This window comes from Leucopleurus acutus (genome assembly GCF_964270905.1).
Source record: "Leucopleurus acutus genome assembly, chromosome: 11".
In the NCBI taxonomy this organism is placed as follows: Eukaryota; Metazoa; Chordata; class Mammalia; order Artiodactyla; family Delphinidae; genus Leucopleurus; species Leucopleurus acutus.
In genome coordinates, this window is record NC_139152.1 from 18,143,147 (window position 1) to 18,399,649 (window position 256,503).

The following is a 256,503-nucleotide window of genomic DNA, read 5'->3' on the forward strand; positions in this document are numbered from 1 at the left end:
CTAGAACAAAATATTTCACAATTTGTATGGAAACACAAAAGACCCTGAATAGCCAAAGGAATCTTGAGAAAGAAAAACGGAACTGGAGGAATCAGGCTCCCTGACTTCAGACTATACTACAAAGCGACAGTAATCAAGACAGTATGGTACTGGCACAAAAACAGAAAGATAGATCAGTGGAACAGGATAGAAAGCCCAGAGATAAACCCATGCATCTCTGGTCACCTTATCTTTGATAAAGGAGGCAAGAATATACAGTGGAGAAAAGACAACCTCTTCAGTAAGTGGTGCTGGGAAAACTGGACAGGTACATGTAAAAGTATGAAATTAGAACACTCCCTAACACCATACACAAAAATAAACTCAGAATGGATTAAAGACCTAAATGTAAGGCCAGACACTATCAAACTCTTAGAGGAAAACATAGGCTAAACACTCTATGACATAAATCACAGCAAGATCCTTTTTGACCCAGCTCCTAGAGAAATGGAAATAAAACCAAAAATAAACAAATGGGACCTAATGAAACTTAAAAGCTTTTGCACAGCAAAGGAAACCATAAATAAGACCAAAAGACAACCCTCAGAATGGGAGAAAATACTTGCAAATGAAGCCACTGACAAAGGATTAATCTCCAAAATGTATAAGCAGCTCATGCAGCTCAATAACAAAAAACAAACAACCCAATCCAAAAATGGGCAGAAGACCTAAATAGACATTTCTCGAAAGAAGATATACAGATTGCCAACAAACACATGAAAGCATGCTCAACATCACTAATCATTAGGGAAATGCAAATCAAAACTACATTGAGGTATCACCTCACACCGGTCAGAATGGCCAGCATTAGAAAATCTGCAAACAATAAATGCTGGAGAGGGTGTGGAGAAATGGGAACCCTCTTGCACTGTTGGTGGGAATGTAAATTGATACAGCCACTACGGAGAACAGTATGGAGGTTCCTCAAAAAACTAAAAATAGAACTACCATATGACCCAGCAATCCCACTACTGGGCATATACCCTGAGAAAACCATAATTCAAAAAGAGTCATGTACCACAATGTTCATTGCAGCTCTATTTACAATAGCCAGGACATGGAAGCAACCTAAGTGTCCATTATCAGACGAATGGATAAAGAAGATGTGGCACATATATATAATGGAATATTACTCAGCCATAAAAGGAAATGAAATTGAGATATTTGTAGTGAGATGGATGGACCTAGAGTCTGTCATACAGAGTGAAGTAAGTCAGAAAGAGAAAAACAAATACTGTATGCTAACCCATATATATGGAATCTAAGAGGAAAAAAAAAAGGTCATGAAGAATCTAGGGGTAAGACGGGAATAAAGATACTAGAGAATGGACTTGAGGATATGGGGAGGGGGAAGGGTAAGCTGTGACAATGTGAGAGAGTAGCATGGACATATATACACTACCAAATGTAAAATAGATAGCTAGTGGGAAGCAGCTGCATAGCACAGAGATCAGCTTGGTGGTTTGTGACCACCTAGACAGGTGGGATAGGGAGGGTGGGAGGGAGGGAGTCGCAAGAGGGAAGAGATATGGGAACATATGTATGTGTATAACTGATTCACTTTGTTATAAAGCAGAAACTAACACAACATTGGAAAGCAATTATACTCCAATAAAGATGTTAAAAAACAAAAGAAGATACAAATGATGGGAGCAGAAATAAAATTTTAAATGATTATACACCAAAAAAACCCCTCAAAGAATCTACAAACAATTAAAATGAATATGTAAATTGATCATGGTTGCTGGATTATGAGGGCAGTACATGGAAGTAAATTGTATTTATGTATTCTAGCAACAACCAATTGAAAAATAAAATTTGAAAAATAATACTATTTATAATAATATGAAAAAATTAAATCTCTAGAAATAAATCTAATAAAATATGTGAAAGACACTGAAAACTACAAAGCATTAATGAGATGGGTTAAAGAAGACCTAAGTAAATAAAGAACAATATCATGTTCATGGACTGGATGACTCAATATTATTAAAATGTCAAGGGACTTCCATGACAGCCCAGTGGTTAAAGCTCTGTGCTTCCAATACAGGGGGCGCCGGTTCAATCCCTGGTCAGGGAACTACGATCCCACATGCCGTGGGATGAAGCCAAATAAAAACCCCCAAAAAACCAAAAAATAATCAAACAAAAAAATAAAATGTCAAAATTCTCCTTATTGGTCTATGAAGTCCATTTAGCTAGATCAAAATCCTAACAGGCGTGTGTATGTGTCTTTGTGTCTGTGTGTGTGTGCATGTGTATAAATTGACAAGCATTTGTATGGAAGTGCAAAGGTCCCAGAATGGTCTCTTAAGAACAAAGCTATAAGACTTAGATGGTCAGATTTCAAGATTTACCATAAAACAGCACTAATTAAGATAATGTGGTCTGAGCCCAATGCTGCACATGTAGATCAACGGAACAAAGTAAAGAGTACAGAAAAAGATCCACACATAAATGTTCACTTGATTCATGACAAAGGTGCAATTCAGTAAGGAGAAAAAAACATGGTCTTTTTTAGTGAATGGTGCTTATTCAATGGGATCCATATTGGGGGAAAGAATGAATCTTACTTCTTATCATACACAAGAAAAATTCAAGATGGATCATAGAATTAAACTAAAAAAAAGTTTCTAGAAGAAGATGCAGGAGAATATCTTCATGATTTTGGGAAGGCAAAGATTTCTTAAACATGATTCACAAAAAAACTATCCATTAAAGAAAAAAATTATACCTTGACTTCATTAAATTAAGAACCTTTGTTGATTAAAAGTCGCCATTAAGTGAGTAAAAAAGGTAAGCCACAGACCGGAAGAAAGTGTTGTGATACATATATTCAACACTGTACTCAGTTTTAGACCCTTTAAAGGACTCCTACTAATCAATTTTGTTAATAATCAAACAACTCAACACAAAAAAAAAGAGCAAAAGACCTGAATAAGCCTTTGAAAAATTTTCAACATCATTAGTTGTTGAGGAAATGCTAATTAAAATGAACCTCGTGGGACTTCCCTGGTGGGAAGTTGCCTTCCAATGCAGGGGACACGGGTTCAATCCCTGGTCGGGCAACTAAGATCCCACATGCTGTGGGGCAAACTAAGCCCAGGCTCCGCAACTACTGAGCCTGTGCTCTAGAGCCCACACACCACAGCTAGAGAGAAGCCCACATGCTGCAACGAAAGGTGCCGCATGCTGCAGTGAAGATCCTGTGTGCCCAAACTAAGACTCAATGCAGACAAATAAATAAATAAATGAATAAATAAATAAATATTTTTTAAAAAAATGAACCTCGTAAGGGGATCCACTTCCAGAATGTTGGCATGAGGAGCTCTGTGGATCCACTCCCTGAAAAAACAACCATGAATGGTGACAATTATTTTTAAAATAAAATAAATAGGGACTTCCCTGGCAGTCCAGTGGTTAAGACTCTAAGCTTCCAATACAGGGGGTGTTGGTTCGATCCCTGGTCGGGTAACTAAGACCCCACATGCCATGCAATGTGGCCAAATAAATAAATAAATATTTAAAATCTCTAGAAATTGTCCTAAAAGCACACGGCAAATGAAGAAATAGTTATTCAAGAAAAATGCACTGAATATTTATAAGAACAGCCAGACTCTATCACACTTGAGCAACAATTGGTTCCCTACCTCCATTGCCCCTGCCAGCTAAGCATCAAAGCTCCACTCCAAGAAGTTATGGCCAAGAAGATGGGGCTTCCTCTTCCCCTGGCTTCTAGGCAATAATTTGAAAAAAAAAAAAAAAAACCCTAAAAATACCTCCCCAGTACTTCCCTGGGAGGAGCAAGCCACCAACATTTCTCATCCCTTCCAACTCTATCTAAATTCCAGGTGACTGCAGGCAAGAGGTTGAGGGCTTCCTTCCTCCATTCAGTTCCCACTCATAGGGTGGAGGCCCTCCTGCTGGTGTGTCAGGCTAAAAACACTGGGGCCCTGATTGCCTTTGGCCCAGCTTGCTTATAGGTCAGAGCTTCCATATCAGGAGAGGAAAGCCAAGAAGACCAGAGGCTTTCATCATTTACCAAATCCCTGCACAAAAAAAAAGGTGTGTCACTCCAAGAGAAATGGACCACTGTCCTCACACCCAACTCCACAGTAAATGGTTCAGAGATTTTTTTTCCCCAAAGCATGAAGCTGGGCATTAGAACAAAGAGCTCTGAAGCTCTTCCTAAAGAAACTGACTTAATTTAGAAAAGAATGAGGGGGAATTCAAGGATAAAAATGCTCTAGAAAACAACGGAGATTTTTGTAGTAAGCAATTAGCTCCACGAAAGCAATAAAATAAATTGTACACTAACTTGTTTATCATAGAGAACCAGGGAAAGAGGTTAAAAAAAAAAAAAAGATCTCCTGGGATAGAAAAACTACCTCCACAAGTGGCCCAAATTTAATTGGGTTAGACTGTGGATCAATTTATATACTGAGGCATTGCTGAAAACAATAGAGCAACCAGCCAGCAGTTATTGGAGTCAAATAGCTGGGTGTGATGCCAACAGAGGCAGACAGCTTAGCAGAAAGATCAAGGTAAGAGACAGTCAAAAAGAGCCCTGCTAAAACCATTGTCATTCCAGAGTGACTGTGTACATGCCCAAGGATGCACCCTCTGAGGAGTGACATCATAGAAGGTTTGAACAACACTATATACCAACTAGACTTAATGCACATCCATACAACACTTAACCCAATAGCAGCAGAATACACATTCTTCTCAAGTACACCTGGAACATTCTTCAGTATAGACCATATGCTATGCTATACAACAAGCCTCAATAAATTTTCAAGTATTAAAATCATACAAAGTATGTTCTCTGACCACAGTGATATTAAATTAAAAATCAGTAATAGTAGGAAAGCTGGAAAATTAACACATATTGGAAATTAAACAACACATTCCTTAACTAAGCAATGGGGCAAAGAAAGTTGGGTCAAAAAAGAAATTAAAAGAACATTAGAAAATAATTTTTTTAAATACCAAATTTATGGGACTCAGTTAAGGCAGTGCTTACAGGGAAATTTATTGCTATAAATACATATTGATAAAAGAAAAAAGATCTCAAATCAGTAGTCTAAACTTCTACCTTAAGGTGCTAAATAAAAGAAGGCAAACTAAAAGAAGCAGAAGGAAAAAACTGTAAAGATTAGAGTGAAAATTAATGAAATAGAGAATAACAAAAAAATGCAGAAAATCAATAAAAACAAAACTTGCATCTTTTAGCTGAACTGATGCGGGGAGGGGTGGGCAATGGCAGGAACAAAACGTTACAACTGACTTTAAAGGAATAAAAAGGATTCTAGGGGAATATGAAATTGTTTTCAGTCAAATTAGTTAACTTAGATAAAATGGACCAATTCCTAGAAAGACACAAACTACCAAAACTGACTCAAGAAGAAAAAGAAAATCTGAGTAGACTATAAGTTAATAGATTGAATTTGTAATCAAAAATTTTCCACCAATAAAATTCCAGATGGCTGCAGTAATAAACTCTACCAAACATTTAAAGAAGACTTAACACCAATTCTTCATAAACTCTTCCAAAGAACAGAAGAGGAGGGAATACTTCCCAACTATTCTATGAAATCAGTATCACCCTGATACCAAAATCAGATAAAGATCACAAGAAAACTACATACCAATGTCCCTTAGTAAAAGTTCTCAATGGAATATTATCAAATCAAATCCAGCAAAAGAATTATACACTGTGACAAAATTCTTGGTAGCTATCCCAAGAATGCAAAATTGATTTAACAACTGAAAATCAATTAACCTAATACCCCATTTAAATAGAATAAAAACAAAAACCATACGATCCTCTCAACAGATGGAGAGATACATTTGACAAAGTCCAACATCCCTTTATGATAAAAAAGAAAAACAACCTAGGAATAGAAGGGAACTTAATCTGGCAAAGGTCATCTACAAGAAAATGAGCAGCTAACATCATGTATAATGGTGAAAGACTTAATGCTTTCCCACAGAAACAAGAAAAAGATGTCTGCTCTTGTCACTTCTATTCAGTATTGTACTGAGGTTTTTGCCAGGGCAATTAGGCAAGAAAATTGAAAAAAAACAAAAACTTTCCAGATGGAAAGGAAAGAAATAAAACTATCTCTATTTAGAGATGGCATGATCCTGTATCTAGAAAATCCTAAGGATGTGAGAGCCAATGCAATCTGGAAATACTGATCATGTCCTAAGATTCTCAAGTGTTGCTAGTGAGTCTGTGTCCAAGGACTATAGATTAAGTATAAATACTGAACATATTTATATATTTAATACAGATGAATATTAAAATAGCCCTGCTGGTTTCAGCTTAGAGAGGCAGTTCATCAGCTTAGTGGGAATAGATCTCTTCAGAGTTTTGGTAATTGGGTTCTAAGAATGAAATCCCAGGGAAAACTACAGTGATTAGATTAGAGCTATGCAAAGTTTTCCTTATTGTAATGACAACAAAGCAGAGTTTTCAAGTGGTCTTTTACATTTGGCAATAGACTGGGTAAATGACTATTGAAGAAAATCTTGATGGTAGAACAGTTTGTAATTCTGATTTTTTTTGTTGTTTTCTCTCTGGACTGATGGAATATATCTGAGACGAGAATTTCTTTGTAAATTTGAGTTTAGATTTCAGTTTTATATTTGTTGGGACTATTATGCTTTGAAAATATGAAGAATTTGGGAACCTAGTTATACACAGAGGGCAAATTTTTAATTACTTAGAGAAATATTTTTAAAGAAAACTAACACAGGAAGAATCTATTTTTAATTTTACAATGCATCCTACATGTTTGAAAACACAGAATATGCTTGAAAGAAAAACAACCCTTTTCTTTTCTAAATACAAGTAATATGTGTTTATCAGAGAAATTAAAAAATGCTAAAAAAAAACCCCAGAAAATTATCTCATAATTTTATCATCCAAAGGTAACAGCCAGAAGTTGATATACACCTTTGAGACTTTTTTTTCCTATGGCTATTTGTAATATGTGTGTGTTTACAAAAATGTTACCATTCTGTTTTGCAACCTGTTTGACAAAACTATAAATATCACTATAAATATGGAAATACAAGTAACACACTATAAATATGGTAAGCACAATCTTTAGTGGAGCCTTAGTATTCTGTTGTATTTAATTAATGTATTTAATCAATTCTCACTGTAGAAACTTTGTTTCTAATTTTTTGTCATAATAAATGAAAAAAATCTGAATAGACATTTCACCAAAGATATACAAATGAATAATAACTACGTGAAAATTGGCTCAACATCATTAACCATCAGTGAAATACAAATCAAAACCACAGTAAGATGACTTCACACCACCAGGACGCCTATAATAAACAAGGCAGATAATAACAAATGTTGACAATTTTGGAGAGCATGGAACCCTCAAACACTGCTGGCGGGAATATAAAATGGTACAAAGCTTCGGGAAACAGTCTGGCAGTTTCTTAAAATGGTAAACATAGAGTTATCATATAATGCAACAATTCCACTCCTAACTATAGACCCCCAAATAAAAACATGTCCAAACAAAAATTTGTAAACAAATGTTCACAGCAGCATTATTCACAGTAGCCGTAAAGTGAAAACTACTCAGATGTCCATCAACTAATGAATATATATATATATGAATATAAACGTGTGTGTATAGAGATAGATGTATACATGCACATATATGTATGATGCTGTATATCTGTATGTATTAGTTTCCTGTTGCTGCTGTAACACTGTAAACAGTGTCTTAAAGCAACACAAGTTTATTGTATTTTAATTCTGGAGGTCAGAGTCCTAAAATGATGTTCTCAAGGCTGTGCTCCTTTTTGGGGCTGTGGGGAGGAATTCCATTTCCTTGTCTTTCCAACTTCTAAAGACTTCCCTCGTTCCTTAGCTCATGGCCTTGCATCTCAAACCTTTTCCCCCTCTGCTTCTATAGTCACATCACTTTCTGTCTAATTTTGACCCTGTAGCCTCCCTCTTACAATGTCCCTGTGATTCTAGTGGGTGCACCCAAATACTTCAGGATAATTTCCTCATCTCAAGATCCATAACTTAATTATTTCTTCAAACTCTCTTGTGCCACATAAGGCAACATATGCATAGGTTCTGGGGATTAGGATATGGACATCTTTTGAGCACCATTATTCCATCTATCACACTATAAAATGGAATATTATTCAGCAATGAAAGGGAACTAAATACTGACACATGCTTCACTGTGGGTAAACACTGAAAACATGTTAACTGAAAGAAAGCATTTGCAAAAGACTACATATTTTATGATTCCATTTATATGAAATGCCCAGAACATGCAAATCTACAAAGACAAAAGTAGGTTAGTGGTTGCCTTCAGCTGGAGAAGTTGGAGGGAAATGGGGCGTGACTACTAATACATATGGGATTTCTTTTTTTGAGATGATAAAAATGTTCCAAATCTGACTGTGATATGCTTGCACAACTCTGTGAATATACTATAAACCATTGAATTGTGCACTTTAAATGGGTGGATTCTGGGGTATGTGATTTTATATACATAAATCTGTCATATTAAGAAAAACAACTAGGACTGTACATCCCCTAGAATCTCCTGCCAGCAAAATATAAGAATCCTAGTTGATTCATATCCTTGCCAGCATGTGATACTGTCACACTTGATTGGGAGTATATCAATTGGCTGCAAACATATTGGAAAAGTGTTTGGTTGTATTCTATTTGCCTATTTCTGGTAACAAACCACTATGAATTGTAATGAGTTAAAGGCAACCATTTGTTGTTGGTTGACCATGTTCAGCTGGGTAGTTCTTGCTTAGGCCTCTGGTGTAGTCGCTGTCAGATGGTAGTAAGCGCTGGGTTTTTCTGAAGACTTAACTGGGCTTGACATAGAAGACAGCTTGCTCGCATGGCTGGCGGCTGATCTGGCTGTTTGCTGTAGTTTAGCTGGGGCTCTCTATCACAGTGCTTATATGTGCTTTTCGATGCGGTTCAGGCTTTTTACAGCATGGCAGCTGGATTATAAGAGACAGCATTCCAAGAATGAGTGTTCCAAGAGACCAAAGCAGAAACTACAAGGCTTCTTATGACAGACTCTTGGGAGTCATGTGGCAACACTTCAACTACATTCTATGAGCTACATAGGGCCAGCCCAGATTCAGTGGGGAGAGAACTACACAGAACTTGAATACTGGGAAGTGTAGTTCATGGGGGCCGTCATGGGAAACTGGTTCTTACCGTCTTCCTCTAACCTCCATGATTCATTTCCCATCTAGCAACAAAATGCTCTCACAACCTTCCTAAGACCTCCAAATCCTCACTCTATTAAGTCTTCAGGGTCAGGCTTGAAGCCTGTGATCTCATTACCTAAATCAGGTCTAAATATAAATGGAGCTCCTTGGGGACAGCTCCCTCTACTGAAGGTCCTCCAGTGTAGCTCCTAGAGCATGATTCTGTTAATCTGAAGACCTGTGAATTAAAGAGACAGGTTATCTTCTGATACACACCCAATGTACAATGCTAAGACAGGGAGAAGATAACTGTAGGAGACATTTCTATGTAAAAAGGAGAAGAATAGGAAGCACATAAGTGTTAGTGAGCTAGAGAAATTTTGTTGAGTCCAATCCTCTTCCCTATAGGTGATTCTTTGAAGTTCTAGGCTCTGCTTTCTGGGCTCTCGGTTCTGCACTCTGAGCCACCTTTCCTCCTTAAGAAATAGCACTCTTCACAGCTGAGCATATTTCTCCGACTGACTCGTGCCTGTAGAAGGTCAGGGGTTATAAGGGCTCTTTTTCTTTTGAACTGTCTCTGTCCCTGAAGTCTGAGTAGGTGGTTGTTTTTGTCTGGTTTTGATTTTTTTTTTTGCCAACGTAATGCTCTTAAAAAATGGTGTAAGCTTTCTGTGATTATTATTGTTGCTCTGTCCATGTGACAAAAAGACACACCCATAAATATCTCCGGGATAGGCCCCATTCTTCTTTGGAATGAGGAGCAGCATGCTTTGAGATGATGTCTTTGAGATTCTTAGAAGCCTTTTTGTCTAGCAGATAAGAGAGTCATGCCCTTAAGATTCTTAAAAGCCTATTGTCTACCTCTACCTCTACCTTCCTTCTTTCTCCCTTCCACCTTCTTTCCTTTCTTTCTCTCTCTTTGATACTTTGAGACTTTAGTCTTTGCAGTGAGGAAACTTGGGAGGAGAGAGGCCTCATCCTGGTGTCTTGATCAGATGTTGACAATTTGTCAGCAGGTGTGTTTCTGGCCCACAGGAGCAGAGCATGCTGCATCTCCCACCACTGGTAGGTTTATGCCACATGGGATCCCTAAAGCTTGGTTTGAGCCCTAAGGCTGTAAAACCATGAATAAGTGATGGACAATTACAATCCATCAGCCAGCAGCCAGAAAGAAGAATAACGAACAGAACTCCCAGACTTGGAAGAATTTCATGGATTAGAATTGCTGGTAGAGATAAGTGACAACTTAAATTTAGAAAATAAATAATAAGAGCATTTAGGGAGATTCTATTAAAACCTTTTTAAAAAGACCTTTAAAAATGATTTACAATTACAAAGTCAGCAAGTAAATCAAAGGAGAGATTGGTTCCTGATGAATACCCAACAGGTGACCTGTAAGAGCCACTCGAAGAAAAATCACAAAACGCAGAGCAAAAATTAAAAGAAATAAAGCATTAATAATAAAAATGGAGGGCAGATCCAGGAGGCTTAATAGTGTACTACAAGATGTAAAAGAAAAAGTAGACATATTTGACTAGATAGAAAATGTTTAATGGGAAAAGGCATCATAAATTACAAGATAAATTAAGATAGTGGAAAATATTTCCAAACACTATGGCAGATAGCATTTTTATCTATAATAAAAAGATTTTAAATTGATTTTAAAAAAAGAAAAATTGACAGAAAGCATGAAACAAACTACAGATCCAAATCAAAGTAAATATATAATAGAAGCCTTACTTCCATCAAAAAGGAAGTGGTTGTATAAATTTGGATACAGTCATACTGTGAAATATTATGTGACCTTAAAAAGATACATTAAAGGCATAAGCAGCATAAAAAGAAATGTACACATTATGATCCCATTTTTATAAAGCAAGCAGTTTCCCCAAAGCCTTACATTTCTACACATGTATGTATGGGTACACATATGTATTTGTCTGTATATGACAATATGAGCCAAAGACAGATATGAAAATTTCTGACACATGGACGTATGACTGCATAAGAAGAAAGAGGGAGGGAGAAGTAATTAAAAAAGAACAAGAAGATTGTTTCTGAGAAAAACAGCAAACATGACATGATATAAATTATGTAAAATTATATAGACATATATGTGTGTCTATATGCAGAAAGAGATATATGAAAGGAGAAGCATTAAATTTCAATTGTAGTTATCTCAGTCTGGAGGAATTTCAAGTATCAGTTTCTTACTTACATACATGTTAATGATGGCTTGAATTTTTTTTTTTTTTACAGACAACATCCTCATATCCTCAAAATTGAGGAGATGAAGGCTAAATTTTGAATGAACACATCTTGAGATAGAAAAGGTCTGAAAGGTTGCCTGGTTGACCATCAGCAAGAAATGTGCTTGGATGCAGTACTGAGTAGTCCTGCAAGAGAGCCTTGATAGCTCAAGAACTGAAAGTTGGCCAAAATAGCTCTTAATTGTTTGGGAAGGAAAACCCCTTCCAGCATCATACTGAGGAATGCTTTCATCTTGCCTGAGAGAGGGTTGGGAACCCTTGTGGGTGTGATGGCTGAGCCAATAGCAGTATTGGAATGAGGGGAGGGAGAGTATCAGTGTGTGTGACAGTGATGACTGAGAAATGACAACTGCCAACAGCAACACATGTCAAACCCTGAACTCCTCTCTCACTCCCTCTCCTTCCTCCCATAATCCCTTGGGGCCAGAAAGGGGCAGACCCTCTTCCTTAGTCTTCTTGTCTAGATCCCCTTAAGGAAGACCCTAACCTGTAAGGCTTGGTTAGGAAGATAAAGAAGCTAGCCTTGGGAATTCCCTGGCGGTCCAGTGGTTAGGACTCTGCGCTTTCACTGCTGAGGGCATGGGGTTCGATCCCTGGTTGGGGAACTGAGACACTGCAAGCTGCATGGCGCAGCTGAAAAAAAGTGGGGAAGGAAGAATATTAAGGAAACGTTTAAGCCTTCTTTCAAAATGATAATCTGGTTCACTAGGTTATGTCTTAATGCATAATACTATTTTCAATGTCGAATGTGGAAAATGATATTTTATTTGCTTTCTTTTGTAACATAGCATAATTCTCTTTTCCTACCTCTGAGAGCACTGAGGTAAAGTTCATGTGCATAGAAAGTCAAAAGAGGAAAGTATAGAAATTATTTTTTAAAATGTTACCCCTGTCACAACAAGTACCATTTACAGTGTACTTATTACACGCCAGGCACAGTACTGTGTTCTATGTGCACACCTTTACAACAACACTATAAAAGAAATATTATTAAACTCATTTATTTTAGTGAAAAGAAACAGACTCAATGGGATTAAGTAAGGATACACTTAGTTAGAATAGCACAGTCAGTGGTAAATATGATTAACTTGAAAGCACATGCTCTGAATCATTGTGTGATAGCCCTCCTAGTCGTATCCATGGAAGAGAGAGTGTGTGTGTATATGTGTGTGTGTGTGTGCACGTCTGTGCTCATGTATGAGTAAAATGTCCTCAGTAGTCTGTAAATATCAGAATTCTGGTCTGCTATTTAATGTACTAATAAGTAACTTCCTTCTCTTCATTCCCTCCATTTCTGAAAGCAAGATTTGCATCTTTGGGGCCTTCCAGAAGCCTAGACATGATCTCCAGTGGGGAACTAAAACCAAGAGCAGATCCAGGCTCCATAAGTGAGGGAGAAACACGGTGCTCTATCAGCTGAGTTAAGGGAGAGCACATCTGATGAACAGTCAGTAACGGCTCCTGGAGAGGGTGACCTTTGACCAGGGACTCGAAGATTTTCACAGACAAAGGGTAGGTGGACCAGGATTTCGGAAAGGAGGTGGGGTGGGGGGTACTGGGGATAAGAGGGAGATTTAGGCCTAGAGGACAGTGGCTGAGAAGTGCAGCTACAACAACTTGGGCTGGAGATAGGATAGGAGCAGCAGAAGATGAGGTTAAAAGTCAGACTGTCCAGGTCTCTGCCCTGGACAGTCCTGGATGCCCAAGTAAGGACTCTGTTCTCAATCTGAAATATAACAGGAAAGGGTCTCAAATTCTCACCCTCACAGAGGCCAGGTAAGTAAAGTATGTGGGCAAAGAGGGCCAAGTATAAGACACAGACATATATTTAATTTATATTAAACACTTAGAAATTATCTTCACTTCCCTAAGCAAATATGTTGCCTTTCAATTATAATTTAAATATGTAGCTTCTCAGGTTATCTTTCATCTTCTTATGTTTGAAATCGATATGAGGAAAGAGAAATATTTCTCCACTCTAAGAAAAACAACAGCACAAACACAACCATAAATAACAAACTACACTTGGTCCCAACATCAGGAATAGATAGGGAGAGCGAGGACTCAGACAAACTGGAGTGGATTTGCTTTGTCTCTGGAGGTACTCAACACTCAGCTCCTTACTGCCTCATGAGAGACTGGGCCCAGTACTTGCAGATCTTTTAGGTTTTCGTGAAAATTAGAAATTCTGATTTTGATATAAAATCCTTTGATTATTTACCAATGGCTAAAAAATGTGTTTTAAAAACTGAGTAAGCCAAACAAACAAAACATATATCCCATCTAAATTAGAACAGTGGGCTCCTAATTTGCCACCTTGCTTAGGAAATAATTAATGTTTTTTGAAGAGAAGGATAATACATTTAGAATTTACTTTACGAATATTATCTGGGGGTCATATATGAAATTAACTAAAGAAAAAGGAGAACTCGAAGCAGATAGACCAATTAAGGCATCTTTCAAAAAGCTTGGCTTGAACTGAGCAGGAAGCTGAGGAAATGGAAAGGTGTTTTCAGGTATAGGACTGTGAAAGAGAGAAGGTCTGCAATTTGGTAGCAGGATATGGGGAATAAAAAAAACAAAAACAAAACACTACATGAAGTGCAGTGGTTGTTTACAGTAATAAAAAACTCAAGAAAAAAGATTTCTTTTTCTTTCTCCCACGATGTTGATACCAAGGGAGGGTATGACAGTGACTTCAAGTGCCAGGATAAAACAAACCCCAGAACAGGAAATGTGAAGCAACAGGAAGAGTAACAGACAGAAAGATATCAGATAAGAATAAAATTTCAGGAAAGGTTCACAGGTAATACAAACAATGAAGTCACAGGAATGTGGACGTCAGTGAATATGGAGCTGCCTTGTGATATTAATTTTTTTTATGTTTCCTTTTCTTTTAGAACACTTTCTTTTAAAGCAACAGTTGTTCCAAGGTCAGAGTCAGAAAATACTCCTCTGACATATTTTATCAAGCACTTCTAATGCACCAGACATTATTCTGGCTACAGGAAATAGAATCTGAATATGATTGTAAAGTATATACTTTCATGGAGAGAATTCTAGTTCAGAAGACAGATAATTTTTTTTAAAAATAGACAATGAGGGCTTCCCTGGTGGCGCAGTGGTTGAGAGTCTGCCTGCCGATGCAGGGCACACGGGTTCGTGCCCCGGTCCGGGAAGATCCCACATGCCTCAGAGCGGCTGGGCCCGTGAGCCATGGCCGCTGAGCCTGTGCGTCCGGAGCCTGTGCTCCGCAACGGGAGAGGACACAACAGGGAGAGGCCCGCGTACCGCAAAAAAAAAAAAAAAAAAAAAAAAAATAGACAATGAGAAAATATCAAGTTATGATAAGTAAAATACAAACAACAAAACCACAGTGATGCAATATAGAATAACTAGGGGGTTACTTTAATTTGGGTGGTCAGGAAAGGTTTCTCTGTGAGGGGCCAGTTTCCATTTTCCACATTCAAGAGGAGGTCCTCATCTAGAGTCTAAACCCATACTGTTGTCTAAGTGAAAAGAAAATTATCTTGGGCCAAGGAGTACAGATACTGAGGAATTTGCTGAGAGAGTTCTGAAACTGTTAAACTGTCCTCACTGGTAGGGCAAATTCTCAGCTGATCTCAGATTATTACAGTGCAGTATTAGCACATGAATATTTGTTTTTATTTGTTTACTTCATTGTTTTATTTTTGTCTCATGGAGCATTTTCTTGCCTTTAATATAAGTTGAAGGAGGCTTCTGGCAAAGATGGAGTTAATGGGAGCTGGCTTACTTTCAACTTGCAACAAAAGAACAAAATATGACTTTCCTGGCAGGGGTTAAGAATCTGCCTGCCAATGCAGGGGTCACAGGTTCAATCTCTGGTCCGGGAAGATCCCACATGCTGAAGAGCAACTTAGCCCGTGCACCACAACTACTGAGCCTGCACTCTAGAGCCTGTGAGCCACAACTACTGAAGCCCGTTTGCACTAGAGCTTGCACGCCGTAACTACTGAGTCCATGTGCTGCAACTACTGAGCCCACGCGCTGCAACTACTGAAGCCCGTGTGTCCTAGGGCCAGTGTTCTGCAACAAGAGAAGCCACCACAATGAGAAGGCCGTGCACTGCAATGAAGAGTAGCCCCCGCTTGCCACAACTAGAGAAAGCACGCAAGCAGCAGTGAAGACCCAACACAGCCATAAATAAATAAATAAACAAATATTCTTTTCCATTATGAAAAAAAATAAAGAACAAAATAGTAGAAGATCTAAGAAGCAATGGGGATGTAAAACAGTTTGGTAGTTTCTTAAAAAGTTAAACATATTCCTGCTGCATGACCCAGACATTCCACATGTAGGTATGAGAAATGAAAACAAACATCCACACAGACATACACATAAAGCTCATAGCGCTTTGATTTGTAATAGCCCAAAACTGAAAAACAAAACAACACATGTCCATCAGGGGGCAAATGGATAAACAAACTATGGTATAGCCATATGACAGACTATTATTCACCAATAAAAAGGAACAAAGAACTGATACATGCAACTACATGGATGAATCTCAAAATAGTTTTGCTAGATAAAAAGTCAGAAGACAAAGGGTATATACTGTGTGATTTTATTTCTAGAGAATTCTAAAAAATGTAAATTTGTCTATAATAACAGAATATAGATCAGTGTTTGCCTGGGGCTGGGAAGGAGGTGGGGAGAGGCAGGAAGCAGCCATAGAAAGGGGTACAAGGAAACTTTTGGGTGTGATTAATATGCTTGTTATGGTGATGTTTTTCACAGGTGTGTACATATGCCAACTGTATACTTTAAATATGTGCAATTTACTGTATACCAATTGTACCTCAATGAAGCTGTTAAAATTATCGAGGAAAATAGTTCTATATCCAAAATCTGACAATCAAAGATTACTGCAAACTCTTTCCTATTTAATGTGAGTGTGTTTTCAATATGAAGTGGGTCTTGACCCAATGCTACTGAAATTATTTGATAAATCACTTATCTTTATAAATTGTTTAAAAGTTTTTTTATTTAGAAATTTAATTAGCAGTTTTAAAATTAATAAGGCCATACTATTGGAATATCATGTAATTATGTTGGTGTCTTTCTTGCTAAAGTTATTATTATTTGCACAGTTAAAAGCTTTTTAAATAAATGATGAATATGCAGTACAGTATGGGGGATGAAAGTTCATCTGAAAATAAAATACAACAAATTATTCACAGTGGTTCTCTCTGGGTTAGAATTACAAGCTCCATGGCTGATTTAATACATGGCCCTACTGTTTTTATTTTTAAAAATTAACATGCTTTATAATCTCCAAAAACGGATCTTTCCATTTTAAGAGAAAACAAAGAACTTCAGGTAAAGTTCCTGACACAGTGACGGGCACAAGACACTCACTGAACTGTAGCTATTACCTAAACCTCAGGTAACTGGCAGCCTTCCTGGGAACGCTGGAGCATCTTCAAAGAAACCCTATTCTAGTTCTCTACACAGACCCAGAGGCAAGACAACATGGAGAGTCTATTTATTCAACAGCCGCTTTGAAGACAAATACATCCCCTCAGTAGTCTGAGGGGATATATTTCCCCTATTTCTACTTCAGTCCTTTTCCACAAATTTCTGTCCTTTGCAGGCTAGAGCCTGACGCAAAAAAAGACAGTTGTCCTAGATATACACAATCTTTGAGGGCACAGTTTGGAGATGCACAGGACCCTTGTAAAAGTGGGACAGCAGAGTCTCACCGTAGCCCACAAGGAAGTAGAACCTGTGCACAGGCAGTTACCTCAGGACCAGAGCACAAATCTCCACCTGGTTAGCCTGGCGCTTTAGAATAAGCTGGTCAGGGAGGCAGCCGGGGAAGACCCCCAGCAGAAACTGGCGAAGGAAAACATCTTCCACCGTTCGCTCTGTAGCCTGGCCCTTCCCATGCAGGTTACCTGTGTGCAGTGATAGCCAGTCCTTGCGGTGGGTGACGTGGTGAAGCGCGTGCGCCTCCTCGCAGCTCACTAGCTTCTCCCCCTTGCCCAGTCGGACTCGAGCCGCCCGGTTCTCGGCGCCGACCGCGCTGGTGTTCAAGTCTCGCGAGACGCCCGGCAGCTTCCAGTTCTAGAGTGCATATGGGCGCCGCCATCTTGGGCCCTAAAGTTATCGATTTTTTAATGTTTGTCTTTTCAGGGGCTAAATATGCCCTTATTTTCTCCACCTTCCCGGCCTGCCATGCTCCTCTCCTCCCCGTGTCCTTTCCGTGTGTTATTTTCTATCAACCAGAAAAAAAAGTACCATCTGAAAAGCAAACTGAACCAAAGCATCTCTGACTTTAAATATCAGGGCTTTATTTCCTCATTTAGCCATTGAATCAGAGATAACACTTTATGCAGATGAGGTTCAGTTTTGGAAAGTGTTTTATACCGGAACAGTGACTATTTCTCTCTAGTACTGACGATTAATTGCTGTTCTCTCACATGTATTGATTCTTTTGAATCTCTCACATGTATTGATTCATAGCAACCAAGAAGCTTAGCTTTTTTTTTTTTTTTTTTTGCGGTACGCGGGCCTCTCACTGTCGTGGCCTCTCCCGTTGCGGAGCACAGGCTCCGGACGCGCAGGCTCAGCGGCCGTGGCTCACGGGCCCAGCCGCTCCGCGGCATGTGGGATCTTCCCGGACCGGGGCACAAACCCGTGTCCCCTGCATCGGCAGGCGGACTCTCAACCACTGTGCCACCAGGGAAGCCCGGAAGCTTAGCTTTGAATACAAGTATGGTACGGATTGATTTGTGCCAGGGTTATTAGATGTTTCAATCACGTGGATCTTCCTTTATTTCATCAGCTCAGTTTGTACACCGGGCTCATACACAGAGTCTCAAAGGTTGCTAAAAGTAGCCATAACAGAGTGAAATCAGTGCTAAATTAAGTATCAAAGATGCAGTTACTTTTTTTTCTCCTAAACCTTGGAAGAGACACCTATGACACAGTGAAAAGTTAAGACGGTATGGGATCAACTCTTTAATAAAATCATTGGCGCGATGTGCCCCCTGACAGATCAAGAACCCAGAGAGAAAAGACAATTTAATAAATGACAGCATTTATACCCCTCCGCTATATAACACTTACGACACTTGTTCAGAATACATTTATTTGGAAAGGTAGAGTTAAACTTTGTACTCAGAGTTCTTTTCTTTTTAAGAACTAACCACTGATCCCAATATAGCTTCCCAAGGGAGAAAGAAACTTACTCTAAAATGGAGAGTAATTTCTTTGGAAGGTACAGAATCCTTGTCACAGAAGGTTTACAAAAAGTTATTTGACAGTAAGGATAGAACTTATAAAAATGATGTCTTGCAATTCCTACAGATGCTATAATTCTGCCATTCTTTGGGAATTAGTACATTGGCATAGTAAGAAGACCAATTTTAAAAGTCAAACTAGAAATTGCATTTTATTTAAAATTAGAGGAATTCAGTTTTACTTATAATCTATGTATATTCAGGCCATTTAACCTGAATTGGATCATATTAAAAATGAGGAATCTCTAATCTACCATAGGGATACTACCAGTATTTTCTTCCTTCCAAACACAAATGTGTACATACCATATGATTCCATTTGTGTGAAATTCTAGAGTACAAAAACCTAACCTATAGTTTCAGAAAGCAAACAGTGTTTTTCTGAGGCCAGGATTGGGGGAATTTACTGAGAAGGAGAACAAGAAACTTTTTAGAGTGATGGACATAGTCTATACCTTACATCATGTGTCAAAAACTCATCACACTGTGCACTTAAAATGTATTCATGTTATTACTTTTAAATTCTATTTCAATAAAGATTTTTAAAACTATATTAAGATACCATTTTTTACCTATCACATTGGCAATAAATTCAAAAGCTTGACAACACACTTTTTTGGTGAGGTTGTGGGGTAATGAACACTCTCACATTGCTTAGGGAAGAAAGAAATGTTTCAAGCCCTAAGAAGGGGAATCATATGCCTCTTGATACAATAGTTGCAGAATATGTAGCCTTCCTGCCAAGAAATGCATTAACAGAATCTAATCATGTGAGACTATCAGACAAACCCAAATTCAGAGACATTCAATTGATCTGAACTCTTAAAATTTTTCAATGTTAAAGACAGAGGAATAGTTCCACATTGAAGGAGACTAAAGAGTTATGACAACTAAATGCAATATGTGCTCCTAGACTGGATCTTAGAACAGAAAAAAAAAAAAAAACAGTTATAAAGGACACAAATGGGACAATTGATAAAATATGAAGAGAAACTTATGTAAGATAATGCTGTTATATCAACATTAAATTTCTGAAATTATCTTTACACTATGGTTATGCAGGAAAATGTCTTTGTTGTTAGGAGATATACACTGAAGAATTTGGGATTAAAGGATTATTGTGTCTGCAAGTTACTCTCAACTATTTCATCAATAATAATAGTGGCAATGATTAGAGAGATAAATAAAGCAGATACAGGCAAAACATTAATGACTGTTGTCTCTGAATAAAGGTTATATGGGAGTAGGATTTTTACAACTTTTTAAGTTCGATGGTTCTTTTAAATTTGGATTTTTAAATAAATAATTAAAATGAATCTTCAAATAGCAGTTTCTCAATTGAGAAGGAAAGCCAAAAGAGAAAGGAGAGAATTTTTTTTCCTTGGGCTCTTAGAATTGAGTAGACCTCTTGGATTCTCGGGAAAGACTTCAAAATGTCCCAAAGATTATAGCTTTGGGGTGTGTCTAGGAGCTCAGAAAGTAAGGCCAGAAAATAGCCTGGGTAGAAAGTGGGCAAAAATGCATATGCATGATGGTAATGGAAGGAGACAGTATTTCTGCAGGCTTATTTCTGCTCCTGCTTTGCCAGTTTGCTTCTCTAATTCAGGGGGCTATGAACATTTCATTGCAATTTTGGCAACACTGGAAAATGTACATACAGTAATATTAGTAAGAGGTGTTGATGGCCACAATAATTCCCTGGGAAGAAAAACATGTTCCAGAATTTACCTTGAAACTGGGGTGGACAACTTCTTTAGTCCACAATGCAACCCTTAAGATTAAGACTGTATATTAGAGTTGCTGACAGATCATTATGGTTTGGAATATCCCAAGAAAGAAGACAAAGATAGAAGGGAATTCTGTGAAAAAAAAGGGAAGAAGGGAGAGAAAGACAAGAATAAGCACGTGCTGCCAGCACTACCTCAGCTGCCCCTCGAAGGCACTAGCAAGAGGTGGTTGCTTCTGCTCTTACCCCTCCCACAAACCTCAGAGAGGACGATTGCCTGAAACACAGGGGCTGGCTACTGCATTAGGGAGATGACACTTTTTTCAAGTCAAAGAAATTTAAACTGGGCAAGGGCTCACTACTCCTTTGAATTTTTATAATTCTTTGTTCTAGTTTGTCAACACTTGTCTCATGCCTCCCTTTATTTTAATTTTTTTTTTTTTTTTTTTTTCCGGCACGCGGGCCTCTCACTGTTGTGGCCTCTCCCGTTGTGGAGCACAGGCTCCGGACGCGCAGGCTCAGTGGCCATGGCTCACGGGCCCAGCCGCTTCGCGGCATGTGGCATCTTCCCAGACCGGGGCACGAACCCGCGACCCCTGCATCGGCAGGCGGACTCTCAACCACTTTGCCACCAGGGAAGCCCTATTTTAATTTTTATACATGTTTTATCTCCCTTATCAATAGATCTCCTACAGGCTGAGTACAGAACATAGTAATTTTTATGCTCCTCAAAAAGTTCAGTAAAATGCCTAACAACTCATGCTCAATAAATATTTATTGAGGGAACATGACATTAAAAAAAACAAAAACAAAAAAATCTAGGCCATCAATATTTCACTTGACGTGTTGTGTGTGAGAGCCCCCTAGTGGGCAAAAAGAGCTGTGTGAAGGAGCCCAGATCAACAGGAATTTAAGCAAGTTTTCAAGGGAATGATCTTGGACTCACTTCTTTAATTCAAGATGCTTTTCTTTTCTTATCTCTCTGATTTATTCTTCTGAGGGGAAAGATCAGTTTTCGAATATTAAAACTCATTAATTCTCCAGGACAGCAGCACTGACTATGCTTCAGACTCCTTCCCAAAGGCCTTTTCATTCAACCCATTAATGGAAGATAAAGTGTGGCATTGATTCTAAGATACGTCTTTTCACATTTTAACATTTCTGACAAACAGCGTCTTATCGATGCCTTTCAAGGTCACTCTTTGCTAAGCAGTCATCATGGCATAGTTGCCACTGCCTACATGTGTGCACACTCGGTTATGGCACTCCTCACATCAGTTATGAGCATTGTTTCTATCAAGTTTGTTAAATTTAACTGTCGCTTAAATATATTTTAAAAGATATATACTAAGATACACTAACTGCATATCTATATCTATATTTATACATGCACACACATACACATACACATAGAAAGACAGAGCCATACTTGGCTTTAAAACATAAAGCTATTGTGTATGCAAAAAAGGCAAGAAAATTATGTAGTGGGATGTAAATCAGTTCGTGTAAATTGATTATTTTTTGGAAGAATTCCAGATTGTGCTGCAAAACAACAAGTTTCCTACAAGGCCTAAGAAGGGAAGAGACCCAGAAATCGATAGAGCTGTGTTGCATTCTATTACTGAGAGACATGCAAAAAGATTGCTTATTATGTGCCAAGCAATGCAGCCAGAAGTGGGAAAATTTGCAACTCTCCCTCTGAATAGATAAAAGAAACTCCAAAGTAATGAGTGACTGATGTGACCTATTTGCGCGTTGCGCAGACTATCAGTAAGTTGTTAACTTGTCAGCACCTTCCTGATTTTTTGGAACAGAAGTGGTTTACTTGTAATGATACATGATTCATTTGAGGTAAAAATGGAATCAGTAATAATGGTAAATTGAAAATCCTGGTGAATCTCAAGGTAGAAACACTTCTCAAAATCATATTGACAATGTTAGAAGTATTAAAGAGATCAAGATAGTGAACACAAGTAATAAAAATCAGCATATCTACAGCCACTATGGAAAACAGTGTGGAGGATCCTCAAAGAATTAAAAATAGAACTACCGTATGATCCAGCAATTCTGCTTCTGGGAATATACCCAGAGGTGACAAAAGCACTAACTGGAAAAGATATTTGCACCCCTGTGTTCATAGCAGCATTATTTACAATAGCCAAGACATAGAAACAACCTAAATGTCCATCAATGGATGAATGTATAAAGAAGTTGTGATATATTATATATACACATGTATATATATGTATATATATATACACATACACATGTATATATATGTATGATGGAATGTTATATATATAATGTTATATATATACATATATATATATATATATATATATATATATGATGGAATGTTATTCAGCCATAAAAACAACAACAACAAAAATGAGGAAACTCTACCATTTGCAAGAACATGGATGGACCTTGAAGGCATTATGTTAAGTGAAATAAGTCAGATAGAGAAAAACAAATACTATATGATCTCACTTACATGTGGAATCTAAAAAAACCCCATAAAAACCTAGAAAACTAAACTCTTAGAAACAGAGATCAGATTTGTGGTTACCAAAGGTGGAGGGGAGGGGGAGGGGGAATTGGAGGAAGGTGGTCAAAAGCTACAAACTTCCAGTTATAAGATAAGTAAGTACTAAGTATGTAACATATGACTATAGCTAACACCATTGTATGATATATAGGAAAATTAAGAGAGTAAATCCTAAGAGTTCTCATCACAAGGCGAAAAATTATATTCTTTTCTTCTTTTCTTTTTATTGTGTCTATATAAGGAGATGGATGTTAGCTGAACTTATTTTAATTATTTCACAATATATGCAAATCAAACCATCATGCTGTATGCTATACACTTATACAGTGATGTATATCAATTATTTCTCAATAAACTGAAAAAATTAGCATGTCACTATGATAATATGCATAATTACTGATGACTGAACAATTATCTCCATATATTTAAGCCACAACATGAAATCTAACAATGAGATCTTCTCTAAAAGCGCATTATGTATAAATGGCAAAATAATTGGATGGATAATGGTTGAGTTAATGGTGGGCTAGCTAAAAGTTACTTGGAATTGGTGTCAACAGCTACCCATAACTCACACAGTAGTTTGATTTCTGATGCATTTCATGCCCATGTATCTTAATGGTTAAAGGAGAAGCTCATTGAAATCTAACTTGAGTTGCCTTGGCTATTCTTGATTCTTTCTTTTTCCATATAAATTACAAGTTAAGTTACACAACAGACTCTCTAGGTCTAGATCAATTTTAGGAGCAATGACATCTTTAAGATATTGAATCTTTTTGTTCATGAATATAGTGCATCTCTCAATTAATGCAGATCTTCTTTACTGTCAATACATTTTATAATTACTTTGTAAAAGACCTCTGAAATTTTTGTTGTATTTGTCATGGATTGACATTTCATTATTTTTGTTGCTATGAAATAAAGTAATTTTATTTTTCAAATTGTATTTTCTAGCTGTTAGAAAGTAGTAGTGATAAAAAATAAAATTGACTTTCATATGTTGATCTTATATCTGGTAACCTTGGTAGATTTCTGCATTAATTTTTAAACTTGTCAAATATTGGTAGGTGAGTTTGGTAATTTTGGGTTTCCTGTCATTTTTTTTTTTTATTTTTTTTATTTTTTCCTGTCATTTTTTAAAAGAAGAGTTTTGTTTTTCCTTTCAAATTATTTTATTTTTATTTATTTATTTATTTTAAACTAATTTTTATTGGAGTATAGTTGACTTACATGTTGTGTTAGTTTCTGCTGTACAGCAAAGTGAATCAGTTATACATATATCCACTCTTTTTTAGATTCTTTTTCCATATAGGTCATTACAGAGTATTGAGTAGCATTCCTTATTAGTTATTAAGTTCTTATTAATTATCTATTTTATATATAGCGGTGTGTATATGTCAATTCCAATCTCCCAATTTATCCCTCCCCACCCCTTTCCCCCTTGGTAACCATAAGTTTGTTTTCTACATTTGTGACTCTATTTCTCTTTGGTAAATAAGTTCATTTGTACCATTTTTTTAGATTCCACATATAAGTGATATCATATATTTGTCATTCTCTGTCTGATTTATACATCACTCAGTATGACAGTCTCTAGGTCCATCCATGTCACTGAAAATGGCATTATTTCATTTTGGTTTGTTTTATAGCTGAGTAACTTTCCACTGTATATATGTACCACATCTTCTATATCCATTCATCTGTCAATGGACACATAGGTTGCTTCCATGTCCTGGGTATTGTAAATAGAGCTGCAATGAGCATTGGGGTGCATGTATCTTTTCGAATTATGGTTTTCTCCAGATATATGCCCAGGAGTGGGATTGCTGGATCATATGGTAGCTCTATTTTTCGTTTTTTAAAGAACCTCCGTACTGTTTTCCATAGTTGCTGTACCACTCTGCTTTCAGAAAGCAGAGGTAGAAACACATCCTAACTTATTTTATGAAGTCAGTTTTACCCTAATATCAAAGCCAGACAAAGATATCACAAGGAAGCAAACATCCAAATGAACGCAATCTTCATGAACATGGAAACAAAATTCTTACTAAAATATTAGCAAACCAAATCCTGAAACACATAAAAACTTTAAACGACATGAGAAAGTGGAGTTTATCACAGTTATGCAAGGTTGGTTTAATATCTTAAAACTTGATTCATTTAGTACAGCACATTAATAAAATAAAGAAAATAAAGTTGTTCATCTCAATAGGTACACAGTAATGCATTTGTAAGTAGCAATAGTCATCCATGGTAACAACTCTCAAAAAACTAGGAATAGAATTCAAATTTTTCATTCTGATAAGTAGCATATACAAAAAAAACCTAGAGCTAGTATTGTATTAATGCTGAAAGATGAAATGTTTTTATTTAAGAGCAGGAATAAGGCAAAGATGTATGTTCTCAGCATTTCTATTCAACATTGTGCTTGTGGTTCTAGCCAGTTCAGTAAGGCAAGAATAAAATTAAAGACATACTTATTGAAAAAAAGAAATACATGTGTCTTCACTTGTAGCTGACATCAAAAGCACTATCTTTAAGGAAAAACATAAAATCAACTTCATAAAAATGAAAATTTTTTATTTTCAAGAGACATTAATAAAATGAAGAAATAATTCAAACAAGGAAAAATATTTGCAAATATTATATCTCAAAAAGGATGTGCATACAAAATATATTTTTTAAATCGAAGAACTCAATAATAAGAGGAAACACTCCCCCCTCCAAATGTGCAATGCAAAGGATTTTAATAGACAGTTCACCAAAGAAGATATATAAGTGACTAATAAGCACTGAAAACATACTCAGTCATTAGGGAAAAGAAAATTAAAACTCCATAGAGATACCATTACACACTAAGAAGGATATTTTTATTTATTTTATTTCTTATCATTATAATTTTTTACTATGGTAAGAACCATATAAAATGATATATACCCTCTTCACAGAGGTTTAAGTATGCAGTATAATATTATGAACTATAGGCACAATGTTGTACAGAAGTTCTCTAGAACTTTTTCACTCTATACCCATTGAGAAGAGGGATATTTTTAAAAAGACTAACAATACCAACTGTTATTGAGTATGTGAAGAAACAATCATACATTTATGTTGGGTGTGTAAAATGTGTATAGCTACTTTGAAAAACAGTTTTAGTAGTTTCTTAAAAGGAAAATCTTACCATGTGGATCAGCAATATACACACAAATGTTTCTAGCAGCATTATTCAAAATAGCCAAGGGCCTAAACTGGCCCGAATGTACATCAACTGTTGAATTAATAAGCAAAATGTGTTAAATGAATGCAATGGAATGCTATTCAGCAATAAAAAGGAACAAACTATTGATACATGCAATGACAGGGATGAATCTCAGAAACATTCTAATAAATGAAAGAAGCCAGACATAAATGACTGAATACTGTATTATCCCATTTATATAAAGTTTCCAGAAAAGGCAAAACTGTAGAGGCTGAAAGCAGATCCACAGTTGTCTGGGGTTAGGGCTGAGAGCCAGGGTTGACTACTGGAATTAGGAAACTTTGGGGGATGATAGAAGGGTTATAAAATTGGACTCTGATAATGGTTTCACAACTATAAATTTTGCTAAAAATCATCAAACTGTACATTTACAATGGGTTAATTGTGTGGTACATAAAATACCCCCAAATAAAATTGTTTTTATTAGCAACCTAATTTATTAGCAACCTAATTTTGTTTTAACTAAAGTGTAATGTTCATGTCCCACACAGATCTTGGGTAGCTTGTCTATTAAATAATAATAATGATAACAACAATAATAATAAACTTGTCAGGCTATTAGCAAGCGGAGCAGAGGGGACTGGAAAAATCCTCAGGTGCAACAATAATTTACTTGGCCTGACATCTCCCTGCTTACTAAACCACCATAAGAACCATTTTGATGTGAAAAGGTTAGTTAAGCTGGGCCTGAAAAACACAAGAACTTACATAGTTTTGCACATTCTGGTGATGCCTAGAACTGGAGACTGCTGCTGCTAAATCCAAAGGTAAAACCTCTGTCAAGGTGCTGAAACTCAAAGATAAAAAAATTCTAAAAGAACTAGAGGGTGAAAAAGAAGCTGAAATCACATATATGACAATAATTTTAGCAAAATCCTCATCAAGCACAAGGCAAACCAGAAGACAATGGAATGACATAGTTTAAATGTTAAAGTAAAAACTGTCAAGCTATATTTCTATACCCAGTAAAACATCTTTCAAAAATGAAAATGAACTATAGACATTTTCAGATAAACAAAAGCTGTGAGAGATTTTACTGCCAGCACTACCAGGAAAGCTAAAGGAATTTCATCAAGCTGTTGAGAAATGATACCAGTTCTACAGAAAGGATGATAAAGCATGAAATTAGTACATGGGGGTAAACAAGCAAAGTATAGTTTAATATCCCAATTTCTTTGAAAGACTAAGCAAAACAACAATACTGTATTACAGGGTTTATAAAATACATGGTAATAATACACATATTGTCTTCATGTCAGTTTGAGCCGCTATAACAAAGTACCATAGACTGGGTGGCTTTTTTAAGCCACCACTGGGTGGCTCATAAACAACAAAAAAATTACACAAAGAAAATCTCACATTTCTGTAGGCTGGAAGTCTGAGATCAGTGTGCCACCATGGTCAAGTTCTGGTGAGGCCTCTCTTCCAGGTTTCAGATTTCTGATTTCTTGTTGTGTCTTCATATGATAGCAGAGAGAGGAAGCAAACTCTCTGGTGGCTCTTATAAGTGCACTAATCCCATTCATGAGGGCTCTACCCTCATGATCTCATTGAATCCTAATTACTATCAAAAGCCCCATGTCCTAATACCATCACATCGTAGGTAGAGTTTCAATGTATGAATTTTGGGTGAATGTAAACATTTACTTCACAACACACAACAATAGGAAAAAAAAGACAGGAGAGACAGAGTAAAGTGACTTATACTATTGCAAACTTCTCATATTATATATAAGTTGGTATATTAATTCAAGTTATGCTGTGATTAAAGGTACATATTATAATTCCTAGAGCAACAACTAAAATAAAAGCATAGATTGAAATCCAATAAGGGAGATAAATAAGACACTAAGAAAACACATGATTAATCTAAAAGAAAACAAGAAAGCAACATGGAAGGAAAAAAGGAACAGAGCAAGCCAACAGAAAACAAATAGCAAGATGGCAGACTTAAACCCAGACATATCAACAATTACGTTAAGTATAAAGGGGTTAAACATTCCAATTAAAGGATAGAATTGTCAAAATAGATACAAAGCTAAACAAGACCCAACTATAAGTTGTTTACAAGTGATGCATTTTAAAAATAAATATAACAATAAGGAAAGTAGAAAAATGGAAAAAGATATACCATGAAAATAGTAATCATAAGGAATCTTGTGAGTTTTTATTAATGTCAGACAGAGTAGACTTCAAAACAAGGTTTATGACCAGAAGGAAAGGACAACATTTTATTGATATATTTATCTTGATATTTATTTAGAGCATAATATTTATATTGTTATAAATGTTAATACAGGTATCCACCACTTTTCAAAAATTTGCTTTACACCATTTTGCTTCTATGAAAGACATATATTAGTACCTGTTTTCGCTAATGGAAGGAATTCTGAAGAGAATTTTTGCTTTTACAAAAAAAAAAGGCAAACACTAAAAATAACATTCAGCTTTTGTCTTTTTTTTTTAAACATCTTTATTGGAGTATAATTGCTTTACAGTGTTGTGTTAGTTTCTGCTGTATAACAAAGTGAGTCAGCTACATGCATACGTATATCCGCATATCCCCTGCCTCTTGTGTCTCCCTCTCACCCTCCTTATCCCACCCGTCTAGGTGGTAGCAAAGTACCCAGCTGATCTCCCTGTGCCGTGCAGCTGCTTCCTTTTGTTTTGCAGTGAACTGTTATAGAGGCTGCCCACACCCCGGGCACTGACAGTGGCACCTCCAGGATCCTTCTCCAGGAACTACACTCAACATCTCAGCAACAAGCTGCCATAGCTTTGAACTATGTGAGCATCTGAGCTTTAACTCAATTTATTTTGTGCATCTGTTTTCAAGATGTGTCCTAAGGGAATTGTGTCTTCACTTCATGCCATTTCTGATTACAAAAGGTTTCGTAAGAATGCTCTGCTTTTGGAGAGCAGGGGAAGCCTGTAATAAAGGGTCAATTCATGAAGAAAACATAACAGTCTTAAAAACTATTTCTCAAGCAGTCAGCTGCCGAGGTGATCAATTAGGACAATGAACCAACTTGAAAGTAGCGAGCAAGCCTTTATTCACTTATTGTGTCATCGCAAACAAGAGGCAAAAACAAGTACCAGTTCCTAAGGGTTTCACTTTTCCTCATGGGTCGGCACTGGACGAGAGTCGGATGGATGCAGTGCAGATGGGGAGTCATCTCACTACCAAGGAGCCCTAAGCAAAAGGCTTCTGCCTCTTTATGTCCCTCTGGGCCAGGAGGAGGGAGAGAGAGAAGGGCTAGGAGCAGAAAGGCACTGAGTTAAAGTGGAGAAAAGTGCCTTAACCCAGACCCCTGATTAGGAGGATATGTATCGGGCTAGGAATGCAGACATGCATCTGAGAATGGTTGTCCCAGGAGGTCCTGAGCCCCTGACTGCAATTCACTCCAGAAAATCAATGCATCAGCTCTGTACAAACCTGGTGTGGCCGGGACAGCTTTGTCCCCACGAGGTCTGCCGGGCAAAGCCTTGGAATGACCTGTGGTCAGGGCATGAAGGATCAGACAGTTGTTTGACCTGGAGTCAAACTCCTCAGGGTATGTAGTTTACAAGAGAATTGCAAAGTACGTAAAGCTAAAATGCACAGAACTGAAAAAGGAATGGGCATACACTTGGGAGAATTTAACGTTTCTTTTTCTGTAATTGAAGGAGCAAACCGAAAAAACTGTCAGTAAGGATATACTTGACCTAGTAAACATTTTTAGCACACTCCTGCCAACAACTGTGCTCATGGAAGCTGGGCCATAAGACAAGGCTCAATAAATTTCAAAAAATTTAAATCATACATAGTATATTTTCTGATCATGACAGAACTAAGTCAGAAAGAGATACCAAAAAGATACTAGTAAACACTACACATATTTGGAAATTAAAATATACACTTCTAAGAACCCATGGGTTAAAGAAGAATCACAAGGGAATTAGAAAATATTTTGAATTAAACAGTAATACAAGCACTACATATCACAATTGCGGTGGCCACGTCTACTTCCATGCCTTGGTTCCCCAGATCCAAATATTCTAAATACAATCCAAATATCTAAATATAAAAGAAACTGGTTACTGTCCAAAACATACACCACGTCTTGTAAGATGGTACCACAACTTCCTAAGATACTGTCTCTCAGATGGTCCTTAAAGTGAATCTCTATTAGGCCCTGCCAGCTTTCTGTAAGGCAACTGCTTTTAGGTCAGTGCTTCTCAAACTTTTTTCATTATCCCCCCGACCCTTATTCCAAGGAAATTTAAAAAAATTTTGCCCCTAATCATTATAATATCTAAGTTTTTTTGCCCCTTAAAACAATCTTTTGCCTTTTGTGGAGGCAGTGTCACTCCCATTGAGAATGAGTGTTCCCCATGATATGGTAAAGAGCAATACTTGTTAAGTCCATAGGCAAAAGCTCATTTCTCTACTTCTTTTGCTGTAAAATGTGTCCGTGGTCAAAAGGATGTTGTGTGTTGTATATGCCAATATGGTACATAAGTCCTTCTGTAGATGGTGGTGTACATAAGTCATGGTGGTGATGGCAGAAGCATTGAGGACAGGAAAGACAAATCCAGAATAAGTGTCTATTTCAGTGAGAACAAATTGCTGCATCTCCAGCATCTGATGGAAAGCATTCCATCTGATGGAAAGCACTGATAACCACTCTTGACCTTTCAAGGCATTAACTGTCCTATCTCAGTCTTAACCTTTATAAGAGATCGAGGCAAAACAGTATGTTGAATAGATACCAGTTAATCTCTTTTCTCAGTTACCCCACTACTTTCTCTATAGGCTTCTACACAGAGTTGTTTTGCTAGCAGGTATGGACGTTATGCATGGAATCAATAACCTGGCTTCCACCACTGCTGAGTGCCCAAGCAGTAATAGCATGCACCAATATAAAGATATACAGATTGCCAACAAACACATGAAAGGATGCTCAACATCACTAATCATTAGAGAAATGCAAATCAAAACTACAGTCAGGTATCATCTCACACCAGTCAGAACGGCCATCATCAAAAAAATCTACAAACAATAAATGCTGGAGAGGGTGTGGAGAAAAGGGAACCCTCTTGCACTGTTGGTGGGAATGTAAATTGATACAGCCACTATGGAGAACAGTATGGAGGTTCCTCAAAAAACTAAAAATAGAATTACCGGGCTTCCCTGGTGGCTCAGTGGTTGAGAGTCCGCCTGTCAATGCAGGGGACACAGGTTCGTGCCCCGATCCGGGAAGATCCCACATGCTGCGGAGCGGCTAGGCCCGTGAGCCCTGGCCGTTGAGCCTGCGCGTCCGGAGCTGGTGCTCCGCAATGGGAGAGGCCACAACAGTGAGAGGCCCGCGTACCGCAAAACATATATATACATAAATAGAACTACCATACGACCCAGCAATCCCACTACTGAGCATATACCCTGAGAAAACCATAATTCAAAAAGAGTCATGTACCACAATGTTCATTGCAGCTCTATTTACAATAGCCAGGACATGGAAGCAACCTAAGTGTCCACCGACAGATGAATGGATAAAGAAGATGTGGCACATATATACAATGGATATTAGCCATAAAAAGAAACAAAATTGAGCTATTTGTAGTGAGATGGATGGACCTAGAGTCTGTCATACAGAGTGAAGTAAGTCAGAAAGAGAAAAACAAATCCTGTATGCTAACACATATATATGGAATCTAAAAAAAAAAAAAAAAAGATCCTGAAGAACCTAGGGGCAGGACAGGAATAAAGACGCAGACATAGAGCATGGACTTGAGGACACAGGGAGGGGGAAGGGTTAAGCTGGGATGAAGTGAGAGAGTGGCACTGACATATATACACTACCAAGTGTAAAATAGATAGCTAGTGGGAAGCAGCCGCATAGCACAGGGAGATCAGCTAGGTGCTTTGTGACCACCTAGAGGAATGGGATAGGGAGGGTGGGAGGGAGACTCAAAAGGGAGGGGATATGGGGATGTGTGTATACGTATACTGATTCACTTCGCTATAAAGCAGAAACTAACACACCATTTTAAAGCAACTATACTCCAATAAAAATGTTAAAAAAAAGAAGACTGGGGTGACTCTGAAATATATTTTGTATGAGAGACTGCCAAGTAAACTTACACTGTTATGTTCTTGAGTTTATCACTCACAATAAACTTCACAAGATTCAATTCAATCATCCTACATCTTTAGTCCTTCATACCATCAAGAATCTAACTGTATATTCAAATAATAAGTTTTCAAACAAAAATATAGACTGTGACTTGTAATTACACTTCTTTTAGGTTTAGGAATTCTTGAGTAATTAATGCCTTTGGATTCTTAATATCTGTTTTGAACACTTAAACCAAAATAAAGTAGAACAGCAGGACTCAGTAATATCTGGATTTTTTTACTTCATGATAGTTGGTGAAAACAAGTGAGATCTGTTTTCCTCATGTGATCTGAGAATAGATTAGAGCAACCCACATTTATGCTGGAGCTGTGCCCTTTTCCCCCAAATGATTCAGCTAAACCTCATGAAGATTTACCATTAGGTAATAGAATGTCCTTTCCTAAAATAGCTTTAGTCCAAAAGAGCTGTTATGTGAGAATGAAGTTCAGAGAATTAATAAGGAGATCTGCACAAAGCACCTTGACCAATTTCTGAGGAGAAATGTATGGTAAAGGATGGGCCAAGGTGACTTTTCCTGGTATCTCTCCCTCTTGAGAAAGTGGCAGAATGGGGCCACGAGAGTTCAAAGTAAATGGGAGTTTGAAGCAATTATCTAAATAATGCAGACAAGAAGGCACACTTGGGCTTGTCAAAGTCACTGAACCTAAATATTTTGAATCCTGTTAGAAATTTGTTAAAGTATCTCTAGGGCACACATACCGATATTGACTCATTGCGTGAAGGAAAAATGTTATCCCTGGAAAAAGTAGGCTCGTGTACATATACCGTGTTAACTAAATGCTCAGTTTTCTTTCTGCTTTACTTTGCCTGGTAGATAGTGCCTTTCACCTGCATAAGAAGTACGAATAATGTCCTTATATCCTATTCATAGCATTTATACTTCCGTATTTCTAAAATAATTTTATAAGTAGTATGAGTTTTCACCCAGAAGAAAAAAAATCAGTGTAGCTGATATGAATACAAAATAAAGGAAGAAAAGAAAAGGAAATAGAATTACCCACACGCTTCTGGGAAACAAAAAGACTTCACAAGATATAAAAAAAAATCATTTTATTCACAGGGTACATTTCCAAAATTTCTCCAAGTAAGGGAGGTAGAGAAATTGAGACTTACTGAACCTTCCCAGTACCAGCCATAATTACAATGAACACAGCAAAGAAAAAGACATGTTTTTACAGCAAACCTCCTCCTATGACATTGCATTTAAATTCTGTGGAAAGAACAACTCAGCAGAACCAACAGAGATACTGTTTTTCTCAAGTCATATTATAAAAAGTACCAATTAAAGTTCTTTCTTACCTGCTACGTATTCTATGAAACTAAAAAAAGAAGAAATGAAGAGCACAGATTTTCCCCACACCTACTGCCAGTGGAGTTTGGTTTTATTAGGAAGAAGTAATTCCAGGTACACTTCAAAAGTGATTTCAATTTTATGGTCTAATCTAACATCTTTTCCAGAATTACTGCATCTATGGACTTTTAGACTACTGTATGAGGAAGAATATTTGAATTTTTCTATTTTTTCTTAGCCCCAGTCTCTGCAAATTTGCTCTTGAAAGACAGCCTGTATACATGTGGAATACTATATAATGTGCAGTCATTGAGTTAAGGAGAAACTTTCTTTTTCAAAGCTTGTCAGACTAACTATGCTGTATGGTTAACTGGAGTTCTTCTAATCATGTTCCAGACTTTTAAAAATTTAGGCAAGTTTTCAGTGGAGCTCTCCTTGTCTGTTCTCGCCCCCTTCCTTCTAGTGTCTCTGACTTTGATGTACCCCAGTGGCCATCAACCGTCACAAATTGTGAATCCTATATATTATGAAAGAGTTGTCTCTAGTAACCTATCAACAAGAAAGTCCAAAGGATTGGTGCTAAAGAATGAATGAGAAACAAAAAAATTGTTTCCTTGATTCCACGAATGCTAGAATTTGCTGGAAAAACAAATATTTTTAGTCTATGTGTCCCCCTGTGGCTATCACCTAAGGCGTTCCCTATGAGAAGGTTCTACTACTTCAACAAAGGATATTTACATACTGTTATCAGATGTCTCCAAGGCCTATATACTATTGTGCATTTATATAAAATAGTCACATTCACTACACTTACAAGAGTTCTTGCTGATGATAAAGATACAACTTGGAACAAACATGGTTACACCTCTAGAGTGATGGGGTACATGAAGGAAATACACAAGGAAGTGGGAGCCAAGGCAGAAAAAGTTAAGGCACCCTCTGCCACCCCCCACCAGGTCAGCCATCTTTTTCTTTTCAATGGGCATAACTAATGCAAGGGGTGTGTGTGTGTTTACACTAGAACACAGGGGAGAAAATACATCTATGTCTGCCTAAGTAATCATGAATATAAAAGCCTTTTACTGAGGTATAATTTTGGAAGCAGTGGACTAAAGCTAACTCTGTGCATAGCATAGGGTGATCGTGTTTCAAAGGGTCAAGTTCAAGGTAACACTTCCTACTATCGCTGCTGCATCATGACCAAAGATCTAAATAATCTTATTTTGGGAGAACGCATCAAAGTGGAGATGGCAGAGGGGTGTGAGAATGGGAGTGTTTCCATATTCAGGCTCAAACACCAAGGAAAGTCCAACTTGGAGAAGGCAGAAAGGGGGGTAGCATTTAGACCGTGAGGGTCCAAGTAGGTAAATAAGCGCCACTTCTGCTTTCTTCCCTAAGCGTCTCACAGTCTCACGCTGCTTTCTCTAGTGTCTCTCCATCATTAGCCGTAACGACCGCATGACAATGTATTTCTTTTAAAATGTTTTGAAAAGGTTCTTGAGGCTGACACAAGGACAGCAGCCTCTGTGCTCTCTCTTTGCTGCACACTAAGATCCTTCCCAGTGGCCCCTCTCCATTAAAGCCCTGATTTTTATCTGTATCTTTTTCATTTTGGTTAAACCTCTTTTTTAAGATTATAATTTTCCATTTCTCTTACTATGTAGAGAAAAACAGACATATCTCTCTCCTGACTTTCTCTGCCCTGGATAAAAATCACATCTCTTAGATGTTTATTGGTATCATGTGAAACATAAGCTTTGAAAATGACAAATAACTGGAGAAAATCTAATTACACAGAAGCAGAAAGAGACATGATCAATATATTTAGATACTATTCTATAAAACTCCCAGATAGCTTCGTATCATTGATTCTATCCCACAGCTTCAATAGGAAAGCAAATCAGAAAGAATTTTAGCACAATGTAGAGATCAATACAAACACAGGAGGTAGGTAAATTAGTGACCATAACCAAAATATAATTCCTCTTTTGTGCTTTAAAAAGTTATAGTTATGGGCTTTGGCTATCATACAAATGCTCACAGGTATTGTAAGTCAATTTATAGTAAGTTATTTACTCCTTATTTGTTAGAGATGGAAGAAATCAGAAATGCTGGCACCAGAAAATCAGAAGAAGGAGACAGAAGCATATATTTTTTCTTTATTGCAATGACAAGCAGAATTTTTGTGTTATGTTTGAATGAACTTTCCATTCATGTATTTATTTCAATCTCTCACCCCTAGGATGTAGGTAAAAACTTCAGAGAAGCCTAGGCTGGGGATAAAGCCAGTAGTATCCATTTTCTTATGCTAGGAAGGAAAAAGGTATAGCAATTGCAGATTCACACAAATCTCCTTTCGCTTACAGAATAGGAATTTTATGATGCTCAACCTAAACACTGTGGCTTCACATTTAGGATTTTATAAACAGACAGTCTAGGATTCAGGATGCCTTTGGATGAGTCTCCAGGGTTTTCAAAGAGGCTACAGAACTTTCTCTAGGCTACTAGAGAACTAGTAGGATATGTGCTATCTTCCCAGCTTCAAGAACTCAGAAAATGCATCAGAGTAGAGAAAAAAAGCTCTATTTTTAATAAACACTGGCAAAGCTATAATCAGGTCAGGGATGACCCGAATTCTGTCACAAGACACCCAAATTTAGAGAGCACAAGTTTATGCATCTCAGCAAATTTCCACACCAACTCTCCAGTCTCAAGGCTACTAGCTCGATCCCGGAGCCAGGCCAGCTTCCTTGGTAGTGGACAGAAATAGAGAGTGCTGGAAAGCCAAGGCCAAGGGCAGAGACTTCTCTGACCCTTTGTATCCGGAAAGCGTGGGGACTGTGGCGTTGTTCTTCCTTTCGACTTGCCTCTTCCTTGTCCCAGCACTCAATTCACTGAAGCTGTCAAAATTGCTCCTTGTATTTCGTTGTTGTTACTGCTCACTTTGTAAGAGGCTTGACCTATGTTGCAGGTGCCTCGGAGTTGTCTGCACACTTCCATCCCTGCCGTGTGCCCACTAAAATCAGATCATCTCAGAGGAGACCTCTACACTGGGAAGATGAAGAAATAAAAAGCACAGTATTGGGGCTTCCCTGGTGGCGCAGTGGTTGAGAGTCCGCCTGCTGATGCAGGCGACGCGGTTTCATGCCCCGGCCCGGGAAGATCCCACATGCCGCGAAGTGGCTGCGCCCGTGAGCCATGGCCGCTGAGCCTGCGCGTCCGGAGCCTGTGCTCCGCAACGGGAGAGGCCACAGCAGTGAGAGGCCCGCGTTACCGCAAAAAAAACAAAAACAAAAACACAGTATTGTTCTCAACACTTATTCCTCTACATGCTCATCCTCAAGTTCCCACAAACGTCCTTACAGCTCTTGATCTTTGAAACTCTACAGACAGAGAGCAGTTATTACCTGGTTCTGGTGGGAAAGTTTTTATACAACACAGTAAGAATTTCCTGAAGCTTTCAGTGGACTGTGATATTTTTTTCCTCTTAGGTCCCTCCTAACAAGGATTTATCAGTTAAAAATTTCACAAAGTCGGTATTTTTAAACATAGAAATGAAAACTCTAGGTGGCTGATTTTCAAAACAGAGAAATAGGAGGTGGTATAGAATAAAATTACAACCTACCATCGTTGCCAAGAGGAAATGTTACTGATATCATTTCTATTTGAAATTATCTGTAACATTCCTGTAAATCTTTTGACTAACCTCAGAATACTTTTGGCAAATTCAGAGTCCTAGGATTTTCCCAGTTATTTTCCATATAGATATTTAAGCCATGCTGCCCATTGCTTCAGGTACAAATTATATTTAACCTAAACAAGGTTTTTACCCCAGAAAAGGGCATAAAACATCACAAAGCCAAACACAGAGTACTGTTTGAACATCTGTCACTTTGGATCATTTCGGATCATTTGCCCTTGTTAAAATAGCTAAAAGTGAATTCTATAGAAACAAAATCCAGGAAGCACTCCTTAACTTCCTGTGTTACTTACAGTTTAGATGCACAATGTTGTATAAACTTGGTCAAATACTCGATATAAAGCATATGTGTCCAGGGTTCTCTTCCATATAAAAATCTTTCATACTTTCAAAATTTCATAAAAAATCTTTCATACTTTCAAAATTTCATAAAAAATTACTTTTGTTATGGAATGACTTAATCCTTTAGCCATCTTTATTTGACCAAAGTCTAATTAAAATCAAACAGAGGTCATCCTTACTCATGATCCTTAACATCAGTGCAATTCTCCAGTTGGAGCTAATAAAAACAAAAATTCGTGTCAGGTACTCATTTTCAGTCTCTTCAACCCCTCTTTTATCCCCATGGAGCAACCTAATTTTTGTCACTAAAAAGCAATTTAAAAATTACACTGATGTCAGAGGGTGACACCTTCTCTTGGAAGATGCATCAAAAATGGTGAGATACTTTCGTATTAAATGTGTCTGCCATAACTTGAATCTCTTCTGAGCTGCATCTTAAAGGTCAGTAATATTAAAATGTAATCAACCAAATTTGACAAAGAAAGAGGTCCAATGCTGAAGGTCTCAATTTCAAATAAACAAAATAAAATAATGGGAGTTTAAATTCAACTTCTTGATGTGGCACATATATACAATGGAATATTACTCAGCCATGAAAAGGAACGAAATTGAGTTATTTGTAGTGAGGTGGATGGACCTAGAGTCTGTCATACAGAGTGAAGTAAGTCAGAAAGAGAAAAACAAATACAGTATGCTAATGCATATATATGGAATCTAAAAATATGGTACTGATGAACCTAGTGGCAGGGCAGGAATAAAGACACAGACATAGAGAACAGACCTGAGGACATGGAGGGGGTTGGGAGGGGAAGCTGGGACAAAGTGAGAGAGTAGCGCTGACATATATACACTACCAACTGTAAAATAGATAGCTAGTGGGAAGCAGCTGCATAGCACAGGGAGATCAGCTCGGTGCTTTGTGATGACCTAGAGGAGTGGGATAGAGAGGGTGGGAGGGAGACGCAAGAGCGAGGAGATATGGAGATATATGTATACGTATAGCTGATTCATTCTGTTATACAGCAGAAACTAACACAACATTGTAAAGCAATTATACTCCAATAAAGATGAAAAAAATAAAAAAGAATTCAACTTCTTAAGAGTAATAGAGTATGCCAGAGTACTCTGAAAGATAATTCTAGAAAGATCCTCACTTAGGAAAACACATATTTCAATAAGGATGGGTATATATAACTTTATGCTACACACACGTACGCACACACAGACACTCAAAACTCCTAGGTTTAGATACATCTATCTAACCACAGAAAAGGGAATATGTTTGCCATACCTAAGGATTATCACTATAAAATAATGCCAAACTGTAACCTACTCTAAGAAAACATTCTCATTAAATTGTAGTCCTGCTTTGAGTGATGTGAGCATGTATGTGTATCCTTAACTGAAGACAATATGGAACAATCAAAATATCACTTTGGTCTAATCCAGGGTTTCTCAACCTTGGCACTATTGGCATTTTCAAGTGGGGAATTCTTTGCTGGGGGGGCAGGGTGCGCTGCTCCGTGCACTGTAGGATGTTTAGCAGGATCCCAGGTCTCTAGCCACTCGATGCTGGCAGCACCCTCCAAATCACGACAATCAAAAATGTCTCCAGGGCTTCCCTGGTGGCGCAGTGGTTGAGCATCTGCCTGCCAATGCAGGGGACACGGGTTCGAGCCCTGGTCTGGGAGGATCCCACATGCCGCGGAGCAGCTAGGCCCGTGAGCCACAACTACTGAGCCTGCGCGTCTGGAGCCTGTGCTCCGCAACAAGAGAGGCCACGATAGTGAGAGGCCCGCACACCGCGATGAAGAGTGGCCCCCACTTGCTGCAACTAGAGAAAGCCCTCGCACAGAAACGAAGACCCAATACAGCCATAAATAAATAAAAATTTTAAAAAAAAGTCTCCAGACATTGCCAAGTGTCAGCAGATGGGGGAGGAGAATCACCCCATTAAGAAGCCCTGATCTAATGACACTTTATCGATTTGGGCCATTTCTGTTTTGCCTTTGAGAAACCCCAAATGTATAGACTAACCACTGTACAAACCTATTGCACAAACATAGCCCAGGAATCATAAGATGTAAAATTTCCAGAAGGCGTCTCCCATGGAACTGTGACACGTGCGTTCTATGGGGCTCATTAGTTACACCTGAACAGTTTTAATACTTAAAGCACTAATCTGAGTGATACATATTTTATTAACTTTTATGTACGTTTTTTGTTAGGCCTTTTATATTTTGATGAAACATATACCTAAAAATATATTTCTTTTTAAGGTAGTTATTAAGTAATAACAATAGCTCAAAAGAGGAAATATATTCAGGGTTGTACACACAGTGAATATTTAATGCAACTCCCTCATAGTACATTCTCATTACATTTTTGCTGCCAAATAGGATCAAAAGAGCAAATGAGATCTGCAGAGAACCAATACTCTCAAATTCTTAACTTTCTAAGTATCAACAGACTCTGTGTTATGTCAACCAGCTGTATTTTAACTGCTGATCTCTATAATAATCTCAGTATTCAATCATCTTTAGAAATTGGCTATTCCAATGATGTAGAATTTTTCCAAGGGCTTTGTTATCTTGGTATTTTTTAAATTAACCCACCAAAAACTGCCACCTGTTTAACTGTTTTAGTCTATATTGTATACCAAGTCTCTACCATTAAAAATGAAGCAGACTTTTGGGTACAGTTTACCTACATTTTGGTGACACTTAAAAGTAAAGTTAGTGATGTCTACTGTCTCCTTTTAGATTAAGGCATCCCAAAGCACAAAGACCATGTGAGGTTTCTTTTACCTTTCTCTTATATGTAAACACATCTGACTGCTTGTAATCTGTCAACAGAGTTTGTGTGCAGTTGTGTCGAACTTGAGGTAACAAGCCTTCTAAGCAGTCCTACCTGTTACTAAGGGAATAAACAGCTACTAATTCACATCCCTTTACTGGTGTGAACCATGCCTTGATGACCATGCTTAACACAGCACTTACTCATGAGATGTTGGGAAGAGTCACATTGACTAAACCAATTCTGCTCATTTGGAGTGATTTGGGGGTAAGGCTTGCATCTCATACTGGTTTGAGCATTACAGCAGCATGCAGTAAGCTGGCTTCTCTCCTATCAAGGTGTAGTAGATAGTACTAACGCATTTGTAGCTCTCCAACACCAGTTACAGATTTTTGCCATCCCAGGTCATGTGGGTTCGGCTTTCATAATCACACAGGAATGAGCTTTGTTTAACAGTGTGTGTGTGAGAGACTATGTATGAGGGTACACAAATATATGCATTCTTTTATGTGTGCATGCATATTCTTTATCTTGGAGGGAACATACCATGGCAGATAGAAAAGGATATGCCTTCCAATCTATCTTCCAGAGACTAAGCTTTATGTCATTGTGCTTTACTTCATCTCCAAACATTAAATTATGAAGACAATGCTGCCAATTTGCAAATAAATAATGCACTCACATTTGCAGTTTTGGGCACTAAAATAATAATAATGCAAACCGGTTACATAATGCACACCTAAAATTGAGTTTATGCCCTAAATTCTGAGGAGGGAAAGTGGCTCTTCATCCTGACAATGAATCAACCCAGACTAAATTCAACAATGCTTCACATTGTCTAAGTAGACCTGACAAAAGGGGAGGAGGTCATTCTTACTTAACATTTTTTAAATGGAAGGGAAGGGAACGCTAGTTAACATAGACTTGGTTCAACAAATCACAATAATCAGCTGTAGCATTTTGGGTCCATATTATTCAGTAAGGGATTTTAAAAATCTACCCCATCACCTACTCACTGCCCTTAAATAAGGCAAAAATAAATAATAATTTTTTAAAAACCTATAGCTCTAATGTTAGTCTTAATAAGATAGTTTTTTTTTTAATTAAGCCAGTTCATGTTGATAATCACTAACACTTTTATCCTGGCATTTCATTTACTATACCTTGATTAATTCCTCAGCTTCAACCATTAGAGTTTTGTCTTGTTTGTGAACTGGATCATCTCTATTTGAAGCATGAAAATGTGCTTTACCAACATCATTTCATCAGCATGTTACTAGTTGCATATCCACCATGTGCTATAAAAGATTTCATAGGACATTTCACTTCTTTTTTTTCCTTCCAGCCAACAGTCAAAGTAGAGTTCCCCTTGAGTTTTTGTTGTCATTTTTTCCAAGTGGCCCACGCAAATCCATGAAACGACCTGACCATTCCCTATTGGAGTCACGTAGAAAACCTAACAAAAATACCCTGGCTCAGTCCTTTCTTTTTCCACAGTCCCTAGGAAGTGGGTGGGAGTGAGGTGTCCTCACATGGGTCTAACTGCATTCTCAGTGCACCAATTTTATGAAGATACCAGAGTTGGAGAAATTCCTCCGGCATGGCATGGAAGCCAGAAAAGGGCAGGACATTATCATAGTAGTGATGGCTGATGGGTTGTTCATGCATATTCACAGAGAAGGGCCAGAAGCCATAGATGGCCACCTCTTCACAGAGGCCCAGGGCCGCGCTCACCAGAAAGAGTCCTGTGGACAGGCGCTTGGCATGAATTCCCCTACTTTTCCAGAACTTCCCAGTGCTACGCAGAAAGTTGGGGTTGGCAAAGAGCACTGTTTGATTGGCACCAACATCTGACAGTGTGTAATAAACCCGGAGGGATGGCTCTGTTCCCGTCTTCATAGAAAAGGCAGGCATGTAGATGTAACTGTGGTTATACACTTTCATGTGGTCCACAAACGTCTTTCTGGACCATAGCAGGTTCTGAAACCTATCAAAAAGAAGAAGCTCAATTAAACCTGGAGAAAAGAAACTCATCAATACCCACTCTACCGTTCTTCTGATGGCCCTGATAGCTCATATCATCTCAGCAAAAAACAAGAAAAACACTTCTCTTGTATTTAAAATTCACCTTGAACTTACCAGTTCTCTCTCATCAAGTAGCCTGACTTTTCCCCACCGCAACATCTTAAACTCCAGTTAAGATTCTTTAATGAGATGCCCTCTGAACTAAAATGCATTGTACATTTTGTTCTCTTTTAGAATTTACTTGCCTGGAATGTAAAAATGATTTAATATTCATGAATTCACAAAGATTGTTGGTTGTTGGATAGGCTTTTGATAAAAGCTACTTGTGTGGTAGACGTAAGCACAGGACTGGTTTTCTCATCTGCAAATCAAAGGAATCACTTCTAAGATACTTCTTACCATTGAAATTCTGTAAGTATGCAGCTTAATCAGTGAATGCTATATTATAATACTACATGGAAAAAGAAAGACTTGTCTCCATTATAAAATGCTACTATGAGTTGCCCATATTGCTTGCTCCAATGCTTTCCTATGTTCTTTCAGTTTGGATTACATAGAAAGAGGATCTCTGATTCAAATGTATTCAGTTAAAATTAATGATACACATCCTACGCATCAGGCATTGGGGAAGTAAAATTTTAATGACCCAATTTTTGATCTCAGGAAATTCCAGTCCAATTGTGAAACAAAAATATAAGTGAGTACAATATAATGTTCTAAGTACAACTGTTGATATTTGTATAAATTACTATGGAATACAGATGAAAAAATAATTCTGCCTTGGGAGACAGAGTGGGTTCCAGGAAAGCTACAGAGATGGGATGACATTTAAATACATCTCCTTAGGGGGACAACAGGAAGAACAATCACTAAACTATAAAGGACACTTTGGTCATAGGCAAGGGTGCAGTGTCCTGAAACAATGATGAGTATTCTGTGTCCCTGGAACGAGCGAGACAGGGATTGTGGAGGCAGTGATGGGAGATGAGGTATGTTGCAAAAACCCTTGTGTCTCTAATTTGTTTGGGCTGCACTCTGTGATGACTGAGAACCTTCACAGAAGTGAGTACTTAGAGCATTTACTATCTGGATTACGAATATTTCATCATTTGTTTAGTTGCCAATCTGTGTCAAAAAAAGTGACTCTGGTGATCTGGGGAAGGAAGAGGCTGGTGGCCTGGAGACCAGTTAAGAGGCTGCTGATGTAGCTCAAGTGAAAAAAGACAAAAAGACAGTGAGTGCCTTGTAACTTCTTGTTCTTTCACAAATGGAAGTCACCTGTCTTGGGTTACGTGCAGGTGAAGAAGCAGCATTTGAGAATGGAATTGGGCCACTACCAGCAGAGGGAAGTCTGGCCTGACAGGTTGGCAGGGCTCATCAGAAATATGTGAAACTGAAACTCTGAATACACAAATCCACAGGATTTTATGTCGCATTCAGTGTTATGAACTCTGCCTGCCAAGGAAGATGTTCTTCTTAAGCCCAAAGGAAGGGAAATTCCTCAAGTTTTCTTCATGTCCTCGATTCAGCAGCCTGCCTTAGCAATTTTCCCTGGGCTCTGACAGAGAAGTGACAACAGGGTTTTTAGGTGCAATAACTTTACCCTAAAAGAAGGCATGGAAGACACTGATCCGTACTGTGGAGCTGGGCTAGCCTCTCCAACACAGACTCCTGCTTCCCAACTTCAATAGGCTCTGCTTAATAATTCTTTTATTCTCTCCATTGCCCGCCCACATTTGCTGCTCACTAACACTTTCCCAATCGTGTAGATACACCCTGCAGATAACTTCCTACTTCATGTGAACTATGGTTCTCAAACTTTAGTTAGAATAACCTGTATCACAGATTCCTAGATTCTGATGAGAGTGATACAGGGAGTTGAATTTTTACCCAGCATTCCCTGCTGATTCTGATGCACGTGTCCGGAGGCTATACTTATTTAGAAGATCGACACCATCAATGTAAGCTATCTAACTCTCTGCACCTTTCCCTCAGCATCTCTTTCTTTACATCTTCTAATTTTGTCCTTGCTCCTTCTTCCTCTCTGAGTCTTCTCCTCTGTGAAACAGGCTGTTTCACACTCCCTAGTGGGTCTCCCCTCTTTAAAACAATCAACCTCTCCATCTCTACTGAATTATTCCCTTCTATCTTCTAAACATGGCTCTAACTTAATAAAAGAAAATTCAACATATGCCTAGAGTGTTCCCAGAGCTACCCTCTAGTTCTCTCATTTCACCATCAACATCCTAGAACAGTTACTACACTTCTGCTTGTTCCCTTTCTTGCTTCCATTCCCTCCTTACTGCTGTGCAGAATGGTTTCTATTCCACAGGGCTCTTCTGGCTGAAGGAACTTCTCCTTATTTTTGTAGTGGACTACATACTAATGAGAATTACAGACAGCTCCAATAAAATCAAGGCAATTGATTTTATGTTCCCTGTCTTAAAGCTGACTGATTATTCTTGAAGAAGGTAGTTTTCCTTCCTTGAGTTTTAACTTTGAAAAGGAACACACATCTTGTATTTACTGTACTCCTAATTTTATTGGCATGGTTAAAAAACCAGCTTATATATTATGTTTTATTATTTTTATCTACCTCATTCTTCAGAATAGCTCAGAATTGTTCTATACTGTATGAATGGAAAACTATTAAATAATAATTGAAAAAGAAGAAAAATGAAACTGACCAGTCAATAAAGTATTAAAAATAGAAGTGATTAATATATAAAGAATATGGGCACACAATAGAAAAATATAACACAAAGTACAGAAATATAGCACATTTTACAAATGAATTTAATATGTGATAATAGAAACAATGATAAAATTTTTTAAATTAGTTAATAAACAACGTCAAGATAACTAGTTAACAATTTGAAAATTTGAGGGGGGACAGATTCATACTTGACAAGAAATTTTTTTAAAATTTCAAGATACGTAAGATAAATATTTAAAGTCTACATAAAGAAAACAAGAAAAACTAACGAAAACAATTGTGAACTTATCATTTACAAAATATCTTCTACAAAGGAAAATATTGACAAAATTGATTATGTTAAGATGTGAAATTTCATTACGACAAAAAAGAACATAACTGAAATAAAAAAAGGAAATGACTCCAAAAAATATTTTCAGCCAACATGACAAACAGAATGTTAATACTGACAACATTATAGTCTAAATATATTGGTATACTGACATGAAAATGGACAAAAATACAGACAATAAAAGGGAATTGTGATTAATAAAAGGTTAAAATGTTCAGCTTCAGGCTGCCAGTCAAGGTGCAAACTGAATAGAATCAGGGAAGGTAAGGGCCCAGCTCTCCCCCCAGCAAATCTCTAGAAATAAGAGAAAAGATGTTTTTTAAAAAAATCTACCTTTATCCTAAAAAAAAGAAAAGAAGGCAAACCTTCAGTCAATCCCCACATCTGGAATACTTCTGAAAACAGAAAGCTTATAGAAGGAAGGCAGAACATAAACTAAGTTGCCAAGCATTACTCTAAAAGGTAGTTGTGCCCTATTCCTTAAGGCAGGAGATACTGGAGAAGGTGGGTGTCTTGGAACAATCAACAAGGTTATTGTTCAGATTATAGGGCAGCAGGAACATGCAGGTGGGTCGAACCCTAAAATCCTGCACTGGCCACTTATCATTGTGTGTAGTGGAGAGGTAGTGTCAGCCTCTAGGGAGGAACAGTGGCTGTGTGCCCAGATGATACCTGGCCCAGCCAACAGGAAACTGGGAATTCTTTTCAATTCATATAGTGTTGGCAGCCAGGCCAATGGAGGGCCAAGAGAGAGACCTGTAGATTATGACACTTGGGAGCCACCCAAGAGAAAGCCACCTTGCCACCTTCTGTTCAACTGAGAGTGAAGCCCACCTGTCAACAGGTCCAGTCCCTGCACAGAGCTTCCAGTCTCCAAACAAGAACAGATAGTCAAGATCAGAAGACATTGAAGGAAAGCCTCCAACACGAAAGTCAGAGAACAGAATGGAAGAACGAAAGAACTCAGAAAAAAACAAGATCATTAAAGAGGCAGAAGAAAACTCTTAAAAGTCCATAATTAGTTTGTTTAGAAATATTAATTATTAATTAATATTTGCACCCATGAACTAAGACTTAGATGCTATAAAATGAAAAAAAATTTAGGTAATAAGAAAGAGCTGTTAGTAATTAGAACATATAACAACAGATGGATTCTGGTAAAGGAAATCTCCAGGAAGACAGTTTACACAGCAGGCTGAGAAAGCCATCAATCAGATTCTATGAGAGAAAAAGATAGTTTCTAAAAGGATGTTTATACATAGAGAATCCTAAAGATGCTACCGGAAAACTACTAGAGCTAATCAATGAATTTGGCAAAGTAGCAGGATACAAAATTGCACAGAAATCTCTTGCATTCCTACACACTAATGATGAAAAATCTGAATCAGAAATTAAGGAAACACTCCCATTTACCATTGCAACAAAAAGAATAAAATACCTAGGAATAAACCTACCTAAGGAGACAAAAGATCTGTATGCAGAAAACTATAAGACACTGATGAAAAAAATTAATGATGATACAAATAGATGGAGAGATATACCATGTTCTTGGATTGGAAGAATCAATATTGTGAAAATGACTCTACTACCCAAAGCAATCTACAGATTCAATGCAATCCCTATCAAACTACCAATGATATTTTTCACAGAACTAGAACAAAAAATTTCACAATTTGTATGGAAACACAAAAGACCCCAAATAGCCAGAGCAATTTTGAGAAAGAAAAACAGAGCTGGAGGAATCAGGCTCCTGGACTTCAGACTATACTACAAAGCTACAGTCATCAAGACAGTATGGTACTGGCACAAAAACAGAAATATAGATCAATGGAACAGGATAGAAAGCTCAGAGATAAACCCACACACTTATGGTCGCCTTACTTTGATAAAGGAGGCAAGAACATACAATGGAGAAAAGACAGCCTCTTCAATAAGTGGTGCTGGGAAAACTGGGACAGGCACATATAAAAGAATGAAGTTAGAACACTCCCTAACACCATACACAAAAATAAACTGAAAATGGAGTAAAGACCTAAATGTAAGGCCAGACACTATCAAACTCTTAGAGAAAAACCGAGGAAGAACACCCTTTGACATAAATCACAGCAAGATCCTTTTTGACCCAGCTCCTAGAGAAATGGAAATAAAAACAAAAATAAACAAATGGGACCTAATGAAACTTAAAACCTTTTGCACAGCAAAGGAAACCATAAACAAGACAAAAAGACAACCCTCAGAATGGGAGAAAATATTTGCAAATGAAGCAACTGACAAAGGATTAATCTCCAAGATTTACAAGCAGTTCATGCAGCTCAATAACAAAAAACAAACAACCCAATCCCAAAATGGGCAGAAGACCTAAACAGACATTTCTCCAAAGAAGATATACAGATTGCCAACAAACACATGAAAGGATGCTCAACATCACTAATCATTAGAGAAATGCAAATCAAACTACCATGAGGTATCACCTCACACCAGTCAGAATGGCCATCATCAAAAAATCTACAAACGATAAATTCTGGAGAGGGTGTGGAGAAAAGGGAACCCTCTTGCACTGTTGGTGGGAATGTAAATTGATACAGCCACTATGGAGAACAGTATGGAGGTTCCTTAAAAAACTAAAAATAGAACTACCAAATGACCCAGCAATCCCACTACTGGTCATATACCCTGAGAAAACCATAACTGAAAAAGAGTCATGTACCACAATGTTCACTGCAGCTCTATTTACAATAGCCAGGACATGGAAGCAACCTAAGTGTCCATTGACAGATGAATGGATAAAGAAGATGTGGCACATGTATACAGTGGAATATTACTCAGCCATAAAAAGAAACTGAGTTATTTGTAGTGAGGTGGATGGACCTAGAGTCTGTCATACAGAGTGAAGTAAGTCAGAAAGAGAAAAACGTATACCGTATGTTAACACATATATAAGGAATCTAAAAAAAAAAAAAAAAAAAGGTTCTGAAGAACCTAGGGGCAGGACAGGAATAAAGACGCAGATGTAGGGAATGGACTTGAGGACATGGGGAGTGGGAAGGGTAAGCTGGGATGAAGTGAGAGAGTGGCATGGACATGTATACACTACCAAATGTAAAATAGATAGCTACTGGGAAGCAGCCACATAGCACAGGGAGATTGGTGCTTTGTGACCACCTAGAGGGGTGGGATAGGGAGGGTGGGAGAGAGACGCAAGAGGGAGGGGATATAGGGATGTGTGTATACGTATAGCTGATTCACTTTGCTATAAAGCAGAAACTAACACACCATTGTAAAGCAATTATCCTCCAGTAAAGATGTTAAAAAAAAATCAAAAATAAAGAGGGGAAAAAAAGAAAAAAAGAAACGAAATTGAGTTATTATTTGTAGTGAGGTGGATGGACCTAGAGTCTGTCATACAGAGTGAAGTAAGTCAGAAAGAGAAAAACAAATAACGCATGCTAACAAAAAAATAAATGAATAAATAAATAAAAGGATGTCTCAACAACAAAATAGTGACTCTGACAGACTAGCATGTAGGCAGTAATGAAAGAAGATTTGCAGCTCTAATGGGAGCCTGGAGATGAATTAGTGACTGTTGCATGGAAAGCCTTTATTTACTCTGGGGAAAAATTAAAAGTTGAAGCGGATATTAAATACTTGTAATAGACTTTTTGTCTCAGATGTGAACAGTACTTAGATAGACACTAAGGTAAGCACTGACTATTGATTTGATTGTGATATATCTGTACTGAGAGAACAAGAAAGTGTAAGTGTGTATGGGGGAGTGGTGCTGTGAGGAGCACTTTAGAGAGAAAAATCTTAATTTTTTCATAAAATATCTATAGATAAATGGAAAAAAATTTTAATTGCAATTAAGCATGCTGCTTTAAAACGTAACAAGAGAAATATCAGCTAGAGAAGTTGAAGGCCTTGAAACATTTCTTGCGGGAGTGTATGACAGGAGATTCCTGCTTTCTGTTTGAAAGCAGTCATATTATTTGATCTTGAAAACTATGTATTATACACATAATATTTTGGTAAAACAGATATTAAATTTTTTAAATCATAAAAATAGAAAATAAAGAATATATATATGTGTATAACTGAATCACTTTGCTGTATAGCAAAAATTAACAAAACATTGTCAATCAACTATACTTCAATAAAATAAATTAAAAATATAAACTAATGTATATTGATCCAATGAACAACACCACCCAAAAGTGTAACAGTCCAGAAACTTTATGCACCTAACAAGATAGTTTCAAAATATATTTAGCGGGCTTCCCTAGTGGTGCAGTGGTTGAGAGTCTGCCTGCCGATGCAGGGGACACGGATTCGTGCCCCGGTCCGGGAAGATCCCACATGCCGCGGAGCGGCTGGGCCCGTGAGCCATGGCCGCAGAGCCTGCGCGTCCAGACCCTGTGCTCCGCAACGGGAGAGGCCACAACAGTGAGAGGCCCGCATACCGCAAAAAAAAAAAAAAAAAAAAAAAAAAAAAAAATATATATATATATATATATATATATATATATTTAGCAAAACTGCTTAAAATTCAGATAGATAGGTGTTCACAAACCCACAATCATAATTAAGTCTTTAATTTTAAAATGTCTATTATTTTTAAACATGAATAGAAAGTTTCTAAAATGACCACGTTATGTCACACAAGAAAATATATAGTATGATATATATACATAAATATATTAAAACAATTATTATCATAAAGTCCAGATCATCAACCACATAAAAATATACATACTGCACTGGAAAACATATTTCAAGTATGTTTACAAGGGGAAGTCAATATTTACAGATGATATAATTACCCGTCTAGAATATATAAGAGAACCAACTGAAAAATTATTTATTAAAACCAGTGAAGTCTAGATCAACTTCTAAAAATCCATAGTTAAACTAGGAGAGAACTTCCTCAGCTTGATTAAAAAATATCTATAAAAAACCTACACCTAACATAATACTTTATGGTGAGAAACTTGAAGCCCTCCCACTAACGTTGGGAACAAGCCAAGGATGTCTCCAAGTCAAGGATCTCACCACTACTTTCAACATTATACTGGAAGTCATTGTTAATACAATTAGATATGAAAAGGAAGTGAAAGGTATACAGATTGAGAAGGAATACATAAAACTGTCTTTTCAGATGACATGTAGAAAATCTGAAAGAATTGAAAATGCTCCTGGAACTAATAAGGCTGCAGGATACAGGGTTAATATACAAAAGTCAATTGCTTTCGTATATATCAGTAATAACAAGTGGAATTTGAAATAAAAAACACAATACAATTTATACTAGCAACCCCCAAAATGAAATACTTAGGCATAAATCTAACAAAATATGTACAAGATCTGTGCGAGGAAAACTACAAGACTCTGATGAACTAAATAAAAATCGAGGAACTAAATAAATGGAGAGACATCACATGTTTACAAATAAGAAGGCTCAATATTCTCAAGATGTCAGTTCTTCCCAACTTGATTTATAGATTCCGTGCAACCCCAATCAAAATCCCAGCAAGTTCTTTTGTGGATATCAACAAATTGATTCTAAAATGTATATGGAGAGGCAAAAGACTGAGAGTAGCCAATACAATATGGAAGGAGAAGAATGAAGTTGGGGGACTGACACTACCCAACTTCAACACTTACTATAAAGGCACAGAAATCAAGACAGTATGGAATTGGTAAAAGAATAGATCAATGTAACAGAATGGGGAGCCCAGAAATAGACCCACATAAATACAGTGGGTCTTTGACAAAGGAGCAAAGTGATCTTTGACAAAGGAGCAAAGGCAATACAGTGGAACAAAGACAGTCGTTTTAACAAATGGTGCTGGAGCAAGTGGACATCCACAGGCCAAAAAATGAATCTAGACACCGACTTTACACTCTTCACAAAAATTAACTCAAAATGGAACATAAACTTAAATGTAAAATGCAAAACTATAAAACTCCTAGAAGACAATTCAAGAGAAAATCTAGATGACCTTGAGTATGGCGATAACTTTTTAGATAAAACACCAAAGGCACAATCCATGAAAGAAATAATTGATACGCTGGACTTCATTAAAATTAAGAACTTCTGCTCTGTGAAAGACAACGTCAGGAGAATGAGAAGACAAGCCACAGCCTGGGAGAAAATATCTGCAACATATGCAGCTGATAAAGAGCTGTTATCTAAAATATACAAAGAACTGTTAAAACTCGACAGTAAGAAAACAAACAACTCAATTAAAAAATGGGCCAAAGACTCTGACATCTCACCAGATGGCAAATAAGCATATGAAAAGATGTTCCACATCATACATTATCAGGGATAGTCAAATGAAAGCAACAATGAGATACCACTACCCATCTATGAGGATGGCCAAAATCCAGAACACTGACACCACCAAATACTTGTGAGGACGTGAAGTAACAGGGATTCTCATTCACTGCTGTTGGGAACACAAAATGGTACAGCCACTTTGGAAGACAGTTTGGTGGTTTCTTACAAAATTAAGCGTACTCTTACCACACCATCCAGCAATCATGCTCCTTCAACTCAAAGATGTTGAAAACTTATGTCCACATAAAAACTTGTACACATGTACTTATAGCAGCTTTATTCGTAATTGTCAAAACTTGGGAGCAACCAAGATGTCCTTCACTAGGTGAATGAATAAAGAAACTGTATTATTTCAATCCAACAGAATATGATCAACACTAAAATGAAATGAACTACGAAGCCATTAAAAGACAGGGAGAAACCTTAGAGGCAGATTATTAAGTGAAAGAAGCCTATCTGAAAAGGCTACACACTGTATGATTGCAACTATATGACATTCTGGAAAAGGCAAAGCTACAGATATAGTATAACATAAAGATCAGTGGTTGCCAGGGGTTGGAGGAGGAGAGAGGGATGAATAGGTAGAGCATAGAGGATTTTTAGGGCAGTGAAAATATTCTGTATGATACTGTAATGATGGATACATGTCACTATACATTTGTCCAAACCCATAGAATGTACAATATCAAGACTGAACTGCAATGCAAACTATGGACTTTGGGTGATTATAATGTGTTAATGTAGGTTCGTCAATGGTAACAAAAGTACCTCTAGTGGGAGATGTTGATAATGGGGGAGGCTAGGCATGTGTGGGGTTGGGGACGTATGGGAAATCTTTGTACTTTCCTCTCAATTTTGCCGCAAACGTAAAACCGCTCTGAAAAAATAAAGTCTTTAAAAAATCCATAGTTTCCCTACACAAGAGCAAGCACATATTTAAAAAACCCACAGTATCAAAGGTTTTATTTGTAATAGCAACATGTCCCCAAACACCTTGAAAGAAACCTAAAAATAAATATATAACATTTTTTATGGAGACAATAATGAATACTGAAAGATGTCTCCCCAAATAAATTTATAGGTTCAATGCAATCTCAACCAAAATTCCAATATTATTTTAAAATAAAATTTTATATGATGAATCTAAAATTCACATGAAAGGTAAATCAAGTATACATACTCAAGGCAATTTTAGATAAAAGAAGAATACAGGAAGGACTTAGCTTACCAAATATCAAAACTGATTATAAAACTATAGTAATAAAAACACAACAGAATCCATGAAAGAGCAGACAATCTATAAAGAGTCTAAAAATGGAACTAGGCATATTTAGGGATTTCCTTTATGATGAAAGTGACATTTCAAACCAATTCATAAAAACTGACTTCCATAAATTGTACTGGGACAACTGGCAAGCCAAATAATAGAAACTAAGATAAATTCCTCCCTCATAGTGTTCAGAAAATTAAGTTCCAGATGGAATAAAAATATATTCTAAAATTAGAAGAAAATATAAGAAAATATTTTAAGACCTTGGGATACAAACGGCCTTGTTAAATAAGGCACTAAACGCAAAATCCATAAAGGAAAAGATGGATAAACATGACTGCTTCAAAATTAAATATTTCTATAAGATAAAGGTTATGTAATTAATAAGACAAGCAACAGATTGAGAGAAAATGTTTACAACATGCATAACAAAGGATTAACCGCATGCTAACACATATTTATGGAATCTAAGAAAAAATAAAAAGTTGTTCTGAAGAACGTAGAGGCAGGACAAGAATAAAGACACAGACGTGGAGAATGGACTTGAGAACACGGGGAGGGGGAAGGGTAACCTGGGACGAAGTGAGAGAGTGGCACTGACATATATACACTACCAAGTGTAAAATAGATAGCTAGTGGGAAGCAGCTGCATAGCACAGGGAGATCAGCTGGGTGCTTTGTGACCACCTAGAGGGGTGGGATAGGGAGGGTGGGAGGGAGACGCAAGAGGGAGGAGATATGCGGATATATGTATATGTATAGCTGATTCATTTTGTTATACAGCAGAAACTAACACACCATTGTAAAGCAATTATACTCCAATAAAGATGTTTAAAAAAAGCAAAAAACCCCCCAAAGGATTAATATCCAGAATACAAACAATAAAAATCAATAATATACAAATAACACAACAGACAAATGCACAATGAGCTGTCGAGTCTGAGATGAGGAAATTCAAAGGGCCAACATACATATTAACATATGCACAACCTCACTAGCATTCAAATCATACATTTATATCAATTTTTAAAAACTGTAACAATTAAAACTACAGTGAAATAACAGTTTTCTACATATCCAATCGGTAAAAGTTAAGGAACATGATAATAACAAGTATTAGAAAGAGTATGAAAAAGGGGTACTTTATGCTTCAAATGCAAGTACGAATTGTTACAGTTTGGAAGGTGATTTGGCATCTTCAACATGCACACCTACTGATCCAGCACTTCCGTTTCTCTGAGGGTGCTTCTGGTATTTATAGAACCTCCCTCACTTCTCTTTTAAGTCTTGGCTCAAATGAAAGCACACCAAATCAATCTTTCCTGACCACCCCCATCTCTCTCACATTTGTTGCATTTGTCCATTATACCTATCACTACATGACATTTTACTACATATATATATAGTAAACAAAGATATATATATATATCTTTGTTTATTGTTTGTATCCTCTTGAATGTATATAAAGGGGACTTTATTTTGTCTACCCCTAAATCTAGAGCACAGGGTGTCTGGCACATGGAACCAAGGTAATATTCATGAATGTTTGCTGAAGTATGCAGAAAATCAGAAACAACCTAAGTGTCCATCACTCAGGGAATGGCAAAACAGTGGTATGTCCATTCTATGAATACAAGGCAATTCTTTAATAACATGACTCTATTTGTAAGGAAGCAGAAATATTTCCAGGACAAAATGGTACATGAAAATGATGAAGATGCAGAATTACTACAGCAATTTGTATAGTGGATTATCATACAGGATAAAGATATATATTTTCACATATGTATATAAATGTATGGGAAAGTGTTGGAAGGATACACAATAAACTCAAAACAATGGTTACCTCTGGGGAAAGCAGTGGGTATAGGGCAGTAAAAGAGGGTCCAGCCTTATCTGGAATGCTTCTGTTCTTTAGAAGCTGAATATATTTATGTGTTACTTGTGTTATTACATACTTCCTTTTGAAAGGTCAGGCAGCTTAATATTCATATAAATGTAAAGTAAGACAATTGTGAGTTTTTAGTTTACTTTTTTCAACACACCAGTAAATTAGGCCTAGGGTGTAATTTTATTCTTTTTAAGTTTTTAATATTATTATAATGTTGTCTGTACCATATAAACCACATTTACAAAAGGAGTCACAAGTTTTCAAGTTAATTTATCTTTTAAGTATATTTCATTTTAAAAGTTCACTTCTTTTACACGGAATATTTGTTCTAATTTTCTTCTCTGTAACTTTTATTTGAACAATTTTCTTATTAGTTACTTCCTGTTCAAATGTTTCAGCAATTTTCCAGTATGTTAACTCATTTCCTCCTGTTATTTACTTGCTTTCTTAATATTTTGGACTATCTGCCATGTTCATGGTTGCTGTCATTTTTCTGTCTCTTTGCGCAGCTGTCTGTTTACCCAGCTGTTGCTTCCTTTTCCTCTGTCAACGAACATTGATTTTTGTGTTGATTTACTATACTTTCCTCCTCTGGACCTTCTCATCCTACAGGGGTGCCTCTTCCACAAGAAAATATTTTACCAGATTGCAAACAACACTTCATACCAAGCTATTCCCTTCATACATAGTACATATTAAAACGTGCCCTAAGAATGCAAACTTTAAAAAATATTTGCAAGGTGAAGCTTCCAAACCTAAACTGGGGATGTGGCTAAGAGGAGAGAAATTTAGGACAGGCCTTTCAGAGACGGATATATCTGAACTGAATTTTGAAGACTGAGCAGGAGTTGGCTATGTACATGGAACTGAGGAGAAGGCATTCCTGCCTGAGAGAGCAGCGTGGGCAAAAGGACAGAGGGGAGAGAGGAGGACTTCTGGAAAATGCAAATAATTTAATATGGTAGAGCTTTAGCACCTTGGGAGTAGCTAGCGATGAGGCTAGCTTGGTGCACAGGGCAGTATAAAAGATTGACTTACTGGGCTTCCCTGGTGGCACAGTGGTTGACAGTCCACCTGCCGATGCAGGGGACGCGGGTTCGTGCCCCGGTCCGGGAAGATCCCACATGCCGTGGAACGGTTGGGCCCGTGAGCCATGGCCGCTGAGCCTGCACGTCCGGAGCCCGTGATCCACAATGGGAGAGGGCACAACAGTGAGAGGCCCGTGTACCGCAAAAAAAAAAAAAAAAAAAGATTGACCTACTGCCAATCAAGGTTGAGATTTTACTCATAAGGAAAAATGGAGAGCATTTTTCCTCTGTGAGGGAGATGATAAGGGTGTTCCCCCAGGGGCTATAAGAGAGGAAAGAGAAACTGACTTTGGTGACTGGGAGGACCAGGGCTTAACATCACTAGAAAGCAGTGGTGAGGTCTAGGGGCAGTGTCCATGCTGATTTAGTATGAATGCTGCACCAGTTGTTAGATCTGTGTCCCTCCTAGGTGTGAGGGTGTTTTCAATTCTGGTGGCTCCTCTCATCATGATATAAAACACAAGAGAAGGTGGTTTGAGGGGAGAGATTATTACCCAATTTTGGACCTTCTGAGCTCTGGACATAAGATCACCCAGAAGAGCAATGGGCCAACATATAAAACACTGACAAACTATAGCATTTAAATGGTGGGCAAAGCGGGTAGAATTCTAGCAAAAGGCAGATGGGCAGCGAGGTGAGGGGACACCAGGAGAGTGTTCAATAACAGAAGAGAAAAGAGTTTCAGAAGTTTGTCAACAGTGCTAGATGCTGAGAAGAGATCTAGTGAAACGAAGATAGAAAATGCTACCTGGAGATTCAGTAACACACGTGTTTTCAGTGGCATCAGCTATTTTAGTAGAAATCAATTTACATCGTGGGTTGAAAACTCAAGTGTGTCCAGGGGTTAAGCTGATTAGGAAAATATACGCAGGGGCCAAGGACAGGACAAGAGGGAACGGATCTAGAAATAGAATGTACGTGTCCCATCTAAAGGATTTCAAATTAAAAAGGAAAAGAATGGCTAAGTTAAACAGTCATGCAGACCAGGTCTGGCCCGCTGACAACAAGTCAACCCTCAAAACTTAATCAAAATTCCAAATGACAATGAGACCATGAAACCACAAAATCCCTTTGAAGCAGATGAAAAAACAAGTGTAGTAGATTTGGTCTCTTGTTTATGAAATTAGTGATAGTCTCACATAAGAACTTGGAAGACCTATAATCAAATTACAGAAATAATCAACAAATTCTATTATCATGTTTTTGCTTAACACGTGTTATCTTATTTAAGCCTTGTAGTAACTCTATGAAGAGGGCATTATCTCTTTTCTGCTGAGGAGGAAATTGAGGAACAGAGCAGTTAAGTCTTTTAGAGAAGCTTCATAGCTGGAATGCAGATAGTAGACCCCAGATTCCAACTCAGCTCAATCTGACTGGTGATTCGACGCTCTTTAAATCACACTGTGTAGCTTTTCCTTAAGGGGAAGATGTATGCCTCCCGCCCCGTATGAATTCATTCACCTGTGATCTGGGATACACTCCTTCTCACCTTCTCAGAGATCTGGTCCATGTTACCCTCTTTATCGCCTTTATCTTCATCCATTCCCTTCCACTGGCCCATTTCCCCCATGTGAGCTCTTGGCCAAGTCTCCCTCACTTAAAACAAACTAACAACAAACATTTTCTCAAAAGTACATCTTTCTCTAGCTGCTTCCTGATCTCTTTCTTTCCATGAATAGCTGATTTCTTCTTATCTCAAGTCACCCATACTCTCTGGGAGATTTCATTCACTTTCATTTCCCAAACTAGGACCCAAACTGGTAATGGGTGGAAAACACTATTTTAACAACTGATGCCAGAGTCCTTTTTGGAAACAGAATTCCCTTTGTTTAAGTGTAGAGGGTGCTTTGGGTGTTGAAGGTGAAATTCTAAGAGTATGTCCTGGGAGTAGAAAGGGAAATAAGTGATAACTAACCACTCCTGCATATGTAATTAATGGGAATTTGGGGGCGGGGAGAGCCAAAGGGTGAGATGAAGGGAGAAAGAAAAGAAATGAGGAGGAACAACATCCCAGGATACTAGAGAGTAGCGGTAACACACCAAGTGAGACCTTCCCAGTGACATGGTGGTCAAATACTTTTTTTTTTTTTTTTGCAGTACACGGGCCTCTCACTGTTGTGGCCTCTCCCGTTGTGGAGCACAGGCTCCAGACACGCAGGCTCAGCGGCCATGGCTCACGGGCCCAGCCGCTCCGCAGCATGTGGGATCCTCCCGGACTGGGGCACGAACCCGTGTCCCCTGCATCGGCAGGCGGACTCTCAACCACTGCGCCACCAGGGAAGCCCCTGGTCAAATACATTTAAGCACAGAAATGTCAGATGTTCCATCTTTATATTCTTTGCTTGATAGTTTTTCAGTGTCTCCGCTCTCGTACCTCAAACCTTCTATACATTTTGCTACAGATGCATAATGCCTTTGGGAACAGTATTTTGGAAAAGTTAAGGAAAGAAAGCTTTAATCCATGTCTACACTGATGTGGAGCAGCAAGAGACCAGTCACAGGAGATGAGATGAGGTGACAAGTAAACTGAAGGAAACAGGTAATTGCAATAAACAATGATCATGTAAATTTAAGCTTATGGAAATTCCCAAAATATTGGGGACAGCATTGAACTCTCTGGCTGATACAGGATAGGAGTTGCAGGTCAGTCTGAAAAAAAATCTCAAGGGATAGGTTGACCTCTACTCACATCTAAATTCATGCTGATGATTTCCTGATCTCTGGCTCCAGCCCGGTACTCAAACATTCCAAAATTATGTGGCAGAATAGCATAATGGTTAAGAGCGTAAACTCTGAAGCCCTAACACCTACATTTGAATCTCCTCTCTAACTAACATTGTGAGCATGGTTAAGTTTCTTCAGCTGTATGTACTTCAGTTTCTTCATCTGTAAAACAGAGATATTAGTTGTATCTAGCTTATAGGGATGCTTTATCACATGAATTAATACTTGCAAAGTATTTAGAACCGTATCTGTCCCATTGTCAACACTCAATAAATATTAGCATTTATTATTACAACCAATAGACTGCTGGTCATTTCCACTTTGATTCATTTACACACTCAACAATTATTTATTGAGTACCTGTTATGTGCCAGGCATTGTTCTATGCAATATAGGATAGAGCAGTGAACAACATAAACAAAGTCTTGCTCCCTAGGATCCTTCATTTGAGTGAGAAGAGATACCCAATAAACAAAAATGAACATGATTTGGGGAGTTCCATGAAGAAAATAAAGTAGGATGATAGGAAAGAGAGGGTGAGGTGTTGCTATTTTATTTAGAGTGACATTTTAGCAGAGGTCTAAAGAAAATGAGGCAGCAAGTCCTGTGGCGATCTGCAGGAAGCATCTCAAACTCAGCATCTTCCCTCCGTTATCTTTTGCAACAACCATATTCCTTACCTGAACAAATGGTACAACCATTCACCAGTGACTGAACCCAGCCTTAAAACATGTATTCTTCCCCTTCTCACAGCTTCTGTACCCAACTGGTCACTAAGTTTCCTTTTTATGACATCTTTTGAGTGTACTTTCTTGTCTCTATTACTTACAGGTTGAGCCACATGAAACGGACATTCTACAGATCAAAAACAGTTGAACATGGGCATGTGCTCACCCAAACCGTCTTGTTTTCCTCCAGAGCATGCAAGAGGACTACTTACCAGAATTCCTTGTGGCTGGGCAGAGCCATGTGATGTGTTCTGGACAGAACTGCTGTATGACACTTCAGCCTGGACCCTAAAATCTCTCTCCCCAATATTCAATATCCACCTGCCCTAGTCCTCCCTCTGTCAGTAACACAAAATAAAGCAGACACAGTCAAGGACTCTATGGCCCCAGGGGAATGGTGGAACCACTGGATAGAAGAAGTTTAGGTTCATAAATGACAGCATGGAGCAGAACCCTTCCTCTTCCTCAGGTGCCCTCAAATTACATGTGAGTGAGAAAGGATACTTTAGTGTATCAAGCCATGAAGAGCTGCAGTAGTTTTTTTAGCAATTAGCCCACCCTAACTAATGCAGATCCTCAGTGCCACAGTTTTATTTCAGATCATCATCGGTCTTCCTCTGTATCATAGCAACCACATCCAAATTGATCTCTCAGTCTCCAACACATCCTTCTCAAGGCTCCCCAAGTCATTGTCCCAAGCCCCAACCTGACCATGTCAATCCCCCGTCAAGGAGGAGCTCTTCAATGGCTTGCCCTCAACTTGTCCAGGCAATTCTGGATAACCCCTGCCTACCTCTGCAGCCTCTCTTTTTTGCTATTGCTCATCAGCACCCTCTGCCTTTGCCCGGCCCAGCCCAATTACCTGCTGTTCCTCAAATGGGCCATGCCCACTCACGCCTCCAAGCCATTGTACAGGTTATACCTTCTGTCTGAAGTGAACACCCCCATTGCCCTGTTAATTCCTAGTAATCTTTCAGGAATCAACTCATGGCATCTGCTAGAGAGTTTTCCATGACCCCAAGCTGGGATTAGGTAGCTAACTTTGTGCCTTTTAGCACTTTAGTTTTATCAAGGTACTTACTACCTTGTCATGTAATTTTCTCCTTACGGCTCCTTTACGGATTCCTTCAAAAAAGGCTAATTCCTTTATCTTTGTATTCTCTAAGCCAAATACTGTGCCTGACACAGTGTAGGCATTCATTCTGTATAAATGCATACAGGAATGAGTGAATTTTTAAGCATTTTTGCATCTTTGTCACAGAATGCATTCCAAAATATGCTACAGGACAAAACACAAAATTTTTCCCAGGAAATTTTTTTTCCCCAGGAATACTAAGAAAATACAGGAGATACTTTTGATTGCCTTCACATTTGTCAAGCAACATCTTCTTTCACTGGTTTTTATGCAAACCATCCCCGCCTCACCCCAGTCTTAAACCGGAAAATGGGTAATTAGAAAATGAATAGCACTCTTAAATACAAATCTCTCATTAGAAGCTAGGTCATTTTCTTGTAAACAGAATATGATCATTTTCAACAAACATCAAATCCTCTAAGAATCATATAATCATTTTTCAATCTCACGAAGCATTTAGAAAAATTTCATTGTTTTTCGAGACAAATAAAACTGTGCTTGTTTTTCTGACCATAGGTGTTCTTCTTTTGTGGTTTCTCCCTTTTGTAGTTCTCAGAATAGCAATTATATTTATTTCTTTAAAATTCCATATGAAATTAAAGCCACAGTAAACTTTAAAAACAGATATAGATTTATTTTAAGACATATAAAATTAGGTGAGGTATATTCTAATCTGTGGAATGTCACCTTTTAGGTAAAAAAATAGGGCAATGTTGGCACAAAGCAATAATCTTATATTTTAAAAAACAGATCCCATTTTAGAAGCCAATAGATATTACCATATTCATATCTCACAAAAAATTTTAATATAGATGGTGGTCTCAAATGTGGCTTCCAATGGTAGAGAGGGTACTTGGAGAAGACCGAACATTCAGCCTCTTCCACAGGCAAACTACGCAACCTTAAGCAAGTTACTTCATCTCTTTATGCCTCAATTTTTCTCCTCTGGAAAAAATGGAGATAACAAAAGCACCTAGTTATACGGTTGCTGTGAGATCTAGGTGAGTTCATACGCATGAGGCACCTTGAATAGTGCCCGGCACTTAAGAATTCTTATAATTTTTGCTTTATCATCATCATCACCACCATCATCGCCATGATCGCCATCACCATCATCATCATAATCACCATTATCATCATCATCACTATCAACACCATCATCATCATCACCATCATCAGCATCTTCACCATCACCATCATCATCATTCTTCCTCTCCTCTCTGCAAGAACAAGTAATGAGAAACCGATTCTTAAAGAACTCTAGAGAAGTAAACATTACTGTCAAGGAAACAAGTTATAAATGAACAGAAAAGCCACTTCCTAGGCAGGATATGGCTAGCACGTGTTTATCCAGGCATTGCTAGAATACTGAAATGAGTATAACTGTACATTTGTCATTTTTCTTTATTTTGTGAAAAAAATTAAATATGTGACTGATATTCCAAACTATCAGTGAACGCTTAGAAATAACAGAATAAGGGTCAGTGAAAATGGTCAATTTCATGTAGTTTGCCAGAGATTTATTGAGAGCAGAAAGGGACTATCAAAGAATCGTTTCTATAATAAAAAAGAAAAAAGCTAAATATAATCAAAGTTTTATAAGAGAATGATAACTCTCCAAAATATTGTAAAATTATTTTATCACAAAGAATTTATCTGTGCCCTCCATAATGTAATTTAAAACAATTAATGGAATCATTTGCATTTGCATGAACATTTTTAATGTACTGGACATTTATTCTAGGTATCACATTTATTTAATGATATATTCCATTATTCAATTATTATTCAGTTTAGAATTTTGCCAATAAAATCATTATCATACATCTAAATTATATGTTTTAATGTTATTAGAGTCTCTATTTCTTTGATTACTTCACAATTGAAAGGTTGTGAAGTAATGCAACAAAATATGCAAGAAAATAACTTGCATTTCTCTTCTGTGGCATAAACTCAACTCAAACTGAAAATGTGGGGAGGGTGTGAATGAAGGGATCTTTTTCCACTAGGTTCTGGAAAGGGGGTGGTGAGAGGGATGAGAGCCAGGAAAGAGCTGAGGGCAAAGGGCACTTGCTATCACTGTGCAGCCCACTGACTGATCTGAAGAAATGGAAGAATAAATGTTCCACCTGCCTTTAGCTGGATGACTAGGCAGGTTGAATGCTTGATATTGCCTCAAAAATATGACTAATCTGGGGAGACCTCTTGATGAGAATTTTTAAAAATGAAATCATTATTAACTAATCATTTACAAATCCCAAAAGCCACTAGAGAGTGTATTTGATAATCATGGGAAAGCATATGGAAATATCTCACTAGATGTGCCACCTGTAACTTGCAAAGTCTACTTTTGCAGGCTGCCACAAGACACGTCAGGGTGTCCATGACTCATCTGTGGTCATTACATAGACAGGTCATTATCTCAAGAACGTAATCAACTATCAGATTTGACTTTCACTGAACCTTTCTAATCCATTTTTGGGTACGATCATTTGAGCATGCTACTTGGCAAACTTGCTCTGCTTCTGAAGATCAAGACAGAACGCTAGTTTGTATATAATTGCAACATGGTAGGTCTTAAATTGTAAATAAAAAGGTCTACTTGAGAATTAAGCTCCATATAAACTCAACAAAATGATTCCTGAGACGCTTGGAATTTACAACTAACCAACCTCAAAAGCATATACTTAAGGACAGAAGAATGAACTCCAAGGCCTTACTTACAACTCACATGGTGGGACATGGATCATTCAAATACTACAATGAGTAAACTGGACAGACTTATTTTTAAATAGCATTGAATTATGGTTTCCTCTTTACAAAACCAATACATAGTAATTGTATAATTGTAGAGAAATTAAGAAATGAAGATAAGCACAAAGAAGTGTGTTTGGCATATAGTAAGTGTTCAGTAAATATATGCTGAATGATAGAAAGAAGGAAAAATAAAATAATAATCACACAATTCCACCAGAGTTGACCTCTATTAACATACTGATTTCCATCTTTCAACACACACATACACACACATCCCTAAAAGCAGGACTGAAATTTATACACAACTCAGAACTCTCCCTTCTTTTTTCCCTCTACAGTTGCCTTCATCTTGTTCTGGTGTTCCCATTCTTACTAATGGAGAAAACCTTCCATTTGTCAATTTAAAGTCATTCAGTGTCTTTTGAAGTAAAACAGTCTTTGGACTAAATGTTTCATCCATTTAAAATGCAAAACTCCTTCAGAGTTGGGGCTTCCCTGGTGGCGCAGTGGTTGAGAGTCCGCCTGCCGATGCAGAGGACACGGGTTCGTGCCCTGGTCCGGGAAGATCCCACATGCTGCGGAGCGGCTGGGCCCGTGAGCCATGGCCGCTGAGCCTGCGTGTTTGGAGCCTGTGCTCCGCAACGGGAGAGGCCACAACAGTGAGAGGCCAGCGTACCACAAAAAACAAAAAAACAAAAAAACAAAAAAACAAAAAACAACTCATCCAGAGCTGTTTTTCCTCTTTCAGGAGGTCTCTCCTCCTACTCTTCCCTCTGGATCCTCATAAAATTGGTGGATCCTTTGGCCATCTTTAATGCACTGTAGTTTATCTTGTCTGGTCCTTGGGGTCTAGCTCTGATGTCTCTGAGATATGGTCAGTATCTCTGGTTTTTTTGGACACCAAGCTGGCCACTAGTACTCAAGTCTGTGGTCCCCTCTGCTGTCCCGGTAATCCATGGTTGCCCTTCCCCAACCTTGGGCCTCTTCTTCTCTATCGGTACTCTTTTTTTTTTTTGGCTGGGTCGCACGGCATGCGGGATCTTAGCTCCCCAACCAGGGATCGAACGCATGCCCCCCTGCAGTGGAAGAGTGGAGTCCTAACCACTGGACCACCAGAGAATTCCCCCTCCATCGGTGCTTTTAATGTTTTTGTATCTTCCTACTGGAAATATGGAAATATTGTGATTCTCAAAATATCACATGCAGGCTATGGAGAACTGGAGACATCATCTCAAGCCCACCCCTGGGCACTCTCTTTTAGCCATTTTTTATTTACCTCCCAGCACCGAGATGGACTCCACTCGGGCTCCCAGTCTCCTTGGAGAGACACATAGTCCTTTCAGACACACACCCTGCTCATTCACACTATTAATACCCTAACTCTCTAATTTATACCATCACCTGGAAAAAAGAAGAGGAGGCATAAGGACAGATGGGGAAGAAAGGAAAAAGAGAGAGAAAACAGAAGAATAGGAAACAAAGGGACACCAGGAAGAGGAGGTAAATAAAAAGTACTGTCAAAAACAAATGGAAAGATAAAATCAAAAACTTGTGTGGTACAGAGTTTGAGAAACAAATAGAGAAAAGGAACAAAAATCATTTCACTTCTTTCCCTGTCACCGACTCCATTCTCCATCTGCCACAGTGAACCAAGTTGCAGAGGGAAATAGCAAAGTGAAGAAAGTAACTAAGAAGAGGAGGTGAGGTGTGTCTCAGTTGCTCTGTTCGACTCCAAGGACTAATTATACACCCATTTCCTCTCACATCCAATTCTTTCAAATCATGAACTGCAAACAGCCCCAGACAAACCTCGGTAGGCTGCAAAACAGTCGATTCTGTGGCTAGGTAAAAACAGAGGCTAAGAGTTAATTATATTACAGTTGTTGAAAACAGAACATCTATTTTTATTTCATGTTGTGATTCAAGTGTTAGTGGATTACATCAGCTTTTAAAGTAAACCGTCTTCCCCACTTACACTTCTATTAGATGTGCGGGCAAATAGCGACTCCTTCCATTTCTATCTGTCCTCAGTCACTGCCTGTCTACACTAGAAAGTATTTTGATAACAAATTTTATATGTTATATATACCCAGAAGCCATTCTCCTATCTCTCTAAACATGGTTAATACCAACCTTCTTCTCCCACTGCTCAAAAATGGAAAAGAAAGTTGAAAAAAAAAACAGAACAGCACATATATCGGAATCTTCTTAGTACCATGCTCTATAATCACAGTGTGTTAGGATAACAGACCAAATATATTTATAGGAAGGATGAATTTGGGGAAAAAAGTTCATTGACTTATTATATCTGTTATTGGATTAATTTATTTTTAACGTGAGAGTTTCTATCTTTCAGCATCATCCTGCAGGGGTTTCCTGGAACTAGGTGGGGCAGTTAAGTTCCTCCTTAGAATCTCTGAGAAAAGCCTTCTGCTAGGTCATATGCTAAGTTGGAAAAGCATGGTCCAGACAGATGTTCAGCAGAAGAAGGTGTCTCACAAGAAGGAACTGTAGAAAATGAAAAAAAACAACTTTTTGCTCTTCTTGAGTAATTTTATTTCAGGAATCGATTTACATGAGAAAATCCTTAATTTTCCAGAAAGAATATCTCTAATACTTAAGGAGGAGAGAAATGATACCAAAGAGTTTATGTTTTTGTCACAGTTGGTAAAAATTATTCAAAATACCAAAGGAATTTTAATTAAAAGTAGAGCACTCTGTGTGAAAGAAAAGTAAGTAATATTATTGTTAGTTAACGAGGAAAAGACCATATACATACTGTCTTTCTGGGTTTTATTTTTCTTTGCAAGCAATTATTAGAGCTCATTGATTTATTTATGACTGAGAACTAAAATTAGCTTATTTATATATTAATAGTAAATAAGTCTACATAGTAGTGATGGTTCATTTCATGTGTCAACTTGATTGGGTCACAGGGTGCCCAGGTGTCTGGTTAAATGTTATTTCTGGGTGTGTCCGAGAGGCTGCTTCCAGAGGAGATTAGGATTTGAATCCATCTGAGTAAAGCAGGTGGCTCTCCCCATCATCCAAGCCACTGAGGGCATGAATAGAACAAAAAGTCAGAGGATGGGAGAACTCATTCTCTCTGCCTGATTACTGTAGCTGGACATTGGTCTTCTGCTTTTGGATTGGGACTTAACACCATTGGTTTTGAGGCCTTTGGACAGGGAGTAGAACCTAACTATGTATTCTTGGTTCTCAGTCCTTCAAACTTGGACTGGAACTAAACCACCAGTTTTCCAGTCTCCAAGCTTGCAGACAGCAGAGGACGGGACTTCTCAGCCTCCACAGTTGCATGAATCAATCCTCTATAATAAGCCTCTTCATCTATCTACCTATCTACCTATCTATCTATCTATCTATCTATCTATCTATCCTATTGGTTCTGTTTCTCTGTAGAATCCTAACTAATACAATAGTCATATACTTTAACATAAATAACATAAGACAAAGACATGCGCACGTACCTACATTTGTATCTAAATGGCTAGACGGTGTTACCCACACTATTGTATCTGCAGGCAGAACTCACGGCTGCTCTGAAAAAGCCAAGTTTAGAGGGACATTAACAAGCCCTTTCTTATTTCTTTAAATCCTAGAAGAGCAAAACAAATAGTCTGTTCATTCATGTCACTAATTCCAGCATTTATTTAACAAATGTTTGTTGACTTGTTGTGATGGGGAATGAGGATTATAAAATTAATTTATGGTCACTGTAGAAAAGGTAAAAGGTATACTTAAGAAAAAGAAATCCCTCATAGACTCATGCAAGTGCTGAATGCACTGGCATATTTCTCCAGAGTGTTTTGTCCCCTATATATTTTTCACAAGTTGAGATCTTATATATATCTTCTATTCCATGCTTTTTTAAAAAATGTTAAAGCAAAAGTATTTCCAAAATCATTAAAGCCACTGAATGGGGACTTCCCTGGTGGAGCAGTGGTTAAGAATCCACCTGCCAGTGCAGGGGACACGGGTTCAATCCCTGGTCCAGGAAGATCCCACATGCCACGGAGCAACTAAGCCCGTATGCACAGTTACTGAGCCTGCGCTCTAGAGTCCGCGAGCCACAACTACTGAGCCTGAGTGCCACAACTACTGAAGCCCGTGCGCCTAGAACCCGTGCTCCGCAACAGAAGCCACCGCAATGAGAAGCCCGTGCACCGCAACGAAGAGTAGTCCCCGCTTGCCACAACTAGAGAAAGCCTGCACACAGCAATGAAGACCCAACACAGCCAAAAATAAATAACTTTATTTTTAAAAAGCTACTGAATGCATTTCTTACATTTTGCATGTTTAGGGTGTGGCAATTATATCAACGTCCTCACATAGTATCCATTCCGACATCTTTCTGTGCCTTCTGCTCAGAAGCTGGGATACTAAAAACTGCATTTCCCAGACTTTTTTACAGGTAGGGTTCCAGCTGTGATGTAGGTTCAGCCAATGAAATGCACCTGTGTGTCTTGAATTCTGAACTGAGTTGAATGAATTGTTTTTGAAATTTTTGTTATAAAACATTTAATATTAACCTACAATACAATGTAAACTTTTATGAAAAAAATTTAAAGTACACTAGATTTCTTCAGTAAATGATCACATAACTATCCAGGTGCGGTACAAGTTGGGGCACTGCATCCTTTGTGGATGGATTTCCTGTGGCTGCATCCCTCACAAGTCCTAAAAGAAAAATGGTTGTTAAGTGGAGCTCCTTGTTCGAGCACCAGATAACACTCCTGTGATTTTGCATTCTGGGGGTGATCACGCCTTCCCACACTCATTTTCTGTGACTTTTTCCTTGGCCTTGGCACCATTAGCAATTTTCATAATGACTGTTCAGTTGAAGATTCTAGGTTCTTTTTAGCTTGTTTAGTTTTTGTTTTTGTTTTTAAGAGACAAATATTCTCCACTGGCCATCTCTTATCCAAACATCATAGTGAAGGCAAGCAAGGAGAAAGAAGTATTTGCTGCAGGAAATTCTGCAGAAGTGGAAGAAAAGACTGGAAGGGCCCCCACTGAGGCTGCAGAAACTCAACTGACTCCAATTGGGTGTCTTTGCTTGATCATTTCCTGTGGAAATGCAGCCAAATCTGTAACGTCAGTCTTGAGAGTGCAGAATGAAACTGGAAACAAGTGTTTTTGTTTTCAAGTCAGATTCTGACTCAAGTAGCATGCGTTTGGAGCTAGCAGCTGACGTGTAGTTTCTCATTGTGGCAGGTGGCTCCCTGCTCTGCCCTCTACTGATCACAGTAAATTCTGCAGTGCGGCCTTTGGAGTCGTTCTCTGTTTCTTCAATGTTTCATCAACCTCCCAACGATTTTAAAATCCAGTTAAATCAATCCCTTTATGCTTAAACTACCTAGTATGGATTACATTCTCTACCATAAATCTCCAACAATAGAGTATTTGTAATTGTTCAAGATAATACTTAATTCTTTGATACCCCTCTTTTTTTTTTTTTTTTGCTTTCTACTTTATGCTATACAGATTTCAAGATTACCATTGTAAGACTGACTTTCAGAGTGTTATTCATAATTCAAAAGGTAGGAACATTTTTAAGGTTCTTGATACATGTCAATTCTTCTGTTTTCCTAGAAGAAAAGATTGCACTAATTTAGTCCCCCATTATTCTCCCATAAGAATGTACATTCATTGTTATCTTTTCTCTTTATTTTTGCTACTTCGATGGTTAAAAATAGATAACTTGCTATTTTAATGTAATTGTATTTAATTATTAATATTGTTGAATCCTTACTCATTTCATGAGCCATCTGCATGTACTTCTTTGTGACTTTTCCACCTTTATATCCAATTATCTCCTGGGCTGTAATATTTTTCATATCTATTTACATAGTATCTTTATATATGAAAGACATTTACCATTTTTCTTTTCATAGCTGATGTAATTTTCCCCTAAATTATTGTTGGATTTTCAATTTTATTCATGTTTTGGGCAAGAAGAAATTAAAAATTTTTGGAGTCAAATAATCACCCTCCTGTGGTTTCTGTCAGCACAAAGTATTCCATCCTCGGAACAAATAGGTATTCACATCAATGTTATTTTTTGTGTGGTTTGTTTCTTACGTTTTGTGTTCATTCTTATACCGGGTTGAATAGTGTTCCTCCCCAAATCCTTGTCCACCCAGAAACTCAGAATGCAGCCTTATTTGGAAATAGGGTCTTTGTAATGTAATTAGTTACTCTGAAATTAGGTCATAGCAGATTAGGATGGGCCCTAATCCAATGACTGATATCCTTGTAAGAAGAGAAAACCGACACGGCCACACAGAAACACACAGGGAGAATGCCATGTGATGACGAAGGCAGAGATTGTAATGATGAGTCTACCAGCCAAAGATTGCTGGTGCCTCCAGAGGCTAGGAAGAGGCATGGAAGGATCCTCCCCTACAGACATAGAGAGCACGACCTTGCCAATACCTGGATTTCACATTGCCAGCCTCCAGAGCCGTGAGACGGTAAACCTCTGTTGGTTTAAGCCCCTCAGTTTATGGTCATTTGTTACTGCAGCCCAAAGAAACGAATACGAGGAGTATACAATTGGTTCGGGTATATGGTCTCAGATAAAATGTTCTATTTTTTTTCTCAAATTGCAGATAACTGGTCCAGCTGAAGCCAGCTCCTAAAGGCATGTGAGAGTCAATTGCACTTCTCAATTCCACACTGGCATCACACTGGTAGCTTGAAATCGGACACAGTAGCCGTTCCTACACCATGAACGTTGGCAAACTCTACAAATCATGTTGCTCCCCCACAGCCCTACAGGTGGTTTTAAAACACTGACCAGCATACCACTGGTCAGTCCCTACATTTTTAACAGCTTTTGGATTTTACTATTAGTACCTTATACTGCAAATTTCCTTGAGTATTTAGCACTCAGCTCTGGTATGTGTGTGTGCGTGCGTGCGTGCGTGCGTGTGTATATATATATATATATATATATATATGTATATACACACGCACGCACGCACACACACAAACATATTGTATAATCACGTAATTCAAGAAAGGTATTTGAGAAATATATTTTCTGAGCTCTTGTATTTTATATGAATAGACAACTTGGCTGGAGAAGGAATCCTGCTGTTCAAATCTCTGTACCTACTGTGACACTGCTCCTGAAGTTCAATGATATGGAGAGGTCTGAAGCCACACTTATTCTTACTCCTTTGTAAGTGAACCATGTTTCTCTGACTCGGTGCTTGTAGAATTTTTCTCTTTATCCTTGAAATGTAAAAATGTTGTCAGAATATGTCAATGGGGGTCTTTTCCCATTAAGTTGACCTTGGAATGTGACAAGTGCCTTTAATCTGTGGACCAGGTCCTGTTTCAGGAAAGATTTTTTAACTTTTTTTTTCTGATTGGGTCTAATGATTGCTTATTTTTGTTCTCTCTTGATTCTTCTTCAGAAAACCTGAAACTTACACGGCTCTCCTTTCTTTTTCCTCCATCTTATTTCTTTTTTAAAATTTCTTTTAACTTTTATATTGAAGTATATATTTTTTATTGAAGTATATGTGTATATATATATTATTTTCAGATCCCTTTCCATTAAGTTTGTTACAAGATATTGAATATAGTTCCCTGTACTATATAGCAGGACCTTGTTGATTATCTATTTTATACATAGCAGTTTGTACCTGCTAATCCCAAACTCCTGATTTTTCCCTTCCCCCCTCCATTTCCCCTTTGGTAACCATAAGTTTGTTTTCTATGTCTGTGAGTCTGTTTCTGTTTTATAAATAAGTTCATTTGTATCATTTTTTAGATTCCACATATGTGTTATCATATGATATTTGTCTTTGACTTACTTCACTTAGTATGATAATCTCTAGGTCCAACCATGTTGCTGCAAATGACATTATTTCACTCTTTTTTATGGCTGAGTAGTATTCCACTATATATATGTACCACATCTTCTTTATCCATTCACCTGTCAATGGACATTTAGGTTGCGTCCATGTCTTGGCTATTGTAAATAGTGCTGCTATAAACATTGGGTTGTCCTCAACCTTATTTCTTGTCATGTACATCTCTGTTTTTCCCCTCTACATTCAAGTTTAAATATTACAGACTTTACTGTCTGCACTCTTTGCTGCATCCAATGTGAAACATATTGCCTTCTTTGCAATTCTGCCTGCTCTCAGCCATCTCTGTTTTCATCTGTACTTTAAGCTCATTCTCTGTTCTCCTAAATACCCCTTGTACCCAGTGAGTCAATTCCTGTTAAGTACATCAAGCTAAGGCTTTGAAAGTTTTTTTCTTATTTCCTCTGGAAAAATTTTTTTTCTGTTTTTTTTCTTCTGAGCCTTTAAGTCACTTTTCTCTGTGCTGCAGAATATTTGGGGAGATCTACACCAAATATTTTAAAATTATTTTCCATAAACAGTAAACACACATGCACGTATGCATGCACACAACCACTAACCTGATCCAGAACAATATTTGGCTGCACAATGGGTGCAGGATGTTCTCTTACCCTCTTACTGGTCATTTAGGTGTTTGTACATTGTCTTTTTTGGATCTATTCCTAGAGAGAACGCTGGAGTGCTGAACCCTGGACCTCGTTTCCACTGTCTTGTAAACATTCATCTCTTGTTTCTACTGGACTGAGGGGGGATGTTCCACTCCAACTGGCCAGTTGACTGACTGCTAGGAAGTCATAGGCAAGCTCTAGTTCTTCTTCAGTCAATGACAGAAGTAAAAATTGTACTTCAAGCTGCACTATTCTTAGGGCTCTTCCTCCCTTCTTCATCTTCCCTCTGTAAACATTTTCCTGAAGCTTTTACACATCTCAGCCTGCAAAGTGCTACTGTCTCTACCCTTGTCAGCAAATGTATTGTGAAGTATGGTTTCCAAGTGGACGAAAAAGAGAACTGACAGGGAGAAGGAAGGGCATGACAATATCAGTCTAAAAAGAGTTCACATGGCTTTGGAATTTTTCTGTTTCTTGGCTAGTGGATAGAATGGGGTTGAGTCATAGTCTTTTCCCATCTTCTTCCCAGATTTCTGTGCTCCTCTGGTTCAGTAGGATTAGTTTAGGATTATGACTCTCAACTCAACGTTCTCCTCCCTACAGTTAGTGGAAATTCCATAAAGATGTTAGCATTTGATTTCCTCTTATCCTTATTTTTCAGTTACCATGTAGATTTTTTTGGTTCATTTATTTATTTATGGTGATTTAATTTAAAATTTGGAATAAAGTATTTCACCAGAATGGCACATATTAACCCAATTACTTGCTGAGATTCACTCTCTGTGTGTCAAACACTCTGGTTATAAAAAGATGAAAGAGACCGTGCCCAGCCTTTGGAGAGCTAAGCCTTGTAAGGGAAAATGAGGAGGACCATCCAGGCAGAGGGCACTCCATGAGTGCAGCGGTGCTGGTGAGCGCAGTCTCTGGGGAGTGATGAATGACGCTGGAGTCTGAGGCAAATGGGAGAGGTGGTGAGGGATGGATGATGAGCTGCGACTTCACTGAGAAAGTGATGGGGATCCAGTCAAGAATTTTCATTTTGGATTTCAGAAGATGTATCTGTACTGTAGGGGAAAACAGATTGAAGGAAGATCTTAGGACACTGTCTGAGCTCTGACAAGGGCTGTTATCCTTTGAACAAGGGCAATGGCATGAGAAATAATGAGACAGTACAAAGTTAATGAATAATGTGAAAGTAACATTGTCAGGGCTTTACAGGTAGAGGATGAAGCCAGGAGGTGCAAGGAAGACTTGAAGGTTAGTCACCTCAGTGACTGGCTGGATGGGGCTAATAACTGTAATAGGGATACAGGGACAAGAAAGATGTGATGGGAAAGATCATTAATTCATCCTGGGGATATATTAAATGTGAGATACCTATGGGACTTCTCAGTGGAGGCAGCCAGTAGACACATAGCTGTCTGAAGCCAAGAAGAGAATCGCGGTCTGGGATGGATCTATACTAGTGGCGGTTATGGCTGATGGAGAAGGCTGTGGATGTTTTCCCCAAGAGAAGGCAAATCCAGTGAGAAAAAAAAAAAAAGAGAGAGCTAAGAGGTAACACTGGGAAGCACCAACATCAAGGAGGGAGGGTAGATGAAAGAAAAACCAGCAAAGGGAGCTAACAAGAAACAGGAAAAAGATGTGTTGGGACCCAAGGGAGCAAAGAATTTCAAGGGTGGGGAGAGGGATAAACGAGGAGTTTGGGATTAACATATACACACTACTATATATAAAACAGATAACCAACAAGGACCTACTGTGTAGCACAAGGAACTATATCCAATATTTTGTAATAACCTATAAGGGAAAAGAATCTGAAAAATATATATATACATATATTTATATATTTATGTATAACTGAGTCACTGTGCTGTGCACCTGAAAGTAACACATCGCAGCATTGTAAATCAATTATACTTCAATTTTAAAAAAAAGAAAAAAAATTCAAAGAAGCAGAAAAACAAATAATAACTGAAAGCGCTTGTATAATAACACAAGTGTTTCTAATCAGAAAACTTTTCCATCTAATGAGAATTTGTATTAGGAAGCCTCTGCCTTCTGGGCTTTTTAGCTATATCAGGCACAGGTTATTATCTAGCAAAGATTTGAGAAATGTAGCCTTTTTGTTTCACAGAATTTGTTGCAGTGATGAGCTGAGAGGTAACCCAAGAAGGATACAACTTTCCAAGAGCCTCTGGTCTTAGAAGACAGCAGTAGAGTTTGAATCCTGCCCTCTACGGGGCTTTGTGATACAGAAAAGTGGAGTCTGTTTCCCATTAGCTCTCCGAACGCCATCATTAATCTTGTGGGCAGCAGGGTCAGCTCTAAGAATAACTAGCCATATACATGGTGTGACATAAACAATACTAAAGATTCCTTTCCAATCAATTACTGAAAATACCTCCCCAGCCCCTACCCCTAAGACAGCCAAGGTGTCTGCAATTTCTCTAGTTAGAGAATTATTCTAATTTGCTAAAGCACTTAGATTCCTCCAGGTGGTTCCATAAAAACACTGAGAGGAGTAAAACATTCACTCATTATCAGCCATTAATATGTCAACAGAGAAACCTGTTCATCAAATGACTTGTTACTGTCTTAGGAAAAAAAGAGTTGCTATAGGGCATTGAGAAGACTTGAGTCATAGGCCCCTGCCTCTAGGACAGGGCTCTTGTAAAGAAGGAATACCATGTCACTGGGAATGGGAGATAGGATGCTTAAATAAGGGAAAGGGACAATGTAAAGCAGAGTTTCTCAGACTTTTTTTAACCCAAATTTCTCTTTAATAAATATTAAGATCTCTTATGTTGCTGTCCCTCCAGAACCCAAATTTCTCTTTAATAAATGTTAAGATCTCTTATCTTGTCGCTGTTCCTCCAGATTCTGATGTACTTCCCAAGGTGGCTGTGACCTCCCCTAAGAATCACAAATCTGTAAATCCCAAACAACCAAAAGAAAATGTTGCTGAACATGATTTCCTATAATTTGTGAAAACTATAAGGAAGTTTCTTAAAATTTCCAAATATAAATATTTCAGTATATAATTATATTATAATACTGCAAATGTTTTTCCAAAGACCCATGTCCTGCCGGAGATCCTGACTTAACGTACCGTCTGCGTTACCACCACTACCCCTGTCACTAACACGTGCACTCCAAGACAGGCAAGAGGCAAGCAATTGGTCAAATTAACTAATATTGGCCATTTTTCCTCCCTGAGCTGGAGAGTATCATAGAAAAGAATTGTTATAGGCTGAAGCAAAACTTTAAACCAGAAAAGCCAGCCCATGTGGTAAGAAAATGCCTGAAAAGAGAATAAGGAAACAAGAATTTGGGATGGCCAAATACAGACTAATTCTTCTATTTTATGTTAATATTTACAACAGGCTTTATTGCTTAGATTGGGTTGCTGTGGTTTTACAAATGCCAAATTACTAGAAGAATAAGAATTTCTCATCTGTGTGTTGACTGTTTTAAATGTGTTGGAAAAAACTGCCAGTTGGATTGAGCTACTGCTATGGAAAGGGACTGTTGCTAGGGTGATGCCGTAAGACCCATAAAGAGACAGGAAACCCACAGGATGTAGACAGGAAATCCACAGGATGCCAATAGGAAGCAGAAAGGCCCCCTTCCTCTTCTGCCAGCCTCCGTCTAATGCCCCCTATTGGAAAACCTCACAGGGAACCAGGTGGCAAAAGAAAAATGTGATTTGTCCTGGTTCCAACATCACAAAACATCGTAAAGGAAAGTGGGTTTGTAGCTGAGTGACAACAGCCTACTAAATGGCACAAGCGGTAAGAGCGGAAGCATAAAAATTTGTTGGAAGACTATTGCAGTAATTCAGGAGAGAGATGATGATGGCTTGGACCAGGGTAGTGGCCGTGGAGAAGGTGAGAAATGGCTATAATATTTGAGAGAAGGTTCATCAGAATTGGCACTGGATTTAATCAAATATAAGGTATGAAATAAAAAGATAAGCCTAGGTGGACTCCAAGGTTTTTGAACCGAACAACTGGAAAAATAGAGTTTCCATTTTTTCAGATGGAGAAGATGGCAGAACCCATGAGTTTTAAAGGGGAAAAAAATAGGAGTTCTGTACAGATTATTTTAAGTTTGAAATTCATATTTGATATCCTAATAGATTAGCCAAGCTGAGAGTTGGGTATATGAGCATGGAGATAAAGAATTATGTCCCGGCTGCAGTATAAATTTAGGAGTCATCAGAGTATATATAGTATTTAAAGCCATGAGACTGGAAGAAATCCTGTAGGGAATAAACAAATAGAGAAAAAGAAAAGTTAGAGGGTAGATTCCTGGAGCACTCCAATGCTCACAGGTTTAGGAGTTGAGATGCCAGGAAAAGCTACTAAGAAGCAGTGGCTTCTGAAACAGCAAGAGAATCAAAAGAGTGTGGATTTGGGAGCTAAGTGGAGAAAATGCATTAAGAGGGAGAAGGATCAAATGTGTCACATGGTACTAATAGGTCAAGTAAGATAAGAACTGACAATTAACAATGCGGAGTTAAAGAAATAACCCAAGAAAATTTCCCAAAGTGGGAGGACATGTGCTTGCAGATTAAAAAGGTCCACTGAGTTCTAACATGATAAATGAAAATAGGCCAATAATAAGGAACATCATTGTGAAATTTCAAAATACTGGGGGTGCAGGAAGAGAAGGAGGTAAAGATAAGACCAGTTTGGAATGCAGGGGGAAACAGAAATCCAGGTCACATACAAAGATCAGGAATCAGAATGACATTACTTTTCTCAAAAGCAACTTTGGAATCTAGAAAACACTGGAGAAATGTGTTCAAAATGCTAAAAGAAAAGGATTTCCAAACAAGAAGTAAAATCCTACCAAAAATATCAATCAAGTTTGAGGGCAGAATAAAGATAATTTCAGACACACAAGATCTCAAAACTTTTAATTCCCTTGTACCTTTTCTTGGGAAGCCATTGCAGGATGTGCACCAGTAAAATGGAAAAAAAAATCCAAGAAAGAAGATGATACAGGTTATGTGAATTCAGAGATCAATACAGGTGAAAGGGGAAGGGAATCTCTAGGATGATGGTGAGGGAAGATTCCAGGATACCAGTCTTGCGCCTAGTAGGTATTAGAACACGTGAGAAGATTCTGAGACTCATTCTTTAAAAAGCTGAAACTGACTGTTTATACAGCTGAGTGTCATTTCAACAACTGGTTAAGATTTGGGAAGTTGTACTACAAACAGGTACATTTAGAAAAAAAAAAAAAGAAGGAATAAGACATGAATTAACTCCAGGCAGGAGGGATTGGGATTGTGGAGTGAGAGCAGGGATGTTTCTTTTTTCTCACTTCTATTTTCTCTGGAAAGTGGAAAGCAAGGTTATCACCTCAGAGAAGAGGGATGAGCAGGCGATGTTGGAAGTTTGAGAGAGAAGACAGCATATAATCATCTAGAAGTGGGAGAATGAATGGACTTGAAAAATGCCGTGGAACTGTCTACCAGTTCTTAGTGGCATATGAGAGAGCTGGTTTCTTTGGCCTGATAAACTTAGCTAATGAAAGGTGAGAGCAGCCAGAAAGAACAGAAACTACTCCAATATGAGAAAAAAAGACACCAAGCAGAGAGTGTGGCCCACAAGCCTGAGTGGTCATTAAGAACAGCAGAGGTCAACTCCAACGGAGAATTGGCAGGAGTGGTCTAGAGCAGGCGGTGCCCAGTGTCAGAGTATTCCCAAAACGCACACTGCAGAAGCGGTTTGAAATAGAAGGTGATGATGCCGCCTCATTTGAAGGAAAGCAATTTGAAGAACTGAAAGAAGGTGTCACAGTTAAAATATCACATGGCAATTTGGCTGTGAGAATTGATTGTAAAAAGGTGGAAGATAATAGAAGCAGAGAACCCGGTAAAGGGTAATCACAATTTATCCTGAAAATGAGTAATCAATTACCTTTTACCCAGAAGGGAAATATTATACTAAGGGGTGAGTTTAAAGCTACTACAACAAGCAAGTATTTAGTGATGGGATGCTTCTCTTTTAAACAGCTCCAAAAAAAACAACTGGAAATAGGAGTGATGGTAAATTCAACTTTAATAAAAAGGTTTTCTGTATTAACTTGCAGTGGCCTGGGTCTTTTTCCTGCTGACTCTTCGTGTTTCAGTAGTAATCTGTGGCTTCCTCTGTTTTTCGGTTTAGTTTCGTTTTTGTTTCTCTCTTCCATTTCCTCCTGCTGTCAGAATCTTGGTAATATAGTATTACAAAGTCATAAATCACTTTTTTTGTCTCCTCAGGAGTTTCACCCAATTGTCTCTTCATCAAAAATTCTCCCTTTCCCTTTTAAATGGTAAACTCATTATTGGCCTCTTGGAGTTTTCTCTTCTCTTCTCTCCCAGAGATAACAACTAAATATAAGCTGTGATAGCAACTATAAACCCCTAGGTGACAGTTCTCCAACTACTTCCCAGGAAAAGAAAAGAGACTCTAAAGTCCTAGGTTCAAGCCAATTCTGACACAATATCTGATTGAAGCAAATCACTTAACTTGTCACAAAGACTGTCACAGAAAAATCAGGATGATGCTAATACCTGCATTACTAGCCTCTCCATATGTTGCTCCTGTGTACATAATGGTTACACAACGCTTAGTGTTTCTTTCTTTTATGTGTCACTCTGCCTCCAAACATTCACTCATTTTTTCTACCTAATTATTTTTATTTCTGGGTAATTGGCAGGTATTACTTATTTAAAAGAAATTATATGCCATCAGATCTAAGATGCTTTCATACAATTTATCAGTAATACGGAAAAAAAGAATACTGCCAATGAAACTATGACTCAATGATTTTACAATATTGCTATGGACAGTCCTGCACTAGCCTCTTCTTGCTTTGACATTTCCTTCATCCATTCCAAGGAACTGATCAATTTTTCCTACTTTCACATGCACTGTTTGACTTCTGAAATGGAGACGATCATTCTGCACACATCTTAGAAACTATTTATAACACTGCTTCATCTACTAGTGGGTATTTTCTTCCTTCATATTTATTTTGCTGCCTTACAAGAAAATATAGAGTTGCTTCCATCATTTCTCTGAAATAATTTGTTTATAAGTCAAATTGGCACCCCACTGCTGTTTCCGTGCCTTTCTTTATACACAATAGATATTCCATCATTATGGTTATATTTTAAATGTCAACCAAATTTAACATGTGCAGTACCCACAATGCACAAACCCTGCTCAGGCAGTGTCAACTATGCCTCAGCTTCTAACTGGTCACCAGAGGCTGTAAAAGGCAGCTCAGTCTCATAAATGCTATAATATGAAACTACTCCCCTGATCAAAAGAGTATGTTATTTTTATCTTGTAAGCATCTCTTCCTTCTGCCTTTCCCTTCATTAGTACTTGCAATAGTCTTTATCAAATATGTTATCTGACCCACCGATTTATATTCTTCCCTCAATAATTTACATCCTGACCCTGATCATTAAGATGCCTGTCCTCCTGTGTTGTTGTTGTGTGGGCAGGTGTGTGTCATATAGAAATACAGATATGAGAGCATATCCAGATACGCATTTAAGTTAAAATGCATATCACGATTTATAGATCCAATCAAACAGTAGAGCTCTTATTTTTTTAAAAAGTTCTAGTAAACAAATTAAAGCAATTTAGTAATAGAAACTTAATAGAGACATGTTCTTTTTTTTTTAACATCTTTATTGGAGTATAATTGCTTTACAATGGTGCATTAGTTTCTGCTTTACAACAAAGTGAATCAGTTATACATATACATATGTTCCCATATCTCTTCCCTCTTGCGTCTCTCTCTCTCCCACCCTCCCTATCCCACCCCTCTAGGTGGTCACAAAGCCCCAAGCTGATCTCCCTGTGCTATGAGGCTGCTTCCCACTAGCTATTTTACATTTGGTAGTGTATATATGTCCATGCCACTCTCTCACTTTGTCACAGCTTACCCTTCCCACTCCCCCTATCCTCAAGTCCATTCTCTAGTAGGTCTGCGTCTTTATTCCCATCTTGCCCCTAGGTTCTTCATGACCTTTTTTTTTCCCCCTTAGGTCCACATATATGCGTTAGTATACAGTATTTGTTTTTCTCTTTCTGACTTACCTCACTCTGTATGACAGACTCTAGGTCCATCCACCTCACTACAAATAACTCAATTTCGTTTCTTTTTATGGCTGAGTAATATTCCACTGTATATATGTGCCACATCTTCTTTATCCACTCATCTGTCGATGGACACTTAGGTTGCTTCCATGTCCTGGCTATTGTAAATAGAACTGCAATGAACATTTTGGTACATGACTCTTTTTGAATTATGGTTTTCTCAGGGTATATGCCCAGTACTGGGATTGCTGGGTCGTATGGCAGTTCTATTTTTAGTTTTTTAAGGAACCTCCATACTGTTCTCCATAGCGGCTGTATCAATTTACATTCCCACCAACAGTGCAAGAGGGTTTCCTTTTCTCCACACCCTCTCCAGAATTTATTGTTTGCAGATTTTTTGATGATGGCCGTTCTGACTGGTGTGAGGTGATACCTCGTTGTAGTTTTGACCTGCGTTTCTCTAATGATTAATGACGTTGAGCATTCTTTCATGTGTTTGTTGGCAATCTTTATATCTTCTTTGGAGAAATGTCTATTTAGGTCTTCTGCCCATTTTGGGATTGGGTTGTTTGTTTTTTTGATATTGAGCTGCATGAGCTGTTTGTAAATTTTGGAGATTAATCCTTTGTCAGTTGCTTCATTTGCAAATATTTTCTTCCATTCTGAGGGTGGTCTTTTCGTCTGTTTATGGTTTCCCTTGCTGTGCAAAAGCTTTTAAGTTTCATTAGGTCCCATTTGTTTATTTTTGTTTTTATTTCCACTTCTCTAGGAGGTGGGTCAAAAATGATCTTGCTGTACATCATCGCTTTTTAATGGCTATAAGATTTTCCTTTTTCAGGATAGTTAATAATTTATTTAAGTAATCCACTGTTATTGGATATTCACGTTGCAGTTTCTTACCTTTAGAAATAATGCTTTTATGAACATACTTGTGTATACATCTTAAGCATTTGTCCGTTTATTTTCTTAGTATAAATTTCCAAAAGTAGTTTCTTGCTTGATGTTTTTTTTTTCCCCCACCATCAGTTCTTTATAACTGGTTTCTTTGGTTGTTCATAGAAAATCTTTGACTTTGGCTGAGGGCAGATTTGAGGTTTCATATGGGTGAGGTTCATTTAGATTTGTTTATATGTTTACCAATTTCTTTGCCATCCCAGATTTTCTTTCTAAAGTAACATTCTTTTTTCCTGAAATACATTCTTTAGAATTTCTTTCTGTGAAGGTCTGCTGATAGTAAATAATCTGTTTTTACAGAAAATGTTTTTCTTACTTGAAAGACAATTTGTACACACTCCTGTGTTGATAGTTTCTTCTCTCAGCATTTTGAAGATATTTTCCCACTGATTTCTTTTTATTTTTTTAATTTGTATTGGAGTATAGTTAATTTACAATGTTGTGTTAGTTTCAGGCGTACAACAAAGTGAATCAGTTATACATATACATATATCCACTCTTTTTTTTTTTTTAGATTCTTTTCCCGTACAGGCCATTACAGAGTATTGAGTAGAGTTCCCTGTGCTATACAGCAGGTTCTTACTAGTTATCTGTTTTATATATAGTAGTATGTATATGTCAATCCCAATCTCCCAATTTATCCTCCACCCCCAATCCCCTGCTAACCATAAGTTTTAACATCTGTGACTCTACTTCTGTTTTGTAAATAAATTAATTTGTACCCTTTTTTTTTAGATTACACATATAAGTGATATCATATATTTATCTTTCTATGTCTGACAATCTCTAGGTCCATCCATGTTACTGCAAATGGCATTATTTTGTTCTTTTTTATGGCTGAGTAATATTCCATTGTATATATGTACCACATCTTCTTTATCCATTCCTCTTTTGATGGATGTTTAGGTTGCTTCCATGTCCTGGCTATTGTAAATAGTGCTGCAATGAACACTGGGGTGCATGTACCTTTTTGAATTATGGTTTTCTCCAGGTATATGCCCAGGCGTGGGACTGCTGGGTCATATGGTGGTTCTATTTTTAGTTTTTTAAGGAACCTCCATACTGTTCTCTATGGTGGCTGCACCAATTGACATTCCCACCAAAAGTGTAGGAGGGTACTCTTTTCTCCACACCCTCTCCAGCATTTATTGTTTGTAGATTTTTTGTTGATGGCCATTTTGACTGGTATGAGGCAATACCTAGTTGTAGTTTTGATTTGCATTTCTCTAATAATTAGTGAAGTTGAGCATCTTTTCATGTGCTATTTGGCAATCTGTATATCTTCTTTGGAGAAATGTCTGTTTAGGTTTTCTGCCCATTTTTGGATTGGGTTGTTTGTTTTTTTGATATTGAGCTGCATGAGCTGTTTGTATATTTTGGAGATTAATCCCTTGTCAGTTGCTTCATTTGCAAATATTTTCTCCCATTCTGAGGGCTGTCTTTTCATTTTGCTTATGGTTTCTTTTGCTGTGCAAAAGCTTTTAAGTTTAATTAGATTCCATTTGTTTTTTCCCATTGATTTCTGACTTCCATTTTTACTGTTGGAAGAAGTCTGCTTTTAGTGTAATGATCATTCTTTTGCAGGTAATGTCTTTTTTCTCCAGCTGCTTTTAAAAGCTTCTTATTATCTTTAGTTCAATTTTACTAAAATGGTCTAGGTTTGCATTTTTTTAAAATTTAATTCATGTTTGATACTTTGTTTCTTGTATTCATAGATTACATTACTCTTTAACTCTGAAGAAGTCTCAACTTTTACCTCTATTTTATAATTCCACAATTCCATTTAAAGAAAGACTGGACTGGTAGTCATTCTTATTCCAGTCTCCACAAGTTTCTTTGTCTTGTCTTCATATTTTCTATATCTTTGTATCTAAAAAATTATTTGCTCTATTTTCCAGTTCACTGATTCTCTCTTCAGTTATGTCTAATCTGATGTCTGTCCATTTCAACAATTATATTTTCATTTCTAAATTTCTTATTTGGGGGACTTCCCTGGTGGTCCGGTGGTTAAGAATCTGTTTTCCAATGCAGGGGAGGAGGGTTCAATCCCTGGTCGGGGAACTAAGATCCCACATGCCATGGGGCAACTAAGCCCACACACTCTAGAGCCCGCAGGGCACAACTAGAGAGTCCCATGCCACAATGAAAGATCCCACATGCTGCAACTAAGACACAATGCAGCCAAATAAATATTTTTAAAACAATAAAATAAAATTCCTACTTGGTTCTTTTTTAAAGCTATCTAGTTAATTTTGATATTTTCTTGCTGAATTTTGATTCATATTTATTTTTTCTATAAGAATTTCATACTTAGTAATATATTTCATCTGACAATTTCAGTAAATTCTCAGGCGTGTCTATCCACAATTTTTGTTTACTTTTTATCTCTGAGGACTTTCAATATTGTGAATTTCAGTATTTCCTTATGAGCTTATATCTGTTTGAAGGTGGTATTCTGAGAGCTTTCCTCTAGAAGAAATTTGTATTTGCTTCTCTTAGAAGCCATAGACTGCTAATATGACTTGGGACCACATTGTCCCTTATCAAGGCTTAATATGGGGCACACATTAACATGGTGAATCCCGGGCTTGGTCTCCTGTTCTCAGCTTTAGTATCAGAATTTTATAGTTCACAATGCTTGGTCTGGTTTTAGGTTCATGATTTTCTGTTTTGTGTTTTGGGGTTTTTTGTTTGTTTGGGGGAGAAGTATGCAGATACTCTTGGAGATTCCCTAAATTCGATGAGCCCAATAATGCATTAAAAATATGCTTTAACCAAGAACAAGATGTATTCCAACAGGAGAGTCTTCCTGAGTAGCTATTCTGGGTATTAATCAAAATAGCTTCTACTGGCCACAACTACATTGTTTCATTTACATCTCTCAACAATCCTCAAGGTAAATAATTTTATTCTCAACTCATAAGGGGGAGGTTAAGTAACTAACTTTATATAGCTAGCAAGTATGAAGCACTTACTAGCAGTGGCACTAGAATTTGAACACAAAGTCTGTTTAAAGCCAAAACTTGGATAACTATTTCATCCAGACACAAACTCCATACAGATCTACACCCTTTTAGAGGCATCTCTTCTCTGTCTTCTCCTTGCTCTCTCTAGTTCCAGTTTTAGCATCTGCCTTTTAATTCCCTTCTATCACAGCAGATGTTAGGCAGAATGGCTATCAGTGACTGCCAAACCTTGGTGCAAACACTGATAAACTGCTCTAAGTTTGGAGAGAAAAGAAAAAAGAAGTCAGCGGGCAGAAGAGATGGAGATGTTTAGGAACACAGTCTGAGGTATGAGTCATGTAGAATGTTAAAAAGAAGTTGCTATAAACCCTCTTTGGATCCAAGTCATTCTCCTCAAAGCTCAAATTAGTTTTGGAAAAGTACGTCAATAAAATAAGCAATTGTTCTCCCAGATAATACCTCTACACTCCCAAGTGCCTTCAGTAAAATTAGAGGTAATAACCATTGGACAGTCTCTTTCACTTGTATGAAAAGAGACTACCCAGTTTCTACCTGATATTAGAAACTTCAAAATAAATATTTGCGTCTTATATCAAGTCCTTCCAGTCAACTAAAAGCTACACACTTACAAATTTTAAAAGGTTAACTCCACCATGATTTGTACTCCATTTGTTCTGATAACTTTTTTGTTCCTTAATTTATGTCAACTCTTTTAAAAAAGAGGAACCACGTTTTCCCTGCTAAGCATTTCATTAATACTGCTTTGAAATATCTGTTACTAAAAAATTTATCTCCTTAGTTTAAGACCATAGAAACATTTTAACTGACACCAAAAAGTTCATTAAATTTCCTTTTTAAAGACAATTTAAACCAGAAATTCAGTTTGAAGGATATTTAAAATATATATATTCACTTATTCATTCATTCCCTAAACATTTACTGTGCATGTCCTGTATGCCAAAAAAACATGCTGGGGTCTCAAGAGCACAGATAAAAGATTCTTGACCCCAAGCTGTTCACACTGATACTACTGCCTCTAATACGCCCACATGGAAGCACACACTCAGAACACTGATGCTCTTTTTTGTGGCTGCATAGAATAATCACTGCCCAAGCTGGAGCCTCAAAGCTCAAAAGTAATATAATAACAGGACAGTCAATTAAGTTCCAGTTTTTATTTTTTAACCATCATTTGCCCAAATATGTACTGAACACTGATATGGGCAAAGTGGCTAATTGAGTTTTCAATTCTATTGAAAAATTAAGAAACAAGCTTTGAGAACTGTAATCTCTAATTTTACTTGATAGAATGACTCAGTTTGGGCCAGTGAATTTTAAACCTATTGTGAGTAATGGAAGCCTTGGAAAATCGGATTTAAAAAATATATAATACACATATATAAAATTTTAAAAATAAATTTCAGAAGGGATTCAGGGTCCCCTGGACCCCCTTTATGGATTCCAAGACTACAGAATGTCTGTTGACTGGAAGCAACTTCAGGGTATGAGTTGTATTTTCTGCAACTTTGTACTCTCTGTCTCAGAGTAGATTTCAAAATATATTTGTTGAATGAGCACCTCTGTAACTTTGTTCTCGTGAAGCTCCCATTTTAATCTCCCTCTTCCCCCATGAATTTCCAAATCCTCAAATTCCACATATGCACTTTTCTAAAACATTTACTCAAGACTAATCTGATAGCCTAAAAAACTATTTTCCAAACTCTACTTCCATAATTTTCCCTTTTCCACTTCACAAAAGACATACCTCCCATTATCCCAAATATTATAATGATGCAGTGCCCCAGAGTGTAAAAGCCACCAGGCAACCAAACAAAGAAACATTTGTAAGGTACATCGTTTCTGAAGAAGTGTCCCCTGAGAAACAGCAAAAAGATCTTTATAAGAAATAGATGGAGGCTGTGCCTTATTTTATCCAGGGGACAAACTCTTGGCAACTCCTATACCTTACTTATATGTTGAATAATTAGAACTCAGAAGTGAGATGATTATATGGGGTTACATTTTAGCACTTAATTGAATAAAATGTAGCCTGCCTTTTTCTGACAGAAAGTCAACTCAACTTAATGAACTAATTTGACAAAGCGCACTGGCTTTGCTATGAGGACATGGAACATCCAAAAAGCTAAATCTGCACTTCTGAGACTTTGACAATATGTATTTAAATATGCACAATGTAGAAAGCTCTGAAAGTTCATGCTTGGTAACAATTTAACTTCATGCCAAAAAAAATTAGGTAACTTTTAAAAGATCAAGGAAATAATGACGGATTTTAAAAATTCTTTTAAAGGGTATTTGAACAAAAATGTTTGCGGACCAATGGGTTAGAGCTGGTGCATGTTAATGAAGGGCAACCCTGTGAAGGGATCCTTGTTGCCATCCACCTACAAAACCCAGCAAAGGAAGGAAGAGGACAACAGCAGTGGGTGTGAAGATCCAACAGACTCTGCTGTCACATTAGAATAACTTCTCTAACCCATAAAAATGCAATCAGAAGTTGGATGAGACTGCAAAGCCCTTTCTAATCTGTGTCCTGGGCACCCTAACTAATCCTTTTGTTCTAGGTGCTGTCAAAAATAGTTCACTATATACCCATTGAACAACAATCTGTTAAGAGAAAAGAACTCATCTTAAGTGTTCTTATTACCACACACTCAAAAAAACAGGGGCACAAGGAAACTTTTGGAGGCGATGGTTATGTTTATTACCTTGATGATGGTGATAGTATCATCGGTGTATGTGTATGCCCAGACTCATCAAATTATACACATTAAACATGTGCAGTTATTTTGTATATCAATTATACCTCAATAAAGCTGTTTTTAAAAACTGAAAATGTATTCTAGACAAGATATCCTAACAAAGGCTATAGCAGAGCCCCTTCTTACTGAGAATTTCTACTAACTACATCAACGAATATTACCTTCTCTAACCTTATTTTTCCTATAGGCAGAATAATGTATACATTATATATATATATATATACACACATTAATTATACATATATAATGTGTGAATCATCATTATGGGTGCCTCTCGTATATACTGAACTTCCTCACGCCTGTTTTATCTTGATACCGATATCTTTTCTACGAGAATTTTGTAGTGAAAACTCATAGTGCTTATAACTCTCAGTGGAATATTTTGATAAGAATCAAGGATCTGGAGGACAGCCATGAAAATCAGTGGTACTTAGGCATCTCCACTGCACATCTTTGCCCAACGAATTTGATTTTTAGTAACATGAAAGTTCAAGACACTGCCAGCATCTTGGGTGTGCAAAGCTTTGGGAGGAGACTACAAGATCTGAATAAAAAACTTCCTGAATCCAACACTCTCCTCCCCTGAGAAGGAACCACTTGTTGGTCCTCCGAATTGTTATGGACGTGTCTCTAAACCATCCTGTTAATTAGTTTTATTTTTATCTTTATATGAACATCCTACTGTATTTTTTTTTTTTTTTTTTTTTTTTTTTTGCGGTCCGCGGGCCTCTCACTGTTGTGGCCTCTCCCGTCGCGGAACACAGGCTCCGGACGCGCAGGCTCAGCGGCCATGGCTCACGGGCACAGCCGCTCTGCGGCATGTGGGATCTTCCCGGACCGGGGCACGAACCCATGTCCCCTGCATCAGCTGGCGGACTCTCAACCACTGCGCCACCAGGGAAGCCCTTTTTTTTTTTTTTTTTTTTTTAGCTGTACGTGGGCCTCTCACTGTGGCAGCATCTCCCGTTGCGGAGCACAGGCTCCGGACGCGCAGGCTCAGCTGCCATGGCTCACGGGCCCAGCCGCTCCGTGGCATGTGGGATCTTCCCGGACCGGGGCACGAACCCGTGTCCCCTGCATCGGCAGGCGGACTCTCAACCACTGCGCCACCAGGGAAGCCCCCTACTGTATTTTTTATGACTCCCTTCTTTTTGTCAATATCAGGTTTTTGAAGTTCACCCACTTTATTGTGGGTAGTCATAGTTGGTGGCGGTAAAGCATTCCACTATGTGAACATACCTGAATTCATTGATTCATTCCACCATGAATTCACAATCAACTATTTTAATTTTTAGCTACTATAAACATTATTATACATTTCTCTCTTATAAATACTGTTTTTCTCTAGGGTATAAACCTAGGAGTGGAACTGATAGGGCATGGAGCATGTGTATCTTCAACCCTAATACATAACGGCAAAACACATTCCAGAGTGGTTGGAACCATATTCCCTCCAAATAGCATATATGGTACTTTTGGGTCCACATCCTCACTAACAGTTGGAATAAGTTCTGCCAACCTGATGGATGTGTAATGATATCTCCTAAGGATTTTTATTTGCATTCTTTCTGATTACTAATGCAGTAGAGCATGTATTCATTCATTTATTGGCTATTTGGAGAGTTCTATGAAGTCTGGTTCAACTCTTTGACTCATTTCCCTACTGGTTTTCTGTTTTTCATATTCAATTAATTTATTTCTAAATTACACGTAAAAGAATTATTTGTATATTCTGGATCCAAGTCCTTTGTTAGTTGTCTTCCTCTAAAATGTGGTTGTTGGGCTTCCCTGGTGGCGCAGTGGTTGAGAGTCCGCCTGCTGATGCAGGGGACACGGGTTCGTGCCCCGGTCCGGGAAGATCCCACATGCCGCGGAGCGGCTGGGCCTGTGAGCCATGGCCGCTGAGCCTGCGCGTCCAGAGCCTGTGCTCCGCAGCGGGAGAGGCCACAACAGTGAGAGGCCCCCGTAACGCAAAAAAAAAAAAAAAAAAAAAATGTGGTTGTATTTGCCCTACTTCTACCACGTCTTTTTATGAATAAAAGTTCCCAATTTTAATAAATCAAACTTATCAGTCTTTTCCCTTCTATTTAGTGCTCTGTGATTCTTATATAAGAAATCACAAGACCTATGTTATTTTCTACAAGCTTGCTTGTTTTGCTTTTCAAAGTTAGGTCTTAAGCATCTGGAAATGATATTTGGTATAAGGTATGAGGTAGAGGTATAATTTCATAGACACCTCTGTCTATGGTGTCATAGACACCACTGTTTCCACATCATTTTGGAAAATTCGTCCTTTTCTCTCTGATCTACAATATTACCTCTGTCATATATTAAGGGTCTATATATACGTGAATCTGGTAACTACAGAAGGAGAAAGGAAAGGGTCAAAAATTAAATGTTTAAGAGGCAAAGTAAACCTGTTCGTTAACATTAAGTTCAATATAAAGAATTAGCGCAAAGTCAAGCAAGAATCATTAGAATTAATATTATTTGACATTTAGGTTGTCCAAAATGTCCCTCAATAAAATTCCGTAATTTTTCTATAAAGGGTTTGCTTTTGTGTCTAATTGTTTGTTTGCTTTTTTGGCCGAGCCACGTGGCTTGCGGGATCATCTTAGTTCCCTGACCGGGGATTGAACCCTGGCCGGAACAGTGAAAGCGCCGAGTCCTAACCACTGGACCACCAGGGAATTCCCATTGTCTAACTGTTAAGTATATAAAAGTATCTGATGTTACTGGGATATATTTTTCCATATTTCACAAAATGGAACTGTTATATGCATTTTGATTTTGTATTCAAAAACCTTGCAACATTGAATATACTTTGTTAAGTGAAAAAACCTTCACTCCCTTTTCCAAAATGACTTATCACTTGTGGAAATTCAATTGTCTCCTTGTGCAACATATGGATCACCTGGAAAGATGGGGTGTGCGATGGTCACTGGTTAAGAGTATGGGTTTTGGATTGAGACAAGTCTGGGTGAAGTCCCAGACTGATGACCAGCAGCTGTGAATATAAGCAGATGACAAAACTTATGTCACGTTTGTTTTTCTGTAAAAACACACATTAAAATACTTCCTTATTAGGATTATTTTGAGATTAAATGAGGTAATGCATATAAAGAACATAGAACCTAGCACATAGAAACACTGACTAAATGTTGACCCAGCATTAATCATAATGACTCTTGTTTGCCTTGCATTAATTCTTTATATTGAACTTTTTTCCCTTCAAACAATTATTGATCCTTTCCTTTCTCCTTCTGTAGTTATATTTTTTCTCAAAATCACAATCTCACTTTCTCTTTCATCTTGCTCTGTCTTGTTCTACATAAATACTCGTTTTCCCGAGCTTTTTAAAATCTTACCACCAACTCCACATATTCAGGTAGAAAAATAGACTCTTTTGTCCTTCAGTGTAATGTACTGAATGTCTCATTCCCCTCCAGGAACAGAGAAGTATTATACTATGGTTATGCAAGACATTACCAATGGGGTAAACTGGATGAAGAGTACAAAGGACCTTCCTGTACTTTTTTTTGTTTTGCAACTTCTTGTGAATCTGAAATTATCTAAAAAAATTTAAATAATCAAAGAAAAATATTTCTGTAAGTGTTCTCTTGACCTTTTGCTCATTCTCTTGAATCTGATATGAACCCTTCCCAATTTTAAAAATTGCACATTTTTATGATTTCCAGAACCCCAATCCACTTAATTGAATTAAAGAGACATCATCATCATTGTTGATTTTCTGACATCTTCCTGATCAGACCCCCAAGCCTTCTCACAAAAACCCACAAAAATCCCAAGACTGAGTGAGAGTCAATAACTAAACTGTAAAAGAGAAATGTTTTGTTTTCTTATTCTTCCCAACTCCTTGCTATGCTACATTAGTTTATGTCAGCAAACAAATCACACTAAAAATTAAATATAGAGCACTGATTTTTGGTCATTCATTTAAGTTATTCAATACTAACTCACAAATTTGACTGACATTTTTGGTTTTCAGTGACATTTTTTAAACTAACTGTTTATTATGAAAGTAATATACCTATAAAACTATACTCACTGACAGCAAAAAGGCTTACCATACAAAAATGAACAGAAAACTAAAGTACAAATTTTGGAAAATGTCAAATCATACATGTAGCATTAAGTCCAAAAAATAGGAAGAATAATCTGAATATAGAAAGAACAAAAATACAAAACTTTTAAGTCCATTTATACAGTCTTGATGAAACCTAAGAGGATATTATATCCATAAAAAATATGCTGCTATGAGAAAAATAATTTAGCTCACAAAAAATAAAAATACAATTAAGAAGTGGAAATGGTAGACTACATAGCAGAATGAACACAACTAAAATACGATTTACTGAGCTGAAAGGGGTTATTCCTGGGACACAACACACATATACACACACAAAGCTGCATGGTACAAGGAAAGAGTTAGAAATATCTAGAAGTTCTAATATCCACTTAATAGGAGGACTAGAAAGAGAGAGCAAATATAATGAAGAAGAGGAAATAATCAGGCATATAAGAGAGAGAATGTTCACAAAGATGAAAAGCAATACTAATGATAGCTAACGTTTATATAGTGCTTACAATATACCAGGCCCTGTTCTAAGCATATATATAATTATAATATACATATATACACACACATATTTATACATATATACATCTACATATATATGTAGTTTATTTCATTGTAAGTATGAATTAAACTAAGTATTATTATCCCTGCTTTACAGATGAGGAAACTGAAGGAGGAAGTGTTAAGTAACTCAGTCAAGCTCACACAGCTGTGAGTGGGCGAGCAGGAAGTGAAAACCAAGTCATCTTGCTTTAGAGGACAGACTCATAACCACTACACCTCCACGTCTTCCAACTCAAAAGACCTCTCATTAATGTGCCAAGCAACATTAATGAAAAAAGAGACCCACTCTGAGATATACCTTGGTAAACTTTCTGAATTCAAATGGTAAAAAGAAATGTATAAGTTTTAGTGGAGGAAGGAAAGAAAGATTTCCCTCAAACAAAGAAATGAATAAATTTCCATTAGATTTTTGGTTGGCAACTCTGGGTGCCAGAAGATAATGAAACAATATCTTCAAAGTTCTGAAGAATATATGGAATATCTGAAAAAAGTGTACCTCGTGTTAGTTATAGTTATTCACACATGGTGAGGTTTGGGGTGATTCTTTTTGTTACCATCTTCTTTGTATTTTTCTCTCTTAATTTCTTATAACGAACATATATTTTTGTGGAAAAACATTAAGATCAGTGTTATAAAAATAAAGATAGTCACATGGATTAAATTCCTTAAGTATGAAAGATGAAACTATAAATGCACTAAAAATATACAGGATAATATTTTCTCATTGGAGGAGATGTGGGTAAGGAAGATTGTCTAAAGATAGTTTTTTTTTTTTTAAAAAAGGAAAAGACTAACAAGTTTCATTGTACAAAAATGTTGAGTTCTGATAGGACAGAAGTTAAACAGACTAGAAGAAAATATTTGCTCCATATATAGCAAACAAAGACTTAATATCTATACAGTTCTTATAAATCAACAGGAAAATAGTTTGTAAAAAGAAAAAAAGTATGAAATGAGCAAAGAATGCAAACAGGCAATTCACAGAAGAAAAAATACTAATAGTCAATACCCACTCAGCCCTTCTTATATTAAAAAAAAACATATTAAGTAAAAAATAATGTATCATTTTTAACTCAGCAAACTGACAAAAATTTAAAAGATGAACAGCACATAATGTTTTCAGTATTGGAAAACAGGCAGTCTGATCCATGACCGAAGGGGAAGTAAATGGTACATTTTGGAAGTGTAATTTCACAGTATCTGTCCAATTAAAAATTGGTTGTGTTTCCCAACATCTATTTTATGGGAATACTTACTTATGAACCAAAACAAGTAGTGTAGCATTGTTTATCAAGTGACACACAAGCGCTGTTCACTTGGATAAGACTTCCTTAGGTGGCAAATGCCTGAGCTTAGAATATCTGGGTATTTCACTATTAACTGCTAGTGTACATGGGAGAGCATAAGGGCGATGTTCGACTCTTCTTTTCACAGAGACTGAGTCATTCTCTACGATGAACAGTCCTTGGATAAACAGCTCACAGCTTACCGCTGGGCTTCATCAACTAGAAACCGACGACCCCCAGAAGCTCCCACAGCAACTGCCAAGATTTCTGGAATCGATACTAGAGTAAGAATTTTCCATCTGCTTTCCCAAATCTGACTGAATATCATGTGATGTACTATATTGTAACATCATATAATCACACATTCTTGTACATTCCTACAATATTGCTACTTTCATGCGTGCATATGCAGTAAAGTGGTCACTTCTCTGTTTTTACTCTTTAATAAAGTTGATATGACTTCTGTTCACCAATCAGGGCCAATCAATGAGTTGGGACTGAAGCCAACAAATTGGAAAGTAGTAGTAGTGAGTAAGCACGATATAATATTACTTATTTGAGCAAAATGATGGATTCACATGTTATTTTCACCATCTCTAAAGGCAAGAAACGGAATCCCAGAGGAAGCATGAAATAGTGTTCGGATTCCCATAATCCTGTCTAGTTTATTTACAATTCCCTCCTTCATCCTTCCTGCCTGTCCAGATGGTTTTCTTCTTTGTTTCCCAAACTGAATTATGTTCACTGCCTTTACGATGTTAAATATTTCGAAAGCCTTCCTTTTAATTCCTCACAAAGAGAAGTCATAAACTCTTACCTTTGCCGAATTATGCTGGGGTTAGCCGTCACTAAATGACTTTTGGATCCAACATCCTTAGTGTATTCACTTGACAAAGGAGGAAGATTGCATCTAGAGAAACAAGAACAAGCAGTTCAGAATGATTTACATACTTTTAAATCGGGTCAATTATCATGGCAAATAGGAATTTTACTAAGTCTAGCTCAATTCACAAATAACTGTTTTTATCACCTCTCCCTTTTAATAGACATTAGATGACTAACTCTTAGCATCTTCAAAATGCTGTCATAAAAACTATTTCTGTTTTAGAAGAAAGAAAATGTCAGCTAGAGAGGTAAGGGATTTACTGAAGGAAAGAGATATAACTGAAATGAATTTATTCCATTCAAAATATTTTTGAGGTGATAAGTCAGGGTATATATGAAATTAGTGCTCAGGAGGGTGTAGTCCCCTAGAAGACACAGGACCTACAGTGTTCTCTGTGGATACCAACAAACTTCAAGAGAAAAGGAAGAATTGTATTTGCTTGTGTTTTTCATTCTTTTCCCAAATTCTAAATTATAATAGTACATTCAAGGCAAACTCTGCCACCTAAATCGATGCATGTGCGACTTCTGGGTACATGACCAACGTATGGTTGCCTACTGGTGAAGACAAAATAATCTGTCATTTAAAGAAATGCAATGATTCTCCACCATCCCAGTCTAGGCAAGGGAAGAGTACAGGTGACAGAAATAGCTCCTCCTCCCTCGTACACACACACACTCACACACAACATAGCCCTGGGTGCTCTCTTCTACCGCAACATCTTATGAATGCTTACAACGGAAAATATTGCAACTGCAAATCCAAATCCCATGGCTTTCTGCCAGTGAGACATTAACCAAGTTGTCAACTGCCTCAGTTTCCCCATTACACAAAATGAGGATAATGGCTTTTCCTCTCCAATAAGGTGGTTGCAAGGATTAAAGTAAGAAATGTATAAAAAGTCCCTACCTTGATGCCTCATACATAGTAAATATGTCAAATATGTCACATATCAGAAATATCATATAAATATAACTAAATATATATCTATTACTTCTGACCATCCCAAATGAGTCTATAGCTTCCATTAGATTTTCTTTTATTACTGAGTCCTAAGTGCTCCTGTCCACACACGTCTTGACTCCACAGCAGGGCACCTCTAAGTTTTTCTTACTTCAGCAAACGAAAGCATCGTTTTTTTGCCGGTAGACATCTTACAAATATTAAGGTCTCGGCCATTCCCCAACTATTAAAATTTCCCTACAAATTTCCCCCAGGACATGGACTTGTCTGAGCACCGACTCAGCTGATCAGCACAAGTTCCTTGATGTCGTCTCGTATTTACCCTGTATTTGACTCCTACCACATCAGGGCATCCCAGGCAGAAACCTGTCTCAGTTGATTTGGAATCTTCCTTCCACCTGTTCTTTGGTAACAAGATTCTGGTTCTTCTGGCAGCTCCCCACAGATTAATGTCAGCCAGTTGAGTGCCCATTGGGAACAAACACAACAGGCATGGTGGGGAGCCTGGGGGAAGCCAAGTCACAGAGCCTACTTAAGGCATCTCTAGTCTAGTGGTCGCACCATATCCCAAGAGGTTTCTGAAGACCATGTCGGGGAGCGAGCTTATTAACCGCCAGGCTCATCCGGCCATGGTGCCGACTGTGCTCCTGTGATTTAACTGATCTTCGCAAAGATGGAAAGGACTCCCAGGATAAAACACAGACTAGAATTTGGGCATCTGTCTCTCTTTTTTTTTTGAAGAATGTAATTTTTTTTTTTTTTTTTTAGTTTTTATTGGAGTCTAGTTGATTTACAATGTTGTGTTAGTTTCAGGTGTACAGCAAAGTGAATCAGTTATACACACACACACACACACACACATATAAATATCCATATATATATATATATATATATATATATATATATATATACATCTCCATTCTTTTTCAGATTCTTTTCCCATATAGGTTATTAGAGAACATTGAGTAGAGTTCCCTGTGCTATACAGTAGGTCCTTGTTAGTTACCTATTTTTTTTTTTTTTTTTTTTGGTACGCGGGCCTCTCACTGTTGTGGCCTCTCCCGTTGCGGAGCACAGGCTCCGGACGCGCAGGCTCAGCGGCCATGGCTCACGGGTCTAGCCGCTCCGCGGCATGTGGGATCTTCCCAGACCGGGGCACGAACCCGTGTCTCCTGCATCGGCAGGCGGACTCTCAACCACTGCACCACCAGGGAAGCCCTAGTTATCTATTTTATATATTGCAGTGTGTATATGTTAATCCCAATCTCCTAACTTATCACTTCCCCTTTGATCCTGATGGCCCTTCATAACATTTGAGAATCAACCACATTATATTAAACCTGTAAACTCTGAATATTGCCGGAAAGTGCGGTTAACCTGTTTTGTCATCGTTAAATGAAACTAGTTGGTATTCCTGAAAAAATACTTTTTCTGTGCATTCCTCGTAGATTGATCCATGGCTCATATGTCTGGGTCCACTTCACACCTCCTATCACAAAACAAAAGCTCAGAGAAACACCTCCGGACACTAACTGCCAAATCCTGCAATAGAGGGAAATGCTTAAAACAATAAAGATAATATTTTATACATTCATTTCTGGAAAATAATGACATTGTGTGCTGGTGTAAATGTCTGTTCTTCTGGGTAAACTTTCTCTTCAAGTCCAAATTTCTATGATACTTCCCTGTAGCTCTTCCCTTCGAAAAAAAGCACACTATAATTCTAGCTCCGCAACTCCTAAATTGATAATTACATAGATTTACATAAAAGGCACATTTAATACAGTCAAATTGTTTCCAATTAGGCATATTGTGTAAAAGTGTTTCAAACTCTGCATTAACGCTTGTTGGCTCAATGAACGGATATTAATGGCTGAAGTGTCTTAATAACTATACTCGTGATCCTAGAAGATATGATCACAGAATTGATGAGGAATGAATATTCTTTGAAGTGGGGAGTGGAGGTGGGTGGGTGATGTGGGTCTGGAGAGGAATCTTTAAATAGAATAAATTCTAAACTTCCTTTTTAAGTTGTATGTACACTTAAATATGTAAAACACATATAATTGAGAATAATTCAAAGGCATCAAAATTATGTTGTCCTCACTCATATTCCTGAGCCACCCAGTTCCTCTCCAGAACACAGTTATCTCTGTCTTGCACAACTCCCAGATACATTTTATTCAACAATTTTATTTCTTAAAGTATTGCTTTTGGTTACAGAGCAAATGTTTACTTTGAAAAACGGGGAGTTGACTTCTAGCATTAGAAGACGTATTTGAAAATGTCCAAGCAAAGGAAATTATGGCATTGTTATATCCTAATTCTGGAAAACATCTTGAACTGTAACTGGGTATACCACTGTGTACAGGTAAGGCTGTTTTGGGATCTCATCTTTCAATGTAACTGTCCATGGACCCTATAGTCCAGGAACACACTATGTGCTTTCCAATCACATTTACTCACTAAATGTTTAATTTTGAACATATGATATTACCTCCATTTCCTCAGGGTGCCCCCAAAATGTGTATTAAGCAACCGTGCATAAATAGATACATAAATGGTCAAATAAGAATACTTTATAAACAATTTATCAACATTTAATTACTCCCACATTGTAAACCCTTAATAAGGCTTTTTAAAAATTCAAAGGTGTTATGATAATGGCGCCATTCTTGAAACTGAATCAAAGGCACATGCACATCTAGTTTTGATGCGACCTTCTTTGAATTTTTTTCAGTCCTCACCTCCCTCATCATTCCATGAACATCTGTTTAATCCTGTGCTGTGCACCCTGATCACAAGCACTCATTAATTCTGAACTTGAATATATCAGTATTGATCGTATACAACACAAATGTAGTCTTGCTTATTTGTAATAAATAATATAGGTAACCCCCTAAGATGCTTAGGCCTGATCTCGTGCACATTAAGTTTAAAATATCCATCTTCCTAAATGTAGTGACAAACACGCGCCCACTCAGGAATACTAAAAAAATACATTTATTGTACTAATGCCTCCTTCCACATTGCACTCAGACCTCTTGGAATCACTTAACTTTCCTGAGTCTGTGAGTATAATATTTCCACTCTTTCTTCCTTACATAGTTTCTGGAAAAAGCAAATCAACTTATACTCGAGAGCAATATGAAAATTTAAACTAGACTACATGAATGTGTTACCGTGGTGTGATAGTCACATCATCACAGAATCAGAGTTTCTACAATGGAAAGGCTTGTGGTATTGTCTGCAGCCACCTCCTCACATAGATTAGAAAGCTGAGCTGCAGCAAAGGTACAATGGTGCACTGCGGGTCACACAGTGAGTCTGCAGCAAGGGCTGGTCCTCCAACCTCCCTGTTTTCTTTGCTGGCCCTTCAGCCTCCACCTAACACCAATGTATTAGCGGGGGTACCTCTGCTCTTCAGGTAACTGTCCCCACTTCTACAGCTTAAATCCCATCTCAGCACACTCTCCCCATGGCTCACAACCCTGTGGCAGCACTTGGTGTCCTTCCTACATTAGAGCTTGGACAGGGTGGCCTGTGTCCAGAATGGAATGGAGAGAGGGCTCTGCCCAGATGCCACTTGCCCTCAGAAGGTCCCCACTCACTCATCATCTGCTTCTGAATCACCCCAGTCACAGCACTGGCACATCTCCAGGTTTTAAGTCCATGAGGGGAATTGTTCAACATACCATTCCCAACCCCAGTGAAGACCCGATACAAAGTAGGTGCTCACCAAACTGACGTCGACTCAAATTAAGAGAACTACATTTTTATTGTCTCCATGTTTCTATGGTTTGTATATATCACAAAAAATAAGAATGGCAATGGAGAGGAAAACAGAGTCTTACACTGGAAAAACTAGGGCAGGGCAACTCCATAAAGGAAAGAGAGATAGAAAAGGACCCCACTCCCACTCTGCAGCAGGCTTCACCAGTGAGATAAAGTCTTTCAAGGAGCCCAACCCTTGCTCTCTGAGAGGGAACTTGACCCTCCCCCGAGTACACAGCTTCCTTGAAACACTCTCAGACAGGCTTTACTCTCCCCTACTCCACTTAGCTCAGAGCCCAGAGGTGGTTCAGTGTTCTCTCAGCTAACTTTTGCTACTTCTAGACCATTATCTATTTATCCTTAAAAATGAACACAAAACACAACCGCCACCCCCCTTCAGCTTTCTGCCCCCTTTGTTGCTGGAGACCTCAGCCTTCCTGGCCCCAGAGCATTTTGGCCCCTGGTTCATAGTCATTTCCACTTCACTGAGACTTCGGGGCGCACCTGAAAGACCCTCCCCAGAACAGCCTCCAGGTTCCTACACCTCTTCAGTAACAAATGTCCTTTTTTTCTACCACACGTCTGCTCATCCCCCAGAGAAGGTGAAGTCACATTCTCCAGTGGGACATTCTTTGACATTAGCTCTCTTTTTCCCACCTTCTCTCATCTTTCCCGCCACCGCCCCCTCCAGCTCTGAAGAACCCCATCATTTGGTCCCACTGGCCCCCTTCCTTTCTCCTTCACACCTCTCAGGGCCCACTTCCCATCCAGCCGAGACTTCAAAGTGTGTCACTTCACACTCTCTCTAGCCAGGACCCTCCATGCTGTCCCTTCCCACCCTTCTCTCCTCTCCACCAGACAATCCCAAGCCTGTGACTATCCAATCACTCACTATCTTCCCTGCTGGTCAAAATTACCCAAGGGTGCATGTTGGTGCCATTTCAGTGTCATGGTCTCTACTCTTGGCTGGATGTGTCCTAGCAGCTCCTTTACACACCCCTGCAGGATCACGTCACCACTCTGCTCAGTCTCCTTACCAAGCTTCCTCTTCGCTCGAAATGTAATCCCCCTCCTTCCTCCCAGTTTTCTTAGTGCTGCCCAGATCCAACCCCTCTTCAAATCCTACTCACTACTTCCAAATGCTTTTGTGAAAAACAAAGCAGCAGAGTGTGTAGAATGAAATGAATTAATGAAAATGTTTATTCATAGAGAGTTTGTCTTAAGAACAAGTCTTAAAGTTGGAGTCATCCAACTGTATCGTCTAAAATTGAATGAGTGGGGCTTCCCTGGTGGCGCAGTGGTTGAGAGTCCGCCTGCCGATGCAGGGGACACGGGTTCGTGCCCCGGTCCGGGAGGATCCCACGTGCCGCGGAGCGGCTGGGCCCGTGAGCCATGGCCGCTGAGCCTGCGCGTCCGGAGCCTGTGCTCCGCAACGGGAGAGGGCACAGCAGTGAGAGGCCCGCGTACCGCAAAAAAATAAATAAATATAAAATAAAATAAAATTGAATGAGTGTTTCCACTCTGGGGGTCTCCCCACGACCTCTGAAGCTCTCCCAGCTTTGCACTTTCTTGGGGCCCGTTCCCTGGCTCCCCTGGCCTATCTCCTCAACTCACTTCTATGTGAACTTGAAGGGACGGCTGAAGAGCAGCTACCGCTGATTAATCACCAGTGACTGGTTTCCAAAGGCCCCGGGGCTGGCAGGAGGGGTGGGGGAGAAGAGAGGAGGCAGAAGCCGCGCTGTGGGAGCTCTCTTACCGCATGACAAAATTTGCTTCATCTATTTGACGGCCACAGTCACTCTTCTTCAGAATCCCACCATTTCCCACCACCGCGCATTTCTTCAAGGGCAGCTGGAATGGGGTTGCCTAGCAACAGAAAACAAGGCGGGTTTTCACTGCAGAGAACACACAACCACTCACAAAATCATTGTTTACAGCAGACCCGGCCAGAGAATTTGGCTGAAGACGGGGCAGAGGGAAAAGCGCATGTAGAAAGAAAGATGCCAGAAAGTTTGCAAGGAACAAACGAGCCTATTCCTTTGAAATAAACGGGTTTTTTTAGCTCCCTGAAGTGTATTTCAATATAACATTTTTTGGTATCAAACTGGCCGTGCACACAGTGGGGAGTGACTGCTAAAGAAAATGGAAAAATCCCCACTAAACATTCTTAGGATTCTTTTTAAAGGCATTAAGCTGGGAACAAACTCAAATGAATTCTATTCCCCTATTTGGATGCAATTTCATTCATTCATACAATCAGTCATTCACTCAACGTTGCTGGTGTTTCCTATGCTAATTTGGGGGGATAAACACGAAGACAGAGAAACCACAGGTCTCAGAATTCACAGTTTGGGATGTGAGGAGAGTGTGAACACAGAAACTTATGTAACAGACCCTACTGTAATGCTGAACTTGTTGTAGAAGAGGTATGTTTCACATGCTGTGGAGAATCCAGAGAGGGGCAAGAAGACACGTCTGTCAAGCTGATTCAGGGAACGCTTTCTTACTCGAGATGAATCTTTAAGGATGAGTAAGATTTTGCCAGGCAGAGGGAGCAGCATAAACAGAGGCACAGAAGTACGCTGAGAGCAAACGCTGTGTTTACGAGCACATGAACACTCTGGGCGGGTCTGTCTAGAACTTAGGAGGCACTAAGGGACAAGTGATGTGTGTCCATCCAGACAGCATATGACTTTCTGCAGACATTGAACTGGACTGCAAAGAAAATGTTCCGTGTACCTGAACGTTCCCTGGAGTGCTATTTATAGTACCAGGGAATATCAAAACCCAGCACTAGCCCCTGGAAGTGAAATGCGACATTCGGTCTCTTTTAGCTGGGTCAGCAAGAACCACCAGACACGGCATTTCCTGCTTGCTGAAACCGAGCACAGCGGTTGGTGTTCTCTGGGGGAACACCTTACATCTGCATAACTGGGACATACAATAACCATGCCGATATTAAGTCAGCCATCCTTGATGAATCTGAAGGGCATAATATGGATTACACCAAAAGAATAAATGAATACCCGAATATATGCACATAAATTAATTAAAGCAGAAAAATGAAATTCCAGGGGTGTGAGTGATCACTGGTAGGTGAGGGGCACTCACTGTAGCACAAGAAGGGAGTTGCACTTCCTTGATTTCTATTTTGTAAAAGGACTAGCCAGAGCTATGACAATATAGCTGATGAAGATACAGTACTGAAACTGTAGCGTCTAAGCATTTGCAGATGGGAAAGACTTCCCTTCGTAACACTACAGCAGAGACTGTCCAGTGACCTCTAGATCAGGACACAGAGAGGAGTGTCAAGCAAAGGCCAGCATCCCAACACACCCAGGATAACCCAGGATGACATGTGGCATTTTTCTCAGTCACTCCTGGGAGGCAGGTTTGAAATCAACAAACACATGGGCTAGATCTGTAATTTTTTAGATGTAGATTTAAGTCTTTATGCTCAAATTAACTGTTCTTTTATTCCACGAGTATTTATTAAACACCTACTATGTCCCAGGCACTGTCCTGGGTGACAGGGACATAATAATCCCTGTTCACAAGGAGCTTACATCCTAGCGGGGAAATGGATGATAAATAAGACAAATGAGTAAATAAACAGAGTATCAGATGGTGACATGGGCTGTGGAGAGAAAGAAAATCATTGGCATGAGAAGATGAGGAAATACTTTTGAAGAGGACTTGCCACTGAAATAGGGTGGTCAGGAGACATGGAAGCAAATCCCTGAAGGACAGTGGGTAGTGAACCTTACAGGTACCTGTGGGAACCACCGGGAGGGAACACTCCTGGGGTGTGAAATGAAGAGGAAAGAGCCCAGTGTGTCTGGAGATGAGTAAGCAAGGGCCAGAGGAGGAGGGGAGATTAGGTAGGAGTAGGGTGAGCAAAGGAGTGATGATATAACATGTTTTGGAACAATCACTCTGCTGCTGTGTGAATAGGCTGTAAGATGTCATGCACAGAAAGAAAGAGACCAGTCTCCTGAAACAGCAGACTAGAGATTTTGGTGGCCTGGGCTAGAGTGAGAGCAGTGGGGGTGGTCAGAAGTAATCAGATTCTGGAGATGTTTTGGAGGAAGAGCTGACCGGATTTGCTGATGCAATGGAAATAGGATAAGAGAAAAAGAGAGGAATCAAGAACGATGCCAAAGTCTGGGGCTTGGACAACTGTGAAGACGGACTTGCCATTTACTGAGACATGGAAGATGATAGAGAAGCAGGTTTTGGTGGGGGGGGGGATAATTTGGAGTTCAATTTTAAATATGTCAAGTGTGAGATCCCCATTAGACATTTAAGTGGCAATGTCAAGCAGGCAGCTGAATATATGAGAATACAGTCGAGGAACTGGTCTCTCCTGGAGACAGAAAGATGGAGGTGATCAGCATATAGGAGGTATTTAAAACCAGGGGACTAGCTGGTGAATGAGTGCAGACAGGAAAGAGAGGAGGTCTAAGAACTGAATCCTGGGAGGTTCCAACAAGAAGTCAGGAGACTGATGAGAAATCGGTAAAGGAGACAGAAGGAGTGTCCAATGGAATGGGAGAGAAAAACAGGAAAGTAGAGTATCTTGCAAGCAAAGTTTAAAAAAAAAATATCTCAAGATACTCGAGAAGGATGGTGAAAAATTGCAGCAAATGCTATTGATAGATTGTGTAAGATAAGTGCGGAAAATTGCCACGGGATTTTGCAACATGGAGGTCACTGGTAACCTTCCTCAGGACAGACCTGTTTCAGGAGTGAGGATGGAAGCCTGATCTGAGTTCAGTGAGTTATACGACTATCTGTATACAGTTTATGTCAGAAGTGTGGGCTCACTCATGCTCTACTAATATTTAGTTTGCTTTGTAAAAGCCAACTTAACCCCCACTCATTGTTGTTAAAGGAAAGTCCCTAGACCACATCGACTGACAATACCAGTTTTCCAAGCAAGAATCTGGGCACAGAACAAGCAGAGCTGGGAAGTGGCAGCAGCAGTAGCAGCATAAACCTGGGTACAAATACTACCTCCTAACTTCCAGATTGTGGGACCCGTGGGCGTTCCACTTCCTGTCTCTAAAGAGGGATAATGCTGCACAGGACTATATGAGATTATATGAGATGATGTACATAGAGCATCTCACTGAGCCACTAGCACGGTTGGTCCTCCCATTATCCTTCCCCTCTTCTTTCATCTCTTTCCTCCTTCTAGCAGAGTCCACTGATTTGTTCAAGCCACAAAATCCTTAGATTCCATGGGTTTGGGAGAAACATGGTAAAATAGTGATTTATCACACTCTATCTTAACAACTGGAATAATTTTATTAGCAGAAAATTTACCTACTTTATATGGTATTTACCGTTCTTACATTATATATACATATATGTCATATACAACATATATGTATATATGTTTTATACACACACACACACACACACCCCATTACCCTTTTTTAAGCCTTTGAACAAAAGCCCAGTTGAGGAGGAAGCCATTTCTGACTTTGTGCTGGTAATATTTGCTTATTTCCTCTTCATTTGGTCAATGCTAGCCCTCACACAAGCAACTTCATTTCAATAACTGTTTCTCTGGTATCTGGGTGCATTCTCCTGGGCATTGGTAATATGCCAGTGAACAAAGGAGCTCACCAAAGTTTTACAGAGAAGAAACTTAATTGAGAAAATACTGTGGAATTTTTTTAACTAATTGAGATAATACTATCATTATTCTATTCTAGGCACAAAATATTTTAATTTGGCAATGGTCGATGCTTACCAGAATGATCCGTGAACAAGGCGTCCTCCTTTTGGTGTATATTACATAGAAAGAATTTTGGTCATCCATTTCCACAGAAATATTATGATTCTGTCAAGGAGGATTTTTATTAAGGCACTAACTGCATCCTTTCTTTTCAAAGGTATCTCCTTGCACCCATGTAAGAAAATATCTACTGGGTCTTAGAATATAGTACTATACTATAACACTCTTCCTGCTAACCTTAAAAAATACTAGTCTAAATGAAAGGATGGATTAGGCAGATTGACTACAGCCATGGTCTCAAAATATTGCTTGACCACCAATTCACCTTATAAATCATCGTCCAATTTTTTTCACCTATCATTGTTCCATCTATTAATGGCCAGCTTCTTAATGACTCTATTATATTAACCATCTGGATTCAGATTATGGTTTACCAGGCCCTGCAAACTCTCAGTGCCTCACTGGAAGTCAGGCATGATAATAACTATCCCATCTGTCTCCCAGTATGATTATGAGAATTAAAATCAGCTGAGGTGTTGAACATTATCAGAAAACTCTGAAGTCCCATATAAATATATGAGACTAATACATTATTAAATACTAAAAGAATTAAATTATCGGGGGAAAAATTATCATTACATTGCTAAAGCACTACTGTTACATATAGTTTACCTTTGTGTGAGATACTTGCAATTTCAAAGGTTTACATAGATTTTGAGCAAAATATTTTCTAATCACTGGCCCTTAGAGGGTATATCTACTACTCTGATCAATCAATGCATTTTTAAATGCACATTTTTATATGAATCAATCCAAGTATCATATCTTTTTTGCTCACTGTTCTATACGCAAAATAAGAACAGATCAGATAATCAACAATTTGTTCAATAATTATTTAATTTGCAGATTTCTATTGAGCATCCAATCTATCTTAAGCAGTGTCTGACCTAAAGGCATTTTCTTAATGTCATAATGGATATATTATTCGTTTATTTATTTTTAAAATTTATTGACATAGAGTTGATTTACAATATTGTGTTAATTTCGGTGTACAGCAAAGTGATTCAGTTATACACATATATACATTCTTTTTTTATATTCTTTTCCATTGTGGTTTACCATGGGATACTGAATATAGTTCCCTATGCTGTACAGTAGGGCTTTGTTCTTTATTCATTCTGTATATAATAGTTTGCATCTGCTAATCCCAAACTCCCAATCCACCCCTTCCCCACCCCCTTCCCCCTTGGCAACTGCAAGTCTCTTCTCTATGTCTGTGAGTCTGTTTCTGCTTTTGTTTTGAATTTTATTTTATTTTTTTTTATAAGGAGGCTCTTATTAGTTATCCATTTTATACATATTAGTGTATGTATGTCAATTCCAATCTCCCAATTCATCACACCACCACCCCCCCGCCCGGCTTTCCCCCCTTGGTGTCCATATGTTTGTTCTCTACATCTCTGTCTCTATTTCTTCCCTGCAAACCGGTTCATCTCTACCATTTTTCTAGATTCTACATATACGTGTTAATATACGATATTTGTTTTTCTCTCTCTGACTTACTTCACTCTGTATGACAGAGTCTAGGTCCATCCACGTCTCTACAAATGACCCAGTTTCGTTCCTTCTTATGGCTGAGTAATATTCCATTGTATATATGTACCACAACTTCTTTATCCATTCATCTGTCAATGGGCATTTAGGTTGCTTCCATCACCTGGCTATTGTAAACAGTGCTGCAATGAACATTGGGGTGCATGTGTGTTTTTGAATTATGGTTTTCTCTGGGTATATGCCCAGTAGTGGGACAGCTGGGTCATATGGTAATTCTATTTTTAGTTTTTTAAGGAACCTCCATACTGTTCTCCATAGGGGCTGTATCAATTTATATTCCCACCAGTAGTGCCAGAAGGTTCCCTTTTCTCCACACCCTCTCCAGCACTTGTTTGTAGATTTTCTGATGATGCCCATGAGTCTGTTTCTGTTTTGTAGATAAGTTCATTTGTGTCATATTTTAGATTCCACATAAAGTGATATCATGTATGTGTCTTTGTCTGACTTACTTCTCTCAGTATGATAATTCTCTAGGTCCATCCATGTTGCTGCAAATGGCATTATTTCATTCTTTTTTATGGCTGAGTGGTATTCCATTCTATATATACACCACATCTTCTTTACCTATTCAACTGTTAATGGACATTTAGGTTGTTTCCATATCTTGGCTACTGTGAATAGTGCTGCTGTGAATATAGGGCTGCATGTATCTTTTTTAAGTTTTGTCCAGATATATGCCCAAGAGTGGGATTGCTGGATCATATGGCAACTCTATTTTTAGTTTTTTGAGGAACGTCCATACAGTTTTCCACAGTGGCTGCACCAATTTACATTCCCACCAACAGTGTAGGAGGGTTCCCTTTTCTCCACACCCTCTCCAGCATTTGTTATTTGTAGACTTTTTTATGATGGCCAGTCTGACTGGTGTGAGGTGATACCTCACTGTAGTTTTGATTTGCCTTTCTCTAATACAGTAAGTCCCCTACATACGAACCTTCAAATTGTGAACTTTCAAAGATGCGAACATGCGTTCGCACGTCCAATCACATAAGTTAGTTCACGTGTCTGGTGTACATTGTCACGTACGTGCATCCTTTACGAGTGGTTGTGCTTTTGTGTACTTTACTGTATTGTACTGTATAGAGCACAGTAGTACAGTACCTTTATTTCAAGCCCAGGATGTCTGGCAGCAAGCGTAAAAGCAGTGGTGATGTAGCTGGTGCTGCTAAGAAGCGCCAAGAGATAACGATGGAAACAGAAGTGAAAATAATTGAGAGAGTAGAGTGACAAGAGGAAGAAGAAGTAACTGAAGAACCGAAGAGGTTCACGATGCAGGAAATGGCAAGGGGATTTTCTTTATTTGAGGAGGCACTGTTAGTATTTGAAGCACAGGACTGGAACATAGAATGGTACATGAAGGTTGCAGCAGCCGTTCAGAATGCAATCCAGTGCTGCTGTGTCATCTATGATGAGAAAAAAACAGCTACTACCCAGACATCACTAGATCGTTTTTTCAAGAGGGTAGATAGAATTGAATCCAGCAAGGAACCAGACCCTGTGTCATCAACGTCAGGTGTGAGTGAAATTGCAGCCTGCCCTCCGTCTCCTGTTGCTGACGATCCTTCAGCTCTACCATCTCCCACCTCCTCTCGCTCCTCCAGTCAGTAACGCTTCTTGCCTGTTCACTCGATGCCAGCCCCTGTATGCCAGCTATCGTTCTGTACTACTGTACTTTTCAAGGTACGGTACTGTAAGATTAAAAATGTTTTATTTTTCGTGTTTGTTTTTTATGTATTACTTGTGTGAAAAGTATTATAAACCTATTATAGTAGAGTACTACTTAGCTGATTGTGTTAGTTGGGTACCTAGGCTAACTTTATTGGACTTACGAACAAATTGGACTCACGAACGAGCTCTCAGAATGGAACTCGTTCGTAGGGGACTTACTGTAATTAGCGATGTTGAACATCTTTTCATGTGCCTCTTGGCCATCTGTATGTCTTCTCTGAAGAAATGTCTATTTAGGTCTTCTGCCATAATGGATATATAATCTCCAAACTTCAAGAACAAACATGAGACCCACCACTCTCTAAACATGAGCCGATTAACGAAGCCATTCAGAATCTTGCTTCTGAGACACCCTTACCCTTATTATGGTCCACAGCCTGCACTGCCTGTGCCTCTTCTTAAATAGCCCTGATGCCTGACTTCCCTTTTCATTCAACAATTATTTGTTGAGCCCTGATATGCGCCAGGAGCTGCTGTGGATGCTGGAAATGTACTGGTGAACAAAATAGACAGATACTCTGCTCCTGGAAGCAGGAAAAACAGAGTTTAACAAATAGGAAAGTACAGAATGCTATAAGGTTAGGAAAAATTTCTCTGAGGAACTGACACTGGGACCTGAGATCTGAAGTTTTTAGGCATAAGAAAGGTAGTTGAGATTTCGGCCTAATAGATCATCTTAGGAAGATTGAGGAAAAAAAGACAAAAATTAGAGTCTTTGATGTTTTATGGAACGAATGAAAGTGAAAAGACTTGTTACAGGTTGGAAGACTTTTTCAGAAACAAACTACAAATGCCAACTGTGAAAATATTCCTGGCTGAGAATATGCCTTGAAGAAGGCTATTAAAAACTGAAGAACTTAAACCCTGTTCTTTCTGTCTTATGTAAATAGCTCCAAAGCTTCCCAGAATGGCTCTCATAATTAAATGAATAAAGACCTATTTACCAAGTCATTTCCAAAGCCAAACACCTCACTTCCTTTTCCTTTTCATGGGCAATCCACACAAGACAACAAAGTAGTAAGACCCAGTGACCTTGATCACCTACCCATCTTCCATCACATAGACATAACTAGATGTCCTCAATGATAGTTACACTACCTCTATGAGCGATTGAGTTAACCACCATCAATCTCTAATTCTTAGAGTTTGGACTGGCCTTGCAGGGAGGGAGGAAGGACAGGTGTGGGGAAAAAAGAAACGTGCGAACCATTTAGTAAATAAAGAACTGGATTAAACAAAGTTGTGGTAACTATTTTCACAGGAATACACAACATTTTAGTAACAGCACCTCTGATCACAAATTAGAAGTGCATAAGTCAGCAAGGGAGTGCTACACCTCTGGCTAGGGTCTGCGGCCCCTGTCCAGCAGGAGGACGTTTCAGAAGAAGAGACTTTCGGCCCTTTACCCCTTAAGAATAAGGGTGTAGGGCTTGCCTGGTGGCGCAGTGGTTGAGAGTCCGCCTGCCGATGCAGGGGACACGGGTTCGTGCCCCGGTCCGGGAGGATCCCACATGCCGCGAAGCGGCTGGGCCGGTGAGCCATGGCCGCTAAACCTGCGCGTCCGGAGCCTGTGCTCCACAACGGGAGAGGCCACAGCAGTGGGGGGCCCACGTACAGCAAAAAAAAAAAAAAAAAAAAAAAAAAAAGAATAAGGGTGTAGAGTCTCTCAGGGGGGAATGAAACAGGCTGGGACCTGGGACCCTTTGCTGCAGTGCTGCAGAGCTTGTACCTGGACACACCTCTCCTCCAGCAACAAAATACAAAGAAACTGTATGGGACTAAAAATAACTGTGTACACGCCCAGTTGGGGCAAAATTATGGACAAAAAAGAGACCAAAAAACGCAACTGCCACTCCTGAAGAGCCTGGAGCAAAAGCAGAGTAGTGCGCATGCGCCCTGAACAAAACACCACAAAGGGGTGGGCAGACCACCGAAGCCACCACTCCGGCCCAACCCCTGGACACACCCCTACCCTCACCCCATGTAAGGAACAAGCTCGCCCCGCCTTGGGGAAGCAAGCAAGCAAGGGAACCTGTTGTTTGTTCTCACTCCCCACCCTGCTGCAGCAGGGGCCCCAATAAAGCCTTGCCTGAAAAAACAAAGTTCCAATATTCTTGGAGACAGAGGGTATCTTTTAGGCATGTCTAACAATGTAAAAACTTAGCGTCAGAACCAAAGAATAAAAAATGTTCTGCAGAATCACTGTAGGACAAAACTGGAGATTAGGGAGAAGGCTGTAATGTCCCTACATCCAGGTAATAAAAATAACTCACCTTAAATCTAGGTTTCCTGGGAGCACCAGGAAGCCAAAAAGTTTGAAATCCTGGAAGCGACCCACTTGGATTCTATCCACGGTGAAGCTCCACCAGATACAACCTAAGCCCCAAACAGATGAGAGGAGGCTCTAAGGTGTCCAGAATTAGGAGAACTGAGTAACAGACTGAATCAGATTAAGCAGACGAGTGGCCAATTAAATAACTTTAAGATCAAGAATTTCTGTAAGCAATGAATTTGTATTTTAAAATGCTCTCCTGCTTTTGAAGATGGTAACAAAAGACTCCATTGTTTTAAATTTAATACAGGACATATCAGATTATTACAACTCTCACCATACTTCACTAATTCAATATGTTTCTCAGATGCACTGGGTGATTTTTGGACCTAACTTGTTCTAGATTCTTCTTCCTCTAGCTCCTTTCTATCATTCTGTTTCCACTGTACCCATAAACTACATTCCTCGCCTTCCTAATTTTATACTTGGGAGGAAGGGGAGAAATGCCATAAATATTGCTGAATAAACATGGTTTCATAAACTAAAAAAAAAGTGAGTCTGTCAAGCTAAGTTTTGCTGGTTTTGTTACACATGTAACTTTATGCTGATACTTTAAGCTGGAAGAGTTGGCAATTCTATTTTCACGCTTCACAATTCAAAGGAAAAATCTTTGTCTTGCTCTGCTACTCCCTCCAGACTTCTCTTTTATAGGAAGGAGGAGTAAGTCTTCCTTGTCATGCAGTTTTCAAGCTAGAAAAATTACCAAACCTTTCAGTACTTAGAACACCACCAAGTGCCATGATTAAGAAGAGGAATCAATGTCAATGTTAGATGTGGGTCTCAAGTCCTAACAGAAAAGCAGGGATTTTGATTTGCAACCCTTTAGATAGGCCTGAAAGGCTGTCACTCTATGCCAGCTGCCATTAGTGATGAAGTCAAAACATATGCTCGCCCTTATTGATGAAAATATCAAGTTTTTGTCCATAAGAACATGAGCTCACACATCTAATTGCATCTAACCCATTCATTTCTATGTACCCTCACCCATGTATCCGCATGGACTCCCACACATAATTATGCTTCACCCACACACATAATTTAATTTCTCGCCCATATGTTAATTGTATCCTCAACCTAGGCATCTAAATACACCCCCTCTCCGCCTCACATCTAATTACAGCACCCCTCTTCTGAATGTAATTACACCATTCAGCCACCCATCTAATTATGCCCTCCTAGACTATTTAGTTGCACTGCCCTGCTCAAGGACCTAATTACATTCTAACCAGTGAATCAATGATGCCCCCAGCCCTTCAGCCATATTCTTCAGATGCACATCTCTTTATCTCTGCATCCCACTTTATTATTTCAACTAAAGACTGGCAAGTTCCCACAAGCAAGTTCCTAGTAAGTATGGCGCCCAACAAAACAGGCAAAATAATGACAAGACGCAGCTGAATCAAAAGCAGCTTTGGTCCTTTCCAGTAAATAAGCTTTTTTCAATAGTTGCTTTTTTGGTTATTTAACCAGCCCCATTGGAAGTCCAAATTAAAATTTCAGATGTTTTCTTATTTTGCATGTTTAAGCATTTTTATGATGAAAATATCTAGCAATTAATTTATTTCAGAGACAAATGCTTCTCATTACAGATATTTAATTATTGAACCCTTTAAAAAGATATTACCCAAAACTTTACCTGGGGATATATATTTATAAATACTAATTACAGAATATTTGCACATCCCTACCACTCAAAAAAGGTTAACTGTTCTTCAATTATACAAAATGAATTTCCAGAAAGTTGTTGTTAAATCCGTATTCCCCATTCCACTAATAAAATTATGATTTTAAAAAAGATTAGTTCAGTATTAATAGTCTTTCTACATAGGACGCATCTCTGGAAATTGAATGATGTGAATATTTATATATTGGGTACTGTTTCCCTATTAAACTTTCTGACTCAATCCATTATAAAAAAAATAACACTTAAGCATTCCAAGGAATATTATATATTTTTCACATATCTATTATTCTGGACATAACTTTTGGAAGCCAAAAATAAAACATCAGTTCAGACTGTAAGAACAAATCTGACTCCTTATTAGATCTGTTCCTTTTCCTGTGCTTAGTCATGCTGACTCTGCACCTTTTGTAAAAGAATGTTGCCTATAGCCTGAAATATACAGGATGGCCTATTCTCAGGGCTCTAATCTTTAAGAGTCCATTCATACAGAGATAAAAAGATGCAGAACAGAGAATAATTTTTATCTTGTTGGAAGTTGGCAAGAACATCATGACCTATGTGGACAGCTGCAAGAACAAAGGATTCCGACCCCAAGAAGTCTGCAACAACTAACCAAGCCTCTCACTCACCTCAGCCATAAAAAGAAACGAAACTGAGTTATTTGTAGTGAGGTGGATGGACCTAGAGTCTGTCATACAGAGTGAAGTAAGTCAGAAAGAGAAAAACAAACACCATATGCTAACACATATGTATGGAATCTAAAAAAAAAAAAAAAAAAAAAGGTCATGAAGAACCTAGGATGGGAATAAAGACGCAGACCTACTAGAGAATGGAGTTGAGGACACGGGGACGGGGAAAGGGAAGCTGAGACAAAGTGAGAGAGTGGCATGGACATATATACACTAGCAAATGTAAAATAGCTAGCTAGTGGGAAGTAGCCGCATAGCACAGGGAGATCAGCTCTGTGCTTTGTGACCACCTAGAGGGGTAGGATAGGGAGGGTGGGAGGGAGGGAGATGCAAGAGGGAGGAGATATGGGGATATATGTATATGTATAGCTGATTCACTTTGTTATACAGCAGAAACTAACACACCATTGTAAAGCAATTATACTCCAATAGAGATGTTAAAAAAAAAAGTGCTTTGCTGAAACCCTTTGAGGAGTTCACGTTTTTTGGGCACGAGCCACCCGTCCCCTTGCATGGCCCTGCGATAAACCTTTTTCTGTTCCAAGCACCAACGTTTCAGTTTGTTTGGCCTCACTGTGTGTCAGGCACACAAACTTGCTGTCAGTAACAAGATGACCATTCATCAGATTTACTGAATATTTCATATTCAATTCCTGGTTAACTGAAGTTAGGTACTGATTTTGTTTCTGACCCATGGATGCTAAAGCCATAAGGGGGACTTCCCTGGTGGGCCAGTGGGTAAGACTCCGAGCTCCCAATGCAGGGCGCCTGGGTTTGATCCCTGCTCGGGGAGCTAGATCCCGCATGCTGCAACTAAGACCTGGCGCAGCCTAAATTAATAAATAATAAATAAAATATTTTTTAAAAATAAGTAAAGCCGTAGGAAGGCTGAGCCTGTGCTTTAAGCCAGAGGTTGACCACATTTAAAAAATTCTCAAAACTGGGGGGCTTTTTATGGTGGAAAGGAAAGGAAATATGAAGGGCATGCACATTGCAAAGGTAATGGCCAGTGATTCTTAGTAGTGAAGCAGAAAGTGGCAGCCGCAGCAGCAGAAACTATACCTCATGTCATGGCGAGACTTTGTCTTCTCAGCTCCCAAGGTGGAAAAACCACCGAAGGATTCTTTTTCTGCAAATATGCACAGTTCCTCTTCCTGCTGATGAGCCTTACCCTAGAGCCTGCCTGCCTGCACCTGAGTCCTGGCTTAACGTTTCTTCTATAACCGCCGGCAAGTTACTTAACCTCGGTGCCTTGCTCTTCTCATCCGTCATAATGGTATCCACCTTGTACAGCTGTTGTGAGGATTAAATGAGTTCTGTCTGGCACAAGCTAAGTGATCACTAACTGTTATTTTTATTTTTAATGGACCCAGATTTTCTCAGCAACAAGCCTAGAAACCTTGGAGTCATGTTTGCTCATCTCTCAATATCACCCTAACATCTACCTCTTCAAAAGCTCTTCTATGCTTTTTCTCTTTCCACTTTCATTGTAAATATTTTTACAATGGCTGGTTACTATCAGTCGGCTTCTAGTTCTTATCCCCCATCCCTCCTTCACTCTCATATACTAGGTATTCTTCTAAGACAAAGGTGATGGTATCACAGGTGTTTGCAGTATGTCCGAGTGCGTCAAATAATGCTCATTAAATACATGTATCAATTATCCCTCAATAAATCATTAAATAAACAAACAAAGGCTAATGCAAGTCACTCCCCTACCAGAAAAGTACAAAATGTACTATGTTGTCTGCTGACAAAAACGTTTGAGATCTTCACAGAGGCACTCAGGACCCACCAACACCCCAAACTCTCTGCTCATCCTTTTCTCAAACCACATCATCTATGCTCACACCCAATATTCTCTCCACACCATTTTGTTTACAACGGTTGGCCTCCGATACAACCTAAATTTCTTGTCGTCCTATATTTTTGTTGAGGCTGCTACAGTGCCTCTTCCCCTCCCCCCTTCCCTACTCAATTATCCACCAACCAAACTGTTCTTCACTCTTAAGATTTATGAAGTGTCTGCAGGTATCGTGTCCAATAAGATCCCATACAAATTCAAGGAAATGCTCAAAAACTGAAGCAGATCAGAGGAATGTTAGGATTCATTTATGCTCAATGAGTCATGAGAATTAGGTATTAAAGCTGTGCACGGTGGCTTGTAAGTATATGTGGAATTGAATCAAATCATTTCTTCAATACATCAGAGACTTTTAAACTTATTACTGTTGATGTCGTTATTCCGCGTGCTTGGAAATGGAAGTCTCTTGTTTTTTGAACAAGGCTGTATGCAGAAAAAAACCGTAAAAAGAAACAAAAATAGAAAAACAAAAGAGAAGATGTTGTTTGAGGTCAAAGTGGGTGCCCTCCCCTCCCCGACCTCTTGGTCTCTCTCATTCCTGAAAGTGACACTGAGACACCCCAAGGAATTTGATGGTGTAGAAAACTACTAACCTAATCAAATTCCCTTCTTTTTTCCCAGAAATGAAGAACCACAAACATCGAACACATTTCAGCTAAGGACATTTGGCAAGTATTTACTGAGTGACAACCAATCATACACCAGTCACTATACAACATATTGGGGCAAAAAGCCTGACCCCCTGGCTCTATGTTTATCCCACTAAAATGTGGTGGGAATTAAGACATCTGTTTTGTTTTCAATTATAAATAGTGTGCAATTACTCAGTAATGGAGCAGATTGTTAAACTGTTAATCCAACTTAACTGATTAAGTACCTGAACTAGCAGAACCGGATCAAGTGCCTGCTAATTAACCATTAAATTAATTATTAAGTTTAAAGAAAGCAAACCCAGTACCGTCCCACATATAACTATTCCATGAAAAAGTGAAGAAATCACGGGGGAGGGATACATTGGGAGATTGGGATTGACATATACACACTACTATATATAAAACAGATAACTAGTAAGAACCTACTGTATAGCACAGGGAACTCTACTCAGTACTGTGTAATGACCTATATGGGAATAGAATCTAAAAAAGAGTGGATGTATGTATATATATAACTGATTCACTCTGCTGTACTCAGAAACTAACACAACATTGTAAATCAACTATACTCCAATTTAAAAAATAAATTTTTTTTAATGCAGAAATCAGAGAATATTCTTTTTGAGATTAACTGGTTCCTGAGGCTTCCCACCTCCCCCCAACTTTATAATAAATTATCTGTCATCCTTTCTTGTGAGAAAAAAAAGGAAAAGAAGTTGTTTCCAGAGCACCCCTTTCTTCCCAGCATTGCTCCCTTCATCATCCCCCAGGGCACCGGCATACAAACCTCCAATCAGCTAAATTTTATAGCCTCTGAAGTCCCCACTCACACCCCTACTTCTACTTATTTCACCCTACCATCTTCTCCCCTTTTTTCAGTGTGACCCACGTATATCAGAATCACCCTGATATGCATATTAAAGATGAGTATTCTTGGTCCCACTTCTGCCCTCTTGAATCACAATCTCTGAGTAGAGCACGAAAAGCTAAAGTTCTCCTACACAATTCATGTGCACAATAAAGTCTGTGACCCACCAGATCCTACCAACCCTCAGATACAACCTAAGGTCTTCCTTCCTTAGAACTTTCCCTGACCAATCTCATCTTCTGGGATCGTCATCCACAATCCTGCCCACTGCCACCAAAGAGCTACAGTGCCGACCGTCACTCCCTCTAACCAAACACTCTAGACACTTAGCATTTCGCACCAATTGCTAGCCTCCATTTTGTGTATATACCCATCCTCCACAAACAGAGAATAAGCTGCCCCAGAGTATAAAGCATGTCTTGTAACTCCTAATGTCCTCAGACATTATATACTGACCGCAATAAGTACATAAAAGTTTTCATTCATTCATTGACTGACTTACCCAGAGATGCTAGGAATATAAGCCAATAAAGCAAATCTGTTAACTTTTCCAGACTACTGGTATAGAGGTTAAGGATACACAGATGAGCTAAAGGAGTCTAGCACACAAGAGTTACAAAATCAAATGCCTACAGAATCCAGGCAGGAAGCACAAGCAGAGTGGAGGGAAGACAACAGGGAGTGCTAAGAACTATGGTAAACAGAGGCCACCTGACCAAACCAAAAAGAGCAGGAACTGATCCATACCCTGTTATGAGCACTGGGACCCAGTGCTGCCAGATATACTGATTTTTTTTTTTCTAAGCAATACTAAAAATCCAGATTTTTATATGAGATCTAGTTTTTAATGTTGGCAATATAGTTCAGATGACTTTTTTCTTTAAACAGTAAAAGCCAAACAAAAGACATTTGAGGGCCAGGTTTGGCTTGCTGATAGCATTTTCTCCTCTAGAACCCAGGCAGGGCCCTAGCAGACTTATATTTATTCAAAGGGTAGGAGGTTAGGGACTTCCCTGATGGTGCAGTGGTTGGGAATCCACCTGCCAATGCAGGGGACACGGGTTCGAGCCCTGGTCTGGGAGGATCCCACATGCCGCGGAGCAACCAAGCCCGTGTGCCACAACTTCTGAACCCGTGTGCTGCAACTACTGAAGCCCACACACCTAGAGCCCATGCTCTGCAACAAGAGAAGCCACTACAATGAGAAGCCCATGCACTGCAATGAAGCAGTAGACCCCGTTCGCCACAACTAGAGAAAGCCCGTGCGCAGTAATGAAGACCCATCGCAACCAAAATTAATAAATACATAAATTTAAAAAATATATTTATATAATCTTTAAAAAAACCCAAAGAGTAGGAGGTAAGAGATGAGTGTGAATCTTCAATTATCCAGAAAGATATAGGAAAATGCATGTTTTAGGGAAGTTTTAGCCAAAGACTGGGGAAGACTCTCTTTCCCTTTCCAGGACCTAAAGAAAGAGGTCCTTTTAGAAGGCAGTTTGTGAAAAATTCAGGATTCAAAGAGACAAAGAACAGATCAAAGGTTTTTTGAAAAGTCTCCCTAATATCAGTTTAAAATAATATTAAGTCATATTCAGATAGTCTCATCCTAAACAGTTGTTTGTTTTCTAACCAAAATGGGATCATCTTATCCTTGCTGTTGCAACATGCATGTTTATTTAACAAGATACGATGCGCATCTTTCCACCGTTGTTTTAATACCCTCATTCTATTTGACTGGATAGGTGGCTCATAATTTAATCGATTCCTTACTGTGAATATTTTAGGTGGTTCCCAATTTTTCACTATGATAAACAACACTGCTATAAACATCTTTGGATTGTGGCAAATCCAGGAAGGTGGATGGGGAGGAAGGGAGGGATGAGCCCACTCTATTTTCTCCTTTGGTATAAACAATCAGGTTGGCTTAATTTTATGTAAAGTTCCGTGCAAGAGCCTCTTCAAGACCACTTTTCAGCAAGACTGCCATCCCTAACCCATTCCACGCAGAATTCCTCATGCTGTTACTGACCTGATACATACAACCTTGAGAACCTGATCAGTTATTTTAAGGTAAATCCTTAGATGTGGAATCGCTGGGTCAGATAAGAAGCACATATTTAAGGCTTTTGATATGCACTGCAAAATTTCTCACCAGAAAAACTGTACCAGGTTCACTGACCCCAGTGTGCCCTAACAACTTGGGTCATATCAATAAAAGTTAGCAACTGAGTAAGTATTCATCCATTTTCATAAGAAAAACAGAGTGGAAATCTCCTTATATACTCTCACAGCTATTTCAGACATACCAAGGGAGAGACTTTATTGTGTTATAATCATTCTGTGGTTGATTACTTAATCTGAGAGGAAATGATACTCAAACAGGATCCAAGGTATTAACATAAGTGAACTAGAAAAGAGGAGACAAGAGTCTCCCGGGGAAAGGGAGAGAGAGTCAAGAAGCTCTATAGAAAGACAGAGCTTAGTGTTTATGAGGAACTGAAAGCAGTGTAAAGGGTGAAAGGGAACACTATGGAAACTGATGCTGGAGCCCCAGGCAGGGACCAGACCAGGGTCTTCTTGTGGGCCTAAGAAGGCTGTCTTATCCTGAAATCAATGGGAAGCTAATCAAGGATTTTAAGCAATGTGATGGCATAATCTGATCTGCATTCTAAAACAATAACTCAGGCTGCAATGTGGAAACAGACAGGTGAGGAGGCCAGATTAGATACAAGAAGGCCAACAAGAGACTACCGTAAAATTCTAGGCAAGAGGCCACTGTCATCTGGAAGAGGATGGCAGAGGCAATGGTGGAAAATAAGGAATAGAGATAAAGAGAGAGAAACGATCTTCACAAACATCAAAATGTCCTTCAGCAATACCCGGTAACAATTTCTCAAGAATAATGTGTTTGAAAAGTGATTAATAATAATAGCAAAACAAACAAAACCAAAATAACAACTACATACATGTCCGGCACCAATACAGTGGCTCACTTTAAAACTGTATGATCATTTCATCTCGAGACTAGGATGAAGTTCTGAACACTAAGAAGGTGGTGTCAGACACACCATCCCACACCCTTTCCTTCTCCCAGTGCTGCAGCCTTCATGGGAATGATCTTGGGTCCTTCTAGCACAGGCAGCATCTCCTTCCAAAAGGAGGCTGCTGTCATGTGGTTGCAAAGGCTTTGGAAGAATAGCTATCCATTCTATTGTTCATTCAGCTCGTTTTCATTTACCACCTGCTATGCCATGCGCCAGGCCCTGTCTAGGTGCTGCCTTCAAGGAGCTCACAGTCTGGCGCGCAGAAAGCACGTGAACAAATCACTGCTATTCGATAGTATGGTGACAGATATATACACAAATTTGGGTGGGGTGGGGGGGCAGGGGACAGATTTTTAGTTGATACGGCAGGCAATGGAGATTTGGGAGAGGGAACTGGGACGGTTATTGAGACATGAAGATGCTTCAGCTGGATCTTGAAAAATAAGAATTCATCAGACAAGGAAAGGAAGAATATTCCGGGCAGAGGGAATAAAAAAAGCACAACTTTTTGGGGGAAATGCAAGTCATGTGGTAATTACAGAGTACAGTTGACCTTTGAACAGTGGGGGGATGAGGGACCCCGACTCTCCGCACAGTCAAAAATTCTCCTGTTAACTTATAATCAGCCCTTCTTATACTCGTTCCTCTGTATTCATGGTTCTGAACCCATGACTCAACCCACGGCAGATGGGACAGTGCTTTAGTACTTACCTCTGGAAAAAATCTGCGTATAAGTGGACCCATCCTTAAACCCATGTTGTTTAAGGATCAACTGTATAAAGTAATGAGAAGCAGGAGAAAGAAGGTGGATGGCTATTACTAAGCTTATATTATTTTATATTCTCCGAGAGTTCAGATATTGAAGGCCTGTGTGCCCCCGTATGAAATGTGAACTTTATCCTGTAGGTGGTAATCAGGCAGGGTTAACTTGACCAAGACTGATCCCCCGTGGTGCAGAAAAGAAAAGTGGCCTCTGATAAAGTTCCATGGAGACCAGCAGGGGTCAGGCGCTGAAGGCCCTCAATCCTGGCCAATAGCAAGACCGGGATCCCGGCCCTCCCATCATGCCAGGGAAGAGGCTAGCTCTTGCCGAAGCATGAGCTGATTGATAAATCCTTTTCTGGCAAGCTATGTCACTCACCTGTGTCTGCAAGGCTTGTCCTCTAGCTGCCAATCATGACTGCAGAGGGCTTTCCATCACCCACAAGCACTGAGCTGATAAACCAGACCAAAGCCAAGGCTCTGCCGTATCTTAACACTTTAATATCACAGTCTTTGAATCACACACACCTAGTTAGACGACTAATATGTCAGCCTAGTTTAAGGGTCCCTCTCCTGGAGTCCAGAAAGTCTAGGATCTCATCATTTGTAATTATGGAAAGGCAGCAGAGTATCTGCCAGCCGCTACTTGGCCTTCTCTGTGAGCTTCCTCCACTGACACTGCTCCAGCAGATGTGGTGAGTGCGCCGTTAGGCCACTTGCTCTTGTGTGCACGGCGGGCAGAGAGGAGCGACCTAAGAGAAGTTACACAAACAGATTTAAGGTTTTTTTGTTTGTTTGTTTGTTTGTTTTTGCTGTACGCAGGCCTCTCACTGTTGTGGCCTCTCCCGTTGCGGAGCACAGGCTCCGGACGCGCTCAGCGGCCATGGCTCACGGGCCCAGCCGTTCCGCGGCATGTGGGATCTTCCCGGACCGGGGCACGAACCCGTGTCCCCTGCATCGGCAGGCGGACTCTCAACCACTGTGCCACCAGGGAAGCCCAGATGTACGTTTTATAATGACAGCCGTTGGCAGCAGGGTGGAGGGCGTTGCAGGGAGGCAAGTTCATAAGAGTGAAACCTGTCAGAAAGTTCTTGAATGAGCCCATATAACAGAGGATAAACCCTGAACTACCACAGTGGCAGAGAGGTCAGGGAAGAGGGGATGGAGTCAAGAGATATTTACAAAATAAAACTGCATTGGGGAAGTGGTTAGTACAGAGGACAGACTCAAACATAAGACCCAGGTGTCAGCTCTAGTGATTCGTGGGCTATAGTATCATTACCGGAGGCAGGAAACAGAGAAGAGAAGCCAGCTGGGGAGAGAGGGCATTTAATTTTGAACATGTGGAAGGTAAGGAACCTCTGGGACACTGAAGACAGTACCCGGTGGGGGGAGAGAATGGGTCTGTCTTTACTCACCACTACCTCCCCAGAATTAGCACTGTCCCTAGTACACAGCACAAAGTGCTTAATAAATGCTTGATGAATGAATGGGTGAACTCATTTTATACAGAATCACCAAAATTTTAGGAAAGCATAGTTTTGCTGGCTGCAGGGCATATTTATTTTGGCGGCAAGTCCAACACATGTGAAAGGGAATTTCTGGTGCATCAGAGCCTTATTTTAAATTTTAACTCAACTCTGACTATATTTCATTGATTCTTGATTTGTACTAAATTTTACGGATCATATAGAAGTACTATATTTTTAAAATAACCAACAAGGACCTACTGTATAGCAAAAGGAACTATACTCAATGTTTTGTAATAAGGGAAAAGAATCTGAAAAAGAATATGTGTATGTATATATATGTATGTATAACTGAATCTCTGTGCTATATACCTGTAACTAACATGATACTGTAAATCAACTATACCTCAATTTAAAAAATCACATTTGAACAGGACCAATAGATACTTGTAAATAAACAAGTAAATACAAATAAAATTACGATTAAAGCTTATTTTATAAAAACAAAAAGAAGTACTACATTTTTTCTTGAGTCCATACATATCACTGGCCTTTGGGTTTGAAGAAGTCCTCCAATAATCCCCATCTCATCTGGAAGCGCCTGCCAACTGTAGTTACTTCAGTTCTTAATGACCTTGTGCGTTACAGTCAAAGTCTATGTCAGGCTTTAACAAGTAAAAGCAATTAGGAAATGTATACGTTTTATGGCTCCAAAATTAACAATACTTTGTGAATGTGCTATCATCTGAATAGTAGATAAGACCCAAAATGTATATAAAAGCAGAGTAGACCAAACCCTAGGGAGAGAAAAATTTAAGCAAAATAATCATATAAGGAGCTGCTAGCCCGTGCTTTATTAACAGCAGACCACCTCAAGTAAAGACACTACTGAATGAATTTAATTTGCTATTGTCTTTTTCTCAGCACCTTTTTTTTTCTTAGTAAAGAGTTAGAAGGTCGGAATCTCGGTAAACAGGAAAAATAAAATTCGGCAAGAAAAATTTTATGAAAAATAGTTTTCAGAGTATAAAACGTTGGTTATCCTCAAAAAGCACTTCTGTTTCCATTATAGACAGCACACCCACACGCTATCCTGAATTTCTCCACCACACTTATCCCCTCACCTATCTTTCTGTCAAGCTGCTAACATATTGCCTTAATTAACAATTTGCCCAGATTCTCTCCTTCACTTAGCTTCTGCGTCCTCTGTCCTGTCAGCCTCCATAGAGGTGACACAGGAAAGGATAAGAACCTAACATTTTTGTCTCAAAAATTCTTCTTTATCAGGCCTAATTCTCAGCCTGAACCCACATCGGGGCCACTGCAGATTCGGCCTGAGCCCTGGGAAATGCAGAGCAGCTCTGGCTTCAGGGGGATGATTTGGGGGAGTGGCCACCCAAAGCTGTGGGTATCACCGTCAAGTTACACCTGCAGTCTTCTGACCCTGGCCTTCGGGGATGGCTCTGGTAACTTGGCTTCTGTCTTATTTTCAAAACACAGCCCCAGGTTGCCCTGCCAGATTCCTGGTGCCCAGCTCAGACTCAGTTCCAGAAAGGTGCTTCTGCCTTGTTCTCAAAAATGGTGCCTGATTTTGACCCCCAGGCTGGAAACTTCCACCTTGTTCCCTTGAGTCCCTGCCTGGATTAAATGATCAGCTTTCCAAGCCTTTAGAAGGATGGAACCCTGCCTTCCTCTGGCCAGTACCTCCCCAAAGCTGCCAGTCGCCAAACCCCCAGCCTAGTGGCTGGGAACCTGAAATCAATGACTGTTTAACCTGGCCCTCTGGGTATAGCTCCACCCTCCCCCAATCTTCATGCCTGAGCTTTGCACACTACTGGCACATCGTTTTTTTTTTTCTTTTTTTTAATTGAAGGAGTTGATTTACAGTGTTTTGTTACTTTCAGGTGTACAGCAAATGGATGCAGTTATACACATACATCTATATCTATTCTTTCTCAGATTCTTTTCATTATAGGTTATCATAAGATATTAAATATAGTTCCCTATGTTATACAATAGGTCCTTGTTGTTTACCTATTTTATATATAGTAGTGTGTATACGTTAATCCGAAACTCCTAACTTATCCCTCCCTCCCCCCTTTCCCCTTTGGTAACCATAAGTTTGTTTTCTTTTCTTTTTAATTTATTTTATTGAAGTATAGTTGATTTACAATGTTGTGTTAATCTCTACTGTAGAGCAAAGTGATTCTGTTATACATTCTTTTTCATATTCTTTTCCATTATGGTTTATCACAGGATATTGTGTATAGCTCCCTGTGCTATCCAGATCTTGTTGTTTATCTACCCTATATATAATAATAGTTTGCATCTTCTAATCCCAAACTCCCACTCCATCCCTCCCCCACTCCCCCCGCCTGTGACAGCCACAAGTCTGTTCTCTATGCCTGTGAGTCTGTTCCTGTTTCGTAGATAAGTTCATTTGTGTCGTATTTCAGATTCCACATATAAGTGATACCATATGGTAGTTATCTTTCTTTTACTCCTTATTATCTTCTGGTTACTGGAAACAGTTACCTAGGGTGAGAATCTTAATAACCCTTTCTGGCTACTAGCTGGACCGCCTTTTACCCTCCACAGCCAAATTAACTTCCCTATTCTATCCCCACCCCAACCCTTCTTCACCCAGAAGTTCTGACCCTACAGATAAGAGGATATGTCAGGCCATGAGGGATGTCAAGAATATTGTGCCAGCTCCCATGGGGTCTAAAGGTTACAGGCCAATTAGCAGAAGAAGGAGAGTAAACTGATTTGAACAAACATTAAGAAAATGTTCTCTGTACTCATTTTGTATCTTTTTATTCCCTGACCAAACTAATTAAGCCAGAGAAAATTCAGTGTTGATATGATCTAAGTTAATCAAATGTATCTTTATGCAGTTAAGAGATCTCTAATAGACTTAAGGAGTACAAATGAGCATATCAAGAGCAGAGGCCTCCTGGTATGAAAACAAAAGCTCAAAACGAAGTCAAAATCAGATAGAAATGCCTTTCTACACTTGGACATTTGCCAGTAAGAAGGACCAAGATGAAGAAACCAACTGAAGAAAAACAAAGATATACCAGCTTTTTCTCCAGGAAAACACCCTGTCATGTGAACCAAATCTAAGAAGAAAATGTTCTGTGGAACATTAACACCTCCTGAAAAGAGTTATCACTCCCATCAGACCTACGGGATGAGATTTGACTCAGTGGTAATTGGTGTCATGCAACCTTTTCAGTTGTTCCCAGCAAGCTTTAAGCCTGAGCCATAATCAGTCTTTGTACTAAACTTTACACACTGTCACATATTTTAGAAAGGTCCACACCGTGGCGAGACACACCATTCCTCACAACTCATTTTCATTTTGTTCTCAACCATAGACAACCTGTGACAATTTTCTTTAGAGAAAGGTCTTAATTTGTAATTATTTCTAAGTTTGAAAGACAAAGGCGTCTTACAGTTTACTCTCAACTGCTCCGTGGGGCAACTAACTTCTAATCGTGTGCCTTCCTTTCCTCCGAGGATAACAGGTATTTGCAAGTCCTGTGATGACCCACTCTCCTCATCTGCTCAGTTACGGGACAATGAGTGGAACAGACGCTACTAATCCATTGTCAAGATACACAATCTTAATTCACTAGAAATTAATAATGTATCTTACATTGCACTTTCAGCGTATCATAATTATTATCCAACTATAATGATACAAATGTCCAATTGGCACAGCCTGAGGCATTCTCCATAACTAATTTATACTTCCCTAAATCCCAGACTCAACAGATTTATCTCTTCTCACCACTCACCAGCATGGAAAATTGATTTGACCACTTTTCTAGAGTTTTCCCCCCCATTGGTTCCCAAAATGCCTAAGAAATGCTTACATGCCATAAATGCTTAAGCAGATAAAAAAAGTAACATTATTATATGTTTGCACAGTGCATTCATTACAAAGCACTTTTACACCCCTAATCTCATTTTAACTTGGTGTCTCATAATAACACTGAAATACAAACACCAGGTATTATTAGTCCCGAACTGAAAATTATAAATTCAGGCTGAGAATAGTTACATGATTTGCCTGGGATCACAAATGTCATCATAGAAAGCCAGGTCTAAAACCCAGAGCTGTAGACTCCATTCCCTACATATTTCTCTAACGTTGCCATTTAACCAAGGATGATAGGAGTAAATGCTCTGAATTATTTAATGGTAGTGGGATCATGTTCTGGATTTCTATAATATAGAACCACTGTGCAAAGAATAATTTGCTTTCCTTTGAGAACCTGGATTTCTCTATCACGGACGCGATGCTGTGATTTATAAGGAACATTCAGATGACAAAAATATGTTTCCCAAATATATTTGGTCTTCACGCCCAGTTCCTGACTTACAGCTCCCAAAACGCTTGGAATTTCCTGAACAATAAGGGCAAAGGGAACATCTTTTATAACATTTGGTCTCTTGTCCTCAGTTCCTGAAAATCCTTCAGAGCCATAAAGGTGAAAATGGTGTCTTGTTATGGATAACAAGCCCCTTCACACCACATCTGGGTTGATGTTAATGTAAGTGACTTTTGGAAACCATCTAAGGATGGGGGCTCGTTGTCAGGGGAACCAATCATGAACAGAGGGTTGGAACTTTCAGTCCCACCCCCCTGATCTCCAGGGAGGGGAGAGGGGTTACAGGTTGAATCAAGCACCAATGGTCAAGGAGTTAATCCATCATGCTGACATAATGAAGCCTCCATAAAACACCCAAAGGATGGTGTTCAGAGAGCTTCCAGGTTGGGGAAACAGGGCGCTTCCACTTGCCACGAAGCAGGGCCTCAAGGTCCAGGAGAACAGAAGCTCCTTTGTTGGGGACCTCGCCCTATGTGCCTCTTCATCAGGCTGTTGATCTGTATCCTTTAATATCCTTTGTAATAAATCAGTAATCTAGTGAGTAAACGGGTTTCCTGAGTTCTGTAAGCCATTCTAGCAAACTAATAGAACCCAAGAAGGAGGTCGTGGAAACCTCTGATTCGGTCAGAAGTACAGGTGACAACTCGGATTTGCGATTGGCATCCTGAGTTGGGGGGAGTCACTGGAACTTCCCATTTGTAGCCGGTTGGTCAAAAGTACAAGTAATAACCTGGGCTCATGAGTGATGTCTGAAGTGGAGCGTGGTCTTGTGGGACTGAGTCCTTTACCTGTGGAATCTGATGCTAACTCCGGGTAGGTAGTGTCAGAATTGAGTTGAATTGTAAGACTCCCAGCTGGTGTGTGAGAAGTGCTTGGTGGTATGGGAAAGTCTCCACATAGTCTCCACACACACACACATTGGATTTGGGTCCAGAACCCATTTAATAGAAACCAAAATAGAAACCAGTTGGAACTGGTCTTATTTCTCCTTCCAAAGTGGGCCACTAGGGCACTCAAAGTCAAAGGGCAACTACAGTGCTGTACAGGATCCTAGAGCCTGCATATCTGTACTCTATTTTTTTCCCTCTCAGATAGCTACGAAAGAATTTCTCCATTTCCTCTAAGAGTATTTATATAAGGGAAGCAAAAACCTTAAAATGGTTTCAAGGTGATTGCGTGATAAAAATTAACAATGAATCCACCAGAACCCATGACTTTTTTTGTGTGTGTGTGTGTGGTACACAGGCCTCTCACTGTTGTGGCCTCTCCCGTTGCGGAGCACAGGCTCCGGATGTGCAGGCTCAGCGGCCATGGCTCATGGGCCCAGCCGCTCCGTGGCATGTGGGATCTTCCCGGACCGGGGTACGAACCTGTGTCCCCTGCATCGGCAGGCGGACTCTCAACCACTGCGCCACCAGGGAAGCCCCAGAACCCATGACTTTTTAAGAAAAAAATAGAAACAAGATAATAAACAATAACACTTTGGGGGACTTCCCTTGTGGCTCAGTGGTTAAGAATCCTCCTGCCATTGCAGGGGACACAGGTTCAAGCTCTGGTCCGGGAAGATCCCACATGCCACAGAGCGACTAAGCCCGTGCGCCACAACTATTGAGCCCAAGTGTCACAACTACTGAAGCCCACACACTTAGAGCCCATGTTCCACAAGAGAAGCTACCACAATGAGAAGCCCACATACTGCAACGAAGAGTAGCTCTCAGTCGCCACAACTAGAGAAAGCCCGCACGCAGCAACAAAGACCCAACGCAGTCAAAAATTAATTAATTAATTTAAAATAATAATAATAATACTTTGGAAATCAGACAGGCCACGTTTTACATGCCAGCCCTCCACTTGTGAGCTCTAGAGCCTTGAATAAGATATTTAACCCTCTTCAGTCTCAGTTTCACCCATGAAATGAAGACCAGAGTAACAACCACACAGAGTTGCTATAAGGACAGAGTGAGATAACCTGTGAAGAAACTAAGGCAGGCAGTTGTCCAGGTCAGCACATGGAGTGCATTTGCCTTACAGCTGAAATACTGAAATTTCCCAGCCTCTCTTGAAGCTAGACACAGCCATGAGATTCAGTCCTGGCCACTGACACATCTGCTGGAGTCTGTCCAGATTTCCTCTTCTGCTTCCTCTCTGTCCTACTGGGATCCTGGATCAAAACTAGAAGGTTCCTTGGCCACCAGCTAAAGATGTTCAAGCAGGAGGCTGGGAACTTGATGGTGCTGTGTAGCCACCATGTAGCTCTAAGCTACTCACCTCCTAATTCCTAACTATTGCTTGAGATAAATAAATACCTGTTTGGTTAAGCTCCTGTGTCAGGTCTCAGCCAAACACAAGTCTACAACATGAACCAACACAGGCTTGGCAAAGATCTATGCCCACCAAACAGTCCCCTCAGCTTCCTTCTAGTTGAAAAGGTATATGTTTGGAAAATGATTACAATCATATTGTTAAGTAAAAAAGCAAGCTACCAAATGATGTAGATTATATAGTAGAATCTAAATTTCGTTAGGAGAAAAAAACTGCTCTGAGACTTGGGAATACCCAGGAGCTCAGAGGATTCTATTAAGCACATGACTGTGAAAAACAAATGTGTATTTTCATTCTAACAAAGTCATTTTGACAAAACTACTTCAAAATATCCTGCTGGGTTTCCCCTGGGCCAAGGGCATTGTGGGTCCATGCCAAGTGGAAGATGTCAGGGAGTTTATGGTGACCAGAGCAGCTGGAAATGTCTGTCTGTGGTGCATTAATGATATTTTGTGATTCTTTACATATGGCCTTGGGTAGATATTTTGAGGAAAAATGACTCGTCTAGTTTGTGATGTATTTCACGTGACTATCCAGCACAATGTAAGAGAATGGTGGGCCGACCATATATTTATTACACCAAAGAAAATATTTATTAAATTATATCAACACAGTTGTGGTTTCTAACATTCCTGCTACTCCCTCACTCATTGCCAAGGAAATTTATGCTCTTTCTGGGTAAAAATATGTCTTAGGCCAAAATAGCATTTATTCGGTATTATATACAAATGTGGGACCATGTAGGCTTCCAAGGGAGAGGCAGAGCAGGAAAGAGCTGATCCCAGCCTAGGGGATGGAGGTATCCTCAAGTATTCTCAAAGTGGGAACACCTACCATCACACTGTCCCCTCCAAACACACACACACATGCACTGCATATTCTAGAAAACCTACATGAGGATTAAAATTCGGCCCTTCATGCCTAGTAATATTCAACAAATATTTCACCAAAATACATTTATAGAGCCATTTGAAAACAGCTGCATCAAACTGTCCTGCTTGGTCTCCTATAGTTCAAGCCAGGGCACAGCAGTGGTCCAGCCCAGGTGGGACATACATAGGCAGGGAGAGCAGCTGGAAATGAGCATCTATATTAAGTGTGAAGCACTGCACGAGGCACAAAAACGAGTTTCCTCAAAAGCTCACAAGATGGTATTGAGATCAGCAGATACAGACTTTTAGAAAACTGTGATAGGTGATTAGGCAAATAACTGCATAGGAGGCAGAATTGAATAAATTGATAATAAAGCCATGGGAAGTCATAGGAGGTCCAAATAAGAAGCAACTAACTGTAATTACAAAGTATACAGCATCTCACTAGGGCCCTTGTGGACCCTCCAGCCTTGATTCAGGACCTGTTAACTTTCCACATCACACAGAGAATCTTGGATTGCATCTTGGCAACAACAACAAAAGCAGTGATTAAAATAGGCAAAGGAGTAATACCAATAATAATGACAGCTGACATATATGGAGCATTTAGGGGAGAAGTGTAATATATAATTAAACGAAATACATTAAAATATATAATTAAAAGTGTGATATAAAGTTATACATCTGAGTTAGCAAAGGAGTGATTTAGCATTACCTTGCTGAAACAGGGAGTGGAGGGATGCTTTGTTCAACTGACAACACAGAGCCCAGCTCACTCACCTGCATTTCTGCCCAATCAACACACACCACTTTCTTCCCACAGGGAGCATGAATGAAGCCTAACAATTAACTGACAACTTAGCTTCCTGATAACAAGCTAGAAATCTTTCACTGAGAAATAAGAGGGCCCGGGTATAGACACCCTTTGATGCAAACTGATTCTCCAGGATTTCTATAAATTAGTTAGTCATTTCAGAATCTCTTCAGAAGAATACACAGGTAACCTTTTTTCAAGTCTACCCATTGAACTGGTTCAGCCCTTTGTAATGACTTGTGCACACACAGAGTGATGTGATGACTTTCACTTTCTAAGAAAAAAGCATTTTTCCTTTATTATTCAGGGATGGTTCCTTGGTCTTGCAGCTGGTACACAGAGACACAAAATTCATGTGCACACACTTGAAAAAGAAAATGTTTCCTGCTATCTTACTGCTGCAACTTACCGGATAAGATGGGAAGTTAGTTTGTATTTCTTTAATCATTTCTTCTCTTCAAATCTATTTTCTAGCACAAAGTCAGTTAGTATGATTGAAAGCCCTCATCTATAAAATCCTATTTTGGGTTTCTTTAAAATCTTTTCTATTTGATGAGCTGTTAAAGGAGATTGCTTCCTTATCTCTTCTTCATTTCATAGCAAGTTGATATCAGTATTTGTACAAAGAAGATGCTGTGAATTGGCTTACTCAACCTCAATTCTACCCTTTTTCTAGCTTCCTGCTAAAGCTGGATTGCTTTAAAAACTGCCCCTCTTGGACTTCTTTGCAACTAGTGTTCTGGATGTAAATTAATCTTACCCACTAGATGCACTTGAGGGAGGTTTGGAGGGAGGAGGTGAGTTGAAACCCATCTTCCTGGCCCTGTTTCTGCCAATGGCAGTGGCCACGGTAGTTTTCTAATCCCTAAACCACAGTTATGGCAGTAAAGTTCTTGGGCTAAGTAATTCCAGGAGCCACCTCTTGACTCCAACTCCTCTATTCGCCTAACAATTTTTTAAGTGCCTAATGCCCAACATGAAATATCCTTCTGCTAAAAACACCTAGGAAGGGCTTCCCTGGTGGCACAGTGGTTGAGAGTCCGCCTGCCGATGCAGGGGACACGGGTTCGTGCCCCGGTCCGGGAGGATCCCACATGCCATGGAGCGTCTGAGCCCGTGAGCCATGGCCACTGAGCCTGCACATCCGGAGCCTGTGCTCTGTAACGGGAGAGGCCACAACAGTGAGAAGCCCGCATAGCGGAAAAAAAAAAAAAAAAAAAAAAAAAAAAAACGCCTAGGAAGATTTCTGACTAATGCAATTATACTCTTCATTCCTCAGTCTAAAGATGCAGTATATGAACCAGGACAACATTAATCAACCTAAAACATTTACATAATGCTTTGTAGTTTGCAGCATACCTGGACATGCATTATATGACATGTCCTTGACCTCAACTCTGTGAGTGGACGGGTACTGCTCTCGCCACTGCACAAATGAGAAAGCTGAACCTCAGAAGAGTTAGGTGACTTAGCAAGGCATTTAGTTAGGAAGAGATGGAGACAAAATTCAATTCTACATTTTATGACTGTTAATCATTTGCTTTGACATAAGGAAGGCTCCCAAGGGTAAATGAAGAAGAGAGAAAAAGCACAAGGATGCTGGCCATGAATTCAACCTTCTATTTCCTATTTTAAAATAAAGTTTTTCAACTGTATCATTATACATACTCTAAAACCGTTAAATTGGATGAAAACACCTAAGAATGAACTAGCAAATGGGAGCTATTTCATAGAGCACGTGACTTTGGATCTGGTACTGCCTGTGCCTCAAACTTTATAAGATGCCTCCTCTGTAGAATCTTTGCTATTAATACAGCTATATGTTTTCCACCTCTGACCATGAATTCTCTTTCTGCACAATCATCTGGCCAAACCAAGAGTAGCGTGAAGACTTGGGGAAGCCGACATTCATTTCTCAATTTCTCCCTAACGGCAATTTCACCTAAGATCCACTTCCCATCTCCAACTACGGCTCCCTAGAAATAAAGACTTCCTTTTTCCCCCCACTAGCTACATAGATATATTTTAGTAAAACATTTGATTTCAATGCTTAGGAAACCACAAAGAAAAACATTAAGGAAGCAAAGCTTGATTCAGACCACTTCAAAAGTGGTCAAATACTTTCTCTCCATCTCCACCACTCCTACACTTTATAGCAGTAATCTAACCACAGGGTTAAGATTCACAAGCTCTAAGAAGCAACTTCTGACCATATGGTCCCCACTCCCTGAGTATCAGCCCTAAGAAAACATTCCAGTGTTGCAAATCTTCAAGATCATACCAGAGCCAACCTCAAAGCACTGGAATTCCACAATTCCCTGATCTTGCTTCCTTCTCTGCTTGCTTTCTTCAGTCTCATACGACTCAAGTCAGAAGGGCTAGGAAATCTGTTACTCTGTAATATCCTACTGCTGCCCCTGCATCACAACATTATTTGATTTCTTCACGAAAAAATGACAGTATAAAGGGAAGCATTTCTAATTCAGAAAAGTAAGAAGATGAAAAGAAGTAGATCTGATTAGTTAGGCAAAATCAATTATCCCTTTCCTATGATATCAAGACATAGAAGAGACTATATTGAAAGGCAACAAACTCTGTACTAACCTGGGGGAAGAGAGAATAAGTTGAATTGTCAATGGTGAATGAGTATAAAAACTCCCCATCGTACCACATGCTCTTCCCCATGGGGGAATTCATTTTAGTCATAGCAAAGAGATGGGCGGGGTCACAGCAGTCTTCCATCTGTTTCCTAGGAGAGAAAACAGAGAGAGAAAAGAACAGCAGGTTAAGTGAGCAGCAGACTCATTCACTTGTCATTCCCACAGAGATGTGCAGCCTTACTTCAGTGCCAGCTCACAAAAGCATCTGTGTCTCCAGGGTGATTAGACTACTATTAATTCATTCTTTCAGCCATCAGAATGCATGACTGGAATATTTCATAATTTTTAAAAAGTTAAAAAAAATACATCAGCTGGTAGGACTGTAAATTGGTTCAGGCACTATGGAAAACAGTATGGAGACCCCTCAAAAAATTAAGACTAGAACCACCATGTGACCCAGCTATTCCACTTCTGGGTATCTATCACAAGAACACAAAAACACTCATTGGAAAAGGTATATGCACCCCCATGTTCACAGCAGCATTACAGTTGTCCCTGGGTATCTGCAGGGAATTGGTTCCAGGACCTGCCTCAGATACCAAAATCCACAGAGGCTCAAGTCCCATAATCGACCCTCTGTATCTGAAGTTCTGCCTCCACGGATTCAACCAACCTCAGATTGTGCAGTACTGTATGTATTTATTGAAAAAGTCCATGTATAAGTGAACCTGTGCAGTTCAAGCCCATGTTGTTCAAAGGTCAACTGTATTTACACTAGCCAAGATATAAAATCAACCTAAGTGTCCATTTATGAATGAATGATAAAGAAGATGTGGTATATATACACCACGGAATACTACTCAGGCATGAAAAAGCATGAAATCCTGCCATTTTTGACAACGTGGATGACCCTTGAAGGTATTATGCTAAGTGACATAAATCAAATGAGAAAGACTGTCTGATTTCACTCATATGCAGAATCTAAGAAAACAGAACAAAAACAAACTCATAGTTGCAGAGACCAGATGAGTGGTTACCAGAAGGGAAGGAGGTTGGGGGGTGGGAGAAATTGGGTGAAGGGGTCAACTGTCTGCTGATGGATGGTAACTAGACACATGGTGGTGATCAATTTGTAGCGTATGCAGATGTTAAATTATAATGCTGTACTCCTGAAACTGATATAACTAAACAAAAAGAAAGAAAAACATCAGCTCTCACATGCAGTTGAAATATGTCCAAAGACAAAAATAATCATTATAATTACAGATTGATGGATTTAAACGTCCAGGAGCAGAAAAGGCTTGGGTGGCTAATGCATCTTCATGGTGATTTAACAATCAGATGGTTACATTTGGGGACCACGGACTTTACGTGACCTGTACGGAGTAGGGAATACACAGAGGAGCCCCAAAGAGGGTGCACGTCCCCCAAACTGAGGCCATGATCAAAGAACCACCCCTAGGAAATCCTTTTAAATAGAAACAGAATGAGAGGAAGGATGTGATTTCAGGCACCGGTGAAGCAACCTGCCTTTCAACTGGTAAATTGCGGGCCTTTCCGGTTCTCGTTTCGTCTGATCTCTCAGAAGTGTGGGACACAGCTGAGCGCCGGGACTTGGCGAAGGTCTCCTCACTCTCTTTGTGTCTGAAACACCAGGGTCTCCTGGGTCTCCTCCCCTTGTCCTGGGCGGGCTCGCTGGCGCTCCTCTGCTTGCCCCTCACATGGTGGCCATGTTACTATTCTATAGGCTAAGCTTCACATTCTCCTCGAATTCAAAGCCTGTCAGAAACCAATTCCATTTCCTCACTGAGCCTTCAGGAGTAAAAGAACTCATTGCCCAGTCCCACTTCTAGAAGGACCAATAAGACAAATGGCTGACATAAACCACTTCTGAATGGTGCCCCTAAATAGACCTGCTTGCTCAGATATCTTTGGCCACGAGTGGTACCCAAGCTTAGATCTGACGGGATGAGGAACCAGAGTACAGTCATCCCTGGTCTCCTCGAGGTTGGTTCCAGGACACCCCCCCATACCAAATCCTATAGATGCTCAGTCCCTTATATAAAATGGCACAGTGTTTGCAGACAACCTACACAATTTCTCCCGTGTACCCTAAATCATCTCTAGATTACTTTTTAGTGCACTACCTAATGCAGTGTGTTATGTAAATAGCTATAACTACAGTGTAAATGCCATGTAAATAGTGGCCAGTGTGAGGCAAATTCCAGTTTTGCTTTTTAGGACTTTCTGGAAGTTTTCATTTTTCCAAATACTTTCCATCTACCCATTGGTTGAATCCTCAGAGGCAGAATCTGAGGATGAGGATTTGGGGGCAACTGTACTTGGGTTCAAATATTGGCTCTGCCACGTACTGACTCCATAACCCAGGAATGTTACTGGGCTTCAGAAACGGCCTCAGAGACTGTTCTTGAGAACTCCCTGAGAATGCACATGTGAAGCATGTAGTACAAGTCTGACCTCATTGCAGAGATGAATAAATCGAGTCAGTGCCTGGAACTCTTCCCAACACCTGGTGCTTTCTGGCTGGCTTCCCCTTCACAAAAGTTTCAGCAGAAAGGACGGGGGAGAGGGGCTCGGGAAAATGGCCTTCATCTTTCAAAGTTGCTAGAATGTGCGTCCCTCTTGCTTCTACGTCATCATTCCATCAGCTGCTCTTTCCTTGCCTCCTCCATCTTTGGTAATTTTTATTGTGTTTCATTACCCAAAAGGCAGCCTGAACAGAGGCAGGAAAGTTTTATAGTGAATTGCCTACATTTTCTCAAAAAACCATCCTAGGTACTATAGTCAGTCAACATAGAACTAGACATGGCTTAAGACTGTCTTTAAAAACGAAGAGAATTATCTTAAGCATGACTCTCAACTTTGGGGGGTGAGTAAATTTTTGAGCCCCTGTTCCATTTCTGGTGATATCTTACCACTTTTAGTCCTTACAGTAACCCTAAGAGATAATTAAGGGAATTATTATCATTATTATTCCTAATTCACGTCTGAGGAAATGTATTAGGGCCATCACGGGGCATGCTTTCTCCTCTCTGCATGCTGCCCGTTCAGGACCATTTTGACTCACCCTTACCTTTCTCTTTCCTGAAGGAATGCTTTCCAAACACCAGCCAAACACCTGCAACACACCAGGTGCCTTCCTAGATCTTTGCCCACTTAATTCTCACAGTGAGTGACCTTGGAGCTACACAGCTTTAGGATTCTTTTTTTCAGTAATTTAACTTGGGGCACATCACTAGTGAGGTGGTGCGGCATGATTTTGCTCCCAGGTCTTTTTACTTCATATCTGGTACTTACTTCCAGCCGGACCACAGCTCTCACCTCCAAACCAAACTAAACTTGCTCTTGAGCACAAAGTGCTACAGGAAATTCAGAAGAAAAATTTGTCCCAGCCATATAATGACACCCCACTTAATCTTTATTAAGCTAGCAGCTTACATATCACTTTGCACTGGCTTCCTCTATTCATCCCCAAAAAAACTAAGATAGAGCTGATTACATTACCTTAAACTTACAGACAATGGAACTGAAGCTCAGAGCAAGAGACCTGTTCAAGTCAAGTTCATGAGGTTCCTGCACTGTTGGTGGGAATGTAAACTGATTACAGCCTCTACGTAGAACAATACGGAGGTTCCTTAAAAAACTAAAAATAGAATTACCATATGATCCAGCAATCCCACTACTGGGCATATACCCTGAAAAAACCGTAATTCAAAAAGATACATGTACCACAATGTTCATTGCAGCACTGTTTACAATAGCCAGGACATGGAAGCAACCTAAATGTCCATCAGCAGATGAATGGATAAACAAGGTGTGGCACATATATACAATGGAATATTACTCAGCCATAAAAAGGAACGAAATTGAGTTATTTGTAGTGAGGTGGATGGACCTAGAGTCTGTCATACAGAGTGAAGCAAGTCAGAAAGAGAAAAACAAATACCATATGCTAACGCATATATATGGAATCTATAAAAAAAAACAGTACTGATGAACCTAGTGGCAGGGCAGGAATAAAGATGCAGACGTAGAGAACAGACTTGAGGACAGGGCGGGAAGGGGAAGCTGGGACAAAGTGAGAGAGTAGCATTGACATATATACACTACCAAATGTAAAATAGATAGCTAGTGGGAAGCAGCCGCATAGCACAAGGAGATCAGCTCGGTGCTTTGTGATGACCTAGAGGGATGGGATGGGGGGCGGGGAGGGAGGCTCAAGAGGAAGGGGATATGGGGATATACGTATACATAGAGCTGATTCACTTTGTTGTACAGGAGAAACTAATACAACATTGTAAAGCAATTATACTGCAATAAAGATGTGGGGAAAAAAGTTCATGAGGTTAATAAATGTTTGCTTAATTATTGAGTAAATGTGTGTTAGATGGACTCAAATTCACATGTTTTCCCTCAGCTTCATCATGCTCAGGGCAATCATACCCTGAGTGGGAAAACCAAATACTCGACAGAAAATAGAAAGTGTCACATGTGTACAAAGACTTAAAAATCTAAGAGTTACAGCAAATTCAAAATAATCATAGCACCATTTGCAATATGGGAGTGCTTTTCTTATAAACTTTTGGACTTTTCCCTCCATCCAGAGTGCCTTCCCATCTCCTTTCTGCCATGCGCATGTCTGGAGGGTGGCTGAAAAGGGACCACAACGTAGAAGTATGTTCACCCCCCCATGCCTGAGAAGGGCCCACACGAGCTCACCAGCTGTATGGGCTACAACCACAGAAGCAAAAGCAGTAGTGGAAATAGCACTCCCAGCAGTAGAAGTGGTAATCGTGGTAGTAGTAGTAGCAATGGTTTTTACAGAGTGCTTGCCTAACACTGTGCTAGGTTTGGGGGATATAAAATTGAATTTCACCTCCATCCAACCTGCAGGTGACCCTGGAGAGAAGACACATACCAGCTTTTGGAATGTTTAGAAACTTTGGTTCCCACCCCCCTTCTCATGCTTTGTATTAATGCTGCCCATTATTTGTGGCAGGCAATAAAATCAGAGTTAAAAAAGTAAACCCATTTTTAAATTCAAGTTTAAATCTGCAGATTATTATGTTTCCGTTAAATGTGAGTTGAGTATTGGAGTTAAAATGTAAATGCTTTTTATTATTTGAATTCAAGCTTCAGCAGAGCTCCTGCTAAATGATGCTATAATTGCATCATGAAGGTAAGTATTTAGGACGCCTGGGAGCCACTTGCTAAAAACTCACTCAGGTTCTCATCCCCTCCCAGTGAAAGCCATGCATATCAACTAAGCCAAGAAGCCCTCACTGGCTTATTGTGCCAGGAAGACTGAGGTTCTGGTGAAACGAAACAGACAAATAAGGGTGGAAACCCAACCACTCAGTTATTAATGCCCAGTATCAGCATGAACCTTGCTGAAACTCTCTTGGATGCCATGTTCATCACTTTGGTCACCAGACATGAAGGGGGTTGGGAGGCTGTCACTCCAATGACTGACACTATCGTGCCCCTTCTGAGGAAGAACTGGATTTGAGAAAGCAGAGGTGAAGGAGAGTTTCACTTTGGTCTCAGTATTTGGCCAAACTCTGCTGTCACACTCCAGCTTTAGACTCAGCTAAACATCCAATTCAATGCCATTTCTGGCCTCCTTGTACACGTATGTGACAAACGCTTGTGTGATCATTTCCTTCACCATCGTATCTAAATAGGGTGTTGACGTTAGTAACATAAACAGGGAATGTCACTAAAGTTTGCTGTTTACAACTGAATGTGTAATTTAAAATTCTGATAAGTAGCCTAGAAGTAGATGGAGTGAAAAATCTCCTTATATGCTTTCTATGTTGAATTTCTATCCATCAGGTGAAGTATAAATGTATCTTTAATACTTCAAAAGGAAAATGTTGCAATAATAAACTTATTGTGGAAGCTATTAATTTTATGTATAAAAATTATGAAGGATCTTCAACTACAGAGGAGAATAAATTGTCAGTTAAAGGAAATATTAAGTGTGCTTAGCATAAAACCTTAGGAAAAATACTGCGTCATTTTTTTACCAACAAATATATATAAAATTTTAAGCAATAATATAAGGAAGAATAACAGAGTTGAGATTACATGAAAATTCTAATCTTTGTAGAATTAGTTGATATACTAGCATTAAAAATATTAAACACATAACCCTTAAGAACTTTATTTAATTTTCAGTTATTTAATTCCATTTAGACAATGAGTTGCTCAGGGGGAAAAAAAATTCCTAGTTGGGAACTCTTCAGATGTGGGATTAATAGTTAAACACCAAATCTGCCCCTAAAAATTTCATGAGAATAAAAACCCTATAAACAACACCATGAAAAATCATCATGACCCAGTCATAATAGAAAGTTCCTCATATCCTTAACTGCTTTATTCTTCTTAATAGCACTTATGCTATTTATATGCTATATGTTTTATCTATACTTTTATTGTCTGTCTCCCCAAGTCCCAGAATTTAAACTCCATGAGGGCAAAGACTTTTGTCTTCTGTTCACTGCTCTGTCCCCATCCCCTTAAATGGTGGCTAAGACAGTGAATTGGTGCTTAATAAATGTTGATCAACTGGATGAACAAATTACAAGTTGGAAGAAAAGAAGAACATGTTACAGAACCTCAACGCACATTTTGTCCTCACTCATCAACATTCAAATTGAAGAAGTAAATTCCTTACACTTGCAGTCTATGGACACCAAAAGACAAAAGACTCTTGTCAAAATAACTGCTATAGGTGGGTAAACATTTTCAGTAGTAGCAGATCCAGGATTTTGAAGATTTGCTGAGTGGCGAATCCCAAGTTCCTTACACTGTGCACTAAACATTAGTGTGATTAAAGTGAGCATCCCTTTTGGATCGAAGGCCTGCAGCACAGGCACCACAGGAGCGGTCCGTCAGCGGATGGCACTGATAAATTCTGTTTCCTTCACCAGTGCCAAACTTTCAAAGTTTAACTTATAAAATTTTAGACAAGTTTTCAGATTTAATCTTGCCTCCAAAAAATTCTTTCTAGTCTAGCGATGCCTGACTTCAGTCAAGTACCGATTTTAACATTTGACTTTTGGCCAAAATGTGTATCTAACGCGTTTCCTCCAGACAGTTCAATCGATAGTTCTTGTTGTAAACCGTCCTGAGTTAAGTTCCTAAAATTCCTGTTAGACTAGTATATGTCAACTCCTTGGTTAATGTAACTCCAGATTCACTGTTGAAAACATGCCCACATACCACATCAGAGGATAATATATATAAAGTCCTTAGCACATTGTGTGGTTTCAATAAGTATTCATTTCATTCTCCTTCATATTCAGGCACCATTCGATTCTGCTTGCCTCCCACCACCCTAGGTTATGACTGTTGCCCAGATACAACTATTAATAGTTACCTCCCCCCTTCCATTCCCAAACATGTCCCTATTTGGATGATAAATTATATGTTCACCCCATTAAGAGTAGAAGATAAACAGAGGGCTCTTCTTTAAGTGAAAAATCTGGTGAGAAATTCCTTATTCTAAATATGGAAACGGCAGATTTCACAGAGATTATGGCAGGTAGGGTTTGTACCATCCTGAAGTTGGTTTTCACCCTAACTTAAAGGAATCTTTGTCTTAAATCACCCATTTTGAAGCAAGTATAAAAGTCAGGAGTCACAGTTGACTGAGGGCCCAGGATCTAGAACAAGCACTAGCAGAAGCTGCTCTGAAGTGAATGAACAGCAGGGCCCTGCCTGTAGGAGACTTGGGAGCAGGTGGTGACAATACCATCTCTGTGGCAAAGGCCACACCTTCTGTCCACAGTATTGTCCCCTCAATGGCTTACATCCCTGACCTAAGAGATTCAAAATACACACTCGATACAGGGTAGAGATGTGTATTCATCTTATTTCTCTGTAAAACTCCCTTGAATGGTATGGAGGAAAATTAGTTTCATGAGATTATCACTTAAAATAATGTTTTCTACAGATATAATAAAAAAGGCTTTTCAAAGATTAATCTCTGGATCATTTGCCAGGACTACAGAAACAGAGAAAAACAACTCTTGCATACTACTTAAGACAGCAAGTAATCTTTTATTTAGTGGCATTTTATTCTTCACATTTGAAATGACTGTATTATAAGGAAAAAGTATTCCAAAGAGAGGTCGATATGTGCGCCGTGTCATTTGCATTTCTCTACCACAGGCAGAGCAGACTTACAGGAGAAACTTTTGGAAAACAAGTATTTCAAAGATGATCTGGTTTTCTCTAACACATATTTGTTTTGTAGTGTACTTAACAAGTACACTTGATTATTTGAATTGAAAAGCGTACATTTTTCCAGGAAGGATTTCAATAAGCACTTACCTGCAGTCTTCCTCCTTATGCTTATCTGTCTATACAACTAGAAAAGCTCTAGTGTTATCCTTTGAGAATCATCGGTTTGCTTTTTTGGTAACTGAAACTGACTGGGCTCCTTTGAACAGCGCTCCTTATTTGATTCACTCAATAAATATTTATTGAGAACTTTCTATGTGCCCAGTGTTGTTCCAGGCACTAGGGACAGAATGGGGGCCAGGAGAAGGAGAGCCTGGAATACTTTGCCCTCTTAAATTCTAATGGAGAAGACAGACAAAAGATGAAGTATGTGAGTAAGGGGTGGGGGTGTAATTTTCAACAGGAGGCTGGGTAAGTCCTCACGGGGTAGGTGACGTTTGAGTTTACTCAGAAGGAGGTAAGGAAGTAAGCAATGTAGATATCCAGGCTATCCCAGAGAAAAGCATTCAGGGAGAACAAACAAATACAAAAGCCTTAAGGCAGGAGTGACCCTGGTATGTTCAAAGGACATGGAGAAAACCAGCGAAGCTAGAGTAAGGAGAGTGTGGCATGGTGCGGGGAAGGCGGGTCGCAGGGAGAGGATCACGCAGGGCTGAGCACATGTGGTTTTTACTCCAGTGAAAAGAGTAGAATCTGCCCTCACCATCAAACTTCTTGTGGCATCATCCATAGACCCTCAAGGATAAATCCAACTCCAAAATCACACAAAGACATTTGGATTTTCCTGAAATTGTAATGGAGGGGGTTGGGTCACCACACCACAAAAACTTCTTAAAGTCTCCCAGTGAATATCTATCTGTCTTTTCCCTGGATACAATTCTATCATTTCCTCTAACCATCCCCAAAGCCAGCCTTTTCTCCATCACCTCTCTCTCTTATCCCGAGAAACTTTACCTGATGAAGCCCTCTAATTTTGACTCCCTTTCTAATCATTTAACATCAAACTTAGGTATGAAAAGACCTATTATACATACTCTTTTTCGATTTTTTTTCCCTCTTTTGAAGAATGGAAGGATTTGAAAGACAAAGAAAATTTTCCTGTTGTATATGTTTAATTTTATGAATAAAGATATTTCTCTCTTGGTCTCTTACCAGGATCATGACAAAACAGCTAAATGGATATATACCAAATTTGGATAATATATTTTTAGTGGTATGAAACTTAAAAACATGGGTTTGGGGCTTCCCTGGTGGTGCAGTGGTTGAGAGTCCGCCTGCCGATGCAGGGGACACGGGTTCGTGCCCTGGTCCGGGAGGATCCCACATGCCGCGGAGCGGCTGGGCCCATGAACCATGGCCGCTGAGTCTGCGCGTCCCGAGCCTGTGCTCCGCAACGGGAGAGGCCACAGCAGTGAGAGGCCCGCGTGCCACCAAAAAAAAAACAAAAAACATGGGTTTGGAGGAATGCAACAAATTCACTTTTGGAGGCTTGGGTAGGAGCATAGGGAAGGGGCAAGTGCATCCCCTCAGAGAAATAAGTGGGCAGTCATCCATGAGAACAGGAGGTTTTGAAAATGAGGTCTAGATCAGAAGCACCAGTACCCACGTAAACGACCACACTCAGTATACTGAGTTTTAAACTTCTGCCCAAGTGGCAGATGCCAAATCTGCCACTCAAATCACGAGTTACACTGATTTACAATTGAGCTGTTTCTCCAATGCACAAGTTTACACGGTAAAGGGGGATGCAGCAGGGATTTCTTTATGTAATCATGGTTAATGATGTTCCTGAATAGCACTAAGAGAAATTATGTTTTAAATATGGGAACTCTATTCAGCTGAACCACACATTAGACCAGATGAACTTAACAGATATACATAGAACATTCCATCCAAAAGCAGCAGAATAAACATTGCTTTCAAGTGAAAATGGAACATTCTCCAGGATAGATCACATGCTATGCCACATAACAAGTCTTAGTAAATTTAAGAAGATTGGGATTACATCATGTATCTTTCCCAACAACTATGAAACTAGAAATCAACTACAAGAAAAACACTGCAAAAAACACAAACAGTTGGAGGCTAAACAATATACTATTAAACAAGCAATTGGTCACTGAAAAAAACAAAGAGGAAATAAAAAAGTGCCTGGAGACAAATGAAAACAAAAAAACAATGATTTTCAAAATCTATGGGACACAGAAAAAGCAGTTTTAAGAGGAAGTTTATAGCAATAAAGCCTACGTGAGGAAATGAGAAAAATCTCAAGTAAACAACTTAATCTTACACCTAAGGGAACAAGAAAAAGAAGAATAAACAAAATGCAAAGTTAGTGGAAGGAAATAAGTCATAAAGATCACAGCAGAAATAAATGAACTGGGGACTAAAAAATAAAAACAACAGAAAAGATCAATGAAACTAAGAGCCGACTCTTGGAAAGATAAACAAAATTAATAAATATTTAGCCAGACTCATCAAGAAAAAAAGAAGGACCAAACAATTAAAATTAGAAATGAAAAAGAAGTTACAACTGACACCACAGAAATACAAAGGATCATAAGAGATTACTATGAACAATTATAGGCCAGTAAAATGGACAACCTAGAAGAAATAGAAAAATGCCTAGAAATGTACAATCTCCCAAGACTAAACCTGGAAGAAATTAAACAATATGAACAGACCAATTAACAGTACTGAAACTGAATCAGTAATTTTAAAATCCCAACAAACAAAAGTCCAGGACCAGGTTGTTTGTTGAATTCTACCAAACATTTATAGAAGAGTTAACACCTATTCTTCTCAAATTGTTCCAAAAAAATTACAGAAGAACACTTTCAAACTCATCCTATGAGGCCAGCATCACCCTGATACTGAAACCAAAGATATCACAAATAAAGAAATTGCAGATTTTTAATATCACTGATGAATGTAGGTGCAAAAATCTTCAACAAAATATTAGCAAACTGAATCCAACAATACATTAAAAGGATCATACTCCTTTTAATGTATCAGTTGGGATTTATCCCAGGGATGCAAGGATGGTTCAATATCTACAAATCAATCAATGTGATACACCACACTAACAAACTGAAGAATAAAAATCATATGATCATCTCAATAGATGCTTTTGACAAAATTCAACATTTATTTATGATAAAAACTCTCCACAAAGTGGGTATGGAAGGAACATATCTCAAAATAATAAAGGCCATATATGACAAAACCACTGTTAACATCACACTCAATGGTGAACAGCTGAAAGCATTTCCCCTAAGATCAGGACCAAGACAAGAATGTCCACTCTTGCCACCTTTAGTCAACACAGTATTGGAAGTCCTAGCCACAGCAGTCAGACAAGAAAAAAAGAAAATCAAAGGAATCCAAGTTGAAAAGGAAGAAGTAAAACTGTCACTGTTTGCAGAGGACATGATACTATACATAAAAAATCCTAAAGACATCACCAAAAAACTAATAGAACTCATCAAAGAATTCGGCAAAGTTGCAGGATACAAAAGTAATATACGAAAATCTGTTGGGTTTCTAAAAACTAACAATAAATTATCAGAAAGAGAAATTAAGAAAAAAGTCCCATTTACAATCATATCAAAAAGAATAAAATACCTGAGAATAAACCTAGCTACGGAGATAAACGACCTGTACTTGGAAAATTATAAGACTCTGATGAAAGAAGTTGAAGATGACACAAATTAAGAGATATACCATGTTCATGGATTGGAAGACTTCATAATGTTAAAATGACCATACACCCCAAGGCAATCTACAGACTCAATGTAACCCCTATCAAAACACCAATGGCATTTTTCACAGAACTAGAACAAATACCTCTAAAATTTGTATGGAAATACAAAAGATCCTGAACAGCCAATGCAATCTTGAGAAAAGAGAACAAAGCTGGAGGTATCACACTCCCTCACTTCAAACTATACTACAAAGCTGCAGTAATCAAAACTGTTTTGCACTGACACAAAAACAGGCACATAGATCTATGGAACAGAATAGAGAGCTCAAACATTAACCCACAGTTATATCATCAATTAGTCATGACAAAGGAGGCAAGAATATACAATGGGGAAAAGACAGCCTCTTCATTAAATGGTGTTGGGAAAACTGGACAGTTACACGTAAAAGAATCAAACTGGACTATTTTCTCACACCATATATAAAAATAAAGTACAAATGGATTAAAGACTTAAATGTAAGACTCAAAACCAAAAAACAACTAGAAGAAAACAGGCAGTAAACACTTTGATACCAGTCTTGAGCAGTATTTCCTCACACAAGGGAAACAAAAGCCAAAATAAGCAAATGGAACTACAGCACACTAAAAAAAAAAAAAAAAAAAAAAAAAAGCTTTGCATAGCAAAGGAAATTATCAGTGAAACAAAAAGTCAGCCTATTGAATGGTAGAAGATATTTTCAAACAATATATTTAATAAGGGGTTGATATCCAAAGTACACAAAGAACACATACAACTCAACATCAAAAAAAAAAAAAAACCCAATTAAAAAATGGGCAAAGGACCCAAATAGACATTTTGACAAAGAAGACATACAGATGGCCAACAGGCACATGAAAAGATGCTCAACATCACTAATTGTCAGGGAAATGCAAATCAAAACCACAATGTGATATCACCTCAAACCCATCAGGATGGCTATCATCAAAGATACAACAAATAGCAAGTGCTGGCAAGGATATGAAGAAAATGGAACCCTCGTGCACTGTTGATGGGGATATAAATTGGTGCAGCCACTATGGAAAACAGTATGGAGATTCCTCAAAAAATTAAAAATAGAACTACCATATGATCCAGCAATTCCACTCCTGGGCATTTATTCGAAGAAAATGAAAACACTAATTCTAAAAGATATATGCACCCTTATGTTCACTGCAGTCTTATTTACAGTAGCCAAGATATGGAAGCAACTAAGTTCCCATTGATGGATAAATGGATGAAGAAGATATGCTGTATTTATACAATGGAATATTACTCAGCCATAAAAGAGAATGAAATCTTGCCATTAGTGAGAACATGGATGAACCTAGAGGGTATTATGCTAAGTGAAACCAGTCAGACAGAGAAAGACAATACTTTATTATTTCAATTATATATGGAATATAAAAAACAAAACAAATGAACAAACATAACTAAATAGAAACAGACTCATAGATATGGAGAACAAACAGGTGGTTGCCAGAGGGGAAAGGGGGTCAGCAGAAGAGAGAAATAGGTGAGGGAGATTAAGATGTACACACTTTCAGTTACAAAATAAATGTCACAGGTATGAAATGTACAGTGTGGGGCTACTATACATAAAATAGATAACCAACAAGGACCTACTGTACAGCACAGGGAACTATACTCAATATTTTGTAATAACGTATGAGGGAAAAGAATTTGAAAAAGAATATATATATATATCTGAATCAGCTTGCTGTACACCTGAAACTAAAACAACATTGTAAATCAACTATACTTCAATTAAAAAAAATTTTAAAATAATGTACAGTGTGGAGAATATAGTCAATAATTATGTAATATCTTTGTATAGTGACAGATGGTAACAAGACTTACCACGGTGATCATTTTTAAATGTATAGAAATATCACATCACTATGCTGTGTAACAGGAACTAACATAGCATTGTAGGTCAATTATACTTCAAAAACAAGCAAACAAACAAAGTCATATAAGAAGAGATAAGATTTGTAGTTTCCATAGGTGATGGAGTAGGGGGAGGGGGGAACTGGATGAAAGTTGTCAAAATGTACAAAGCTCCAGTTATAAGATAAATAAGTACTAGGGATGTAATGTACAACATGATAATTAACACTGATGTATGTTATATATAAAAGCTTTTAAGAGAGTAAATCCCGAGTTCTCATCACAAGGAAAAATATTTTTTCTGTTTCTTTAATGTTGTGTCTCTATGAGAGGACAGATGCTCACTAATTGTTGACAGCAACAATTAAGGAGAAGAGTAGGCTTAAAAAGGAAACAAAAGTGGAAGATGAATTTTAAAAACTGAAAGCATTGAGAAAATAAAGGATATTACAAGTGTAGATGGAATGAGTCATTTGACAAAGAGTGAATAAAGAAACAACAATTGAAAAAAGAGAAGAAAATAATAGATGAAAGGGAATTTTTTTTGTTTTTAGTTTGTCAATAAAGGATAAGCAGAAGCTGAAAACTAGAGACCTGATAAGCCTACTATGATGTCTTCAGTGCTTAGAGATAAACAAGACTGCATTCAACTGGGGGAAATACAAAAATGTATGTTTCCTGATGTTCAAGGCCACTCTGAATCTGCCCATTAAAGGGGACAAAGGCAAGTGTTTATGGGTTACCTGCTAAGGAATCCCTCACAACATCAGAAGAGATCAAGGAAAATGCTTAGTTACCTCAAAACCCTTCAGTGCAGACAAAACCTAACCATTTGGGGAAACTGTAACTTAATTGGCTATAAAACCAAAAAGCAGAATAACATACTTTCAAAGGACAGACTCACACTCTACTTGGTAGAAATGTATTGAGGAATGCAAGGTCAAAAATTCTCTTGGTCATTTTGGACTTGAAAACAACTTTTGGAACAGTAACCTGTGAAAAGTAGAGAGGTCTCTGAATAAACTAACCATCCTGTAGAAACGCCTTCGACCAAGTTACATTACAAAGCTATGCCTTTATTGAGGGTCAGTATAAGAAACAGTTACATCAAGAATAGCATCCAGGGCTTCCCTGGTGGCGCAGTGGTTAAGAATCCGCCTGCCAGTGCAGGGGACACGGGTTCGAGCCCTGGTCCGGGAAGATCCCACATGCCACAGGGCAACTAAGCCTGTGTGCCACAACTACTGAGCCTGTGCTCTAGAGCCCTCGAGCCACAACTACTGAGCCCGTGCGCCTGAAGCCCGTGCTCCACAACAAGAGAAGCCACCGCAATGAGAAGCCCACGTACCACAACAAAGAGTAGCCCCTGCTCTCCGCAACTAGAGAAAGCCATGTACAGCAACAAAGAACCAAAGTAGCCAAAAATAAATAAATTAATTTTAAAAAAAAAGAATAGCATCCAACTTTCTTTAAAACTGAAGTTGGGGCTTCCCTGGTGGCGCAGTGGTTGAGAGGCCGCCTGCCGATGCAGGGGACACGGGTTCGTGCCCCAGTCCAGGAGGATCCCACATGCCGCGGAGTGGCTGGGCCCGTGAGCCCTGGCCGCTGGGCCTGTGCGTCCGGAGCCTGTGCTCCGCAATGGGAGAGGCCACAACAGTGAGAGGCCCGCATACTGCAAAAAAAAAAAAAAAAACTGAAGTTGAAGGTAATGCCTGTTATGTATTCATGGTCTTGTTTATTTATGTGATAACTTTCTCCTTGAATATAGTGTCAGGAAATTTTTTTTCTAATTACATAAAAATGTTATGTTTCTACTTATCAAACAATAAGAATTACTTTGACCCATCAAGTGGTCCTTTGGACTGAGTCATCAGGAAGTTCAGAAGCAAATACAGTGCAGTTATAAGACCATTTCAGCCTCAAGCCTATGAACTGCTCTCTTGATTGGTGGTTGTTTTTAAAATATTAATGGTTGGTTTTTAAAATGTACTATATTTTTAAATTATAGAAATTTATAATTTAAAAATGTTAATCTTAGAAATTTTCAAAAATACAAACTATAAAAATAGGCAAAAATAAATATCACAGATAATCCCTCCACACAGAGATAACCATTGTTAATAGATTGTTTGGTGTGTATTTTTCCTATGCATTAATTCAATTATTCCCTTAGTCAGTAAATATTCAGTAAATATTTATTGAGTACCTAGTATGTGTCAGAGACTGAAGACACAGCAGTAAACAAAATGAGCTCAGTGCTTGCCCTCTTGAAATGGGAATTTAGTCTGTTTACAATTTGTTGATGCTACAAACAACACTGTGGTAAACATTCTCATGCTTAGATTTGTGAACATATTCATGATTGTTTTCCTGGGATGAAGTTTTATAAGTATTTCCTGAATTAAAGGGTATATACTAATGAGGTTCCTCTTGCTTCAAAAAAGTATGTTATACAAAATACAAACAGAGTTTAAACTACTAAGTGCTTCCTTTCATATTCCCCACACCCATGTCTAGACCAAAAGGCAATGGTTTCATTCATTCAAATAGCGCTATTTTTATTTTCCAACTATTTGTACTATCAATTGACTTACTACTAAGGAAGATGAAGATATCACTATCCAATCCTACCCCAAACAGACACGCACAGACTTTTCTTCATTCCACATTCCCCAAAGAATTACATAAAAAATTTTAGTTGAACCAACATTATTTTAGTATTATGAGTCCTAAGTATGATTTCATAGCTGAGTACTATCACTGTATTTCCTTTCTTGTAGGCTTTCTAAAATTTGCTCTTCCTGGAGTTAACTATTGCCTATTTTCATTTGCTTCATTTATCATGTGCCTTCCAATAATTCCCCTTCTAATTCTTCAAAGAACTGTAAAATTTTCTCAGTGTGGTCAAACACATCAAGAGATTAATCAGTTTGATTTTTTTTCTTGGAAACATCTCTTCTGGAGCCTTTGTCCTCTGGCTGTAATCTGGGCTGCCTTCTCTCTAGCCTTGATGAACACCTGTCATCTTGGGAACTGCCTTCACCTCTTTTCTGTATTGTATTACTCAGTTTCCTTTAACCATATTGTCTCTTTCTTAGTATTCTCATTTGGGTACAGCATATACTCTATTTTCTTCTCGAGAAAGGGTGCAAGCAAAGTACATTTTTTGAGTCTTTGAATGTTGAAAATACTCTCACTTAATTCAGCTGGGTATAAAATTCTAATTTAAAAATGATTTTTCTCAAAAAAAAGATAAATTTTCTCAGATTTTGAAGGCATTATCCATTGCTTTCTAGCTGCCAGTGTTTTGTTGAGAAATCTGGCATCATTCTTATTTATAATCATTTGATTTTAATCATTTTTCATCATAAAAGGTTTTTAAGATCTTAAATTAAGGATTCTGAAATTTCACAATCATATGGCTTGAATAGGTCTTTTGCATTCACTGTGCTAGACACTTGGTGGTCCCTTGTAACCAGGAAACAGGTCCTTCAGTTCTGGAAACAACCTTCTATTATTTCTTTAATAACTTCCTTTTCTTCTATATTTCTCTTTCTGAAATTCTTATTATCCAAACTTCTCACCTTTTTTTCCATTTTTTCACTGTTTTGTTTTTCTTTTCTATTTTTGGGGGAATGATTTCCTAAACATTATTTTACAAATCCACCTATTGAACTTTTAATCTCCACTACCATATTTTTAATATCAAAAAGTTCTTTCTGATCTTCAAAAAAAATCTTTTTATTAATTTTTATTGGAGTATAGTTGGTTTACAATTTTGTGTTAGTTTCTACTGCACAGCAGAGTGAATCAGCTATACGTATATATATATATCCTCTCTTTTTTTGGATTTCCTTCCCATTCCTTCCCAAGGACTTCAAATACATAGGTCACCACAGAGCACTGAGTAGAGTTCCCTGAGCTATACAGTAGGTTCTCATTAGTTATCTATTTTATACATAGTATCAATAGTGTATATATGTCGATCCCAATCTCTCAATTCATCCCACTCCCCCCTTCCCCTCTTGGTGTCTATACGTTTGTTCTCTACTTCTGTGTCTCTATTTCTGATTATCTTATTTTCAAAAAGCTTTATATTCATAGCTTCCTAACCTTTGTGAATGCAATATAATTTTTTGTGAGAATCATAGCCATATAATTTGTTACATATTTTTCTGCTCTCTTATTGTCCATTTCATGTGTGTTTTTTCTATTGGTTTACTTTGGTCTCTGTCTTTCATGTTAGAGGCTTTCTAAAAATATTTTAGAAATATTTTTATTTCTAAATAAAGATCTATAGCTCTCTGTTTATGTTTAAGAATGCGGTACTAAACAGATGAATAAAAGCTCTGTGCTTGGGTAGTAATTACCAACTGCTGGGCCTCATCAGAGTGTAATCCAACAGCCATTTCATGACAGGATCCCCAAATGTCAGTATCCACATCTTTTTCTCTTGTACTAGTCAGTTTTCCCATTGAGGAATCTTCCAATTTCTTGATAAGGTATAAGCCTGGTTGATAACATTCTGGGAGCTAAGTGAAAAGAGAAGGCTGAGGTCTCACTCTTCAGAATATAACCTTTCTCTTAATTTCCCTGTTTTCAGTTGATGTCCCAAGTCCAGAGTCACTCCGTGTCATCTCCAGTCTTCTAACACGTGGACAAAGACAACTCCTTGTGTCTGTGGGTAAGGGGAGATCGGGAACACTTCCAACCAATCTTCCTGCTTTTAGTGTCATCAGCACTCACCTCTAATTGCTGCGTCTTTTGGGAATTCTGCAACATAAACTGGCTTCCTTCTTGCTGGCTTACCCTGTTGCAAACACTCAAGTTTCCAACTTCTGTACTCTACATGTTGTCAGACGTGACTGAGCCATCTGCTTTTCATCTCCTAAAATTCTGTTGATGCCTTTTGTCTGCTATTGTAGCCTCTTCCATTTTCTTCGTTCTTACAAGTTCATTCTTATTTATATTTCTCTATTATTATTTATTAGTCTTTCAAGAGGAGTCAGAAAACCAGAAGCCAAGTGGTATTATCCTTTTCCAGTTTAACTTCTTTACTGGTGATTTTCAATAATGTTTTCTGATTTGAAAACATATGTGTGTAAAACTAAAAGGCTGCCAGGAAAAACGATTCTGATGATGGCTGCTTTAAAGAAATGGAAATGGAGGGTATTAGGATATGTAAGGATTTTAATATTCATCTTATATGTTTCTATACCTTTTTAGTGCTGTGACAGTTATCATTTTTATTATTTTATCAATTTATCACTTGTCATATTTATTTTTATTCATTCATTCATATTATGTATTTATATTTACCATTTTATTACTTTATCATATTAAATTTGATAAATTTTTTAGAACTATTAAAAACTTAATGTAATAAATGCTTGTTATAGAAAATCTGATAAATATTTAAAAGGACAGAGAAGAAATTAAAAGTTAAAAAGCAATACAACCACACTGAGAAAAGTACAATTAATATTTCTTTCTCCCAGTGATCTTAATGCCATAATCTCGGGCTTTCTTTAAAATTAATTTACACTTACTAAACACCCCTTCTCTCCAGCATCCTGAAAGTCTCCTTTTTATCTAAATCCTTAATTTCTGACCATAAAAATACTTATATTTATCCTAAGCCAAAGAAAAATTTCCCCAAAAATGCCACCTTCTTTAAGATATGCTAAAATCTCTCTGAGGACTTTTACAAACAAAACATCTCAAAGCACTTATTGCTTCTATTTCCTCATTAACTTTTCTACTTGCTTCCAATTCATCACCTTCACTGAAACAGCCCTCTCCAAGGGCTTCAAATACATCCAAATGACCAAATCAAATCAGATGGCCTTTCCTCATTTCTTACTCATCCAAATGACCACTCTGGCCTTCGGCATTGTTGACCAACTGTTTCCTTCTTATAAGCTTCTCTGCCCTGGATATCCATGGCAGTGTATCAACCCACCTAACCACCTCCTGTTTGCTTTTTCTCTCTTTCCTGACAAAACAGCAGTTCTTCCTCCCGTCACCTAAATGTGGTTATGTCCCGAGGCTCAACTTTGGTTCGCAGTATTTTTTTCTTATGCTAATAGTAATGAAACATTGAGTCACAGTCACATTCCTTACGCTCAACCAAAAAAACTAATAATATCTCATATAGAGATAGAAAAGAGAAAAAACCTAGAACAGACCATCAGGAGATATCTAAAACTGAGTGGCCAGGGTTGGGCTAATGGAAAAAGGAGGATACAGAGAAAAAAGAAGGAATTAAGAAAAACACTCAGTTCTTGCAATGCACAAGACACAATGCCAGGTCCTTTCAAATATATGCTGCCCCATTTAGTTCTTGACACAATCCCGTGAGTCACGTACTTTATTTCTCTTTACAAGAATTAAGCAGGGGCACAAAAACCACATAGCTATGATCCAGGTCGTCCGATGAGGAAAGAAGCACAGTGTAATGTAAAGAACAGAGACTCTGGAGTCACATGGCTTTAACTCCACCGCTTACTGCCATGTGGTTTTACCCAAACCACTTAACACTCTGGCTTTCAGGTTTCTCATTTACAAAATGGGGACAAACTTAGTTGATGACTGATGAAAGGATTGTAAATAAGATGTATAAGGTACTTAGTACATAGGAAATGCTCGTAAGTAGTTGTGGTTATTATTATTCTGACTCTATTATAAAGACGGGATATTTTTATAACAAAAGAGAATGCAATGGGAAGCAAAGGAAGAGAGTTTCAAGAAGAAGAGGTAATGTTTTTTCTAAAGCATAGACCCAAGCCCAGACGGAACTCTAGGTTTCTCATGGCTGCACAGTTGTAGAGAAGAGATCTCAGCAATTCGCCATCAACAGAGAGCGTCTCTGTGAGCAGCGCCAAGAAGTGGGTCCCACTGTGACTGAGCAAGAGTCAGTGAAATAACACGAGTCAAAGTCATTTTGTGAGCTGGAAAAATGCTCGACCTAGGATCTCCTACTGACTAGAGATCATATGCCCCCAAAAGAGAGTGCTCGCATCACTAATAAATCTTATGACAAGCTGTGGCCATCCTTTCTGGATAAATCGTTTTGACAAAATTTTTAGAAGGCAAAAAAAGGTATGTATTTTTTAAAGGAACAATAACAAAAAGGAAAAGCACCATAAGTCCCTGCGGACTTAGAAATATCAGACTACAATAAATGCTGAATATTCTCCATACCTCCTTTATAGCATGCCTTAACATTCCTTTGCCATAAAAATACATAAAAATGTGATGATCAACCTGGTAAACCAAAAGTGAACAGACTACAAGAAAAAGACAAACTGACCACAAAAGCTGAGAGAAGCATTATAGCCCATGGAAGTATTTCAGACAGCAGCTGCAGACTGTTCCCAGACACTCTGATAATGGAGAACATAATTAGTTTTCCTTGACAAAGAAAAATAGAAGAATCAATGAGGTCAAAAATCCATAAATTAATTCAATTCAATGAGCGCTTGTGTTTGTTTGAATAAATCCTCTGTGCTTGAAACTGCAGGCCACAGAAGACGAACAAGACACAAGCCAAGGTCATGAAGGGGACCCAGATATTTATTCATTCATACATTCATTCATCGATTAAATGCGTATTACACACTGTGCAAAAGACTCTATGCTAAACCTTAGGAATGCAGGTGAATAAGATGGGTCTCTGTCTTCTAAAATCTCATGGTCTTGTGGTAAGAGAGAGCAGCAAATAAACAACCTTGTCACCATTTATCAGTGTCTGGCGGAAGAGGCACAGAACGCCACCGAGGGGAGATAATTGGAGGGCTGGCTCGGGTGGGAGAGAACAGGTGGAGGGAGATGGGAAAAGATTTTCTAAAGTCAACATGTAAACTGAGAATGGAAGGACTAAGAGGATTTAGCCAGACAGGCCAAAAGCTAGAGGCATGAGAAAAATAAAGAATTCCTGACCAAGAAAACAGCGTGTACAAAGGCACCAAGTTCCCAAATCCCACAGGCCAGGGCCAGTCCAGGACAATTTTTTTCAACCATCTCTGGTAAAATGAGGAGAATGCAGGCAATGAGTGAGGCTTTCATATTTTATTTTAATTAGTAGCCTTTTTCCCTGAGATTATGTCCTTTCTACATTTTGATGGTAACGTGTAAAGTCTTTAATGAAATGGTGGTATCTTATAATTTCCTTTCTTGCCACAATACAAAATTATCCATTTATTAATGTCCATTTCTTAATTTCTTTGGTAATTTTCTAGCCCGTTAAATCCTAAATTTGGGAAAGCCGGAACACGATGAACAGAGCCACAAGTACTTGGCACGATGAGGAGGCAAAACATACATGGCAAATAAGCATGAATTTGTTTCCAGAGGAGATTTGAATTCAAAAAGTAGGCGAGGACCAGATTATGAAGGGCTTTATACAGCTGGTTAATAAGTTTAGACTTTATCCCATAGGCAAAAAGGAGGGGAGTGACATTCAAAAGAGAAAGGAATTAGCAAGTGTGATGCTGGACAAGTCACTTACTCTCCTTCTCTGTTGCTTATTTGGAAAATGCTGATGCTGATAACCACACCACACCTACCAGATTCATGGGTGCTTAAATCAAAATAAGACAAGTTGATGAAATACTCCATAAATTCTAGGGTATATTCCAAAGGTAAAGGGTTAATATTCATAAGATCCTCCCTCTTCTCTAAATAAATATTTAAACTAACCAGTTTTAAACTCCCACCCCTACCCCCATCACTTTTGGCCGAGGTTTTGAACCAACAGGTCTTACCGATAGGACATGAAGTGCCAAAAGCAGTAAGACACTTCTTGAGTTCTAACTGACGGATGACACGTCTCTGCACAGACTCTGATTTTTATGTGTGACAAAGGACCACCTCTTAACAATCTACCAAGTTAATTTTTTAGAGTTATGAAAAATTTAGTATTCAAATACTAGAATTACAACATTTTTAGAGTTTACCAAGAATTCCCACTCAACATTCTACAAAGAAGCCTGGCTGCTGTGTCACACTTGGCTACAGGACAATGCTTCCTTTGTGCCTGACACATGCAGTTTTGAAATTCCCACAATTGTTAGAAAAGACGTGTTGTATCAGCGCATCGTCAGTGTTGTCGGGAACTGGTTGTGATTTTCAACCGCTACTGCTCTTGTTTGTACATATAAATTACTTTAGTCATTGCCGGATTCACCAAAAGGCAGATATATTTGTATATGGTGTGACAACCAAGTAAGGGCATCACAGAAATGGAAAAAAAAATTTTTTAATAACTTGATACTTGAATTCCTATAAAGCATTGAAATAATCATCATGGGCAAATTCAAAAAACTTTGCTAAATCAAGTATCCCATATTCTTTTCAATGGTTACAGCCTCTATCAGTTTTAAGCAGAACTTCTGATTAATTTCACAAACAATTTTAGTTTCTTATGCATTATTAGACTAACTCTTTGGCAGGTAAGTGATGAGAATTTACATTGAGAATGGTGCATAATTTTCGAGTAACTTTAATTTGAGACATATCTGTATTATTTACAGTTCAAATATGAACCATCCATAAATGTGCTGGTATAGGCATAGCTCGTGGTTAGTAAGCTTTGGGAGCAAGCTAACCTGAATTTGAATTCTGGTCCTACCTCTTAATACATATGAGACCTTGGCTATATTCCGCAAACTCTCTCAGCTTCATTTTTCTCAACTGGAAATAGGAGTAAGACAGTATCTACCTGATAGGTTAGTAGAGAAAATGAAATAAGTTCAATCATAGAAATTCCTTTGCATGGAACCTGTCACATTGCTCAAAGTTAGCCATTATTATTATTACTATTTTAATTCACTTTTCTACATAAAGTAAAACTAGGTTATAAAGAAGGACAAGAAGACTTCATCCATTAAAGCCACCAAATAAACACACTTGAGTTTTGCCAACAAAGAAAACAGGAAAAATGCAGAACAAATGATGGAGGAGTTATTTCCACACAGAAACCATCAGGAATAGAAAATGGGATAATATCCAAGGGAGGAGAAAATGAGAAGCAAGAGAATTCCAGCCTGTGCCAAAGGGCTTGGGTAAACACTTGTCCACAAATGTCACCCTATTCCAGTGAATATAGACAACTAAGCCAGATACCCCTGATGATCAACAACAAAATAGAATTATTGAAATGTACACTAAATTGTACCAAAATTGATGAATGTATATCTAAGCACAAATTCTCAATTTTTATGGAAAATACTTTAAACTTCTCACACAGGTGCTTTCATATCCAGAATATGCTAGGGATGTCCATGAAGCCAAGGGCATGTGTTGCCAGCAGGAAGGTCCTAGGCCATATGGGCTGACCAATTAGTGGTCAGATACCTGGCACCAGCAGACATGCTCTATTTATGCCTTGGTATTTGCTCACAATGCAAATCTAGAGATTTTCATTTTTATTAAATGTTTGTCTAGTGAAAAGATATTTTTGCTGTATTTGCTTCGTGTGTGTGTGTGTGTGTGTGCGCACCCGCCTATGTCTGGGTATGCTGCAAGGCAAGGGGTGCATTTGGAATAAGTGCTTTGTGATCCTTCAAGCACTGAGTTGGTTTATCTGAAGAGAGATAAAAGAAGGGAATAAGTATGTCAGGATGTCTGCCTCTGCCATCCATCCAGACCCCTGCTAGCTCGGTCCCACCTGGTGCACAAACACCCACTGCACACGGACCAGAAGCAAGCAACTGACCAAGTGACTAATGTGGAACTGGTCTAGCCTTACACGCTTCCCTTCCCTCCTCCGTGATCACTGAGGTATCAGCATTCATTGTAGATTTTCAGTCATCAAAGAGCTCTCAAACGCAGTTACCCCATAATATCAAAGAAGAAAAGGAAACCAGCCTGTGTGTCTCCTAATAGAAGTTCCTAACTCCCCCTCTGTTATTCCATCATAGTGAGAGCTCTGGCTTTTCACTCCCTGGGGCATCTTCTGGAGGATCACTTGAGGACAAGTCAACACATAACCCATGAAAGAGCTATGGGAATGCATTGAGAATCCCATCGAACAATGAATGGGGCAAAGAGTTAAAGAAGAAAAATGAAATGATAATTGGCTCAATGGGCAGAAGAAAACTCAGTTCCAGCACAGACTCCATCACTCAGGATGAGAGTGTGTAGCTAATGTCAAATTGACCTGTCGGTCCAGTTTCAAACAGCAGCACCTGAGGCTCCAACCTGATTTATCGTGTATCTTCCCCCTCTTCCATTAGCTCTACTACATCATTTTTTCACTGGGGGTTTTCTGCTAGGTCTCTTAGATCTGCCTCTTCTACTCCAGCCCCATCCTCTTCACTCGACGTTGGGCTCTTGGCACGGCGGTCTCTTAACTCACATCCCTGCCTCTGACAATCCGCCCCCACCCCTCTACCAGACGCCGGCTCCTAGTCACAGTTACCGAGTTACTTCCACACCCAGGAGCTTACAGTGGCTCTCAAACTCCTACTGAACCTCGTCCGAACTGCTTGAGATTTTCTTCCATTCTCACGCTCACATAATTCTGCTGAAACCAACCATTCAGCACTAGCTCACAACCAGAAACCATTTCTCAGCCTCAGAATGTGCCATTACTATTTCTCTGGCACTTCAAATCCCACTCATCCTTCAGGCATAAGTTCAGCACTCTTCTCCTAAACATCATTACTTAGTTGTCTGACCCATTGCCTACAAGCACCTGGAGGTCTGGGACTATGCCATTCCCTTTCTCTGTATCCCGCCTCAAAGCCGTCATTATAGTAAGAGCTCCACAATGATTTAATGGATAAAAGAAGATGGACTAAGCAGAGTTGAAATTCTCTCACTTGAAAGCAAGAAGTTTCTATTTTTGCCATTTTTCCTACCCCAGCCCCATCCTAACCACCCATGATAGACCTGAGCTCCACTAACAAAAAACTTGGTTTACAGCAGACAATCTGTCTCTGAAGTAAGATACAGGCAGAGAAAATATAGCAAAATTAACACACACCAATTTTTAAAACCTATCATCAATTTCCTCTCTTCTGAACAGAACTTCTGTTTTGGCTCTTGCTTTCCATTTCCCCACAAAAATCTAAACTATTTTCCTGCCCGCCCTCCTATGTGCCCTCCTAAAATAATGACATTTCCAGAAACCAGATTCATTTAAGCCTCTCACAGTGAGCTGTGTTTCCCTCTCAAACTGAGGACCTTACTGTAGTGAAGGCTGAGAGGAGAATATGCAGCAAGAGTCCTTGAAGGAGTGAAGAAATAAGGACTTCGAATAATCTGGAAAAGATGAAACTGGTTATGGCAAACAAACAAACCAACCCAGAACCCCCCTCCAAAGAGACCTTCACAGAGAGGCAATGGTATATGATGAAATCTGCTGTTTCTTCAAGTCAGAGGTCCATCTTACCTTGTTTCCAGTCACCATAATGGTTTATCAAATGCAGATTTATTATAGCAAATGCAGATATATTATATCAAATGCAGATTTCCACCACAATTATTCCAACAGAATGCAATCTGGGAGGAGGTTTGGTGACTATATTTAGAGGATCTATAAGCAAATAAGCAGGGGGGAGGGAGGGACAGTGGAAGAGTGAGAGGGAGAAAGGGAGAGAGAGAGAGGGAGAGGGAGGAATGAGAGGAGGAGAAGGAGGAGGAGGGGGAAGAAGAAGGAGGAGGAGAGGAAAAAAAGAAGGAAGAAGGGGTTTCCCTGGTGGTGCAGTGGTTGAGAGTTCGCCTGCCGATGCAGGGGACATGGGTCCGTGCCCCTGTCCAGGAAGATCCCACATGCCGTGGAGTTGCTGGGCCCGTGAGCCATGGCCGCTGAGCCTGCGTGTCTGGAGCCTGTGCTCCACAACGGGAGAGGCCACAACAGTGAGAGGCCCGCATACCACAAAAAAAAAAAAAAGGAAGAAGGAGGATGACAAGGAGGAGGGGGAGGGGAGGGGAGGGGGGAGGGGAGGGGGAGGGGCGGTGGGGGAGGGGAGAGGGAAGGGGAAGAGAAGAGACAGACAGGCAGCAAACAAGCTTCCAAAATCATTTTTGAGGCCATGTATAGGGATAGTCTTAGAGAGTAGTCCTGAAGTCAGATTCCTGAGTCTGCATCCTGGCTCAGCCACTCACTACCCCTCTGAGCCCCACTGTCTTCACACATCAGAAACTTGCCCAAGGTCACAGAGCTCGAAACTGTTGAGGGGTAAGATTGAAATGAAGAGAGAGAGAGAGAAAGAGGAGAGGAACGATAAAGAAGTCCAGCCCTGAACTCATTAAATAAACACTGAAAGCAGGCCCATTAAAGAACACCAATCACAAGAAGTAAATATTAAAAATGAGAACAAAACTATCATTATTTACAAGATATATAAAAATGCAAGTGCATATATGGAAAACCCAAGAGGATAAACCAAAAAAATAAATAAATAACACACACTAAGAAATTTAAATAAGGTGAATTATTATAAATAAAAATTAATAACTTTCCTATATATGAACAATAATCACAGAAATAATTATGAAAAGAAAATACTACTAGGCATAAAAAAGAAGCATCAAAAACATAAAATAACTAGGAGCAATCTCAATAAGAAATGTATAGAATCTAAGAGAAAACAACTAAATACTCTCTTTTGGGAAATAAAATAAGGATTGAATTTATAAGTAAATATATCTTATTCTTGGATAGAAAATGTCAGTTTTGTAACAATATATCAATTAATGAAATTCAAATGAAAATATCAACAGGAATCACTTGAACTTGAAAAGCAATCTCAATCGCACCTAAGAGAAAAATATGAAAGAACTGCAAAGAAAATTCTGACACAGAAATGGTGACTAGCCTTTCAAGATACTAAAATTTACTAAAAAGCTACAGTATTTGAGACAGTATGTTTATAGAACAGAACTACTGAGACAAAGCTATGCAAAGAAAGTGGAATTTCCAAAATAGACCTGAATATACAGAATTATCTAGCATGGATAAACTTGACATTTCAAATCCATGCAGTGAGGTAAGTTTTTTGTTTTGTTTTTAAGTAATGATGCTAGAACATATGGGGAAAATACAGGCTCTCTACCTCATTATACTAAAATAAGTCAAAGACAGATCTAAAATTTAAATGCAAAAAGTTAAATCAGAAAATACCAGATTAGGAGGAGGAACCAAGATGGCAGAGTAGAAGGACGTGCTCTCACTCCCTCTTGCAAGAACAACAGAATCACAACTGGCTGTTGGACAATTATTGACAGGAAGACACTGGAACTCACTGAAAAAATACCCCACATCCAAAGACAAAGGAGAAGCCACAATGAGACGATAGGAGGGGCGCAATCACAATAAAATCAAATCCCATCACTGGTGGGTGGGTGACTCACAGACTGGGGAACACTTATACCACAGAAGTCCACCCACTAGAGTGAAGGTTCTGAGCCCCACATCAAGTTTCCCAACCTGGGGGTCCAGCAATGGGAGGAGGAATTCTTAGAGAATCAGACTTTGAAGCCTACTGGGAATTGACTGCAGGACTTCGACAGGCCTGGGGGAAACAAAGACTCCATTCTTGGAGGGCACACACAAAGTAGTGTGCGTATCGGGACCCAGGGGAAGGATCAGTGACCCCGGGGGGTGACTGAACCAGACCTACCTGCTAGTGTTGGAGGGTCTCCTACAGAGGCGGGGGGTGGTTCTGTTTCATCCTGGGGACAAGGACAGTGGCAGCAGAAGTTCTGGGAAGTACTCCTTGGCGTGAGCCCTCCCAGAGTCTGTCATTAGCCCCACCAAAGAGCCCAGGTAGGCTCCAGTGTTGGGTTGCCTCAGGCCAAACAAGCAACAGGGAGGGAACCCAGGCCCACCCATCAACAGTCAAGTGGATTAAAGTTTTACTGAGCTCTGCCCACCAGAGCAACAGTCAGCTCTACCCACCACCAGTCCCTCCCATCAAGCCTCTTAGATAGCTTCATCCACCAGAGGGCAGACAGCAGAAGCAAGAAGAAGTACAATCCTGCAGCCTGTGGAACAAAAACCACATTCACAGAAAGATAGACAAGATGAAAAGGCAGAGGGATATATACCGATGAAGGAACAAGATAAAACCCCAGAAAAACAACTAAATGAAGTGGAGATAGGCAACCTTCCAGAAAAAGATTTCAGAATAATGATAGTGAAGATGTTCTAGGACCTCGGAAAAAGAATGGAGGCAAAGATCGAGAAGATGCAAGAAATGTTTAACAAAGACCTAGAAGAATTGAAGAACAAACAAACAGAGATGAACAGTACAATAATTGAAATGAAAAATATACTAGAAGGAATCAATAGCAAAATAACTGAGGCAGAAAACCAGATAAGTGACCTGGAAGACAGAATGGTGGAATTCACTGGTGAGGAACAGACTAAAGAAAAAAGAATGAAAAGAAATGAAGACAGCCTAAGATACCTCTGGGACAACATTGAACGCAACAACATTCATATTATAGGGGTGCCAGAAGGAGGAGAGAGAGAGAAAGGACCAGAGAAAATATTTGGAGAGGTTACAGTCGAAAACTTCCCTAACATGGGAAATGAAATAGCCACCCAAGTCCAGGAAGCACAGCAAGTCCCACACAGGATAAACCCGAGGAGAAACACACCAAGACACAAGTAATCAAATTGGCAAAAATTAAAGACAAAGACAAATTATTGAAAGCAGCAAGGGAAAAACGACAAATAACATACAAGGGAACTCCCATAAGGTTAACAGCTGATTTCTCAGCAGAAACTCTGCAAGCCAGAAGGGAGTGGCATGATATACTTAAAGTGATGAAAGGGAAGAACCTACAACCAAGATTACTCCACCCAGTAAGGATCTCATTCAGATTCGATGGAGAAATCAAAAGCTTTACAGACAAGCAAAGGCTAAGAGAATTCAGCACCACCAAACCAGCTCTACAACGAATGCTAAAGGAACTTCTCTAAGTGGGAAACACAAGAGAAGAAAAGGACCTACAAAAACAAACCCAAAACAATTAAGAAAATGGTCATAGGAACATACATATTGATAATTACCTTAAATGTGAACGGATTAAATGCTCCAACCAAAAGACAGAGGCTTGCTGAATGGATACAAAAACAAGACCCATATATACACTGTCTACAAGAGACCCACTTCAGACCTAGGGACACATACAGACTAAGAGTGAGGGGATGGAAAAAGATATTCCATGCAAATGAAAACCAAAAGAAGGCTGGAGTAGCTATACTCATAGCAGATAAAATAGACTTTAAAATAAAGAACAGTACAAGAGACAAGGAAGGACACTACATAATGATCAAGGGATTGATCCAAGAAGAAGATATAACAATTATAAATATATATGCACCCAACATAGGAGCACCTCAATACATAATGCAACTGCTAACAGCTCTAAAAGAGGAAATCGACAGTAACACAATAACAGTGGGGGACTTTAACACCTCACTTACACCAATGGACAGATCATCCAAAATGAAAATAAATAAGGAAACAGAAGCTTTAAATGACACAAGAGACCAGATAGATTTAATTGATATTTATAGGACATTCCATCCAAAAACAGCAGATGACACTTTCTTCTCAAGTGCACACGGAACATTCTCCAGGATAGATCACAGCTTTGGTCACAAATCAAGTCTCAGTAAATTTAAGAAAACTGAAATCATCTCAAGCATCTTTTCTGATCACAACGCTCTGAGATTAGAAATGAATTACGGGAAAAAAATGTAAAAAACACAAACACATGGAGGCTAAACAATACGGTACTAAATAACCAAGAGATCACTGAAGAAATCAAAGAGGAAATCAAAAACTACCTAGAGACAAATGACAATGAAAACACGACAATTCAAAACCTATGGGATGCAGCAAAAGCAGTTCTAAGAGGGAAGTTTATAGCTATACAAGCCTACCTCAAGAAACAAGAAAAACCTCAAGTAAACAATCTAACCTTACACCTAAAGGAACTAGAGAAAGAAGAACAAACAAAACCGAAAGTTAGCAGAAGGAAAGAAAACATAAAGATCAGAGCAGAAATAAATGAAACAGAAACAAAGAAAAAAACAGCAAAGATCAATAAAACTAAAAGCTGGTTCTTTGAGAAGATAAACAAAATTGATAAACCATTAGCCAGACTCATCAAGAAAAAGAGGGAGAGGACTCAAATAAATAAAATTAGAAATGAAAAAGGAGAAGTTACAACAGACATGCGGAAATACAAAGCATCCTAAGAGACTACTACAAGCAACTTTATGCCAATAAAATGGACAACCTGGAAGAAATGGACAAATTCTTACAAAGGTATAACCTTCCAAGACTGAACTAGGAAGAAAAGAAAATATAAACAGACAAATCACAAGTAATGAAATTGAAACTGTGATTAAAAATCTTCCAACAAACAAAAGTCCAGGACCAGATGGCTTCACAGGTGAATTCTATCAAACATTTAGAGAAGAGCTAACACCCATCCTTCTCAAACTCCTCCAAAAAATTGCAGAGGAAGGAACACTCCTAAACTCATTCTATGAGGCCACCATCACCCTGATACCAAAACCAGACAAAGATACTACAAAAAAGAAAAAAATTATAGACCAATATCACTGATGAATATAGATGCAGAAATCCTCAACAAAATACTAGTAAACAGAATCCAACAACACATTAAAAGGATCATACACCACAATCAAGTGGGATTTATCCCAGGGATGGAAGGATTCTTCAATATACGCAAATCAATCAATGTGATACACCATATTGACAAATTGAAGAATAAAAACCATATAATCATCTCAATAGATGCAGAAAAAGCTTTTGAAAAATTCAACACCCATTTATGATAAAAACTCTCCAGAAAGTGGGCATAGAGGGAACCTACCTCAACATAATAAAGGCCATATACGACAAACCCACAGCAAACATCATTCTCAAATAGTGAAAAACTGAAAGCATTTCCTCCAAGATCACGAAGAAGACAAGGATGTCCACTCTCACCACTATTATTCAACATAGGTTTGGAAGTAGGTTTGGAAGTCCTTGCCATGGCAATCAGAAAAGAAAAAAAGTAAAAGGAATACAAATTGGAAAAGAGGTAAAACTGTCACTGTTTGCAGATGACATGATACTATACATAGAGAATCCTAAAAATGCCACCAGAAAACTACTAGAGCTAATGAATGAATTTGGTAATGTTGCAGGATACAAAATTAATGCACAGAAATCTCTTGCATTCCTATACACTAATGATGAAAAATCTGAAAGAGAAATTATGGAAACACTCCCATGTACCACTGCAACAAAAAGAATAAAATACCTAGGAATAAACCTACCTAGGGAGACAAAAGACCTGTATGCAGAAAACTATACGACACTGATGAAAGAAATTAAAGATGATACCAACAGATGGAGAGATATACCATGTTCTTGGATTGGAAGAATCAATATTGTGAAAACGACTATACTACCCAAAGCAATCTACAGATTCAATGCAATCCCTATCAAATTACCAATGGCATTTTTTACAGAACTAGAACAAATCATCTTAAAATTTGTATGGAGACACAAAGGACCCCAAATAGCCAAAGCAGTCTTGAGGGAAAAAATCGGAGCTGGAGGAATCAGACTCCCTGACTTCAGACTATACTACAAAGCTACAGTGATCAAGACAATATGGTACTCGCACAAAAACAGACACTTAGATCAAAGGAACAAGATAGAAAGCCCAGAGATAAACCCACGCACCTACTGTCAACTAATCTATGACAAAGGAGGCACAGATATACAATGGAGAAAAGACAGTCTCTTCAATAAGTGGTGCTGGGAAAACTGGACAGCTACGTGTAAAAGAATGAAATTAGAACACTCCCTAACACCATACACAAAAATAAACTGAAAATGGATCCAAGACCTAAATGTAAGACAGGACACTATAAAACTCTTAGAGGAAAACATAGGAAGAATACTGTTTGACATAAATCACAGCAAGATCTTTTTTGATCCACCTCCTAGAGTAATGGAAATAAAAACAAAAATAAACAAATGGGACCTAATGAAACTTCAAAACTTTGGCACAGCAGAGGAGACCATAAACAAGACGAAAAGACAACCCTCAGAATGGGAGAAAATATTTGCAAATGAATCAACGGACAAACGATTAATCTTCAAAATATATAAACAGCTCATGCAGCTCAATATTAAAGAAACAAACAACCCAATCCCAAAATGGGCAGAAGACCTAAATAGACATTTCTCCAGAGAAGACATACAGATGGCCAAGAAGCACATGAAAAGCTGCTCAACATCACTAATTATTAGAGAAATGCAAATCAAAACTACAATGAGGTATCACCTCACGCCAGTTAGAATGGGCATCATCAGAAAATCTACAAACAACAAATGCTGGAGAGGGTGTGGAAAAAAGGGAACCCTCTTGCATTGTTGGTGGGAATGTAAATTGATACAGCCACTATGGAGAACAGTATGGAGGTTCCTCAAAAAACTAAAAATAGAATTACCATACGATCCAGCAATCCCACTACTGGGCATATACCCCGAGCAAACAATAATTCAAAAAGATACATGTACCACAATGTTCACTGCAGCACTGTTTACAATAGCCAGGTCATGGAAGCAACCTAAATGCCCATTGACAGACAAATGGATAAAGAAGTTGTGGTACATATATACAATGGAATATTATTCAGCCATAAAAAGGAATGAAATTGAGTCATTTGTTGAGATGTGGATGGATCTAGAGACTGTCATACAGAGTGAAGTAAGTCAGAAAGAGAAAAACAAATATCGTATATTATCGCATGTATGTGGAACCTAGAAAAATGGTACAGATGAACTGGTTTGTAAGGCCAAAGTTGAGACACAGATGTAGAGAACAAACGTATGGACACCAAGGGGGGAAAACCACGGTGGGGTGGCGATGGTGGTGTGCTGAATTAGGCAATTGGGATTGACATGTATACACTGATGTGTATAAAATTGGTGACTAATAAGAACCTGCTGTATAAACAAACAAACAAACAAAAAAACAACTAATACTAAACTTTCTTTGGGTTATTTGTATGGAAATATGTTAATAAAAATGTTTCAGACATTACATGAAATTTCTAAAAATCTTATATGTTCTGGTATAATGTTATAAGTCTTAATTCTAGTTATTACTTTAAAATATATATCTCAGGAATAATTAAAAGAAAATACCAAATGAAAATATCTTGGGCTGCAGGATTCATGACACAAAGGTTCAAAAGCCATAAAAGAAAAAACTGATGAAGCTGATTGCCTGATTATTCTTTAAGTCTTTACAGAAAAAAAAACTTTTACCTATTTCTTTTTTTGCAAAAGGTAGACATTTATTACAGCAGACTTTAAAACCTTTTTAAAACATTAACATAAGCAAAGTCAAAAGACAAATTGGGAAAAATATTTGCCGTAGATATGAAAAAGTCAAAAAAGAAAAAATGACCACCTCAAGAAGAAAGTAGGCAAAATACATGAAGTACCCTTCCCTGGAAAGGAAATCCTCAGGAATAAACTTTAAAATTTAAAAAAAACAGTAAAATGAAGCTCAGTCTCACTAGTCATTAAAATTATAATTTTTCACCCACATATCGCAAAATGTTTTAAAGTTAATACTATTCAGTTTTGGACAGACCAACAGTCTCCTTTTAGTCACAAAACAGATGACTTCCATTGGAAGATAATTTGTAAATATCAATCTGTCTAAAATCAAATGTGTTGCTTCATGACCCTGAAATTTTCAGTTTAAGAAGCTATCCTGTGGAGATAATTGCAGAAGCAGAAATCTCTATTTCCAGGATGTTTGTTAAGGCAGTTTTGGTTTAAAAAGCAAAGGAAAAAACTCACCATGGTCAATTCTAAAATGCAATTTTATATTCTCTCCATCTTTTTTGTTTAATGAGATAGTACTGCTTTGTGCTACACACACTAAATGAGGTAGCTACTGACAGATATGTTGTGAGTAGGAAAAGACGGATGTTGTTAAGAATACTTTTTATGTGATTTGATAATTACTTGATAAATGTTAGCTATTTATTACTACATTAACAAATTACTCCAAAACTCAGCAGCTTCAAACAACAAAGACATGCTTCTCACACAGTTTCTGAGGGTCAGGAGTGTCTGAACTGGATTGGTCTGGCTCAGGGTCTCGGATGAACTTGCAGTCAAGCTGTCGGCTACTGTCACCTAAAGCTGGAGGATCCACTTCCTAGCTCACTTCTGTGGTTGTCAGGGGCCTTGGTTCCTCACTGGCTGTTGACAAAGCACCTTGGTTCCTTGCCATGTGCCCTTTACCACTTTCTTACCTCAGTTCCATGAACTGCCCAAGTTCCTTATAACATGGCATCTGGTTTCTCCCAGAGCAAGTGACCCAGTGGAGAGAGAAAAAGAACACCCAAAATGAAAGCCATGGTCTTTATAACTCAATCTCTGAAATGATATACCATCACTCCTGCAGTAATTGATTCTATTCTAGAAGTGAGTCACTAAACCCAGCCTACACTCAAACGGAGGGGATGGCACGTGAATACCAGGAGGTGGGGACCATTGGGGGCCATCTTAGAAGCCACCACAATACCACATATATATAGAGATATATATATATATATATATATATATATATATATATATGGAGTATATCTAGATGTTTATATAGATATGGATAAAAACACTTATAAAGTAGGGGGATTGTATCAATACATCCAGTTTGTTTGAAATAGTCCTATTTTATTGCTGCTGCCTTGGAGTAATGATAGTATTTTACCTCAAGTATCCCAGTTTGAATACTAAATTATACTCTGAATAGAAGAAACATCTGAAAGGATACACATCAAAACATTAACACTGTTTACCTCTTAGAGGGAATGAAATTGAGAAGACTTCTATGTTTGCTTAATACACACTTGTAAGTTTTAACTTTTACACTAAAAATGCATTACCTTGATGAAGACTTTTCAAGAAACAGAAATTACACATTAGATCTCTATATGATCTTTTGGAATAACTCAAAATATTATCACATGGCTTCCATTTCAGGCACAGAGACTGACGCCAAAAGAAAAGCCTCTGGGGATTTCAGCTTTGGAGAGAAGAGAGAGAATAACTTCCCTTTTCAGGTGACACAGGAAAGGTCACCACGCAGTTAGCTGTTCCACTCTGGTTTCTCGCAGTTTTACAGACTTCAGTCTCCTGATACCCCACAGTTGGTATCATTTCTTAGCATCCATCTCGCAGGTATAAATGAGAATTAAGAAAGTGTGCTACGACAGCTAGATAGGAGAGGAAAAAAAAACAAACAACCCTAAAGCTAAGCCCCTGGGGTGAATAAGAGATGTAAGGCAGAGACAGAAAGGATGGAGACACCTTCCCACTGACTTGAACCCAAGATCTTTGCTTGATTTGCAGGATCTTTGAGGGGTGGGTGGTAAAAACAGCCTTGGATACTTGGCTAACTAAAAATACAACAAGTGTTAATTCACCTTCACAGACTGAAATTTTACCATTTGAGATTCTTTCCTTTGTGTTAAAAAAGGTAGCAGGCTTTAACTTGAAGCCCTGAAAGTCAATGTTGGTCCTACAGCAAAGGGAGCAGTCCACCATAATAAGGAGGCTTAGAGCCCTAGATCCCAGAACCCTAGAGCCGGACAGATTTTTTACTAACTTCATAAGCCTGAGCGAGGTCCGTAAGCTCTCTTTGTTTCAGTTTCTCCATCAGAAAACTGGACTATCCTAGTCTATTCAACAAATGGTGCTGAAACAACTGGACAATACACCTGCAAAAAAATTAATCTAGGCACAAACCTTATACCTTTCACAAAAAATAACTCAAAAGGGATCACAAACCTAAATGTAAAATGCAAAACTATAAAACTCCTAGAAGATAGCACAGGAGAAAACACAGATGACCCTGGATACGGCAATGATGTTTTACATACAACACCAAAGGCACAATCCATGAAAGAAATAACTGATAGATATTATCAACAAATTGACTGGACTCCATTAAAATTAAAAATTTCTGCTCTGTGAAAGACAATGTCAAGAGAATGAGAAGATAAGCCACAGACTGGGAGAAAATATCTGCAAAGACACAGTTGATAAAGGACTATTGTCCAAAATATACCAAGAACTCTTAAAACTCAACAATAAGAAGATAATAACCCAACTTTTAACTAAAAAAAATTAAAAATAAAAATCAACTCATAGATACAGAGAACTGATTGGTGTTTGCCAAAGGCTGGGGGGTGGAGGTGGGTCAAATGGGTGAATGTGGTCAAAAGGTACAAATGCCCAGTTTTAAAATAAATAAGGCCTGGGGATGTAAGGTACAGCATGGTGACTACAGTTAGTAATACTGTATTGTATATCTGAAAGTTGCTAAGAGAGTAGAGCTTAAAAGTTCTCATCACAAGAAAAAAAACTTTGTCACTATGTATGGTGTTGGGTGTTAACTAGACTTACTGTGGTGATCATTTCACAATATACATAAATATTGAATCATTATTTTATATACTTAAAACTAATATAATGGTATATGTCAATTAGATTGCACGTTAAAAAAAAATGGGCCAAAGACCTTAACAGACACCTCAGCAGATGGCAAATAAGCATATGAAAAGATGCTCTACATCATGTCATAGGGGAAATGCAAATCAAAACGACAATGAGATATCATTACACACCTATTAGAATGGCCAAAATCTGGAACACGGACAACACCAAATGCTGGTGAGGATGTGGAGCAACAGGAACTCTCATTCATGGCTGATGGGAATGCAGAACGGTGCAGCCACCTTGTAAGATAATTTGGTAGTTTCTTACGAAACTAAACACGCTCTTACCATACAATCCAGCAATCACACTCCTTAGTATTTAATCCCTGAAAGTTTAAAACCTATGTCCACATAAAAAACCTGCATGCACATGTTTACAGCAGTTTTACTCATAACTGCCAAAACTCAGAAGCAACCACGATGTCCTTCAATAGGTGAATGGATAAACTGTGGTAGATTCTCACAACGGACTATTACTCAGTGCTAAAAAGAAATGAGCTATCAAGCTGTGAAAAGACATGGAGGAACCTTAAATGCATATTACTAAGGGAAACAAGCCAATCTGAAAAGGCTATGTACTGTAGGATTCCACCTATAGGACATTCTGGGAAAGGCAAAACTATGGATTCAGTAAAGGATCAGCGGTTGCCAGGGTTAGGGAAAAGGGCAGGGATGAACAGGCAGAGGATTTTAAGGGTACTGAAAACACGTTGTATAACACTATAATGATGGATATGTGCGATTATACATTTATTCAAACCCATAGGATGTACAACACCAAGAGTGAACCCTAATAAGATAAACTATGGACTTTGGGTAATTATGTCAATGTAGGTTCATCAGTTGCAACAAATGTACCACTCTAGGGGGGGATGTTGACAATGAGGGAGGCTATGCATATGTGTGGGGCAGAGGGTATATAGGAAATCTCTGTAACCTTCCTCTCCGTTTTGCTGTGAACCTAAAACTGCTCTTAAAAATAAAGTCTTAAAAAAGGCACAGGGAGGCAGAGGTACAGTGAGGGGCCTAACCGTCCCTTGGGAGCTTTTAAGAAGGAAGACGGGAAACACGAGCTAAGGAATGAGGGTGGCCTCCAGAAGCTGAGGACAGCCTTCAGCTGGCAGCCAGCAAAGAAACGGTGACCTCCATCCTTCAGCCACACAGGAGTGAATGCTGCCAACAACACGGATGAGAAAAGAAACGGACCCTCCTCTAGAACCTCCAGAAAGGGAGGCAGCCCGCAGACACTTTGATTTTAGCCTACTGAGATGAAGCCCACGTTAGACTTCTATTCTGCAGAAATGTAAAATAATACCTTTGTGTTGTTTGGGGGTGGGGAAGGACTATCTTACAAAACTCCTATGATGATGGTAACATACATCAAAGTATTTAAAAGAAGATCTGACACATAGTAAGCATTCATTAAATGCTAGCTCTCAGAACCACCTACAACCTAAGCGGCCTTAGGCAAATAATTACTCACAGCCTGTTTCTTTATAAAATAAGGATAATAATATCTCCCTCACAGAGCACTTGTGAATGTTAAATCATAACACTGCGTAAAGTGCTTAAAACAGGGCTTGGCATATGGCAGACACAAAATAAATAACTATACTACTAAAAATATCATCATTATTGTTTGAAAAATGGAGCTGATTTTAAAATCCAGGGTTAGATGGATATATTGCACATGGAGACCATCTAGCACAGTGCCTGCAGGTAACTGGTGCTCAATAAATGCTAATTAAATATAAACTTAATTTTCCGTATTACATCTCTATTTTCAAAATGTAAAGAACATTTTTCAGAATGCTTAAAAGTTATAAATCCTGAAATCTGATATGCCAGGAGCAATCTTCTGGCTTCTCTACAGGTTCTTTCCTTTTGTAACAGAATTTTCAGTGGGATTATATGCTGGAATTACGGTTGAAGTCCAAAGTTGGAGACAAAGATGCTAAGTACCTCATATTCTGAGTTGAGAGAGGCACTGAATATGCGGTCAGTCCCCCAGGAGGGCTTGAGGGGGGTTCATTAGCGATCGAGACCCCACCACCACTACTATCCCCCAATCATGGTCATAAAAAGAGAAAACTGGTGGCAGGGGGAATAAATTAGGAGTTTGGGATTAACATATACACACTACTATATATAAAATAGATAACCAACAAGGACCTGTACTTGTTGTATACTGTCTACTGTATAGCACAGGGAACTCTATTCGATATTTTATAATGACCTATAAGGGAAAAGAATCTGAAAAAAGAATATATATATATATGTATATATAACTGAATCACTTTGCTGTGCACCTGAAACTAACACAACATTGTAAATCAACTATACTTCAAGAAAAAAAAAAGGGCTTCCCTGGTGGCGCAGTGGTTGAGAGTCCGCCTGCCGACGCAGGGGACATGGGTTCATGCCCCGGTCCGGGAAGATCCCACATGCCGCGGAGCGGCTGGGCCCATGAGCCATGGCCACTGAGCCTGCGCGTCCAGAGCCTGTGCTCCGCAACGGGAGAAGCCACAACAGTGAGAGGCCCGTGTACCACGGAAAAAAAAAAAAAAAGAAAAAAACGAGAGAGAGAGAAAACTGGGAGCTGGAGAAGTCTGTTGAGGAGTGGGGATTCTCCCCTTCCCCAAAGAAGAGGGAGAACCCAACAGAATTAAGGCTGGGGGTACCTGGCCAGCAGGGTATCCTTCCATAGGGTTGGCTTAAGGCACCACCCTTGTCGGTCTGTCCCCCAAGCTTCCTAAGTGGAAAGAAAAGGAAATGAGAATGAATCAGCAGTAGGAAAGTGACCCTAAATGATGAGGCAACAGTTGCAGACACTCATGGTAAACCCCCAAAATGGGGTTGTGGGGAGCATGGATGACTTTTGGGGATGTAAGACCTTGATCACCTGCTCAAGATGAAAGTGAACTGACTCAGTTGAGCATTTCACTGATCCTAGGGCCCACAGGGATCCTTTAAGAAACAGTGCACAATGACAGTCTTAGAAGGATACAAAAACTCTTCCAGGGGATAAGTATAACAAAATACGAGGGTTTTTTTTCTTACATCTGGGAACTGTGGTCATAGCCCCAAACTGAGACCAATATGTGCTAAGTACCCCATCTTTTAAGTTCAGAAAGCTGCCAGAAGTTGGAGCCAGCCACCTCTCTGCAAGTCTTCTAAGTGGTGGTACGCGACCCGAGGAACAGTCCCCCGCCACCGTACAGCTGATCCATACTAAGAAGGCCTGGGAGGAATGAGCATCCCCGGGAGTGCCCTGTTTTTGCCGTGATGCTATTGCTTCTCCATCCTGCGGAGAGAGGAGACAGTGCTCTCCCTCCCTGCCAACTAGGGAAGAAGGGGGATGGGGGAAGTTCCAAAAGAACCCACTTATAAAAGCGCTGAGGGTCTGCATTAAAGAGAAACAGTTATTGAATCCTCCGGTGCTTTGCTGTGCTGGCCCTGCACTGTCTGGGAAGAAGAAACAGACGTGGAAAGAGATGGTGAGGCTGAGGCGATGGGCAGTGAAATTCCCTTTGGTGAGGCAAGGACAGCATCTTTCCTCCACCTGAGAAGGCTGCCCAGCAGGCCAAGGAACCAGGACAATTTGCTCTTAAAAAATGTGGGTAGGCTGTCAGGGTTCACCTGAGAAGCAGTAGTCACCAAGAGAAAGACTGTGAGTGGTCTCCGTCCTCCCTGCCCAGTGGGGAAGGAGCAGGCACCCTTCACACTTCCAGCCCAGGTGCTGGAGATGCATGCGGGGTCACACACGAGAGTTTTCACTGTGCTTTAAAATCAACACAACTGAGCTAAGTACCAAGATAAGACTATCCCAATAATCAAGGTGGAGGTAAATCGATAAAATCTGGCCAAGTTGGTCACAGACCCATTAGTATCAATAAAGGGGAGGAAGGGGTGAGGGTCAGGAGGTAGATTTGACAAGGCATAGTTGGAGCAGTTACCAGGAAAAAATAAAATGACTGCATTTTTACCCCAAAATTGAGGCTCCCCAGTCCCCGGTGGATGTGTCCTATTTCCCGCCTCTCTGCTTCCTGTTGAGCTCCCTCTCACTATGGCAGCCTGGCTGGGGGAGGGCACAGCAGTAGCTCACCAAGTGAGAGATCCCCCTCCAAACTGGGCTGGCTTCTCCGTCTCTTTTATTCCACTGGTAATTGAGTTTTGCTTTCCCCCAAGGACTCATGTATCTTTTAGCAATGCTTTAAAGGGCTTTTTCTCTCTAATATCTCACATATTGCACAGGTTACCCAGAGTCGAAAGATATTATACCACTGAGCTGCGTGGAGTCCCCGTGCAGGCCAAAACCTCAATGGACCAAAGGAGGGACCTGGGTCCTCTCTGGACTCCACCAAATACAGACACACACAGCTCAGTTCTGAAAGTGAAGGTCAACCTGTGCTTGGTTTTTCTCCATAAAAAGGAGCTGAGAGGCTTTTTGGAGCACATAACTGTTCCTATAAATACTGTGTGCTTCTATGTTCTCTGCAGGAAGGCCCATGTCCTCCTGGCTACCCACTGTATTCCCAGGGCCTAGCAACAGTGTCTGGCACATAGAAGGCACTGAAGAGATATTTGCTGAATGAAGGAATGAGTGGAGGAGGGAATGAATGAATTGGGAGTGAATATTTATGGCATGGAGTCTTAATATTAGGCAACAAAAGAAACTACCCCTGAAAGGTATTCCAACAGCTGTGGACAGGCCTTTCAGATAATCCAGTGTCTTTATTCAGACAACAAATACTCCTTAGACACTTAGTAATAAGACTGTGATGAGGGATCTAAAACAGACAAAAACAAGACTGAATCTTTGACCCTAAAGCACCAAAGCAACAGTATGTATAAGCTGCTTCAAACAGCTACAAGGGGAGAAGGACATAGGAAGAAATGACATAGGCCAATGTCAACACAATCACCAACACTCAACCTCCAAAAACCCAACCCAACAAAATATCATCATGGGATTTTTGTGCCTTTTTACTGCACCTTCACCCCCCACTCAGTGGGTACAATCTGTTCCAGAGTCAAGCTCAAGAGTTTTAATTTCAGTAAACAGGAAAAAGACTCTTTTTTTTTTTTTTGTGGTACGTGGGCCTCTCACTGTTGTGGCCTCTTCCGCTGCAGAGCACAGGTTCCGGACGCGCAGGCTCAGTGGCCATGGCTCACAGGCCCAGCCGCTCCGCGGCATGTGGAATCTTCCCGGACCGGGGCATGAACCCATGTCCCCTGCATCGGCAGGCGGACTCCCAACCACTGCGCCACCAGGGAAGCCCGAAAAAGACTCTTAACGGAGTCAGAAAACACAATTTTTAAATTTAGGACAGTTGTAGTTTTCCTTGAAATCCCTACCTTATAGTGAAGCATAGTTCATTTTCCCTTTTAAATTACAGTTTTATTTAATTGCTTAAGTCCTGGGAAAATGATGCAAATGGTTCCATAAAGGCACTGCTTTTTTTTTAAAAACTGAAGTATAGTTGATTTATGATCTTGTGTTAGTTTCAGGTGTACAGCAAAGTGATTCAGATATATATAAATATATAGATATATTCTTTTTCAGATTCTTTTCCATTATAGGTTATTACAAGATATTGAATATAGTTCCCTGTGCTGTACAATAAGTTCTTGTCGGTTATCTATTTTACACACAGTAGCATGCATCTGTTAATCCCATACTCCTAATTTGTCCCTCCTCCCACCTTCCCCCTTTGGTAACCATAAGTTTGTTTTCTATGTCTGTGAGTCCATTTAGTTGAAAATACGAAAACTCTAACTGAAAAAGATACATGAACCCCAATGTTCACAGTAGCACTATTTACACTACCCAAGATGTGGAAGCAAACTAAGTGCCCATCGACAGATGAACGGATAAAGAAGATGTGGCACATATATACAGGAATATTACTTAGCCATAAAAAGGATGAAATATTGCCATTTTCAGCAACATGGATGGACCCAGAGATTATCATACTAAGTGAAGTCACACAGAGAAAGACAAATATTATATTATATCACTTATCTAGGGAATCTGAAAAAAATAACCCAAATGAACTTATTTACAAAATAAGACACTGCCTTTTTTTTTTTTTTTTTTTTTTGCGGTACGCGGGCCTCTCACCGCTGTGGCCTCTTCCGCTGCGGAGCACAGGCTCCGGACGCGCAGGCTCAGCAGCCATGGCTCACGGGCCCAGCCGCTCTGCGGCATGTGGGATCTTCCCAGACCGGGGCACGAACCCGTGTCCCCTACATCGGCAGGCGGACTCCCAACCACTGCGCCACCAGGGAAGCCCGGCACTGCCTTTTAAATGTAGATGACAGACCATGCTAATGGGGAGGATAACCGTGACAGATAAAGGTACATGTTACATAGCACTAAGTAAATTCCTCATAGCTAGGTCTCTGCAGTTGAGGGGAGACTGCCACTGTACATATCCAGTTTTATGGGAATCTTTCTTAGTTGTTTTGGCTTCTTGACCAATTTCATCATTTAATGCTAACAATCATTGTATGTCTGACTATTTACGCAACTGCTATCCGCACTGAAATGGAGGAAACCTCAAATCTGCCCTCAGCCAAAGTCAAAGATTTTCTATGAACAACCAAAGAAACCAGTTACAAAGAACTGATGGTGGGGGAAAAAAAAAACCATCAAGAAACTACTTTTGGAAATTTATACTAAGAAAATAAACGGACAAATGCTTAAGATGTATACACAAGTATGTTCATAAAAGCATTATTTCTAAAGGTAAGAAACTGCAACGTGAATATCCAATAACAGTGGATTTTACTTAAATAAATTATTAACTATCCTGAAAAAGGAAAATCTTATAGCCATTAAAAAGCGATGATGTACAGCAAGATCATTTTTGACCCACCTCCTAGAGAAGTGGAAATAAAAACAAAAATAAACAAATGGGACCTAATGAAACTTAAAAGCTTTTGCACAGCAAAGGAGACCATAAACAAGGCAAAAAGACAACCCTCAGAATGGGAGAAAATATTTGCAAATGAAGCAACTGATAAAGGATTAATCTCCAAAATTTACAAACAGCTCATGCAGCTCAATATCAAAAAAACAAACAACCCAATCCCAAAATGGGCAGAAGACCTAAATAGACATTTCTCCAAAGAAGATATACAGAGTGCCAACAACACATGAAAGGATGCTCAACATCACTAATCATTAGAGAAATGCAAATCAAAACTACAATGAGGTATCACCTCACACCAGTCAGAATGGCCATCATCAAAAAACCTACAAACAATAAATGCTGGAGAGGGTGTGGAGAAAAGGGAACCCTCTTGCACTGTTGGTGGGAATGTAACTTGATACAGCCACTATGGAGAACAGCATGGAGGTTCCTTAAAAAACTACAAATAGAACTACCAAACAACCCAGCAATCCCACTACTGGGAATATACCCTGAGAAAACCATAATTCAAAAAGAGTCATGTACCACAATGTTCATTGCAGCTCTATTTACAATAGCCAGGACATGGAAGCAACCTAAGTGTCCATCAACAGATGAATGGATAAAGAAGATGTGGCACATATATACAATGGAATATTACTCAGCCATAAAAAGAAACAAAATTGAGCTATTTGTAGTGAGGTGGATAGACCTAAAGTCTGTCATACAGAGTGAAGTAAGTCAGAAAGAGAAAGACAAATACCATGTGCTAACACATATATATGGAATTTAAGAAAAAAAAAATGTCATGAAGAACCTAGGAGTAACACAGGAATAAAGACACAGACCTACTAGAGAATGGACTTGAGGATATGGGGAGGGGGAAGGATAAGCTGTGTCAAAGCGAGAGAGAGGCATGGACATATATACACTACCAAACGTAAGGTAGATAGCTAGTGGGAAGCAGCCGCATAGCACAGGGAGATCAGCTCGGTGCTTGGTGACCACCTAGAGGGCTGGGATAGGGAGGGTGGGAGGGAGGGAGCCGCAAGAGGGAAGAGATATGGGAACATATGCATATGTATAACTGATTCACTTTGTTATAAAGCAGAAACTAACACACCATTGTAAAGCAATTATACTCCAATAAAGATGTTAAAAAAAAAAGCGATGATGTAGATCTACATATATTGTTACTACAAAAATATTCACGACATACTGTCAAATTCATTATATACAAACACGGAGGCGTTGAATGGTCTGGAAGAATATATACCAAAATATTAGCAATGTTTCTCTCTGGGTGAATAAATGTCAGTCACTTTTACAAATGAAAACAGTATTGGTCTTATATTAAATGCCAACTTTGAGAAAAGAACTCTTTAAAGAAGCTCTTTGATTTCTCTTATTCAGTATTTGCCAAATATTGGGTTGGCCAAAAAGTGCCTTCGGTTTTTAAGTAAAAATAAAAGACACATTTTTTCATTTTCACCAAGAACTTCTTTGAACAACGTATTCACCCTTTTGTTCCACTACCTTCTGCCATTTTTTAGGCAACTTCATAATTCCATCTTCCCAAAACTTTTTATCTTTTTGAGCAAAGAACTGTTCCAGGTGCCTTTTACAATCTTCCAGGGAATTGAACTTTGTTCCATTAAGGGAATTTTGTAAAGACTGAAATAAATGGAAATCCGAAGGTGCAATGTCTGGTGAATACAGTGGGTGAATCAGAACTTTCCAGCCAAGCTCTAACAGTTTTTGCCTGGTCATCAAAGAAACATGCAGTCTTGCATTATCCTGATGGAAGATTATGCGTTTTCTGTTGACTAATTCTGGACGCTTTTCATGGAGTGCTGCTTTCAGTTGGTCTAATTGGAAGCAGTACTTGTTGGAATGAATCATTTGGTTTTCCGGAAGCAGCTCATGATAGAGGACTCCATTCCAATCCTACCATATACACATCACCACCTTCTTTGGATGAAGACCGGCCTCAGGTGTGGTTGGTGGTGGTTCATATCGCTTGCCCCACGATCTCTTCCCTTTCAGATTATTGTACAGTATCCATTTTTCATCGCCCGTCACAATATGTTTTAAAAACGGAATAATTTCATTGCATTTAAGTAGAGGATCGCAGGCAGAAATATGGTCAAAAAGGTTTCTTCTGCTTAACTTATGTGGAACCCAAACATCAAAGCAATGAACATAACCAAGCTGGTGCAAATGATTTTCAGCGCTTGATCTGGGTATTCTGAGTATGCCAGCTATCTCCCATGTGGTGTAACGTTGACGGTTCTCAATTAATGTCTCGATTTGATCACTATCAACTTCAACTGGTGCACTCGATCGTGGAGCATCGTCCCGTGAAAAATCTCCAGCACGAAACCCCGCAAACCACTTAAGACACGTTCAATCAGTCACAGCACCTTCTCCATGCACGGCACAAATCTTTTTTTGCGTTTCGGTTGGATTTTTACCTTTCTTGAAATAATGAAGCATAATATGCCGAAAGTGTTGCTTTTTTTCTTCCATTTTCAATATTAAAATGGCTACACAAAAATTCACCAGTTTTTATAAGTCTTTTTTAAAATGCATGCTGATATGACAGCTGTCATATGCAATCTAATAAAATTGCTTTGAATGAGGTTAAAGGCAACTAAGTGCTACTAGAGCCATCTTATGGGAAAAAACGAATGAACCTTTTGGCCAACATATCTTTTCAATATCCTTTTTAAGGATCCTTTTGAAGAAAGTAATTTGTTCCAATGGGGTAACATTTTTTTTAAAAAGAGAAACTCAAGGTAAATAATTTTTTTTCCAAAATGAAAATCATAAATCTATTTTATCACAAGCTTGTAAGTTAAAAATTAATTATATGAGAAAATGTTAAAGCTATAATGTTGAATGATTAAAAAGGATATAAAACTAAATACACAAATAAAATTTAGTAATAATACACATGCAAACAAATACACAAAAAGAAACAGTTACAATGAGCACTTCTGAGGAGCGGAATTATGAGTGATATTTTTTTTCTCCTTTTTCCTACATTTAAAATTTTCCTATAATAGGTATCTATTACTTCCAAAATCAGACAAATAATAAACACTATATATTTTTTAAATAAGCGTGAGGGACATAAAATCATGTGCATATTTGTTTTATCAATAATCGAAACAAGCACTTTGTTCAAAACAAGCCCTTTCTCATCACACTCACTTGGAAATAAATCTCTGGTTTTTGGTCTGTTACTCAAGCCCTGAATAATGGAGACCGTGTAACTCTGAATTCATTTCAGCTTCCTTCTGGCACCTAATTAAAGGAGTGGCACAGCTCTTATGGCTTTGGCAGCTTCCCTCTCATGCAGTGCCATTGCTAGAAGACGGTCCAACAGAAAGGGGGAAAATCGGTTGCTTCGAAACTCAGCATGATTATCTAAAACAAACTCTCACCCTTGGAACACAGTACTCAGTTTCTTATTGAGTCAACTAATGACACTAGACTCGACAATAAATTCTATAAAATCATGAAGCATGTCTAACTTTCATCACTGTATCCCAGCACCTAACTGGCACACAAGAGGCATTTACTAAATGTAGGTAAATGAATGATTGAATGAATGAATGAATGAATGGGTGATTTATGACTGGGGTCTGCTCTCTTCCTTAAAATTCTGCTGGCCATTTTACAGCATCCTTAGTACTAACACTGTGGAGGAAGAAGTGTGTCATAAGGTCACATTTCATTGTCATACATTCCATTACTAAAAGTGCAATAATAGGCATAGGATGTGTCCCAGGAAGCAGCTTTTCTCATCATTACGGCTTAATAATTAGCAATTATTCAGCACCTAATCCTCCCAAGGTAAGAAATGCCACCCACAGCTAAGGCTCAGAAAAGCCAGGTAAATTTTTCAAGGTCACGAAGTTAATAAATGACAGAACCCGTATTAACACCTGATTTTATGGGGCCCCTGAAGTCCAGGCTCTTCCTAGGTGGGAACAATCATCTTGTCATCTCACCAATCCAGCCTGAGAACGACTATGGCTTGCACACTAATCATCTCCCTTAATTATCATCATAACCCTAGGAAGTGAGTTGGCATATTATACCACGTTTCAGATGACAAAACAAAGGAACAGAGAGGTTAAGCACCTTGCCCAAGGTCACAGAGCTCCCAAAAGAGCCAAAATAGAATGAAAAGCTAGAAAGTATTTGACCAGAAATCTATCAACTTCATCATAAGGGACTGCATTAATGATACACAGTCAGCATCACTTCCGAAATGATTCACAACTACGATGAGAAAAAACAAGCTTTGAGAAAAAAGCTTGCTTTACTGAGTTGCTGCCTAGGCATTTTACAGTATGATAACCCTGCTCACACCCAGAGTCCGGACATGTTGCTGAGGACTCGCATTTAGGACGCCCGCCCTAAGTTCCCTCTTTGCTTTTCCCCAGGCACCTTTTAAAACAACAACTTAGAGTTAAGCCAACAAAAAGTTCCAGACCTCTGCCCCAACCACCTTATAAGTAATAGGTGTTTGTTACCTTACTTCCTGTCTCCCACTCTTGAGCTCCTGGCCTGGGACGGAGGGCTGCCCCTCCCCAAACTCACTGTTCCCCCTTGCTTCTGGGATCTGTAAGTAACAAATCCTAGACTCCACTTCTTTTGTATGAGCGTATTAAAACCGAGTCTTCAATCAATACGACCACGGGTTTCACCTCCCCAAAGTGGACGCTGGACGCTGAGGGAGGTACCTATCCCCACAGTGGGGAGCTTGGGTCTCCTGATTCAGCATGTTTTTAGTTTGATATAACAGCTCTGGCTTCCTAACAGAACTTTGTCAAAAGACAAAGTGGCCATACTCTACACTAACATATATAATTATTCAGTTGATCCAACTAGCTGCCTTAACACTCCTCTACAAAACAAAGACAAATAGGCTCCCACATGGTAAAAAAAAAAAAAAAAAAAAGTCCCTACTGGCAAGGCAGAGACAAAAGTGCAAATTAACAAACAGATAAAATATATGTTCTCTCCTCCTATCCTTTTCCCTGGACAAACAGATCTGTATAACAATCTGGAATGCCTGATTCAAACTGAGGCTTCTCAAACTCCAGCAAGTTTGGTACTAGAACACGGCAACACGGAAAGAGCCCCCCCTCCCCATGTGTACACGTGAAATCCACCCAATCCCATACCCAATTTCCTCTCACTGCCTCCCATTCTCGCAAAGAGCTGTTCCTTGGCCAACCCTTGGGCCTAGGAGCGCACACAGCAGTGGGACAAGCCACCCCCAGGAGGAGGAATTGGGGGAACACTACATAAAGGCAGGCAGGCTACGGAGTGGGCTTGAGTCATCTGGGCTGGGAAGTCCAGGGTCTACAAAGGCCCCATTGAGCCTTGCCTGACTGACAAGGGGTGAGACCAGAGGAGGAGCAAAGTGAACTCCCCCCTAAAACACAGGACACAAAGCATGGGCTTCTCTTGCCAAGGTCTAAGGGGGGGCCACTGATCAGCTCACACACAAGCTTTCAATAGAAACTTATCATAAATCTCTCCAAATGCATCCCCTCTCCCTACCCTTCCCTAGAACCAAGACCTGGCCATCTATCAAAGTCAATTCATTCACTCCTCTTCCAGTCATCAAAGCATTTACAGTTTGTCGTATCCAAATGTAGCTGTTAATGGCATGATATTTTCTGGGTGTTTTAAATCCTGTCAATTGGACTGATTTTGTTTCTCTAAAGCAGTGATTCTCAACCAGCAGCTACTTTGCCCCCTGGGAGATATATCTGGGGACATATATGGTTGTCTCATTCTGTGGATGGTCACTGGACAAAGGCCATGGGTGTTGCTGAATATTCTACAATGTACAGGACAATCCTCCACAACAAAGAATTATCCAGCCCAGGATGTCAGTGGTGCTGAGGTGAGGAAACTCTGTTCTAGAGTAGGAACTCTTGGAGAGGATGCCATTTACTCCTTCGGTCCCCAGACAGCCAAGCAGAGTGCTGGACCTCGATAAATCCTTGCTGGCTGACTAGCTAACTGGTCCCACTCCATTCTAAAACGTGCAGTCACGCAGTAACTCAACAAAAATGAGTGTGCCAGGAACCACAGCTCAGCTCCGGGGATGCAAATATGAATGAGTCGGCATGAAAGGCAGACAAGTAAACCGGTACTTTTAACACAGCTTGAGAAATGCACCTGTCATTACCAGCTATTTCTATATTTACCTGTTGATTATGTCTCCCCTCGTTAGCCTATAAATTTCAAGAAAGTAAGGGTTTTGTTAAGTTCACTGTTATGGTTCCAGCCCCTTTTACGATAATAGTGGTAGACACAGTAGTAGATATTTTGGGTCAATGAAAAAATGAAATAATATGCACAAGGCTTTTTTTTTTTTTTCCCTGAAGGAGGAGATTCTAACACATCCTGGGGAGGAAGGAAGGAAAGCTGCCTTGAGGAAAGCTAATGCGGATTAAGCACTAATTACACTTGGCCCTCGGTGTCCCTGAGGGAATGGTTGCAGGACTCCACCCCATCTCCCCACCCTCCCACCCCGCACAGACACCAAAATTCCCGGATGCTCAAGTCCCTTATATAAAATGGCTAGTACAGGATGCCCTCCATATCCGTGGGTTCTGCTTCCGAGGAGTCAACCAACTGCGGATCTCGAATTTCCATCCTAGGCTAGTTGAATCCGCGGATGCGGAAACCACAGATTCGGAAGGCCGACTCTATGTGCCAGAAACGGTTCTCAGCATTTTCAACGTATTACCTATTCTAATGCTCACAACACTCCTGTAAGAAGCCACATTTTACATACGAGGATATGAAGTCTGATTTTCTCCAGAACACAACAAATAGTGGCAGCAGGGTTTGAGGACAGCTAACTTTGGAACCTTTGTTCTTAACCACTGCAACTGCACTGTGGAGAGATGAGCAAGGATTGACCCCGTGAAGGGCGGGCCCTGTGGCCTTGAAGGAAAAGCATTCGGGCAGAGGGAACAGCGCAAGCAGAGCCAACACAGCCTGGCTTATTTCAGGGACTATTTTCAGGTAACTTATTTCAGGTAACTTTTACCAATACGACTAAAGCATAAGGAGGAACACTGATGAAAGATGATGGTGGAAAAGTAATCATGGCCAGATCATAAGAGACATCAGCAATGCCTCATTTCCCCGAGATTATCAGGGAATGAGCATAAGGCTTCGAGTCTAACAGCTGTGGGTGGAAACTCAACCCAATCACTTTGTTAGTGGTTCTCTCTGAACCTCCATTTCCTCAACTGTAAGACAAAGAACATACAAATATCTACTTTATAAAATAGCTATGGGAACAAACGTAACTAATACAAGCACTAAGAACTGGACCTGGTGCATGTCATGAGTCCAAGCAATGTTAATGACTTACTTTTCTTACTGCATTATTGCTGGTGGAGTTTTTTCACATGTGTAAATCTGCAGCATAATGGTAGCTTATTTTCGTAAGCACCACATTAAACCAGCTTTTTCCTAAACTACTTTTACAGTGAATTCCACAAATTCCCCACTTAACAAACAGAAAACTTACATCCCATGTACACAGATGGCTGCACCGCTCCCCCTCCCCCCCGCACCCAGAGCCCTTCTGCAGCCACCAGGGCAGCTGTGGAAACACCCGAAGCTTCTGGTAACCACAGATTTAAAATAGGGACAGAAAGGAAGCTACATAAAACTAGAACTGCTTAGAGGAGTGTTTTTCGTTCAGAATTTAGAAAGCGAAAGAGAAACAGGACTACTTAGACTGATGGCCCCCAGCCAGTGAACAGACAGGAAGCTCACAGCACTCTGGTGTTATCCCCTTTCTCCAGATCCACCAGGAACAGTGATGCGCCACCTCTGCTGATGTCAACACATGGCCAGTGCCCTTGGATACTTGACGTCTGTTCATTTCTCATGAGCTGCCCCTTAAGCCCATTCAGAGCTTGTGACCTGGCTCCCACCTGCCTCCCAGTCTGCTTACTGCTGTGCTCGCTGTGGACGATTTAAGAACTTTCCCACAGGAAGCACACCAGACCCTTGCCCACCTCCCTGTCTTGGCTGTTGCTGTCCTGTCTGCCTGGAACATCCTTTGCACTCCCCTCTCACTACTCCCCCATCTTACCATCCTTCAAGGCTGAGTACAAACACCACCTCCTCTCCAACTTCCCTCCTTCCCCAGAATCAAGTGCCACGTTCTATGAATCTCCCCAGCCCTTTGTTTGTGGTTCAATTGTGTAAGGGCCACATATTAAACAGAGGTACGAAGCAAGCATCCTTTCAAATGCTATCTGTACGCTACCATATGATTTTCACTATAAACCTGTAAAAAATGATAACAAACCCCATTTTACAAATGGGGAAGGTGAAGCTCTGAGAGTCGAACTTGCCAATGGTCACACAACTAGAAAGGGAACTCCAACCATGTACTGACAGGTCTCCAATTCCTAAGTTTTTCACTCTGTTGTGCTGCCTCTCTTTAATGGCCCTATTGCCAGGTGGTTAGTTGATTACATACATATACACTTGTCACAGGGACCAGGGCATAGTCATCTTTGTAAACGCGAATAACAAGGTACCCATACAACGTTCTTAGAAGAATTAAATCAGACAGTACATTTAAAACACTTAGCATAGTGCCATGCACATAACAAGAGCCTAATAATTTGTTGGTTTTGTTGTTGCTACCATGTCAGGTGCCTTGCACATAAACTGTGAACAGGAGTTTATTTCTGAGGAACAACCAAAATGGGGAAGGACCTGATGGAAGAGACAAATGCCACTTTGGTTTGGCATTTCCTTGTACTACTTGATTACTCAATCAGAAGCAGCAAGAGTTTTATAGTAATTTTAAGTTTCTATGATAGGGTGAATTGACTTCTTTATCTTTCTTAAGAGACTATGTGGGTGATAGGGAAACTTCCTATTTAGCAAAACTCTTGCAACTTTGTTACTTTCTTGCTGCCCCCACCCCCACCCCAAGCAATCTGTCAAAATTCCCCTCTGAGAAGTCAGCACTTAAGTTCTAAGGTTGGAGAAGAAGAAAATCACAAAAGTAAAAGGAAGCACTGAGGGCAAAACGGAATCTGAAATTCTGATGCTTATAAACCTAGTGAAACACTTTCTTTTGTCCTCACAGGATTTTACAAGACTTTAAACCATCACATTTCCTTACTCATAGGTTTTTGTCAGTCGCGCCCTAGGAGGAGGTAAGCTGTCTCAGGGGAAGCAATCCATGCATCCTGTTTACTGCTATCCCCCAGGGCCTAACTCATACCTGGTACATTGTAGTCACTCATTAAATATGGGTTGACTGACTGGCTGCAATTATTTGTATGTATGTATGTATGAATATACATATATTTATACATATACATACATCATTCCGTGGTTTATGGATAAGTGTGTATACATCCCCACACGTAAGTGCATATTGTACATTTATGTATGTGTGTTTGTATTTGTGCAGAAGATATTTCAGACTGGCAAACACAAATACCTGTTTGCCAAAGTTGTGTCTCCTTAACACAATAAAGGCCTCTGGCTGACCTAATAGCCAACAATCAGACTCTGTTACCCACATACTAACAATCTAGATGTTAAAAAACAATTAAGCATGCAGAGTAAAAAAAAATTTTTGACTTAACAAACCATGATACTTTGACTATCTTTTAAAACCCTCAACAAACCATGATACTTTGACTATCTTTTAAAATCCTCGTCCCTGTTCATTAGCTTCAGTGGGGAGACGGACAGGCGATTTTGAACCACTAATGATTCGCTGCAAATCTGGCAAGTGAAACATTCCAAATTCCTATGGCCTGGTCAAATGTCCTTATTAAAGTTGTAACGTATATTAACTTATCATTTACACTGTCTAACAATTAGAATGATACCACTGACTAGTTATATGTGCCAGACACTTGGCATCAGTTTTTTTATTTAAACTTGGCACCAACCCGACAAGGTAGATGCTATTATCTCTATCTATACATAAGGAAACTCAGACTCAAAGAGATAGAGTAACTTGCCAAAGATCCTCTGCTGTTTCCGTAGTCATGGCACGGTCAGTCTAAAAATTCAGGATTCTCCTCCAAAGCCCAAACTCTTTTCCATGCGCAATGGTGCCACTCACACAGTCTTACGGACACTAACTTTGAGGGGTATGTGTTTAGGCAGTTGGGAGATTTTCATAAGTATTTCTCTGCACGGAGAGACTAGACCAAATGCCAGCCAAGCACACTGAAGATTACCCCCAGGCTATAGACAACAAGAGGCAAGTGTGTCTCAGAAACAACCAGCCTGGGCTTCTCAGAATGTGAAGCATTTTCCACTCAATTGTGTCCTCCAAAAGAAATCTATTCTCTAAAAGAGCTTCATTATTGCTCCTCCTATAAAAAAAAAATGTACTCTTTCATTGCAAACCAATGGGAAGCTCTTAACTCATTTCCTTACATTACTTGAAATGAAAGTACCTTCTGTCTCTAGAGAAAAGAATGGCTGCACGCTATGCCTTTTGAGTAGAACAATCAATACCATGAAGGTAAGAGAAAATTAGCTCTTATATACTTTTAAGTGGAGTGGGGTTATTTTTAAACTTAATGATAGCAGAATTCTAAACAGAGAGACAGAAGGAACGTCTTCCCTCGCAGTTTAAAGGCGAATTCAGCTGCCTTTCCCTGCAAGGTTTGGCTATTATCTCTTTGACCTTTCCAAGAGCAGGCCTGAGAAAGGGAAGGAAACCATATGTTTTAAAAGTTTGTTTTTTTAATTTACAGATATTTCTGAACATTTGTAACTAACAGTAGTGAAGTTGGCTCTCACCTGGCCATATACGGCTTGGAAAGATCCTATGCAGGGCAAAGGAAAGCACTCCGTACCCCCTCTGCACCTCCAGGCCACAACCATCACAGGAAGCGCCAACCGCAGCATCTTCAGCTGAAGGGACTGAAGGTGAAAGGGGCTCCTGACAGCGGGAGAAGCACCAGGGCGCCCCTTCAGCACGATCAGGAAGGCAGAGAAGAAGCGGAAGCAGCTTTGCCTCACCTCCAATCTCACCGCACAACCCCTGCTGCCAAGAACTCATCTTTAGACCCTTAAACTGAAATTCCCAGAAAAGAAGGGAAACTACAACCTCTGAGTGATGCTCAGAGGTTGATTTCCAACCTGGTTTTGGTTTTTTTGTTTGTTTTCTGATTTCAAGTCCCCACCTAAAGTACATCTCCCAGCCTCCAGAAGGCATCCACTGTAAGCCACGCAAAAGAGCTGGGAGCTTTAGAGCTTTATGTGACCAAAATCCCAGCTCCGACCCTGCAAAGGTACATGACCTTGGGGAAGTAACTTCTCCTCTGAAGATTCAGTTTGTGGTTGGTAAGATGGGGATATTAATGTCTGTTATTAGAAAGTCGGTGAAACTCCAGTAAAAATCACTCAGTCCCCGGCTCTTTAGGAGGGCATCAGTAAGTGCCTTGCGTTTGTTATGGGCATACTGCACAGAGCAGCGGGAGCCAGGCTGGATGTCCATGTTTTCACTGCCCATGACTCCCTCATTAGTGACTTACGTTACCAACCATGCACCAAACCCCAGGAAGACGCCTGGTACCTGCTTCTAGTTCTCTACAGCTTCGAATGTCTGCAGAGCCCGAGATAAATTCTCATTAAGTTCAAGGGACAAAGTTAGCCTAGATTCTTCTTCCCACCGGTTATCGGCAAATCGTTGAATACAACTCAGGCTTGGGAAGAAATGCGTACAGACTTTCCACGGCCAAAGCAGGTGTCTGCACATCTCCCGGGGTAAGGGCTGGGGAAGGGCCCCTGACTAATGTCTCCAGGTTGGGAACGACAAAGAAAGGGAACAGGACAAGAAGGACGGGATGAAAGGGCCTCTGCAAGGCGGTCCTCGCCGGTGACCCTGTCCTCGGCGTCCCGGGAAGAAAGGACACGAGCTGGGTGGAGCCGCGAGAGCAGGAGTACCTGAAGACTCTGGCCGCCGTCTGGTTCCTCCTCCACGCCGTGCCTTGTTGCAGCACCCCCTGCACAATCTCCTTCTCGTTGGGCAGTCGGTAGACGGGAAAGATGTAGAGCCAACAGAGGACCACGACGCAGAGGGCACTGGCTCCCACGGGCAGCCGGGTCCGCGGGAACTTCCACGCCAGGACGGCCATGGCCCCTCTGGACGTGTGTCGCCGGGCCCGCCCGCAGGGGCTCATCGCAGCCCCCGGAGTCCAGGGTGGCGGTCGAGGGCCGGAGCCTCAGCACTAGGCTAGGCGCAGGGGCAGCGGAGGATCCCCCCACCGCCGGCCCCCCATGCACACACACCTTTCGCTTTCGTGCTCGCACTCGCACGCACGCTCCTTCGGCGCCCACAGCTTCAAAGGTCGGCGCAAGGATTTTTTCCAATGCAACTTTTTCGAGGATTTCTTTCTAGGGGAAGTGCCCCGGGAGCAAGTCACAAGCTACAGCCATGGTCGCTCCCCCTGAAGAAGGCGGGCGCCGGGGTCTCCGAGAGCGCGTGGAGCGGCGGCGGCGAGTCGCTCCCGCCGGTTCTGCAGCGTTACCGTCGCCCTCGGCGTGGGGCCGGGGAGAGTCTCAGATCCCTCGCAGACAACTGGTCCGCGGCGCCCCCTTCTGAGCGATGCTCCTGCGCCCTTCGCCGCCTCTCCCCGCCTCCCGCGCTACTGCGCAGCCAGGCACCCCCCCCCGCCAGACGCGCTCCCCGCGCCGCGCCAAGTCCCTGGAAATTTCCACGGCGGCCCGGGACCGCTAGCCCGCCCCGGGCTTCTCCGCCTCCCCCTCCAGGACCCCTGCTTCCCACCCCTCCCGGAGAAGAAAAGAACTCGCTTTCATCAGTTAATTCAGCGACGCGCCGCAGCCTTCCGCGGCGCCCGGGACTTCGCAGACAAACGCCCGGGGATTGGTGGAAATCAAGGTCTCCCCTCCCTCCCCCACCCGCGAAATTGCCTCCTTCGACCCGTTCAGATGCGCGACGCTCGGCTGGAGAGCGCGCGCCTCTCTCCCGCCCTGGTCCCCCGGAGACAGAGGCAAACAATACAATAATGATAATAACCCTCCCCTAAAATGTGTATACACAAATCCCTGAGTGTGGCCGAGACTGGCTGAAAGCCTGACCCTCCGACACGCAGTCGGCGCACCGGGGCTGTCACCCTGCCGCCGTCACCCTCGGCTCTCTCTAACTGGTTGGTTATTAACCCGCAGTGAGGCGCGAGGAGGCCGGCGGAGATTGATTCCTTCCTGGGCCCCCACCCCCATTCCCCGGTCCCGGAGCCGCGGCTCCAGCGACACCCGTGCGCGCGCGCGCTCGCGGGCACACACGCAGACACACACGGGCACACACGCTCGCGGGCCCGCACGCGCGCGCACGAGGAGGTGCGTGCACACCGGGGTCCTCCGCCTCGCCTCCGCCCTGCAGGGAAAGGCGCTGCTGCATCCAGATGTGCAGGCAGCTGGTGGCCCAGCAAACAGACCTCGGGACGTGACAATGCCTTGGAGGCGCTGTCGCCTCCTCTGCCTTTTAGATGCAAGGGCCGTTTGTTCTTCGACGTCCTTCTCTCTCCACCGACCAGCTTATCGCGACCCCGACCTTGGAAAAGCGCCACCCGCCTGGACCGGCCGAGCCCAGGGACACACAGTTAGCCATTTCTGCTACCCCGGCGGCCGGCGAATAGCTCGGCTACCTCCTAGCGGTTGCCTAGTCTATTTGCTTAAGCGTCTCGTCAAGCATGATGTGTGCAGGGACAAAGAAATCCAGCAGCCTACTAACCAGGTCGCCTTCATCATCACGAAACCAAAATTTAGGGCCATAACTTCAGTTGCTCAGCCGACCAAGCTGCAGCTCCCTCGGACCTACACTGAGTTTTATGTGGCCTGGTGCATCTTTCTCCACTGAGAGATGGGACTTGAGAAGTTGATGGAAAGTTATTTACCAAAAAAGACCACCAAAGTCTCATTCCTCCCTCTTAGGAGAACGGCCCACTGCCCTCCGGCCTGCAAGCATGCCCCTGGAATCCCTCCTACTTGGGTGAATCAGGGGAGATGAGAAAGCATAAAATCCCAAAGTTACATCCTATACAGTGGAGCCTAATTGAGATTCTTTGAAATAATGATTACCTGCAAAGTAGTCCTGCAAAGTACCCAAACCACCTTCTTCTGTTCTGGGAAGAGGATTGTTAGGGACGGGGGGTGGGGGAGTGGGGGGGGAGGGGTGCAAGAGGCCAGGGAAATCTTTCCCATAGTTGCCAGGCTGTGGATAAATCATCTGCCTCCTTTGTTCCAGTCATTTAAATAGAACACAAACTATCTAATTTCTCTTTTATTCCCCTAGTCCAAGGGGTACTCCTGTCCCAGTCCAAGAGATACAAATAAATAAGACAACAACCAAAAATATTGCAGTTAGGAAGGGGTTATATAAATGTTTCCCCATTTAATGTCATAAAAAAATGCAGCAAAGTTGTACCTTAAACCAAGGGTTTTCTGTGATGCAATGTGCTGTTTTTCCTTCTTTTGAAAACTGAGATTCTCTTACCCTTGTTGACTCCTGCCCTACCCTACAATCCAACTTCATTCCCTGCTTCTCTGGAGCGTGAACACCGAATCCAGTCAGACCATTGCCCTTCCCCTTCCAAGTCACACAGGCGTCACTTTTGTCACTGTGTTTTGTGGTCCACGTTCTTCTTTCATGAGATACCTTTTTTCTCCCTCCATACAAATCCAGCACATGATTCAAGGCCAAACCAAGTGGCTAGGAAGGTCTCCCTCCATGTGTTCCCAGACCACCTAAAACATAGGCTTCATAGGTAGGAACTCAGTAAATGTTTCTGGTTTCTGCTTCTATTCCCTTTGACCTCCTGATCTGAATGTCTATAGTATTTGCTGGCTCTGACAGATGATTAAACATTTAGATGTGCAGTGCTATGTTGCTAGCATTTTTTACATGTAGCTTTGCCTCAGCAATGGGGCAGTAAGAGTATTTGGTCCCATATGTCAAATGACAAGCCTGTGCTTTTGATCCAATGGAGGACTCCACATGACATGCCTCCATGCCTGGGGGAACAGCAGGAACAATATTTTATGTTTTTTCATATTCCTCCAGGTACAATCTCAGGCTAGAGTACATACGTACTCAACAAACAATTGTTGCTTGGTTGTTTGCTTGAGAATTTGAGCGTCTCAAATTTATTTGGGCTGTTGCTCAGGCAGCACTGCTAAGGACATGTATAAACCCCCATGTTTAATGTTTTAAATAAAATATGTTACCTGATATTTAGCTCTCTGGTTTATACGACTTTTAGTAGGTAGTTTAGGTATTGTTTTATAGTTCTGCATCTGAGTACACAAGCAGGGTTTGCTCTATAAATGTCTTTTGCCGGACCAGTCAACATGATGTGCAAAACTACTTGATACCATAAGTAAATTCGATGGGCAGCACTTTTGTGACATCAGAGTTGTGGGGAAAGCTCATCTAAGAGATGAAGACACCGCAGAACTGAAGCTTTGGAAGAGAAAGGAAAAGGAGCCCCTCACACTGAAAAGTTGAGAGAAACCAAGATGCAGGGAGATGATCAGAGTGAATGGGTCACACGCAATTTACAAGCTAGCTAGGATGCTGACAGTGTGTAGACAAATATTAATAGTTACGTAGAAGTTTCTCATTAGAAGACTAAAGAGAATTGTCAATGAGTTGAGATTACAAAATTCAAAAATATCACCCTTTCTTCAGTCTCCTCTCAAGTTCTTGTTGTCAGAATGACTTGGAATTGAGAGGTGAAGATAAAAACCATGCCCTTTTCACAACCAGTTACAATACTAAAGCAATAGGGTTGTAAAATGAGAAAGACTCTGAATATAGATTATCTGAATAAATGCATTTGCTTATCTCCACTCCCTCTTATGACCCCACTTAAAGGACAGTAAAGGAAAAAAAGAGGCAAAAACTCAAAAGAACAAGAGAAAAGGAAAGCACGCATAAGCAGGCAAGTTATGTCAAAAAGTGCACAAGCAGGTAAGTAACTGAAGAGTGATAACTGATTGATCAGAATGGAGAAACCCCTGGGCCTTCAGGTGATATTGTGTGTTTGTGTGTGTGTGTGTGCGCGCACTCGCACAGGATGGGGGAGTATAAATTGAAGCCAACAAGAATCAAGCTAATTTGCACTATGGAGCTCTCGAAAGGCTCAGAATTTAGAAGTATCTGGTTCCTCTGAAGATGGAGGTGATGGATGAAAGAAAATAAGAGGTTTGTCTGAAAGTCTTTAGAAGGAACAGTGATATCTCTAAGAACAGTGTTATCCTCTAGCCTGGCTTAACATATGAGATTACCTCTCTAGAGAGACTGACCAGCACAAAGGAGAAAACCTACAGATTGTGATATATGCAGGAGGTCTCCATCCAAACAGCCATATCCCTGCATCACACCCTATGGTGAAGCCCATCAGTGATAAGTTCTACTCACACAGACCCACTGGCCTGTTTGTTAGGCCTCAGTCTTAAATAAGAGTGGGGAGTCAAGGATCCCAGACAGTTGAAGAGTCTTCAACATGAAAGCAAAGAAAAAACAAGCAAACAAAAAATTGCAAAAAAAATAAACCCAGACGGGGAAAGAATAATGCAGAAAACATAAGGTATCTTGAATAAAAATTATAATGAGGAGATTGGTTCAACATGGCAGAGTACAAGGATGGGCTCTCACTCCCTCTTGCGAGAGCACCATAATCACAACTAACTGCTGAACAATCATGGACAGAAAGAAACTGGAGCTCACCACAGAAGATACCCCACATCCAAAGACAAAGCAGAAGCCACAGTGAGATAAACCTACGCACTTATGATCAACTAATCTATGACAAAGGAGGCAAGGATATACAATGGAGAAAAGACAGTCTCTTCAGTAAGTGGTGCTGGGAAAACTGGACAGCTACATGTAGAAGAATGAAATTAGAACACTCCCTGACACCATACATAAAAATAAACTCAAAATGGATTAAAGGCCTAAATGTAAGGCCAGACACTATAAAACTCTTAGAGGAAAACATAGGAAGAACAGTCTTTGACAAATTACAGCAAGACCTTTTTTGATCCACCCCCTAGAGTAATGGAAATAAAAACAAAAATGAACAAATGGGACCTAAGGAAACTTCAAAGCTTTTTCACAGCAAAGGAAACCATAAACAAGACAAAAAGACAACCCTCAGAATGGGAGAAAATATTTGCAAACAAATCAACGGACAAAGGATTAATTTACAAAATATATAAACAGTTCATGCAGCTCAAAATTAAAAAAGCAAACAACCCAATCCCAAAATGGGCAGAAGACCTAAATAGACATTTCTCCAAAGAAGAAATACAGATTGCCAACAAACACATGAAAGGATGCTCAACATCACTAATCATTAGAAAAGTGCAAATCAAAACTACAGTGAGGCATCACCTCACACCAGTCAGAATGGCCATCAACAAAAAAATCTACAAACAATAAATGTTGGCGAGGTGTGGAGAAAAGGGAACCCTCTTGCACTGTTGGTGGCAATGTAAATTGATACAGCCACTATGGAGAAGAGTATGGAGGTTCCTTAAAAAACCAAAAATAGAACTACCAAACGACCCAGCAATCCCACTACTGGGAATATACCCTGAGAAAACCATAATTCAGAAAGAGTCATGTACCACAATGTTCATTGAAGCTCTATTTACAATAGCCAGGACATGGAAGCAACCTAAGTGTCCAACGACCGATGAATGGAAAAGAAGATGTGGCACATATATACAATAAAATATTACTCAGCCAGAAAAAGAAACGAAATTGAGTTATTTGTAGTGAGGTGGATGGACCTAGAGTCTGTCATACAGAGTGAAGTAAGTCAGAAAGAGAAAAACATATACCATATGCTAACACATATATATGGAATCTAAAAAACAAAAAAGTTATGAAGAACTTAGGGGCAGGACAGGAATAAAGACGCAGATGCAGAGAATGGACTTGAGGACACAGGGAGGGGCAAGGGTAAGCTGGGACGAAGTGAGAGAGTGGCATGGACTTATATATACTACCAAATGTAAAATAGATAGCTAGTGGGAAGGAGCTGCATAGCACAGGGAGATCAGCTCAGTGCTTTGTGACCACCTAGAGGGGTGGACTAGGGACGGTGGGAGGAGACACAAGAGGGAGGAGATATGGGGATATATGTATACATATAGCTGATTCACTTTATTATAAAGCAGAAACTAACATACCATTGTAAAGCAATTATACGCCAATAAAGATGTTAAAAAAAAAATTCTATGTCCAGTCAAAATAGGACTCAAACCTGAAGGTAGAATAGACTTTTCAAAAGCAAAGTCTTAAAAACTTTACTCCCATGCACTTTTTCCTGGGAAAATACTGGAAAGACTCCACTAAAATAAGAAGTTTACCAAGAAAAAAATGAATGAAGGATCCAGGAATTCAAGGCTCTCATGCAGGAGAGGGACAAAGGAAATTCCTAAGGAAACAGCTTAGACTCAGATCAAAAGAATAATCAACAACTTCTGATTTTAGCTCAATATTAATTGAAAATTGTAACTCCCATCCTTCCAGGAAACTGAGCAAGCTGTAAATCAACAACTTTTCTTGCACCATCAGAGAACTGAGGTCACAAGGTAAACCACCAATCTTGAAACATAGTCCGATCCAGAGCCAGAGCTGAGATCTGTTTATTTGGAGCCAATTTATTTGGAGAAGATGTGGAGCCATAAACTGGTAGGAACAGTTCAGAGTAACCTGGAGTCCCACCAGGTTCTCAAGGTGACAAACTGAGAAAGATCCTCTTAGGGCTCTGGTTAGGGTAAAGAAGAGTAATCATTGTAAAATATGCTCAGAAGATCCTGCCTAGCAAAGTCCTACTTTCTAAGGAAAAAGACCTTGTAATAGCCTTATCCCATCTGGAGGAAGGGCATTTCTCCTATTTTAACCCACAGGTGTCTTCCTGCCTCAATTAATTTGAGAAAATAAAACTATGAAACACCTATGAAGTTCACAGCCCAGGGACACAGGCCTTCTAAAAGTCTGAAATTTAACCATAGTATCATGGAACACTTCTCTTCTTACACACATTACCTCCAGACTAATAAGTTTCCAATGTAATAACAGAGGATTACAGCTGAAAAGTTACAAGATGCATATTCTCTCTGAGGAAAGCACTTAGGAAGCCCAAAGTCAATAGATGAGTCAAAACAAGTGATAGAGAAATTTGAAGCCTATGGAAATTTGGAGCTACTATGAGCATTAAACACAGGCAAACACCCAGCCAAATTAACATAAAACTTTACACTAAAGGCCTAATTATCTTTATTTCTATTGCTGAATACATCATGTCTGGCTTTCAACAAAAAATTGTAAGACAAGAAAAAAAAAACTGTGTGAATTGACAAAGCAAGGATCAGAACCAGACACAGCAAAGAACATATGACCCAAGTGTAGGAATTATAAGACAGAATTTAAAATCACTGTGATTAATATGTTAAAGGCTTTAATGAAAAAGGTAGGCAACACGCAAGAACAGATTGCTAATGTAAGAAGAGCAATAGAAACTCTAATAAAGAATCAAATGGAAATGCTAGAAAACAGAAACCATAATGAAAATAAAGAATGTATTTGATGAACTCATCAGTACTGCATATGGCTGAGGAGAGAATCAGCAAGCTGGAAAACAGGTCAATAGAAAATTCCCAAGCTAAAATGTGGGGCATTAAATAGTTAATTCAAAAGGTGTTAACAGAGCTTCCTAGAGGATGGCCAAGACTGAGGAGTAGGAAGACTGAGCTCAGCTCCTCCCATACTCATACCAAATTTACAACTATATACAATATTATATACATATACATATATTAAAACTATACACAATATTCTATTGATAATAAAGACTAGAAGACTAGCAGAAAAGATCTGCTATAACTAAAGGTATAATGAGGGAACCACGACAAGATGGGTAGAAGGAGTGGAGACACAATATAGTCAAGACACATACCCCAGATGGGTGACCCAAAAACAGGAGGATGATTACAATTGCAGAGGTTCTTCCCAAGGAAAGAGGGGCCCAAGCCCCACATCAGGCTCCCTAGCCTGTGGCTCCGGCACTGGGAAGATGAGCCACCAGCACATTTTGCTTTGAAAGTTAGTAGTTCTTACTCCTGGGAGGGAAGACCCAGAGGGCTGTGGGAAATACAGACTCCACTTTTAAAAAGCACACACAAAATCTCACATGGTCCAGGACCCAAGTCAGAAGTAGTCATTTGAAAGGAGCCTGGGTCAGACCCACATGATGATTTTGGAGAGCCTCTCAGAGAGGCAAGAAGATACTGAAGCTCACCCTGGGGACAAGGACACTGGTGACAGCAATTTGGGGCAGCTTGTTCTACCATGAGAAAAATATTGCTGTGAACCACCATTTTGGAATCTTCCCTCTAGCTTTTTTCTGCCAAGACATGGTCCCACCCACTGCCCTATTGGCACCAGCACTGAACCTCCTATGGCCAAGCAACTAGGTAGGTGGGGACATAGCCCCACCACCAACAGGCAGACATCACCACCAACAGGCGGACATCAGCCCCAGGACTATGGCAGCCCTGCAGCCTGCCATGTTAGGATCCAGCCCACCTACTAATAGGTCAACACCAGCTCTGGGATACCTTGTGTCCCTCAACCACCCACCTTGGGATCTGACCCCAACCACCAGGAGAGGAACACAAGCTTTGGGATACCCCAGATGCCACATATATATATTTATATATATCATGAGCTTGACCCATCCACCAGCAGGACAAAATTAAATCCAGAACTCCTGACCCCACAGCTACTTACTGCAGAACCTGGCTCCAACCAAAAGTGAGCCAGCACTAGCCCTGAGATGCTATAGGGCTCTGCAGCAAGGCACCTTGTGCCCCAGCACCACCCACCAGGGTCCAGCAGCCTCTGCACAAGATGGGACCTGGCAATCAACTGAACCAGAGCCAGCCACACATATCAGACAGCTCATGGTAGTCAGCCCACCACAAAAGAGGGACACACACACACAGACCACACAGAGAGCACCTCTAGAGCATATACTTTTGATGACCAGAGGGGAGTACACTGCTGGGGTGCATAGGATGTCTCCCACAAAAAACCACTTCTCCAAGGTCGGGAAACATAGCCAACCTACCAGATACATAAAAATAAAAACAGCAAATTAGGCAAAATGAGACAACAGAGGAATATATTCCAAAACAAGGAATAAGATAAAATCCCAGAAGAACTACGTGAAGTGGAGATAAGCAATCTACCCAATAAAGAGTTCAAGGTAATTATCATAAAGATATTCAAAGAACTCAGAAGAAGATTAGATGAACAGAGTGAGAAGTTAAAAGTTTTTAACAAAGAGTTAGAAAATATAAAGAGGAAACAAAAGAGATAAAGAATATAATCACTGAAATATAAAGTACACTAGAAGGAATCAACAGTAGATTAGATGATACAGAGGAATGGATCAACAAACTGGAAGAGAGAGTAGTGGAAATCACTGAAGCTGAACAGAAAAAAGAAATGAGGATGGTTTAGTAGATCTCAAAGACAACATCAAGCAGGCTAACATTCATATTATAGTAGTACCAGAAGGAAAAGATGGGAGAAAGGGGCTGAGAATATATTTGAAGAAGTAGTAACTGAAAATTTCCTTAACCTGGGAAAGCAATATCCAGGTCCAATAAGCACAGAGAGTCCCAAACAGGATCAACCCAAAGAGGACTGCACCAAGACACATTGTAATTAAAATGGCAAAAGTTAAAGATAAGAGAGAATATTAAAAGCAACCAGGTAAAGACAATAAGTTATATACAAAGGAACTCCCATAAGGCTATCAGCGGACTTCTCAGCAGAACCCTGCAGGCAAGAAGGGAGTGGCAGGATATATTGAAAATGATGAAAGGGAAAAGCCTACAGCTAAGAATACATGGCAAGGCTTTCATTCAGATTTGATGGAGAAATCACAAGTTTTACAGACAGGCAAAAGTTAAAAGAGTTCAGCACCACCAAACCAGCTTTACAAGAAATGTTAAAAGGGACTTCCCTAAGCAAAAAAAAAAGAAAAGGCCAAAATTAGAAATATGAAAATTACATGAAGAAAAACTCACTGGTAAAGGCAAATATACAGAAAAGGTAGTAAGTCAACCACCTATATAGCTGGTAGGAAGGTCAAAAGACAAAAGTAGTAAAAGCATCTATACCCACAACAAGTAGTTAAGGAATACACAAAACAACAGGATGTAAAATATGATGTCAAAAACAGTAAACATGGGTGAGGAAGTAAAAATACAGAATTTTTAAAATGCATTTGAACTTAAAAGATCAAGAACTTAGGGCTTCCCTGGTGGCGCAGTGGTTGAGAGTCCGCCTGCCGATGCAGGGGACACGGGTTTGTGCCCCAGTCTGGGAAGATCCCACATGCCGCGGAGCAGCTGGGCCCGTGAGCCATGGCCTCCGAGCCTCAGCGTCTGGAGCCTGTTGCTCCACAACGGGAAAGGCCACAACAGTGAGAGGCCTATGTACCGCAAAAAACAAACAAACAAAAAAGATCAAGAACTTCAAATAATCACGCATATGTAGAGATTGCTATATATAAACCTCATGGTAACCACAAACCAAAAATCTATATTAGATAACACACAAAAAAAAGAACAGAAATTGAACATAACTCTAAAGACAGTCATCAAGTCACAAAGGAAGAGAGCAAAAGAACAAGAAAGGAATAAAAAAGAGCTACAAAAACAAGCCAAAAACAATTAACAAAAATGGCAATAAGTACATACTTTTCAATAATAACTCTAAGTTTAAATAGATTAGATGTTCCAATAAAAAGACATAGACTGGCTGAATGGATACCAAGACAAGACCCAGAAAAAAGACTCCCTTCAGATCTAAAGACACAGCACAGACTGAAAGTGAGGGGTTGGGAAAAGTTATTCCATGCAAATGGAAATCAAAAGAAACGTAGGGTAGCAGTACTTACATAAGACAAAACAGACTATAAAACAAAGACTGTTATAAGAGACAAAGAAGGACATTGTATACTGATCAAAGGATCAATCCAAGAAGATATAAGAATTATAAATATACAGGCACCCAACATAGGAGTACCTAAATATATAAAGCAAATATTAACAAGCATAAAAGGAGAAATTAAGAGTAACACAACAATAATACGGGACTTTAACATCCCATTAATGGACAGATCATTCAAACAGAAAATCAACAAGGAAACACTGGCCTTAAATGACACATTAGACCAGAAGAACTTTATATATATATAATTTATATGATATATATGATATATGATATATATATCATTTTATATATATATCACATATATATATTATTCCATCCCAAAGCAGCAGAATACACAACATTTTCATGGGCACACGGAACATTCTCCAGGATAGATCATATGCTAGGACACTGAACAAGTCTCAGTAAATTTAAGGAAATTGAAATCATATAAAGAATCTTGGGACTTCCCTAGTGGTCCAGTGGTTAAGACTCCATGCTTCCAATGCAGGGGGCACAGGTTCAATCCCTGGTCAGGGAACTAAGATCCCACATGCCACACGGCCAAAAAAAAAAGAAGAATCTTTTCTGACAACCTTATGGCACAAGAAATCACCTACAAGAAAAACACTGTAAAAAACACAAGAAAGTGGAGGCTAAACAGTACACAACTAAACAAAAAATGGATCACTGAAGAAATCAAAGAAAAATTTAAAAATTCCTGGAAGCAAATGAAAACAAAAACATAATGATGCAAAATCTAAAGGATGCAGCAAAAGCAGTTCTAACAGGGAAGTTTATAGCAATACAAGCTTACCTCAGGAAACAAGAAAAATCTCAAATAAAAACCTAACCATATACCTAGAGGAACTAGAAAAGGAGGAACAAACAAAACCCAAAGTTAGTAAAGGGAAAGAAAGCATAAAGATCAGAGAAGAAATAAGTGAAATAGAGACAAAAAAATTAGAAAAGATCAATGAAACTAAGAGCTTCTTCTTTGAAAAGGTAAACAAAATTGATAAACTTTTAGCCAGACTCATCAAGAAAAAGAGAGAGAAGGCCTGAATCAATAAAATCAGAAATGAAAGAAGTTACAACCAACACCACAGAAATACAAAGGATCATAAGAGATTACTACAATTATATGCCAATAAAATTAACAACCTAGAAGAAATGGACAAACAGATGGAAAGATATACTGTGTTTTTGGATTGGAAAAATTAATTCTGTTAAAATGGCCATACTCCCTAAGGCAATATACAGATTCAATGCAATCCTTATCAAAATACCAATGACATTTTTCATAACACTAGAAGAAATAATTCTAAAATTTGTATGGAAGCACAAAGACCCCAAACAGTCAAAACAATCTTGAGAAAGCTGGAGGTATCGTGCTCCCTGATTTCAAACAGTCCTACAAAGCTACAGTAATCAAAACAGTATAGTACTGGCACAAAAACACACACATAGACCAATGGAACAGAATAGAAAGCCCAGAAATGAGCCTACACTAATATGGGCAATTAATCTACGGCAAAGGAGGCAAAGACTACAAAATGAGGAAAAGACAGTATCTTCAATAAGTGAGACTAGGAAAACTGGACCACTACATGCAAAAGAATCAGACTGCACTACCTTCTCACACCATATACAAAAGTAAACTCAAAATGTATTAAAGACCTAAAATGTAAGATGCAAACATAAAACTTCTAGAATAAAACATAAGCAGTACAGTCTTTGACATCAGTCTTAAGCAATATATTTTGGATATGTTTCCTCATGCAAGGGAAACAAAAGCAAAAATAAGCAAATGGACTACATCGAACTAAAAAGCTTTACACAGCAAAGGAAACTATCAACAAAATGAAAAGGCAGTCTACTGAATAGGAGAAGATATTTGCAAACAATGTATCTGACAATGGGTTAATATCCAAAATATACAAAGGACCCATACAACCCAACACCAAAAAAATTTAAAACTCAGTTAAAAAAATGGGCAGAGGATCTGAATAGACTTTCTTCCAAAGACGACATAGAGATGACCCACAAATATATGAAAAGATGCTCAGTATCACTAATCATCAGGGAAATGCAAACCAAAACCACAATGAGATATCAACTCACACCTGTCAAAATGGCTATTATCAAAAAGTCTACAAATAACAAGTGTTGGCAAGGATGTGGAGAAAAGAAAACCCTTGTGTACCATTGGTGGAACTGTAAATTGATGCAGTCACAATGGAAAACACTATGGAGATTCCTCAAAATATTAAAAATATAACAACCATCTGATCCAGCAAATCCACATCTGGGTATATATCCAAAGAAAACCAAAACAGTAATTAGATAAGATATATGCTTACCTATGTTCATTGCAACATTATTTACAAGAGCCAAGATATGGAAGCAACCTAAGTGTCTACTGATAGATGAAAGGATAAAGAAGATGTCATATACATATATATATATATATATATATATATATGCATATACACAATGGAATACCATTTAGCCATAAAAAAGAAGGAAATCTTGCCATTTACAACAACATGGATGGACCTAGAGTGTATTATGCTAAGTGAAAACAATCAGAAAAGAAATACAAATACTGTATTATTTCACTTGCATGTGGAATCTATAAAACGAAATAAATGAACAAATGTAACAAAACAGAAACAGACTTATAGATAAGGAGAACAAACAGGTCATTGCCAGAGGGGAGGTGGGTGGGGGAGGAAAGAAATAGGTGAGGGAGATTAAGAGGTATAAACTTCCAGTTGCAAAATATATGAGTCACCAGTATGAAATGTACAGTGTGGCAATTATAGTCAATAATTATGTTATCTTTGTATGGAGACATATTGTAACTAGATTTATCAAGGTGATCATTTTGTATAGAAATGTATAGAAATATCAAACCACTATGTTGTATAACAGGAACTAACAGTGTTGTAGGTCAACTATACCTCAAAAACAAACAAACTCATAGAAAAAGAGATCAGATTTGTGGTTACCAGATGCGGGGGTAGGGGGGAGAAAAATTAGATGAAGGTGGTCAAAAATGTACAAACTTCTAGTTATAAGATGAGTAAATATACTAGGGATATAATGTACAACATGATAAATATAATTAACACTTCTGTAAGTTATATATGAAAGTTGTTTAAAGAGTAAATCCTGAGTTCTTATCACAAGGAAAAGTTTTTTTTCTATATCTTTAATTTTGTTTCTCTACAAGATGATGGATGTTCACTAAGCTTACCGTGATAATCATTTCATGATGCATGTAAGTCAAATCATTATGCTGTACACCTTAAACTTATACAGTGATGTATGTCAATTGTATCTCAATAAAAACAGAAGAAAAAACAAACAAACAAAAACAACTTTTAAAAAGATGTTAAGTATGTTTAATTGGAATACCAAAAAGAAAATTAAGAGAGAAAGGAACAGGAGAAATATTTGCAGTAATAATAGCTTAGAATTTTCCAAAGTAATAATAGACACCAAACCACAGATCCAGAAAGCTCAGCGAACACCAAGCAAGATAAATACAAAAAAAAAAACTGCACATAAGCTTATCATAATCAAACTACAGAAATCAAAGACATTTTCTTATAAAATCTTGAAAGAAGCCAGTGAGGGGAAAAATCGCCTTATCCAAAGAGGTAAAAGGGTAAGAATTACAACCAATTCCTCATCAGAAACTATGAAAGCAAGAAGATAATGTAGTGAAATATTTAAAGTGTTGAGAGAAAAAAAAATCACTCACCTAGGATTGCATATCCAGTGAAAGTATTCTTAAAAAGTAAAAAAAAAGGAGAGACTTTCCCAGACAAAAACTGAGAAAATTCATAATATTTTTTGCCGATCTACCCTGCAAAAAATATCAAAAAGAGTTCTTTGAGAGAAGGACATGGTATAGGTCAGAAACTCAGAGCTACATAAAGAAAGGAAGAGCATCAGAGAAGGAATAAATCTTTTATTTTCTTATTCTTAATTTATCTAAAAGATAATTGTAAAAGTAAGAGCAGTAACAATACATAAGGTAATTATAGCCAATAGATATGCAAAATGAATGACAGCAATGTCATAAGAAGGATCAGGAGGGAGGAATTGGTATAGGGTAACTGCACTACACATGAAGCATCATAGCATTATTTAAAGGTGGACTGAGACTAACCAAAAATGTATATTGTGTCTCTGGGGTAACAACTAAAGAATTTTTAGAAAGAAATATAACTGACATGCTAAGAGAGGAGAGAAAATGCTCAATTATAACCACAGAGGGCTGGGAAAGAGAAGGAAAGAGAGCAGTCAATCTATACTGGAGTAGGAAGACAGAGGGCCTGAGAAAGGAGTTCTCAAAAAAAAAAAAAGAAAGAAAGAGAAAAAGAAACTGAGAGACCTTCTGTCATGTTTGAATGTGTTGAGATTAGACACTTGTGTTAACTAGTTTGGGACTGAAATACTAACAGGTATGTAAAAAACTAAATCAATGTGAAAATAAGGCAATAACTAACTCCTGATGAAAACAAAAAGTTACACAGGAAAAGAAACATTTTGATACATTCAATCCATAATCTTAATAAAATAAATACTAATTTAACCCAAAAAGTGGTACAATGATATTAAGGTTGAGGTAAAATGGGGGATGTAAGATAACAAAATCCTCATCTTTCTTAGAGAGAATACAATATATACCATTTTTTTTAAGATCAAGAAAAGGCAACATAAGTACGTTATTTAGAATTATGGAGTAGCTATCTAAAGACACAACCAAAAACAGTTGAAAGTGACTTACTCTGTGGAGTAAGGAATAACAGATTGAGCACAGAGCACTATTTATTTATTTGCTTGTTTATTTGTTTTTTAAATTTATTTACTGTTTTAAGCTACTACCTGATGTTTTAAAGTATGTTTTTATTCATTTTGTAAAGTAGAAAATAAATTTTTAAAAGAAAGAAGATAAATAGTAGAGGAGCCAAAGGATGTTCAGGGAGATCATTGAGTCTGGGATGCATGCAGCAGAGAATAAGAGAGCTGATTAGAGAAACATTTAGGAGATAAAATCGATGGCAGTTGGCAATGAATTTGAAAACAGACATGAAAGCGATGTCAGTGTTGAGGGCAGCTCATAGGTTTCTGGCTAAATTATAAAAGGTGCTATTTTTAAAGACAGCAGATACTAGAAGAGGAGCAAGTTGAGTCTGAGGACATGTTTTGTTTTGGACATGTGGATTTGTGGTGCCTTTGAGAAATCCAAGGAGAAATATCATCTAGGCAGGGACCCATTTGTATCTGAAATTCAGAGGAGAGGTTTGGGCATGATATATACTCGGGAATCATGGACCTGTAGACGCTGACATAGATGAAACTGTTTAGTGAAGGAAAACACAGGAAGGAGAGAACTGTGTCCAGGATTGAATGATGAATACTCTGCATTCAGGCGGCCGATAGAAGAGAGTGAGTGCGTAAAAGAGAAAAGGATCGGCCAGAGAGGTGCAATGAAACCCCAGAGAGTCTGGTATAGGAGAATAAAGTATGCGAATAGAGGAAGACCTGATCAGTAGTGTACAAAAAAAGAATACATTTTCCTTCACGTGGTAAGTCCTTTTGAGGTGGTCCAAGAAATCTGGTCATGGAATATCAATATTTTGTGTATTGATAGTTAATCCTTTTGAAACTATACAATTTTAGCAAATTATATTTGGGAGGAAATGTCCACTTCGGTGTACAGCAACAGTTGCGTGGTTTCAAAAATGGCTATTTCAGATGCATTAAACATAAGAAGGAGGAAGAGCATGGGAGGGGAGCTAAGACTTCCTGAGACACTTTGTGTGACACTTCACATGTTTTAACTCATTTAATACTCGACAACCCCTGTGTGTTGTTATCCCCATTTTTCAAAGGAGCAATCTGACACGTGTAGAGGGTCAACGATTTACATTTTATTCTTTTTCAAGGTCTGCCTAGAAATATCTTGAGAAAAACTTTTAAAGAATGGGTCGTGGGCTTCCCTGGTGGCGCAGTGGTTGAGAGTCCGCCTGCCAATGCAGGGAACACGGGTTCGTGCCCCGGTCCGGGAAGATCCCATGTGGCGCGGAGCGGCTGGGCCCGTGAGCCATGGCCGCTGGGCCTGCGCGTCCGGAGCCTGTGCTCCGCAACGGGAGAGGCCACAACAGTGAGAGGCCCGCGTACCGCAAAAAAAAAAAAAAAAAAAAGAATGGGTCGTTCCCTCATGGAGTAACCCTAAGCAGCAGAACTGAAGTGTCTTGGGGTATTATTCTTCCTACATATATTCAGAGATTGCTTAATAAAACGTGTTAATCTGTTCACACTGAAAAGACTATATTATTGTTTAACTTTACGTACGGTAAATATCCATCTTTACTTTAAATGAAGAAAATCCTAAGTCCATAGGTTATGGGAAGAAAGCATGAAGCATTAGTGAATGTATCCCATCTAATGAGTGCTAAGTTCGGCCAATTCTTTTTGTGTCTTTAGAATGCAATCTTCCTGTGTTGCTACCATCTCAAGTCTGCTTCTGATTTTCTTTTATCTCCGAACATACTCCTTGCCTGAAATCCTTTTGCTCATCCATTTTGTGTACCACTGACATATTTACCTTTCTAAGAAACTCTTTTAATTGCATCATCTTGCAGTTAAACAAGGACTCCCAGTTTCCCACATATGTGTGACTAAATCCATAGTCTATCAGGCAGGATGTACCACAGTCTCACCAATCCTTCTCAAGCTTATATCCCCATACAAGCCATGCCTCCAACCAAGTCATTCTAGTTCATGACCCTACCTTTCTTGTGCTTGCTTCATTTATATAAGCCTTTGTTTGACACTCTGCCTGTACTGATCTCACCCATCTTCAAATCCCATCCTTTTTGTGAATGCTTATTTTTCCCCACAACATTCCAAGCCATGATCATATCTCCCCTCGTTGATTTTATGCCAGTATCTATAGACCTCTTTTAGCAGAGCTTATAGAATGATTGCAACAGGGTTTGAATTTTTACTTTGTTTTCCTCTCTGTATATTGAATTTACATGATTTGCCTTCTAAGTTAGATTTTAAACTACTTAGAGCAGGCACCATCAAATACAACTAAAAGGCCATCTTTTAAAGCCAAACCACTATGTAGGTATAAAAATACAACTATGGGCGAGACAGACGCAGTCCCAGTTCACACATTGCTTAAAGCCCATCCTTTTTTGCACTAATCGTCTTTTGTGTATTAATAGAGATAAAACTGTATTTAATGACTATGCCTACCCATAATTCCTCTAGCATATCACAAAACAGACTTTTATGTCGTACAAAGTGCCCATGGAACATGAAATAAAAAGCTTATCAAGACAAGCCTGTATTCCCAAATTCACAGCCTAAAGCAAAGAAATTTCCTGTCTTTCACAGTCAAATACCTTACAGCGTTGGTGGTATAGTAGTGAGCATAGCTGCCTTCCACAGTCAAACACCTTTGCTCCTGTCAGTAAAAATATCCAGAAGCAAACTTGTATTGAATCCGGTTTCAGTGGCCCAGGGTGATTTTTATCATAGAGCCATGTTCAAATAAATTCTTTGTGTACTTTGTAAAATAATCTATTTTATGAGACCCAGTGGAGACTAAAAGCCCACTCCATCTGGCATAATATATTTATTTTTCCCAAATGTCAATATGTATACTGTACGAAATTCCACCCACAGCAGACTACAAAGTCACTTAATTTTTCTAGGCCACGTACTTCTCTCTCCTAAAATTAGAGAATTATGCTTGATAATCTTGAAGTTCCCTCCAATTATAAAATTCTACAATTATTCTTACATACACACCACCTAGAGTTAGAATCAGAGTGATGAATGTAAAAAAGGATGGGAAACAAAAAAATTTCTTTAGTTGTGTGATGGTTAATTTTCCTTGTCAACCTGACTGTTGCCAACAGGGTGCCCAGGTTAAACTTTATTTCTGAGTGTGTCTGTGAGGGTTTTTCTCCATGAGATTAGCATTTGAATCAGCAGACTCAGGAAAGTGTATATATTGCCCTCCCCAGTATGGGTAAGCATCGTGCAATCCACTGAGGGCCTGAATAGAACAGGAAGCAGAAAAAAGAGGAATTTGTCCCTTTTCCTTCCTGCCTACTTGCTCGAACTGAAACATTCGTCTTCTCCTGCCCTTGCAGTGGTATTTATACCATCAACTCCCCTGGTTCTCAAGCCTTCAGATTTGAACTGGAATTACACCACCAACTTTCCTGTATCCCCAGCTTGCAGATGGCAGATCGCGGGACATCTCAGCCTCCATAATCATGTGAGCCAATTCCTCATTTTATATATATTTATATATGTATGCATGTATTTCCTACTGGTTCCATGTCTCTGGAGAGCTCTAACTAATACAAGTTGTAAAATGAAAATGAGACGCGGGAAGATGAGGTCAAAGGGGCCAAGAGGGGGATTTAGATGTAGCTCCTATTATCCTTACTAGAGCTGCCCCCAGCCACCTGCTGATAGAAATGTTTGGGTGCAAATGAAGCAACAAAAACTTAACCTGGGGGTTGTGGGTAAACATTTGGAATTTGACAAATGTCTTTTATGCAAGATAATATATTTGTAAATATCAAAACCAGGCAAAGTCCCTAGTTATTCTTTCAGATCTACTGACAGAAATAGAGGCAATCCTGCACCATAAGAAGGATAAAGAAAGCCTATTCCAGTGTTTCCCAAACTTTATTGTACATACGACTCACTTGGCAATCTCGTTAAAATGCAGATTCTGATTCGGGGCCTGTTGTTCTGTATGGCAAGCAATGATCCTTGACGTGTCAAAACCTAACCAATTTGTGCCATAGGGAATATAAATACCTTTTTTTTTTTTTTTTTTTTTTGTGGTACGCGGGCCTCTCACTGTTGTGGCCTCTCCCGTTGCAGAGCACAGGCTCCGGACGCACAGGCCCAGCGGCCGTGGCTCACGGACACAGCCGCTCCGCGGCATGTGGGATCCTCCCGGACCGGGGCATGAACCCATGTCCCCTGCATCGGCAGGCGGACTCTCAACCACTGCGCCACCAGGGAAGCCCTATAAATACCTTTTTAATTTATGGCACTGTGGGTGTTATGGAACCAAAACAAAGAACCCACTTACCAGCAACATTTTGCCATAGTCTGGCTTCAGCCACATTTTAGGCTGGCTTCAGTTTTTCCACAAATGCACCCTCCTAGCCTGAGCCTCCATTGTACCTGGGCACTGCCTTTTTAAGTATATCAGATTCTGTTGCAAGCAATATGTCAGGGCTCATGCCTTTCCCCAGAGATGTTAGCAAGCCCAATCCTCTATCAGTTTAGTAATAGGTGAAGTCCATTCTCCTATTGCTTCATCATCTTTCCAGACACACCAACAAGTCTGCGGCTATCTCACTAGTTGTCCTTTTCTGGTTTAACAGGTCTTTTCCACCAAGATGGTGAGACTCCAAAAAAGCTATCTATCTCCGCTTGTCTTCATATACCAAGTCCAACCCCCCAGACACGCCAAGTCCCTCTTAGTATATTGTGGCCAATGTTGATCAAGGCACAACAGATGTTCTCACTGTGTATTTGTGGCTTGAGTGAAATTCAGAAGTTGTGCTAGTTGAGCCTATGAAACTCCTAGATGCAGTTCATTTTGAGTAAGCCGTAAAACTTCCCATAATTTTTCTTTTTGAAGTTCCAGACATGAATTACCAATCATATATGATAATCATATCAAGCCAGTATTCAACCTCTGGAGCACCATCCTGATTCCATCAAGGCGGGCTTGTAAAGCACTTGATCTCATTCACATCTGGCATTGTCAAAAGAGCAAAGTAGATCCTGACATCCAAGGCGGGCAGCATTGCAGCAAATCATCTCCCATCACACCCAGTTGCCTTAGCAGGCTGTCATCTTGGTTCACAGCAAGGCACAGTATCAGCTACAGATGCCAAATCTGCAATCTCCCCTCCAGTTCAAAGCTAGGATTCTTCTAGAAACTGCAGAAGAATCAATACGATAAACACAACCAACAAAACATTACCCAAATGGCAATTGCAACCTGCTCTTATTCAAGTGAGTCATCATGAAACGCTGTTGATTAATATCTTTTCTCTAAGTTTCCCAAGTACATTTTTCTGATGAATCTTATAGTAGGGCTTCAATCCAGTTCTCCTTCTCAGGGGAAAACAAATCTGGGGGCTTTGCCTAGCATTGGCTATAACTCAACATCACGTCTGAAACAGCCTGAAGTATTGATTCTCTTGTTCTGAGATGTTCTCTCGGGAAAATGTGATGGTGCCCTTGCCTAGCACCATCACCCAGTTACATACTCCCTTCCCATCTCCCACAGTTTCCACTTGCTTCCATTTATTACCTTGTTTCAGACTTCCAGGCTGAGAGTCTCTGCCTAACCACAGAGCAAGCTTCAGGCCCAGCCTTGCCAGAGTTTCCTCTTCTGTCCCTGCCCGGGAGACAAGACTAGCATTTTGAAAGATTAAGGACGATGAGACTGTTTCCACTACTAGGCAGTGAGACAGCACTGACCGTCAAACCTAGTTTAGGCACATGACATGCCATCCAACTCACTGTTCCCTTAAGAATACACTGAGTCAAACTCAGAAGAATTAAAATAGTGTTCTGAACACTGTTTTCCTCTTCCAGACACACAAGGGCAGCCCCAGAACCAGCACATCTGAATGTGGGAAAACAAAAGAAAAATTATGGGAGATAGGAAGAATACAGAATTGCTGTGATTGCATCAAACCCCACTCCTTTCTTCGCAATCCCCATTCCAGAAACCTGTCCAAAGGTGTGTCCCCTCTACTACCCATATAATCAGATGAAACTTGCATTCACCCAAGTGAGTCAGCCATCATCTCCTGCCTTATCATCCCCCAGGTTTATTGATAGGTACTTTAATTGCTTATTGTAGCTAGCAACCAAACTTCTCCTCTGCATGTGGTCAGGGGTATTTGTCCATATGTTATTACTCTCTTTAGTCCAGTTTTGTACATAACCAGCAGCTAAATGCATACCTTGGTCCAGTGAAATCTGGGGGACCAATTAATGCACAACTCGTGCCCCATACCTTAAATGATCTTCTCAGCCGTTGTTGAGGTCACTGGGGAAGCACAGACCAAAGTAAATTACATGTCTACTCCAGGCAGGACTCATTGGAAGCCCGCTAGGGCTACTCGTGAGTTCTATTATCCACTTGCCGGCTAAATGCTGGCTCTTAAACTTGAAGACCCTTATCCAAAGCCATCTTTAGGTGATTCTTTTCTTCTGACATTGTCTACAGTCTTTTACTTTATTAGCAGCTTCAGCAGGAGGCAAAGGAATCTGTCATTTTTTCACCAGCGTTTCATAATTTGAGCATCTTCATGCAGCTCAGTTCAAGTACCTGGGTAGCTATTTCCAGTGGCTGGACAAGGACAGTCTCTACATTCCCAGTCCCCTTCTGAGCCACCCACTGGGCTTTTCTGGTTGGCATTACATAGCTCACTTCAATTCATCCTTGGAATTCCTACAGGTTTTTCCATAATTGCATTCTCTGTGAAGCGTTGCCTGACTATGCATTAAGATCTTAGTAAGGTCAAGTTCTTGCTGTACTATAGATACACTGCCCTCAATATTGACCATTGTTCAAACTCACCCTTGCTTCTTCAGCCAAGGTTTTATGACCCACTGATCAAATGGGGTAAACTTCTAGACTGCAAAGCATTCTCAGTTTGGGAACTTCTATCAGTAAACCAGGAAACTCACTTTGCTTTAATAAGGAGAGGAATCTATGATTCAAACCATTTAGCACTAAGAGCTGCCAGTTTGGGGGGTTCCTGTGGTTGGCCCTAAGGGCAGGGTGGAGCTATAACTATGGATACAATATACATCTCCAGGGCCACAGCCTGTGGTATATTCATATATATATATAATTTCCACTTTTACACTGAGGTCTTCTGAGCTGCTCCTTCCTTATGAGAATGAATGAATCTGACATTGCCCAAGACATAAAGGTATTATGGATCTCAGAATTATTTTAAATCCCTGAGCAGTGGAAGCAGTATCTACTGAAGCCCAGTAAAAGGCCAGCAATTGTTTTTCAAAGGGGTCATATCTCTTCTCAACATCAGGGAACTTTGAATCCAATATTCCGACAGCTGCTCCTTGGGGAGGGAAGGATAGTGTTAAACACTTCTGCAAGAGACTCCAGTCTGTGTGTCCAGTTAGCAAAAGCCTTCACAATAATTTATGCATTAGGCCAACCTAAATGGTACTATTTGAAGCTACAGCAAGTCTCTCAAAGCCCGTTTTTGTTTTGGATCTCATTCAAATTCAGATTTTTTTCTTGTCACTCAATATATTAGTGCTTGCAAGATGCCCAGGAATAGTGTATGGTGTCTCCTAAACCCAAAATGCCCCACAAGTTGTATCTCTCTTATTAAAAGGGCATGGCAAATACATCAGTTTATTCCCTGCTTTGGGTGGCCTGTCTCTCATGGTCCCCAACCCAAGTAATTCCCAAGCATTTAGCTGACTGAACTCAGCTCTTTATCTTAGCCATACATATAAACCATCATCAACTAGTCATATGGACCAGTGTTGCTTTCAAATCTTGGGGGCTTCCTCCTCTGAGAGGGAAACTTTCATACTATCATTAACGCATATGTTAACTTTGCATTTGACTGTGATCCGGTCTAAACCTCACCAGGTTGTCAAAAGACACTGGAAAACTCAACTACCCTTAGGAGAGGGTGGTGAATGTTTACCAGTCATTCCCACGAAAAAGGAAAATTTTGCCTGACTTGCTTCTAAGATTGGGGGCAGTATAGAAAGTATTAGCCAAGACTCTCACAGCATCCCAGTCATCTTAGCTTACTGGATTTTCTGAACAGCTTTCCCCATGTGTGACGTGGTAGGAGTGATCAGTGGAACTACTTGATTTAAGCACAATAAATAGCCTTTCATTTCCATGAATCACCTACTTTTTCCCCACAGGCCAGAGAGGACGGTTGCAGAGCAAGCTGCTGGGAATTAGTATCCTTTTAAGTATTTAAATTAAATTTAAAAAAATTAAAACTAAAATTTCTTGTTATTTTCTTGGGACTTGGTACTGTTTAGTATTCAGTAGGGAGGAGGGGGCAGGCAATTCTAAAAATTCCTAATTGATATGACCAATTAAAATCAAGCAAAAGATATTGCCCACAATGGCAAAGCACTCCATTCACAATCACATGTATTCCAACTATGCACTCAGGTATTACAGGTAATGCCACTACAAGTTTTTTGCATTTGGGAGGCTTTATTGGGGTTTTTTTGATATTGTTCTTTACCTTCTCACTTTCCAAATAATGGTTTTGCCATAATGCTAGTACTTCACATCATAACATCACCATACCCCTAAAGATTTGCTTTAGGTCTCCTGAGTTTTCCTACCACTATAAGGCAGGTGTTGCAGTACATTGTTCACCAGTATGCTATAACTCCATCACCCCAAGGCTATTCAGTTTAGACATAGCATATAGCCTTCAATCCCCCCACCCATGGGATTCAAGTCAATCATCTTTTCTTTCACCACCTTAACAGATGGAGTAAACTCAGCACCCTCCTCACACATCCTTCTTCTACTCCCCATCAGTACTACTGGATTTAAATTCATCCAAGCTGGAATAAATAAAGTAAAATTTGACAAGACCGTTTAGGCAAGGTGGTCACCTGTACTGAAGGAGTTTTTCTTCCTCCCAACTAGCAATAATGTGCAATCTGGTAATGTGCAAAGTCGACACATTTTTCTTTTGTTTCCAGATACTTACTTTAACTTTATGTGGTCTGATATTATTTTTCCTTAGCCCCATCAGTGATTTAATTTTTACGAAAGCAGTTTGCTGTAACCAGAGGATTGTATTTCTGGCCACGTCTTCCTCATTTTACCTCTCCTTCTCAATGCATTTTGCCAATTTCTCAAAAGTCAAAGTTTTAGCATCCAAATTCCATTGATAACATTTGTCCCTGGTAATTTGTCACAGATCTTTCACAACTTCAAACCTAGGGTGGGTTGACTAACACCCTAGCTTCAAAATGTTGTTAGATTTCCATTCTGGCCAGGAGGGTGTAAGTCTACTTTAGCCTAATTACAACTCTGGACAAGATACAAAAGCACCTGAGAGCTTTGAAAATTAAAAAGTAGAAGGGAGATTGGGAAGAGAAATCAAATAATCAGTATGGTAGTGAATTTTCTGATTTTTTCCTCTCCTTTATCACCATACTTTGACCCAAGGCTGGCCCACAGCACATCAGGGAAGATAACAGAAACTCAAAGAGAAATCCTCTTTTTCTTGCCAGAGGACCAGAAAAATAGACCTTTACTTATACCACCTATTTCTTTCTCAGAGTTTCTATTTTTTCATTTATTTCAAACATGTTTGTAATTGTTTGTTGAAGACTTTGTATGATGGCTGCTTCAAGTTCCTTGTCAGATAATCCCAATATCTGTATCAGCTCGGTGTTGGCATTGGTTAATTGTCTTTTCTCATTCAAGTTAAGATTTTCCTGATTCTTAGGATGATGGATGATTCTGATGGTATCCTGGACCTTTTGAGTGTTGTCATGAGACTCTTATTTAAATCTTATTTAGCAGACATTATCTGACACCATGCCAGTTGGAGAGAGGGGGAACTTTCCCATTACTCCCAGGTGGGCATTGAAGTCCACATTCCCCATGTTCTCTACTGATACCACTGGGAGTGGAGGGAAGAGGGAGTGTCATTACATCTGGATAAGGGTGAAGACTAGCCTCCTCAGCCTTTGAGAAAGGGGATATGGCCACTATTTATTACGAGTTCTAGTGGTTACATTAGGGTGGTTAGTGTCTAAAAGACTTCTTTCTTGCTAGTCTTCCACTTTCCTGGTCCTGTAGCTAGAGAGAGTCAGTTTTTCTTGGGATGTTTTTGGCTATGCCAATTGATGTTTCCAGGTTGCCTCTTTCAGCGCCCAGTCCAGGGTGTATAAATCAACAATGACAATAACAATAACAAAAGGGAACTCTGCCAGGGACTCTGCCAACTCCCTAGTTTTTCTTCTTTCTCTCTATCTTTCAAAGTCTTCTATGTTTGATTTAGATATACTGTCTAGGATTTTTAGCTGTACTTATTAGAAAGACTAGGGTGAAGTTTGTCCACTCCATATTATCTTACAACCAGAGGAAACCTAGTTGTCTTTTAAAACAGAACAATCAAGTTTCTCTGGAGAATTTTAACAGGACTCAGGATTCCATAACATAATTTTCAAAATGTCCAGGGTACAATCTATAATTACTCAAAGTACCAAAATCCAGGAAAATGTGCCTAATTACTGAGGGGAAAGACAATCAACATATGACAACCCAGAGATAACTTAGATATTGGAATTATCAGAAAACTACATTAATGTAACCATTATAACTATGCTCTATGAGGTTAAGGTAAAAATTCTTGAAATAAATGGAAAGACAGAAGTTTTCAGCAGAGAAATAGAAACTATAAGAACAAACCAAATAAAAATTTTGTAACCAAAAACCACAATATTGGGAATAAAAATATCAGTGGATGTGCTCAATAGCAGAATGGAGATGACAGAAGGAAGAGTGAATTAGAAGATAAATTTAGGGAAATTATCTAATTTGAAGAAAACAGAAGGAAAAAGGGATGGAAAGTACATTAACAGAGTCTTAGGGACTTGTGAAACAGTATTAAATGGTCTAGTATTCATATCATTGGTGTCACAGAGGAAGACAAGAAACAATTATTAAAGGAAAAAATATCTAAATAAATTACACTGAAAACTTCCCAAATTTGAAGGCCTGAATCTATATATTTAAGTACCTCAGCAAACAACACACAAGTAAACTCAAAGAAAAACCAAGCCCAAATGCATCGTAATAAGACTGCTGAAAACCAAAAATTAAGAAAAGCTTTAAAAGGAGCCATTAAAAAAAGGACACATTGCATATAAGGAAACAACAATTTGAATGACTATAGATTTCTCATCAGAAACTACAGAGGCCAGAAGGCAGTGGAACAATATCTTTAAAGTCCTGAAAGAAAAGAACTGTCAATCCACAGTTCAATGTCCAGTGAAAATATCCTCCAGAAATGATGGCAAAGTAAATCTATTCTCAAATGAAGGAAAGCTAAGAGAATCTGTTGTTAGCAGACTTGCTTAAAATAAATAGTAAAAGATGTTCTTCTGGATGAAGGAAAATAATACCAGAGAAATATTTGGGACTACTGGAATAAAGGAAGAGAAACATAAATAGGTATATATCTAGATAAATATTTTAAAAATATTTTCTCATCCTAAGTTTTTAAAATATATATAGCCATTGAAAGCAAAAAAAAAAATTGTTACATTTTCTAGTGGTGGGCTTTCACTTAATTAAATGTAAAACGTATGACAACTATAACATAAAAGGAAGAGAGAGTTTCTTTGCTTGAAGTGCTAAAATATTAACTCTAAGTAGACTGTGAAACGGTAGGTAGGTATGCTGTAATCCCTAGAGTGCACGCACACACACACACACACACACACACACACACACACACGATATATATCCAATAACAATATGGTATCCAAGATATATATCAAATAATAAAATAAAATTAATGGAATGTTAAAAAAATGAAACAATCCAAAAGAAGGCAGAAAATGGGAAACAGAGGAAAAAAAAATAAAACCCCAAGCATATTAATATGTACATCAAACATAAATAATATAAGCATATCAGTTAAAATATAAAAAATTTCATATTGGATTAAGAAAATGAGGCCCAACTATAATGTTGTTTACAAGAAATTCACTTTAACCATAATGATATAGATACTTTAAAAGTGAAAGGATGAAAAATTATATACCATGCAAATATTAATCAACAGAAAACTGGAATTATTATATTAATATGAGACAAAGTATATTTCATATAAAGAAGGAAAGTGTGGATAAAGAGGGCCATTACATAAAGATAAAAGGTCAGTTCTTCAAAAATATATAACAATCCTAAATTGTTTTGCACCTATTAATAGAGCTTCAAAATATATGAACACTTATAAAACTTAAAGGAGAAGTAAATGAATCCACAATTATACTTGGAGACTTTAAAAGTCCTCTTTTAGTAACTGATATAACAAGAAGACAGACAAACCGCAAGAATATAAAAGACTTAAACAAACTACCAACCACTTGACCTAATTTACATTTATAGACATTTACAGACTATAGAATATTCTGCCCAACAAAAGAATATAGAATATTCTACACAACACATTCATTTCAAGTTTACATGTGCATTCACCAAGAAAGACCATATATTTGGTCATAAAACAAACATTAACATACTTGAAAGAAGTTACATTATACAAAATATGTTCTCTGACATAACAGAATTAAATTGTAAGTCAATAATAGAAAGATACATGGAAAATTTCCTCATATATTTGGAAATTAAACAACTTGCTTCTAAATGCCATATGGGTCAAACAAGAAGTTGTGGGAAAGTTTAAAAATCATTTAAACTGAATAAAAATGAAGATGCAACATATGAAAATCTGTAGTGGGCTGCTAAATCAGGGATTAGGGGAAAATATATACATACACAATTTGCTTATATTATTAACATTTGATGTATATATAATTAATTAATTAATTTAAAATTTGTATTAGAAAAGAAGAAAGGACTCAAATCAGTCATTTAAGATTCCACTTTAGGAAACTAAAAAAAGAAGAGCAAACTGAATTCAAAACAAAGAAAATAACAGCAACAACAACAAAAAGCAGAAATCGATGACATAGTTGTTTCGGGTTCTTTTAAGAGAAAATAAATGAAACCAAAGCCAGTTACTTGAATAGAAAAATAAAACTGATAGACTTCTCACGAGTCTGGTCAGGAAAAAAAAGAGAGAAGATACACATTGCTAACATAAGGAAAGAAAAAGGGATATCACTACAGACCATGTAGACACTAAAAAGGTAATAAGAAAACACTACCAAGGAGACCTTCAAGATGGCGGAGGAGGAAAACGTGGAGATCACCTTCCTCCCCACAAATACATCAGAAATACATCTACATGTGGAACAACTCTTACAGAACACCTACTGAACGCTGGCAGAAGACCTCAGATTTCCCAAAAGGCAAGAAACTCTCCACGTACATGGGTAGGGCAAAAGAAAAAGGAAAAAACAGAGACAAAAGAACAGGGGCAGGGCCTGCACATCTGGGAGGGAGCTGTGAAGGAGGAAAAGTTTCCACACACTAGGAAGCCCCTTCACTGGTGGAGACGGGGTGGGGGGGTGGGCAGGGGGGAAGCTTTGGAGCCGTGGAGGAGAGTGCAGCAACAGGGGTACAGAGGGCAAAGTGGAGAGATTCCCGCACAGAGGATCGGTGCAGACCAGCACTCACCAGCCTGAGAGGCTTGTCTGCTCACATGCTGGGGTGGGTGGGGGCTGGGTGCTGAGGCTCGGGCTTCAGAGGTCAGATTCCAGGGAGAGGACTGGGGCTGGCTGCGTGAACACAGACTGAAGGGGTCTTCTGCGCCACAGCTAGCTGGGAAGGAGTCCAGGAAAAAGTCTGGAACTGCCTAAGAGGTAAGGTACCACTGTTTCGGGGTGCACAGGAGAGGGGATTCAGAGCACTGTCTAAACAAGGTGAAGCAATGGACCGAGCCATGGCTATCAGCGCAGACACCAGAGATGGGCATGAAATGCTAAGGCTGCTGCTGCAGCCACCAAGAAGCCTGTGTGTAAGCACAGGTCACTATCCACACCTCCCCTCCCGGGAGCCTGTGCGGCCCGCCACTTCCGGGGTCCCATGATCCAGGGACAACTTCCCTGGGACAACACACGGTGTGCCTCAGGCTGTTGCAATGTCACACCAGCCTCTGCCACCGCAGACTCGCCCCGCATTCCATACCCCTCCCTCCCCCCAGCCTGAGTAAGCCAGAGCCCCCAATCAGCTGCTACTTTAACCCCATCCTGTCTGGATGGGGAACAGATGCCTTCAGGCGACCTACACACAGAGGCAGGGCCATATCCAAAGATGAACCCCAGGAGATTTGTGAACAAAGAAGAGAAAGGGAAATTTCTCCTAGCAGCCTCAGGAGCAGCAGATTAAATCTCCACAAGCAACTTGATGTACCCTGCATCTCTGGAATACCTGAATAGACAATGAATCATCCCAAAATTGAGGTGGTGGACATTGGGAGCAACTGTAGACTCTGGGTTTGCTCTCTACATCTAATTTGTTTATGGTTTTATGTTTATCTTAGTTTAGTATTTAGAGTTTATTATCATTGGTAGATTTGTTCAGTGATTTGGTTGCTCTCTTCCTTTTTTATTTATATATAGATATATATCTTTTTTTTTCTCTTTTTGTGAGCATGTATGTGTATGCTTCTTTGTGTGATTTTGTCGGTATAGCTTTGCTTTTACCATTTGTCCCAGGGTTCTGTCTCTCTTCTTTTTTTTTTAGTAGAGATTTAGCACTTGTTATCATTGATAGATATGTTTTTTGGTTTGGTTGCTCTCTTCTTTCTTTATTACTTTTAAATTTTTTTATTTTTAATAATTTTTGCAATTTTTTATTTTATTTTATTCTTTCTTCCTTTCTTTTTCTCTCCCTTTTCTTCTGAGCTGTGTGGCTGACAGGGTCTTGGTGCTCCAGCTGGGTATCAGCCCTGTGCCTCTGAGGTGGGAGAGCCAAGTTCAGGACATTGGTCCACGAGAGACCTCCCGACTCCACATACTATCAAAAGGGAAAGCTCTCCAGGAGATCTCCATCCCAACGCTAAGACCCAGCTCCACTCAATGACCAGCAAGCTACAGTCCTAGACACCCTATGTCAAGCAAATAGCAAGACAGGAACATAGCCCCAGCCATTAGCAGAGAGGCTGCCTAAAATCATAATGAGGTCACAAACACCCCAAAACACACCACTGGACGTGGTCCTGCTCACCAGAAAGACAAGATACAGCCTCAACCACCAGAACTCAGGTACCAGTCCCCTGCACCAGGAGGCCTACACAACCCACTGGACCAAACTTAGCCACTGGGCGCAGACACCAAAAACAACAGGAACTACGAACCTGCAGCCTGCAAAAAGGAGACCCTAAACACAGTAAGTTAAGCAAAATGAGAAGACAGAGAAACACACAGCAGATGAAGGAGAAAGGCAAAAACCCACCAGACCAAACAAATGAAGAGGAAATAGGCAGTCTGCCTGAAAAAGAATTCAGAGTAATGATAGTAAGTATGATCCAAAATCTTGGAAACAGAATAGACAAAATGCAAGAAACATTTAATAAGGACCTAGAAAAACTAAAGAGCAAACAAACCATGATGAACAACACCATAAATGAAATTAAAAATTATCTAGGAGAAATCAATAGCAGAACAACTGAGGCAGAAGAACGGATAAGTGACCTGGAAGATAAAATAGTGGAATTAACTGCCACAGAGCAGAATAAAGAAAAAAGAATGAAAGAATTGAGGACAGTCTCAGAGGCCTCTGGGACAACATTAAATGCACCAACATTCGAATTATAGGGGTCCCAGAAGAAGTAGAGAAAAAGAAAGGAACTGAGAAAATATTTGAAGAGATTATACTTGAAAACTTCCCTAACATGGGAAAGGAAATAGTCAATCAAGTCCAGGAAGTGAAGAGAGTACCATACAGGATAACTCCAAGGAGAAACATGCCAAGACACATGTTAATCAAACTATCAAAAATTAAATACAAAGAAAAAATATTAAAAGCAGCAAGGGAAAAACAACAAATAACATACAAGGGAATCCCCTTAAGGTTAACAGCTGATCCTTCAGCAGAAACTCTGCAAGCCAGAAGGGAGTGGCAAGACATATTTAAAGTGATGAAAGGGAAAAAACTACAACCAACATTACTCTACCCAGCAAGGATCTCATTCATATTTGATGGAGAAATTAAAAATTTTACAGACAAGCAAAAACTAACAGAATTCAGCACCACCAAACCAGCTTTACAACAAATGCTAAAGGAACTTCTCTAGACAGGAAACATAAAAGAAGGAAAAGACCTACAATAACAAACCCCAAACAATCAAGAAAAAGACAATAGGAACATACATATCAATAACTACCTTAAATGTAAATGGATTAAATGCTCCAACCAAAATATAGACTGGCTGAATGGATACAAAAACAAGACCTGTATATATGCTGTGTCCAAGAGACCCACTTCAGACCTAGGGACACATACAGACTGAAAGTGAGGAGATGAAAAAAGGTATTCCATGCAAATGGAAATCAAAAGAAAGCTGGAGAAGCAATTCTCATATCAGACAAAATAGACTTTAAAATAAAGACTATAACAAGAGACAAAGAAGGACACTACATAATGATCAAGGGATCAATCCAAGAAGAAGATATAATAATTGTAAATAATTACACACCCAACATAGGAACACCTCAATACATAAGGCGAATGCTAAGAGCCATAAAAGGGAAAATCTACAGTAACACAATCATAGTAGGGGACTTTAACACCCTGCTTTCACCAATAGACAGATCATCCAAAATGAAAATAAATACGGAAACACAGTTTTAAATGACATATTAAACAAGATGGACTTAATTGATATTTATAGGACATTCCAACCATAAACAACAGTATACACTTTCTTCTCAAGAGCCCATGGAACATTCTCCAGGATAGATCATAGCTTGAGTCAAAAATCAAGCCTTGGTAAATTTAAGAAAATTGAAATCATATCAAGTATCTTCTCCAACAACAATGCTGAGACTAGATATCAATTGCAGGAAAAAAAAAACTGTAAAAAATACAATCACATGGAGGCTAAACAATACACTACTTAAAAACCAAGACATCACTGAATAAATCAAAGGGGAAATTAAAAAAACCTAGAAACAAATGACAGTGAAAACACGAAGACCCAAAATCTATGGGATGCAACAAAAGCAGTTCTAAGAGGGAAGTTTATAACAATACTATCCTATGTCAGGAAACAAGAAAAATCTCAAATAAACGACCTAACCTTACACCAAAAGCAATTAGAGAAAGAAGAACAAAAACTCCAAAGCTAGCAGAAGGAAAGAAATCATAAAGATCAGATCAGAAATAAATGAAGGAGAAATGATAGCAAACATCAATACAACTAAAAGCTAGTTCTTTGAGAAGATGAACAAAATTGATAAACCATTAGCCAGACTCATCAAGAAAACAAGGGAGAAGACTACTCAAATCAAGAGAATTAGAAACGAAAAAGGAGAAGTAACAACTGACACTGCAGAAACACAAGGGATCATGAGAGATTACTGCAAGCAATTATATGCCAATAAAATGGACAACCTGGAAGAAATGAACAAATTCTTAGAAAAACACAACCTTCCTAGACTGAACCAGGAAGAAATATAAAATATGAACAGACCAATCACAAGCACTGAAATTGACTCTGTGATTTAAAATCTTCCAACAAACAAAAGCCCAGGACCAGATGGCTTCACAGGCGAATTCTATCAAACGTTTAGAGAAGAGCCAACACCTATCCTTCTCAAACTCTTCCAAAATATAGCAGAGGGAGGAACACTCCCAAATGCATTCTACGAGGCCACCATCACCCTGATACCAAAACCAGACAAAGATGTCACAAAGAAAGAAAACTACAGGCCAATATCTCTGATAAACAGAGATGCGAAAATCCTCAACAAAATACTGGCAAACAGAATCCAACAGCACATTAAAAGGATCATACACCATGACCAAGTGGGTTTCATCCCAGGAATGCAAGGATTCTTCAATATACACAAATCAATCAATGTGATAAACCATATTAACAAATTGAAGGAGAAAAACCATATGACCATCTCAATAGATGCAGAAAAAGCTTTTGACAAAATTCAACACCTATTTATGATAAAAAAAAAAAAGTCTCCAGAAAGTAAGCATAGAGGGAACTTTCCTCAACATAATAAAGGCCATATATGACAAACCCACAGCCAACTTCGTTCTCAATGGTGAAAAACTGAAACCATTTCCTCTAAGATCAGGAACAAGACAAGGTTGCCCACTCTCACCACTATTATTCAACATAGTTTTGGAAGTTTTAGTCATGGCAATCAGAGAAGAAAAAGAAATGAAAGGAATCTAAATCAGAAAAGAAGAACTAAAGCTGTCACTGTTTGCAGATGACATGATACTATACATAGCGAATCTTAAAGATGCTACCAGAAAACTACTAGAGCTAATCAATGAATCTGGTAAAGTAGCAGGATAAAAAAAATTAATGTACAGAAATCTCTTGCCTTCCTATACACTAATGATGAAAAATCTGAAAGAGAAATTAAGGAAACTGTCCCATTTACCATTGCCACCATAAAGAATAATACACCTAGGAATAAACCTACTTAAGGAGACAAAAAACCTGTATGCAGAAGACACTGATGAAAGAAATTAAAGATGATACAAATAGATGGAGAGATATACCATGTTCTTGGATTGGGAGGATCAACATTGTGAAAATGACTGTACTACCCAAAGCAATCTACAGATTCAATGCAATCCTCATCAAACTACCACTGGCATTTTTCACAGAACTAGAACAAAAGATTTCAAAATTTGTATGGAAACACAAAAGACCCCGAATGGTCAAAGCAATCCTGAGAAAGAAAAACGGAGCTGGAGGAATCAGGCTCCCGTATTTCAGACTATACTACAAAGCTACAGTAATCAAGACAGTATAGTACTTGCACAAAAACAGAAATATAGATCGATGGAACAGGATAGAAAGCACAGAGATAAACCCATGCATCTATGTTCACCTTACCTTTGATAAAGGAGGCAAGAATATACAATGGAGAAAAGACAGCCTCTTCAATAAGTTGTGCTGGGAAAACTGGACAGCTCCAGAACGTAGGCAGAACACTCTATGACATAAGTCACAGCAAGATCCTTTTTGACCCACCTCCTACAGAAATGGAAATAAAAACAAAAATAAACAAATGGGACCAAATGAAACTTAAAAGCTTTTGCACAGCAAAGGAAACCATAAACAAGATGAAAAGACAATCCTCAGGATGGGAGAAAATATTTGGAAGCAAAGCAACAGAGAAAGGATTAATCTCCAAAATATACACGCAGCTCATACAGCTCAATATCAAAAAAACAAACAATCCAATCCCAAAATGGGCAGAAGACCTAAATAGACATTTCTCCAAAGAAGATATACAGATTGCCAACAAACACATGAAAGGATGCTCAACATCACTAATCATTAGAGAAGTGCAAATCAAAACCACAATGAGGTATCACCTCACACCAGTCAGAATGGCCATCATCAAAAAATCTACAAACAATAAATGCTGGAGAGGGTGTGGAGAAAAAAGAACCCCCCTGCACTGTTGGTGGGAATGTAAATTAATACAGCCACTATGGAGGACATTATGGATGTTCCTTAAAAAACTAAAAATAGAACTACCAAACGACCCAGCAATCCCACTACTGGGCATATACCCTGAGAAAACCATAATTCTGAAAGAGATATGTACCACCACAATGTTCATTGCAGCACTGTTTACAATAACCAGGACATGGAAGCAACCTAAGTGTCCATGGACAGATGAATGGATAAAGAAGATGTGGCCCATATATACAATGGAATACTACTCAGCCATGAAAAGAAATGAAATTGAGTTATTTGTAGTGAGGCTGATGGACCTAGTGTCTGTCATACAGAGTGAAGTAAGTCAGAAAGAGAAAACAAATACCATATGCTAGCACATATATATGGAATCTAAAATTTAAAAAAAGCTTCTAACAAAGTAGGTTCAGGACAGGAATAAAGACACAGATGTAGAGAATGGACTTGAGGACATGGGCAGGGGGAAGGGTAAGCTGGGATGAAGTGAGAGAGTGGCATGGAAATATATACCCTACCAAATGTAAAGTAGATAGCTAGTGAGAAGCAGCTGCACAGCACAGGGAGATGAGCTCGGTGCTTTGCGACGACCTAGTGGGATGGGATAGGGAGGGTGGGAGGGAGACGCAAGAGGGAGGGGATATGGTGATATATGTATACGTATAGCTGATTCACTTTGTTATACAGCAGACGTTAACACAACATTGTAAAGCAAGTATACTCCCGTAAAATGTTAAGAAGAAAAATAAATATACAAATGGACAATAAACACGTGAATAGGTGTCTGTCATGTATTATGAATAACGAGTAACTATTTAAAACTATTGTAAATATCACTACACATCTATTAAAATATGTTAATTGATTAATTAACTAATAAAATTTAATTAATAGCCATTAACAATACTAAATGCTTTTGAGGATGCACAGCAATGAAAAGTTTCATACATGACTGATGGGAATGCAAAATGATACTGCTCCTTGGGAAAACAGCTTGCAGTTTCTTATAATGCTAAATATATACTTACTGTATGATTCAGCAATCCCATTCCTAGATATTTATCCAAGAAATATAAAAACTTATGTTCACTCAAAATCTGTACAGTATGTTTATAGCAGTTTAATTTATAACTGCCAAGAGCTGGAAAGAATCCAGAAGTCCTTTAACTGGTGAGTGATAAACTCTGTTACATCTATAAAAAGGAATATTACTCAGCAATTTCTTTAAAAGGGCTATTGATACACAAAAACAGGAGTGAACCTCAAATGCATCGTGCTAGGTTTAAAACACCATCCTCAAGAGGCTGCACACTGTACAATGCCAAATATATGATATTGTAGGAAAGGCAGAGCTGTAGGGGTAGAGAACAAATCAGTGGTTGCAGGTTTGGGGACTGGAGAGGGCTTGATTACAAAGGGGTAGCATGAGAAACCTTTTTTTAGGTGATGAAACTGTTATGTTTCTTGATTGTGATGGTGGTGATTATACAACTTCATGCATGTTTCACAACACATAAAACTGTACACAAAGAAGTGTAAATTTCTCTGTATGTAAAATCAAAAAATTACAATAAAAATAAATTTTAAAATAAAACCTTGTTAGATCCCATCTCCAAGTATCTTTTATTATGCCTGGGTGCTTGTTTCTAGCAATAATTGTTATAAGGGGAGAACAGACTTCTGTGCACAATCAGTAGTGTCCACCATAGAAAGTTTAATTCTGCATGGAATTCTTCGCTAGTGAAAAACCTTTTTGTACAGACCCTAAAAAGAAATGATGAGAGGATTAAAAATTTGCAGACAGTAGAATTGAACAATTACTGCATTTCTCTCATCCATATAGAAACTCAGTAAAGCCATTGCAGGCTGTTCAATAAACTATTAAGAGATGAAGAAACTAAGCCAAAGGAAATAGGCAGAAAGGAAATGAAAAGTACAAGGCAGTGTAAAAAGGGAGAAGAGGTAGAGTTGGAAAGGGAAGACAAGATAAGGGGGGAAAATAAAATGGAATAGGGAGTGAATGAGATCTTTATATCTTTCTTATGCAGAATACATTTCCCATAATGTAGATACAAAAGCAAAAACATCAATTGGGTACAAAGTGTTACTGATTTTTGGCTTTGAATTAAGCTTCTCACACACTAAAAGTAATTGCTAAAAGTCTTCTTTTTTATAAAAATATTGTCAATTATTCTGCCTTAGAGTTGGTGTGTAAAATATCACTGTGTTTCTCAGAAAATGAAATTGTCTTACTGTTCTCTTATGAGTATCTCTGTTGCCGGTTCTCGTATTCTTTAAACATAGGAAAACTGCTTTCTCCATAGATGTTAAGTTGAAAACAACATTAAAATCAACTTACAAGACTGCCAAAGTTATCAATAAACTATGTGGTGTTTTAACATTTACAGTAGTGCAATGTGGCATGGATATCTTCATGGCATAAGGGAATAACCCCTTTCCTTAAAATAAAACATCAAGCCCTTACAAAGCAATCAAATTGTATTCATTCATTAAAATGCCAGTGAAAATGTATACAGAGAGACTGCCAAGAGCACTATAAATTAAAGCTAAGAGAAGACATATATCAAATTCTGAGAAGTTCTACTAAATACATTGTCTATCAGGATGAATTATTAAAAGTCTTGAACCTTGGACCCAAACACATCAGAACCTTCTTCCTGGCATTTCCAATGAGCACAATTAGAATGGACATCTTAGGTTTTTTGCCTTGCCAGCCTCTAATTCCCCTTCTTCTGGTCCTAGCACAGTGAGAGCCAAACATTCTTTAATATCTGTCCATGTAACTGCAGTGAAGCTGACTCTCCCAGGTTCAGGATTAGGCTTGTGAAGTAAGTATGGACAGTAGGAACTCTGAGGCTCCCCTTACTATGGGGATTGGCTCAAGAATGGGCACCTGACCCAACCCAGGCCAACCAGAGGCAACAAGACTATATTTTAGGACTTTAAAAAACAATTGTTGGGAAAGTGAAGCTCTTTTTCTACTAAAGTGGAACTAGTAGAGTATACATCTTAGGATATTGGTATCCATCTGACTACCATATGGAGAGGGTTGAGAGAGAAGCCAACACAGAGAAAGCAGAGATTCCAGATATATAATATGTGGAAACTGAGGCCCTGACGGTATCACGTATGGCTCTGGATTTATTTCTGTAGCTCTACCTTTGAACCTTTCAGTTTTTGAGAGAATAAATGTACTATGTTTATTAGACCATTTGAGTTAAGGATCTGCCAAGTCTCATGGAAAGCACCCAGGCTAATAAAGTTTATAAACTAGTTTTTCTCTCCATTTATCATTCAAATTCCTGAAAAAACAAACAAAAACCAACCAGTAAAACCAGCAGGAAGAGCGAAGGGCCAGTAGATAGGGCAGCTAATTGCAAAAGTGAGTAGGGAAAGAGACAAGAAGAGTATGGAGAGCCTCTGTTCCTCACCTCCAATCAGCAATATCAAGCTGAGAGAAGATTTTTAAAAAGCTTCTACTTGGATCTGATTCTCCCTTCAGCAGCCTACATTGGATTATGATATATGTATATCAGTAGTCTTCAACCAAGGAGATTTTATTCTCCAGGTGACACTGGGCGATGTCTGGATGGAGATATTTTTGGCTATGATAATTGAGAGAAGGGGGCTACTAACATCTAGTGGTGGAGGCCAGGAACAGGGATGCTGCTAAATATTCTACAATGCACAGGACCACCTTCCACAATAAAAAATTATCCAGTCCAAAATATCAAGAGTTCCAAGGTTGGAAAACTCTCATCTATATCTATCAACATCTACATCCTTATCTGTATCTGTTTTTAGACCGAGTACTTGTTTGGGTTTCTGGTGGCTTTTGTAGCTTTGGATGTTTGGGGTTTTCTGATAAGCATCACTTGTTCTGGATAAAAGACCACAGGATCCATTAGCAGACTTTTCAGAGACCTTAAGAAAAGATGTTTTCAGTACTATTGACCATTGGCAGTCAGTTTCTGACTTGAGCGGCAGAGCCCTGATTTATGTAGCCACATAAATTCTGAAGAGGAACAGATCCTGTGGCTGGGAATGGAAACTCCCACAGTTCTGAAGACTGCGCAGCTGGCCTCCACTCGGGAAGGAATAATATTCCTGTGGCGCTTCTTAAAAATAATAGCAAAAGGGAGAAAAAATAGACACTAGCTTTAGGTGTGAAATACCAGCATATTTTCAAATGCTTGGAAAATGGGTACTTCTTTACCAGGAATGATAGTAAGTTAGCAAATTCAATTTACTCTTAAATGGATCTTCAGACTCAGGTAATACTGTTCATCTCTGAGAGGCACTGAGAGTACAAAACCTAGGTTCACCCTGACAAGTGGACAGATGATTTATATATGAAATAAATCAGAGAAAAATCTTCATTTTTTTAAACTGAGAAAGTCTAAATAAATAAAACTTTTACTCTAACAAAAGAGCTACAGTATGGGGGAGGGAGTTAAAGCTGAAAAATTCTCTAGTTTGCATGTAGCAAATCCTCTCTGTAAGAGTCAAAAGATAAAGCTATATTTTGAGCCACGATATTGATATTTAAAAACTGATTTGGGTATGAAAACAAAGAAAAAAATTTGTCATCATTTTGTTGTTTTAAGTGCATTTTTAAAAGACTTTAAAAGATTTAAGAAAATTTGCTGTGTTAGACTTATGAAAACATTACAATTACAATCTATGTTTAAGTATTTGGAAATTTTAATTGACTACATAAATAAGTTTCTATTTTTGGTTGTAAAAAAAGTTTGTGAATATTTGGAAAATTTTGTGTTAAGGATTAAACAAACATTAAATGACATACAAATAAAAGTGAAGTTTCCTCTACATACATGAAAAGCCCTCCCGAAAACTGCTCACTTCCCAAATTATCACTTGGTATCTGTCTGCCCTTACTTTAGGTCTCTCTGATTATAATGTCATAAGAAGAGAAAACCCACTGAGAGAAAGCACCTGTCAGGAAAGATTAAATTACCCCATTATAAAATCCCTCCTCCAAATCATAACAGTACGTTTAAGAGTCCATGTTTGAGAACCAGACTGCATGGATTCAACTCCTGTGGCTCAGCCATTTAACAGCGGTGTCACCTTGGACAAATTATTTAACTTATTCAACCATTCTCTGACTCAGTTTATTCATTTGTAAATGGGAATAACAATAGAAGCTACCCTATAGGGTTGCTATGAGGATAGAATGAGATAACATTTTTAAGGACTGGGCATAATACATGAAAGATGGATAGCATTATTATATTACTTGAAACACTGTAAACTTTCTCCCTGTCTCCTAGAATTGGCAGGGGTTTGTTGTTGCTGTTGCTGTTTGATTATTTTTACATTTGAGACCCAATCCCAAAAATCAGGAGGGAAACTGGCCAAAAAATTTTCGAAATATTTATTTAACTTCACCGAACTGTGAAAGAAACATACTGTTACTTTTAGTAAAATGTTCTAATAGTGCATTTCACAAATACAAAATGTACAGGGTTGAAAATAGAACATAAGATATATCAATGAGTTCTGTTTAATAACTGACTGGATCAGAATGAGATAAAATTTAGAATGAAAGGAGACATACGGACATTCACAGTGATGGTGGCAAAGATGTGGGGATGGTTCTCATTTGTTGGGTGCTTACTGTACACCACACCCTCTTTTGGGTATTTGTTCACTCATGTTCACTCAACTGGTCCTCAGAACATCCTTGTAAGTGGGCACTAGTGTGATTTCCATTTTTGTGAATGAAGAAGCTACACACTGGGAAGTTGAGAAGCTTTCCCAGGACAGTGACAGAGACGTCACCAAAAAGGCTGAGACCTGTGGCTCTGAGTGTATAACATATATTTTTTATTAAAGTACAGTTAATTTACAATGTTGTGTTAGTTTCAAGTATACAGCAAAGTGATTCAGTTATACATATATATATTCTTTTTTCAGATTCATTTCCATTACAGTTTATTACAAGTTATTGAATATAGTTCCCTGTGCTATACAGCAGGTCCCTGTTGGTTATCTGTTTTATGTATAGTAGTGTGCATATGTTAATCCCAAACTCCTAATTTATCTCCTCACCTCACCTCACTATCCCCTGTGGTAGCCATAGAATATAACATTTTTAAAATTACTTTTATTACAGTAATAATAACTTGCTTATATGAAACAATAAGGTTAATAAAATGCTTTTTTATGTTAATAATTGTAGCAGGTAACACAATGCTTACTATACCAAGAGCTGTTCCAAATGCTTTACGTATGTTAGCTCTCTTAGCATTCACAACACTAGGAAATGGATTACTGTTATTTAACCCAATTTGTAGATGAGGAAACCCAGGCACAAAGAAAGCTAAGTGACTTCCCAAGGTGTATACATGTCAGGGAGAGGAAAAGGGTCAGGTCACACCAGAAATCTGCCTCCAAGAGGAATACTGCCTCTTACTATGAAAAAAGTAGTCTTTCTACTTTAAAATGTTAAATGATAAATACATATTATATATCTGAAAATAATGAAAAAAGGCTAATTATGGGGAAAATAGTTTAGTTCAAATGCTGGTTCATAAATTCATATTTTCAACTAACTTCTTTCAAATGTGTACTAAAATTGTTCTCCTTACTGGCAATCTTGGCTTGAGTCACTAAGATTTAAACAACCAAATTAGATTCAAAGAAAAATCTGTTGCTTAAACACAGAGCCTTAGAAATATTTCTCTCTTTGAACTAGATATTAAATAGATCCCTGAAACTTTCATTGCCATCGTGTACAGAACATCATTTCCTTTTAATACTTTGCTTTTACATTATCTGGGCCAAGCAAAATAGTATATTATCTGATTAAATGTCTTTGAGACATTTATAAGCTTCATCATTTGCAGGGAGATCCATCTTACTAAATTAAAAAATGATACTGAGACACTAAAGTGTTAAATTTTTCTATTATTTTACTCTTTTATTATTTCAAATATTTCTATTTTATTGCTTTTCTATTTCAGGTATAAATCTGGTTATGTAAGGATGGTCTTCATAAACTATAACAGAAACCATCTGAATGAACTTATTTACAAAACAAAAACAGACTCAGACTTCGAAAACAAATTTATGGTTACCAAAGGGGAAAGGTGGGGGGGGGATTAATTAGGAGTTTGAGATTAACACATACACACTACTATATATAAAATAGGTAATCAACAAGGATGTACCATATAGCACAGGGAACTCTACTCAATATTCTGTAATAATCTATACAGGAAAAGAATCTGAAAAAGAATGGATATATGTATATGTGTAATTGAATCCATTTGCTGTATACCTGAAACTAACACAACATTGTAAATCATCTATACTCCAATATAAAATAAAAATTAAATTAAAAATTAAAAAACAGAAATAATCTGGCATCATACCCAGACCTCACTGACATTTCAAGCAATGAGGAAAAATAATATGGCTTAGGTAGTTTGGCTTGAGGCCACACCTTCTGTAGCTTCTGAATTGTTTAGCAAAAAATTGAAGTTTGAATTCTCCTCTCCTACATTCTTTCATAAAAGGAGAGAGGGATATTAAATGAGTGATACTAATCAAAGAAAAATATATATTTTCAGAGTTAGTCAACATGCATCAGAAGCTCAGATACCAGGAGTCTGGAAGAAGTGAGGGGTGAGAGAGTGATCTTCAAACTGAAAGTTGATGCCTGATACCCAAACTCCAGCAAAACTGTGAGGTTCCCACATCCCTGCACATACAGAGCCTGTACACAGCCAAGCTGGGAGAACCAATTTAAAAAGAGAGCGTCAGAGAAAAACTGAAGAAACAAAGCAGTGCCCAGGAGTGAGAGAGGCAGATGCAGGCTAGAACGAGTAATTGTGATTAGCCTCATGGAAAAACAGATCATCTCTCCTGCAGGTAGATGGACAGTAAGACCAGGGGTCTTCCTCATTCACCTAGAAAGACAAAGTGGCCCTCCTGAAATTGATAGGATGAGGCTTAGAGATGAGATCACTTAAACCTTATGTAATGTTACTCTATCTGCAGACATGTGCTATTTACGTGCAAAACAAGAAACTAATAATTACGAGCTCCAAACAAATAATTTAGGATAGTTAAGCTCCTGGAAATCACATCCTTAAGGGTAGCCCTAAAAAGCCCAGGCAGTGCAAAATGCCCACATTCAAAGGGTCAGTGGAAATGAAGAGGTTTTTGATATTCTTGTTGAGGCAAAAATAGAGATCCACAAAAGACCTGGTAACTGGGATTGCAACCATTGAAATGCCTGCATTCTTGAGAGAGAACATAATATACACAGGTGGATTTTTTTCCCCTCAGGTGCAAACACACATTAGCAATGATAACCTCTGGTGACTTGACATTGACAAACCATGGAATACAAACAACTTACTTGGATGGACCGGCATCCTGATGAGCCCGAAATCAAGGTTTTCTCTTCTCCACTGATGTCTTTCATTCAGTTACCACAGAGGTCCCATTCTGGGAGTTTACCAAGTACTAGGTTTGGGGAACATCGTTTTGCTTGGGATAGCTCTTCTCTAGGAACTTGGGATTTTTAAAAAATTTTATGGTGTGGTAAGTGTGGGGGGCTGAAACTGTGATTATCTTGTGTAGCCTGTTATTTAAACATGAGGCATATGTAACTTTCTGAGATCCTGAAAGAACCACACCCATATCCGCTAAAGACAGTACCTGCTGAAGATTTTTCAGTGGTTCTCAGCCTTGGCTGGCATTAAAATCAACTCAGAGCTTTTAAAAACTGCTAGTTCCGCAGCCCAGTGATTATCAGAGTGTGGTTCCCAGACCACTACCAGAATCATCAACATCACCTGGGAACTTGCTAGAAAAGCAAACCAGGGGGTAGGGTGCAGCAATCTCTGTTTTACTAAGCCTTCCAGGGGATTCTAAGGCACACAAAGGTTTGAGAACCACTGCCCTAGCTCATCTCAAGCAAATGAAATTAGAAATTCTGGAGGAGAAACCTGAACATCAGATTAAGGACCACTGTATTAAAAAAAAAACAAAAAATGCTATATCTACTTAAGCAATTGGAGTGAGATTCACCTGGCTGAGACTAAGCAGAAAAACGACTGGGAAATTTGGGGGTTTAATTTAAGAAATTTGGATTATAATTTCTTTGGACTTTCAAAGATCAAGAAAATTTGATTAGGACTTAATTTTTTTTAATTTATAACTCACAAAAGCAAAATAATTTGGTTTCAGATTTTAAATCCCTTGGACTTAAGTAACTTGCAACAATTAAAAGAAAAACCTGTTAAGATGAAAGTTCTCAAGCATACACAAAAGTACAGATAATAGTATAACTGACCTGCATATTCCTCAGACTAAACAATTATCAACATTTTAAAAGATATTCTTTTCAACTGATCTTTCTTTTCTTCTTTCTTTCCTTCCTCTTTGTTTTGTTTTGTTTTGGTTTGGTTTGGCCAAACCAAACATTTTGTTTTGGTTTGGCCAGGGGCTGGGGGGGATGGAGTTGGTGCTTTAGTATTTTTGAGAAAATCCCTGGTATTACTTTATTTAAAATCACAGGTACGTCCATAGGTGTCACTAAAAAATAGGAGCATTGTCTTACATAACCACAATCCTATTTTCTTTTGTAACAGAATTAATAATAACTCTTTGGTATTATCTAATACCTTGTTTGTAATAATATTTCCTCAATTTTCTTAAAAATATCTTTTGCAGATTCATTTGAAACAGGAACAAAACAAAGTCCACACATGGCATTTGATGGTTACATTACATCTCTTAGGTCTCTGTTAGTTTAGAACAGTCACCCCTCCCTTTTATATTCATCTCATTGACTTATGGATGAAATAAGATGGTTCTTCTGTAGAATGCCCCCCTTCTGAATGTGCTTAATTGCTTCCCCCTGGTGCCATTTAACTTTTCCCCTATTCTTCTCCTTCCATTAAACTGGAAGTTAGATTGATAACCTCGGTTACAGTCAGGTTCAAGCTTTTTTGCAAGAATACTTCATATTTTGGGCTGTGTACAATACTTCATAATGTCTGCTTGTTTAGCTGTGTTGCTGTTAAGACTAACAAGTAAATTCAAGAGTGGCTGTCTGATCCTTTTATTATAATCATCAACATTCCTCTTGATGTTTTGACATCCATTAATGATTACTGTTTGAATCAGTTATTACTTTAGAAGTCATATAATGGTGCATTTATAATGCTATCATCCTTCCTATGTTTTCATCTGGAATTCTTCTGTAAAACCAACTACTTTTGTTACCGAGTCCAAACTTGTACTGCTCACTGCACAACAGGCCAATAAATTGAGAGACAAGTTGTTGGGGCAAGGAATAGTGACTTTATTTGGAAAGCCAGCAGACTGAGAAGATGATGGACTAGCGTCCCAAATACCCATCTTACCCAAGTTAGAATTCAGGTGTCTTTTGTACTGAAGAGTGAGTGGGTGTGGCTGGTTGCTGTAAACTCTTTGGTGTTGTTCTTACAGCTGTCCACGTAGGTTTGGTCACAATGTTCCTGTAAACCTCCAACAAGATAATTGTTCTTTTCTGTTCTGCAACTTTTTATCACTATATGAATGGAAAAGTGTTTACATTTAAATGTCAGAGTCTTGAGAATGGGCTATCATGTATATTTCAGACTATAGACAACATTCTTTTGCAGAAGGTGCAAAGCCAGCATGACTAAGCACGGGCAGCAGAGCTCAAAGGTTAGAGATAAAGGAATAGATACAATATGAGTCAGGTTTGTTTTTCTCTGTTACACTCTCATCAACTAGGGCTCTTTAGTTAGCTTGAAATGGTGCACAGAACAAGATGAATAAATGCTTAACTCTTTCTCTCTTTGATAACATTTATCAAAAAGTTTAAGGAACATATCTTTCTACTCAGCAATTATGCCTCTAGAAATTTTTTCTACACATATACAATTCTGGAAAGAAATATGTACAAATATTTTTGATGTGGCTTTTTTTTTGTAATAGAAAAAATAAAATTCTGAAAATAATCCAAACGTTTCTCAGTAAGAGATTGCTTAAATGGATTATGATGTATTTTTGCAAAAGAATGGTATGCAGCCATTAAAAGTGTGCTTCTCTTAGAAAACTAAGAAAAGGAACTTCCTTAATTTAACAGAATCTGCCTACTGCAATGCCACAGCAATCATATGATTTCATGAAGAAACTTTAGATACATTCTGTTTAAAATTGTGACTAAGACACCATCTACTATCCCATCTATTCGTTAAAATGGTATTAGAAGTCCTGGCCAACATAATGAGACAAGAAAAATAAATAGTAGGTATAAGAATTGGAAGGAAAGAGACAAAATAACCAATATTGATACAGAGAATCTCATTAGAATAAGGAAGCCAGCTTGCTCAATACAAGGTCAACAAATAAGAATCAACAACATTCCTCTACAGCAGCAATAAACAACTAGAAAATGTAAGAGGAAATATGATACCCTAAACAATAACAATAAAACTATAAGATGTCTAGCAAAGAATAAATCTAACAAAGAATATATAGAATTACATGAAGAACAACTTTAAACTCTATTAAGGACTTAGAAAAGGAACTAAATAAATGAAGAGATAACCAAGTTCGTCTTGAAAAACATGAGATTGCAAAGATATTTTTCCTTACACACAAACACATAAAGAAAAATAATCCATAAATTCCTCGTGGTCCCAAATAAAATTCAGGAGGACTTTGAGAAAATATGACAAACAGATTCTCAAATTTAAGTGAAAGAATAAACGTTTAAGGATAACTGACACAATTTTGAAAAAAGGAGGGTAAAAATATAACTGACATATTTAGTTGCCTACACAGCAACCATTTCCCCATTCTTTCTTATTAGCAGAGCTCCAATTGTGTTCACCTCCTTCTATGTGACTGAAGGAATGCCCCATTCTCATGTCATTCCTAGGGCTCATGGTAAATGGTCTTAGGCAATCACTGTGGTCCCACTCTCTTTGCTTAGATGTGGGCATTTGGTGTGATCTGGACAAAGATGTATGAGGGGGAACCTACTACAGGCTTTGGGTGAAAAGTTTCTTCACTCTTTTTTTTTTAACTGAAGTACAGATAATTTCTTCACTCTTAAAAAAGACAAGAAAAGACAGTCCCTCTTCTAATTCTCTGCTTTGCTATATCAGAATACATTTCCAGCTACTACTACTGCCATTGTGTAACCTGGAGGGGAAAGCCAACTTGCCAATGATAGCTGAGTAAAGCCTTGGAGATTTCTTATCTCAGGATTTCTAGTTTGCCTAACATAATAAACGTCCCTCATTGTATAAAAATGGGGTAATATTATATATATTAATTCAAAGAGATCATGAAACATATTTTAAGTAGGGAAATAATACAAAATAGTGCATAGAGTATGATTCTGTTTGTAGAAAACAAAACACATATGTATTATTTACACTGTAATATGCATAGAAAATTTATCCAAGGAAACAAAAGAAATTATTATCAATATTTACTTCTTTTGCATAATATCAGGCTTTTGCTTTATAATACTTTTCTAATGTTTGAATGTTTTTTATCACGAGCATGTATTATTTCTGAAAAAAAATGAGATGGAAAGAAGAAAATGGTGATTTGTCAGGTCAGGGAAGAGATAAAAGGAATAGAGCACAGAGCAATGGAAAGAGCTATGAATAAAGAACAAGAAAACAAAGGTTCTACCAAATAACAATAAAGTCTGACGTCAACATTTGGATGATGACATAGGTTGGGCTGGGCTTATACTGCTGCTAAGTTTCAGTTTCAGTTATAGTCAAATTCTAGCTGTTGCCCCGTGTTCCAGGACAATGAATGGAGAAGAATAAATTCCAGGTGGCAAGGGCTCTTCATATATCTGCTCTCAGCTGGCTGAGGAAGACTTTATGTTCAAAACCTTGGCTCATCTCATGGAATGCCCACCTGCCTTATCTGCCAAGCAATGGATTTTGTGCTAAAAGAGGCAAGTTTCACAAATCGTTAATTATACCAGATGGTGGTGGAAGACTTAATAGACAACATAAATCTTCTGGGGAAACAAACATCAACCAATCACTTCAGGAAATAGCATCCATCCATACATCAGTACAGACAGTCACTAGTTTTGCCACAGCACTTATCTGCCATGGGAGTTGGTTAGATCATCATAAATTAAGTCATCCAGAAATACAGGTAGGGAATTCCTATCTTCATAATACATCAAGTCCCAGAATGATCAATTCTAGGAGAAAAAAATATATATATTATGCCTCTATATTTGAACAGAAATATAACTCAGTCTGGTAGAGTCATAGTGCAGCCTTCACGGAACCCTGTGGAAACAGAAAATTGATAAAGAATATACTTGTTACAGTGGCAGGGACCTTGAATCTGTGACAAGGGTTGCACTTTTGAGTAGAAAATGGTGGTAATGTACCAGCATTGAGGTCAAAGTTCTGTGTTCAATCCCTGGTGGGCCAATTTTCTTTGTTTTCAGTCTACATTGTGCAATTTGCCCTTAAATAGGACCAAAAAGGGAGGGCACTGGGAATGTAAGAATCTATCTCTATTCCTGGAAAGCTATTCAAATGGCTTACTCTGCAGGTGGCAGGTCTGCAGACTCACCTTTAAAACAAGCGAGAACCAATCATGAACACAGCAGATACTTGTAACTCATATAAGTTTTGGAAAATGTTAAATATTATTTCAAGAAATATAACTTTTACTTTTGATATGAGACAAGGTACTTTTATTGGGTTGGCGAAAACGTTCCTTCAGTTTTTAAGTAAAAATAAAAGACACATTTTTCATTTTCACCAAGATCTTTATTGAACAACGTATTTACCATTTTGTTCCACTACCTTCTGCCATCTTTCAGGCAACTTCATAATTCCATCTTCCCAAAACCTTTTATCTTTTTGAACAAGAACTGTTCCAGGTGCCTTTTACAGTCTTCCAGGGAATTGAAAATTTTTCCATTAAGATAATTTTGTCAAGACCGAAATCAATGGAAATCCGAAGGTACAATGTCTGGTGAATATGGTGGATGAATCAGAACTTCCCAGCCAAGCTGTCACATTTTTTGCCTGGTCATCAAAGAAGCATGCAGTCTTGCATTTTCCCAATGGAAGATTATGCATTTTCAGTTGACTAATTCCAGATGCTTTTTGTCTAGTGCTGTTTCAGTTGGTCTAATTGGGAGCAGTACTTGTTGGAATGAATCATTTGGTTTTCCGGAAAGAGCTCATAATAGAGGACTCCCTTCCAATCCCACCATTTACACATCACGTTCTTTGGATAAAGACTGGCTTTTTGTGTAGTTGGTGGTGGTTCATTTCACTTGTCCCATGATCTCTTTCATTCCACATTATTGTACAGTATCCACTTTTCATCACCCATCACAATTTGTTTTAAAAAGGGAACGTTTTTGTTATGTTTAAGTAGAGAATCTCATGTGGAAACATGGTCAAGAAGGTTTTTTTTGCTTAACTTATGTGGAACCTAAACATCAAAGCGATTAACATAATCAAGCAGGTGCAAATGATTTTCAACACTTGATTTGGATATTTTGAGTATGTCGGCTATCTCTTGTGTGATATAACATTGACTGTTCTCAGTTAATGTGTCAATTTGATCACTATCAACTTGAACTGGTCTACCCAATTGTGGAGCATCGTCCAGCAAGAAATCTCCACCACAAAACTTCGCAATCCACTTTTGTCACGTTTGATCAGTCACAGCACCTTCTCCATACACTGAACAAATCTTTTGCATTTCATTTGGGTTCTTACCTTTCTTGAAATAATAAAGCATAATATGCTGAAAATGTTGCTTTTTTCTTCTATCTTCAATATTAAAATGGCTACACAAAAATTCACCAATTTTGATGTTTTTTAAAATTAATGCTGATATGACAACTGTCACAATACAATCTAACAAAATTGTTTCAAATGAGGTTAAAGACAACTAAGTGCTACTAGAGTCATGTTATGGAAAAAAAAAAAACGATTGAAGGCTTTGGCCAACCCAATATGTCATGTGGAAACTAGTAACAATTTAACTCACACCGAAAACTGTGTATTCTTTGGAATTTCCCTAGCTCAACATTAAACATTAAAGGAACTCACCATAGTAGCTCATGGAGAAGAAATATATTCTAATGATTTTGCCCTTGATATTACAAAATGTCATTCTGTCTGTACTTTTCCATAACTCTTGTCATTACAATACTTTTAGCATTTGACTTTTCCTTTGTGAGTTAAAGAAATAACTATTAAAAAGTGAATAACAAAAAATTTAATAATAATAGTAATAGTGTAAATACTATTACCACTAGTATATAAATATCAGTATAATAAAAGTAATAGTATTTATTTATTATCTTTAGTGATGGCTCATTAACTGGGATACCTTGAAGACCTTTGCCAATTTGTCCAAATTGCTACTAATCAAATTTTTCAAATGTAGATGTTTAAATTAAAAAATGAACACTGAATCTAATTAAACTGAAACCTTGATGCTTGTATTCTAGTCATAATTTTTGAGAAAAAAAAATTACCTTAGAAAAAATGGATACTTTCTTTAGTCTAAAAAATATAGCCCCTGGCTGCTTATCAAATGTAGATAGAGAAAATGAAGCATATGGAAAGAGGCAGAAAAAGAGGAATTACTGCTAAATTTCTGGGATGAGCAAGGAAGGTTCTTTCCAAGTGAATCCATGTATCAAGTAGAATAGGCTGACTGCAACAGCAACCCAAGATCTCAGTGGCTTAACCTTGCAGAAGTTTGTTTACTACCCAGTCCTGCCTGGACTGTGAGAATCATTGCAAGTTTCAGCTAGTCATGTCAAGACCCTGACATTCTTTACCAGGGCCATTCCCAGGGTTATAGTTACTGTGATCAGCCTTGAAGGATGAAGTAACGTCTTCCCCATGGGCAAGGACAGGCTTGCTTCTGCTTACAATAAAAGTGGTGAATTCCCCAAGCTCAGTGGTCCTCTCCTGTAATATAGCCCACTGCCTGTGGAGACATCTCTCCTGTGTCCTGAGTTGACTGAATGGAACTTGGGAGACAAGACGAATAGATGCAAACCAACATGAAGCTCTGGCTACCACTTTTGTCAGGAATAATAAAGTCTTCCGTTTCTGACTCAGGAGTTTTGTGTCTTCTTCCAAGGTCCATGAAACCGTAACAGGTACACATGTTATCTTATGAGTAGAGTAAAATCCCAGATCCTTCATAATTCTTGACAGGTGGAAGTTGGGGCTCTGTTCCACAAAATCATTCAGGGATCCAGGCATATACTAGCTATCAGCTCTTCCAGCCAGAGTCCTCACCCACCTATTCAGCATCTAACTGACAGGTGAGGGAAGGACCAAGAGGGACTGCATAGGAGGTTCTAGGGCCCAGGCCTGGAAGCAGCATAAATCACTTCCATCCACATTCCATTGACTCAGATGTAGTCGTATGACCCCACCTTATTAACAGGAAGCTGAGAATTATTTAACTGTGTGCTCAGGAGAAAAAGGAAACAGGTCTTGGAAAGGATATAGGGATCTGCTTGTCAGAGTCCACCAGTCTGGTGTGATAATGAAAAATAGAAATCATTTTTGGAATTTTAGAATTTACTCAATTGGAGTTAGTGCCTGGACCATATAAGGTTAACAATTACATCTAGAGCTTTGTATTTTGTGTGTGGAGGAATCAGCATTTCTACATTACTGTCAAATGAGGGAAAGAAACAAGAAAGGTGTAGCATTCACTATTTTTCTAGAGAATGAAGAAGGCTTTCCCATCTTGATCTACAAAGCCTTGAAACCAAAGGACAATTAAACTTGCCAGTTAAAGATAACTTGGGCTCCCCTAATTTTTAAAAGTCTACTTGGGTTTAACTTCTTTTATTTCAGGTAATTGCTCAGGCATTCAGAGTGTCTCCCCTATCAGAGGATGCATGGGTGTGGAGGTGAGGAGAAAAGGATCCTGGGGTCTGGGAGTGGGTCCTGCACTGTGCCCCTGGCCCTCTTTGACTTCTGTGAGGCTGTTTCTCATCCTGCCTGGACACTGGGCATTTTTCTGGGATCTTCTGTTAAAAGTCACAGGGAGGAAAACTTGCAGTATTTTCTCTTTTCTCTTTATTTTCTCTTTTCTCTTTCCTGACCAGATCCTTGTGCTGCTGTCTCCACGATGACTGAACTTGGCCTTGGTTGGACAGAAGAGAAGTCAACAGAGCTCCCCTCAACTGTTCTAACCTGTCACCTGGATGTACATTTCTAGTTGCTCTCCTTCCGTAAGGGGACTTGAAATTCTAGCCTGTGCCCAGGAAAATGGAGAGAAAGCCTCCCTCCTCCCATATGCCCAAACCTTGTCTGGTTGTTTTTAACGCCTCACTCTCAAGCCTTGATGTGAAGCAGGGAGGAAGAAGTTATAGATCTGACCATGTACCCTTTGTTTCCTCTTCTCTGTTCACCCCTGGAGATCCCCCATTCTTCCCTATGAGATCAACATCCTTCCTATCACAGTCTGTTTGCTCCCTCTTTCTGCAATTCCTAGTAAAAGTTGAAGTTCAGACGACCAAGCTTTAAGGAGTTTGCAAATGTAGAAAGGCTCTCTGTCTCTCTCTCTCTTCAAAACTTGCTTCTAAAGATCCTGAGTCCTAAATGCATCTGAGCAATAAATAGTGTGTTCTGTCCTTTCTCCAAAGCACTGAAACCCAGTGGTTCATTGGGTGGAAAGTCCCAGGACACCACAATTTAAAGGGAAGAAAAATACATCACTTTACTGTTTCAAGTGTGTATCTGTTACACTCTCACTCTTGAAGGAAAACAGCTAAAAATATTGATAATGTTTCCTTCCAATACATATTCTTTCAGGACCACTTGTAACAAATATTACCTTGCGGTGTTTGGGGCTATCATAACTTTCTATTCCAGGACAACACTCACATCTTGGATGATTTTCAAATCCAATATTACACAATCAACTTCTAGTAATTACTTCTCTGACTCTTTTTCCCAGACGAGTGTTGAGTAGTATCCATTGTCATGGAGCCACACTGGGAACTTCAATGTGGCTATTTTATTTTTAAAAAGATAACTCTTTTCTCATTCGAGTTTTAACTTCTTCATGTCAGTATATAATTAAAAGGGGAAATTTTCTTGTTTACCAGTACAGTTTTTCAATGCTATTTTGAAACAACGTTGCTCTTTGTGCTAGAGGTCTGGCTCTTCAAGTCAGAAAAATTAAAAGCTGTCTCAAGTTGAAAATTAGGAAATAGAATCGCAGAGGTTTGCTATTCTAAAAATTCTACTGGGAGGATTGCTCTGTGCCAGAACTCAGCCGGGTGGTGTCGCCGAGTACGGGACTGCAGTAAAACGTGTCCCTAGATTCAGGTCCCAGTTTGGGGTGAGCATGGAGAATGAACACTAGCATTCGGGGGCAACCAAGGGGCCAGACATGGATTGGGGAGATAAGGAAGAGTTGAGGAGTCTTTTAAACTGGTAAAGACCCCAAACAACGTTCTGACTACACCTCTGTCAGATGGACTTTTTCTCAGCCACAGACCATGAGGAATATTTTGTACTTACACATCATGAAAACATTTTCTGACAATTACCGATTGTCAATATCAATGTTCTCATACTTTGAGTTGTATTTCTTAAAATAGAATAAGCTGTCTTGTGAGTAGTACCATTCTTGTCACAGGAAGTATTTAAACAGAGGCTGTTGAGGCTTATTGTTGAAATGTGAAAATAGATTCCCCTTTTCCAAGATCTACAGTCCAAAGAGCAAAAATAAGTCTTTTGGATCTGCGGAAGAAAAATCATGTCATTCAAAAAACAGTTTTGGGGCTACCCTGGTGGCGCAATGGTTGAGTCCGCCTGCCGATGCAGGGGACACGGGTTCCTGCCCCGGTCGGGGAAGATCCCACATGCCGCGGGGCGGCTGGGCCCGTGAGCCATGGCCGCTGAGCCTGTGCGTCCGGAGCCTGCGCTCCGCAAGGGGAGAGGCCACAACAGTGAGAGGCCCGCGTACCGCAAAAAAAAAAAAAAAAAACAGTTTTGTCCGTAAGAATGGGAATATGTTCCATATTAGGAAGTGGTCTTGTTGATTCACTTCTACAGTTCTTCCACTTCTTTATTTTTATAACCTCAACAACATAAATATCAAAGCACCTCAGTCTCCACAAGGAGTATCAGCAAGACATGACTTTATATGTAGCCAGTAAAAGGCCATCAGAAGATTCTTTTTCAACATTTGCTGAGCATTTGCAGTTATTTCTATTTTAGCAGCTTCCAATAATCTAGAGTGGAAGAGAAGAAGACGTGCATCTTTCTTTTTCTAAGGATTATAAATACCCAAAATACCACTGACTTGGGAGAAGCCCTCAAAACACTCCGACCCTCTCACATGCCCCTCCCCTGGCTCCCAGGCCCACCACCCCACTGCCCTCCAGCACCTCCTTGATGCCCCTGGAGTAGCAGCAGTAATTTCTTGTTTTTATTGTCTTTGGGGATCATAAGAAGTACCCAGCGGAGAAGCACTTCCCTGTTCTAGAGTATCACTTGCCCTTTTTGTTCTTCCCTTGTGGCAAAAGAGGAAGTGATATAAAAAATATATTAAAAGAAAAACAGAAACAGCGGTCATCGCTCATATTGGGGAAATGGATTCAGAGAGTTTTGTCCGGGTTTATTGCAATGTTGTGCTCAGAGAGTTTAAATTGAAATGACAGTTTTGCCACTGCTAGCTGTGTGACTTTGGGGAAAAGAGTTCATTATTCTGTGTTTCATGGAGTCCACAAAATAAAAAATGAGGAGAGTAAAATTTGTCCTTCACAGGATTGTTGCATGAAGATTAAAAAGTTAATAGATGTAAAGCTTTCGAGTAGTATCTGTATATAAGAAGCATGATAGAAATGTCAGCTGTTTTTATTGTGGTTTGTTCAAGTGGAAATGAAGAACAACACAGATGGAGCTGGTGTCCTACCTTCTCTTATGATTTCAGTGTATTTCTTCCTGTTTGGTCTCCAGGAAATCTACTGGCTCATCCTATTTACCTCGAGGCATTCACACCCCCTTTTGTTGATCGCATTTTCTTTACAGCTACCCATTAGCCAGTTGAGGCAGTGGTTATATAGCCCCTTAGCTTCCTCTATACTTGATAGTTTGACATCCCTAAACTATCACACATTTTCATAGCAGATGGTGGATTACAAAATGTATCCCCTAAGCTTACAGCCCACAAATTTAACACCAATAACACTGTATAAGCCAGGAACTGTTGAAATCACAGTCAATAAATAATAAACAAAGGAGTTAATGCTAATAGAATTAGTTTGCCCCCCAAAATATATAAAATAACATAGATTTTATATGTCCAACCTACATGAAGTGACTAAATTCTGAGAAATATTTATATTTTCATGTAATTGAAAAATAACTTCTACATGAAATGTGATGATGCCCAGTTAGGCAAGATTTTTTTTTTTTAATTGGCCATATATAAGTTCCCAACCTCTTTTATGCCTAGGTAAACCCACCTGTTCAACTAGGTCAGCATTTTCTTTGTTCACAGAAGAGAACTGAAGGCTTCACATCTCATGGGTTTTCCACACTAACGCTGAGAGGAAGTGACAGACATAATAGCAGCTGAAAAACTGGTTTCCCAATGGGTTGATCAGAGTCTTTAGTTCCTTTTTCACCTGACACTTCATGGGACTGGCCCCTTTGGACTAACTGCAGGTTCTTCCACATTTGATTGGAGAATATGAGCAAAATACATGAAGTCTCATTGATATGAGCAAATGGATGACTGAGAAATTATAAATATTAACAGGATATGCGTTATAAGAAGAGTGTCATGGACGCCAAGAGAAGAGAGGGGTTCGAGCAGAGTAGAGTGGTGAGCACTGTCTAGAGCTACAGAGATTTGAACAAAATTGCTGAAGATGCTTTCTAGTCATCTCTTGGAGCCATGCTTTAGGTCATCAACCTTGTGACTGCAGTTTCAATGGAAAGGTTGAGGTAGAAGTCAGATTTTAGTGCATGGAAGAGTGAATGACAAGTGAGGATGCAAAAAGAGCAAATCATATGCCTTTCTCAAGAACTTTGAATTATGATGAATAATTTCTGGGGATTGAAGTACAGCATAGTGATTATAGTCAATACTGCATTAAATACTTGAAAGCTGCTAAGAGAGGAAACCTTAAATGTTCTCACTGGAAGAAAGAATAGTAATTAGGTAACATGATGAAAGTGTAGGCTAACCCCTGGTGGTAATCATTTTTCAATGTATCAAGTCAACATGTGTATACCTTAAACTTACCTAATGTTAATGTTATATGTCAGTTGTAGCTCAATAAAGCTGGGAGAAAAAAGAACTTTGTTTGACAAAGGAAGGCCCAGTAGCTAAAGCCCGACGTAGGGAAGAGTAGGAACACATTTATATTTTAAGAACAAGCAGAGTGAAGAGCTTGAAAATAAGAGATGGACTAGAATTTGGAGAAGTTTTAGGGGGAAACTGCACAGATGTGACTTAAAACTGTGTTACAGAAACTAGCCTGAGAAAAAGAGACGGGATTTCCCTTCCTCTGACAAAGTAGAGAGGAGGAGACAAGGTTGAAAATAGCTACTGGGAGGAAGGGGAGAGAGAGCAGACCCTAGACTGGATGAGGCCTCCTACACATGGTTTACTGTCAGAGATTGTTCCAGCACCAATTTGCAAGAAAAGGGTAAATGGCTAGAGTGGCCTAGGATTGGGATCTGGTCAGCTGGTGTGGCAAGAAAACAGACTTTGGGCTTGCCCAGCCAAAACCACACAGTTGTGTAATTCCTTGAAAGAAATCTCTGTGTGTGGGGGTGTGGGTGTATATCTCCTAGTGGTTCTGTTTCTCTAGTAGAACCCTGACTGATACAGATAGTAGGCAGCTTATTCTAGGCACACTGCTGGCAAGTGGTAGAGCCACTATCCTGACCTGGGTGGTTTGGGTCTGGAACCAATGCTCTTAACCTACAACACCACACAGCCCCTCCAGTAAATTCCAGTCATTAGCAGTCTAATTGAATATTCACAATATTCAGGACTTGACTCTGTGGGAGAAAGCAAAGAGAAAGAAAAACAAACATGAATGAAAATACAGTCTATAGGAGATCATTGTGTGTAGGGATATGCAGAATAAAGAGAATAGCAATAGTCCCTATAGTCTCAAAAGAGATTTTGAGTTACCTTAGGGAACAAAAATGAAGAATGCGTATTTCCTCAGAAGAAGAGCACTCCAAGTGAAGTGTATGACACGTGCAGAAGCCAAAGAAAACCACATAGAATTTGAACATGGTGAGCCTCCAAAATGAAAGTCAGTGAGCAAAGAACTTGAAATCTGCTATTCCTTATCAATTGCTGCATAACAAAGTGAGGGCTGGAATCAGCTTAAAACTCACTCATTTGTCTGGCAGTAATGCTGGCTGTTGGGGTTGATGGCTTCTTTATGTGGTCTCCTCACATTTAATCTTCAAACTATGGTGGCTACGTTGACAGATGAATGGATAAAGAAGATGTGGGGGCTTCCCTGGTGGCACAGTGGTTGAGAGTCCGCCTGCTGGTCCCGTGAGCCGTGGCCACTGAGCCTGTGCATCCGGAGCCTGTGCTCCACAGTGGGAGAGGCCACAACAGTGAGAGGCCCACGTACCAAAAAAAAAAAAAAAAAAAAAAAAAAGAAGATGTGGTACATGTATACAATGGAATACTACTCAGCCATAAAAAAGAACGAAATAATGCCATTTGCAGCAACATGGATGCAACTAGAGTTTACCATACTAAGTGAAATAAGTCAGAAAGAGAAAGACAAATACCATGATATCACTTATATGTAGAATCTAAAATATGACAAAAATGAACCTATCTACAAAATAGAAACAGACTCACAGACATAGAGAACAGACTTGTGGTTGCCAAGGGTGGGGGGGAAAGGCATAGATGTGAGTTTGGGGTTAGTAGATGCAAACTAATATTTACAAAATGAATAAACAATAAGGTCCTACTGTATAGCACAGGGAACTATATTCAATATCCTGAGGTAAACCTTGTGTGTATGTATTTATAACTGAGTCACTTTTCTGTACAGCAGAAATTAACACAACATTGTAAATCAACTACACTTCAATTAAAAAAAGAACATGGTGGCTAGATTCCAAGGCCTAGTATTGAGAGAGAGATGGGGTGGGGGTGGGAGGGACTGACTGTATCACCTTTTTATAATGTAGCTTCAGAAGTTGGCCAACATCTCTTCTACTTTATTCCTTGGATTCTATTTCCAATTTCAAGCAGAAAGGAATTACCCCATTTCTTGGTGGGGAAAGGCAAAGTTCTGAAAAGCATGTGGAACTGGAGATACAGTCTGCCATAAAATAGCTCATGGCAGGATGCTCCCATTGTGAGCCAGGCCAGTGTCTCTTTGAAAAGTTTACTGGGGGAGGGAGAAGGGTGTATCACCCTTTTTTTTTTTTTTTTTTTTTTGCGGTACGCGGGCCTCTCACTGTTGCGGCCTCTCCCATTGCGGAGCATAGGCTCCGGATGCACAGGCTCAGCGGCCATGGCTCACGGGCCCAGCCGCTCCGCGGCATGTGGGATGTTCCCGGACCGAGGGACGAACCTGTATCCCCTGCACCGGCAGGCGGACTCTCAACCACTGTGCCACCAGGGAAGCCCTCACTCTCCCTTTTGCTTACAGTGCCTTTATTCAACATTCTTCAGTGGTCTGGCTTTTAAACCAAACCATTTAGCTTCACACCTCAAAACCTCGAAGATGTGTCAAATACACATGAGTAGTTTCTGTTGATGTTTTGTCATATCCTGAATAAAGGAGCGGAAAGCTGAGAGCTGAGCAAGTGAGCACAGCCCAGTCCGTCAATACCCAGTTCTCAGTGGCTGGAATTGGAGCTAGGATGAGGCAGGTAAGAGTGTTTTCATCCAAATGGAAAAAACAAAAACACTAATTCAAAAAGATACATGCACCCCAATGTTCTTAGCAGCATCATTTACAGTTGCCAAGATATGGAACCAACCTAAGTGTTCATCAACAGATGAATGGATAAAGATGTGGTACATATACACAATGGAATAGTACTCAGTCATAAAAAAGAATGACATTTTGCTATTTGCAGCAACATGGATGGACTTGGAGGGCATTATGCTATGTGCAGTAAGTCAGACAAGAAAGACAAATACCATATGATATAACCCGCACATGGAATCTAAAAAATACAACAAACTAATGACTATAAGGAAAAAGAAGCAGACTCACAGATATAGAGAAAAAACTAGTAGTTACCAGTGGGGAGAGGGAAGGGAGGGAAGGGCAATATAGGGTTAGGGGAGGAAGAGTTACAAACTATTAGGTATAAAAATAAGTTACAAGGATATATTGTACAACACAGGGAATGTAGCCAATATTTTATAATAACTATAAATGGAGTATAACCTTTGAAAATAGTGAATCACTATATTGTACACCTGTAACTTGGATAATATTGCAGAGCAACTATACTCCAATTTTTTAAAAATATTGTTTTCATTCAACCTAAAGATGACTTCCATTCACAGCAGAAGCAGAAATAGAATCTGAACACACATATTAATTATTCTTGCTGTTGAGAGCATGTGAGCCCAGGTTTTCTACTCTCATTAAGTGGCACCATGATGGAGCGAGCTATTATCACCTTCATACAAGAGAGGCATAAAAACAGGACAGATTTTCCAATCTAAGGATGCGTGACTTTTCACCCTGGTTTGATGCTGTTGTCTAATGACTCACAAGTTTTCCCCTAAAAGCAGCTTCTTTACCTTCCACTAATTGAATCCTAGCTCACTGAGTCACTCTGTTCTGCATCTGTACACCTTATGCTACCTTGATTCCAGAAGGACTGGGATAAAATTCTTTCTTCCAGTCTGCCTTCTCTCACTGCAGCCACTGACTTTAAAAAATTTTCATTGGAGTATAGTTGCTTTACAATATTGTGTTACTTTATACTGTACAGCAAAGTGAATCAGCTATACGTATACATATATCCCCTTCTCATTTAGGTCACCACAGAGCACTGAGTAGAGTTCTCTGTGCTATACAGTAGGTTTTCATTAGTTATCTATTTTATTTTTTAATTTAATTTAATTTTTTAATATTTATTTATTTATTTGGTTGCATTGGGTCTTAGTTGCAGCACGTGGGATCTTTCATTGCAGCACATGGGCTCTTTGTTGCAGCACATGGGCTTCTCTCTGGTTGTGGCACATGGGCTCCAGAGTGCGTGGGCTCAGTAGTTGTGGTGTATGGGCTCTCTATTTGTGGTGTGCAGGCTCAATAGTTGCAGTGCTCGGGCTTAGTTGCCCCGTGGCATGTGGGATCTTAGTTTCCCCACCAGGGATCAAACCCACATCCCTTTCATTGGAAGACGGATTCTTAACCACTAGACCACCAGGGAAGTCCCAGTTATCTATTTTATACATAGTATCAATAGTGTATATATGTCAATCTCAACCTCCCAATTCATCCCACCCACCCCTTTCCCCCTTGGTGTCCATACGTCTGTTCTCTACTTCTGTGTCTCTATTTCTGCTTTGTAAATAAGATTGCCTATACCAATTTTTTTCAAATTCCACATATGTTCATTAATATATGATATTTGTTTTTCTCTTTCTGATTTACTTCACTCTGTATGACAGTCTCTAGGTCCATCCATATCTCTACAAATGACCAAATTTCATTTCTTTTTATGGCTGAGTAATATTCCATTGTATATATGTACCACATCTTCTTTATCCATTCCTCTTGATGAACATTTAGGTTGCTTCCATGTCCTGGTTATTGTAAACAGTGCTGCAATGAGCATTGGGGTTCATGTGCCTTTTTGCCTCTTTGATTTCTTCAGTGATCTCTTGGTTATTTAGTAGTATATTGTTTAGCCTCCATGTATTTGTGTTTTTTACAGTTTTTTTCCTGTAATTGATTTCTAATCTCACAGCATTGTGGTTGGAAAAAATGTTTGATACTATTTCAATTTTCTTAAATTTACCAAGGCTTGATTTGTGACCCAAGATGTGATCTATCCTGGAGAATGTTCCATGTGCACTTGAGAAGAAAATGTATTCTGCTGCTTTCAGATCGAATGTCCTATAAATATCATTTAAGTCTATCTGCTCTAATGTATCATTTAAGGCTTGTGTTTCCTAATTAATTTTCTGCCCAGATGACCTGTCCATTGGTGTAAGTGGAGTGCTAAGGTCCCCCACTATTATTGTGTTACTGTCAATCTCCCCTTTTATGACTGTTAGCATTTGCCTTATGTATTGAGATGCTCCCTATGTTGGGTGCATATATATTTACAATTGTTATATCTTCTTCTTGGATTGATCCCTTGATCACTATGTAGTGTCCTTCCTTGTCACTTATGACAGTCTTTATTTTAAAGTCTATTTTGTCTGATATTAATATTGCTACTACTCCAGCTTTCTTTTGATTTCCATTTGCATGGAATATCATTTTCCATCCCCTCACTTTCATTCTGTGTGTGTCCCTGGGTCTGAAGTGCCACTGACTTTTTCATGTATTTCCTGACAGCAAATAAACACGCTTTTCCCATCTTTTGCTGTACTTTTTCAGTGGCACCAACATGCCACACTGATTCACTCATTTACATTATCAATTAATTCTACTGAAAGTAATTGATATACTTTATATATCAATATCTTAATAATCTAATATCAAGTATAGGAGAGTTTTTAGAAAACTGGTAGAAACTGATAGAAAGTTTCTGGAAACAAGATAGAAATCAAAGAAAAAAGGTAAAGGTACTTTGAAAACTATAAAGCACTGCTATTTAAATAATTACATATATATATGTACACCTATATATATATTTTTTTGTAGACCTGTATAAATACTTATGAAACACTGAACAAGAGACATTGTAGCCACCTTAAAGCAGAGGAAGCTGGGGTGTCTGGGAGACAGCGGTAAGAACTGCCATCCGAGAGGGTGGAAGGGGACAATTCATAAAGACTCTTGCAGGAATTTAATTGCATTCTAAATGAATGAGACTTCAATGCAGAGTGATGGGGTTAATGGAGAGAGCTTGACTTGAAATGCTCTGTGTTCTAGGTGTCACTAATACAGTCGTGCCTGGTTTGCTATTACTGTTAAAGTTTTCTCTATGGTCGTTCTGTATGTGATAATATGTCAGGCCTTCCCACGGTTTTGGAACACTTATACATGAGACGAGTTTTGAATATCCTTCCCTAAAAGCTGTAGCAAAGAATAAACTTTATGGACAGCAGACTGGTCTGGGTATAGTAAGTCCCCTACATAGGAACAAGTCCCATTCTGAGAGCAGGTTCGTAAGTCCAATTTGTTAAGTCCAACAAAGTTAGCCTAGGTACCCAACTAACACAATTGGCTATATAGTACTGTACTGTAATAGGTTTATAATATTTTTCCCACAAATAATACATAAAAAACAAACACAAAAAATAAAGAAAACATTTTTAATCTTACAGTACAGTACCTTGAAAAGTACAGCAGTACAGTCCAACAGCTGGCATACAGGGGCTGGCATCGAGTGAACAGGCAGGAAGAGTTACTGACTGGAGGAGGGAGAGGAGGTGGGAGATGGTAGAGCTGAGGGATCGTCAGCAACAGGAGATGGAGGGCAGGCTGCACTTTCACTCACGCCTGACGCTGATGGCACAGGTTCTGGCTCCTCGCTGGAATCAATTCTATCTACCCTCTTGAAAAAAGGATCCAGTGATGTCTGGGTAGTAGCTCTTTTTTTCTCGTCATAGATGACACGGTAGCACTGGATTGCATTCTGAACAGCTGCTGCAACCTTCATGTACAGTTCTGTGTTCCGGTCCTGTGCCTCAAATACTAACAGTGCCTCCTCAAATAAAGAAAATCCCCTTGCCATTTCCTGCACTGTGAATCTCTTCAGTTCTAAAGTTACTTCTTCCTCTTGTCTCTCTTCATCCTTTCTCTGGGCCTCCAGTTCCATCAGGTCTTCATTAGTTATCTCCTCGTGTTGCACACAAGGAATTCAGTGAAGTCGTCCTCTTGCAGATCTAGCTCCAGCTACTCACTGAGGGTCACTGAGTTGCTGAAGACCTCTTTGGACTCCTCATCCACCTTCTCAAATCCACAAAAATCGTGAACAAACAGCAAGGAAAGGTTCTTCCAAACCCCATTCACGGTGATGGCCGTAACCTCATGCCAAGCAAAGTCAATGTTTTTTATGGCATTGTAGATGTTATAGTCCTTCCAAAACTGTCAAAAGGTTGTTCCTGATTCATCACACGCGTTTACTGCCTGATGAAAAGTGTGACATAAATATTTCTTGAAAGTCGCTATAATTCCCTGGTCCATAGGTTGGATGAGGGACATAGTATTCGGTGGCAGATGCACTACTTTGATATTGGGATGAAAGTCGTCCTTGAGCGGGGAGTGGTCCAGAGCACTGTCGAGCAGCAAAAGAATGTTGAATGGGATGTCCTTCTCCAGGCAATATTTCTCTACCTCTGGGATAAAGTGGTGGAAAAACCAGTACTGGAAACTGGTCTGTGTAACTCAGGTTTTGAGGTTACTCTTCCACTCAGCAGGAAGAGAGCCCTTGGCTATGATTTTAAGGGTTCTTGTGTTCTTTGAAAAACTAAAAGAGGCCTCAGCTTCATATCGCCGGAAGCATTGCCACCAAGCAAGAGTTAGCCTATCCTTTGTTGCTTTATAGCCTGGCATAAACTTTTCCTCCTTACTGATGTAACTTCGGTTTGGCATCCTCTTCCAGTATAGTCCTGTCTCAATCACATTAAAAACCTGCTTAGGGGCTTCCCTGGTGGCGCAGTGGTTGAGAGTCCGCCTGCCGATTCAGGGGACACGGGTTCGTGCCCCGGTCCGGGAAGATCCCACATGCCGCGGAGCAGCTGGGCCCGTGAGCCATGGCCGCTGAGCCTGCGCGTCCAGAGCCTGTGCTCCGCAACGGGACAGGCCACAGCAGTGAGAGGCCCGCGTACCGGAAAAAAAAAAAAAAAAAAAAACCTGCTCAGGTAAATAAGTGCCTTCATCGATAATTTCTCAAAGCATTTCAAGAAATTCCCAGGCAGCTACCATATCTGCACTCTCTGCCTCACCACTCACTTTTACATTGTGAAGGTTGGCTCTAGCCTTGAACCAATGAAACCAGCCATGGCTGGCATTAAAAGATGAGCCCTCTGATTCTTTGCCATGTTCCTTCTTCAAGTCTTCATAAAGGCTTTTAGCTTTCTCTTGAATCAGCATTAAGCTGAGCGGGACTCGACGCTGATGCTGACCCTGCATCCACACACTGAGAAGTTTCTCCATCTCCTCCATCACTTTTCCATGCTTCTTCAATATTACTGTCGACATCATTGGCACAGGAGACTTCACATGTTCCACGATTTTGTCTTTAGAATCGTGCTGATGGTTGAACAATTCTTGCTATAAGCAACGTCCACCTCTTTTAGCCTCGCCCCACTCTCTCGATTATTTCCACTTTTGTTTCCATTGTTATCGCTTGGCGCTTCTTAGCAGCACCAGCTACGTCACGGCTGCTTTTACGCTTGCTTCCAGACATCCTGGCCTTGAAATAAAGATACTGTACTACTGTGCTCTATACAGTACTGTACAGTAAAGTACACAAAAGCACAACCATTTGTAGAGGATACACGCATGTGAAAATGCACGCCAGACACGTGAGCTAACTTAACGTGATTGGACATGTTGAACGCACGTTCGCATCTTTGGAAGTTCGAAACTTGAAGGTGCGTATGTAGGGGACTTACTGTAAACCCAAATTTACCATGCATATAATTCCATATACTATTCTTTGGGAAGCTACCTTGTACGGGCAGCAGGGCACCTAGAAAAAGCATCCTACCTCATCCTCTCCAAGGTGTTGCCTGCAAACGGACAAGTGGTGTCTTTCACATCCTCAGTAGGTAGACACATCTCTTATCACCTCCACTTCAGGCCTTAGCATCTGTACAGAATCATAAAGCAATAAAGACTTATACTTAAACAGTTGGCCCAGAACATAAATTTCTTACCCATCTTCCATTATACTTGTTTATCATGCATCTAATAATGAATTCTGTCAAATTCTTCGCTAGTCAAATTTCCCTAATTTTTTTTAAGCTTTACCAAAAAATGTTCAGTGCCTTATTATTAAATAAATAAATAAGTAGTTGACCTGGAGTGAAAGATTGTTCAAAATGCTCATAATGTAAATTAGCATACGTGTGGTTTAAAATGTAGCAGGTAATTAGTTTTCTATAATGTAGGATTCTTGAAAGCTAGTCTATAATGAATAATGTATCTGGAAGAGTGTGGCCATTATAGTCTGAACCTCTGGGGCTTTGCAGTTTCAAAGGAGAAAATATATTCTGTATATAATTACTTGGCATTTTCAGTGGCTACAGAAATACCAATAACTAAATACTTTTGATTATAATATTAAGAAAAAATTTGGCAGGGTACTTAGAAAATTTTAGTAAATGTAATATATTCTTAACTGGCAGGATATTATAAGTATTCTTGAAGTGGTCTTTAAATGTTGAAATGGACTTCTTTCTAATCCTTCTTTGATTCTGACCTGGAAGGAGAATTTCTACGCTGAGAAAGAACAAATCCCACGGCAGTAGGAGGCGTTAGCACCATGCCAAGTATATGAAGGTGTCTGTGAGGCAAGTTTAAGACAGCCTCTTTCTGTGTCTTGTAACCAAAATGGAATGTTTCCTGAGGCATCAAACTACGATAAATTATCTATTCCAGGATGGTAAAAAAATTAAAAAAAAAGGAATGTGCTGATTTTAGTTAATAATGTACTTCTTTGTTGTTCCTCAGTTCTCTGGGGAGTATCTCATAACCTAGGGAAAGAAACAGGCAGGAAGCAATTAATTACAATAGTCGGATACTTTCAGTAATAGAAGAAACAAAGGAGAAACCAATCCCAGCTTTCCTTATTCTAGTTTCAATCCTCTCACTGATGTGCAGGAGGTCACTGTGTCTAAGATAGGGCCTCCTGAAACATAGTGAGGTTACAGCAAGTTCAAGGCCATAGAGATTAATTGATGTAGGTAGTCATGTCAGGCAGCGCCTACAGACATTTTTAGCTGGATGTTGTGCATACCTACATGGGTTATCTGGTGGTTCATGGAGTTGCTCCCCAAATTTGTAGGCACTGACTTCAGGCTTATAAAGGAACAATTCTGTATTCACAAAGTGTCCATTCAGCCACATCTGGAGATACAAGACTCTGAGGGTTGTGTAGAGAGAACCAAGACAAAACTTGACAACCAAGATTCTTTAAATTCTGCCCAATTGGGTCACCTGCAGTCGGGCCAGATAGTCCTCTTACCACAGCTGCAACCTGAGTCCTGCTCTCTGCTTGGCCCCTCCAAGTACTTTCTAACCTTGGCAAAGGGTCCAGAGGTCATCCCTTCCTTACATCCTGAGCCATATAGAGGTTAAGCATACATTTCTTCCTGTCTGTAAATCCTCTCAATGATTAGTTTTTCTCTCTAATGGCAGTACTCTGTGTGCTGTATACTCACTCACCAGCCACAACCAGGCACATAAAGAAAGGGGCCAGGGCTTCCCTGGTGGTGCAGTGGTTGGGTGTCCGCCTGCCGATGCAGGGGACACGGGTTCGTGCCCTGGTCCGGGAGGATCCCACATGCCGTGGAGCGGCTGGGCCTGTGAGCCACGGCTGCTGGGCCTGTGCGTCTGGAGCCTGTGCTCCGCAACGGGAGAGGAGGCAGCAGTGAGAGGCCCGCGTACCGCAGGGAAGGAAGAAAGAAAAAAAAAAGAAGAAAGGGGCCAGCTAAGTGTGGTGAGAATGCCCACACTCCACATACCTTATACCTTCTGAGCTGAGCTCTTGCATCTCCCATCAATTATCTGAAAGGACAGATGGGTGGAATTCTTACTGTTTGAACTGAAACCTTGAACCTTTGAAGACCATGTTGGACAGAGTATTTTTTAATGGTTCACCAACACTATACTGTCTTATACAACTACAGCCCCTTACAAAGCACTTAACAATTTTTCTTTTAGCAAAAAGGATCTTAGGGGGCTTCTAGTCTAACACCTTAATTTTCTAAATGAGAAAAATAAGGCTCAAGGAATAAACTGGCTTGCCCAAGGACAGAGAGAGTTGACAAGAGTCATTTCTTTAAGTATTCAAAAATCATTTATTTATTGAGTATCTACAACCCTATTCTTGCAATGCATGGATGTACAGTTTCTCACATTTTGACCTCTCTGAAACCTGGGTGAGTCTTAGAGTTGCTGTCTGCCAGGCATTGACTTTCCACAAGCATCAAAACTTGCAGAGCGAGTGTCACCATCTGGGAAAAAAATCACAAAGACAATAATGGAGCAATCTTTTAAGAAATACTGCTTCACTGATGCACTTGATGACACAGACCATGATATTGTGTGGAAAAATGTATGTACTGGCA

The 256,503-nt window shown here is 39.1% G+C and overlaps 1 protein-coding gene across 1 annotated transcript; it reads right to left on the reverse strand.

Annotated features, from left to right (window-relative positions):
• Nucleotides 1-42,173: 42,173 nt before the first annotated feature.
• ST8SIA1 (ST8 alpha-N-acetyl-neuraminide alpha-2,8-sialyltransferase 1) lies at nucleotides 42,174-188,666 on the reverse strand (the record flags this gene model as incomplete). The annotated part of the gene is made up of 5 exons (XM_082849660.1): nucleotides 42,174-42,660; nucleotides 93,765-93,857; nucleotides 100,327-100,436; nucleotides 132,039-132,183; nucleotides 188,431-188,666. 5 exons carry the CDS (start codon nucleotides 188,664-188,666, stop codon nucleotides 42,174-42,176), a joined length of 1,071 nt encoding a protein of 356 aa, XP_082705786.1.
• Between the last annotated feature and the right edge of the window lie 67,837 nt (nucleotides 188,667-256,503).